Source organism: Mangifera indica, chromosome 20 (assembly GCF_011075055.1).
Source record: "Mangifera indica cultivar Alphonso chromosome 20, CATAS_Mindica_2.1, whole genome shotgun sequence".
Taxonomy (NCBI): domain Eukaryota; kingdom Viridiplantae; phylum Streptophyta; class Magnoliopsida; order Sapindales; family Anacardiaceae; genus Mangifera; species Mangifera indica.
The window spans coordinates 1,780,445-2,060,428 of record NC_058156.1 but is presented as its reverse complement, the minus strand read 5'-3'; the positions used below and the strand labels follow the sequence as shown (position 1 = coordinate 2,060,428).

At 32.5% G+C, this 279,984-nt stretch overlaps 27 protein-coding genes, 2 long non-coding RNA genes and 1 pseudogene across 54 annotated transcripts; 19 read left to right on the top strand and 11 right to left on the bottom strand.

The window, feature by feature from the left end:
• Positions 1 to 12,802: 12,802 nt before the first annotated feature.
• Positions 12,803 to 13,649, top strand: LOC123204729 (RING-H2 finger protein ATL79-like). Its single transcript, XM_044621533.1, has one exon. It carries the CDS (start codon positions 12,903 to 12,905, stop codon positions 13,491 to 13,493), a length of 591 nt encoding a protein of 196 aa, XP_044477468.1. The 5' UTR covers positions 12,803 to 12,902; the 3' UTR covers positions 13,494 to 13,649.
• A 13,499-nt stretch (positions 13,650 to 27,148) lies between these two features.
• On the top strand, positions 27,149 to 32,177 carry LOC123204807 (dehydrogenase/reductase SDR family member on chromosome X-like). Of its 5 annotated transcripts, none has more exons than XM_044621608.1 (11): positions 27,149 to 27,334; positions 28,018 to 28,088; positions 28,223 to 28,454; positions 28,546 to 28,612; positions 29,164 to 29,192; positions 29,274 to 29,482; positions 29,887 to 30,005; positions 30,189 to 30,284; positions 30,360 to 30,438; positions 30,623 to 30,776; positions 31,676 to 32,177. In XM_044621608.1, exons 3-11 carry the CDS (start codon positions 28,239 to 28,241, stop codon positions 31,826 to 31,828), a joined length of 1,122 nt encoding a protein of 373 aa, XP_044477543.1. In that variant the 5' UTR covers positions 27,149 to 27,334; positions 28,018 to 28,088; positions 28,223 to 28,238; the 3' UTR covers positions 31,829 to 32,177. The 5 variants fall into 5 exon arrangements, with proteins under 5 accessions (XP_044477543.1, XP_044477542.1, XP_044477544.1 ...); XM_044621607.1 differs by having other exon boundaries at positions 28,018 to 28,117; XM_044621609.1 differs by lacking the exon at positions 28,018 to 28,088 and having other exon boundaries at positions 27,149 to 27,327.
• A 2,272-nt stretch (positions 32,178 to 34,449) lies between these two features.
• LOC123204064 lies at positions 34,450 to 35,636 on the top strand. The gene is made up of 2 exons (XM_044620610.1): positions 34,450 to 34,775; positions 35,079 to 35,636. Exons 1-2 carry the CDS (start codon positions 34,584 to 34,586, stop codon positions 35,295 to 35,297), a joined length of 411 nt encoding a protein of 136 aa, XP_044476545.1. The 5' UTR covers positions 34,450 to 34,583; the 3' UTR covers positions 35,298 to 35,636.
• Positions 35,637 to 37,734: 2,098 nt separating this feature from the next.
• Positions 37,735 to 45,710, bottom strand: LOC123204062 (nuclear pore complex protein NUP98A-like). Of its 6 annotated transcripts, none has more exons than XM_044620605.1 (13): positions 45,555 to 45,710; positions 45,107 to 45,193; positions 44,284 to 44,577; positions 42,613 to 43,248; positions 42,218 to 42,445; positions 41,497 to 42,119; positions 40,888 to 40,978; positions 40,727 to 40,790; positions 40,300 to 40,438; positions 40,080 to 40,196; positions 39,815 to 39,986; positions 39,563 to 39,604; positions 37,735 to 38,640 (listed from the first exon to the last, which is right to left on the bottom strand). In XM_044620605.1, the coding sequence occupies exons 2-13, from the start codon at positions 45,123 to 45,125 to the stop codon at positions 37,946 to 37,948; spliced, it is 3,120 nt and encodes a 1,039-aa protein (XP_044476540.1). In that variant the 5' UTR covers positions 45,126 to 45,193; positions 45,555 to 45,710; the 3' UTR covers positions 37,735 to 37,945. The 6 variants fall into 6 exon arrangements, with proteins under 6 accessions (XP_044476540.1, XP_044476539.1, XP_044476542.1 ...); XM_044620604.1 differs by having other exon boundaries at positions 45,107 to 45,214; positions 45,555 to 45,707; XM_044620607.1 differs by having other exon boundaries at positions 40,727 to 40,787; positions 45,107 to 45,214; positions 45,555 to 45,707.
• A 21,200-nt stretch (positions 45,711 to 66,910) lies between these two features.
• LOC123204773 (AP2-like ethylene-responsive transcription factor CRL5) lies at positions 66,911 to 67,864 on the top strand. The gene has a single exon (XM_044621572.1). It carries the CDS (start codon positions 66,911 to 66,913, stop codon positions 67,862 to 67,864), a length of 954 nt encoding a protein of 317 aa, XP_044477507.1.
• Positions 67,865 to 71,180: 3,316 nt separating this feature from the next.
• On the top strand, positions 71,181 to 73,105 carry LOC123204859 (WAT1-related protein At3g30340-like). Its single transcript, XM_044621664.1, has 6 exons — positions 71,181 to 71,459; positions 71,664 to 71,726; positions 71,807 to 71,923; positions 71,998 to 72,412; positions 72,513 to 72,664; positions 72,741 to 73,105. Exons 1-6 carry the CDS (start codon positions 71,278 to 71,280, stop codon positions 72,925 to 72,927), a joined length of 1,116 nt encoding a protein of 371 aa, XP_044477599.1. The 5' UTR covers positions 71,181 to 71,277; the 3' UTR covers positions 72,928 to 73,105.
• A 1,104-nt stretch (positions 73,106 to 74,209) lies between these two features.
• On the bottom strand, positions 74,210 to 74,686 carry LOC123204772. The gene has a single exon (XM_044621571.1). It carries the CDS (start codon positions 74,684 to 74,686, stop codon positions 74,210 to 74,212), a length of 477 nt encoding a protein of 158 aa, XP_044477506.1.
• A 4,714-nt stretch (positions 74,687 to 79,400) lies between these two features.
• On the top strand, positions 79,401 to 81,836 carry LOC123203968 (E3 ubiquitin-protein ligase MARCHF11-like). Of its 4 annotated transcripts, none has more exons than XM_044620465.1 (7): positions 79,401 to 79,638; positions 79,747 to 79,961; positions 80,251 to 80,385; positions 80,465 to 80,507; positions 81,033 to 81,107; positions 81,200 to 81,314; positions 81,422 to 81,836. In XM_044620465.1, exons 2-7 carry the CDS (start codon positions 79,747 to 79,749, stop codon positions 81,532 to 81,534), a joined length of 696 nt encoding a protein of 231 aa, XP_044476400.1. In that variant the 5' UTR covers positions 79,401 to 79,638; the 3' UTR covers positions 81,535 to 81,836. The 4 variants fall into 4 exon arrangements, with proteins under 4 accessions (XP_044476400.1, XP_044476401.1, XP_044476402.1 ...); XM_044620466.1 differs by having other exon boundaries at positions 79,402 to 79,638; positions 81,036 to 81,107; XM_044620467.1 differs by having other exon boundaries at positions 79,405 to 79,638; positions 81,033 to 81,095.
• A 4,646-nt stretch (positions 81,837 to 86,482) lies between these two features.
• Positions 86,483 to 89,103, top strand: LOC123204948 (NAC domain-containing protein 14-like). 2 transcript variants are annotated; one of them, XM_044621771.1, is made up of 6 exons: positions 86,483 to 86,874; positions 86,999 to 87,288; positions 87,415 to 87,645; positions 87,763 to 88,149; positions 88,338 to 88,574; positions 88,660 to 89,103. In XM_044621771.1, the coding sequence occupies exons 1-6, from the start codon at positions 86,709 to 86,711 to the stop codon at positions 88,969 to 88,971; spliced, it is 1,623 nt and encodes a 540-aa protein (XP_044477706.1). In that variant the 5' UTR covers positions 86,483 to 86,708; the 3' UTR covers positions 88,972 to 89,103. The 2 variants fall into 2 exon arrangements, with proteins under 2 accessions (XP_044477706.1, XP_044477705.1); XM_044621770.1 differs by having other exon boundaries at positions 88,332 to 88,574.
• Positions 89,104 to 90,957: 1,854 nt separating this feature from the next.
• On the top strand, positions 90,958 to 91,404 carry LOC123204167. Its single transcript, XM_044620748.1, has one exon. The coding sequence runs from the start codon at positions 91,068 to 91,070 to the stop codon at positions 91,239 to 91,241; it is 174 nt and encodes a 57-aa protein (XP_044476683.1). The 5' UTR covers positions 90,958 to 91,067; the 3' UTR covers positions 91,242 to 91,404.
• Positions 91,405 to 95,305: 3,901 nt separating this feature from the next.
• LOC123204121 (heavy metal-associated isoprenylated plant protein 30-like) lies at positions 95,306 to 97,770 on the top strand. Its single transcript, XM_044620683.1, has 3 exons — positions 95,306 to 95,589; positions 96,574 to 96,649; positions 97,363 to 97,770. Exons 1-3 carry the CDS (start codon positions 95,467 to 95,469, stop codon positions 97,683 to 97,685), a joined length of 522 nt encoding a protein of 173 aa, XP_044476618.1. The 5' UTR covers positions 95,306 to 95,466; the 3' UTR covers positions 97,686 to 97,770.
• Positions 97,771 to 101,788: 4,018 nt separating this feature from the next.
• On the top strand, positions 101,789 to 105,618 carry LOC123204719. 8 transcript variants are annotated; one of them, XR_006499605.1, is made up of 5 exons: positions 101,789 to 102,269; positions 102,922 to 104,069; positions 104,525 to 104,659; positions 104,741 to 104,796; positions 105,266 to 105,618. XR_006499605.1 is itself a non-coding variant. In XM_044621517.1 (4 exons), exons 1-3 carry the CDS (start codon positions 101,984 to 101,986, stop codon positions 104,630 to 104,632), a joined length of 1,542 nt encoding a protein of 513 aa, XP_044477452.1. In that variant the 5' UTR covers positions 101,789 to 101,983; the 3' UTR covers positions 104,633 to 104,659; positions 104,741 to 105,618. The 8 variants fall into 8 exon arrangements, 4 of the variants coding, with proteins under 4 accessions (XP_044477452.1, XP_044477453.1, XP_044477451.1 ...); XM_044621517.1 differs by having other exon boundaries at positions 104,741 to 105,618; XR_006499606.1 differs by lacking the exon at positions 104,741 to 104,796 and having other exon boundaries at positions 102,922 to 103,812.
• Positions 105,619 to 110,865: 5,247 nt separating this feature from the next.
• Positions 110,866 to 116,430, bottom strand: LOC123203896 (B3 domain-containing protein Os03g0120900-like). Of its 2 annotated transcripts, none has more exons than XM_044620366.1 (3): positions 114,488 to 116,430; positions 114,049 to 114,120; positions 110,866 to 111,819 (listed from the first exon to the last, which is right to left on the bottom strand). In XM_044620366.1, exon 1 carries the CDS (start codon positions 115,863 to 115,865, stop codon positions 114,624 to 114,626), a length of 1,242 nt encoding a protein of 413 aa, XP_044476301.1. In that variant the 5' UTR covers positions 115,866 to 116,430; the 3' UTR covers positions 110,866 to 111,819; positions 114,049 to 114,120; positions 114,488 to 114,623. The 2 variants fall into 2 exon arrangements, with proteins under 2 accessions (XP_044476301.1, XP_044476302.1); XM_044620367.1 differs by having other exon boundaries at positions 110,866 to 111,452.
• A 6,622-nt stretch (positions 116,431 to 123,052) lies between these two features.
• Positions 123,053 to 123,715, top strand: LOC123204129 (mitochondrial import inner membrane translocase subunit Tim13-like). Its single transcript, XM_044620697.1, has 2 exons — positions 123,053 to 123,248; positions 123,348 to 123,715. Exons 1-2 carry the CDS (start codon positions 123,135 to 123,137, stop codon positions 123,495 to 123,497), a joined length of 264 nt encoding a protein of 87 aa, XP_044476632.1. The 5' UTR covers positions 123,053 to 123,134; the 3' UTR covers positions 123,498 to 123,715.
• Positions 123,716 to 139,361: 15,646 nt separating this feature from the next.
• On the top strand, positions 139,362 to 140,980 carry LOC123204662 (protein DMR6-LIKE OXYGENASE 2-like). The gene is made up of 4 exons (XM_044621443.1): positions 139,362 to 139,633; positions 139,712 to 139,959; positions 140,040 to 140,361; positions 140,535 to 140,980. Exons 1-4 carry the CDS (start codon positions 139,400 to 139,402, stop codon positions 140,793 to 140,795), a joined length of 1,065 nt encoding a protein of 354 aa, XP_044477378.1. The 5' UTR covers positions 139,362 to 139,399; the 3' UTR covers positions 140,796 to 140,980.
• Positions 140,981 to 146,251: 5,271 nt separating this feature from the next.
• LOC123204663 (protein DMR6-LIKE OXYGENASE 2-like) lies at positions 146,252 to 150,810 on the top strand. The gene is made up of 5 exons (XM_044621444.1): positions 146,252 to 146,638; positions 146,734 to 146,981; positions 147,064 to 147,254; positions 150,117 to 150,247; positions 150,443 to 150,810. Exons 1-5 carry the CDS (start codon positions 146,405 to 146,407, stop codon positions 150,701 to 150,703), a joined length of 1,065 nt encoding a protein of 354 aa, XP_044477379.1. The 5' UTR covers positions 146,252 to 146,404; the 3' UTR covers positions 150,704 to 150,810.
• Positions 150,811 to 155,498: 4,688 nt separating this feature from the next.
• Positions 155,499 to 157,201, top strand: LOC123203894 (protein DMR6-LIKE OXYGENASE 2-like). Its single transcript, XM_044620363.1, has 4 exons — positions 155,499 to 155,766; positions 155,868 to 156,115; positions 156,205 to 156,526; positions 156,722 to 157,201. Exons 1-4 carry the CDS (start codon positions 155,533 to 155,535, stop codon positions 156,980 to 156,982), a joined length of 1,065 nt encoding a protein of 354 aa, XP_044476298.1. The 5' UTR covers positions 155,499 to 155,532; the 3' UTR covers positions 156,983 to 157,201.
• A 3,497-nt stretch (positions 157,202 to 160,698) lies between these two features.
• On the top strand, positions 160,699 to 169,998 carry LOC123204217. The gene is made up of 3 exons (XR_006499469.1): positions 160,699 to 160,935; positions 163,626 to 164,794; positions 169,880 to 169,998. It is a non-coding gene; the product is annotated as an uncharacterized LOC123204217 (long non-coding RNA).
• Positions 169,999 to 175,686: 5,688 nt separating this feature from the next.
• Positions 175,687 to 178,474, bottom strand: LOC123203912 (metal tolerance protein 1-like). 2 transcript variants are annotated; one of them, XM_044620396.1, is made up of 2 exons: positions 178,214 to 178,474; positions 175,687 to 177,220 (listed from the first exon to the last, which is right to left on the bottom strand). In XM_044620396.1, the coding sequence occupies exon 2, from the start codon at positions 177,218 to 177,220 to the stop codon at positions 175,910 to 175,912; it is 1,311 nt and encodes a 436-aa protein (XP_044476331.1). In that variant the 5' UTR covers positions 178,214 to 178,474; the 3' UTR covers positions 175,687 to 175,909. The 2 variants fall into 2 exon arrangements, with proteins under 2 accessions (XP_044476331.1, XP_044476330.1); XM_044620395.1 differs by lacking the exon at positions 178,214 to 178,474 and adding an exon at positions 177,638 to 177,846.
• A 5,153-nt stretch (positions 178,475 to 183,627) lies between these two features.
• On the bottom strand, positions 183,628 to 185,419 carry LOC123204771 (50S ribosomal protein L11, chloroplastic). The gene is made up of 3 exons (XM_044621570.1): positions 185,405 to 185,419; positions 185,241 to 185,304; positions 183,628 to 183,743 (listed from the first exon to the last, which is right to left on the bottom strand). Exons 1-3 carry the CDS (start codon positions 185,417 to 185,419, stop codon positions 183,628 to 183,630), a joined length of 195 nt encoding a protein of 64 aa, XP_044477505.1.
• A 620-nt stretch (positions 185,420 to 186,039) lies between these two features.
• On the bottom strand, positions 186,040 to 190,840 carry LOC123204080 (subtilisin-like protease SBT3.9). Its single transcript, XM_044620626.1, has 9 exons — positions 190,596 to 190,840; positions 190,401 to 190,492; positions 190,226 to 190,323; positions 189,991 to 190,146; positions 189,260 to 189,924; positions 188,267 to 188,601; positions 187,567 to 187,681; positions 187,273 to 187,465; positions 186,040 to 186,647 (listed from the first exon to the last, which is right to left on the bottom strand). The coding sequence occupies exons 1-9, from the start codon at positions 190,716 to 190,718 to the stop codon at positions 186,079 to 186,081; spliced, it is 2,346 nt and encodes a 781-aa protein (XP_044476561.1). The 5' UTR covers positions 190,719 to 190,840; the 3' UTR covers positions 186,040 to 186,078.
• A 1,349-nt stretch (positions 190,841 to 192,189) lies between these two features.
• On the bottom strand, positions 192,190 to 192,781 carry LOC123204770 (annotated as a pseudogene).
• A 2,257-nt stretch (positions 192,782 to 195,038) lies between these two features.
• Positions 195,039 to 199,078, bottom strand: LOC123204162 (ankyrin repeat domain-containing protein 17-like). The gene is given in 5 exon segments (XM_044620743.1): positions 195,039 to 195,962; positions 195,964 to 196,629; positions 196,999 to 197,136; positions 197,211 to 197,486; positions 198,179 to 199,078. Coding segments are annotated over 5 exon segments (2,262 nt in total). The 5' UTR covers positions 198,488 to 199,078; the 3' UTR covers positions 195,039 to 195,089.
• A 6,880-nt stretch (positions 199,079 to 205,958) lies between these two features.
• Positions 205,959 to 210,767, top strand: LOC123203930 (beta-1,6-galactosyltransferase GALT31A-like). 2 transcript variants are annotated; one of them, XM_044620419.1, is made up of 12 exons: positions 206,013 to 206,114; positions 206,227 to 206,401; positions 208,133 to 208,235; positions 208,320 to 208,381; positions 208,564 to 208,775; positions 208,854 to 208,917; positions 209,016 to 209,088; positions 209,527 to 209,647; positions 209,746 to 209,833; positions 209,924 to 210,049; positions 210,230 to 210,339; positions 210,429 to 210,767. In XM_044620419.1, exons 2-12 carry the CDS (start codon positions 206,298 to 206,300, stop codon positions 210,575 to 210,577), a joined length of 1,212 nt encoding a protein of 403 aa, XP_044476354.1. In that variant the 5' UTR covers positions 206,013 to 206,114; positions 206,227 to 206,297; the 3' UTR covers positions 210,578 to 210,767. The 2 variants fall into 2 exon arrangements, with proteins under 2 accessions (XP_044476353.1, XP_044476354.1); XM_044620418.1 differs by having other exon boundaries at positions 205,959 to 206,401.
• A 9,843-nt stretch (positions 210,768 to 220,610) lies between these two features.
• Positions 220,611 to 224,046, top strand: LOC123204249. The gene is made up of 6 exons (XM_044620847.1): positions 220,611 to 221,433; positions 221,744 to 221,900; positions 222,042 to 222,218; positions 222,331 to 222,414; positions 223,019 to 223,100; positions 223,348 to 224,046. Exons 1-6 carry the CDS (start codon positions 221,096 to 221,098, stop codon positions 223,788 to 223,790), a joined length of 1,281 nt encoding a protein of 426 aa, XP_044476782.1. The 5' UTR covers positions 220,611 to 221,095; the 3' UTR covers positions 223,791 to 224,046.
• A 681-nt stretch (positions 224,047 to 224,727) lies between these two features.
• Positions 224,728 to 226,902, bottom strand: LOC123204248 (pyruvate dehydrogenase E1 component subunit alpha-3, chloroplastic-like). Its single transcript, XM_044620846.1, has 3 exons — positions 226,559 to 226,902; positions 225,702 to 226,482; positions 224,728 to 225,154 (listed from the first exon to the last, which is right to left on the bottom strand). Exons 1-3 carry the CDS (start codon positions 226,778 to 226,780, stop codon positions 224,877 to 224,879), a joined length of 1,281 nt encoding a protein of 426 aa, XP_044476781.1. The 5' UTR covers positions 226,781 to 226,902; the 3' UTR covers positions 224,728 to 224,876.
• Positions 226,903 to 241,227: 14,325 nt separating this feature from the next.
• Positions 241,228 to 242,216, top strand: LOC123204184. The gene is made up of 2 exons (XR_006499460.1): positions 241,228 to 241,520; positions 241,755 to 242,216. It is a non-coding gene; the product is annotated as an uncharacterized LOC123204184 (long non-coding RNA).
• Positions 242,217 to 251,860: 9,644 nt separating this feature from the next.
• LOC123204753 (glucan endo-1,3-beta-glucosidase 11-like) lies at positions 251,861 to 254,104 on the top strand. The gene is made up of 4 exons (XM_044621555.1): positions 251,861 to 252,132; positions 252,219 to 253,318; positions 253,415 to 253,564; positions 253,886 to 254,104. Exons 1-3 carry the CDS (start codon positions 252,072 to 252,074, stop codon positions 253,490 to 253,492), a joined length of 1,239 nt encoding a protein of 412 aa, XP_044477490.1. The 5' UTR covers positions 251,861 to 252,071; the 3' UTR covers positions 253,493 to 253,564; positions 253,886 to 254,104.
• A 201-nt stretch (positions 254,105 to 254,305) lies between these two features.
• LOC123204752 (ubiquitin carboxyl-terminal hydrolase 9-like) lies at positions 254,306 to 264,689 on the bottom strand. Of its 3 annotated transcripts, XM_044621553.1 has the most exons (15): positions 264,469 to 264,628; positions 264,204 to 264,386; positions 263,748 to 263,987; positions 260,615 to 260,756; positions 260,396 to 260,455; positions 260,186 to 260,287; positions 258,746 to 259,144; positions 258,472 to 258,612; positions 257,554 to 257,724; positions 256,727 to 256,984; positions 256,478 to 256,629; positions 255,609 to 256,145; positions 255,234 to 255,504; positions 254,878 to 255,042; positions 254,306 to 254,439 (listed from the first exon to the last, which is right to left on the bottom strand). In XM_044621553.1, the coding sequence occupies exons 2-14, from the start codon at positions 264,356 to 264,358 to the stop codon at positions 254,881 to 254,883; spliced, it is 2,790 nt and encodes a 929-aa protein (XP_044477488.1). In that variant the 5' UTR covers positions 264,359 to 264,386; positions 264,469 to 264,628; the 3' UTR covers positions 254,306 to 254,439; positions 254,878 to 254,880. The 3 variants fall into 3 exon arrangements, with proteins under 3 accessions (XP_044477488.1, XP_044477489.1, XP_044477487.1); XM_044621554.1 differs by lacking the exon at positions 254,306 to 254,439 and having other exon boundaries at positions 254,523 to 255,042; positions 264,550 to 264,689; XM_044621552.1 differs by lacking the exon at positions 254,306 to 254,439 and having other exon boundaries at positions 254,523 to 255,042.
• Positions 264,690 to 270,503: 5,814 nt separating this feature from the next.
• Positions 270,504 to 278,201, bottom strand: LOC123204768. Its single transcript, XM_044621567.1, has 10 exons — positions 277,989 to 278,201; positions 276,899 to 277,818; positions 276,333 to 276,709; positions 274,352 to 275,491; positions 274,101 to 274,259; positions 273,915 to 273,964; positions 271,813 to 272,027; positions 271,606 to 271,676; positions 271,381 to 271,503; positions 270,504 to 271,165 (listed from the first exon to the last, which is right to left on the bottom strand). The coding sequence occupies exons 2-10, from the start codon at positions 277,791 to 277,793 to the stop codon at positions 270,809 to 270,811; spliced, it is 3,387 nt and encodes a 1,128-aa protein (XP_044477502.1). The 5' UTR covers positions 277,794 to 277,818; positions 277,989 to 278,201; the 3' UTR covers positions 270,504 to 270,808.
• Between the last annotated feature and the right edge of the window lie 1,783 nt (positions 278,202 to 279,984).

Below are 279,984 nucleotides of genomic sequence, written 5' to 3'. Positions count from 1 at the left end.
TTAGTGAATTTTATTAAGTAAAAGGGTAAGAAAATCATTTTATATATATATTTTTTTCATAAGGAAGTATGTTTGTGGGAGAACTCTTATTTTTTAAATGTTAGAGATATTAAAAAAAAATTAAAAAGTTTTTGAACTTTTGAGAAAGTTTGGCGACAGTAAGGGATGATTTATTATAGTTTAAGGTTGGTGAGCATGTCAAGGACTTGGGTGAAATGGTGTATAGACAAGTTTATAAGTAAGTGTGTGTGGTTATTAGTTTAGGTGTGTTGTTGGTAGTTAAGAGTGTGTTCTAGCCACAAGGCATGCACAATGGAGCTAAGAGGGTGAAACTAAAGGGGAATTAGGTCATACTTGTATAAATTTGTCATAAGTTAGAGTCGTTCTCCTGATAAATCTAAGACAAGAATAAATTAGTGATTTCAAATTATAATGTGGGCACATAAAAAACTGATTTTTAAGAAGAAAGTATCAAGAATATTGCACAGACATGTCAAAGAGTTAGCATCATGACAAGTGGTATAAGTTACAACCTCTAAAGAATTAAACAAAATACAATATTTTAATATCAATAGAGTTTTGATATTTTTAGAGTTTTAAATGATAAAATTTTAAATTAGTAAATATATATTGATAATTAAATGTTTATATTAGGTGTTAATGAAAGTTTTATAATTTTAATAGAAGGCTAAAACATTTATTTTGTGTAAAACTAAACAGAATTCATTAATAAAGGTAAGTAACAGGTGAAAATTTAGCTTTTCAAAACTAAACGTGTAGAAATTGTTAATTCATCAAACCTTGGGTGCTTTCTAGAGATTGAGCTACTATTAGTCCATGAAATTGAAGCTCGCACGCACCCATCCAACCTAACCCAACCTAATACACCTTCCAAGTGGGACAGATTTTAAGTCAAAAGGCTATTTTCGTCATGTCGCTGTCCCAAAGAAAATAATTCTCCTACGATTACCCCTTAATCAGTCATCAAGTTCGTTGTCAATTACTCATATGCAATTTAACAGTGTTTTTAATACAGGGTATATTGGCATCGATTAAACTACGGTTATATTTGAATTGAGTTTATTTAAGTTTAAATTCGATTAAAATAAGTTTGAAATGAGTCAATTCTAACCGAACTCAATTGATCTCGAGTTTGAGCTATTCGTCAGATTTTTCAATTAAAATTTTTGAAACAAAACAATATTGTTTTGATCAATATGTATTAAAATGATATTATTTTAATAACAAAAAATGAACCGAACTGAATTCAAACCGAGTTTAAACTTAGCTTTCATGAGTTTGAACTCAATTATATGTGAATCGAGCTAAACTCGAGTTTAGCTCAATTCGAATCTAACCATAAATTAAATTATGAACCAATTTATAATCAGATTTAATTTTATAATCTGATTTCGCTTCTCAATCTAGTCTAATTAAACTCGATAAATTTATTAAATTTGAAAAACTATTTAAAACTGATAAAATTAGGTTACATAATAAATTATAATTTATAAAATCGTAATTAAATTAATAATAAAATTAATAATTATATTATCTTTGTAATAAAATATTAATTATTTAATTAATATATTTAAAATTATATTTTATATTAAAAAAATATAATTGAAATTAAGATAATTGAAAAATACAAGCTGCAATGTCGGCTGATCCTACAACCTTATCTTCTCCATGAGAATTTTACTTTAAATACCATCCTCCTTTTTTGGCTTGGAAAATAAAAAGCTGAGCCCAGTGATGGGTGGATCACAAGTCCTCTGCTAGTAATGATAGCACTGCATGGTGGTTGCCCCGACTTTTTACACAATTGAGGCCATACTTATGCCATGCTTTTAAAAGCTAGATTAGACTAGTTGAACTGCATGGTGGTTGCCTGGAGATGGATTTTAATCCAGATTTAAATAAATCAAATTTAAATTAGAGTAATTTTAACCCCGTCAAACTCGATTAAGCTCAAGTTTAATATTTTTGAAGAATTGACGAAGATAACTCTTTATGGATTTTTTTGAAATCAATGAAGATGCATTCTCATCGGTGAAAAATCATTATAGAGAGATGAAAATTTTATAGCTGAAGTTTTATAGGTTGAAAGTCTCATCGTCGATGGTCGGAGGGGAGAAGAAAATAGAGCTTAGGTTTTAGGAGATAGGGAAAGGTTATTTTTCAAAGTTAAAAAATTTTAGATAACGATGAAATTATTAATTTTTAAAATTTATAAGAAAAAATATAATGTATTTTATATGTTTTAAATATTAAAATTTTATCTTTATCTATCATAAAAAATTTTAACAATATGTAGTCTATATATTATTGTTTTGGTTTTTAAAATTTCGCCCATATATATTTACCTTTGCTTTAAAATTTAAGCAGAAAATAATCTTTAACCTTTTTAATATTATTATCCACTTTCTTTCGACGCTCACTTGAGTTAAACTTAACCAAACTTAAATCTATCCCAATTAATACGAACTCTAATTCAAGTTAGGGCAAAAACTCATTTTCATCGTTACACCAAATTAACCCAAGATTAATCCAAATGAATAATATTAAATCATAATTAAACTGTTAAATCTTATTAATCTAATTCTCATATTGACATTATTCTGACATTACATAGCTAAAACCCATTTAAAATTTTTAACTATCATGTTGATATCACCAGTCTGGTGCAAACTAGGGCTGAATTCGAGCTGAGCCGAGCTCGGCTTGCAGCCAGCTCGGGCTTGGCTCGGTTTATTTATGGCCGGCTCGAGTTCGGCTCGAGCTCGACTCAAGCCGAACTCGGCTAGGCTCGAGTTCGGCTAGTTTTTGGTTCGACTCGTTTATGGCTCGGTTCGGCTCGTTTTTCATATCAAAACGATATCGTTTTGTATATATATATGGATCAAAACGAAGTCGTTTTATATAAAAAATTTTTAAAAAAATTTACCAAGTCAATTCGAGCTCGATCGAGCCGAACAGAGTCCGGCTCGTTTTGGGCTCAAACCGAGCCGAGCCAAGCTCGAGCTTGAGCTGGCTCGGCTCGGCTCGAGTCCAGCCCTAGTACAAACCGGGCTTTTAATCGAGTTCGTGTTTAACTCGTATCTGAAAACATTGACTTAAACTCCGACTAAATTCTTCAATTATATTCAATCCTTTTTTCCACCGGCTATTTTTTTCCTTCGCCAATCAAGGCAGACATAACGTGCCCAAGTTCCTGTATCGGTGATAATGACCCCATATAGTCATCATTCTGCCGGCTAGCCTGGCCTTGTACAATGAGTTCACATAACATGGACAACAAATGTAGGCGAGTTACCTGCAACCGCGAAGACCCCAGCTAAAATATGGTCCCGGTTTTCTACTGTAAACTACAGAGGACTGGATATAAACTTACATGAACTTTACAATTTAGCAGGATTGACAATTGACTCCATCCATCTCAAGATGCCACTAAATGAAACCCACATAATTTACATGCAGTAGGACGATCTGATAACCTAATTCTCACATTTAGCTCCCGCCTGCACTGGACTATGGGTGAACACCTATCTCACCACCATGTTCTACGTTCTTCATGGGCATGGCCCCCAAGGGGTAACTTGAATAGCCAACGGGTGGGATTTTAAGTATGAGAGTAAAGATTCAAACTCCCTCTAATGATATTTCAAAATTAAATTGACTTATCTGGAGTGGATGTAAAATCAGTTATTAAACTCAGAGTTTTACCTATTTAGTGTGATCAGTTCAGTCCTAAAAGGACAGTCCAATTCAAGTGAATTTCCTTGATGATGTGCCAATCACCTGACCATCAACTGGCAATGGCAGCATCTGCTGGAGTATAAGAACGATCATGTTCATCGCCCACTGTAACATGGCATGAACTTTGAAATAATCACGGAAGACCTGCATCCAAGAATCATGCATTGAGCAGTGCAAGCAGTAACCAACCAAACAAATGAGATTATCCAACTAATTCACAATATGCTGCTGACAAACATCTCAATTTTTTAACAATTCCATGATGGTTCCGGCCACAGCCTGAGAAGCTGTCTCGTCGAGTGATAAGCGTAGCACTTAAACCACTCAAGAAAGGAAGCTTTCCGCATGAAAAAATAAGATCAGAAGACAAAAACTTGACAAACATTATAGTGAAGTATATAATGAAATGCTGCGAATTTATAAACAAACATCAACTAGAAAGCAACATGTTTGTCCTTGCAAAAATAACCTAGCAACTTGTCCTCAATGTCACATACTGGAAAATAAGAGTAAAAGACCTGGTAATAATTCCCAACTCTTAAAGGTTGCCTTAATGCAGTGATGCCAATGAATCAGGTTAATCTGTATTCATATGATTTTGTCCATAACTTTCATTTCAATTTCTAGTTAATACTTGACAATGATGACAAGAACCAGAATTTCATATTACTTCTGTCAAGAATGTTGTTATGACTGACGTGCTTCTCAAGTGCAACTCTATATTTGAAGTTTGATGGTTCTGAAATTTGGTCTGAAACTAAACTCTCGGCATAAGCTCCAGTCCTTGGATGACATCTGAGAAGGAATTCCCATAGTCTGCATCAAAAATAAAGGAAACATTGTTATCCAGCTTTGGAAATGCTCCAACTAATAACAGCAAACAGTATGCATAATGCTAAAACAATGCTGATGACATGAAAAGCTGTAGTTGATTTGCAAGGAAAAAAACTACAGCAGCAGGATAAAGAAAAAGTCCTACCAGCTACAAACTGATGGTGGCACAGCCAAAGCAGCAGCAGCCTGTATCCTGATCTTAAAGTTAGAAGAGTCATGCAGTAGTAGTAAAAGAACACTAAAAACTGGACCCCTGCCTCAGAAGTACATACGCATGATTAAAGGGAAAATATCCAGGTCACGAAAACAAAGCACGCTATGGACAAAACATGTACATGACATGCAATAGTTAACTAAAATTACCAACAAGAAATTTATCTTTTTTTTTCTGAAAGGTAACAAAAGGTGGGCATTACCGTAGAAGAGAAAACAAAGTGCAACAGGTGTACCAAAGCTGAAAACAAAAACAGTCCTTATGGGGACAACCTATACAAACATATGTGGCTGATTCTTTGGCATGTATAATGTAATAGGAAGGATACAACATGGTTACTTCAAGCAATTCCAATATTTTCTCCCACGTATTTTGAAACATCCACACACTTCATCATGCATATTCTTGGACATCTTCCATATCACCTGACTAGCTACTTTCTCCATGTTCAGTTACTATTAGGCCCAAAAGCTTAAGCTGATGGGTAAGGGTCCAACAATAGTGTTTAAACTCTATTTCACCCTTTCATGTGCACTTTTCAGTTTTTTAGCCTAATATTGTAGATCACATTGTAGAAAATTTTCAGTTTTATTTTCCTTAATTTCAGAAACAGATTTGCACAAATCTGTACCTGTTACAAACCCTAGATTGTACGATTGGAATTTTGTATTTTAGTGCTGAAAGACAAACTGGAAATTGTTTGAGAAAACTATTTGCAAACAACAATAACTTTGATTAGTCTCTTTACAATCCACTCAATATCCTACCACAACAATCTAAGGAAAAAAAAAACAACAACAATAACATTTTCCTGACGTTTCGAGGAGATGGTACCTCTCACTATTCTATTACAAAAACCAATTGCCTTTTTTATCTTAACCCCTCATATAAACCTTCTCAATCCTTCTTTTTCCTTCCACCCGTATCCCGCTGCCACATTGATCCAAAGATGTTCTTATCCTCAATCAGTTCTTCCTTGCCTTGTGTGACTTCTTTTCCTATCCTTCTTCTCATATGTAGGAAATATATATTAGATTTATAAGTGTGAAGATTGAAATATATATTACACAAAACCAATTGGCTTATGTTAATGTTCAATTTACTCAAGTTTATTAGATGTGAAGCTTTTTTTTTTTTATTTGAGTCTCTAACACCCCTGCTTAAGTGCAACCACCTATATTGCTAGACTTGCCTTTTTGGCTTAGCTGCTTTTTAACTGGGTGTATTGTCATTTGTATCCAATAATACTTAGGTTGTTAAACCCACCATTTGACTCGTGCTCTGATACCATTGTATCCAGGAACACTTAGACTGTTAAACCCATTATTTGACTCGTGTTTTGATATCATGTCAGAAATATATATTGGACTTATAAGTGTAAATATTGAAACTCATATTACACGAAACCAATTGACTTATGTTAAGGTTCAATTCACACACTTATATACCACTCATTTTACTCAAGTTTATTAGATGTAGAACTCTCTTTCTTTCTTTTTTTATTTGAGTCTTCAACATCATATATACCCTGAGTGGCCTAACATTACTCTCTCCGATCAGTTTCAACTTGTCTTCAAGGTGAAATTCTAGAAATTATTCTTGGATGATGGTAAAATCTTTCCAAGAGCTCTCAAAAGAACTATACTCTTGACCTTCTAATTTCCCAAATGAACTATACTCATGACCTTCTAAAGGATATTGGAATGTTAGGGAGTAATCCTACGACTACACCACTTGAAAGAAACTAGAAATGGAGGGAAATTGAAAATGATGTTGACAAACAATGAAAGTTCCAAATGAGAGTTCTTTCTGACGTCAATCGACGTTGTCCAAACTTTTAAATGAGAGAAGCTTGACCACTGGAGGCAGAGGAGACGTCGAAAGATATTCGTCACGAACGATGATATCGGATTTGATGTCAGAGATTTAGAAACTAAACCCTAGGGGAGAAATGTCATATTTAAAACTTGGCTTAGGGGGAAATTTTTAGTTTTTAAGGTTTAGGAAAGGAAAAGAAAATTAAATTTTAGTTTATTTTTAATGTTACAAATGAAATAATGATTTTGTTTTTAAAATCGTTAACTTTAACCATCTATGAATTAGTGTTTGAGATTTTTAAAGACAAGAGATAAAAACTTGGAAAACAAGATACTTTGGGTGGGAATAAGTCCTTTGGCCTCATAATAATAATGTTTTTGAATGATATGACACCATTTCCTCCATTTACCTTTCAAAAGCCTTTTTTTCAATGAAAGAGAGGTGGAGGAATTATTCAACATAACAGTCACAACTTACTCATGAAATTTGAAAAATGGCCAAAAGATTATTGCCAACCCAAGGTTTAATGAAATGACAAGTTAATACAATAAAGTTTCAAAAAACTAAATTCTCGCCCATCATCCATTTTCATTAGTGAATTTCATTAAGTGAAAGTGTTGCATGGTTTTACATTCTTTTTTTTTTTAGACGACATATGTGTGAGGGATGAATTGTAATTTTTTTAAATTGTTATGAGTGTTAATGAAATTTTAGGGGGTTTAGAAATTCAAAAAATGTTTAAAGTGTTTTCAAAATTTTTTAATTTAAGTTTTCCTCTCATTAATTTTAAAAATGATAATTACACCTTAAAAAATTGAATAAACACAATATTTTAAAGTTAATTAAAGTTTTTTTTTTTTAAATATTTTAAGGGTTTAAGTGATAAATTTATAATTAGTAAACATATATTAGTAATTTGAGATTCATATTAAATGTTAATAGCAATTACATAATTTCAATAAAAGGCTAAACAGTTATTTTCAGGAGAATTAAACAAAATTCATTAACAAAAGTGAATCAAGGATGAGAAATTAGCTTTTTGAAACTTCAAGGGTGGAAGTTATCATTTTATCAAACCTTGGGTGGAAAATAGTTATTTGGCCTTGAAATTTTGATGATAACCCTTTTTTTTTTAATTCTGTTATATTTAAAAAGTTAATATCATATATTGTGTGTACATCATATTTATTATTAAATTCTAATAAATCAGGGAATTTCATATTCTGTTCCTCTTTTGTTTTTCAAGATTTATTTTATTATCAAAATTTTAAACTAGTTTATATTTTAAATTTCAAATGTATTTTTATTATTGGTTGCCTCTGCAACATTTGATTATAAAGAAATAATTCATATACATATAGATTTATTAATTTAATGGATAATAAACTTTTCTAAATAGATATATATTTTTGAGTTCTAAATTGTATTATTTCACTAGGTAGCTATTAATAATGTCATATAAATGTGAGATTTGTATGATTTTGGCCACCACTCAAAGGATTATACGTACATAGTCATTAGAATAAGGTTGGATAATTTACCCCTTATATAATTGAGATTTTCAATCAAGCACAACCATACTCAATCCATAAATTAGATGAAGGTAGGGAAATTACGACAAAAAATAATTATTTGTTAAACTAAATTTTTTTAATAAATGGGTTTAGATATAACACCTACAATTACGTCTCAAAGACATTTTGATAATTTCATTTCATTTAAATTATTTAATTTTGAAAATTTGTGAAGATGAACACTTGTGCATGTTGGTTGTATGCCCGTTTATGTGCGGGAATCATTCATGTAGTGTGAATGACCATGACAAGGGAAATTTGGTAAATTGAACATGAAGAACGACTATGCATTGGTGGTGCACAACTGTTCATACACAAAGATCATGGATTAAATTGTGTCTTTGGGTGTTGAGGGATACAACTCTTGGCAATTGTAACTGTTTGTACGCCTCTGCATAAGGAATGCATGATCATGTGTAACATTTTAAATTTTTTTATCAAAAAAAAAAAACTATATAAAGCAAAATGCATTCAACCAACAGAGTTTTGTAAGTTCTCATTATTTACAAAGACTTACATCATAAGAGAGAGATCGAAAAGTGTTTTAGATTGATTTGTTCATCACCGGAAAGAGAAGAAGTCGCTAGTAATCTCACTACCATGTGGAAACTTATTGTTGAGCAGAGGGAAGATAAGTAAGGCTTTATCATTCCGATATTAAAATGGAAAATGTTATATAGGCATGTTGGACATCCTCATATATGATTTTGGATAATTGTTGAACAAAATGAATTTTGTATGATGATGAATTGATAGGAATTAAGGCTTGTTTAAATGAATTAGTGATTTAAAATGATGAAAATGACAATATGTCATTGTATAGTTTGAATGATTAAGCATGCACATGAAATTATGACTTTGGGAATGAAAAGCATGACCTAGGGCTAGAGACTTAATTTTTGTTCAATAGAGTGTAAAGATGTGAAATTAAGAATTTCATATGACAATGAATGACCATTCATAAGTAGTGTATGCTCGTTCACATGCAAGGAAGACAATGATGTAAATAATCATGCATGGGATGCACAGTCATGAATATTGTGAAATGACACACAATCGTCACTAGGAAAGTGATGCTCATGCATGTGAACAAAGTTGTGCACAATTACAATAACATGTAAGGGCACTTGGTTGTCACTAGCACAATGATGTTTGTGCATATATGTGAAGTAGTAAATGATTGTGAACAGACCGTTCACGCTTGTTCATAGTGTTGATATTACAAAAAAATACCCTTGAGCTGTGTGCAATTGAAGAGAATTAAGTAGATATAGCCTTATAAGGATGAATCAAGGCGAATTAATAAAAAAGGTCTCTCACTGTGTGAACAAAGACATGTATCTTAGATGTACAAATTCAGATTGAAAGATATGAAAAGTCATAATTATGTGAAAACAACTAAATGAATTATGATAAGCTTCTAATTGTGGGCAATGCGGTGCAAAAGAATGGAAGGTAAGTTGATGTTGTGTGATTTTCAATTTGAAAGGATCAATTGTGTATAAGTTTTTGCTGTGTGATTTGGGGCAATAGATCATTTGTCATGTTGTATGATATTAGCATTATGAGATATTGTGTCATTGTTATGTGATCTCTGACATGAGGTGTCATGTTATGCGATCTTGGTGTTACTAGATTTCGTACTAATGTTTTGTGATATTTAATATAATAAGTTCAATATTATTTTATCTTTATATCAAATTGAAAATCATTATTGTATAATCTCTGACTTATAAATCCAATGTGAAAATATAAAACCGAAAGCATAATAAATTTCTTATAAATGTAAAAGTAAGCATTTTGAATGTTCAAGCTGAATCTGACACTCAAGTGGCAATTCATTTGGTACACTCTACACATCGGAGTAGAGGTCCTTTCACTAAACTTGTCAGTGACATCAATAATGTGTCATAGAAGTTGGCAAATGAGGATTGTGCATATGTTTCGAGAAGCAAATAAAATTGTTGATTGAATGTCCAAATTTGTTTTAGATTCATCTAATGAGTTGACATTTCATCAGGATCCACCAACAAGGTAGCAAAGGATCTTTTTAGCATAAAATATAAAAACTTCAAACTTAGATTAACGTCTTGAGTAATACTATACATATCTATTTTAATTATACAAATGTGTATATACTTATAAGTGTCATTATATAATTAAGTGTTATTTTATATTTAATTTAAAATCATTTAATCATCTAATAATATATATAAATGTATACATATTTATATACTTAAACTAGTTACATCCATTATTTTCTGCGTCTATGTTTTGGGTCTTTGACCCGGTCTTGTATAAACAAAAAACATGGGCATTTTACATTTTACATAAAAGCAGCGTCCTGCAGTTCCACCAAAAGCATTTAGTTACGGGCATGGGCACTGAGCATTATTGACCCAGTCACATTCAGGATGAAGAAGAATTATTTTGCCATTATTCATTTAAAATTATTGTCAGTGTCAGTATCAGTGTCAGTATTAGTATCATGTAATGCAAGGCAAACAGCAGTCTGCAATTACCCATGAGGCAAGGCAACTACATTCTATGATTGAATGTGTGCCTCCTCTTCATATGAACCTTCTAGCACTCGCTGATAGCTGCCCATTTCACAAAAGACACATGTGGTTTACAATTTCCCTTCATTTACTCTTGTGGACCTCTTCTTTCTTTGTCGCTCAACCGTAACAATGGAGGCAGACGGGACTCGGCAAATTGTCTTCATCATCTCTCACAAATCTTTTTCTAATACAACCAAACTTATTCCATTCACATACGTTTCAACTTGTGTTGTCAACCAAACCTTATCAACTTGTCCCCTTCACTTTCTGAAATCAGGCCGCCTTCGGAGTCTATCCTAAAAGTATTACATATATTGAGCAACATCATTACCACTAAGAAGAGCCCTCAAGAGTAATTGAGTGACAACGAAAGAGAATTGTTAGGGTGCATTTGGTTGAGAGGGATTAAATATTACTCTGATAATATATCTTTTATTACTTACATTATTTTATTTAGTTTATGAGTAATAAAAGACTCTAGTAATTTTCTATTACCGATGGTGATGTGACAAGTAATATAAGAAGTAATTTGATTATCACCTCTATCTTATGTATTAAAAGATTATCAAAATAATCTTGATTTTATTATAACATATCATTTATTTATTAATTTTTTTGAGCAAAAATATATATTTTTTCAATTAATATAACAAATAATATAAAAAATATTTTAGAATAATTATACGTAAGGGTATTTAAGTAAAATAATATACTAGTATTCTTTTATTACCTCTAATCAAACACAATAATTATTTATATCTATCCATTTTTACTAAATCTTATCAAACATAGTAATAATTTATACCTCATAATCCTTAAGATAATCTATCTTCAAGACAATCTTTCAGTTTTAGTAATAAAATATTCCTAAAACCAAACACCCCTTAAGATCATGTTGTACTGAAATAAGAATCTTCCAATGACTTGAACGTAATAGTGTATCTCTTCGAGTGGGTATGAACTCCAACAAAGGAAAAAAAGTAGTTAAATAGAAAATTGAAAATAAATTCTCTATGTTTTACTCCACACTTATATTTGTAATTGATTAATATCTTATTAATAAAACTATGCGTACTTATTTTGTATACACAAATATATATACACTTATATGTGTCATCATGTGATTGAGTGATTTTGAATTAAGGATAAAACAACACCCAATCATGTGATAACATATGCAAGTGTGTATATATTTGTATACCAAAAATAGGTACACATAATATTGCTCATATTTTATTTGTTTGTTTTCTCAAATGTAACACAAACAACAATGTGTCACTATGTAATTGGATGTTGTTTTATCTTTAATTTTTAATTATTCAATTACATGATGATGCTTATTGTATATACACAAAAGTTACACATATAACACTACTAAATAAAATATCATAGTTGATCAATTTGCCTATCATTACTCTCCTCATAATATGCCAAAAGGATGAAATCCTTGAGCCAGATTGGTTGTTTCCTAACTTGAGTTGCTCTTCTTGACCAATAACTTTCTAGATTTATTTTTCCCCTTGGATGTTTTCTATTGTGTCGTATCTACTGCATATCTTCGAACGACCACTCCACAACCTATTCTATTATCGATGATTGGTCTCGAATGATTGGATCCTTCGTAATAAGAATCCACGAGTATAAGAGTATAAGTTCAAGACCACTAGTAATATATTAATACATTAGTCACATTAGTTCATCAATTAATTATGTTGTTATACATTCCGGAAAAATCTTGAAATATACGAACTCATCAATGTTGTTGCTTGGAGGAACTTAATGCATATTAAAATGGAATTGGTAGGGCCTAAACATCCCACTAATTGAAAATAGCCGGAAAAGAAACGGTAAAACCTGTGAAAAAAGTTAACGTATATACATAATTTAATACGTAAATTAATATATAGATAATATATTATTATATAATTAAATATTTTAATTTTAAATTATTTAATTATATAATAACATAATTATCTATATACTCATTTATTTACTCACAAGAATATGCTTATTAAAAACCTGATGTGCACGTATGCATTTCTTGTTGCCTGGTGTCTATTTATTATCCCGCCTACACTCGCACGCAATTCCCCATCTTTATTCATCTCTCTCTCTCCAGAATTCAGCCAGAATTCCAGCCAAATGCGGCCACAACAACCGCCAGTGAAGGCTGAAAACGGATACCCAGAACTTTCATCCACATCCACACCAACATGTAATCCTCAGACTTGTCGATGGAGGCCTTACTCCAACTCAAACAATGATTTTGAAGCCAATACAATCCTGGTCCTCATCATCCTCTTTTGTGCACTCGCATGCGCTCTTGCTCTCAATGCCGCCATCCGCTGCTTCTTGCGCTGCAGTTCCCAGCAACGTCCCCCTGAGTCCTCATCTGACCCGCTTTCAGCTCAACAAAGAAAGCCGACGACTGAGGCAACGGATACCTCATTGGTGGTTTCTCCAACGCTTGTGTATTTAGCTGGGATGAAGCTTGCAGGAGCAACGGCGGAGTGTGTGATTTGCCTGGCTGAGTTTGTTGAGGGCGATTTGATTCAAGTTCTGGAAAGATGTAAACATGGCTTCCATGTGCAGTGTATCCAACAGTGGCTGTCGTCGCACCATTCATGTCCCACATGCCGGTGCACTTGTAGCTCTTCTTCTCCACCATTGCAACAGCTTATTCACCAGAATTCTCAATTAGCTGCGGCCCAGACCAGGGCTTCGACTATATAATGTATGTAATTGAAGCTTATGATTTTACTTCTTAGAGGCTTCAGTAGTCAAAATCTTCTTCATGCAAACCAGGGAAACGCATTGAATGCTAATTTTACTACTATTAGGAGATCTGGAAACATGATTGCTGCTGAAAATCTTAATTTCAAACTTAAATCTGTGTTATTTATTAATTGTCTTGTGGGGAATTAATTAGTATAGCCTGGTCAAATTCAATGTGTGGAAAGATGAGGTGGTTAGCTAGGCAAATTTATGGGTTCAACGTATTTAATTTGATTACATAAATAGATACACATTTGAATATTTTAAATTAAAGATAAAATAATATTTAATTAGATAATAACACATATAAGTATGTATCTATTTATGTAATTAAAGTAAGTACGTATAATATTACTCTTTATGGGTTATATGACTTACTGGGGATGTGTTTTGTGCATTAGGTAGGGTTGGATTTTGCCAATTTTGGGTTCATTAACAAAGAAAATTGTTGACTGAATTCTTAAATTTTTTAGGGCTAAGTAATCCTAGAATGAGGAGAAAGGGAAAATAAGGTTGTTGACATAGTATAAATTTTTAGGATCATCTCATCTTACTCTTAAGATAGGCATTGACATGTATGTAATCACCTGGCTAAAATTGTAATAACAATGGTAATACCTAAGATTGGATTTGATGTGAGCTTGTTCGAGCTCGAAACAAACTTATTATATACGAACCCGAACCCGAACCCGAGTTAAAATATTTTAAAGAATACAAACACAGCCCAAACAACACCCATGCAATTCCCTTGGCAATGCTCATGAGTTTAAAAATAGAGAAATTCAACCTATCCAATTTACCTAAACTAATATCCCCCACCCACAGTCCTGTGGTGAGAAAGAGATCATGTAGACAACTTAATAGAGTTTGCTCATAGATAAGGGAGAACTTAACACCATTTTTTTTTCTTAATAACAATTCTTACCTTTAAAACTTAAAAATTGATATTTCCCATTGTTTTGATGCAAAGACAAATGTATACTCACGGGGTTTAAAAAACTCAAATACCCACACATGGATCAACTGCTGTTTAAATTTTTTGTTGAGACCAAGGATAAAATCATCATTTTACCAGTCATATTAAAAAATATATAATTTTATCTCATCTTCCCTCTAGAGTTTTGAAAACTCGCAGTTCACCCCTAACCTCAACTTTGAAAAATAACTCCCCCCCCCCCCCCCCCCCCCCCCCCCCGAAATCCTTAAAGCTTGTTGTAAACTCTGATGACAATGATGGTGGCAGCCAATCGGTTGAGGCGTTGATCGACCTTTTGTGCATCTCCTTTTACTACAGTCAATAACGCTAGACGAAGGTTGATGAAGCTCAAAGACGAAGAGATTTGGTCGAATCAACTTTGGACGATGAGAATTCGTCACGTTCTTGGCCATAGAAGGGGTTTTCGTTGACGATAGTCCACATCTAAAGCTAAATTGAAGAAAAACATGATGGATTCTCGCCATCCAAAGTTGATTCGATGAAGCCTCTTCGTCTTCGAGCTTTGTCGTTATCACAACTTTATCGGCTTTTATCTGGCAATCATTGATGGTAGTAGAGGGAGATGCACAAAAGACTAGTTAGCTTCGAAACCAATTGACTACCGCCATCATCGTCACCGTCACCATCATTGGAGATTGGAGCAAACCTTAGAGATTTGGGGGGAAAAAGTTATTTTTCAAAGTTGAGCTAAAGGTTGAAATGCAAGTTTTCAAAACTTTAGGGGAAAATGAGATAAATTATATTTTTTTAATATTATCAATAAAATAATGATTTTACCGTTGGTCCTAACAGAAAATTTTAACAGAAGTTGATATATAAGTAGATATTTAGGTTTTTTAAACCCCATAGATGTGCAATTGACTTTGCATTAAAACTTGAATGGAAATAGTCCCTTGGCCTTTCTCATTCTATTAGGTTCTATTAATAAATTTTATTAAATTTTAGGTTAAGAATTGAAAAAGACAAAAATATGGACTTTTAAAGTTTCAATATCAATGTGAGAATTTTTAATTACTTTTATACTCTTAAAATTGCATTAAAATATTGAAATTATCATTTTATAAATTATTTTACAAATTCATTGTTCTTTTGGTAATATTTTATGTACAAACGAATTATATAAATTTATTCATATAAATTAATATTGTAGCATCTGATTGGACGATTTTGAACCAAGAGAAAAAAATAAACAATTACATCACCAATCACAAACTACCACCTCAATTTATACATATTCGTTTGAACAATTTTTTTATAGGCATAGTTTTATTTTTTTTTTTTTCTCTTACTGACACCACCGCTATCCTTTGTAACTAAGGTTGGATTCGAACTGAACCGAGCTAAAGCTCTATTTTATTTGCATGGAATTGAGCTTGAACTCGAGTTCGACTTATTTCAAAAGAGTCAAACTTGAGTTTGATTCGAGTTCTATTCGAGCTCGAATTTTTAATTAGCTCTTTTTTAAAACGATGTCTTTTTAATACATATTAGTTAAAATGACATTGTTTTGTATCAAAATTTTTAGCTCGCAAGCTTGACAAACTAAACACTCCAAAGCTTGAGCTAAAAAGTGTTGAAGTTTTAAACTCGAACTCGTTTGAGCTTAGCTCATTTCGGGTTCATTCGAGCTAAGTTTGGTTTGAATTCAACCTTATTTGCAAGCATTAACAACACCAATGTAAATGTCAGATCTGGCCTATGTAAGGCAGCTTGGCCTCTCAGCAACCAAATTCCATCACCTTTCTCCATCATTTTACTCCAGACCATTCATCATCGCCCTCAATTTGTGCGACAACCATCCACCACATAAATGTCACAACTCCACTAGGCTTAGCCATTATCAATTATCATCCAGACCATCCTATAAGTTCTCCTCCCACAATTTTACCCCTTGACTCCCTATAGAGCAACGTTGCACCCCAATATAACCAAAGTCATCAAAGCTCGCTAGGGCTTCATCATCTCATCGCCCTGATTTCAAAAAGGATAATAGTATTTCTCAACACACAAAAATGACCGATATCACTAGTCAATCAATGGTACACCATTTAATCTACCTCACACACCTTGCCTCATTGCTCTTAAGGACTCCATGCATTTGATCAAATTCCATCTCCTAATGGATATGATTTTTGGATATCGGGCTATAGAGAAGGCAAGTTTTTGACATATACAATGACCCAAAGAAGTACAATTTTGTGACCTCAATTATGAAAAAAAGCAATCTATGCATACCAACTTTGATTACACGAATGGATATATATTTATATGTGTCGACTCAAAAACAAAAGAGGAAATAAGAATTGAATTTGGCCTAAGGGTGGAATTGTGGGAGATCTTATGGAATGGTCTAGATATCAATTGATAATTGATAAGCCTAGTGCATGTTATAGATTTATAGATTTGAACCCTAAGATAATCCGATCCAAACAATATCACAACGAAAAAAATAGAAAAATAACAACACGATATATTTGGTTCGGATTTCGTAAAAGAAATCTTATATCCAAGGCAGAGGTATTCTTCTAGTAAAATCTACTATTTATCAAGTTTGATTACAGAATATAAACACACGAATCTCAACCTTTGTACAACCAAACAGTATACAAACCGTATACAAGGTTAAAAAAAAGTCAAAGAGAACTTGACTTCACCGAAGAGAAGTTGTTAATTGAACTCAAGAAGCCAAACTTCTTCACAGCAGCCAAAAGATGCAAGAAATCAGAGAAGAAAAAACACAACAGCCTCATGCCCTTTTCCTCTCTATTCTTCTTCAGTTTCATAGTAAATGGAGTTTATATACTTAGGTTAAAGTGAGTGAAAGCCTAGAAAAATGATAGAATTGCCCTTACTTACAAAAATAATGACCTATGCATCCTTAACTACAGAATTACAACTATGCCCTTATAGTTTGAAACAAAACATTACAGTGCACTTGTGGCATTCAACAAGAATCACATTGGACTGGTGTGATTATGATTATAATCGCACAATTCTTATGTTATTCCCGTCGAATAGCATCATTTTTTTGTGATAATGGCTAATATCACATTGAAATGGTGCATTTCCATTTGAAGGGCTCTAGTCAATGGGGCTTCAACCATCAATCTTTATATTGAAGTTAGATAATGAAGAAGAAGAAAAAGGTGTAGAGTGTTAAGAGGACTAGTGAGAAGGAGATTAAAGAATGAAGAGTTGCAATGGATTATAAAGGATGGTGGGGTACCGAGAAAAAGAAGAAAGAAAGAAGAATAAATCGGCATTTTTTTATTTTTTTCTCAAAATTATAATTAAGGTTTAAAATTAGATAAAATTTACTTAATATAACCTTTTGTAATTAAAATTGATGAGAAAATTGGACAAAAGTGGGACAACAAACAAGTTGAGCTTGAGCTAAAGAGGCTCGAGTATTATACTCACAATGATCCTGAGCTTGTTATTGCTCAACTCGTTGAGCTCGAGAGCTCATGGTTTAACTCAAGTATTATTTCAATAATCCACTAAAAGTATAAAATTTTGCATTTAAACCTTAAATCTTACTCTTTGACTCGAACTTTAAATATAAAGGCAATTGATAATTATAATTTATCGAGTCAAGCTTGAGTTAACATTTCTTATCTCGAGCTCAAGCCTATAGCTTTTAAGATCATCAAGCTCAAGCTTTGCATAAACCTAATTGAACCAAGTTTGATCCCAACAATACTTGACTTGACTTTATGGCAATCCTACACTAAAGATGAAAAAATGTCATTTTAAAATTTAAGGGCAAGAACGTCAATTTAGGTAAATATCAGGTGGAAAATAGGGTTTATCTTATTAGATAAGGACAAAATAACAAAAAAATAAATTTTATAATTGAATTGAATTGAATTTTTCAAAACCTGATTCTTATAATATATATATTTTTTTGTAATATTATGGCTGATTATATAATTTAATGTTCAGGCAAGCCAATGTTTAAAATTTAAAATAATATTTTAATTTTTTAAAACAATGTCCTATTCATATTCCAAAACTTTAGAAAATTTGGTAACTGAAAAGTTGTACTCCTATCAAACAATTTACAAAATTTAGGCCGAAATACCGTTTCCCACTCAAAGTTTGCTAAATGATATTTCCTCGTTTAAGTTTTAAAAACCCACATTCAGTTATGTTATTCACTTTCTTTGGTAAATCATGTTAAGTTAAAGAGCAAAAATGCTATTTTGCACAAAGTTTTCTATTTTTTCTTTTCCTTATGTTTAGGAGATAATACATTTTAAAAGTATTAGATGTGTTAATAATTATTTTTTAGGGTTTTTAGATATCCAAAAAAAATTTGGGGTTTTTCAAATATTTTAAAATTTTAATTTACCTTATAATAATTTCAAAAATAACAATTATACCATAAAGAACTAAAATTGGTTAAAATTTTGATATTTATAAAGGTTTAAGTGGTAAAATTTTCAAATGAAAAAGATAAATTTAAAATTATTAAGTGCTAATGATAATTTTGTAATTTCAATCTGTGATTAAAATAGTCATTTTCAAGAAAGAAAACCAAACAAAATTTATTAATATAAGTGAATAACGAATAAAACTTGGAAAATTAATTAAATTACTCATTTTTCATGGGTAATAAAAAATTTACCCATAATTTGGTGGCTTAAAGAAAATTCATATTTTAAATGATTTAAATGAAAATACCCTCAATATCCATAAAATACCAAAACTACCATTCTTTTATTCTATATAAACCATATTCTTCCTTTATCTATTAACATATACAATTTTATTAGGAAATTAATTTAATTATCCATTTTTCATGGGTAATAAAAAATTTACCCATAATTTTGTGGCTTAAACGAAAATACTCATATTTTAAAAGATTTAAACAAAAATGTCCTAAATATCTAATAAAATACCAAAACTACCCTTCTTATATTCTATATAAATTATATATCTTCTTTTATCTATTAACATATACAATTTTACTTATTATTTAAGAGAGATTTCTAGAGAGAGAAAAAAATTCATGATTGGGTTTTCTAATAAGAAGAAAAAAGTTCGTGATATCGAAGTATATATATACATATTATAACTTCAATCATTATTATTTTTATTGATAATGTAATTATATGTGGTGTTTTATATAATAAATTAGAGTTGTGTGTAAAAATTAAATTGTTAAAAATTATAGTGGATATTTTGTAATTAGTGTAGTAAGGGGTGAAATGATATTTTATAATAAAGAGTGTCAGAGATATTAGATAATATTTACGGGTAAAATAATATTTTACAATGAAGATGTTAGAGATATTAGATAAATTTGAGGATAAAATGATATTTTATAATATAGGGGTAAAGTGATATTTTTAATAATTAATTCAAATTAATCAAAATATATTAATAGTCACAATATGTAAAAGAATTATGGAATATGTGTAATTGTGCAATAGAAATAAAAACACAAAACTTGAACTTAATAATAAAATAATATTTGTAAATAGTATTTTTGATCATGTTATTTATGTTGATTATATATTTCATTGTAGGATTAATCTAAATGACGATATATGCTTCAATTAGATAGAGGGAATGGATAAAAAGAGGTGTCAATATAATAAAATATAATTAGCCAATTATAATATCTTTTGGGGGGCTGTTTTCCTCATATCAATCTCTAATAACCCTTGTGAAAATAAAACAATAGGGCCAACTTTACTGCCTCAATGTCATCCTTCCCCCAAGGCCTCTGTTGGAAAATGTAACTCAGATCAACATATATGACTGACTTATGCCCCTGAAAATATGTATGTTGGATCGGATTTGTGGCCTTCGATAGAATATACATATCAATATTCAGCATTTGACTGAATCGAAGGTTTATCATAATGGCGAACTCGTATAAGTTAAATCTGACGTCAATCTTATTAACTTAAAACTATAACTTATCGCTCGAGTTTGCCTTATTTACCACTCTTAGATAAAGAAGTGTATTAACACTCTACTAAATCGACTATCCTTAAGGTTTAGAAAGTATCTGAAACAGATACACCAAAATATTTATAACTGCTGCACTATTAATATTTTCTTAATCATGGTTCCTGCATCTCTAGATCATGTGTAGTAACTTAAGTTTTGAAGTGTTTTTCCATAGGGAACTTGACTCATCCTTTTCCTCATTCATTTTTCTCTTTTGTCGATCTCCCTGTAAAAAAATTAAAATACAATTATATCAATTTTATATTAAAAATGATTCAATTCTAAACATAGATACAATATTTAGAAAAACAGACATTAAATTCAAATTCTATACGTCAAAAAACTTTCAAATGTAAAAATTTCAATTTGCCCTTATTGGAAAATATCAATAAAGCCTAGAATTTTGAAAAAAATTTCATTCTGCCTTACCAAAACCCACCATGCGATTTGCATGGTGGAAAACTTTTAAAAAATGCATTTTGCACCCCACCACAAAAATTCTGTGGTTGACATGTGAATTCTCGTGTCAACAAATTATCAAAATTTGCAATTCTACCCCACCACACGATTCACTATTTAAAAACTCGCACTCAACAACATGAATTTGTATGGGCCAAAAAGTTTAAAAAATGCACAAAACCTCTCTATCTCTAAGAAATCTCACCACACAAATTCGTGATGAGCAAAAAATTCGCTTGATAAGAGCTGAATTCGTATGGTGAGATTTGACCTTCCAAATTTCGTTTTTTAAATCTCATTTTAACAATAATCAACTCAACACATAATCTAACATAAAAGCTTTAAGAAAATTTATCCAAATCACCAACAAATCAAACGATTTCATCAAATCTTTCAAATTAAAACTCTTAAGTCTAAATGCCCAAATACAGTATCCAATCACTTAAATCTTACACTGAAATATATAAAAACATAATAAGGTTTGCTTTACTAACCTTTTGACCCATTTTGGTTGCTAGAAAAGTCGTGAAATTTGTCAAAGGAAGTCAGCTGGTGTATCCACGATTTCATGGACTAGGAACATATGATTCATGTGATTGAGAAAGGCAAAACGTTGTTTTTTCTAAAAGGGCAATTTCATCTTTATAGAATAATAGGCATTTTCATTTAGAATTTGAAAGTTTGGGCAAATTTTCCTTGCACCCATAACTTTTGGGTAATTCAATAAATTTCCCATAAAAATTTCACTTTTTAAACTTAAAAAGTAAGAATATTGTTAAATCATTTCTTCGCTGGGAAAGAGTCATTTGGTCCAAAATTAATTAGTGCTTTTCTTTAACATACGGTCCAGCTTTAAAATTACGCAATTTTAAAATTAAAACTCATTTGATCTTCCAAATTCTCTTATTATGACATAACTAGTATTATATATATATATATATATATATATATATATATATATAAATGATTATATGTCATTATATGATTGAAACTGATTTTATCTCTAATTTAAAATTATTCAATCATATAATAATAATAATATATCATTGTTTATATACAAGTTTGTGTTTATCGTTTCCTACATAACTTTATTTTTATGACGTTGGTTCCTATCTATGGTCATTAAACATGGTAGGGCATGTTAAAAAATAATTATAATAAAAAAATTAGAATATATTAAAAACATATATAATTTTATAAGTCGACCTATAAGAGCCTACAAATGTATGGTCCCAAGGGACCCTGAATTGTACCGTAGGCCTTAACATGTTAGTAGACTAACTTGACCCACTAGATGTAATATCCTCAGGTGTGTTTCAGGGGCAATTACGTCTTTTGACTCTGTTTGGAGATATTTCCAATTATATGTGTGTTTTTAAATATATATATATATATATAACACCCGGATTCAGGTATGTCAGTAAACTCCACTTCCAAAATTACCTTTAGAGTTGATTTTATAACTTGTTGTTTAAAGAAATTACAAAAGAATTAGAGAAAACTACCAAAGGAGCAATAATTTTGAAAATGGGTAAAATGGTCATTTTAGAAGGATTTAAGAGACAAAGTGGGAATGAAAATTGAATGGCATACTTGAAATTATATAGTGGTGCTAAGGGTTTTTGGTAATTAGCTAAGGATAAAATAGTCATTTATGAAAAAGATTGAGGGCAAATTGGTCCAAAAGGCTTATAAACTCATAACCTATTCATCTTCTTCTTCATTTAGCCGAGAACTCCATGAATTGAACGAAATTTTTCCCTTAAACAAAATTCATCAAAAAACCTAACTAAACCACCTAATTTCCAAAGCCTCCAGTTATAAAAAGTGTAGATTTGTCAATTCTGGTTAGTTTTAAGGTAAGAAATTTAATTTTTAAGAGATGTGAAATTTAGAGTTTTGATGGATGATTATATTTTTGGTTGATTAAAGTTGTTAGGGAGAAGAAAAGAAGGAAGATAAGCTTAAATCACTTAATTACCAAGAAAAGATATTAGAATTAAGGTGATTTTGGTGTTAAAGGAAACAAAACAAAGAGAAGGAACCTAACTTGCAAATATTGGGCTTGAAACAAGGTAAGGGGAATCATTCTTGATATGTTGCATGTTTTAGGCTTTTGGTTCCTTGGATCTATGTTATAAATGATGATTTTAAAGTTGATGAATGTTGTCTTGCCATTTGGGATGTCTATGTGTGTTATTTTGTTCATGGCAGAAAGTTGTATGATATTTACAGTTTTTGCCACTGAGTTCGTCCTATGTTTTGGCTGTCTTATCTAATGAATTATGAGTGCTATTATATCTTGTTGGAAATCTCTTTGAATGCTCTTTCCAATGATATATAGCTTGTATGAATTAGAGATCGTTTGGATTGTTAAATATTACATGAACCACAAGGACTGCTTTACCAAATAAACAGAGGAGACAGTTTTTGCCACTGAATTTAGCTCACGTTTTTACTGCCTTATCTATTGAATTATAAGTGCTATTATAGTTTGTTGGAAAGATCTTTGAATCCTCTTTTCAACGATATATAGTTTGTATGAATTAGAAACCGTTTGGGTTGTTAAATTGTATAAAAAAGAAGGCTGCCCTGCTAAATAACTGTTCTGTGAACAGTATTTCGTAGTTCTGGGCAAGAAAGAAAGAAAGAAAGAAAAGGAGGAGAAAAAAAAAAAAGAAAGGAAAGGAAAGGAAAGAAAGGAAAGGAAAGGAAAGGAAAGAAAAAAAAAAGAAAAGAAAAAGAAAGAAAAGCAAGAAAAGGAATTCGGGGCTCAAGATTTAGGGGTCGTCCCAAGAGTAATGTCTGGTGAGTTATAAATAAATTTAGATGGAAACAAAATTAGTAAAATATAAGACTCGCATGTATGCTATAAATTATGAGGGGGCACTTTACACTACACCACTCGTAGTAGGGCACATCCGTAGTAGGACATAGACCCACAGTAGGGTCTACTCGCAGTAGAGTATGCTCGTAGTATAACACAATTCAAATCACAATTGGTGTAGTGAGAGAAAGGAAAAGAGCTCGAGCTTAGAAAAGTATCAAATCTCTATAGTTAGCTTCCAGAAAGTATCAAATAGACACCAGATGGGACAAAGTATGACCCAAATAGTAAAGAATGAGCTAGATTACTCCCTTAATCTCTTATAGAGGTTAGGATGTGAGGTGGAGTCCCGAAAGTGAGTTAGAACAGGAAAAAAGATAGTTTACTTGATTTCTTCCCCTTACTGAGTGTTCTTATCACTCACTTCCTTTTCTTTCCTGATTGCAGGTACAGGAGATCGAGGTAGCTGCGAGACAGGGCAGGTCAGCGTAGGTAGATTCGACTGGAGCAGGTTATCTCTGGTTTATATTACATGCATATAGTCGCATGTTCTAATTGATTTTTGACTTTTTGAGATGATGGTACACTGGTATATGATTACTCCACGTTTTCAGATATTTTCAGATGAGTTTTCATATGAGTAAATACATCTTTTGGTTCGCTTCCAAATATTCAGTTTTAACAATAATTTTTAAACACTTTTAGTGATGAATTTATGTTAAAGTAGTTTAAAAAAAAAAAATAAACACTGCGGATATTAATTCGTAACATTTCTCCTTTAGTGGGCAGTACTATTAGAGGGGGATGTTATACTAGACCTACCAATTAGGGCCTAAGCATAGCCCGCCCTATAGGCATAATAAGCTATATTTGACTATTGTCATGTCTAATGGTCATTAGTAATCTATGATACATGAAACATAGTATATAATATGATACGATAGAAATGAAAAATAATACATATAATAAGGTGTATCGAATTCATACAATATGATTAACTATTATATAACACAATATATATATCATACGATACAATATATATAGTCGATACGTATTTATACATAGGCCAAAAGAGTTATTCCCACCTAAGGTTTAGTGAAATCTCAAACTCATACACATTAACTTTCAAAAACTTAAATATTTATCATTTTGTTAAAATTCACTATTATGCTTAAGAGTAAGGGTAAAACCTTTATTTAATAAAAAATATTTTAAAAAACTAAAATTTTATCGTATTTTCCCCTCTTAATTTAAAAAATAACAATTTTCCCCACTCAAGTTTGAAAAGTGACCATTTCCCCTAAGGGTTTTTTTTTCCTTCTCTGGCAACATCTTTGTTCTTGCCATCAACCAATCTTTTCATCCTCTTCTTCTCTCATTGATCTTCGATCTTTGGTAGTCATTTTTGTTGTCGTTGTTCTAGAGATGCCATTTCTATTAGCTAAAATTGTCTTAAGTTGAAGAAAATGGTTAGACGAAGACACGTGTGGTCCATCTTAAGCTAGCTAGATGACTCTGGAGATGCCAATCTTTGGTCAAATGAAGACAAATAATCTTCATTCGACCTAAGAGACAAAGACAACAATGAAGACAATTCGTCTTAGTCCGATGAAAATGGCCACCAAAGACCAAAGATCGCTTGAAGAAGAAGAGTGTGGAAAGGCCAACCGACGATGGAAACAGAGATGTCGCCAAAGAAGGAGAAAAAAACTCTATAGGGGAAATGATTATTTTTCAAATTTCAGGTAATGGAGAATTGTTAGTGTTTTAAACTAAGGGAAGAAATAAGATAAAATTTTTTGTTAAATGATGATTTTATTGTTAATCCTTATAGTGAATTTTAACAAAAATGGTGTATATTTAAATTTTTGAAAATTAACGGTGTGAGTTTAAGATTTCATCAAACTTTAGGTGAAAAAAAGTCATTTAACCTAATACATATTTTAGAAAAATGAGGACACGGTAAGTATATCTAAAAAATTCTAAATTTTCAAAAGATGTGATATTATTTTTATTATGATAACTAAAGGTTGTAGTGGGCTAGGCCTGGCCACCCGGAATTAAAAAATAATTTTTTATTTAATTTTTAAAAAATTATGTTTTTTTAACTACTTTTTAATTATTAAAATTGATAACAATATTTTAAATATTTTATTGATAATCTTTCATTTGTAATAAGAAATACCATGATTATATTATAAAAAATATTATAATATAATATAAATTAATTAATTTATATTTTATATAATTATAAAAATAAATACAATATATATATATATATACACTCAATCTCTAATATTAAGATTTTTGAATTTTTAAGAGTATCTTCAACAACTTGAATTTGATTTTAACCCAACCTTTTTATATGCTTAATTGTCTAGTCAGGTATATAATAATATGTAAATAAAAATAAAAATATTTTTTTTGAAAAAAAGCAGGCAACGACTTCTGCATTCGGCAGATTTCTGCCGCACAACTGTAGAAGGGCCTAGAAGCCCACGGCTTCTACCCCCAAATTTAATTTTTTTTAACATAAAACTACAGTAACAAGCGCGTTCATGGATCTACCGTTTAGGCTCACGACCTAGCCCGCTACAGTTCAACCTTGACCTTATCATGTTGGCCTTTTTTGCCGGGCTTTGGGTAGGGCTTGGGGCCAGCCTGGGCTATTTGACGCTTCTTACAATGACTAGAGCTAGCGAATGGATATGTTAAGTTCGGTCGGTACAGGGAAAAGTAAAATAGGTATAGACTGAATTATGCAAATGATAATTTCTAAACTCATACCCAATCTGATGGATACAGGTTGATCCTGAATTACCCATTATTATTAATTTTTTACTATTTTTCTTTTTTTATTATTTTAATATATTTTTTATTTTTAAATATTTTTTCCTTCAAATACATAATTATTTTATGAAAAAACAAAAAATTACTTCAAATTATAAAAATATTTTTTTTATAAATTTAAAGAAATTTAATATTAAATATAGAATGAATATTTATAATAAAATATTTAATACTTATATTTACTAAATTTGTTTTTAACACAATAAATTTTTAAAGTTTAAGGTGAATTTAAGTTTATTTCATTCTGAGGAAAAGAAAAATATATAAAATTTGTATTAAGTGTATTATAAATTTGATGTTAAAATAAAAAAAATTAATAAAAAAATGAGACGTATTTTATCCACCGTAAAAATTTATTATCTACTAGTATAAGTTAAAAAATCTAATACTCACATTTGTATTTAAGATAAATTATCTGTAAGTTATGCGGGTACCCCCTATTTATCAGGTCTAACAATAACGGTATAATTAGATTTTATTATTATTTTATTTAAAAAAACCTATATATTTCGACACACATAATTTTCGACTACCATGGTCCCAACAACCCTCGTCAGTGAGCACACCTCGTCAGGCCTCATCTTGCTTTTTCTTACTTCAAATTAGACGAAACATCAACCGCATTTTAGTGGCAACACGCAAGGCACTCGTTAGATTTTTTCTTTTTAATCTCACCAGTTCCTATTGTCAAAATTGTAAGAGGTGAGCCAATTTGCAGTTTTCTTGTAATCACTTGCGCATATTTGTTTTGAGTTTTATTGAGTTTGTGGATTATGGTGGCCTGTCTCTACTGTCTGGTTGAATAATTCTAGATAATCTAAATTCTTACGTCTAAGAAAAACTTGATTTTGGGTAGTTCATGAAAGAAAACGGGACGTTGATCGTGGGTTTGAAGTTCTGTCGATTGCTTTATTGGTAAATTTTGGTGGAAGTTTTGATATGCTGCATATAATGTTTCTTCAGTCAGACATTGTCTTTCTCTCCTTTGCCGTACTTGAATTCTACTTTTTCAATTTCCTGATTCATCAAAGTATATTTCATCTTGTGGAAAGAATTACGTTAATGTTATACTCATGATCATTCACAATCTTGGTAAGTTAAGTTTTTCAAACTTGTAAAAACAGATGGACTGTTTCTATTGTGGCTGTAGAATCTGTGATAGAAACAAATAAATAGTCATTGTTTAATTAATTTAAAAATAACATGGATGATATATTAGAAAATTTTTGCGGTTCGTTTTATATTTAATTCTTTGCAGAAGTAAATGTTATTTCATAACTCAGTGTAAGATTATTTTTTGGATCAATGTTGTAAGGTCATCTTAGTAATGTTTTTTTTTTAATTAAGTTTAATATTCACAACAATTTAGTAGTATGTTTCTGTAGGAATTTGGTGGGGACAAATAGTATTGCCAGATCAAAATAGTTCTGTCAATCCGAGATGAGATTATTCTTCTGTTTAGTACTCATCAGTTTTGCTTAGTTTTTACTACATTTGATCATTAATCTCTTCGTAAATTGGATATTATTTTTATGGCACATTTTCATGACTTTTACCTGCTTATCTGGAATAAACTCCATGATCTTATAGCAAGCCCTCGGAGAAAATGAAGACAAGAATGGTAATGAATGAGTTAAAAGGAATTCTGCATTTCATATGCTCGGTTCAGTTCTGGAGAATGGCAGTGCTTTGGACATTATCTGTTCTGACTTCATACTGGCAACTTTTTGTCCAAAGGCTCTTCTCTCAGAAAGCTTGTTGTTTTACTCGTCAACTTCCTCCAACCACAGGGCGTACAAGACCTGTTTGCGTCATTACTGGTGTAAGTGATCTTCAGTTTCCTGTAGAAATATGTATTCTGTAATATATGTCATATAGTTACTGCTCTATAACTCATTGCTTTATTTCTGCAGGCTACATCTGGTTTGGGTGCAGCTGCAGCCTATGCTCTTTCAAAAGAAGGGTTCAGTGTTGTTCTTGGTACAGCTTTCCTTTCATCTCCTAACCTTCTATCTATACTTTTCTGTTCAGTATGTTACAGCAGTAACTTAATATTTCTGTAGTCATTAATCAACAAAAGTAATGCACACACACCTTTTGCTTTCATCTCCTGATATTTAGGTCTAATGCAATTTTCCTTGATGGAAGGATAGGTCATTGTGCTTGCTAGTGTATATATAATTGCATAGTTTAGCACACCCAATATCAGCTATTCTACACTTATTAATCCTTATATGTAAAATCATTGCCCAATTCATTTTTTCCCATTCAACCTTTCATCCATTCAAGAATTTAATAACTCAACTAGGATTTAACATAATAACATTGTCCTGTAGTTTTTTCTGTGATTTTGATGTATGATTTTGGAATTTAGAATTTTACAAATTCTCATTTTACATGATAAATGGGTGGTAAAAGTTGTGGTTTTTTATATAACCATATAACACATGTTCTATCCATTTTTGTGCAATTTTTTCTTTCCCTTTTTGAGTTTACAAGATGTGTTGCTGAAATTAATATTGTGTATGCAGCTGGACGGTCATCCCAATTATTATCAAAGGTATATTTTATATAAGTTATTTTTAATATGTGTCCCAACTCTACTTCTTTAATAACACATGTGCATATTTGTCATTGACAGACTATGATAGGAATAATGAGTAGGAATAAAGATGCACATGTTAAAGCTTTTCAGGTCGATCTGTCATCTTTCCAGTCAATATTAAAGTTTAGAGATTCTCTTCAGCAGTGGCTTTTAGATTCTAATATGCATGTTTCTATCCAACTCTTGATAAACAATGCTGGGATATTGGCGACGTCACCTCGACTTTCATCTGAAGGCTATGATCAGTAATTACCTTTTTTCCTTCTCTTTTGAAGATGGGCTTTAATACTAAAATAAGACTCCATTTATAGAATAACCTGTGGAAATTTGACCAAAACAGACCCTATGGTGCCACTGCCATGTTTTATAAGTTCCTGCACATTGCCTTTTCTTTTGATCACAGAAATGCAAACTAAGACATTTCCCATCCCACCTCACCATTTTTCCACTTGAGCGAGGCCCAGGGTTGTGTCAGTTGACTCATTACAATTGCAGTTTGTGTTTCTTGTACACTTTACTGTGGGAGTAATCTGACACCTTAATGGATATAGATCTTATGTATATTCTAGTTGTGCTTGGTATCTATCCTGATTACTGTTCTGCTGAAGAAAGCTATTATATCTGTGACTGGTGTCCTTGTTTTTTCCAGGATGATGAGTACAAACTATGTTGGTGCATTCTTTCTTTCTAAACTTCTGTTACCACTTCTCAGAAACAGTCCTGTTCCATCCCGGATTGTAAATGTTACTTCTTTCACACATCGAAATGGTAAGACATATCTTAACATGAAGCATTGATATGCCTCTTAATGTGCTAAATGAGGGGAGTACTATAATGAGGAACTTCACTTTAGCACGTACTACAATTGTTTTTAAAGCTCAATTATCTATGATAATGTTTGAACTAGAATGTTTTGTTAAAGCGTAACTGTACTGGCTCTTTCTTCTTCAGTGTTTGGTGCACAGATTGACAATGAGACTGTCACTGGGAAGTACTTCTTGAGATGTAAAGATTATCCATTTGCGCATGTCTATGAGTTTTCCAAATGTAAGCCGTTGATGCCACATAAAATTTTCAGACTTGTTTGGTCCCCATTCTAACAATTTTATCATTTTGTGTTAGTAGTATGCCTACTTCTTTTCTCTTATGAGCTTCGCAGACAACTTGGCTTGATGGATAACTTTCGTCATGTCTCTGTGAAGTATGATTTTACCTTCTTTGTTGTTGTTAATTTATGAAAATTTGTTTTGGTGTTGAAGCCATGTATAGTTGATAATTCTTTTTTTTATGGGGAGCATCTTTTACTTAATGAGGAAAAAGAATCTTATTATTAGTGTTTCTGTTTCACTTGAAAATTTAATTTTGGTTTTGTTTATTATTGAAAGTGCTGCGGATCCTGGAGTTGTGAAAACCAACATCATGCGAGAAGTTCCTTCATCTATTTCACACGTGGCATTTATTGTATTGAAGCTTTTTGGCCTTCTGCAGTTGCCTGAAAATGGTATCGATTCTATTCTTGATGCAGCCCTTGCCCCACCTGTAAGTTTTCCTTTCTCAAAACCTTGTATGTTTGTGACTTAATAGGGACGTTGTGTTTTTCTTGTTCTATATTATTACCATATTACCCTTATAAGGTGTTACCAACATCAAGTTACCATCCTAGGTAAATTGATAGTACACAAACAATATGAAGAAATTTTTTTTTCTTTATTCTGTATTCTTAAATTTCAGTCTCCTGTCAATGAAAGTTTATGTCCCTGAAGGAGGCAATCTTATTCTTCTAATGGTAGGAAGTATCTATGATTTGTAGGACACTAATCCCTTTGAATTTTTGGATTTTGTACAAACAGTTATAAAGAATACACCTAAAGTTGGCTAAGATGTGTTAAAACTTGAATTTTATAAGGTTTTGTGCAAATTTTGTTATCAAACTCTCTCATTCTTGAAACCTTCTTGATTTTCTTGCTTTCTGTGGTTCTACAAGGTAACGGACACTAACTCATGTTTTAGTATATGTAATTAAATATCACAGAGACAATCATGCATATATGCTCTTGTCTAGATATTGACAGTTACTGAGTTCAACAGTCTCTGCTCAATTTGAACACACAGCAGCAGGCAAGCCTATAATTTGAATTTCGTAGATGATCAAATATTCATATTTTTACAAGTCACAAATACTTTTCATGGTTCTTGAATCATTCTCCAGTTTCCTGGAATCTGTCACTGAGATCAATAAGATGATTGTGCTTCAGCTTACTTATATTGTTTAATCTTAAGAGTGATCATTTAGCATATGTATGATAATATATGATGCTGCAACGTCTTTGCATGAATTTGGTGTAATATTGTCCTCTTTTGAAGATTTTGATTTAGTGATATCTAGAGAGTTGAATTGAATTTGTTGGTTTTGCTCATCAGTAGTCTGTTAATGTCAGGAAACTTCTGGAGTTTACTTTTTTGGTGGAAAGGGTAGGACTTTAAACTCATCTGCACAATCCAACAACTCCAGACTTGCAGAGGAACTTTGGACAATTTCATGCCATCTCTATGAAGAGAACAAACTTGCTTGCAAGGATTTCTCCAACTAAGCATAAGTAGTTAAGGAAAAACCTGGTTACAAGAAAGAGGTCACAACTATTATCCACAGCTGGTGTGAAACAGGCCTAAGAAGAACTATTGTGACGGTGGCCGGACGAAATCTTTCTGATGTTCTGAATCACCTGGGCATAAGAGCAAAACTTTACCCGCGGAGCTACATGGTTTCATGAGTTTATTTGCATGATTTTGCGGATGGATTACAAGTGAATTCAATGTAGTGATTGAAAATGTTTCTATGGGTTCTTTTCTACTTTATTTTTCATACTTAGGTCTTTATGCATTTTTATGGCTTAGTTTAGGCCTTTAAACTTATAATGGAGTGTGGCAATTTCTTGAGAAGTTTATTGCACTTGCTTTATCATTGTTGAGAAGAATAATAGGTGTGGTATTTTATGTGAAAATGTTAAGATATATTAATAAATAAAAAAGGTTAAGATATCAGATAGAAAATTTACTAATTAATTTTTATTTGTGGCAGTATTTTTAACTTGAATGGAAATTTTTGCTTGCACTGAAACAATTTATTTTGAAAAAAAAAAAAACAATTAACAAAGTAACGGATATTGTTAAAATAATCAATGTTTTTAGACCTCGACATTCACCCATTGGAGAGGTTGGTCTAGTTCAATTGATGATAAAACTAATTAACCGTTTAAAAATAATATTTAAAATAATTTCATATAATTTATTATTAATATATTTTAAAAATATTTTAATATTAAAATAAACTTAGTTTGATGTTATATATATTCGAATTGATAAATGAGCTTTTGGGTTTGATTGATAATGAATTTTTTGTGAAAAAAAACATTTATTTTTTATTTTGACCGGGTCAAATACGGTCTTTTATCCGAACTAACTAAACAGTTTAAGTTAATATAAAGTAATTTATCTCTAAAAAAGGTTTTGAAGCAAACCAGAATCATTTCAATTAACAAGTCTCGATTCGATCGGTTAGACCGAGCGATCCAATCCTTTTTTCAAAACCGTGAAAATAATCACGCCTTTGAAATGGTCTTATCAAAAACAATTTTAACTTTATACTATTGAAATAAATTAGCTTAATTAAATACAATTTTCTTTTATCCTTAACCTTCCAATAAAACTAGAGCCCAAGATTCTATAAATCTCTAACTCTCAATTTTTTTCTTTTTTGTAATATTTCGTACTTAAAATACCAAAATTAAACAAGAAAGAGCATTAGATGTATTAAGATCAATTATAACTTTAGATTGTGTTGCTCTCTAACAATAATATGATTGCATATTTTTATTGTCAATTATTATGATATTTATGGGTGTATCAAAATGTAATATGCGCTATTTTAAATTAATAAACAATTTTTTTTAATAATTAAAGATTTTATCTGTATTTATTAGACGGATAAATTTAAAATATAATAATCAAACTCATAACTATTACATCAAATAAATCAAAATTTTATAAATATGACATAAACTCAAACTCAAACTTTTATTTTGAAAGTTGTAATGTTTCGACCAATTTTGATAAACAATTTTTGAATGTAAAAGACACATAAATCGGAAAAACAATATGAAAATGACAAAGAAACCTGATAAAATTCCGTAGATTACATAAGTTAATATATTTGTAATTTTCAATAATTTAAGCACTTTTTTTTTTTTTAGTAAGTCGCAATTTTGCTTGAACAGGACTTTTTTTATTAACATTTATTTAGGATACATTTTTCTTATATCTTCTCCACTAATATTTTCAGATTAATCAAAATGCGACATGAGATTGTTATGGTTGGGTACGAAAGATTATAGGTCAACTATGGAGCTTAAATAGTAAAAATGTGAATTATTTATGTTTTAAATATATTCTTTCAAATTTTTTAATATAAAATATTTTTAACACGTGTTTTATATATTTTTCGTATTAAATACGTAATTTTAATATCTCAACTATTATAAAGTATAATTTTTTTCTTGTAAGTAATTTTTTCAAATTCTACACGTGTGATAAACTCGAACCTAAATTTTTTATTTAAAAGTTTTAATATTCTATCAGTTTTGTTAACCTCTATTAATTTTATTTTTTTACCCTTAAAAGATAGTTTTAGTAGCAAAAAATAAAACTTTTTATATAAGAGGATATAAATTCAAATCTTCTCTTTTGACATTTCAAGATCATACATTGAAATCGAGTAAGTATAAAAGTTAATAGTATCATATGTTTGTAAAAAAAACGCATCAAGTTTTGAGTATATAATTGGCATTCAAATTAAACATTAGTAGATATATAAATGATATGTTATCGATGTATCTGAATATTATTTTATTAATAAAACTATATACATATCTTTTTGATACATAATTTGAGTATATAAATAATATATCATTATATGATTAAATAATTTTGAATTAAAGATAAATTAATATTCAATCACATGATGATATATCGTCTACATATCTAAATTGTATACCAAAAATATATACATATAATATTTTTTTATTTTTTTATTTAATTCAAAATCATACAACCACTTAAATTATCTCGGTATCCAATAGTGTGCATATATTTTTTTGTTATTTTAATTAAATATGTCCGGAAATTATATTATTTAGAGGAGAGGAGAGTGGCGCTGATGCACGTGGCTAGCACGTGCCTCTTTCATAACAAAGCCAGTGGGAGCAACAATGGTTTTAGGGCTCTGGCGTAAAAACCCTAAAATTCAATTTCAGATTAGCAGAAGATAGATGATTTGAAAGTCGGAGAAAGATGTGGCTTGGTAATGTAAAAGCAATTAAAAATACATTTGTGAGATATTACTCTAGAAAAGCTGCAGTGAACGTGAGGAAGATAAACCCTAAAGTACCAACTCAGCAAGCTTATTCAATTGCTCAATCTCTTTACGACATCATCAAGCAAAATGGTCCTCTTTCCGTCTCCAACACTTGGATTCACGCTAAGGTTTCTTTTTTTTTTTTTTAACTTTAATTTTATTTTAATAAAGTTCTACTTTAATTTTGATGAATTAACGTCCATCTAATATTGGATATGGGTGTGTTGTGAAATGATTTTAAATAAACTTTCATTGGTGGAAATAGTTGATTGAGATGGTTCGGACTCCAGCAATAGTTAAAGGTTTTGATTTTGTGTTCTGTAGGTTAGCTTTGAGTTTCATGGATTAAAGCTTTAGATGTTGCATCTCTTTTAATTTGAGATTAGTGCATTAAAAATGTAAGTTAAGTTGTTGTCTGGTGTGACTGACAGGATGCTGGGATTGAGGGGTTGAATAGCAAAACCCACATGAAAATAATGCTGAAATGGATGAGGGGGAGGAAAATGTTGAAGTTGCTGTGCAATCATGTTGGTTCTACAAAGAAATTTTTCCACACCACTCTTCCTGAAGAACCTCAAACTGAGAAGTCGGAGAATGAGAAAGAGAAGGAGAAGCCTCCCATAAAAAAGGGGAAGAAGCAAAGAGCATAAGATGCAGCTAGAAGAAGTTGACCTCCTATTGTATTTCTTTCATGATTGATTTGGACTTGCGTAATTCCTTTTTGGTTGCTGCACTTCCCTCTGTTATCAACTATGATATTGCTTATGCTTTGGGTTTGAATTCTGGTATGTTCACCCCATCATTTTTCTCCAGATGTATTTAGATGCCTCCTGGTATACAAGATACTATTTCCCGGTTTTGCTAGATGCATGATTGATGAGTACTAATGGTATTAGTAGCACTCATGCGTATTACTAGAATACTTATCAACTAATTCCCTAGCAATTTCAATGGTATCAAATGAATAACAAGTTAGTTTTGCTTTCAAAGTTATGTGATGTTATACTCTAGTTGATATATAATCTTACTTATTAGAGTATATTATCGGCATTTAAATTTAGTTGTAATAATTTTTGTAATTTCGATGGTCAAATTCATTTTTTTATTAATTTCCATGCATGACCCATCATCTAATTTTGGTAGTGAAATCCGTTAGATTGTATGATAGGTTTAGTGGAAAAGCAAGAATTTATCTTTATGCTCTTATGTGGAAATACTGTATTTCCAACTTAAAAGAGGGAAAATATTCAAACTTTTAGCCTTTGTTGGGAAACACTCGGTTCTTTCTTAAAGATTGTTCATCAAATTACTGTTAGTCAGCTAGTGTGACTAAGTGCTTGAATTGACCTTTTGGTGGGTGCCAAAACCTTTTCTGGCAGTGTAATTGGTGGTACAAAGGGGATCCAAGACATGTTGGACTTCTGTGCTGCTCATAAAATTTACTCACAAATAGAAATAGTTCCAATTCCATATGTGAATAAAATTTTACTGTTGTCGCTGAAGTCTTTTCTCTCATCCTTATGTTGAGCTTGAGTTTGAGCCTGTGAATCTGCCCTTTTGCCCCTTAAAACACAGAAAAGGTTCACAATTATGGGAAATGTGCCCACCAAGCTGTTGAGGTACATTACCTGCCCAAGTGAAGTCTTTCTGCCAAAGCGACTTCCGAGAATGTGCCCACAATAACTAGTAGTAGTGGACTGAACATTGCTGGAAAACTTGGCCCCTTCTTGCTGATACACCAAATGCATCATAAGCATAACTGTGGATCAGTTCAGCTATAGGCATTTCTGAGGTGTTAGCACCTACACTGTAAATGATGGTGAAGATTGTAGATCCTACTCAAGCTTCCATAAACTTGGACTTCTTACAAAGAACAAGGCAAGGAAAGATGATTGCAGTGATGTAAAGAAGCAAATGAGAGTGTTGAGTGATAAACGAGCTGGGTAGATTTTGAAGACCATTGCCTATGAATATGATATTAGAAACAACTGATGTGAAAAACAGCACATTGTTTATCTGATACCAATTTGTGGAGTCACAGTACAAGGATTATAACAAAAAATATGGCAATTATGTGGTGGTAAACCATAAAAACGAATTGCTTGAGTCCCCTTTCAAGGGCTAAATATATTTATTTACATATTTATCAAGTGATATCTACTTGATAATATTAACTAAAAACTGATAGTTTAATGAGATTTTAAATTATATTTTGGATTGAAACAAAGAAAAAAAAAAAGTCCACATATTCACCAGTACCTCCGCAAAAGCCATCCAAACACAGTAAATTCAGAAGTCCGCCTAAATGTAAAATTCCAACACAAATATCATTTGTTCTTGCTACTCGTTATTCCAAAGCTACCTCATTTTGGCGCTTCAACTAGCAGCCAAGCACAACTCTCCCTGATCCAACATTTACCCTTTGCTTAAGCTCAAAACCTCATTGTAATTTTATGTACTAGCTGAGACTGAAGCCGACGAAGATTTCCATATGAGAGACTACCTATAAGACTAAGTAAAGTTAAATTCGAATCAAATTTATTCAAATTAGATTAAATTTAAACTGAGCTTGGTTAAACTTGACTCGGACAAACCCAAAATAATATAAATTTAAACAAGATCAAATTTAAAAATAAAACATTATTGAACTCGAACTTTATAAGTGTTTGATTCGCCGATCTCGTGAGTTTTAAAATTTCAATATAAATAAACTAAAATGACGTTATTTTAACCAATCTACATCTATATAATATTATTTTAGTCATTTTTGTTAAACTACAATATTAAGCTAACTCAAAGTTCAGTTCAAACTTATTTTGAAACAAACTCGAGTTCAAACTTGGCTTCACTCAAGTCAGACTAAACTCGAGCTTAAATAAGCTTGAACTCAATTCGATTTAAATTCAATGTTAGAGCTGCCTACTCACCCAAGATAAAAAATAAAGTATGGATAGAGAGTGTCTGACTTAGACGCAAGCAACCATGAAAAATCGTCAGTGTAGCGAAAATATTCACTGCTGGATCTCGTTTTGATTAAACTGTCATTCTGACACAGGCATAAACCAAACTTTATAAACAAATTTGAAATGACCAGAAGATTGGGTGAATTGAACAACACAAATATAGAAACAATACAAGTACAATGGAGCATAAAAAAAACCTAAAGAAACCACAATGCAACAAATGCCATTAACAATTTAACAAATTTTATACAAACACAAATCAAGCTCTAGAACAAAACCCTTTTTTTACCTGGGGTCCTAACACCAGCAAATTACACACAGTACAGACCATCTAGTCAGCAACCTGGTGCGGCGCTACCATTCTGGTCCTCTTCCTCCTCTTCATCTTCCAATTTGTACTCACTGAAATGGTTAACCCTGAACTTCCACTCACCCTTGACGGGGTCATAGGATAGAAATTCAGCACCTTGGTCCTCAGCCTTCCGCTTCAGCATCTCCCTGTATCTATCAATTTTTGGCCCTTCTGTATACTGAATTCCAGTCTTTTTGTCAAAGCATTTTATATTTAGGAGCGTTACTTCTGCAGGCTTATTAAGACCTTGCCCAACAGGAGGTTTCTTGCTATCGTCCATGTACACAATCACCTCACGGTTGTTAAACTGAACAAGAGACTCAAGGTCAAGCCGTCGCACATCTGTTTCACCCAAGAACTTGATGCTTCCATAGCCATGGCGTCCAACAACAAAGTCCTTAACACACCGAGAGTATCCTGGCTCAGCCCTTTCCTTTGCTGCAAGTTCTTGGATCCGAGGTTCTGTGTAGTAGTCAGATCGTCGGAGCTTCGGCATCAGTGCCTCGATGTTGGCCCCATGCTCATACACAATTGCAGCCTCGCCAGCTCTGTGGCCACTGAGTGTCATATATGAGTCATCTCTTTCTACAGTACGATCATCACGGACTCCATTCTGTTTGTGATCAATTTTGACAGGATGTACTCGGTCTTTCACAGCTCCATATTCAAGAGGATTTTCTGCAATCAAAAAGTCATTAAACATACTGAATCACTTAATCAAATTCACAAATAATCAACAAACTCATAATGGTTCATAAGCCTTATTTAAAGTCAAACTTTTACTATTGTACTTTCTGTCGGCGAAGATAAGATCAGACATGATCTGTTCATGTAAAGGAAGTATAGAAATGGTTTTGCCAATGTGGTTTTATGTTCATTGCAATTGGAGCAAGGGACCCAACAGAGAAGATATAAAATTACATTGGTACAACTACATGTCAGCTAGAATTTAATGCTTCCATAGAATCTGGCTTGTTAGATTGTACCAAAAAGAGATTTTTTTTTTCCTTTTTTGTAATCTAAAAATCCCCCAAACTCACTTCACGAGGTCGAGTTTGAAACTGAAGCCCCTACTGAAACATCTAATCCTTCGGAAGTACAAAAAATGGCCTTTGGCCATACAGGTGTCCATGAGGGAACTCAAACCCAAGACCTTGTGGAAACTTATTGCAGGCCCAATATCTCAAATAACCCTTCATGCAAAAGTAATGCAAGACTTAACACCCCACCAAAAGTTAAAAACAAAGAAACTCACACATCCACTAGAGAAACATCTCTTCCGCTTGTAGCAATAAGATCACAAAGATTCAATTAAATATGTAAACAATAAATGACCTCACAACTATCATGTTTGTTATTGAAGAATTCCAAGGTTTGGTCAACATAAGATGCTCTAGTTAATGGACCATGTCACAGTTGTAAAATGAACAGAAGACAAAATTAAGAAGCAAGGACACAGGAAGTTTTCCAGTCAATTTATTTATCATCAATGGGCTATGATTTTTTTAATATTAAAAAGGACAAAAGGAAATGAGCAGTTCCATAGTAAATAATAAATCACAAGGACAGATATTTTATAAACACAAAAACCAATACTCACTATCTTTATCTTCAGAATTGGATCCATCTTCTGGGATTTTACCTGGACAAAAAAAGAGCTCAGATGGTCAAGTCAGGAAGTATAAAATGCTACAAGAATTTTATCTCTAGTACAAAAAGATCCCTCTTAACTGATCTATAAGTACAAGATAGCTATCTGCTCATATTCTTTTATAGAATGGAAATAAATGCCTCACATTTATACATGGAAAAAAAATCCTCTGAGCTGATAGACATTATACTATAACCTTACCATTCTCAGGTACATGAGACGTATTTTTTAATGATGTCTTTGCTGCACTAGCACCTAAGGGAAAGTGTTCCGTAGGACGAATAACTAGAGATCTTGGGTTCTCCCTGGGAATAAAAAGGGCATCTGCTTTTGGAGTGCTGGGTGTCTCTTCATCATCAACAAAAAAAGGAACCTGCATGCAGCAATCAGGAAATTGTTAAATGTATATCCCATATGAACAAAAATAATAATCATTCTCAATTAAGTTTTCACAACTAGCATCCACCTTCAGACCATCATTCTTGGGATTATATTTCCTAGCAGGCAACCTGATCCGCCTTTGTGACAAATGTCGAGAAGTCAATAAGGATGATATTCTGACAGGAGCTGATTTTTCAACAACCTGATGGTAACCACAAGTGATTGCAATAAAATTTTTAAGATATAATTAAATTCAACCCATAACCCTAGAGTAGCAAGCAAAGTTAAAGAAAGCTAAAACTTACTGGCATGCTAGAAATTCCATATTGGATTGAAGGAGCAGTTCCAGCACGACCAATTGACATTTGAGGCATTGCAGGGAGTGTCCCAAATGGATTTGTAACCACAATAGGTTGCACAGCAACAGAACTCGGAGTGGCAGACCTGGTCAACAAAGGTATTACAGCATGAATCCTTTAAGTCATTAGCAGATAAAAACTAAAAATAAATTCCCTCTGCTTTATAATAAACTTCAACTAAAGGAAGAACCAATCAGAAAAAGTTAACAAGGGCAGCCATCAACAGAAACAATAACCAAGGGAGGGGAATAGGGGAAAATGCGTAATAAACTAGTTATTCACGCATTGGGTTACCACATTCGATCTAAAAAGAATTGTTTAAATCTACATGCACATAAATACTAATCAAAGGGCTTAAGTAGGTGAGACATACAGTTGTCCAAAGTTATTCTGACCAAGAGTTCCCAACGAGCCAGTGAAGTTACTTGTATTACCTGCTATAACAGCAAATAAGTTAATGAAGTCAGCACTATCAGGCAAAAAGCTTAATCACTGTCATGTATATCATCAACTAGTATGGAGAGAAAAACAAGCCACCTGCGTGTGTCTGACCCAAGTTGCTAAATCCAAAAGTACCACCAGTCTGAGCAGGTTGACCCAGTTGAAATGGCATAGAAACAGAGGGCTAAAGATGTATACACAACAAAAATAGAATTCACATAAGATTTTAACAGAAACTTCAAAATGAAAAGTTTCGATATGCCAATACTCTCAATCTCCAGAAATCTAGCTCCGTAACATTTTAGATATGCCAATATGAAATGTTTACATCTCAAACATTGATGCTGCATGTTCTACAATCCAAACCGCTTGTCTATCTGTTATTTACCATGTGATTCAACATGACAAATCCTGTGTTATGTAATTGAAATTGGAATGGCAGATTGAAATCAATGTAGAAGACCCCTTAAAACATACCAAAGCAGCACAGGAAAAATTTTCCAGTAAAGGCCTAAACAGCAATAAGCTATAAAACTCTCTTCAAGACAAATTAAAAAGCAAGAATAGAACATCATACTTACTAAATATCAGACAAATTAAAAAGCAAGAATAGAACATCATACTTACTAAATATCAACTGAACAACTAAGTTTAATATCACAATGAAAGAAATCAATTTTAACGATTTCAAGTGTCACTTACAGTTGGTTGACCGAACAATGGTGTGCTAGAAGGAGCAAGTGATGGAGTGCTTGAGAAAATGCCACCAGAAAATCCAGTGGAAGGTGTGCTAAATATATTTGAAGTACCAAAAGAAGACATAGTACTACTGTTTCCAAATGAAGAGGTGGTCAGTCCAAAACCAGAACCTGCCTGTCCAGGGGCAGCAGAACTGAACAAGGGAGATGACTGACTACCAAAATTCAAGCCAGAGCCAAATGATGACATTGTACCCTGGGCTGCTGTACTATTGAAGAGGGATGGTGACGAACCAAAAGTAGGTGGAGATGAATTGGCACCAAATGCAGAAGTTGATGTCCCAAGCCCAAATATGGAAGGAGCTGCAGATGAAGTTGATCCAAAAGGATTGGGTGCAGATGACACACCAAAAGGTGAAGCACCAAAAGCAGTTGATGTGGTGGTTCCAAAACTTGATCCAGTAAAAGTTGAAGTTTTGGGAGCAAATAAATTTGAAGATGTAGTGCTGGAAAAAGGACTAGCTGATGATGCACCAAATACAGATGGAGCAGCAAAGGGGCTTGATGGAGCAGCTGACACACCAAAGCCAATTCCCCCAGCAGACTGACCAGCAGGAGGTGGTCCACCTGAAATTTCGAATTGTAAAGTGGAATATAAATGAATCAGCCAATGCCACCATTTATAGGAATAAGAGATACTGATTTTCCAGATTTCATTAACTTACCTTTATCACCCAATTGATAATCCTCCCATCTCAGCTCCTCATGGCTTTTATCTTTGTAGACAGGCATGGCACATATCGATTCCAACTTTCCAGCAGGCTGCGTACTACTACCAGTATCTGCTTCAGTTGTAGGTGTGTAAGCAGCCACTCTACTTCCACCACGTTGAACCCCAATATTGGACTGCCCAAATGGAGTGCTTCCAAATGTTGGTGTCGTGGCTTGGGATCCTGTGTGATAACACACAACAGTCATAAATTTTTATTTTGCTTACTTTCAATAGTTGATGACAACACAAGCAATAATAGAGACAGAGAACATTGTAGGGTTAATGAGCTTCCCATTGATACATATGCTTAACAGAAGATAAACAATCGTACTTATTTAAGAAACTCACCAAATGGTGAACTCTGTGCTCCAAAGGGGGATGTACTGGTTCCAAATGGGCTGCTACCAAATGCAGAAGTTGACTGGCCAAAAGCAGGCGAGGACCCAAAACTGAAAGATGCAGAACTAGATGCCCCAAAGGCAGGAGCACTTGAAGCACCGAAGGCAGGAGTACTTGAAGCCCCAAAAGGAAGAGCACTAGAGGCCCCAAAAGCGGGAGTGCTTGAAGCCCCAAAAGCGGGAGTGCTAGAGGCTCCAAATGCAGGGGTGCTTGATGATCCAAATAGAGGGGTGCTTGAAGCCCCAAATGCTCCCCCAGAACCAAAAGCTGGAGCAGTTGATGCACCAAATGTAGTCCCTGTGCTACCAAAGGTTGGAGTGCTCGTAGCACCAAAGGCTGGGGTGCTTGTAGCCCCAAAGGCAGGAGTACTTGCAGCCCCAAAGGCAGGGGTACTTGCAGCCCCAAAGGCAGGGCTGCTTGTTGCACCAAATGCTGACTGACTTGATGCACCAAAAGGTGTGGAGGAACCAAATAAACTGCTTCCAAATGCAGGCTGTGATTGCTGAGTTGTGCCTCCAAAAGGACTTGTTTGAGTAGGAGTGGAGCCAAAGCCGAAAGCAGGCTTTGCACCGAAAACAGAAGAACCTATGTTATAGAAAAAGAGAGATTAGCTTTTCAAAGATTAGAAAGACAACAGAAGGCAACTAGATTAATAAGCTTTTTTAAGATAAAGCATGTCAACAGTAAATAAGAATTTTTAGTGTGATATTCCACAAATGCAATTAATTTCATGATCTGAACTTATATAAAAATAAAGGTAAGGCTGCCATGTTGAAGGGGGTTCTCAATAAAGAAACAAAACCAACATCAAAATGAGGGCTAAAACAGAAACACCACTGCATGGAAAATACAAACCAAATGTAAAGAAAGATTAACCGCATATAGTAGCTATATTAAAGGCATAAATCTTGGTGTTTATACATTATGTTTCTCTGTCATCTCAATGAAGTTCGCACTTAATTACTTGTACCAAGGGAATCTATCATACACAGGGGTATAAACACCTAGTCCTGCTATACTATTAGACAAGGGAACTCTCGGCTAAGGATTAAATAACCCTTCTCTAGTAATAATCATAACTTCCTTCAATTATAAACTCAGCATAGTAGAATGACCTCCTTAAATGATAGTTTCCCAGGATGGTTAAATGACCTCTTCTACTGAGAAAAAAAAAGGGAGTTGTCTGGTGCAAATAAGCAAACTACAAGAAAACATTAATACAACAAAATCCAATGAAGAAAACAAGTGAGTTTGCTACCATTAAAAATTGCATAAACTACACCTAGAAAATCAGCTAAAGGAGATGTAGTTTATTATAATAACAATACACATACAATGACAAGAATGTTAGAAGAACATATCCATCCCCAACCATCTCATATGCCAAAAGTTCTCCAGTTCACACTTGAAATATCATGGCACACACAAACTAAAAAAAGGGCAAAAATACCCATAAAAACTCCATTAGAAAATCACTAGCAACCCAAGAAATTTATCAACTGAGAACAATAACCATCTTCCTCAAAAGTAAAAATAAAAATTAACGTATCAAGTAAAAAATGGAGATAGCAACAAATAAATGGGAAAATGATTACGAAACATTCTACTCAATGTACATACCACCAAATGCTGATGATGAGCTACCAAAGGCAGGAGTGGAGGATGCTCCAAAAGCAGGCATTGAACTTCCAAAGGCTGGTGATGATGATGCACCAAAGGTCGTTGTAGACGAGAAAGGTGAAGTCTGGGCAGCACCAAATACACCGGTTGAAGTGCCACCAAACATGGAACCTGTTGAACCAAAAGGAGTTGTGGTACCAAATGGTTTGGGAGCAAAAGGATTGTTACTTGCATTGTTGGTCTGTCCAAAGACTGATTGGGACCCAAATGGGCTACTAGATGACTGCCCAAAAGCTGTTTAGTGGAATTACACCAGTTAATTTGATATTCCAAAAAATAATTACTAACTAATCTCATAAAACCCCATGCACACAGGTACGTGATAATCATCAAACAGTTGAATTACTAACTGGTGCACATTAACAATGTTATCTGATAGAAGTATGATGAATGCTTGATCAATAAAAAATTGAAAGGTAATCTGATTAGTCGTGATCAATAAATCACACGGAAAGTTTTACACACCACAAAAATTGTATAATTTTACAGAAACCTTTAGACATAAGTCAGTGACTCATGTAACGTACCCAAAAAGAAGCAATTAAAGTGCATGAAGATTTATACAAGCTACAAACATTACCACAATAACTTCCAAGTTCAAGAGGAAAAACATGGATACAGTAACACAACCACAACATCAATTTGTAAACAAGCATAAATGAACTCAAGCATCGCCAGAACAACATAAATTTTGACAGGAAACAGATTTTAAAAAAATAATAAAAATCATTCTACCAGAATGCAAGGTAAAAGGATAACTTACGGTTAGTTGAGCCGAACATTTTCTTCTAACTTATTATTCTTTTTTCTTCAGTCGAAAACAGTATCCAAGCCTTGATCTGTTCCAAACCTAAACTCACAGTTGAAAAAACTTACAAAAGAAACAAGTAAATTAACTGTTATAGTCAAATAAAACAAGTCTCTCTACATTCAAACAAACATCACAGTTAATTTCCAGTTCATTTCCAGCAATATCACTTCACGAATTACAAATAAAATCAGAACAAAGAAGAGTCGCTTCCGAATAGAGGTAAAGAATATTCAGCAACGAAAAAGCAATGCGAATCAATAAAATGCGCATACGCATTGCTTCGATGGATCAATTTATTTAAAAATAAATTAAACGAAATTATATAAAAGAAAAACCCTAGCTGCGAACCAGCAATTACATGTATGAGTTGTAGTCTGCAACAAGTGAAAAAGGTACTCACCGTGGATCTAAAAGGGAGTAAGAGAGAACCAAGGGTTTCCAGTTCTTTCTACGCCCAAAGGCCAAAACCATAACACGGTCTCTTAAAAACTTGATAAGGTCTACTTATTTTACGTTTGCGACGATCCCCTTAAGATCAACGTCGCGTTAATTTTAAGTCCGTACTTGGTCATTACTCAAAGCGTAGCGTTATTTTTAAGTCCGGTTTATATGTCTAATCCAACCATCACTGTTTTATGATGTATTGAATTTAAATTATAAATAAAATAATATTTAATTTTAATATATTATTTAAATATTTAATTAAGTATTTAAAATATATATATAGTATCCATGTTTAAAAAATTAAATTGATAATTAAATTGATTATTTTATTAATTTATAATTCGATTAGTTTAATGGACAATCAATCTATTTAATGTATTACGAAATTATTACGAATTTTTTTAATAGTAACAAATATTTATTATATTTTTAAAATAAAAAATATATGAAATATATAAAACATATTGTCAAATATGTTAATAAATAATTAACATTTATTATATAGATTAAAAAATAATTACAAATTATTGGTTTTAAATAGTATTTTGATTTAACATATTTACTGAATTTGATTAAATTTCAAATAAGTCAATATCTATATATAAATCAAATTAAATTGTAAAATTGGATCAAATTATATATTAGTTCACTATTTAATTGATCGAATCGATTGATCTAATCCGATTTTAAAAAGATCGCATAGCATTACTATTATATACAACATGGTTAGAGACAGTCGAATGGGCTTAGCCCTATGGAAGACCCTAACCCTTGAAGTCAAGGATCAACTGAGGCCCTATCCCCATATGCAGGCCTCAAATCAGTCCACGGTTTAGGCTTTATACGAGGGGTTTGACAGGGTCAATTTTATGTTTGAGTCCTTTAGTTTATTTATCATTTTAATAATATTTTTTAAATGAATAAATAATTAACATTTTAAAATTATTCTTGGTAATAATTTTGTTTTTTTAATTTTATTCTATTTTACCATTGACCTGAACCCCAAGACTAGGGCATTTACCACCAAGCTACAAGGTCGATCCTTAGGTTTGGTCTCAAAGCCGATTATTCATGAGCCTTGGTAGCCTCCCTTAGCTTAGTTTGGCTTGGGATTGCCCTTCATTAGGCTGAATCTCTACTTAGCCTAGCTCAGGCTTTGGGATTGGGCAATAGAGTTCAAGCTTTTTGCCCAATTTTACATATGGTGATTTTTTATTTTCAATTTTTTAAAGTAAATTTTTCAAGGATTAATTAATTAAAATAATTATTTTACAGGAGTTTATATGATTTCAATCAACTCAATGCATGTTATACATACAAAGTCAAGCCTCTCAAATAATGTCATGATTGTTGTAAAAGGAAATTAATTGAAAAGAGAAAGGTGAAAGATAGAAGATGTGAAGTTTCTTTAGTATGAAGAAACTAAGTACTCTAAAAAATAAAGGAGGGCTATCAGATTACATTACAACATCCAAGCATGGGGTATGGGGGAGGGGGAAGGGGGGCATTGACACACTTTTCCCCCCATGGCCAATGAAATTTGTTGAGTTGTATTTTGTTAATGTTGAGTTATATTTAGTTATATTAGGAAGATTATCAAACCATATTATGATAAAATATGTATTTTAGGGATTTGATTTGATTTGATTTATTTCCTTTTATATATTTCCCGTAATTGTATATATTGTAACATTTTGCTCTTTGAATAATAAGAAAACAATATTCTGAATTCACATGATATCAAAGTTGATATTAGGCTTCTAAGAATTTTTTGGTAATCTTGATTTATTTTCTGACAAAATCCACGTCATTTTTCGGCATTCTTTTTCGACCACCGTGTTCCTATTCGATGGCCCTGTCTACACCATTGTGATCGGAACAATTTTGTCAACAATCCTCTGAAAAAAGAGTCATCATTCGTTGCCACACGCATCGTGAGTCTTTTTAGTAACCTCCATCGTCAATCTGTTTCTCTCGCGAGCGTGCATCAACACCGCCTCTTCCAGTCAACTCATAAGATGTCGACAAGTCAGTCTGTGGTGACTCCATTGTCATCGATCACCGGAATCATTTGCACGCATCGATTGTTTCCATCTCTGATCGTTATCTCTGATCTACTTTTTCGATGCTTGTTAACCTACACCGTTGACATTATTGAACTCAGAAGACTCCGACGAGTCAATTTGTGGTAAGTTTGTCGTCATTGGATGTCGAAATTTACTGCACACGTTGACCATTTTTTTGTTTGGAATGTGATCTCCAATCCATTGTTTCGGTGCACGTGGGACTACACCGCCACTGTCAATTGATTCAATAGAAGTCGATGATCATTTCTGTTGAAAAACCACCTCCACTGGTTGCTGAATGCACCATTAATGATGTCACCGAAAAGTTCCTTCATTGTTCACGCATCTAGAAGCTGTTTTTCACTATACAACAATCTTCTGATCAGTTTTGTAAGCCCCAATTGCTCAGAATCTTCACTATTCTCTAGAAAACTTTTTTCGTTCTCTGATTTGTGATTCAACATGTTCATTAAAAGCTCCAAACCAGGTTCTCTTTTTCCTTTTAATTCTCTTCTAGTAATTACTATAGAAAAATTAATAGGGAGCAATAATTATACTTCATGAGCTGCATCCGTTGAATTATGGTGCATGAGACAGAGTCTTAAAGACCATCTCACTAAGAGAGTTGAGGATATTATATCTGATAAAACTATATGGACTAGGACTGATGCTTTGTTATGTAGTATGTTATGGAATACCAATGATCCTCAACTTTATTCTATCTTTAAAGTTTATCGCATATGTAATGACATATGGACTCAAGCCAAACTCCTGTATACCAATGATATTCAATAGTTATACTTTGTTGTATCAACTTTGGTTACCTTAAAACAACAAGGCATGAGTATGTCTGAATTTCTGGGTTAGATGGCATTTCTGAAGACTGAATTCAATTTGTTGTTACCTCTTGGTAAAATTGCAGCTAAAGACTTAGCCCAGCGAGATAAATTCTTTATGGTTCTCACATTGACTGCTATTAGTCTGGATCTTACTCATGTTCGAGATCAAATTCTTGCTAATGTTATCGTCCCCACCCTTGATAAAGTCTTTACTCGTCTACTCCATATATCTTCTCTATGAGTTATGACTAGATCTTTCAATACCTCTAATTTTGACTCATCTGTTCTTGTGTCCCAGAATCAATAGCCACGTGAGCATGGTGGTTGAGGAAATCGATCAAAGTGTAGTTATTGTAACAGATGGGGTCACATTAGAGACAAATGTTATAAGCTTCATGGTCATCCTCTTCGAACTACTAATATTGTTCAGACCAGTACATCTAATTCTCCTATTGACTCCTCTGGAGTACAGTCTCTACCATCTTTGACTCTTACAGGTGCTGATCTTGAAGACTATCTCTGATATTAGACAACAAAACAATCTTCATCATCAGTTGCTTCAATTGCTCATCTGGGTAATTCAGTTGTGTGTCTTACTCACTCATCCTCTTTCAAGCCATAAGTCCTTGATTCCGGTGCCTCTGATCACATCTTCAATAACCTTTGTCTATTTTCTCACTTTACTAAGTCTACTTCATTACCTATTGTAACATTAGTTAATAGATCTATTGTTACTGCAAAAACAGTAGGTTGTGCCCATCCTCTCCCACTCTTGCTTTGAAATTTGTCCTATATCTCCCTGACTGTCCATTTAATCTTGTTTTTGTCAGCAAACTTACTCGTTCCCTAAATTGTACAATTACCTTTACTAATGACTTTGTTCTTATATAGAACCACAGTACGAGTCAGATAATTGGTACAGGACGTGAGTCACAAGGCCTTACCGACTAAGTCTACCTGACTCTGTAGCATGTATCATCACTGAGTCTCCGATGCTTCTTCATAATCGTTTGGGACACCTTAGTTTACCAAACTACAGAAAATGGTTCCTAGTTTGTCATATTTATCATCCTTTAATTGCAAGTCTTGTCAACTTGGAAAACATACTCGTATATTATTTCCAAAACGTGTGAATAAACGGGCTACATCGCCCTTTGAGTTAGTCCATTCCAATATATGGGGTTTTAGTCAAGTCGTGTCTATTTTAGGTTTTCAATATTTTATTATATTTATTGATGATTATTCGCGTTGCACTTGGTTATTTTTAATGAAAATATATCTAAATTATTCTCTATTTTTGAATCTTTTTGTGCTAAAATTGAAACACAATTCTCTATTATTATTCGTACATTATGCAGTGATAATGCAAGTGAATACTTTTCCACTTCATTTACTAAATTTATGGCATCCAAGGGCATTTTACATCAATCTTCCTATGCTCATACTCTGTAGCAAAATAGAATTGTCGAACGTAAAAATCGACATCTTATTGAAACTGTTCATACCTTACTCAGACATAGTTATGCACCTTTCCACTTTTAGGTAGATGTTGTTCTCACTGTTTGCTTCTTAATTAATCGAATGTCTTCTTTAATTTTACAGGATCATGTACCTCACTCTATTTTATATTTTGATCAGTTGTTGTTTTCTCTTCAACCTCGTGTCTTTGGATGTATATGTTTTGTGTATGATTTATCTCTTAGTCAAGACAAATTGTCTGTTTGTTCTATTAAATGTGTCTTCCTTAGATACTAACGTCTTCAGAAGGGTTATCGATGTTATTCTTCTGACACATGTCGCTACTACCTTTCTGTAAACGTTACATTTTTTTTAGTCTTCTCTTTATTTTTTGTCTTCTTCTCAGTTGGACAAGTCTCCTACCACAGAAGTTCTTTTTATTCCCTACATTGTTCCCCTATTAGATTCATACTCTGAGTCTAACTGTTCTCCTACTAATGCAGATCTTACACCCACTAGTCCTTATGTAGGTGATGGTCTTGCTTCTCCTTCAGGCGAGTCAGTCTCTTTAGACCCGGTGTGTTGACTCAATGAGTCATTATGCTCTTATTTTGATGATAACAAACTAATATGTCCTTAAACATATTGACTAATGATTTTACTTGAGTGTGAGCTTAGATTGCAAGGATTTATCTAATGCACTTGAAGGAGTTTCAAGATGGAAATGAAAGAGAAGAGTCAATTGAAGAATTATTGAAGATTTGAAGAATTATTGAAGATTTGAAGAAAAACTCAAGTGTTAGGTAGATATATTTGTAATTTAGAGCATTCGTTTTGATTAGAATATTTATTTGCATGGGATAGCTCACTTGAAAACTCATTTTCATATTTTTCATATTTTGGGTTAAAATGTCGTTTTTCAAACTCATTGGTTTAAGTCAATTCTTTCACTAAAGTTTATTAATTCTTTTAAAATGATGAAGTTTTGTGAACTACATTTTCATATCTTAAAGTTGGTTTTGAAAGAATTTTCAAAAAAATGGTTAAATTGTCACTTTTCAAAGTTTTAAGGGTCAAATTGTGATTTTTGAAAATTCAGGGGGTAAAATGCAATAAAATTTGGTCGACCGAATTTGACCGACCGAATCAGCTTTCGAATTGTCCAGAAGCCATGTATTTTGGCTTCAGAAATTCGGTCAACCGAATTAAATTCGATCGACCAAATTTTGGTTTGAATTTTTCCAACGGCTAATGCCACGTAAGCTCCACGGAAGTGTCACGTCACATCCGGTTGACCGAATTCCATCCGATCGATCGAATTGTGCGTTTTCTGGAAAACTAAAATGGCTATCTTTGTGCGCAACGGTAACTTTCCTTATTTTCCCCTATATAAACCCAATCAATTTCGTTCGAAAAGAATTTTTGCCACCAAGAACTTTCACATATTTGAGAGCAAATTAATCTTGAGCTATTTACTTGCAAATTCTTCTCTCTAATCAAAACCCTTGCTCATACACTTTGTAATTTCATTTGCATTGGGTTGTACTAAGCTTTAACTTTCATATACACTCTTGAGAGAGATCATATTTTAATTTCATACTAAAATTCGTGTTATAAAAGAGTGAGGTTCACTCTTGGAGAGATTAGAAAATTTCTTGTGAGAGAAATTGAGTTTCAACATTTCAAAAGGTTAATAGCACCTTGGAAGCTATTTTGGTTGTGAAGAAAAGCTTGGTTGAGGTTTTAGTCAACCAAGGATTAGTGGAATACTCCAAGGGAGAAAGCTTGGAGGAGTGGACGTAGGCCGGGTTGAGCCGAACCACTATACATCGCGTGTTTGATTTTCTCTTCCCTTAAACTTATATTTTATATTATGTTATTTTGATTGTATTGATTATTTGAAATATTTTAGTTATTTTCATACATTGGATTAAAAATAGGTAACATTATTTGATTTGAATAAATTGCTTTAATTCTCAAATTTGGTAAAGATAGTTTTAAAATTACCTAATTCACCCCCCTCTTAGGCCATTCGATCCTACAATTGGTATCAGAGCTTGGTTGCTCATTCTCATAAACTTAACCATTTAGAGCAATGGCCATGAACCTAGGAAAATCCCATACCGTTAGTGAAGGGTTTGCCCTTAATAGACCGCCATTGTTTGATGGCACCGGATATACCCATTGGAAAAATCGCATGTCGATTTTCCTTCAAAGTGATTATGAATTGTGGGATGTAGTGCAAGATGGACCTTTTGTTCCTATGAAAGATGTGGATGGAAAACAAGTGCCCAAAACTAGGGAAGAAATGACCCCTCAAGATAAGAAGAATATTGCCATAAATGCTAGAGCTATGAATGTGTTATATTGTGCATTAAATGAATATAACTTTAACAAGGTACAAGCTTGTACCTCGGCTAAAGAAATTTGGGAATTATTGATGGTGTCAAATGAGGGGACTTCACAAGTCAAAGAGACTAAAATTAGCATGCTCACACACTCATACGAGTTGTTTAGGATGAATGAAAATGAAACCATTAGTGACATGTTTGATAGATTTATTACTATTGTGAATGAATTGAAAAATCTTGGTAAAGTTTATACTAACCAAGAAAATGTCAAGAAACTTCTTAGATGTTTGCCTCCCTCTTGGGATCCCAAAGTGACGGCAATCGAAGAAGCAAAGGATGTCAAGACTCTACCTCTTGAAGAACTTTTAGGTTCACTTCTCACTCATGAGCTTACTACGAAGCAACGACAAATTGAAGAAGTGGAAAAGAAGAAAAAGAGTATTGCCTTCAAATCATCAATCAAAGAGAATGAAAAGTTTCTAGAAGAGGAAGAGGAGACATCAAATGATGAAGATGAAGACATTGCACTCTTGAGTAGAAAGATTGGAAAGCTTCTAAGGAATAGAAAGCTAAGAAGAAATGGAAACTTCATAAAAAGGGATGTTTCTAAAGGTGAAAGGGGAGAAAGACAAAGGAGGGAACAAATTGTGTGCTATGAATGCAAGAAGCCGGGACACATCAAATATGATTGCCCTCTCCTCAAAATTGGTAGATCGAAAAAGAAAGCAATAAAAGCTACGTGGGACGATAGCGATGAAAGTGAATCCGAAAAGGAGGATAATGAAGTGGCCAACATGTGTTTCATGGCAACTACAAATAATGAGGTAAGTAACTCTAACTCATCTAATACTTTTGATGATTTAGATGACATAGATGATGAGATAGATGAAAACCCCTCATATGAAGAGTTATATGATACACTTGAAGAGATAAATGAAAAACTTGCTCTTTGCATGTCTAAAAATGCAATCCTTAAAAAGAAAAATTTTAATTTGGAAAAGGAAAATGAGTCCTTAAAGAAAGAAAATGAAATCTTAACCAAAAAATCCTTAAGCTTAAAGGAAAAGAAAATGAAGAAAACAAGTATTCCATTTTTGAAAAAGAAAAACAAAAGTTTGAAAATGATCTTTGCATAGCCAAAAGGGAAAAAGAAATTATAGAAAATGAAATTGAAGTTTTAAAAATGGGAGCAAAGGATTTAAGTGAAATAGTTTTAAAATTTAAAAATGGAAAAGACATTCTTGATAAAATGCTTGGTGTGCAAAGGGGAGTCTTAAACAAAAGAGGACTTGGTTATAAACCTTTTATCAAGGCAAAATACTTAAAAAATTATTTTGTTAAAGCTTCAACTTCAAGTGAATCAAATATAACTTGCAATTATTGTGGAAATAAAGGTCATATCTCATCATCTTGCCCAATTCAAAAGAAACATCATATGGGCACTAAGAAAGTGTGGGTTCTTAAGGGAACAAAAACTAACCACCAAGGACCCAACATGATTTGGGTACCTAAGTCAAATTCTTGAATCTTCCATTGTGTTTAGGAACTGAAAAATAAAAGGAAGAAAAGCAAATGGTTCCTCGATAGTGCTTGCTTAAGACACATGACTGGAGATATCTCACTTTTCTCGACAATAAGCAAGAAAGATGGAGGTCATGTCACATTTGGAGACAATGCGAAGGGTAAAATTATTGACATTGGAGATATTGGTAACAATTCTCATATTATCATTGAAAATGTTCTTTTGGTAGATAGTCTTAAACATAATCTCCTTAGCATTAGTCAACTATGTAATAAAGGATTTAAAGTCATTTTTGAGCCAAATAGTTGCACTATAGAAAATATGAATGATGAAAAAACAAGTTGTGTAGGAAATAGATATGGAAATGTTTACACTATAAATGTAGAAAATGCATCTCATAAAAATCTATGTTTCTCCGCATTGCATGAAAATAGTTGGTTGTGGCATAGAAAATTAGGTCATGCTAGCATGGAGTTGATTTCAAAAATCTCCAAGAAGGAGCTTGTAAAAGGTCTTCCAAAAATAGATTTTATTAAAGATAAAATTTGTGATGCATGTCAATTTGGTAAACAAACAAAAAATTCTTTTAAAAGTAAAACTCATATTTCTACATCAAGACCTTTATAACTTCTTCATATTGATCTTTTTGGTCCTTCAAGAACCGCAAGCCTAAGTGGAAAACATTATGCTTTTGTTATTGTTGATGATTTTTCAAGATTCACTTGGGTACTTTTTCTTGCATCAAAAGATGAAGCCCTCCATGCATTTTCAAAATTTGTCAAGAAAATACAAAAAGAAAAAGAAATGCATATTTCTTGCATTAGAAGTGATCATGGGGGAGAATTTGAAAATCATTTATTCGAAAACTTTTGTGATGAGTATGGTATTGAACATCAATTCTCTTGTCCTAGAACTCCCCAACAAAATGGTGTTATTGAAAGAAAGAATAGGACAATTCAAGAGATGGCTAGAACCATGTTAAATGAAAAAGTTTTACCTCAATATTTTTGGGCGGAAGCCGTAAACACTGCATGCTATGTTTCAAATCGTGTTTTAATAAGACCATCTTTAGATTTAACTCCATATGAACTTTGGAAAAACAAAAAAACCAAATATTGATTATTTTAAAGTTTTTGGATGCAAATATTTTATTTTGAACACAAAAGAAAACTTAGGAAAATTTGATTCAAAATCGGACATTGGCATTTTTCTTGGATACTCATCATCTAGCAAAGCATATAGAGTCTTTAACAAAAGGACACTAGTAGTTGAGGAATCCATACATGTTATTTTTGATGAATCTAATCCTTTAACTAGTGTGCAAGTTGATATTGATGATGATCAAGTTAAAAATGGAGACCAAACGGAAATTCATGATTCACCAAATGATGATAAGGATGAAGCAAACTAAGAGCTAAAACATGAAGAAGATAAAGATAAAGATCTTCCTAAGGCTTGGAGGTATGCAAATGCTCATCCTAAAGAATTAATTATTGGTGAGGCAAATCAAGGTGTTAAAACTAGATCATCATTTAATTTTTGTAATAATTTAGCATTTCTTTCACAATTTGAACCAAAAACATTTCATGATGCATTAAATGATGAATTTTGGATGTTAGCCATGCAAGAGGAACTAAATCAATTTGAAAGAAATAATGTTTGGGAACTAGTCCCTTGTTCGGACCATCAATCGGTTATTGGCACAAAATGGGTTTTTAAAAACAAAATGGATGAGTCTGGAGTTGTTGTTAGAAATAAAGCTAGATTAGTGGCTCAAGGCTATAACCAAGAGGAGGGAATAGATTTTGAAGAAACTTTTGCACCGGTAGCTAGACTAGAATCCATTAGGATGCTTTTGGCATTTGCAAGTTCTAAAAATTTTATTTTATATCAAATGGATGTCAAAAGTGCTTTCTTAAATGGATTTATCATGGAGGAAGTTTATGTTGAACAACCTCCCGGGTTTGAAAGTCATGATTTCCCAAACCATGTTTTTAAACTTCAAAAAGCTCTTTATGGTTTAAAACAAGCACCCCGAGCATGGTATGAACGTTTGAGTAAATTCTTGCTTGAAAAAGACTTTTGCATTGGAAAAGTAGATACTACGTTGTTTATTAAGAGAAAAGAAAATGACATACTTTTGGTTCAAATTTATGTTGATGATATCATTTTTAGATCTACTAATGTCTCTTTGTGTGAAGAATTTTCTAACCTCATGAGCAAAGAATTTGAAATGAGCATGATGGGAGAACTTAAGTATTTTCTTGGACTTAATATCAAGCAAAGCAAAAAGGGTATCTTCATCAACCAATCTTCATACATCAAGGACTTATTAAAGAAGTTTGGCATGGAAGGACTAAAAGATTCAAGCACACCAATGAGTTCAACTATCAAGCTTACCAAAGATGAGAGTGGGCCAAATGTTGATGTTAAAATGTATAGAGGTATGATTGGCTCTCTTTTATATTTAACCGCTAGTAGACCCGATATTATGTTTAGTGTGTGCTTGTGTGCTCGATTCCAATCATGTCCCAAGGAATCTCATCTAAAAGCCCTTAAAAGAATCTTCAAATATTTACTTGGCACTAGATTTTTAGGGTTGTGGTATCCTAGAGAAACGTCTTTTGACCTAGTGAGCTATTCGGATGCCGACTTTGCCGGAAGCCAAGTCGATAGAAAAAGTACTAGTGGTACTTGTCATTTTCTAGGTCATGCTTTAGTTTCATGGTTTTCAAGGAAATAAAACTCCGTAGCTTTATCAACCGTGGAAGCAGAATATATTGCCGCCGGTAGTTGTTGTGCTCAAGCCTTGTGGATGCAACAAACCCTTAGGGATTATGGAGTTAGCCTATCTAAAACTCCAATCTTGTGTGACAACACAAGTGCTATTAGTTTATCCAAAAATCCCATTCAACACTCTCGAACCAAGCATATAGAAATTAGATATCATTTTATTCGAGACCATGTTCAAAAGGGTGATATTTGTCTTGACTTTGTATCCACCGAAAATCAACTTGCGGATATTTTTATAAAACCTCTTGGAGAAGAACGTTTTTGCAAAATTAGAGGTGAACTTGGGATCATGGAATCACCATATTAGCGTTTGCACTTACATATCATTGTGGTTATGGTGTTTTGGTTGAATTAAAAGTGTTAATGTATGTTTTATGCATCATTTCATGTTTGGCAATATTGAAGTTTTCTTGTACCAATTATTCTTGCATTGATTTTTTAATGTGTTTGATTTAATTTTTCCTCATATTTAGCATCAAATTTCATTGTACTTTATGTTATTGAGTCAAAATTGCATAGTTGGATCATTTTGGCTTGATTATACTCAATATGGGACAACAAAGTGCATAAAATATACACCAGAATTTTGCAGAATTCGGCTGACGAATTGGAAAATTCGGTCGACCGTTTGCTACAATGATTCTGCAATGTATAAGGGCAAATGTTTCTCCACCTTTTTACATCATGTTTCTTCAACTCTTTTTTATCAAATTGGTTCCCAACATTTTTTCTACACTTTCTAACCAAAATTATCTTTCAAAAACATCATAGTTCACCTAAATTTTCAACAAAATCTTTAAAGATTTTAGACCTTAAAAAATTTGAATTTTGCTCCAATTCATCCAAAATTCGGTTTTTGTCTTAAAATACCTTTTTTTGATTATCCTTTTTGGATTTCGACTATACCATTGGATTTCTCTCACCATTTTTAACTTGGGTGTGTATTCAAATTTCAAATGTGTGAATGTTCATTTACATTTTTGCCCTTGTACATACATTTGAAGCCATGGTGCATTTCATCTTTTTTTTATTGCACTCAATATGACATTTATACTTCTTCTCTATTTTCCATTTGAAAACTTACTCTTGTGCTTCATTTTATTTAAGTTGATACTTATGTGATTAGTTTGTGCATAGTTAAGCACTTGTTAGTTTATGTGATATATTCGTGTATTTTACATGAACTTACACTTTACATTGTCTAAGCATTAGTACTCTTACTTGGATGATTATGATTGTTTGAATTTTTTTTTGTTGGTTTAGCCTTCATAATCATATCTTCTATGTATGTGTTAAGGTATTTTAGTCTTTTTTTTGCCTTATGGATATATATCTTGCTTATTTTCCTTTTTATAATGACAAAGGGGGAGAAGTTATACATGTTATATTCTATATTTGATTACGGGTACATTTGATTATGACTATGGATGTGATATTTAATGTCTATGGATTTTTCACATGTTTTGATGTTTTATCTTGTTTGAATTGTTAATGCTCTTATTTTGATGCTCATACTTATTTAGACATTATATTCATGTACTATGTCTTGATGATTATTTTTGGCCCATTTTGGTGGTCATTTGCTTTCACATTCTTTTGTCTCCTTGATTATGTTATTTTATCCATTACTTTATTCTTTTTGATAATGACAAAGGGGGAGAAAAGTTTGATTGGTGATTGCTATTTTCATTTCATTGATGATGTAGATATTTTAATGAATATATATGTTGTGGATATTTTGATAAGGATATTTTAATGAACATATTATTAGTTGCATATATTCAGGGGGAGGAAACTTGATTTTTCAAGGCAAATTCTTGCAAAAATTTTTAAAAATCAAGTGTTTTCTTAACTTCAAGGAAATATATTCATTGATATATTTTATAAAATTCCTTGAAGTGCATATGTGTTTGTCATCATCAAAAAAGGGGAGATTGTTGACTCAATGAGTCATTATGCTCTTATTTTGATGATAACAAACTAATATGTCCTTAAACATATTGACTAATGATTTTACTTGAGTGTGAGCTTAGATTGCAAGGATTTATCTAATGCACTTGAAGGAGTTTCAAGATGGAAATGAAAGAGAAGAGTCAATTGAAGAATTATTGAAGATTTGAAGAAAAACTCAAGTGTTAGGTAGATATATTTGTAATTTAGAGCATTCGTTTTGATTAGAATATTTATTTGCATGGGATAGCTCACTTGAAAACTCATTTTCATATTTTTCATATTTTGGGTTAAAATGTCGTTTTTCAAACTCATTGGTTTAAGTCAATTCTTTCACTAAAGTTTATTAATTCTTTTAAAATGATGAAGTTTTGTGAACTACATTTTCATATCTTAAAGTTGGTTTTGAAAGAATTTTCAAAAAAATGGTTAAATTGTCACTTTTCAAAGTTTTAGGGGTCAAATTGTGATTTTTGAAAATTCAGGGGGTAAAATGCAATAAAATTTGGTCAACCGAATTTGACCGACCGAATCAGCTTCCGAATTGTCTAGAAGCCATGTATTTTGGCTTCAGAAATTCGATCAACCGAATTAAATTCGATCGACCGAATTTTGGTTTGAATTTTTCCAACGGCTAATGTCACGTAAGCTCCACGGAAGTGCCACGTCACATCCGATTGACCGAATTCCATCCGATCGATCGAATTGTGCGTTTTCTAGAAAACTAAAATGGCTATCTTTGTGCGCAACGGTAACTTTCCTTATTTTCCCCTATATAAACCCAATCAATTTCGTTCGAAAAGAATTTTTGCCACCAAGAACTTTCACATATTTGAGAGCAAATTAATCTTGAGCTATTTACTTGCAAATTCTTCTCTCTAATCAAAACCCTTGCTCATACACTTTGTAATTTCATTTGCATTGGGTTGTACTAAGTTTTAACTTTCATATACACTCTTGAGAGAGATCATATTTTAATTTCATACTAAAATTCGTGTTATAAAAGAGTGAGGTTCACTCTTGGAGAGATTAGAAAATTTCTTGTGAGAGAAATTGAGTTTCAACATTTCTAAAGGTTAATAGCACCGTGGAAGCTATTTTGGTTGTGAAGAAAAGCTTGGTTGAGGTTTTAGTCAACCAAGGATTAGTGGAATACTCCAAGGGAGAAAGCTTGGAGGAGTGGACGTAGGCCGGGTTGAGCCGAACCACTATACATCGCGTGTTTGATTTTCTCTTCCCTTAAACTTATATTTTATGTTATGTTATTTTGATTGTATTGATTATTTGAAATATTTTAGTTATTTTCATACATTGGATTAAAAATAGGTAGCATTATTTTATTTGAATAAATTGCTTTAATTCTCAAATTTGGTAAAGATAGTTTTAAAATTGCCTAATTCACCCCCCCTCTTAGGCCATTCGATCCTACACGGTGTACCCCTTTTATACTCCAAAATCCTTTATTACTGCGGTCTTACCTCATGATGATCAATTTCCTATAGTCATTCGCAAAGATATGCGTTCAACTCTTAATCCTTATCTCATCTATAATTTTCTTAGTTATCATCATTTATCTTCACTATACTATGTTTTTGTATCTACTTTATACTATGTTTTTGTATCTACTTTATCCTCTGTATCTATCCCTGTTACTCTTCATGAGGCATTATCTTATCTTGGATGACGACAAACAATGGTAAATGAGATGTCTGCTCTACATGCTAATAATACTTGGGAACTAGTTTCATTGCCTCCTGGTCACTTAATGATTGGATGTAGGTGGATCTATATTATTAAAGTTCGTCCGGATAGTCAGGTTGACAGATTGAAAGCGTAGTTGGTTACTAAAGGATATACTCAGACATATGGTCTTGATTATTATGAAACTTTCTTTCCTGTTGCTAAAATGTCCTTTGTTCGCTTATTTTTATCTATGGTTACCATTCGCCATTGGCCTTTGCATCAGTTAGACATCAAGAATGCTTTTCTTTATGATGAACTGCAATAAGAGATTTATATGAAACAACCTTCTGGTTTTGTTGCTCAGGGGGAGTCTGGATTGATTTGTAAGCTTTGTCATTCTCTATATAGCTTAAAACAATCTCCTCGTGCCTGGTTTAGTCGGTTTAGTACTGTTATTCAAGAATTTGGCATGCTACGAAGTAAATTTAATCATTCAGTGTTTTATAGACATACTCCATAGAGACAATGTATCTATTTAGTGGTCTATATTGATGATATTGTTATTACAGAAAATGATCAGAAGGGTATTGAGTAATTAAAGAAGCATCTGTTTAGTCATTTTCAAACCAAAGATTTGGGTCCACTCACATACTTTTTTAGTATAGAAGTAGTTCAGTTTAAATCTGGAATTATCATTTCTCAAAGGAAGTATGCATTGGATATTATGAAAGAAACATAAATGTTAGATTGCAAACCTATAGATTTTCTCATGAACCCTAATACTATGCTCTTACATAGACAGAGGGAGCCACTTACAGATCTTGGGAGATATCAAAGGCTAGTTGGGAAACTCAATTATCTCACTATCACACAACCAGATATTTCTTTTGTTGTTAGTGTTGTATGTCAATTCCTTCAGTCCCTATGTGATAGTCATTAGAATATAGTTATTCAGATTTTGAGGTACATTAAGAGGGCACCTAGAAAAGGATTGTTATACGAGAATAAAAGGCATACTTAGATCGTTGGGTATTCAGATACTGACTAGGCAGGTTCTCCATCAGACAAACGTTTTATTTCTAAGTATTGTGTATTAGTTGGAGGAAATCTAGTATCATGGAAAAGTAAAAAGCAAGATGTTGTTGTTAGATCTAGCGTAGAAGCAAAATATCTTGCTATGGCCTCAGTCACTTGTGAGCTTATCTGGTTGAAGCAATTGATTCAAAAATTAAAGTTTGCAGAAATATCACAAATGTTATTATTTTGTGATAATCAGACTGCTCTTCACATTTCCTTGAACCCTGTGTTTCATGAAAGAACAAAACATATAGAAATCAATTGTCATTTTATTCGAGAAAAGATTATATCAGGCTGTATCTCTACAAGTTATGTTAGTTCAAATAATCAGTTAGCTGATTTACTTACTAAATTTCTTCGAGGTCCGCGAATTAGTTTCATTTGTAACAAGCTTTGTGCATATGATTTATATGCTCCAACTTGAAAAGGAGTGTTGAGTTGTATTTAGTTATATTAGGAAGACTATCAAACCATATTAGGATAGAATATGTATTTTAGGGATTTGATTTGATTTATTTCCTTTTATATCTTCCCTGTAATTGTATGTATTGTAACATTTTGTTCTCTGAATAATAAGAAAACAATATTATGAATTCACAAAATTAATCTATATCCCCCATGCCTACCGCCCATCTTTAATGCAAGCTTTTCTTTATCACAGTGGAAAGTCATTTATTTATATCACTTCCTCTTAAATTTTTATCACTTACAAATAATTATATTAACATTATTAAAAAAAGTTCAATAGAATAAAATCTCAAATTTAAAAAATATAATTATTTAATATCCTATAAAATAAGATTTAATGTGTTTAAACTGGCTCATTAAAAGTCTTCTAAGAAAACCAAATGAAACTAAACCTAGTGAAGGAAAAAAATGGTGCATATTTTATCTAATATGTAACATATTTCAAAAATTTACTCCTCCAATAAATGTTCTTCCTCTTTGTAATGAAATTAATTTGGTTGCTTGTTAAGTCATTACATACTGATATTATACACTAACTTTTCAAATGTTAATGTTGATAGTGTCTTGGTGAATAAGTTTGTAAGGTTGTCATTAGATTGTATTTGTTTGACATTATTCTTTCAGCTCTATTGAAACTCATAAGTATAAAAGAACTTTAGTGAAATATGTTCAATTTTGTCTCTTTTAATTTGAGTAATACATAATACATTGTCTTCATATAATATGAAATAAGTTTTGGTTGTAGAAGGAAGATTGCATATATTTTGCATGTGATAGATAACAGACTGTAACCATATTTATTCTCGATTAGCTTCATGGAAAGCTAAAATCTCTAAATGATTCGAAGATGTTGTAACCAATGTCTATTTGGTGAAATGTTATAATATTGTTATATCATTATAAGTAAACACATACCCCTTTGCGAGTAGGTCTTATGAAGGTAAAAAAGATAATCGATATCTGCATATCTAACCGAATTAGGATTTTTAAGAGATTTGACATAATAGAATAATATCAAATCTTAAGTTTCATATAGGTAAGGAAGTATATGTTTAATTTTATTCCAGTGGTGATAGGTTAGCATAGAGCTAAATTGGGCGAGTAAATTTACTAAAAATGATATATCTGGTCTAGTATATTAAACCAAATATAATAGGATATCAATGACATTAAAATACGATACTTCAAGATCGAGTATTTTTTCATCTTCATCTTTAGAATGAATTGGGTCATTTTTCGGACTAGAAAACCAAACAACTATTAAGTGCTCAAAAGATAAATTTTATCTATATTAAAATGTTTTAGTAATTTTTCAATATACATTGATTGTTGGATAAATATTTTATTTGGATTATATTCAATATGTAAATTGAGAATATTTTATTTTTCCCAAATCCTTCATCCTGAATTCATTTTTCAAGTATTCAACAGTTTTTTAAAACTGTTAAAGAGTCTCAATCAAATTCATATCATCAACATATACTATTATAATGATAAATTTCGATTTTGACCTTTTTATAAATACTCATGGGTATATAAGGGTATTATATAACCTTTTTTATCAAGTATTCATTGAGGTGATTGTACCACATTCTTTTAGATTGTTTTAATCCATACAATGATCTTAGTAGCTTAGTTGTGTACAAGCCTTTTGAATTGGCCTTTTGAATTGACCTTTTTTGCTAATGGTGCAGACAATTTAACTTGATTGTTTTAATCCATTCTCTTCAAGGAATGGGGCAATACTAGTGGGGTGATTTTGATGGTTTTGTGTCAACGAGCAAATATGAGAACAATTCAACATATGATTTTCCAATATTGCTACTACAAAAGCATATTTTAAGGATGATATTGATTCAAAATATCTTTCCCCGGTATTGCTATTAAAAGAGCATATTTTAAAGATAAAAGGCGAAGAATATTTTCTATAACATATTCTTAAATATTTTCTCTCCAGATAACCATAGTTAGGGAAAGATTCTGAACATAGTAGAGTTGTACTAACTTATAGAACCATTGGAAATATTACTGAGTTCTAATGTTTAAATCTATTTTTCATATTTTTTCACAAATTAAGTGGATCTACCATTATATCCGTATATTTAGCTCGTAATCGTTTGTGTTTGTGATGTTGGAGAAAAAATAATGGTCTTGGATTTGTCTTTCTAGAACACTTTATTTACTTGCTCCTTTAAGAGTCATATATTTTAGGTAGGGAATTATGTTAAAAACCTATTTAAAATAATTTTATCCATCTAATCTTAGAAACTTCAGGTTTAAATATTATCTCATATTCACAAAACTTCTAGTTTAATAAAAATGTATTAGGATTAATTTTTAAAACTTCAGGGTAAGATATTATTCCATATTTATAAGACTTCTGATTTTTGTAATTAATATTTAGAACACTGAGTTTTGAAATATAGTATTTTAAACATTAGATTCAATGATATTTCAAACTTCATGTTCATATTTTTCACATATTTGCAAATTTCATGTTGCAAATAAGATACAGTTATAATTATAATATGAAAATAATGAAAGTATAATTTAAAAACAAAAGTAAGAGGTTTAGGTTCATATTTGTCCATATTCACAAAACTTTTGGTTTTGTGATTAATATTCAGAACATTAAATTTTAAATTATAACATTTAAAATCTTAGTTTTGATAATATTTTAGACTTTATATCCATATTTTTCTGTGATTTTGCAAATTTCAGGTTAAAAATTTTTACAAATAAGATACAATTATAATTTGTGTGAAACAATTGTAAAAATAACATAAACGTAAATAACCACAATTTGTTTTTTCACATATGGGAGAATAAATATAATAACATAAATATAAATAACCGCAATTTGTTTTTCACAAACTAGAGAATAAATATAACAACATAACTATAAATAACCGCAATTTGTTTTTTACAAACGAGAGAATAAATATAACAACATAACTATAAATAACCGTAATTTACTTTTCGTAAACGAGAGAATAAATATAACAATAGAAATATAAATAACGACAATTTGTTTTTCACAATCAAGAGAATAAATATAACTACATTGATATAGATAAACGTAATTTGCTTTTCGTATATGAGAGAATAAATATAATAACATGAATATAAATAACCATAATTTACGTTTTAAAAACAAGAGGATAAATATAATTAAATAATTAAATAAAATAATAGTAATAATTGAAACATCTATAATTTATTTTTTACAAATATAATAATATCATAATTGAAATAACCGTATTTATATCACACAAACGTGATAACGACATAATTGAAATATTTATGGTTTGTATTTTATACATAAAACAAATATTATAATTGAAATATTTATATTTATATCATATAAATAAAATAACATAATTTAAATATTAATGGTACAAAAGAAGGATAAAAGAAGTAAAGTTTCTTTAATACGAAGAAACGAAATACTCTCAGAAAGGCTATCAAATTACATCACATCATCAAAGTGGGGATTATACAATTTTCCCAATGCCCCCCATAGCCAATGAAATTAATCCATTTTCCAATGTCCACCGCCCCATATGCAATGCGAGGTTTCCTTCATCGTGGTGGAAAGCCATTTATCTATAACAATGATTGCCTTGTTCTCTTTACCAAAAATCATACTGTAATCTAGAGGTGATAATGCCCCAGATGAGATCAACTTTAGTGTGACCAATTAGACCAACGGGTTAGGTTAGAGATTAAGATTTATACAGTAATGAATTTTATGGAAAGAGATAGTTAATAAGAAGTATAAAACTTATCATTCGATCTTGTATATAGGGGATCGGGATGAGTCTTATAGTAATAAATTGAGATGGCCCAATATTAATGAGCTAACCTATTAATTATAATAAAAAAATATATATTATAATTATTAATTAATTAATTTTTTTAATAATTTTAAAAATAGTAATAAATTAGGCCGGGTCAGCTTATGAGTCTTATGTCTTAGTCTAAGTCCCAACTTGCTACAATAACAAATCAGGCTTTTCTTGGCTAGACCATTTTCCTATACTTCGGGTCACGCTGACACCTTTACTATAATCCTTTTTAAATTACTTTTTTCAATAGCATTGAAACAATTTTCTCATAAAAAAAAAAACATACAACATTCATCCATTGAAAATTCCTAAATTCTTACCCAAATTGGAAAATGCAACCCCAACAAGAAACATTTAAAGTTATAATTTCTCTCATCAAATTTTCAGGATAAATGAAAAAAAAAAAGGACAGATTCAAACCGAACAGGCTCAGACTTAAAAGTTGACTTGGCTAAATTAGATTTGGTTTAAATTCGTTTACTTTGAATATGACGCGAGTTTGAGTTAAGAGGTTTGACTCATTTTAAAACTGAATCAAACTCGAGATATAGATAGTTCGAGTGACGAGCTGGATAGATAGTTTGATTCGATTCAAATTTGATTTATAACTTGATTCGAATTATATTAAATAATTGTTAAACAATATCTTTTTACCAATGAACTATAAATTCAAACCACAAATTTGAGTTATATATCTGATCCATAAATTTGAACCATAAATTCAAATCAAACTCGAACCGAATCATTTTTATTCAAATTGAACTCGATTCATCTTTAATATTGGCTTGATGAATTCGAACTAAGCTATTTTTTACTTAAGCCGAAAGGTCTTTAGGTTTGGTTCAACTCGGTTTGTATATCAAGATAAAATCATCTACCCTATTCCGGTGATTATATCCATGCAATCCTTATTGGCCAACCACATTGGGCTGGGCTTTCTTATTTCTTTAGGCCACCGACTTATTTCAACAGGCTTCCAAATAACAACACATTCTAAGAATTCTTCTAATATGGTGTCCAAAATTAAGTGACATATCATCCTTTTCATATATTTTCACATCAATTGTTGAATGGGTTTGCAGGTGTAAACTTGATAGGAAACATTTTAGCAGTAAAATAATGTAGTTCGATGGAAACAACATGGCCTGCAATAATACTGTCATACTGATTTGTATTGTTATGGATGATGAAGATTCCATTTGAAGGACACCTTTATAAAAATGGTGGAGCACGTCAGAAAGATAGATGGTTTCAAGAATGGGAGCAGCAGTTCCCGAGAATAATACGAGGGGAAGGAGAAAATCATCCTCCAGGGGTCACCATAGATTTGTTGGGGTTCGCCAGAGGCCATCTGGGAGATGGGTTGCAGAGATCAAAGACTCTCTGCAAAAGGTGAGGCTGTGGCTGGGAACATTTGACACTGCGGAGGAAGCAGCCAGAGCCTACGATGATGCAGCCCGAGCCTTGCGCGGTGCCAATGCACGCACCAACTTTGAACTGCCGCAATCAGGATCAAACTCCTGTCTATCTAATCGTAATAACATTGAGCCTTTTTCATTTGAGGAAGTTTGTGGGGCTGCCACTAAAGCTGATGGCCTTCTTGGTGCACTTAAGGCCAAGTTATTTGAAGGCAGGGGATCCAATGTCTCTTCTTCACGGCTGCAGGATGATTCATCGATCTCCCATAATAACAAATCAACACTTCCTCGTGAGGTTGGGGAAATTAATGTTAATAACTCTGAGGACCTCATTCTCATGGACCATGATCATGGTCGGGTTGAGGTGGCTGCAGCAGCAGCAGCAGCAGCCCATGTTGGTGTTCAGTGGCACCATCCAGGACCAGGACACACTGCATCAACAAGCAACATGGTGTGGTCTAGTGAACCAGCTGTATATCAAGTGACTTGGAACACACAGATGAGCCATGCTCCTGAGAATGGTTTTCATACTACTACAACTCCTACATCTGCATCATGGCCAATATCTGGGGCAAGTGAGACAACGACAATAAATTTTGATCACTACCCGCGTGAACTGCCGACAAATCACACAAGGAAAGTGCCACAAATCATTCCAATCGATGGAGCAACAGAAGGTGTTTGGTCATCAGAGCCACAATTTGTGCACTGTGAGAAGAAGGCCAGTTGGGGTGGTGCTAATAGTAACAACCCTTGGGATCCTCTCCTGTATATGTCCTCCGCCCTGGGATGATAAACCATACCATGATTTCATTTGAGTAGTTGTTTATCTATTCTCCTTTTACGCTATAATTTAGATTAACAATATTCAGTAATTATTCTTTTCAAATGTCATATATATTATAAACTTTGGCACCCTTTCTGTGACAACCTATATTATCAACTATAACCACTGATCCTGATCTAATAATAGCTCTAAAAGTCCCTGATAAAGTAGTCAACAGTCTAATTCATCAGGGAAAATTAATTGGATTCTGTGATTACCCACCTGGAAAATTCCAATTGTAAAGTTTTCAGAACATTGTAATGGAGTGATAGCAATATATTCCCACTGGAAAGGAACAGGCACCGGGAAAAAGAAAACACTCTGCAGATTTTTCCTTTTCAAGAATATTGTGATTGGATGATTAGGCAGGTTCATGTGACTCAGGCCTTAAATGGGATTTTTCCAATTACAAAATCAATGGACAGTGTGACAGTGACAAAATATATTACAGAATATATAACCTGATATGATATCTATCTAATAAATCCACTCTGAAAACCTATATCTCAATGACACAGATGCTATCTAGAAAATAACTTTGTTATTATCGTGTTATTTTTGTCCTAAAGTGGAGATAAAAATGAGAGCTGGCATCTGCTTGAAAAAATAAATAGAACTTTGTTTTCAGGGAAAAGGACTATGTCCCACTCAAATTTTAGGTGATTATCAAACCTACACCCACGGGAGATAAAAAACCTCAACTCCCACCCATAGCCAAATTGCCATCCAAAATTTCAGTTAGAGACACGGTAAAATCGTCATTTTACTTATAAACTTTGAAACTTTAAAATTTTATCATTTCCCCCCTCCAAGTTTTAAAAACTAACACCTCAACCTCTTCTCAAAGTTTGAAAAGTTTAGATTTCACCCCTAGAGTTTGCTTCCTTCTTCGGCCACCACCGACGATCGACGCATTCCATCGATCTCCCACCTCCAACTACAAAGGATGATCCTTCATCTCCCAGATCTGGAAGAACAGACAAAGGATGATGTTTCGTCATCCTTCATCGTCACTTCTGGTTGACACGACTTCGTCGTCTGGGTGGCGCGATGATGAGATCTTTGTCTCTTCGTCGCATGACGAAGAGACCACGACGAAGAGATCTCCGTCTCTTCGTCGGGCCATGCGACCAGAAGATGAAGATCTCTTCATTGCACTACCGCTGTCACACCAAAAGAAAGAGGAGGTCGAAGAAGACATCGGAAGAAGAAGTTAAAGAATAGGGGTGAAACTACTATTTTTGAAAGTTATGGGGGGCCGCTGAGTTTTAAAAAATATGGAAACCCTAGGTTTGGAGGTCAAAATGTTACTTTTCAAAATTTGAAAACTTTAGATAAAGATGAAATGTTAGTTTCTAAAACTTGGGAGGGGGGGAGGCGGGGAGTAATAAACTTTATAACTTTTTAATATAAATAGTAAAATAACTATTTTAACTCTCCATTTATCAGAAAAAATTAACGGAAGTTTGGCTATGGGTGGAAGTTAGGGTTTTTCATCTCCCATAGGTATAGGTTTGAGAATGACCTAAAATTTGGGTGGGATATTGTACTTTTCCCTTGTTTTTAATATGAATGAAATCTTGCCAACCCAGGGAATCAACTAAGTGTTATCACCCTCTTTATGTTGATGTAACCTTTTGTGCTAATTAATAAAAGAACGTTCATGGAAGTAAAAAACATAATGGTTTTGTTGGATATGATGATCCAAATTTTAGAACAGCTGTTCTTAGCGAAGAACGGATGCTTCAATAGTAGAGCATGCATTTCAGTGTGATGAATAAATTTGAACAGAATGTTAAATGATTAGAGTAACGGTCTTATTCTTAATTTGAACAACCACGACTCAAAGTTTTAGAATGAGTGTTTTGTTGAACGGAACAGTTCTGTCACAAATACAGATATGTACTATTCATAGATTTTATTAAGTGTTTTAGAAGCTTATGCGCTTGATATTCTAGAGAACTTGTTTTTTTTGTACTAAAACTTAAGTATTAATGATTTCTCAATCATCTGTCCGTAATTTTCTCCAATTTGGGATTCCACGTCAATTCTTTGTGTTCTTTTGCTCTTACATTGCTTTTACTGATTGTTGTTTTCATTATTTGTTTCCTGGTTTCTGCATAACACGTTTGAAAGTGGCTGCTGCAAATGGTCCTGCCACCCCTGCGTTGATTACCCTTCATAAGATAATAGGACTAATTCTCTCTAACAAGGAAAGCTGACATAAATCATGTTGGTATTATAAATTGTGTAAATACCATGGTGATATGGCCAAGCGGCTGAATGGACGGTGGCTTTTGTCTACTTGGATCTTATTCCAGACAGTCAAAAAGCAACTGGGACACTGTCAGCTACCAGCAAAGGAGGGCAGTACGGATGACAATGGATGGTCATCATCATTCCACAGTTTTAATTTAGCATATGGAATCCTGTTTTTCTTCTCTTTGCTGCACAATTTTACAAAAGCACCAGATGAGGGAACCAAAACCCAGACCTGTAAGTGCTCAAAGAGAAAGATGTACTGGCTTAAGCATCTTCTACTCCAACTTGCTCATCCCAATTCATTTATATGCTGCAGCCTATTCAGACCCTCAAGAGAAAGATGTACTGCTGCAACCAAACCTATTCAAATTGGTAGAAGAATATTTTCCAGCTTGTAATGTTATCACGGACACTGGTTAGGAAAATTTGGCAAATTGGTTTTCATTATATATAGAAATGGATGACACAAGAAGTAAGTAGCTTTTCTCATGTTGAATAGGCCCAAGGAAGCATCTACTTTACTATAATAATTTTTGTAAGATTTCCCATATTGCTCCTCTCCATTGTAAAATGATTGTACCGGTATGGCTCACTCTGTTTCAAAGATGGAGTATTAGATGCTATAGTTGTACAGAAGAGGTGCAAGAAGATAAGAATATGGATTATTTCTGCTACACTAGCACCGAGAAGATGCCTAGGAGTCTTCTATTGTAACACTGATCACCACAAAAGCTTGACCTACATTAAGAACAGAAGCCTAAAAAAGCCTAGAAGATAATGTAAATAGAACACTTGTGGCCATATTGACACTATGACATTCTGGAATGAAACAAAGCATAGATGCTCCACAATTTGGTCTGTTGGAAAGGATCTGTCAAAAGAAGCAAAAAAAAAGGAGAATAAATATTAAACTATTGTCAAAGGTGGTAGCTTAAAGGGTTGATGTGATTTGCAGAATTTAATCTTGCTTTGTGCCTACTTATTCTGGAGTGGAGTCCATTTATTTAAGAGTTACAGTTACAAGAGATAAGTGTCCCAGGAGATCAGTTGTTAACAAAGAGATAGATAGATTGATAGGGAAGGTCTTTCTGCATCTAGAGATTGATTGTCCTACTAAGATGAAGAGCTGCAATGAATGGAAACCCTTTTTTGCAATGATTTCAATTGAATTTGCTTTTTCCATTGTGAATATTCTTCTTAAGAAAGTCCTTGACCAAGGCATGAAGGATTTGGTTTTTATCACATACCGCCTCTCCATCTCTACCATTTTCTTAGCTCCAATCGGCTACTTTTGGGAAAGGTAAATATCAACTTCTCATTTCTCATTTGTAGGTTGTTTCTCTTAAGCCAAGCTCCATCTGTATCTACACATTTAATCAACTCATGGACATGAATATACAGCTTATCCTTCTCTGCATGCAGCTGTAGCTAGCTACAATAATTGCTTTAATTAACACTTTAAATCATGACTGGCATGACCTCTAAGGATTAAACTTGCTTGCAGGAACAACAGACCAAAGCTCACACTTCGCATCTTGTGTTACCTATTCTTCAGTGCAATTGTGGGGTAATTAGATACTATAACGAACTGGTGTTTAACTATTATATTAGTATAAATAGGACCTAAATTATAATTATTTCTTGTAGGACTTCATTAACCCAATACTTTTTTCTTCTTGGAATTCAATACACATCTGCAACAATTGCATGTGCCTTCATCAATGTGGTTCCTGTGCTCACATTTCTGATGGCACTACCGTTTGGGTATGAATCTGTGACTAACATCTCATTCATACTGTTCTGAGAAGGTAATTAAAGTAGTTTAATTGTCTCTGCAGGTTAGAGAATGTGAACATAAAACGCAGCAGTGGAAGAGCCAAAGTAATTGGCACCCTGGTGTGTATTGCCGGGGCTATGATGCTGACCCTGTACAGAGGAATGCCTTTGTTCAGCCATTCACACATTCAACCTGCAACATCAACCATGAATGGTGTTAAGGAGATGCACTCTGCCAGAAGAACTGAGAGATGGACCCTTGGAACAATTGCTTTGACAGTAGGAACCATCTTGTGGTCTTCATGGTTTCTTATTCAAACAAACATAAGCAAGAGATATCCCTGCCAATATTCAAGCACTGCCATCATGTCCTTCTTCGGGGCCATTCAGTCAGCCATCTTGTGTTTGATCACCAGTAGGAATTTTTCCATCTGGGTTCTCAAAGGGAATATGGAAATTATAGCAATCCTTTATGCTGTAAGTATTCCCTTCTGCATGTGCAACAGCAATATAATCAGAATATGCCTTTTCTTCTTCTTCCAATCAGAATACTGCACATGTAATGCTGGGTATGCAGGGAATGATAGGATCTGGCTTGTGCTTTGTGGGATTGTCATGGTGTGTGAAGAAGAAGGGTCCTGTTTTCACAGCAGCCTTTAGCCCTCTTGTTCAGATATTGGCAGCCATGTTTGATATTCCATTCTTGCATGAGCAACTCCATCTTGGAAGGTAATAACTATTAATCAATAAATCAACTGTAGAGCTAATTTTATATATATATATTTATGATGGCTTCATTGAGCAGTCTGTTGGGGTCAATCATTGTGATTATTGGTTTGTACATACTTTTGTGGGGCAAGAAAAAGGAAATGCAGAACTGTGCTATCAAAGTAGCTCAAGAACAAGCTGAAGAAATCAAGCAACAAGAGCCACAGTTGCAGGTCCTCACTGTCTCTACTGATTCAGATTGTCCTCGAAACCAAGTTTCTTGATAAGTTTTTCTGTAGAAAACAAAAAAAAAAAAGTATTCCATGTTACTACAGATTGAACTTTATGGCATTTGGATAGTTGTTTGTTAATAAACTCAGTTTGTATACTTTTTCAATGTCTCTCATTCAATCTGCCCACAAAATAAAAGTTAATACAGCAGTTTGCAAAGTTCTAGCGTTATTGAGTTACAAGATCGAAATGGGAATTTCTCATTTGCTACGCTGTGTGAATATACAGAGATCAATATAGAAGGAAACCCAAACTCATAAGGTGTTTACAGTTCTCCTAAAAGGAAATTATAATACTAACTGATGACATATCAATATCAAATTTTTATCTGATGCAATATTTGTGAAATCGGTCACTAAACCTAAGAGTTCACTTGTTTTGTGTGATTAGTTTGAAAAAAAAAACCAATTTTAAATAGTTATATCTTAAGTAACTATTTTGACAAATTAGTCTAGAGTCGGATCCGATCCAAGTCAGTTCAATTCGAATTTGAATTGAATTCAAACATAATCGGTTTGAGTTGAATCTAAATCAGAAGAATTAGCTCATTTTTTGAAACCAAATTGAACTCGAGTTAAGAGATGTTTGGCTCAAGTTCAATTTGAATTCATAGTTCGAATCAGTAGTTTAAATTTGTAGTTTGAATCAGCTTGAATTCATAGTTCAAATTGGTGGTTTGAATTGGTGGCTCGATTCAATTTGAATTCATAGCTTGAATAAGTGATTTTGTATACTATTTAGGTAAAACAACATCATTGTATCAAAAGACTACGAATTCGAACCATCGGTTTGAGTTATGAATTCAAACTAAATCCAAAACCGAATCATTTTTTATTTTGACTCAACTCAAGTTACCTTTAAGTTTGACTCGACAAACTTGAACTAAATTCAAGTTAGACCATTTTTCATTCAAATTGAACTCGAGCAAAAAATGTTCAAGTTCGCTCCGGTTCATATCCATCCGTATTCTAGTCTTTTGCCTAGAAAGAATGTGAGCTGACGAGAAATTAATAAGTTTCCCAAGACGGGTTGTTTTCTGATGTAGTTAATGGTGATTTAGCATTGATATAAAAGTAAATGCAGTTTCATGACCATACTAAGAGCAATTAATTTATTGTTAAGCTTGAAACTCCGAAGAGAGTACACACTGATACATACATATATATATATATATATTCACCCTGGCAAACTTGAACAGTATAGATTAAAACTTATTACGAGATTTGACCAAAAGAGCAGAAGCGATTCTTGAAAATGAAGGTGAAAGTTGGCGGATCAATTGGATTGTTCAGCTTGCTGGTCACTTTCGAAAGCTTCCTTGTCTTTCTTCTTTCCCTTCTTTGCAAGTTTATCAGGCTTAAGATGGCCCTGGTGTTCAAAAACATCAGTGATGTCCATGTGAACACCAGGATCATTGGTGTTGTAGTGGCTATTGAACATGATTGAGTTATTCACTGACTGAAAGTTGCTGTTGACATAAGTATTCATTGGCTCTGCCTCACCCTGTGAAAACAAAACCTGATGATCAACGTTTTTCTTATCATCCAATTCGCTTCGCATACTGGCACCGGTGTTGGTTCCAGCCAGAGTGATGATTCTGACACCATTATCTTCATCATCTTCATTCTGGAGACTTGAACCAGTCTTAAAAAGATCATTCATGCGACCGGTTATTGCATTCACCATGTCTCGGACTTCTTTACTATTGGGATGTTTTTCTTCTTCGCTTGGTGAGTGTTGGCCAGGCTTCATTGTTTCAGAAAGCATGATGCTTATTTATTTGTATGGAAGAGAAGTGGAAGCTGAGAGTTGGTTTAGTTCGCAATGGAAGCATATGCATATATAGATATAAACATGTGGGCTCAGAACAAAGGAAGCTAGTGCCTTGGATGTCAATAAAAGGACTAAATTTTTTCCCTGGCAGGAGAATGACTTGGGAAGGAGTTCATCCTATGTACTTGCTATAAGCTTTTGTCTTCCTTACTCCCCTTTTTTATTGTTTGTTCTAGGTCAAGGAAAGAATCATTGTTAGTTCTTAGGCATGTGAGTTGAGAATTGGAGCTTTGAATTAACGTTTCAATTTTCAAAATTATTTAATCACACAATAATCCATCATTTATTTAAGTATTTAATTGATCTTAAGTGACAATATAATGCAACGAGGCTAGCAATTGAGTTAAGCCTCACCCATGGAAAACTTTATACTAAAACTCGAGTTGCATTGCAAGATATGCTCAATGATTCTATATAGACATAGCAAGAGGATTGGATTGGCCCAAATCTCTTTGTTTTGGTTCGATATGAGTAGGTACAACTCGCTACTGTAGTAGGTTATGTTAACCCTATGAGCTAGTTGGACAAGACCCATTACTGTGTTGCCAAAATTTTAAAAAATTGCAAAACAGTTTCTTAAAGAAAACAAATCCCAACACAATATCATCGATAAAATAAAGAGTTTCCTTTAATTAAAATACATCAACAAGTAATAGAAAATGATTTTATATCATTTGAAAATATATATAAAATGTGATTTGAAAAATCAATCTATAATTTATGATCTTCGACTGTATTAATTTGAATAAAAATATAAATAAATAGAGTTTAATATTTTTTTTTTAATATAAATTCTTGTGTTCGCCTGGTAAGAATATGACACAACAAGACCCCATATGTATAGTCATGCAGTATGTCTCAGTCCACAAGATCTGCTATTGTGTATGGCTCCCAAACATTATGGGCTGCACCAAAACCAACCCGATCCGACACAGTCCACTCTCTTGTCTAAATTTCTATGAGTGGTAGGTGAAGGGATAATGATATAAATTAGTAAACTATATTTGTCAAATCTTCGCATCTTGAATAAAAAGAAGTGCAGTTATATTGTTTCTCACATATGTTTACATTTTGTATAGTCTGAATTACTCTTTCCCACCCTAACTTTGCTGAAACAACAAATCCCACCTCTAAGTTCCACATCTATTTTTATTAATGAAAATTGTATGAAAAAAATGTTATTTTACCCCAAAATACTTTAATTTCTTTTCAAAACTATGGGTTGAATCTTCTCTATCTCCATCACAATAATCGTCATGAGGAAGATAAAGACGGATTCAAAAATGTGAATCTATTTGATTTACTTGTTTATTTCTTCTTCTCTTATTCATAAGATTTATCTTCTATTCTATAATGTCGGATTTCAGTCTAAATTCGTTCTTAAGGGGAAAAGGGGAGGTATTGAGCAAAAGAAGAAAGTTGGGTATAGGTGGAGGATTTTAATTGGAGTCGAATACAAGCATCCTTGCATAAAATGGTCTTAGTACTTTGTGATTAAATCATAAATATTTCCTTTAGGCCAAAGAACTATTTCCCACCCAAGGTTTAGTGAAATGGCAACTTTCCATCTATTAACTTTAAAAAATTCAAATATTCATTTATATATTAAAATTCACTGTTAGGATAAGCGGTAAAAATATTATTTAGTAAAACTATTTAAAAAACTAAAAATTTATCATATTTATCCCTTAGGTTAGAAAATCTAATAATTTTTTTTTAACCTAAAGTTTGAAAAGTGACTGAATCCCCCATAGGGTGCTCTTTTCCTTTCTCCGGTGACCACCTCGATCCTGGCCGACAACCAACCTTCTTTATATCTTCCTCTCCTACTAGAGATAAGATGATAGTATGCATTTTTATCAAACAAAGACGATTTATCTTTGTCTGACAATTTTGGCTAAAGATCGGTATGCTTTAGTGGGAGAAAAGGAGTCTAGGAAGGCCGACCATCAAAGAAGGGAAAAAAAAATCTTGGGGGGATTCGACCACTTTTCAAATCTTAGGTTGAAAAAAATTATTAATTTTTAAATCTAAGAGAAAATATGATAAATTTTTAATTTTTTAAAATATTTTTACCCATAACAATAATAGTAAATTTCAATTAGATGAGTGAGTATTTAGGTTTTTTTTAAATTAATGGTGAGAATTATCATTCCACTAAATCTTGGGTGGGAAATAGTTCTTTGGCCTTTCCTTTATCATCATTTTGTAATATACCAATAAAATAAAGATATTGTTAGATACAAAAAGAAAAAGAAAATTATTAAATTAATTTTTAAATTGGATGAAGCCTTATGCCTTCAAAATTCAAATATAAGATTAGATTTAAAAAAAAAAAAAAAGAGAAAATTATAATGCTTCCAAATCGGACTCCCTCAATTAAAGTCCTTCAACTAATTCTTTAAAATGACTGTTCAGTACACTAACAAAAATGAAATGACTGTTCAGTAAAAATGTTGCGTTTTGGCCAATTTGATGGTTTGGTTTTCTTGAACGTTATGAACAAGTATTTTAATTCAATTGTTTTTTTTTTTTTTGAAAATTTTATTATATGTATTTTCAGTTATATAAAAATTTCAATTTTTTTTTAATATTTGTATAAATTATTAGAAATATTAGAACAAAAATTGTCCAATGAGGTTTTCAAATTTTGGACAATTTTATATTCTGATTTAATCAAATATTGTGAATATGAAATTGAATCAATCTAGATTTTGAGAATTTTCTGAAGGTTTTATTATATCTTCTATGTTATATTAAAATTTCCAAATTTTGTGAATTTTTGATAAGTGATTAATTTATTAAAAATCTTGTAACAACAATTATTTAGTGAAGGGGAGGGTCGAATTCGAATCGAGCTTATTGGAGCTTGCGTTAGAGCTCGAAACACGCTAAACTCAAATGAGCTCAAGTCTGAAAGTTTAATATTTTCGAGCTCGAGCTTTAGGGTGTTTAACTCGTCAAACTTACGAGTTAAAAATTTTGATACAAAACGACTTCGTTTTAAGTAATATATATTAAAACAATATCGTTTTAATAATTAGATAGTTAAAAGCTCGATTCGAGCTCGAGCTTAGATCGACCTCGAGCTCTGCTTTTTTAAAACTAGCTCAAGCTCATTCAAAGAAAACTTGATGAGTCCGAGCTCAATCTTGAGCTCAGTTTCATACAAATCAAATCAAACTCGAGCTTAGGGGAGCTCAAGCTAGACTCGGTTCGAATTCAACTTTAGTAAAGGGTATACATATACACATATATGATCAATATATGTCAAGGAAAGGTTTGTATATGCACAACAGGTCTTGATAGAGTTTCCTATGATTCACCACTAGGATCATGATTTGAAAGGTTTATAGACTATTAGATAAAACTTCTAACATTATGATTTAAAAGTGTTAAATTTGATTTATGATTGTTAGGATAATACGAGGATACTTGTATCTTATTCAGCGATTAAAAACAAAATTAGAAATCGTCAAAATAAGAAAAAACTTACATAATATATGATTAATTGTGTTTTATATTGAAAATGTTTATATATGATTAATTATGTTTTGAAAGAAAAGTTCTGTGATAGTTTTTTGTCAAATATCTGTAATATGATGAGAAATTGATAAATTTATAAATTAATAAATATAATCAGATCATAAAACATTTATTGACTTATATTGAATGACAAAATATTTGCAGACTTATGAGGAATATGAATGATGAAAAGAAAGTTTGTTGACTAACTATAAATATGAATGGTAAAGATGTTTGCAATAAGGTTGGATTCGAACAAAGGCAAGCTCGAGCTCAGCTCAGTTTACATATAATTGAACTCGAGCTCATGAAAGTCAAGCTCAAACTCGGTTTGAATTTGATTCGACTCGTTTTTCGTTATTAAAATGACGTCGTTTTAATATATATTGATCAAAACGATGTCATTTTGTATCAAATTTTTTAACTGAAAATTTTGGCGAGTAGCTTGAGCTCGAACGGGCTCAGTTCTAATCCAGCCCTAGTTTGCAAACTAATTATGAATATGAATGATGAAGGGTTTACAAACTTATACAGTTATGAATACAATAAAGAGTCTATGGACCTATTATGAATATAAACATAATAAAGAGTTTACGAATTTATACGAATATAAATGATGAAAAGTTACGAACTTATGATGAATACGAATAAGAATATGATCAGGTCACTTGGGACACAAGTGACACTATATGGCAAAAGATAAGTATGAATTTTTATATTTTCTATTTATGAGTAACAATTATAAATTCTTTTAAGATTATTTTATGAAAAAATATGAATATTATTTGTCGTTATGATCGATGAATACGAAAATGTTTTATATTTGTTTTTCTTTATGATAGTGAATATGAAGGTGTTTGATACCGTTTTTCCTTATAATTTATAATTATGGAAGTGTTTTATTTTCTTTTTATGACCGATGAATATGAAATGTCTTATTCTTATTTTTTCTTATAATTAATGATTTCGAAAGTCAAGAAATTATTATGATATAACATTATAAAGAGTTATATATTATGTTTGACGGCTCACTATTCGTCTCTATCATTTTACGTAATAAATTTTATAGGGTAGCTAAGAAGTATGAATCAAAATGAAATTAAGAGAAAGGTTGAAGAAAATTTTGATATACATTTACAAATGGTATAAATACAAATTGGGAAACTGTTTGACTGCGAAGAACAGATACGAAAGAAGCGCCCAACTCTCTACTGGCGCTGCCTCGCTTCAAAAGATTTGGGGTTGGTGAGTTAGTTGGGTAATCTTAATCCTAAGAGACAGCCTAAAAATCTGAAACCACGATTTTTATATCTCAACTTTTCTGCATTAAACCTTCATCTCATCAGGTTAGCGGAGTTGTAGCAATTAATTTTCCTTTCGATTGATCTGTCTGTACCTGTACAATCTTTCATTATGATTTAGGGTTTTATGGGTTTTTGCTTAATTTGATTCAGATGCAGCATGAGGGCTCGAATGCTGAACAGGACCTTGAAAGGCAGGGAAACAACAATCACGAAGTTTCTGGGGTTGAGGACAATTCTGCTTTGCCTACTATTGTGATCTCTGATGGTGATTCTCATCAGCACTCTTCTAATGATGAACTGCCTCAGGTTTTATCCCCCAAGAAGGGTTACTTGTCAAGAACTGGTAGTTCTCAAGAACAGTGCAGGTATCCATTTTTAACTCTTTACTTTGCCGCTAATTGTTCTGCCTAATTTTGCTTTACTATATGTTAAATGCTTGTCTGTGTTTTCTACCGGTTATCTTTATGGCAACAGTCAAGTTATTCTTGGTCTTGGATTAAGCTGGAAAATTCAGTCTGCATAAAATAATTCAGCAATCTTCTTTGTCTGACTTAGTTTTCCTTACTATAAACTTGTGTCTTAACTATTTATGATAAAGAACTTAAGACTATCTGGAATAGACAATAACCCTTTGGTTTGTTTATCGCTGTTCAGAGTTTGTCAGCAGGACAAGGAAGAAGCTTTGATAGATCTTGGATGCAAATGCCGAGGTGGTCTCGCAAAAGCCCACCGTTCATGCATAGACACTTGGTTTCACTCCAAGGGATCAAACAAATGCGAGATATGCCAGTAATCATTTTCTAAAATCATTCACGATTTTGAGTTGGTTTATTTATAAATGCATCATAAACTTTGTGGATTTTTGCAGAGAGGTTGCTGCAAATGTACCTCTTCCAGAGACCCAGCCAGTTGTAAGTATCTCTGTCTAAGTACAAAGACTTTTCTAAGAAATTTTAAGATACCAGTTGCCATGTTCATGGTGATCATAATTAAATCATGCCTGGTGTTTGGCATTTGATGCAAGTTCTTCCCATTGTTTTGGCTGAAAACTGTTTTATCAGAGTGGTTAGCATTAATTGAGTTGGGAATTTGAACTAAATAAGATATTGTAACATGTATAAGTATCTGATATATTTTTTGTCCTTTTTAAGTCTAGCACTGTCTATACTTTGTGCTTGTTCCATGGCTGGCTTCTGTTTTTTGATCAACATACACAATAGTGACAAGTATCATATAATGTCTTGGATGCACTGAAAAGTATAACTAAGTGATTGGCAGAGCCCATCATAGACACAGAGGCATAATTATATGATCACAACATGTTCAGTGAAGCAAGGAGAGCCAATGTTGCCAAGGAATTATGAATTTTTTTTAACTATGTTTTCACAGTTCTTTAATTGAATCTGTGTAAATTTTTATTCTTTTGTTTTTTGTAGCAGACGAATTACTTGGTATGGAGCAGTATCAACCAAACCTTTCGATCACAAGATCGTGAAAGGGTAGGAGTAATGGTGAACTATTTTCTGTTTCATTCTTCTGGTCATCATGTTATGAATGTGGTATTCATTTGCTTTGGTTTAACATCAAATCATTTATGTAACAGGGATGCTTTAGTCCACTCTGGGTGGCATTCTCTATCCTAATTGGTGGTCTCATTTTAGATGTGCTGATATCAATTACACTTGGTGTCGCTGCTCTCCCGGTCAATATTATAATAGGTACATATTTCACTTTCTTATACTTGATATTTGTTGGTATGAAAATCCTCATTCTTCCTGGAATCCAAGTATGCTTGATGATGTTGAAGTTGAGAGACATTGTCCAGGTGTTATTGTTGTGCTAGGACTTGGGACTGCACTTCGTCTTGCCCTGGAATTTTGCCATGAGTGGAGTTTGAGGAGAGTTGGTCAAAGGGTAGACACAAATGTGGCGTTGTAGATAAATCTGTATATAATGAAGTTCAGTACTTAAAAAGTGAAATCTTAATCTGTCCACATGTTTATAACTCAGTTTTTTATTTGTTTTATGAGGGCACCTTTGTTGGTTACTGCTGACATTGGTGCACCCCGATGAATACTGAAAAAACATCTACTTGATCGGTTTGAGAAATTGTAGAGTTTGACATGAAGCGACTATTCGGATAACCATAAAATGAGTTTAAGTCTGCTGTCAGTGAGACTGTAAGCTGTTTCTTTTATGATCCGAATGAATGGTACGATTTGAAAGGGTTATCATCATCAGAATAGACTGGGGAGCTGTTATTGTTATGCATGTAGTTAAGGTTGTGGTATGATTGTTATTTTGATCAATTTTAAGCAAGAGCGGATCCATTGACTGCTCTCGCACCCAGAGAGAGGATTTGAACGATTGCTCTTATAATTAAAATTCTACTTTTTTTTCAGTCTGAGTTATCCACTGGGGCAATGAGGGCATGGCCATTTGGATTTGGGAAATATATAGGACAAAACATTCAATGGTAGGGGTTCCCATGATTTATTTTAGTGTAATTTGAAAACTTTTTCAAATTAAATTGAAAAAAAAAATTGAAATTTTTTTTAACTAAATTAAACCATTTAAGGTTTTAAATCAAATCAAATCAAATCAAACTAAAAAAATATAATTTGATTCGGTTTGAATTATGGTTTAAATCCGTTAAAATAATTTACTTTTAAATATATATTATTTAATAAAATTAATAAAATTATAATTTTTGAAAACATAATAAAAATATGTAAAATAAATATAAAATATATATACAATATATATGTAAAAAATGATAAAATAAATATTGGAAGAAAACAAGTTATATACTTAATTATTTATTGAAAAATTTTATCAAATATAGTTTTATATATATATATATAATATATATATATATATATATATGTATTTTTGAAAAGTTTGATTAAGTTTTACGGTTTAAACTGAATTTTGCATTACCTATACAATGATATAAAGTACGGCCAAAAGATTATTTCCCACCAAATTTTGATACGTTTTCAAAGTTATTCTTTGGGGTTTAAAAAACTCAAAGTCCCACTTGTAGGTCGATTGAAATTAAAATTTTCTATTAAAGGTAGGGGTAAAATAGTTATTTTATTAATAATATTAAAAAATATAAAATTCATTACATTTTCTCCCATAAGTTTTAAAAACTAACATTTCACTCTTTCCTAAAGTTTGAAAAGTCACATTCCCCCCCCCCCCCCAAAAAAAAAAACATTAGGGTTTTTTTCTTTTCTGACCATTATCTTCGATGTTGACAACTTTCTTTCTCCACTCTAAATTATTGGTCGAAGTACGAAAAACAATCTGGAGTGAATCTCTCTGCTCCAAATTGCTTTTCATGTACCAACCAATGGTTTAGGGTAGAGAGGAGAGGTCGTTGGCATTGGAGGTGATGGTTGGATGGGTGAAAAAAAGATTTAAGAGAGGGGAATATAACTTTTTAAAGTTAGAAAATTTTAGGCGAAAATAAAGTTATTAATTTTTAAAACTTAGGGAGAAAATATAATAAATTTTATATTTTTTAATATTATTAGTAAAATGGTTACCCTTGTCTCTAATAGAAAATTTTAACAGTAATTTGGTCATAGGTGGAACTTTAAGTTTTTCAAAATCTGTAGATATAACTTTGAAAACGTATTAAAACGTAGGTGAAAAATAGTTTCGTTGGCCTATAAAGTGAACAGAGGGCATGTGCATGGAGAATATTTACTTTAGATGTGAGCATGTGGCCTTGCCCAGTGTTCTGAAAATACTTTGGAAAAGAGAAAAAGGAAACCTTCCTAAAAAGGTTAAAAAGAAAGTTTTTAAAACGCGTGATTCCAACATAGAGGTTGGTGCATCATTTTTACCATAAAATTATAAGCTATGAACATAATTTATGTGTAAATTTTACTTACTATTAATATTCATAATCTTACCCTTTATTTTAGCATACACAAATAGAAAGAAGGCTTATGTCATATGATAAATGATGTTGTTACACTTAATTTTCTATAATTAGCTCAACTTGTAACATTTAAATTTACTCGATAAAATTATACGTACCTATTTTGAATACATAAATATATTTACACTTATATTTATTATTATATAATTATATAATTTTAAATTAAAAATTAAATAATATTTAATCATGTGATGATGCATATAAATATATATTTAAATTAAATATGAAAAATATGTATATATAATTTTATTATAATTTACCCATCTCATATATAAGCTCACGGTGTCAATACATTTTAATTTAAACCCAAGGTGTCTCAAAATTCAAAATTATAATATAAAATTAAATCAACAAAGATTCTTTTTTCTCGAATACCTTTTTTCAATTCGAATTCAAAAATACAAACTTCTTCCATCTGAATGAATTTGTACTTATTAATATTGAGTAAAAATAAGAGTGAAAGTGAGTGTTTGAGTGATATGAGAAGTGTGTATAATAGGATTGAGTGAGAGGGTTTATATAAATGTGGTGAAGGGTAATTTTGGTATTTTTTTTAAAATTTAGGATATTTTTGCTTAATAGAGGGGTAATTTGGCCATTTAATATAATTTCCCTAGATTATTTAAATATCTATATTATATAATAAGTGATTTACTTCTTTTTCTTTCTACTCTCACATTCTTTTTTCTTTTTTCTTGGTTTTAGACTGTTGTTGATTTCAGCCTCCTCCTCTTCTTTTCTATTCCTCTGTTCCTCTTTATTCTTTTGATTGATTCGTTAATTTCAATTCAATTGATGAATTGATTAACTTGTTAATTGAAAACTATCATTCACGATAACTTTTAGTTAATTGATTTGGTTGTTGTTGATAACAGCTTGAAATTGACAAAAGAAGGGCAACTTGAAGTCGATAGATAACACTAGTGAGATTGTGACCGTGGTGAAGAAGCAACACTGGATAATTTTTTAGGGAAAAGGACAATTTCCCATCGAAATTTTTGTGAAATGACAAATATATACCCACAATAAATGAAAAATTCAAATATTCACCCAAGTTTTAATACGTTATGATACACCCACAAGTTTTTTATTATGATTAAAGGGTAAAATCGTTATTTTATTAATAATATTAAAATAATTAAAATTATATTTCATTCCTCTATTGATTTAGAAAAATAACATTTTCCCTCTTGATTAAGTTTTAAAAAATTCACTTTTCTCTCGTAGAAACTAAATCTGAATCCAACCACTTTTTTTGCGTGAACGATGAACCAACGACGAAGGAACAAGATGAAGTCGTCCAGAGGATGACCTTTAGACAACAACCATCCTCTAAGGCAGATGAGCATTGTCTAGATCTAGACAACAAGCATTATCCTCACTGGACGGCGAGCGTCACCTTCATTAGACAACCCTTCGTCGTCTAGTGAAGGATGATGTTTGTCATAGAGTAATAAGCCACACTGGTCATCGGTGACTAGAGGGAAGGGTGAAGAAAAAACTTAAGCATTTAGGAGGGAGTCACTTTTTAAAATTTAGGCATGGGGGCTAAATGTGAATTTTTAAAACTTAAGAGAAAAAATGAAATAAAATTATATATTTTTTAATATTATTATTAAATAATGATTTTACCTTTATATTTAATAAAAAATTTAATATTAGTATAGGGATGAATACGCTGGACTCGAACTGAGTCAGTTCAAACTCGAGCTTAAGCTTTGCTCGAACGAACCTGAAACTAGTTAGCCTTATAGGAACTCGATCGAGCTCGAGCTACTCGTCAAATTTTTTAATTAAAAATTTTGATATAAAGAGACGTCGTTTTGACTAATATGTATTAAAACGATGTCATTTTGATTAATATGTATTAAAACAATTTCGTTTTAATAACAAAAAATGAGCTGAATTGAATTTTAGTCAAGTTCGAGTTTGGCTTTCACGAGCTTGAACTTGAACTTGAATTCGAACTTAGTTATATGTAAACCGAGCTCAGCTTGACTTGAATCTAACCCTAAGAATGAATGGGTATTTGAATTTTTTATCTGGTATAAGTGTATTATTGAAATTGAATTAAAACTTGGGTTAAAAATAGCCTTTTGCCCAATTTTTTATTACAAGGAATGAAAAATTATCACAATATTAGATTAACTAGAAAATTAATAGATATAATTATTTGTTATTATAAAATTGGTATATCTGCATATTTATTATTTTTGGTTAAAATAATATTAAAATATTAATATTATTTAAATATACTTAAAAAATTATTTTATGTAAATTAGTAATATATTTGTTTAAATTAATATGTCTTAAATTAAATATTTGTTTCATGCATTCTTTAAGCTACTTTTATCTCAATAATATATTAGTTTTTATGTTATTGAAATTAATTAATTAAATTAATTTTTAAAATATTATTTTATTTTTTATATAGATTTAAAATATTCAAATTATTTATTATTTTAATTAAAAATAAAAAATTATCCAAATAATTATAATAAAATTAAAATTACTTTACCAAATTTTAACACCTAAATAAGGTTAACATTAACTTTTATATGCCTATCAAAAATTTAATAATTTTTTAGCATGGATACTTTTTATATTATCTATCGTATTTGTTAATAATAAAAAATTATTAAATTATCAAAATTATTTATTAATTGATAAATAAAACAAAATAATATAATATAATTAATAAAATAGATTATTAAAATAATTATTAAATCTACAACTTGACCCCCTAATCTTTTATAAGTAATAAATAAATAAATGTCATTAATGAAAAATAAAAAAATAAATTATAAATCAATAAAATTATATATAAAAATAATAATATATTATTATATAATTAAATATTATTTTTAATTTTTAATTCTATAATAATTAGTAATTATTTATTCACAAATAAAAAATTCTCACCGCATCCGGAATCTTGTCTGCTAAGAAAAGGGAAGTATGAACGGGCTTTATGCAGAGCCGTGTCAGAATTGTATTGGAGGAAGGCTGATTGAAGGAGTGTATTTGCTTGAGCTCTTTATACTTCATAGTAAGAAGGCGACTGAGTCAGACTCTGACACACATTTGCTTTGCTAAAGCTAAAACTGAAACCAAAATCTGAACAAACTACTCTGAATTATTAAAAATCCGAAGAAAGATGACTGTGTTGTCGACGGGATCACTGCCGCTGGGCTACCGATTTCGACCAACAGACGAAGAACTAATTAATCACTACCTCAGATTTAAGATCAACGGCCGTGATTCCGAGGTGGAGATTATTCCAGAAATCGATGTCTGCAAATGGGAGCCATGGGATTTGCCTGGTATTTCTTTAAATTGATGCTGCCTGCTAGGATAGGAACAATGAATAATTCTTCTTGTTGTTAATATTCTTGTTGCTGCGCTTACTGAGATTCGATTTTTTTTTTAAATTGGTGTCAAAATTAGGTTTATCAGTTATAGAGACGAATGATCCTGAATGGTTCTTTTTCTGCCCGCGCGACATAAAATACCCTAATGGCCTTCGTTCGAATCGTGCGACTGACGCTGGCTACTGGAAAGCTACGGGCAAAGATCGGACTATTCGCTCTCGAAAGTCTGGCTCTGTTACTTCCATTGGTATGAAAAAGACCTTGGTTTTCTATAGAGGTCGAGCTCCTAGAGGCGAGAGAACTCACTGGATTATGCATGAGTACCGTGCCACTGATAAAGATCTTCAACCTACGAAGCCCGGCCAGGTTCCCCTTTGCTTGATTTTGATGATTTATTGGTTTAATTTGATGATACTGATAAGCTAGGGTTTGAATTATTTGTTCTCTTTGGTACAGTCAATGTTCATGCTCAAATTCAGTTGTAATTTGCAGGGTGCTTTTGTCCTCTGTCGCTTGTTTAGAAAATCGGATGAGAAGAATGATGTTTCTAAGGATGCTGAAGCGGGACAAGCGGAATCTCCTGTTACAGCCAAATCTTCTCCATGGGATACCTCCTCTGATTATGGAACCAACGGTAATGGTGTTGTACCTGTTGAGAGCTTTTCCAATAGTCATGTGACTTCTGATGTGGAAGAACATTCAGTAGAAGCCACTACGGTGGAGGTCAGACGTTGATTCTATTTTCTGCTATTTATCTTTCGTGTGCCTACTATCCTAGTTTTTCTGTATGAGTGATTCATTCATTAACTGAAGATTATACTTTTGTGCTTTTAACTTTAGGAATATCCTAATCTGGAGGAAAATTCCTGTCTGCATGAGCCTACCGATGGTCAAATTGATTGCAAAGTATTCTCTCCAATGCAATCACAAATTTTTGCAGAGCTAGCACCATACATGGATTCACCCTATGCGAGTGACTTTGGCAATGATTATTTTGGAATGATCTTTCAGGATGGCACTTGTGAACAGGATGTTGATTTCACCAAGTTAGATGAGGTCTTTAATAACCATGATGAGGTCTCCTGTGAATACTCAAGTGGTCAAAAGGGCTTGCTTCTTGAAAGTGAACTGCAGTCGTCAGGTCAGCAGTTACCATCGCCAGCAAACGTTTTGGCCAAAGACAATGGTATATGCCGTCACAGAGACAGTGACATGTCTCATGTACAGGTAAATGAATAACCCCTCCGGTAGCTTGTAACTTGCTATGTTGGTCATTTTAGACGTTTCATGTTATCTTGTACAACTTTATAGATTGATATACTGGCATTAACTTATTAATTTGTTGCTTCAAAGTATAATTAATTTATAAAGTTGTTCATAGATGAATGCTAACAGATATTGTTTTGAGGTGTCAGCTGTATCCAGAGAATCCTATGAGCTATGGTGGTGAATCTATTGGTGACACTGGAATCAAAATCAGAACTCGTCAGCCTCAACAAGCACACAATTCATACAACTTTGTGTCTCAGGGCACTGCTCCAAGAAGACTCCAATTGCAGACAAAACCTGCTACAACACCACCAGTTGGCAATGGTGAGGAGAAAGATGTGAGTCACAGTAAAAAAGATGAAGTTAAATCTGCCTATACTGAGGTAGGGATTGCCAGGCAAAGACAAGTTTGAAGATATTGTCTGATATGCATTCACTGCTTGTTGAGTCTAATATTTTCCAATGCAGGTCAAGGATGCTACAGACCAGAATCCTAAACCAGATGAGCAGGACAGTGGCAGCCAGCCGCTCAAGTTTAATAAAAGTAGAGAAATTACTGAAGGACCTTGTGGAGAACTAAGGTACAGGAGGTTCAGGATGAAATGGGATAGCAAATCTGGCAGCAGAAGAACAGCACCATCAGTATTTCCTGATGCAGCTACTCAGCACCCCAGTCGGAATTCTTCATCGGTTTATTTGATCAGTGTCATGTTAGTTGTGATCTTCTTTACGATTGTAGGTGGGATATGGGATTATCGAAACATCTTGATGTTGCACTAAGAAAACTACAGGTGGGTCGTCGTTCTTCTGAATGTTTACACTGTACGACAGAGGGATAGGATTGTAAAACTAATGTGTAAGCTGATTTTGTTAAGATTGGGTAGCTAATCTATAAAATATAAATTTAGTTTATTTCATGCAGCCCATTTGATTCAACTGTGAATATGTCTATCCAATAGCTAGAGTCTATAGTTAAGCTAACAATAAAATTACTTGAACTTACTTTGAATACATAAACGGTACATATTTATTTAATATATGTTATCAAATAATTAAATAATTTTAAATTAAAAATAAAATAAATTCAAAATTATTCAATCATGCAATAATATATATATATGTGTGTGTGTGTGTGTGTGTGTATAGTTTTATAGTATATATATATTTACTTGTTTATTCAAAAGTGAATAAGCAATGAATTTTTATTTGGTAATGAGAAATTTTATCCAAATCGAATTATTATTTTTGGGATTGAATTAATTATTTTGAGTACCTCAGATATAATCTGAGTCAGTTCGGTTTTGAAAGCTAGTTTGGTTCAATTTAGCTTGGTTCAAATTGAAATCAAATTTGAGTTGAAAGATTTAGCTCGTTTTTTTAATTTGAGTCGAATTTCAACCAAGGGATGTTCGATTCAATTAGGTTTGAATCGGCTTGAATTTGGTCCTTGAATCGGTTTGGATTTAGTAGTTTGAATTAGCAGTTCAAATTTGTAGCTCGGTTTGATTCGAATTTATGGTTCGAATAAAAACTTTCGAATATTATTTAGGTAAAACGATATCGTTTTATCAATAAACAATGAATTTGAATCATATATTCAAACAATTAATTTGAACCATTAATTTAAGTTGAATCAAATTACAAATTCTAATAATTGATTTGAGTTATGAAATTAAGTCAAATTTGAATCAAATCGAATCAAATTAATATATTTTTATCCAAATTAAATTTAAGTCAAACTTAAGTTTGATTTAATAAATTTGAATCAAATTATTTTTTATTCAAACAAAACTTATATTAAAAAACATTTGAACTCAATCTAAACAAACTCATCTCTAATTTTGAATAGAGTAAACTTTGAATTTAATGATTAATTTAATAACTCACTCAGGTAAGCTAAAGGTAGAAAAAGCATTGAATTTCTCTTAACCAAAGTGAGGTGGCATACATCATGGAGAAGAATACAAAGATGGCAATAATTATTAATGAAGAAGAAAGACTAAATAAGAAGGAAAGGATAAGGATGAGATGAGATATTAGAAAATGAAAAACCCACTGGGCAGGCAGTAGCAAACGGGAGGGAGAAAATAAATATGGATAAATCTGAAAGCAGCGGTGAGATGACACTTGATATAGATGAAGTTATGATTGCAATATTATTTAAATAGACACGTGGAGGGCTAAGGAGCACACAGGTAATAACAGTAATTCCCTTTCCAACCCAAGGTTTAGCTTAAAATCTTTTTCATCCCACATCAAATAACATTATCTCATATAAGGTCAAATATGAATAATAATTTTTCATTCAAAATTAAACTTAGTTCAAAAAATAAAATTATCATTTTATTTATATTATTTTATTTTTTAAAATTATCATATAACTTTAAGTTAATAAAAAATAAAATTAATAATTTAAATATCTAAATCATATAAAAAAAAACCTTCTTATTTCTCTTTCATTTTATCCTCATAATTTCTTTCTCTCTTCTTATAGATAAGAGTGTTTTTAAATATTTTTAAAGATTAAATTATCATATTTAAAATATTTGGATAGGATAAAAACTATTTTTTTGCCTTTTTAATTAATAAATGGTATATTTTAGTTTTTTTTATGAGTTTGATTTTAGGTGAAAAATATTATAGTACCGATTATGGGTGAAAATGGTTTTTTAGTGAAACCCTGGGTGGGAAACTGTCATAAGGGAGGTTTGGTTGGCGGCGCCAGTGGTAAAAGGATTTAGACTGGTAAGTTGCAATTCTCTAGAAACTGCGGAACTGATCTGATTTCAAATCTCAGGCTAACCCACTTATATATATTGGATTTGGAGTTGCTGTTGACTGTCAAGTCATAAAAACTCAAAAAAGAGGAGATCGAGATGATTCTGGTGGCCATTTTTGCGGAGTTAATTGAGGAGTACACGGTGCTGCTAGCAAGACTGCTTGAGCATTTGTTTCATGATGCTCCTTTCCCACGGCGGGTCCGTTTTCTCATCCTCCGTAGTCTTCCTTTTGTCTCCTCCTCCTTCACCACACCCCGCCGCTTAGTGTAACTTTTTTTTTTTTAAATTCTTGTTTGTTAGTTTCTCTATTTTCTTTACCACTCTAGAGCAGAAGTCCCCAGTTCTGTATATTCTTTTTAGTTTTTGAATTGCTTTCAGTTTCTGTAATTACATCACCTCCCATTAATTCAAACCAATTTTCTTCTTTCTTTCTCTTTGATTCCCATTTGAATTGAATGAATGAATGATTTATCTTCACATACATATATTAATTGTCCATTTCCATTCATCAAGTTATCAACTAAAGTTGATCAAAAAGCCACAAATTGGATCCATTGTGTTTCTCGATTATATTAAACAGATAAAATTTGTAATTCAATAAACGACCGTAAAATTAGTTAAAATATTTAATTTTGAAATGTTATTAATGGGATTTAAACTTTTGCTTTCAAGCTAGCTAGCAGGGTTGATCCATTACCTGGTGATATTGACAGGAATTGGAATGGCTGAGATGACTGAAAGGGAAGCATTGGCATAAGATGTCATATGAAATTATGGGTTAAGATGGTCCTTCTTTACATGTGTCATCTTAGCATGATAAATGGGCCATTTTCTCACCATTATTGGCTGTGGTGGGTCTCCCAAATTATTCTCCCATGATGCTTATTTTTCACCTTTCTCTTCTTCTAGCATTACCACTTCAGATTTCTGCTTTATTTGCTTTTACAATTACAAAGTACAGTACCAAATTATGTCATAAAAAAGCTATACAGAGAGCTGCTTTAACTCTATCAATCACTGATGACCACACTCAACTTCTTTTTATAGAACAATGAAACTCCCAGTGAAGTTTTTCATTTCTGGATTCAAAGTTTCCTCTGTTTAGGATCAACTGACATGGATTTTATGGCTTATCTTATGGGTTCTGAGGAAAACATAGTTCAAGAAATTAATAAAAACAGACTGGAAAACTTACACGGTAATACTAGCAGGTTCAGCGTCAGCTGGAGCAGTTGAGATTAGAGGTGGCAACGGAGGGAGGGGTTGAATATGTTAATCTTCGATTTCGTTTCGATGGAAAAAAATTTTCTGTCCCTATTGCGTGGATTTCAGTCATTCCCATCTTTGTCTTTATTAGATAATTTCATCTTCATTCGAAGAAGGATAGGTCAAAGATTTGGTTTCCATTCCCATTCTGTTTTCAATTGTAAGGATTTTAGTCATCTCGTCTTTGTCTTTATTAAACAATCCCGTCCTCATTCGAAAAGCAGAGGGTTAAAAATCCGGTTTCGTAGTACTTGAGATGCAAAAAATTCTTGGGGGATAAATGATGGGACCTGTATAAGAATGTCGCCAAAGGGGACAATCAGTATTCGAAGTGCCCAATTCTCTGGTTTTGAGACAGATATTATTAATAACCGTGTGCTCTGCGTGTATTCTCAACAGGATTAGGATTTGGAACTTCTTCAAAGTTTATACCAATTGCCTTTCCATGGGAATAATCATAAATTATGAATTCTACTTTGCAACTTAAAACAGGGCCAAACTGATAACGACCCTACTTCACAAAGTTGTTGAATTCATTATTTGTGCCTCCTGTTTTCAGTATCTAATTAAATAATTAGATAATATGTCATTGTATAATTAAATATTATTTTATTTTTAATAAAAAATTATCTAATTATATAATAATACATTATTTGAATATTCAATTGAATACTTAAAACTAAATGTATATGTATAGTTTTTATTGGTTTAAAGTAATATTATATGTATATACTTTTGATACATAATTTAAGTATACAGATGATATGTTTTCATATAATTAGGTGATACTTATTTTTTAATTTAAATATGTCTAATCATATGATAAAACATCATTTGTATACTCAAATTATATATCAAAAGTGTATATATATATATATATATATATATATATATATATATATATATATATATATTTTTTATTAGTTTAGAGTAATGTTATATATACAAACTTTTGATACATAATTTGGATACACAGATGGTATGTCATCATATGAGTGAGTATTACTTATTCTTTAATTTAAACTTTATTAAATTATATGATAACACATCATTTGTGTACTAAAACTATGTACCAAAAGTGGGTATGTATAGTTTTATTAGTTTAAAGTAATGTTATATATACACATTTTTTATATACAATTTAGATACACAGATGATAAGTTATTATGTGATTGAGTGTTGTTTATTATTTAATTTAAACTCATTTAATTATATGATAACATATTATCTGTATACGTAAATTATGTATTAAAAGTGCGTATATATAATTTTATTGTATTAAATTGAGAGGAAAGCTTGAGACATTGAAGTATCAAATTTCAAGTGAGTGGAATAATTAGGTAAGGCAAAATTCCTTAGGCAAATTTACACTTGAAAAACCTTTTTGACATTCAATAAAACTATGTATACCCATTTTTGATACATAATTTGTATACATAAATGAGATGTTATCATGTGATTGAATATTTTTTTTATCATATGATGACACATATTTTAAAATCACTTAATTACATTATGATACATCACTGTGTATATAAATTATATATAAAAAATAAATACACATAACATTACTCTTTGACATTAACATAGATAAAATGGAATATTAATAATTTTAAAAAACAAAGTGGTGGTGGGTGTTACTAGAATATCTTTCATATATAAAATGGTTAGTATATATACTTGAATAATTGCTAGCCCCCCTTTTCACACAAGCATTTTTTCAATCTACTAGACATCCACTTATTTTTTTATTTATTAAATATATCTTATATAGAGGCAGGCTGATGGAATAATAAGACCTTCAATAATTTCAATGGCTGGAAAACTAAAACCAGTAAGACTTATTTCATACAACTGAAGTAATCAAATACTGAAAATCCCAATTGATATTTTCTAATATAAATAAATGGTAGAGGAGTGCAGAAGGCACAGGTTCTGTTTTGAGATGAAGGTTTGTGAAAAAAAAAAATGTCCTGACTAATAGCGAAGTGCTAGAATAAAACTTTTAAATAGGCTCACAATGGGAGAAGAAAATGGTGAGAAGATCGACTGATGGTGAGAATGGATTTAGGTTATAGGAAAAAGAAGAAAAAACCCTAAGAAAAAAGTCAATTTTGTAAACTTTTAGATGAGGAGAAAATTGTTAATTTTTTAAATTTTAGTTTTTTTTTCTAATTTTTTGTTAAATGACAATTTTACCCTCAATCTTAATATAAAATTTTAACAAAATAGTGAATATTTGAGTTTTTAAAATTTTACAAGTGAGAGTTTAAAAATATATCAAACCTTGAATGAGAGTCTTTTAACCATTTTTAATAAAAATAAGGTTTTTAAAAAGTTAAATTTTCATTTGCCATATATTTTTCTTTTCTGTTTAGTCTTTTTTTAAATGACTATTTTACCCTTGTAAAGGGGAGTACAAGGCAAGGTCCTGCTTTGGGAGGAAAGGTTGTAAAAAAAAAAAAAAAAAAAGTCCTGACTAATAACAAAGTGCTGGAATAAACTTTTAAACGGAAGGCTGCTGTGTAGATAGAAATAGTGGAAATTGATTAGTCATATTTTCTAAAGAAGATTTCATAGAATATATCCGTAATTTGAAATCATTCACTCACGTAATTACCATATTATCCATATACTCAATTATGTATTTAAAAATATAGACCCGTCGTTTTATTGAAACTTGATATGCCCATATGCCCATGTTAGCCTTATATACGTATGAAGCAATTATTATGATGACACACATAAGTATGTATTTATTTATGTATTTAAAGTGAATATACATAGTATTATTCAATTAAAAATCACTCAATCATATAATTAACACATTATCTATATATCCAATTGTGTATTCGAAAGTGTGCTCCCATAGTTTTATCAAAACCTGATATTCCCATATGTCCATGTTAGCCTTACCTACGTATGAAGCATTAATACCATGATGATCGATATCCTCAACAGTGGAGATACCATTCCCTTCTCTTGTTTAATTTTCTTTAAGCAGCACAAGAAAACTTGCCAGCCAGCATTGGAAGGAATAGTATTTATAATCAAAGAGACATCCTGCTTTGGAATATATTACCCTCAGGATTACATCTCAAGGGAAGCGATGCCATTAAGACTGATCGAGAGGAATATCTTCCAAGGGCTGGTTTTAGTTGTTTCCAGTTTTTCCTTCTTTCTTTTGTGTCTCTTGTATATATACATATAAATATATATTCAAGTCCTTATGTCTCCCTTACTCTCAGCTGCTTTCCGTTCTGTCATTTCCTCCATTGCTTACTGTTTCTTTCGCTATCGGGACAACGTCAAAAGCCTCAACATGCCTAAGGGTCGACATCTTTCTTTGCAGGTTCAATTTTTCTGCCTTCATATTACTTTATGTTCCATCATCATCATCCTTTTGCATGCATAACAGGAAGTAAAAACACCACCAAGGAAAAGTTTGGTTGTTTCTGTTTCTTCTCTTAAAGACTATCTTTCTAGAAATTTTGATAAATCTTCTAAAGGAGATGATGATAGTTTTCATTTGTACTGGTTGTGCTGGCCTAGGTATGTCTTAACTTGATTCTTGGGCTATCCTTCCCGATGAGCCTAGGTTGTTTTCGAATCCTTTCAGAGGGTCTTTTTGTATTGATAAATGTATACTTTTACTTTAAAAAAGAAAAAAACACCCCCTTCCAAGGAGCAAGTTTTTTCTGTTAATTAAGGATAGAACCAATCACACTGAGTAGAACAAATTTCGAGTTTAATAACAGGTCTTATAACCACTATTTTTCTATTTTATTTTTAGACAACGGACCTCAAAAAATTATGAAATATTTATTATTTGCTTTAAGAGTCTAGGTTCTATCAACCTATGTTGATGAAGTTATAAATTTGAGGCCATGCACTCCACCGTATTATTTACTTTCGTTATTTTGGTATCATAATGTTATGTAAACCTAGTTTTGAATTCTTAGTTAAATATTCAGATGATATATCATCATATGATTTGATGTTATTTTATCTTTAATTTAAAATCATTAACACCAAATCATATGATGAGAATCATTTGAATACGCAATTTGATATATGTGATATAAAAGTGAAGGTTCCTTGACTCAGAGAATCCATAACTGAGTCTAGTGATCTAAACCAGGTGGGTCACCATGGGTTTTCTCAGTCTCTTAGGTTTCCTGTAAATGCATGGTCTAAAGTATAAAGGTATTTCTTGACTAAGAAAAGGGGACAAAGGAATAAGATCTGGAAAGAAAGAAAAATGAATTAAACTGCAAAATTTGTATATATTAATTATATATATAGATAGCCCTGTGTGAAACGTGTTGCTGTACAGACTGTGGAGCTCAAAGTTAGGATGTGCTGCACTGGCTGCGAGAGAGTTGTCAGAAACGCCATTTCCAAGCTTAGAGGTAATTAACTGTAATTATGCATGAAAATCAATACTGTCATTGGTAGAACTAGATGTGAACTAAGCCAGGTTGGTGGTAAAAGTCGATTTGGCTAGATTTGTTTCTTTTAAATTCATTTAATTTGAATTTAAAATAAATTCAAATTAAATGATTTGACTTATTTTTTAAATTGAATTAAACTTAAATTAGAAGATATTTAGTTTGATTTGATTCAAGATAATTCGGCTTAAATTCACAATTCGAATTTGTGACTTGATTCTGTTTGAATCATAATTTGATTCAGTTTGAATTGGTGGTTTAAATTTGTGACTCAGTTTGACTTAAATGATCAAATAATATCGTTTTTTTTTTAAATAGTCACAAATTTGACCACGAGTTCAATCATCAATTCGAATTATGAATTTAAATCATGAAATCGAATCATGAATTTAAGCAAAACCGTGTCACAAATTTGAATAATCAATTCGAATCAACTGAGTTACGAATTCAAATAATCGATTCAAACTATAAATTCGAATCGAACTCTAATCGAACTAAATTGAATCATTTTTTATTCGAGTCAAACTCGATTCACTTTTAATTTTGACTCAACAAACTAGAATCAAACTTGAGTAAGAGTATTTTCCTTTTAAGCTAAACTCGAGCTAAACAGTGTTTAGATTTAATTGAAAATTACTCTAACAGGTTTATAAAATATTTATCATTACTTACAGGGGTCGATTCTGTGGGCGTGAACCTGGAGTTAGAAAAGGTGACGGTGGTGGGGTACGTCGATCGGAACAAGGTGTTGAAGGCGGTAAGGAGGGCCGGAAAAAGGGCAGAATTTTGGCCGTATCCAGATGTGCCTTTGTATTTCACTACTTCTAATGATTATTGGAAAGACACAACTCATGAATTTAAAGAGAGCTACAATTACTATCGGCATGGATACAATCTCGGTGACCGACATGGGTCACTTCCGGCCACCCATCGGGGAGACGACAAAGTCAGCAACATGTTCAACGATGATAATGTTAATGCTTGTTGTCTCATGTAATAATTTATCTACTATGTCTATGTCAACGACTGTGTGCATAAATAATGTTTATAATTTTGTGTATAAATAATAATATTTTCTTATATGATTGGATAATTTAAAATTATAGATAAAATAATATCCAATCATATAGTAATATGTCATTATTTATACACAAAGTTACACATATAATTTAATTGGTAACACATATCTATTGACTTAATTAAATTATTAATATGTATGTATGTATTATGGCCTATTTCAGTATTCTGTAATGAGCAATATTTTCTGTATCCATTTTGAATATATAAATTGGTACATATTTATATGTATTATCATGTGATTAAGTATTACTTTATCTTTAATTTAAAATTATCTAATCACATGATAACGCATATCAAATGTATACTTATTTATTTATTCAAAATGGGTACGTGAAATTTTATTGTTATGTAATTATCTGATTAAGGCCAAATGACTATTTCTCACTTAAGATTTGATAAAACGATAAATTTTCATCTTTTAAGTTTTTACAAATTAGATTTTCACCTGTCATTTGTTAGTGAATATGTTTAAAATAACTATTTTACCCTATTATTAAAACTATAAAACTAGTATTAGCACTTTATATAAATGTTAAATTACTAATTTATCCTTATTAGTTTTAAAATTTACAATTAATACTCCTAAAAAATATCAAAATTTTAACTACATTTAAAATATTGTATTTTCGTAAGTTCTTTAAGATATGAGTATCATTTTTGAAATTATTGAAGAGTATATTGAAAATTTAAAATTTTAAAAATACCTTTAAACTTTTTTTAAATTTTCAAAAACCCACTTGAAAAGCTTTTATTATCACCTGAAAGACTTTTAAAAATTTTAGTTTACCTCTAAACTTTTTAGAAAGAGAAATAAAAAAATACGACGAAAAAAATAAAAAAATGAAATAAAAAGTTTATATAATGTAACATTTTTGTCCTTTCACTAGATAGGAGTCACTATCAAAAGTGAGAGGGAAATATAAGATGTAAAAAATGTTATATATGACATAGGAGTTGACTTTAATAGTGAAAGGTAAAAAGATAATATCTACGGTTAAATGATTTTGATATAATATATAGTAATAAAATTTATCTATGATTTATTTAGTTTGTAGTTACGGGTCTAGATGATTACAGACCCTCGGAGTTTACCATAAGATTCTCTAGTTTAATAAAAGAAAAACCGATGTTATATGTCATAATTACTTATTATTATTTGGGTGGGAGGGAATGTGAATGAGAGTGGGTGCAAAGCACACATTCACTTTCTAATAATGTGATTAAGAATTTCTATTTTGGGTTGAATCAATATGTGAATATAACCCAAACAAAATTAATTATGGAGTAATTACTAGTTAGATAGATAGCATTCGCAATTGGGTCTTGTGGAATCCTTTTCATTAATATATGTAATTAATTTTGTTAAAGGAATACATTACGTAAATTAATTAAATAGATTGTTTGAGTTGGGTTAGAGTCATTTCCCACTCGGATATAAAACTAAATTAGTGGTTGAATTGGTTATTTTACTAATATACAGTTTAATCGATTTAATTAGACAGTCAACTAATTTAACTTATTATCAAATTATTATATATTTTTTAAAAATATCAAACGTTTATCATATTATTTAAATATATAACATATAAAATCTAATTTTAAATATATTAATTAAATAATTGATTTACTATTATATAGATAGAGAAAAAATCAATTATAAATTTTATTATTAATTGAATTAAAACCTTACAAATTATAATTTTTTAAGTTTTAATAAAGCAAAAATTGTGTAATATTGTATAAACCCAATTTTGTTAATTTTAAATAATTTTTTCGATTCAATAGGTTTATTGAGTTTGATAAATTTTAAATAAGTTAATATTTTTATATAGATCAAATCAAATTATGAAATCAGACCGAATTATAAATTGGTTAACGGTTTAATTGATCGATCTAATTAAGCTTTAAAAACATTGAGATAATTCCTTATTTTTAAAAATTTTTCAATCCGTACTTGTGTTAATTTTAAATTTTTATAAAAAACACACATTTATTTAATTTTTTGAAGTCTTTGGATCCTTTAAACCCATGATTAAGATACTAAAAATAATTAAAGGAGAGATTAGTTTTTAATACGGATGACAATAAGACCGAGTGGAGTCAAATTCTTCATCCTCATCATCCCTTATAAGGGGATTTTCCCTATCTTTACTATGAGGAAGATGGAAAACCCTATTTTCTCTTTGCGGAAATAATTAGTCTTTGTCCTTAATTTGTCCTAATCTAACCTAACCCTAAAATTGAACTCATTATTTATAATAAAACACATAAAGAACTAGAGGTAGAAGTGCATATACGGTGCTGTCAACTGCAATGGTGGGCAATTTCCACGAATCAAATAGAAAAAAGGGTTTATAGTTATTTAAAAAAAATTTCAGTTTGATTTTATTTAAATTACAGTTTAAATTTATTAAAATTATTTATTTTTAAATATATATTATTTAATTAAAATTAATTATATTATAATTTTTAAAAATATAATATAAATATATAAAATAAATAAATAATATGTATAATATATATAAAAAATAAAATAAAATAAATATGAAAAAAATTAAGTTATAAACGTAATAGTTTATTAAAAAAATCTATTAAACATAGTTTTATAATTAAAAAATTTAAGTTATATATTAAAAAAGTACGGTTTGCAGTTTAGTTAAGTTTAAAAATTATTCAAACTATAACTAAAATTGAAAACTGTTTTTAAAAAAGTACAGTTTGCAATCTGATTTTACAGTTTGAATCAAATTATATACACTTCTAACTAACAATCTGTTATTAAACTTTTAAAAGCTATAAAAAAAAACATTTACAATTTTAAAAGCCTATAAAAAAATCCCACTAAATCAAATTTAACTAACTCAAACAACCATAAACTACCATGATACTTCAGAATTAACTTCTTTAAGACCCACCAAAACAACAATAAAAAAACACAATAATTTTATACATCAAATTAATGTACAAGATAATTGAATCATACGATATAAATGATTTAAAAAAAATATAATATTCATAAACTTATTTTAAATTTATTTTGTTTGAAATACGAAACAAATTAACAAACATTTCTTAAATATAACATTAATATAAATTAACAATTACTATACTTTTCTGGTATCGGGTTTGGACAATTTTTGTTTAAGTGTGAACTCAATAATTTAATAGAGAAATTTTTTTGTTCGAACCAATATGAGGCCAAAATTCTATTCAATCCAAAACTAATTTTTTCAAGTGGAACAATCAAACATCGAGCTTACCCGACCTAATTGACATACTTTAACTATAATTATCTCTTCTTCTAGTTTAATAAATAAGCAACGCTATATGTATACATTTTTTATACATAATTTGAGTATACAAATAATATATTATCATATGATTAGAATGCTCAAATTATACATTATTTATGTACTCAAATTATGTACCAAAAGTGTGTATGTACAGTTTTGTTACAAATTAGCAATGCTACACATATTAACTTTTGTGTATACAAATAAATATACGTATGATATGTCATCATATAATTAGTTGTTACTTTAACTTTAATTCAAAATCAGTTACTCATTTAATGATATACATCATTAAATATATATTTATTTATATATTTAAAATAAATTTACATAATTTTAATTTTTGTTTTTATTTATTTCTTCTTTATTATTCCTTCCATGATCACTCTAAATATTTTACAACAGATGAATCAGATAAATAAATCTTTTAATATTTTCTTCTTCATTTATTTTTTATTCTTTGCTTGGATATTCTAAATTAAACCTATGGGATGATTCACATTCTCTTCATATAAAATAAATAAATAAAAAATAAAAATATATTTTATATATATTATTATATAATTAGATAATTTTAAATAAAAATAAAATAAAACTTAGGTAAACGATGATTGAAAAAAATAAAATTTTTACTGGGTACGCAGAGTCTTCTCTCTCTGTAATATGTGTAGTGCCCACTTTCTTACTCGACAAGGATTGTTCCTGTTCACGCCTACTCGATTTCTTTCTTTAGCTGGCATTTTCTTGGCAACTGCTGTAGATCGACTCTCAAAATAATATTATGCCCACATACATTTTACTTATCTCAAAGTCCTGCCGGTCTTGGTTTTTCATTCATATAACTATATCAGTTTTCTTCTTTATCTCAAACTGTTTAAATTCCAAGGCTTGAGGTCAATCTGGGTTTTGCGGTTGAAGAACAATGAGTGATACTAAAGATAAAAGTAACAGAAGCATTGGACAGAGAGGATCATCGTCCCGTTTGTCAGCTTCGGCTAAGCCCTTCAACTGGAGTACCCATGTCAAGGAATATGATTTTGGTCAACAATCGTTTAGCTCTTTTTCACTTTTCGATTATGGTGGGTGCTATGATCAGTCACTTCATTCCGATTCTAATGCTATGCCTTCGTCTTTCCCTAAGGCTACACAAGACGCTATTTTTGGGGACCATTTCTCTTTGTTGTCTTGCAATGAATTTCCCAGACAAGGTATCCTGTATCTCTTTTCTTTACGACCTTAATTTACTGATTTTAATGATATTCATCACTTATGTTGGGATTTATAATTTCAAGTATTGAAACCAAAATTTTTATAATCAGAATCTTCAGCGATTGCCCTTTTTCTGATGATAAATTTCCATTTTAATTTTGAGGTCTCTAGTAATGCTATAAAAAGAATAGATAATATGTCTGGATAATTTCCTCAGCAATGGTTCTAGTAATGAAAACTCACTTTTCTTTACCCTTTTGTTCTGGAGTATATCATTTATAACTAGCTCATAACTTTTGTTAACTTTGTGACTTAATGTGTTCTTGTTGTACTGATAATTGATATACTCTGTATTCAATTTGGGATGTTTATGTTATTGTTTTGTACCTTAAGTCAGAATCATGCCTAAAACATACAACGGCCTTGTGGCATTGTAATTCAAATATCCCTCTAAAAAGGAAACTTATCAGTCTTGTATCCTCACACAGATGAATGCAAACGTCCTCGTCTATCAGAATAGAGTTCTTCTCAGGCTTGAGTTATGAGACCATCAAGGGCCAATAAACTAGTTTTTCTTCTTAAAACTGATTTGTCAAGAATTGTGGATTATTGCTGTCATCGACAATGAGATTTATTCTTGTGGATTTTCAGGAGCTGAGGATTCTCTTGGTGATTCTGCTTTCATGAAGGAGCCACAAAGTCTTCTGAATGCCAATGATAAGATTATTTCACATGGAAAAGATACTATAGGTAAAGGGACAGAAAAAAAGAGTAGTGAACTTGCCAATAATGGGACTATAAATTCCATGTTCGTGGCAACAAGTGAGCTACTAATCACTTCTCTTGACACTCCTGCTTTTTCCTTGAAACCCAATGGAAATGAATCAGGTGTCCCCGTCCAAAGTTCTTCTGTAGTGTTAGCTCAGAATGATTCTGATGTGGATTCACCCTGTTGGAAAGGAACTGCAGCTTATGAATCTCCTTTTGGAGGGACTAAGCCCATGGATTCACAACTTCCTAAAAGTGAAATAGAAGCACTTAAAACCTTGAATCCTCATGCACCTGATTTTATTCCTGAAAGTGCTAAACAATTTGCAGAATTTCATGAAAGTGAATGCCATGGAAATGCTCCTTTTTCTTTCCTGATGGATCCATCTCCAGTTGCTACTTTCTCATCCAATGAACAAAAATTTGTTGATTCTGTAAAAGCTGGAACTTTTTCTTCAAAAGGGAGCAATGTAATAGGAACTCGATGTTTTGATAACTTTTATGATGGAGGAAAGAAATATTCACTTGCCAAAAAGTCAGAAAGTTGTTCTGAGCCCAATTCTTTACTTGGTGATCAACCATTTTTGGTTGAAGATTGCCTTACTTCCAGTGGTCAGGGTCTGACAAGGACAAATATTACTGGCTCTATGAAGGATACTGAGGACACAGTACGGAATGGTTCATCTTGTGTGACTTCAGCTGTGACAGGGAATTTCCGGACTTCATCTTGTTCTAGAGATGCTGTTCCCTCACTTGTTGATGAGAAACTTCAAGGTGCATCTAAGTCTACATCACCAAAATTAGATGTTCAATCAGTGATTAGTACAATGCATGAGCTGTCAAAGTTGCTTTTGTGGAATTATTCAAATGATTTAGGTTCAGTAAATGAGCATGAGCATGATATGATCCTGCATATAATCAATAATCTTTATAAGTGTATGCCAAAGAAACTCGGACAAAGGGTTTCAATACCTGAATCAGGTCATCACTGCACTTTAGACTGCCCTATGAAGTTACCTGATCGCAAAAAGGTATGGGATTGTATGATCTTTTGCTACTGATCTGATTTGCAATTGAGTAATGGTAACTATTCATTTAAATTTTTCATATGCTAACTGATTTGTGCCAATTAATGGGAGGGTAACATTGAAGTTCTGGAATAGCATCTTTTAATTTACGACTGTATTACCAGTTTCTGAATTGGTTATTCATTGATTTTTTGAGGTATTATCTTTTATTTTTTCTTCTAAAAGCAAAATAATCCTGGTTTATATGCCTTCATTTGCTGTCCAAAGCTTGTGCTGATTTTAATCTGCTTTGTGTTAACCGAAATTTTTATGTTTATTAGTGATTACTGAGCCAAGTCTCCTCCGAGGTCCCTTCATATCTTAACCATTTTGTCATGATATCAATGATAAAATATTTTGAATTGAATAATTGGCTTTATGTGCTAAATGAATTATGTTCATGCTATAACTCAAACTAGGAATCCAAGTTAACAGAGTTGAAGAATAAGATTATTCCACATGATTTGGAAAGGCAAAAGGGTTGCTCCACTACATTTGAAAAGAAAGTTTCCAGTCCTTCAAAATGACGAAGCTGTTAAGAATGGTACACTGAGGTATTTTCTGTTATCTTCTTAATTTGACCTTATTAGCTAAAAAAAGGTAACCAATTTTTACATTTGAGATGCAAGATGCAGATAATCAGCAAAGAAAATCATCGGAATGGGGAAGGAATGTCCTCTCAACCATCATTGTATGGGAATTCATGGGTTGAGTCTGAAGCTGTATTATGTTTATAAAATATAATTAATATTTATTTGATCTTGCAAACTGAGCTGATATAGTGCAAAACACTCAAATTTTAGATTGACTTTCATATCTTATTTTAATCTTTTTGGACTAACTTATAGTCTGGTTTGCTGGGTATACAGTCATTTTCTTTTATCGAGTGTGGAATTGTTAAGGATAATATTACATTCACTAAGTATCAATGATGATGTGTTACCATGTAATTAATTCATTTTAAATTATAGATAAAATAACTCCTGTGATGACACATCATCATTAGTACCTTGTTCAATTGTTAATTTCGGATGTTAAGTCTATTGTGCAAGTAGCATTTGCACAGTTGTAAACCCAAGGCCACACATTACTTGTTTTCACTGGTTTGGCCAAAGTTTTTTGAGGCTATTATTAATGGTTTGATCCGTGTCTTTAAACAGTCAGGTTTAACGACTACGCTCACAGTGGATTGTAGATAAGCCATAAGCTGAAAGGTTCCTATCCTTCAAACCATAGCCAGCTTGTTGAGATTTGCAGATTGAAGCTGGATAAACATGAAGAAATCATTGAATTAGAGGATGTATATGTTTAAAAGTTATCTGTTGCCTCTGCATGAAAATTTGTACTTAGATGTCACATTATTGATGGAGATGTGGAAACTTTTGATCTGGTGAATTGTCATCTTAAGGCAATGGATATGAGACCTGCTTTAAGCTACAAAGGGTGTGTAATATTGAAATAGAAGCAATACTGAACTTCCTTAGCGAAAATTTGAATCTTGGATTTTAAAGAATGTCATTTTTTTGTGGTATTGATGGGTCACTGATATGGCAAAGGATGGGTCATGGTTCCTGAATAGAATAGACCAGACCAGACTGGCTTATGTTGGCCCAGTGATCATTACTCTTAAAAATTTAACCCCCACGAAGCTGGGCTACAACATATATTGAGACGAAAACTAGACTGTCAAACACAGTGAATTACTAAATCTTCTTGGACCCTAGAAAACAAAAAAGTATCTGCGTTTATGTTTTCGCTTTCCTCTACTGCAACTTCACATGCGGTGTAATTGTCCTTTCCTAAGCCAGACAAGACAGCCTAGCACGACCATCATGCCCACGGCCATACTGTGCCATGGCCCATCAATTGGCGAGGCTTGCGGGCAGTGTCAGCCTGCAGCCATGCTAATGCTAGGGTATGACTCCGGGCTCTTAGATTGTGTCACTGTGGACCTTTAACGGGTTGGCCCGCTGTGTCCATGGGCATACTGTGCAATGGTCTGTAAATTGGCAAGTTTTGTAGGTCATGTTGGTCCGCAGCCATGGTAATGCCCGAGGTTCGACCCAACGCTCTTAGACCATGTTTTGGCAGGTTTTTAGCAGACCCGCCAACACAAAATTACCAACCAAGAAAATTTAGAATTATATTTCGTCATTCATTCATTATTTAACATTGGTTTGAGTTTGATTTCAATACACAATATGAAAACAGGTTGATGTTTTAAAAAATTCTATAACTCCCAATGACTTCTCTAGTGTAAGCCATACATCATGGGCTGTAGCATATTCAATAAGAATTGGAAACTTATATTATCTTGCTACTCTTCCATAGCCACATCAATGGAAGGGACAACAATATTTGTCAAAGGTGTTGCTTCAGTTCATACTCAGCACTTGTCGAGGTTTATGGCCGCCGATAAATCCAGAAAAAAAAACATGAACAATATTATATATACACAGTTTGAGTATACAAAATAAGTATACATATGATGTATCATTATATGATTAAGTGTTATTTTATTTTTAATTCAAAATCACTTAATCGCATGATAACATCTGGATATCCATAATCTGTATTTAAAATATGTATATATAGTTTTATTGAAAAAGCATTGGCCAAATCATAAATTATTATCAATAGATGTAGTTTGCCTGGTCTAAATGGAGAGGAAGTAAATGATGTGCATAACCAAGGGAATTAATCGAAGACATGAAACAAGAGTTGTAGGAATGGTTGAGGTTGTAGCAACAATGGAAGAATGGGTCATTATGATTGTGGCTTTGATACCATACAAAACATAATTTGATAAAATATTTTTCCTTTTTCTATATTAGTAAGTCTCTTGTTATGAAAACAAATGTTATGTACGCATATTTTTTAATACAAAGGTGATGAATTATTATGTGACAATATATCATTTATGTATTCAACTTTATACTCAAAAGTGTGTGTGTGTATATATATATATATAGTTTTATTATTATTATTATGGTGTATAAATACAGGTATATAAGAATTGTTACTATGGCTAAATGAATAAGATTAGTGGACACATTAGGATAATATAAATCCTTCAACAATTTTAATTAAAAAATTATATGATAAAATTATGTACACCCAATTTTGAGTACTTAGATAATATATTATTACGTGATTGAGTAATTTTGAATTAAGAATAAAATAAGACATAATTATATGATGACCCATTATGTGAGTACTCATTTGAGTGCACATATTGTTGCTCAATATTATATCTCTTATCTTAATATGACTATCTCAATATATAGGGTTGAATTCGAATTGGGCCGAGCTCAAGCTCGCTTACACTTAAGCTTGACTCGAATTAAGTGTAGTCAAGCCTTGAGCTCGCTAAGTTCACTTTAAAGGTGTTCGAATTTGGCTTATTTAAAATCAGTCAAACTCGAGTTTTAGCTCAAACTGAGCGTTGAGCTTGACTCAACACTGTAACAAAGCAAAAATAACTAAAACGATATTATTTTGATATATATTGTTAAAACGATATCGTTTTAGTCAATTTGTATTAAATTTTTTATGCTTGTAAAATTGATGAGCCAAACACCCTTAAAGACTCGAGTTGGAGTTTAAATTAAATTGAATCGAACTTGTTTTGAACTTATTCAAATTGAGCTCGAACAAGCTCTGCTTAGATCTAACCCTCTTTATACATGATGGGTTTGACTTACCATTTGTTCATACTCTTCTCTAAATCTTTGTTTATCTATTTCTCTCTTTGTTTTATCTCCTTTGTATACAAAGATTGAAGAAGAGCTCCGTAATGGCAATAGCAGTACTTTTGCTAAGCCATATATGAAATTATGAAATGGAAATAGTAATGAATATAGGTTAGCGAAAGGCGGGGATATTGAATAATGCAGTGATAAAAGAAAATAAATTGAGTGATAAAAGAGAAAGGGACAACAGCAAGACAGAACAAGCTCATCAATCTCTCATTCCCAGTGAACAGTACTATATGAAACGTTACATGCTTAGGTTATGAATAGCTAGCTAGTTGGATGCACAAGGACAACCCATGAAACTGCTCATCCAAAAGAAATGAACAAATAAAAAAAAAGGACCATTCATTATAAGTGGGGACCTCTAGTTATTGCAAAATTAACATCTGTTACTGTTGCTGATAGTAGGATGGATGACAACAATACTATCACTATCCTTAAGAGTAGTTTGAGTAACAAAATAGTATTACTATCATAAGGATATAGATTGAGTGATAAATGAGAGATTCTAAGTATGAGAATAAAATTTTAAATCTTTTCTGATAATATTTTAAAATTAAATTTTTGATTTACTAGATACAATGATTATGAAATTGATCATTAATTTAAGAATTTTAACTTATTAGTATAATCAATTCAACCTAAAAAGATGATATGACAAAAGTAAAGTTTCTCTTTTAGACAAAAAAAGAAAAAAAAATTAACATCCACTACCGTCAATCAAGAGGAACATTAATTGTAAATTAAAGCATTAACATGTTTTGTCATTTAGAGATCGTATTTAAATCTTAGTTTAGGTGAATATGGTCCCATTCGAAGATCACATGCATGAGTTAATATTATATATAGCAGAAAAGCAAAAAAGTGAAAAAGGAAAGTAGAATGAAGACAAAAGGGAAGATGTACTGAAAGAAGAAAGACTGGTATGGTGAAGCAACAATCTGTGCATCCGGCATTGAATGAGGGAGAGCAAATCACCAATGGCTTAGGGTTACAACAGCATAGCATAAAATAATACGACAAATATATATATAAATGAGCTCCATCCTATCTTCATCTCATGAGCAAATTTCTAGGTGGGTCGTCAGAAGATTTTTGCAGGCAGCTAGCCCCACTTAATTTGTCTCTTGCCCCTGACGGAAGGAGAGTTTGAAGAGGGGGGGTGGGTGTGTGGTGAGTGGGTGTGATTGTTGTTGTGTGGAGAGCGGGGAAAAGACTATATATAAAAGGATTGTATATTTAAATTTCCTATATTTCAAGAATAAACTCTAATTTATTTAGTTAAGTGATTATTAAGTCAATCACTAAACTTTAAGTTTAACTTTTTTAATGTGATTGATTTTATCCAAAGGAACGATGTGGCTGGTTTCTTATTACCAAAACTTGAGAAAAAGAACATTATATATTGGTTTATAGATTTACAATTGAAAGGACAAAAGAAGGGAAAGGAAGAAGTATCTTTTACAATTACGGCTGCTAAGTTAAAGAAGATGAGTTGTAACTATCAATATTTTCACTATAATTGTTGTTGTTTTTTGGGATCGGCTGCCATCCCACTCTTTGCAGTATCATTGTTAATGGTTAGCTCTTTTTTCCTCTCCTTCTTCTTCTTCTTTCTGCTGCATTGCATCATGACAGCAGCATCGATATAATTAAATAATGTAATTAAAAAGAGAAGATGGAAAAGGGGTATTATCAATATATGCAATCTGTATCTGTGGTCGATGTTAACTTCTAGAAACAAGGAATGTTGAGTGGCTGAATATGGAAATGAAGACAGGGATGAAGGTGACAGGTCTCTTTAGATTTTTCAGCTTGAAAAAGCCTATATAGCCTACCCCTAATACCACAAATACTGAATCCATGGAAACCACCAAAGAATCCATTTCCCCCATATAAAATAACCATTCACGGGACTGCCAATGCATTCAAAACGAAACAAGAAAAGAAAACGAAAACCATATATAAATGTAGAGGCTTCGTGGTCCATCAACATGTTAGAAAGAAAGAAAGGGAGAACTGGGTTCCTCTGGGAAGTGGGATTAAAATGCACGCCACCCCACTGTCCTCTTCTATTAAAACAAGAACAACTTTATCTTAAAATACCGAGTGTAAGATATAAAACTTGAATCTCATATCAGAAAGTATGAGTTTTTAATATAAGATCTATATGAGTTTGAACTCTCTAATTTTAATACTTAGTTTTTAGAGTACTATTCTCCCAAGATTCACATAATTTAATATCAAAATCATCATGATATATATGTTAGAATCATAAGTGTAAGACATAAGATTTGACATCTAAAATATAAACTTTTAATGTAAGATTTACATAAGTTTGGACTACCTAATATTAATAGTTAACTTTTAAAGTGTGATTCTTAAAAGTTTATATCATTTAGTAACTAGACATGTATGTTAGGATCCCTAAGTATCACTTTACCTTTTGTTTATATATTCTTAAAAGTTTGGACTCTCTTTTATTTTCCTCATACATTGCACCCGGCCCCTACTTCTTCCCTTCTCTTTCTAGAGGAGGGGACTCCACTGGTACTGTGTTTTCTCAAATGTTTCAATCTCATTTCATTGTAACTATCAAGTTGTAGTTGTAGTTGGTTCATTCTGGATGTTTTGGAAATGGGATGTTGATTAGGGTTTGGTTTTGTGGAAGTCATTATCAAATATTCTGGTTTCTTAATGGCAGTTCACATGGTGGGAAAGAAGTCGGCATGTGAAAATAATGTATAAAGGTGAAAATAGAAGATAATATATTGTCAAGCCTGTCTCTGCTGTTTCTGAATACTAATTACACTCATGAACAAACACTGCTGAAAGCGATGTCCCCTTTACGTCCCTCTTTCTTTCTTTCTGACATTACATACGTATCTATGTATCGGAGTCTAGATGCTACTGTGTTTCTCCATAGCCTCGAGATTACAAAAGGGACGAGGGGGGGCCCAAGCTATTTCCACAGCTACTACATCCATTTCTATTCTTTTCCATTCTGTGAGATCAAGAGATGAGAAAGAGGTCAAGTTGGTAGCTCTAACATTCACAGTGGAGGGTCGAAACTTCACATTCTATACCATCCAACAACTATACTTTTTGCTCTTCAAAAAATAGGCTATATGTCACAGTTGTGAGTTTGATTATTGAATTCGAAGTTTAACGTGTGATCCGATCAACCCAAAGAAACAATCCAGTTCAAAGTTTGTTACCGAAAAAGAAATTTCTCTATCGAATCAATCATGTATCTATCTATTTTTCTGTTACTTCAGTTACTTGCCCCTCGTTTACATAGCTTCAATTTTTCTTTCTTTCTTTCCTTTTTTCAACGTAATTAAGAAAGTGTAAAGAAGATGAAAACCCTTGACATGCATCTAATTACATCTTTTTGATTATTAATTATAGCAGGTCAAACCATGCCAAATCTGCTCAAAAAACACAAACTCTGAAGCCAAACTTAACGTTAATTCTTCTTCAACAGTTATTCGTGGGAGATCAGAGAGTAATATCTAAGCATTTGTTCCCTGCAGCAATCACCAAAATCATTCCCATTTTCTTTCTGTCTTTCTTTCTTTGACATATGCACCTGTAAATTTCTCAAATGAACATCTTTAATATATGAACCCAGAATATTAGAAATTGGGAAGACAAGAAATGATGGTATTCAGCCACGCTAAACTATTCGTGCTGCTTCATCAATGAAATAGTTTTGGTAATCACATTCTAAGTTGCTAATCAGCCCCGTAATTCGGGCTCTTCTGGCTTTAATTATAAAACAAGAAAAGCCATGCCAATGATCTTGAAACTTGCGGGGAGTTCTTGGTTTTTAAGCAGAAACCGTACTTGCCAACCACTATGTTTGTAGCCAGACTTCATTAAATAGCACTTTGTATATAAATATTGATGCATGTTTGAAGTTTTAGCAGCAAGTCTGCAGTAAGTACATTCTGTTGCTGGAATTGGACAGTGGAAACTAATTATAACCAATTTCAAAAGATCCACAACTCTCAAACAGTTTCAATTATTTTTATTATTATTATGTCAATAGAATTAAAAAAAAAAAAGAGAGAGAAATGGAGATTTGCAAAAACGACCTACCTAATATTTGATTGTGCACACCCCAGTACTATATCTATGAAGCATTTGAGTTTTTCTTTTTTTTAACAAAAACATCTTACTTAAGTCAGATTACTCTTTGAGGATTGAACTAAGCCATTTAAGTAAGTGTCTGAACTCAGTGATAGCTTATAGGATTACTGTACCAAATAAATTAAGAGTTTAATATTGATATATTTCAAACTCTTGTTTTAATGTTGAAGTACCCCATTTTTGTTACTTAAACTATATCTTAGAGGCAACATTTCAATTCACTCAAGAGGTTGGTACTACCTCATAAAAAGGTTAGATGATCAAGTGATTTTGGTTGCTAATGCATTACTATGCTATGTAGAAAAACTAATTGGGTTTACTAACAATTAATATATCATTTTAAGTAATTTTGAATTAAGAATAAAATAAATAAATTATAACACTAATACTTGTTTTGTTCGAAAAGAATAAAAACTTGTTTAGTATCAAACAAAGCATAATTACAATATACATAAAACAATTCATAACATACACTAGAACAATTCAATGATCACAACATGAAATGCATGATGATTATAACCCCAAAATACCAAATACTTGGTGTATACATCACACCAAACCTTGTATAATTGGCTCTAGATAAATGGAGGATCAATTAACTCTAAAAAGAAACCAAATTAAGGAAAGGAAAAGAAGAAGATGAAATCAAGTTCTACTAATTTTTGGTTAAAGGAAATTTAAGGAGGAGTATTTAGACTTATGTTTGAGATATAAATATAGTTGGACAAATAACTTCCTTTTAAAAAATGGGAAGACGGTGAAATAAGAATAAAATTATGTGTATATATTAACTGAATAAATTTATTTATTCAGAGTAGGTAGTAGTTTATAATTGAGTGACATGATTGTTTACTTTTTCTTTTATGTCAAAATCATTCAATCAGATATTACTATATTAGATTGTATAAAAAACTTTATATAATTTATTTGTATATATAGTATTACTTGTGAAACAAATATGTTTGAGGAAGAAAATCTATGTATATAATTATAGAGAAAGAAAATCTATGCAAAACAATGTAATTCACATATTGACTCAAAGATCTCAAGCCACCTTACTGGAAAGAATTGGAGATTTAAGCATATGTATGTTAACTCTATAAGAAAGAATCTTTGATATTAAAAACCCTCTTGAAACCTGAACAGTGACCTTTATATATATTTGTATAACAATATGATACGTATCTATTTTTGTATATACAAATTAGTACACGTATAATTTGTCATTATATAAGTGGGTGCTACTTTATTCTTAATTCAAAATCATTCAATCATTTAACGACAAACATAAAGTTTATACTTATTTGTGTATTTAAAATTGGTACACATAATTTTATTAATATTTTTATAGATGGGTGTCATTATATATATATATATATATATATATATATATATATATATATATATATTTCTAGAAAGATGTACATACATGTATACATGAAAGATGTAATTTGACTTGTTTGTTCTATAATTGAACAATTCCCCTAAAAAATTGTTGACCTAATTTAAGAACAAACATATAGAATCTTGCTGCTGCCTAACAGTATAACTATGTGCAAGAAAATCAGTGCAAGTTATAAGAAAACAAAATATTGAAACAGTGAAGAATTGACATGATGATCAACAAAAGAAAGTGACAAAATTCTAGATTTTTGGATGCTTTGCACTCTTTGCAAAGATGTAGCCAGGGAACCCAAAAAATTGATCCTTATGGAAAGCCAAAAACTTGAAGAAGTGATTTGTTTAGGAAGTGATTAGCAATTCCAGCTAAATAGCAGTAGCATGGCATTTATCTTTTTACATGATTATAGATAACTACTGACTAGCCAGCACTGAGAAGGGAGAAGCACAGCCATATAAGATTCCATCGAAGCAGCACTTAATGAAACCATGTGTGCAGTGAATACAGATGAAGAACAGGTTGACTATTATGGAGTATGCATGAAGACAACATATAGAGAAAGAGAGTTGAAGAAGGGGAGAAAGAATCAAGGTTAAACAAAAAGAGTTGAACAAAATTTAGTAAATTCTACCTTTTAAAGCTCTGGCAATTTGTCTGCAAAATCTGTGAGCGTGCCTAACGAAGCAGCGACAAGAACAACAACCTAGCAAAGTAAAGACAAAAGAGAGCCAAAAACTTCAATAATATCAGGTTTCTAGCCGTGCACGCAGTTTCTGAGGCAGGAAAGTTTGTTGATTTTATCACTGGATAACTGCGTCTAGAGTTAGCAATTGAGAGCCAAAGAGAATAAAAGATTTTTCCAATGAAACTAATTCAGTCGGATGGATACATATTGCTGAAACCAGGCCTAGAAAAGCTACACATCATATCTCATCTCTCTCGCCCATGATGGAAAAAATAAATCTATATATATCTCATCCCTATTCATTTATATCTATCCGTCTATATATATAATGTATTAACTAAATCTACACGAGTGAATCTAGGAAGACAGTTGGTTATGATCTTACTTCTTTCATGTCTATCTGGTTTCTGGGCAAACCCCAAAGCAGCTTGTTCCACCACCCTTTGATCATTCTCTTTATTGAATTTAAGTATAGATAAGTGTTTTGGCCATTCCCTTCTTCATCTCGAAGAGATGTTGTATTAGATTGAAGATGTAGAATCAAAAGACATGGAGGCTTTCCCCTTGTTGAGAAAGTCTATAGGAGCTGCTGGCAAGCTGGGTGCTGTTTGAATTGGGGTGCCTTTGTAAAGCCTTAATTGGGGAGAAGATTGTGATGATGAAGAAGACTTCTGAATTGTCATTGCGGTTGAAGACAATATGTCACACTCATCTGCCTCCGTCAAGGGACACTCCATGTTTACCCCAAAGAGTCTCAACCTCTTGGCTGCCGCCTTCCCTTGGACCACCGGCACCGAATCAAACACCATTTTATCATGCTGTTGTTGCCACTCCACCTTTCCCATGTGTAATTGTGGGTTTACAAGAGCTGGTTGGGATCTCAAGTAGAGAATTGACCCCATTGAACATGTGTTTGCAACATTACCACTGCCATAACCACCATTATAATAAGAATTCCGATTGAAGTAATTATTGATTTGTGGCAAGTTTGAGTGGTCCCTTGGCATCCCAGGGACTGGAGGCCTCATTAGTAAAGGGCTCCAAGGAATAGAGCGGTGAAATGACAAGTGATGGTGGTGGTGTTGAAGAGGAAACGTAGGTGGCGGTTCAGCCCCCGCATCTGGTCTTCGCCTCCAGTCAATATAAAGACGGTCTTTACCCAACTCGCCAACGCCGCGTTGAAACGACACTATATCTCCGGCATCAAGTTTTTTATCCTTCACAAAACGGCTCCAACCTTTTGTCATAACGTAGCTTTGGCTGCTGTTCCAGTAAGAGTAGCGAAATCTCCATGGTTTTCCATTTCGATCCTCGAAATTCAAGAGTAAACCCTTCTCATTTGTGGAGGAATCCAAAGGAAAATACTTTTCAGCATGTTGTTTTGGGATGACTAAACGATTTAGCTTACCCACATCACTTGGAGTGACAACTTTATCGAACATGTGCTCCTTCTCGATGCTAACACTTGCACTATTTCTCACATCTTCATCCGTGTTTGTTTGCGATGTTTCCATGAGATCAAGCTTTGCAGATACGGCTTCTTCTTGATCGGATGGGCCCAACCAAGAACCCATTTGGTGGTGAGCTTCCCATCTACTTTTGCTGCTGCTGCTAAGAGGAAGCTGCTGGGTTCTGTAGTGATGGTGAGAAGATGAAGATGATGGAGAGGAAGAAGAAGAGTATGAGAACTGAAGTTTAGCTGCTTTACCCATCTGAATCTGATCTTCTTCAGCAAACCCTTCTTTGTTTGACCCAAAATCCATGATTAATTGACAAAAATATGATTTTCCTCTGCGGAAAAATGGATCTAGAGACAGTCCAAGATGATATAAAGATAAGGGAAAGAAAAATCAAGGAAAGAGAGTATAGTGGTCTACTGAGATGAAGAAGATGAAAACAAAACAAATTAACAAACAAGAATCACCAACCACTACTTTGAAGGGCAGTGGGAGAAGTTGTTTGTTTCTTAGTAAATCTAGGTAGAGCTAATCAAGCTAGGTTTGAAGAGAGAATATAGAAGAAATTAGCAAATTTGAGAGGGAAAAAAAGAGAGAAGAAGAAAAGAAAGGCAAGGTCAGAGGGGAATGAATCAGTTCTGTGGAAGTTTTAGAAGACTTTTCAATCTCAAACACGAAACTAAGACTAAGATGAGAAGATGCCCCCCCATGGACGTCGAGAGATGGAGGGAGAGAGAGAAAGAGAAAGAAAATGGAAGCAAGCAAGTTCCTACTGTTGTTGACCTTCAAAATTCGATAATACAACTGGAAATCCTCAAGGCTGTGATTTTCTTACAGGCTGCTGCCTCCCTGGAAGGTTCTGTAGTTAGGCAGATTTCCCTTTTCCTTTTTTTCTTTTTCTAAATTAATTTTAAAAAGTGTTATATATACATAAATAATATCTACAATTTTAAATATAAACAAAAATATATTATTATATAAATAAATAATTTTAAATTAAAAATAAAAATAATATTTATTTAATAATAATATATTATATTTATAAACAAAATTATTACTTTTACACATAATTTTATTGATAAAGTAAAATGCTGAGGGACCTCATGTAGTATTTGGTTGGGTTCATGTGATTGAGCTTGTCATTATCATCATCATCCTACTTGGTCTTATAAACTCATATATAAATTAATATTAATATTAATTTAATTAATTAATTTATCAAAGAAATAACACATGATAAATTTATTTGGAATCTAACTGGGGCAATTAGGGTTTCATTTCATTTATCTGTCAAATCACTATTTCCCACCTAAAGTTTGATGAGATAACTTTTCATCCTTCAAATTTGAAAAAAATTATTTCTTATCTATTTGTTAATTTGTTAACAAAATTAAAAAAATTTAAGAGTATTTTTGATATTGTTTAAATTTTAATATACTCCTTAAGTATTTAAAAAATGATAGTTACACTCACAAAAAATTAAACAAAACACAATAAATAAATATAAATATCATATTATAAATTATTGAGGTTATAAGTATATTTCTAAAATATATAGGGGTAGCCATAATAGTATTTGAAACAAGATAGGAGAAAAATCATTTTTAATTGTAAACTTTGAAAGATAGGTAAAAATTAATTTTTTTTCTGTTAGTAAAAACGCAAATTATTCGCGTTCTTATTTAATTTGCATTTTAAACATGTCGTCTTGAATTTTTGAATCCAAAACATATTAAATGTGTATTTTTGTCTTTTTAATGATTTTTTAAAGTATAAAAATATCCTTTACATTTTCAATTAATTACCATAATTATATAAAACAAAAAACCTAATTTTTTGTTATCCAAATTTCTAATTTCTCCCTATAATTTTTAATGAAAATTGAATTTTGATTATATATGATGTTATATTAGGTTTAACGATCAATTAGATACTTTACATTTGAATTATTAACCGAAACATATATAAAAAAATATTAAAATTATGTTTGGTATTATTGCATTTTTATAAATGTATTATTACAATGTGTGGTGTTAAACTCATTTATACACATTTCATATTTTGTCTGTATTCAAATTTTATAACTTTTTTATAAACATATCTTTTACCATTTATTTATTTCAAACTTAAGAGGATATGAATTGTTGTTCCATCAAACCTTGGGTGTGACATAGTTCGTTGCCCTAATTTGTACGGACACTCACAGTTTCCCCACGAGTGACACCTTCCTCTCACCCATCATCATCCTCCAGCTTTGCTTCTTCCCCCAAACTTGAATTAATTATGCAGAGTACAGGTGGATTAATAATAATTAATCAATCAATTATCCATAGATTTTATGTGGCACAGATTGCACTCAAATTAATTAGAATAAATTACTGCCACTGGGGTATAATTTAATAAATATTTCTTCCAAGGCAGCTTCCGTCATTGCCTCAAATTGGGATGACGTTAAGTCCATAGAAAGGAATCACTTACTATGATTAAGTAATAATTAATTTTATAATTAATGATTCTTCTGACTTCCCAAATTAGGGTTAGGGCTTAAGTGCTCATCCTGATTTTTAAGTCTCAATACTGCAAGCAATAGTGGACATAGAAATACAATATAAAAGGGTTATAATTAAAAAATGATGAAACCTAAACAAAATAAGTGTAAGATTTTAGGAATTATTTTAAAATTTTAACTTTATTAAACTAGTAATTTTTTAAACCTAGAGGGGTGTTAAATATTTATTTTTTATATTTTCCTTGACTCTCGTTGCAAGTGGCAAATAAGATTGGATTTTAGCCTCGTTGAACTCTTTTCAAAGTTATTCAAATTTGATTTTTTTGAGATTAGTTGAGTGCAAATTCGACTATAGTGTCAAATCGAATGAAGTCCTAAGTTTGGTTCAATAATGTAGCTAAATAAAAAATGACTAAAGACACATTATTTTAATATATATTAATCAAAATAATGTTATTTAAATCGATTCGTATTGAATTTTTTTAAACTTACAAATTTAACGAGTTAAATACCTCCTAAACTCGAGCTTAAAAGTGTTTAATTTTCATGTTTAAACTCAAGTTTGAGTTTTTTCAAACTAAATTTGTTTAAAGTAAACTCGTATTTAAGTTTAAATAAATTTAATTTGAATTCAACCCTAATTGTAAATCAATCAACGATATATCATGTATCCCATTTAGTGCTTTGTATCAAGACATAAGGCTAATAAAGTTTTGGGTGATAATTTGGAATTAACGAAGAACCTCTAACTTGGGTTTTCAAAGTTATCGTCCAAGTCAAATTTGGTGGGTGGTTCTTGTGCAACTTGCCCATCTTTGGATCCAACTAGCTACCTGTAAATTTTTCTATATATTTAATGTTCATGTTGCATTTGAATAAGATGATTAGGCAAATGAAGCCTAGCATGTAGAGGTTTTATTATATCAAGTTCCAACCAAAACTTCCACTGACAGCACAATTAAAATAGGATAATTAACAGGCCAAATGACTATTTCTATTTCGTGTTGAAGGTTGAGTGAAACGACTAATTCTCTCATTTTAAGTTTTAAAAAATCAAATTTTGACTCATTTTTCACTTCTATTAATGAATTCTATTTGGTTTTTTAAATTAAAACCACTAAAATTAATCATTATATTCTTATTAATTAAAAAATTAATCACTTAAACCACTAAAATATAAAAACCCTAACAAAACTTAAAATGCTTTATTTTGTTAAGTTCTTTCGGGGTGTAACAGTTTTTAATTTTTTTAAATGATCAAGGGAAAACACATCCGAACCTTTTTCGAATTTCTGAAAACCCATTAAAAACTCATTAGCATCCCCAACATTTTCAAAAGTTATGATTCACCTTCAAACATTTTGAAAAGAAAAAGTAAAATAAAAAAAATCTATGCAAAATAACTTTCTTATCCTTTCACTTCACAAAATTCACTAATGATAGAGGATGATGGGTGTGAATCTGATTTTTTAAAACTTAACAATGTGAATTTGTGATTTAAGTAAATATTGGGTGGTAAATAGTCCTTTTGTCAAATTAATAAAATAATATATAATAATTTGTTAGGGTATTGGAATTTGAGTGTTGATTTTTTATAAAGTAGCAATATAAGAATATGTCAAAATACATTAAAGTTGAGTTAAATTGAAAAAAAGGGTGTAGCATTAAATAAACAAAGAGAAAAGAAGGATGAAGAGGTGGGAAAAATGGATTATGATGTCTCACCTGTTGGAGTTATTGATGGTCCCCGTTTTCCTATCAAATGCCATCTTCAATTTTTTTTATTTATTTTAAGAACCCAATCAAAATATTAATCATTTAATTAATTGAATGCAGAAAAAATATATATAATTACGTGTTTCATTTAAAATAAGTATAGATAAGACATAAATGTAGCATGAGAGGGGACCACAAAGTTGTCGGAAGGGATAGTTTGAAGTGATAAAAATAGGAGATGCTTACCCAAGAGAGTATGAGATTTAAACTGATTGATAATATATTAAAATCAGACTCTTTATTTATCTATATAATATAGTGGTTTTACTTGTTTAATGTAGGGTTAGAATTAAACCAAATTCAAACTCAAACTCAAACTCACTTAAGTGGAATTAAGCTCGTGTTCAAGCTCAAATCAAATTTTACGCTCAGTTTGATATTAAAACGATGTTATTTTAATATGTATTGATCAAAATAATGTCTTTTAATAGATTCGTATTGAATTTAATAAACTCGTGAGCTTTATGAACTGAACACTCCAAAAGCTCAAGTTTAAACTAAAAAAATATTAAACTCTCATATTTTAGCTTGACTCTTCTGAAATGAGTTGAATTCAGTTTAAATTCATTCAAATCGATCTTAAATTTGAATTTGAACAAATTTGATATGAATCTAACGGTAATTTGATATGCTCAATCAAACCTAAAGAAAAATCTAGCTCAAACGAAAGATTTAACCCAAAAAGAGAGGACCACAATGCTCTATCTTCCAAATTAAACTCACAATGAAACAGGACCATTTACTTTACTCTCCCCGGTTGGCTCTTGGCGGCTGTCTTGTTTTATATCTATCTGTCTATCCCCACTGTCACGGTTTCCGTCTTTCATTTCTCCATTGCTACTATTTTTTTAAAAAAATGAAATTAATTCAAAAAATAATAAATTTGTTGGGCTTCGTTTAGTAATTTGCGTTAACCAAAACCCTTTTCTGTTGCGCGGCTCTATGCAAACACACTAGTATTTTCCACATCTTCCATGCAACCCTATTTCAAATCTCTCGAAGATGGCAACTCATCAGGTAAGGGTGAAATATTTTAATCTCTATCCTTATTTTTGTAAAGAAAACTTTTCTTGTCCTCGTTTCATTGTGATATGGGAGTAACGGAAAATTTTCACCTCCCTTCTGTAAGAAAAATTTCTCTTACATTCTCTCTTCTTTCTCTACTAAAAAAATGATAAAATATTTAGTAAGTATTATGATATATTTTAATTATTAAAAATTTTTAAAGATAAAGATAAATTCGTAAGAAATGGGATATATCAAGAAATGAACTAGCTGAAAAGTGGACAAGTCAATAACATATTTATTCTCCATTTCAACTGCGAAGATTTTACATATCCACATTTATATCCTCATTCCCATATTTATCACGAAATCCCTTTCTAGATAGAACAAAAATCCAATTTCGTGAGTCGAATTATCATCTTAGCAACATAACAGTCGAATCGTATATTAAAAAATTTTATGTATCATAAATTGAGTATCGTATTATATGATATAGTTTTTAAAAAATAAAATATTAATTAAAAAATATAATAGATACATAATAATTTTGAAAAATATCACAAACATATATAAAAATTTAAAATTTCTTATATACACCTTTATTATATCATCATTTTTTCTAAAAAATGTATCAATAATACGTATTGTGTCATACGATATTTTGTTGTATTGCATTAATCACGATATATTTTATAATACATATAATTTTTTATCTATATTATATAATACTGATAATTACGCTTCACATTTTATCTTATCTGATAGATGTAGACAGATATTTTATCATTTTTTTTTATGGGCTTCAACGTGAACCATGAGAAGTTGCATGCACGTGAAAACACATTCAGGCCCACAGGTTAGGGCAGTGAGCCCCACGTTAGCCCATCAAATATTAATTAATACCAAAATTTAGTCACGAGTTGTTTTGTTGAAAGAACATTTCCAGCACTTGAATGCCAATAAAGACAGGTGACAATATATGCATATATAAACTTCATTCATTCAATTTTTGTATAGGTTTATTGATGCTGATGCATAGAAAAGCTTGGATAAAGACTCTTAAAAAAAATCCTTAAGGTGGATAGAATAAGGGTACGAAATACACATTTTTTATTTTGACTTTGATAGACTAAGAACTCGACAGAAATGTAATAAAATTATTCGAATTTAAATGCCTCAATGTTTAGATTCAAACTAAGCTAGTTTGTTTTATGAAGCCCTTGATTCAAATTTAAACAAATTTGAGTTGAAAGATTCAGTTTATTTTTTAAACTGAATTAAACTTGAATCAGAAAGTGTTCGATTTAAGTTTAACTTGAATTTACACCTTGAATTTATAATTCAGATTTGTGTCTTGAGTTTAACTCGAATTTATGACTGAAATTCATTGTTTGGATTCATGGTTCGGTTTTGTGGTTCGAGTTCAAGACATATTTACAAAACGATGTCATTTTGACTATTATTGGCAAAAACGACATCGTATTATCAATGAGCCACAAACTCGAACCATATATTCAAACCATGAATTTAAATTATTGATTTAAGTCATAAATTTGAGTAATTGATTCACCCAGATTTGAGTTAAACTATTTTCTATTTGAATAGAACTCAAGTCATCCTTAGTTTAGACTTGACAAACTCAAACCAAAATTGAGTTGGATTATTTTTTATTTGAGTTAAACTCAAATCAAGGGGTGTTTAAACTCAGTTTGATTCATATTCACCCCTAACAAAAAAAAAAAAAAAAGGCTTATAAAAAATGGGCACCACAACAATTAATTTGATCCTATTTATAATAAATCATAATGTCCTCTTTATGATTGAATTTAAGCCAATTTAAACCAAAACAAGAGTCAGTTCAAATTTGACTTAAATCCATAATATTCAACTCAAGATCCAATTGGTTTAGGTCAAAGAACAATGTTATTAGAGAGTTATCAATGAAGTAAACAATATTGTTGGAAGGATAAACAATATCATTCAAAAGAAAAACAATATCAGTATAAGAGTGAAAAACTCGAGTTAAAACTCTAACTCTGGTTTAGCTTGCTTAAGGCAAACATAGATTCAAACCTTCGATTTGAATCGCCTCCTCATCATCGCTTTGAGTTTATATCCTAAACCAAAGCAATAGAAGTTGGGCCTGACTCAAGCCCATATGTTGCAACAAACCCAATCCTTTCTGAGAGTGAAGAAGAGTTGTTTAATTCTAGGGTTTATAACTGCAACACAACACAATTCTCTTTTGTTTTCTCTCTGGAGGTTTTCAAAGGACGCGCGAGCCAATGGATTCGTTTTCGTCGCCGAGTGGATCATCGTCGCCTCAATTCTCCTCCGGGGATTTCATGGAAAAGTTCAAAACTCAGCTTGCTCAGGCTTACGCTCAAGAGTTCCTTGAGGTGTTCACCCAATCTGTTTTCTTCACATTTATCGTTTTAACCTTATTGATGTAATCCGTTTGCTTATTATGTATTGATGGCGTTTCATTTCCTAAACAGACTGTAACAGGCAAGTGCTTTGAGAAGTGTATTACTAAGCCAGGATCAAGCTTGAGTGGCAGTGAGAGTAGTTGCGTTTCTAGGTGTGTGGATCGCTACATTGAGGCTACAGGTATCATTGGCAGAGCTCTGTTTAATGCACCCCGCTAATATTTTAGTTTTTTTGGAACAATTTTTATGTTGCGATTTCATGGAGAAACTGCAAATTAAAGAGTAGAAATTATATTTGGTTTTACAATTCCATTCAGTATGGGGACTAGTCATTTCCTCTCATTCAGTCTTCATATTTGTATTTGATTTTTCATTGTGCAAACTTGATGCATTTGAGAATTTGACATGTTTATGCTGAAATTATTGATATTTGAATATGTATTGTATTGTTGCACTGTTTATATTTTCTGATAAGAGTAATACTACATGTACAAACAAATTATATAAATTTAATTATATAATTTGATGTGATAACATCTGATTAGATGATTTTAAAATGAAAAAAAAAAAAATAATCACATTACTTATTCACAAACTTTCATCTTAATTTGTACAATTTGTTTATACACATAGTTTTGTTCTTCTAACAATTACCTCAGGTTACAAGAATTTAGTTTCTTTTTGATACAAAGAAGTTACCAATTTTGTAACTTTAATTGATATATGAAGCCAATCAATGTTTTCTTCAATTGCTTTTTCTTCACGTCTTTTCTTTGCTTGAGACCAAGTGATAGATAACATTCGGCTCGGGAGTTTTGGTTCATAAGCATTGCACACCCTAGTTTAGCACAATCAGTCTTTGCTTTAAACATATACCTGTCCTGCTAATGTCCTCGATATCATGCTGATCTACCCCTCTTAGGTGTCCTTTTCTTTCCAATGGCATTATTATGTTGTAAGGCCTGCTGCTCTGAATCAGCAACACTTTGCATTCTAACCTTCTCACCTGGTAAATATCTCCCAACTGAACCCCAGGTGATTCAGTATCTCCTTACCTTAGTCTTTGCTAGGTTTTGCATAGTCAAAGAGCAATGGTAAGAGAGATAATCTTTCATTTGACCCCTTTCGAGTCACCGATAGTGCTTCTCTATTGATATATAATGGTGATCTATTGTATCTTCCCTGTTATCCTGGTTTAACTTGAATAAGTGTAGTCTGAATTCTGACTTTAAGAGTCATTTCTAGTTGTAATTAACAAGTCAGAGAGTTAAAGGGTATAAGCATTTGAGATTGAGAAGCATAGGAAAATGTTTTAAAGTGCATTGGCAGGCCTTATGGAGGACCAAGGTTCTTGTTTTCTGTAACCTTTGGTCACAAGGCCCATCTAGGAGAGCAGAGGTCAAGTTTGAACAATCGTTGACTCATTATATCTGCATGCTTCATCTATGCTAAAAGATCTAGTCTGGATTCTGGAGAGGGTTGTTCTGGCCAATTTACAAGTATGGCTCAATTCTTAAAGTGGACCTGTGCACGTAAAATGTAAATTGTACATTTGTTTTTGAAAACATGGGGTAGATTGTAGAAGAAGTTTTGTATTTTACAGGTCGCTTTTTGTTAATAAATTTTCTTAAAGTTAAAAAAATGTAAAAAGACCAAAAAACCCCTCAATTGTTGATTTTTGAAGTTTAAATTTTAATGTAGGCCAAAGGATTATTTCCTGCACAAGGTTTACTGATTTTCCAAATATCCAACCTTTAACTACGAAAATATCAAAAACTCACCCATTAATGATTAATTTTAACACTTTTCATCAGAGAATGATTAGAATGACTATTTTACCCTTTTCAATTGAAATGACAGAAATGCCTACATGTCAAGTGATTATATTATCTTTTTTCAATAAAATGACCTAGATACCCTTAAATAGACCAAAATGCTCTCTTAATTAAATAACTAATTTTTTATATTCCAAATTATCGTTAATAATAAGCAGTTAATCCTACAAAATTTAACCAGTAACAATGTGCATTTGGTAAGCTCATCCCTAATTCTTCTATGGCCTGAAAACAATGCAACATTTGGGTTTGAATTCTAGATATTCGCTTGGAATTGTCTTGGATTTTAATGGAATGAAATGCAAAGAGTTGTGTAATGCAAAGGACAATACTGGCCTACTTGGAAACCTGGAAATACAAAGAGTTGTTTACTGGAATGCATGCAATTATAGACAATTTAGATTCATAAATGTTGAATGGAGAACATAGAATACTTCACTGAGTAATAATCTAGAAAATTTATATACACAGAATATTTTACTAAGTAATAATCCCAAAAATTTACATAACATAACAAGTTTATCTGATGTAATTATTCACCTGCCATATAGTTTAAAATCCCTAGATTCATATATTCAATAAAACCCCAAGTAGTATTCATTGCATCTGTGACTATGGATGCTGTGAGGAGGAAGAAGATGAAGCAAACTGACTTTTAGCTGATTGACTTTCCATAGTTGAGATTGTTCTTCTTTGATATAAAGGAAAAAAAAAGGCCAAATAACTATTTCCCACCTAAGGTTCGCTGTTTTCTAAAGTATCCATCCTTTAACTACAAAAATACCAAAAATCCACCCATCAGTGGTTAATTTTAACACTTTTCGTTAGGAAAAAGGGTAATATGGTAAATCTGCGTCTCTATTTTAAAATCAATAAAAACGATTTAAAAAAAATATATGTAACCATTTAATGCTGTAGGGGATGCATGCACATGCAACGCACAGATTGATGACGTGTGGCGTTGTCATTTTAAAGAAGGAACGATTTTTCGGTGATTTTAGGGGATTCACGGTCTGCATATCTTTAGTGATTGTCGTGGTAATAGGAAGGGAAGACACCTGTTGAAAACAGGAAAATCAGACGCACCAAAAAATTTCTCGGTCATTGAAAACTCTACGCTCAAAGTACGTGTTGTAGTCGATACTAAATGCAGCATAATTATTTTGAAATCAACGGTGAGAATTTTTGGGCACAAATCGATGACAATAGATTACTCTAGGGAAAGTGAGCAAATGAACATGCGACACGTGAGAAGGTTCTATGTCATTTCATCCCAATTTGAAAAAAAATTTTCTGTCTCACCAACGAACGAGCAACAGATGTCCAACTGATGTCAAAATTCAAATTTGAACAAAACTAAGGCAACGCCCTTTGGCCTTCATTCTTTCGTTCGACATTTCATGTGTGTTAGTCTTTCGGCTACCTTGTTTCATTGTACTCGAGTGTGATCACCAATGAACTTTTAACAACAACAACAAAGACGATCACGATGACACATCGTTCAATGTAATCAAAGATGAATGAAGTAGTTTAGTACCAACAAAGGCAAGAAAGTACAACCTGTTGGTTGGGTGCAACTTGTTTGATCACCAACAATTTCGACGACAAGCGTAGTGGCTTTTCGTGGTAAGTTAAATAAGAAAGACAACGAAGTCTGCTCTAAGTGAGGCCTTCAGAAAATATTTCGTGCTGTCGAGGTTTATTCTTTCGGCTACCTTGTTTATTGATTTTGTTGAGTACTATAATAGTCTGTGTTATGTTAGAGTTATGCATTATATGTATATTTTATGTTAACAAAAATAATTAATGTAGGGGTTTTGCATGTGCACTGTTTACATATTATTTAGGGTTGACTTCTATTTTTGTGAGTTTTCAGTTCTGTGCATGAGTATTATGAAGTTGAAGCTTGTAACAGTTACTGGTTTTTTAAGGTATTTGAGTGTTATAATACCCTGTGTTAAGTTAGGGTTATATATTATATGTATATTTTAGTGTAAAAAAAAATTAACGTGGGGTTTTGCATGTGTACTGTTGACATATTATTTAAGGTTGGGTTATATTTTGGTAAGCGTTCAATTCTGTGTATGAATATTAACTGTTTTTATTTGGCTTGTGTATAAGTATTTTCGGTAGCTTTCAATTCTATGTATAAGTTATATGTTCAGTTTCTGTGTATGAGTTAGGGCATGGTCAGTTTCTGTTTTTAAGTATTATGTATCAGTTTCTGTTTTATAAAGTAGCATATTGTCTCTCTACTCAAGTGAATGCTCATTTGCTTACTGTTTAAAGTAATTCTAAATTAATGATATTCTTTTATAATATTGCATACATTCTGATTATCTCCTAATGTTACATACTGTCATGTTTCTGTTAAAGGGTTATTATGTTATTATGTAAGTTGCATCATTGTTACATAAGTTGAGAAATTCGAGAGTACAGTGTTACTGACATGAAAGAGAAAGTTTCCTTAAACCTTAATTTTCTCTAGTGTAACAAGGTTGTGTAATAGTATTACAAGTTGCAACAATAATGTAGCATACTGTTTCTCTGCTGAAGTGAATGTCTATTTGATTACTATTTAGAGTAATTCTACATTAATGATATTTTTTTGTAATATTGCATACAGTTTGAGCATCTCCTAATGTTGCATACTGTCATGTTTCTGTTAAAAGGATGTTGTTGTGTCATTGGGTAAGTTGTATCATTGTTATATACACTAAAAAACCCGAGTGTAGTGTTATTGACGCGAAAGAGAAGGTTTCCTTAAACTTTAATTCTCTCTAATATAACAAGGTTACGTAACAGTGTTGCAAGTTGCAACAATAATTTAACAATAATGTAGTATATTGTCTCTCTACTCACGTGAATGCCCATTTGCTTATTGTTTAGAGTAATTCTACATTAATTATATTTTTCTGTAATATTGCATACATTCTGAGCATCTCTTAATGTTACATATTGTCATGTTTTTGTTAAAGGGTGTTGTTGTTGTGTCATTGGGTAAGTTACATCATTGTTATATAAACTGGGAAACTAGAGAGTGCAGTATTACTAGCGCGAAAGAGAAGGTTTCCTTAAACTTTAATTCTCTCTGGTGTAACAAAGCTGTGTAATAGTGTTGCAAGTTGTAATAATAATGTAGCATATTGTCTCTTTGCTCAAATAAATACCTATTTGTTTATTGTTTAGAGTAATTTTATATTAATGATATTCTTCTGTAATATTGCATACATGCTGAGCATCTCTTAATGTTGCATACTGTCGTATTTTTGTTAAACGGGTGTTGTTATGTCATTGGTAAGTTGCATCATTGTTACATAAGATGGGAAACCACCTTTATTGTTCTAACTATTCTGCAAAATTAATCCACCTTCATTTTTAAATTAAATGTTATTGTTTTAACTAATTCTGTGTCGTATGTTAGGATGAGTTTTACAATGTTGTTCTCTTAAATTTGAAGCTTGTGGCACACTATGTGAAATAAGAAATGTTGATCAAGAAGAGTATAACTTAATTGTGTTCATCAAGGATGTGACACTATACTGCAAATGAAAATAAAGAGGTCCATTTTATCTGGGTGAACAGATAAAAGTAGAATTTAGATCAGCGAATGGAGAGGGTAATTACATCATTGACAATGATGAATACATGATATATGTCTTTGAAGAGTATTATAAAGCAGGTTAACAGATTATTTAGATGTATGTTAAATTTATTTCAATACAGAGTATAATTTTTTTACCTCTACCGCTTTCAAACAGTCAATCCAACATCAAACTAATAGAACATAACTTACCCAACACCTTCATGGTCCCTGTAGCAATAAGTTTGTTTGAAAATTCTGATGAGGATGAAATATTTATCCGACATGATGATGACTTTCATTGGAATGATGTATCGCATGAAGATGAGATTGTTACTCATGCTGCAGTTGAAATCAAATCTGAATTTGTTGAGGATGATGAGGAGACATGAAGACTTAATTATGAATCTGATAATGGGGACGAGAAAAGTGATGAGGGAGAAGAGGATAGTGCTAACAGATTAGCTAGACATATAAGAGGAAAAACTTTTAAGAGGTGTAGATGGGAAGATTTATTTTGAGGTTGCATATGTTTTCGAGAGTGTTGACCATTTCAGACGTGTGTTTAAAGATTACACGATAGATCGTGAGTTTGCTATAAGAAAGATATACAATAAGAAGAGAAAAATAAAAGTTGTGTGTAGAGCTTAAGGTTGTTCATTTCATCCCTATGCAACTCTAATGGTAGATGGTCATTCCTCCCAAATACGTCAGTTCGAGCAAATGCACACTTGCTTCAATGCTCATAATAACCCTGATGCAAGTGCATAATGTATAACAAAGAAATTTAGCAAATTTATAAGGTCACAACAAAAGAGTAGCGTTAACCCTCTAGCTACTCAATTGGTCAAGGAGCATTTTTTATGGATAAATCATAAAAAATTGTATAAGTCTAAGAAAATTGCCATTGGTTTGTCAGCAAAGGAGCATGCAAAGTCGTTTAACTGGCTGTTTAAATATTGTCATGTTCTGTTGATGCCAATGCAGGATCAAAGGTTATTCTAAAGGTAATTAGAGATGAAATTCCCTCAATACCGTATTTTCAATGATTTTTCCTCAGTTTTGCTATACAAAAGAAAGACTTTTTAGAGAGATGTTATCATTTTATAGGGGCGATGAATGTCATCTGAAAGAGCATTTTCGAGGAGTTATATTGTCTGTTGTGACTATTGATACGAATAGTGGGATATTTATATTGATAATTTGTGTTTGTGAAGTAGAAAATAATGTTAATTAGAGTTATTTCTTCGGGATGTTGAAAGAATAATAGTTAGGGGTATTTCCTAAGGATATTTCCATTCATATCAATCACTTCGGAACTCTTTCAGTCTAGCGTATAAAATAACGACATTTTGTGTTGTTTCAATACTTTTGTTTAACTTTTAACAACCAGTGGGGGCAGTGTAGTAACCCATTTAGTACCTACCTTCAACCTTCTATGAATTGTTTTCATTATTCTTCTTCGATACAACTCTAACAACCTGAGAATAGGCAGTTTCGGATCTTCTCCAAGTTAACTATTAAATATTTCAGACATTATTTGCGATATGGGTATATTTGACTTCAGTATCAAAACCAAATCTAGACCATTGATCTGACTCATTGTTAATTACCCACTTGTTAGCTATTTCATCTACTGCCGTCATTTTATTTAATGCTTCCTGAAAATTTACTTTATTTGATGATTGAAAAATAGCCAAAATAGATTTCGAAGATGTACTCTATGGAAAGTTTTTCTAAAATTTGTATATACATGTCTTACACAAAATCAACTATTTGCATTAAACCACTGAGTTTTCAAGACATGTATTATTCCTTTTTGCCTATCACTCATGAAAGTGATATGCAAGACATTACCTATGAATTCTTTTAACATCCTTAGGAAATAACTCCAATTATCATTGTTTTTTACTTCATAAACACAGATTGTTAATGTGAATATCCCACTATTTACATTAATCGTCACAGCAGATAACAAGACTCCTCCAAAATGCCCCTTTAAATGGCATTCATAAACCCCTATAAAATGATGACATCCCTCTAAAATGTTTTTCTTCTGTGCAGCAAAATTGAGAAAAAACCAATGAAAATACGGTGTTGAGGGAATTTCATCTCTAATTACCTTTAGGACAGCCTTTGATCATACATTGATCATCAATAGAACATTACAATATTTAAACAACCAGTTAAACGACTCTGCATGCTCCTGATCCGACTGCGCAGCTAGAGGCTTAATGCTACTCTCTTGTTGTGACCTTATAAACCTATCGAATTTCTCTGTTATCCATGATGCACTCGTATAAGGGTTATTATGAACCCTAAGGCAAGTGTGCGTTTACTTGTATTGACGTATTTGGTAGGAATGATCATTTACCATTAGAACTGCATAGAGATGGAATGGGAAACCTTCATATCTACACATAATTTTTATTCTTCTCTTCTTATTGTATATCTTTCTTGTAGTAAATCCATGATCTATCGTGTAATATTTGAGCACATGCTTGAAATGGTCAACACTTTTGAAAACATATGTAGCCTCAAAATAAATCTTCTCATTTGCACCTCTCTTAAAAGTTTTTCCCCTCATATGCGTAGCTACTCTGTTAGCACTATCTTTTTCTGCCTTATCACTTTTCTCGTCATCATTGTCAAATTCATAATTAAGTCCTCATGTCTCCTCAACATTTTCAACAAATTTAGATCTGATTTCAACTTTAACAAGACTAACAATCTCATCTTCGTGCGATGCATCACTCCAATGAAAGTCGTCATCATATTGGGTAAATACTTCATCCTCATCAGAACTTTCAGACAAGCTTATTGCTACAGGGGTGGTGAAGATATTGGGTTTTTTAGGTTTTGTTGGTTGGGTGTTAGGTTGACTGTTTGGAGGTGGTAAAGGTGGAAAAATTTTGCTATGTACTAGAATAAATTCAATATACGTCTGAATAATCTGTTGACCTGTTTTATAATACTTTTCAAAGACATACAACATGTCTTCATCACTGTCAATGATGTAATTACCATCTCCATTAGCTGATCTAGTTTCTACTTTTATCTGCTCACCTTGATAAAACTGCACCTCTTCATTTTTATTTGCAATGTAGTGTGTCACATCCTTGATGAACACAATTAAACTATACTCTTTTATCGCAACATTTCCTATTTCGCATGGTATGTTATAAGCTTTAAATTTAAGAGTGAACTACATTGTAAAATTTATCCTAACATAACACACAAAATTAGTTAAAACAATAATATTTAATTTAAGAATGAAGGTGGATTGATTTTGTTTAACAGTTAGAACAATAAAGGTGGTTTCCCCGCTTATATAACAATAATGTAACTTACCTAATGACACAACAATAACACCCCTTTAATAGAAACATGACAACATGCAACATTATAGAAGAATATCATTAATGTAGAATTACTCTAAACAGTAAGCAAATGGGCATTCACTTGAGTAGAGAGACAATATGCTATATTATTGTTAAATTGTTGTTGCAACTTGCAACACTGTTACACAGTTTTGTTACACCAGAGAGAATTAAAGTTTAAGGAACCCTTCTCTTTCGTGTCAATAGCACTGCACTCTCGGGTTTTTCAACTTATGTAACAATGATGTAACTTACCCAATGACATAACAATACTTCTTTAATAGAAACATGACAGTATGCAATATTAGGAGATGATCAAAATGTATACAATATTACAAAAGAATATTATTAACGTAGAATTACTTTAAACAATAAGCAAATAGGCATTTACTTGAGCAAAGAGACAATATGCTACATTATGAAACAGAAACTGATACATAATACTTAAAAATAGAAATTGATTATGTCTTAACTCATACACAGAAACTTAACATATAACTCATATATAGAACTGAACGCTACCAAAAATACTCATACATAATATTCATACATAAACCAAACAAAAGCAGTTAATACTCATACATAGAACTGAACGCTTACCAAAATATAACCCGCCCTTAAATAATATGTAAACAGTACACATGTAAAAATCATACGTTAATTTCTTTTTACACTAAAATATACATATAATGTATAACCCTAACATAATACATATTATTATAACATCCAAATACGTTAAAAAATCAATAACTGTTACAAACTTCAACTTCATAATATTCATTCACAGAACTAAAAACTCACAAAAATAGAAGTTAATCCTAAATAATATGTAAACAGTGCACATGCAAAACTCCCATATTAATTTTTTTTGTTGCCCTAAAATATACATATAATGCATAACCTTAGCATAACATAAAGTATTATAGTACTCAACAACATCGATAAACAAGGTAGCCGAAAGAATAAACCTCGAGGACACGAAATATTTTCTGAAGGCCTCATTTTGAGTATACTTCGTTGTCTTTCCTACTTAACTCACCACGAAAAGCCACTACACTTGTCGTCGAAATTGTTGTTGATCAAACAAGCCGCACCCAGCCAAACAGGTTGTACTTTCTCGTCTTCATTGGTACTAAACTACTTCGTTCACCCTTGGTTACGTCGAACAATGTGTTATCATAATCGTCTTTGTCGTTGTCATTAAAAGTTCACCTGTGATCACACTCGAATACAATGAAACAAGGTAGTCAAAAGACTAACATACATGGAATGTCAAACGAAAGAATGAAGGCCAAAGGGCGTTGTTTTAGTTTTGTTTAAATTTGAATTCTGACGTCGACTGAACATGTGTTGCTCGTTCATTGGTAAGACAGAAAAATCTTTTTTCAAATTGGGGTGAAATGACACAAAGCCCCTGCATGTGTTGCATGTTCATTTGCTCACTTTCCTTAGACTAATCCATTGTCATTGATTTGTGCCCAAAAATTCCCACCGTTGGTTTCAAAATAATCATGCTGCATTTAATACTGATTGCAACACGTCCTTCGAGCATAGAGTTTTCAACGGCTGAGAAATTTTTTTGTGTCTAATTTTTCTTGTTTTCAATAGGTGTCTTCCCTTCCTGCTGTCATGTCAACCACCAAAGATATGCAAACGGTGAATCGCCTAAAATCGTCAAAAAATTGTTCTGCCTTTAAAATGATAACGCCACGCATCATCAATCTGTGCGTTGCGTGTGCACGCGTCCCCTGTAACATTAAATGGTTGCAAATTTTTTTTTTTGAAAATCGTTTATATTGATTTTAAAATTGAGAAGTAGATTTATCATATTACTCTTTTTCCTAAAGTAAAGTGTTAAATTAACAACTGATGGGTGATTTTTTGGTATTTTCATAATTAAAGGGTGGATACTTGGAAAAACAGTAAACCTTGGGTGGGAAATAGTCCTTTGGCCTTTTAATGTATCTTTATAATAGTGTTAAAATGCTGGAACTGCAACTTTTATGATTTAGGTCATGATAATCTCCATTAAACTACCATCAATATACTGTTGAATTCCCCCTTATCAGTGCCTCTTCAAATCTAATCGCAACCCTAATTTTTTAAGAAAATTATTCTCATTATTAAAAATCTCATCAAACAAATCCGAAGAAACCTTAGAAAAACCTTTACTCCAATTTGAATACCTTAAAAAATGTTGTTTGAGAAATAAAAGAAAAGAGTGGAGACAACAAAGTTGAGATTACAGTAGGGGTTAAGAAAAGAATTTAATAGAAAAATCAACAGGATGATGACTGAAGATCTCGATATGGAGGCTAATGAAGTCATGGTTGAGATGTCGTAAAGCTCTCCACTCGTCTTGAGCTTCTCTAATCTATCACCACCATAAAGGTTGATTACATTGTGTGCCAACAAGTGATGCAATAGGGGATGATTTAATGGAGGGACTCAATATATTGCTAGTAATAGTGAGAAAGTTTGTATTATTAGTAGAGATGGTAATTCGTTAGGTAAAACTTGGTCTCTAGGCCACCTTTTTTTTAACAGAGAAGAAATTTCCTGATAAAGACGGAAAAATAGATGGGGATGACTAAAGTCTCCGTAGTTGAAGATGGAAATAAATATATTATTGACTTGTCCTCTCTCTGATTCATTCTCTTCCCTATATATTTCCTAATCTATTACATATTAAATTATCACTAAAAATTTTGAATTATTATAAATATATTCTAACACTTAAGAAATATTATATTATTTTTCTACCATGGATATGAAGAAATAAGTGTGAGAAATTTTTCCCATGAGAATGAGAAGGACAAAGAGAGAAATTTTTTTCGCAAGTAGGGGACGAGGAATGAAGGATTCTCTATCATCCCCATATCAATGGTGGGTTGAAGACAAAAGTGAATTTCTCTTGTGATGACAAGAACAAAGATTGAGATATTCAATTTCGTCTCGTTATCATCTTTAATTATTAGGGATAAAGAGTAATGATAATACAATTGGAGATAGACATGTCAATTGGGTAGGGTCAAATGGAGACTTACCCAAAATATGAAATAGAGACCCAACACGAGAAGACCTAACCTAACACTATAATGTGTCGCACTAGGCCAATGGGTCTATCGAGCCAAACTTAGGGTTTTAATATTAAACCCATGGGCTGACCCAACACTATATAAAAAAAAAAAAATTAGTTGTTTATGGCAGAAATGACCGATGCTTTTGCCACAGGCTTATGCCTAGCTTCTACCGTTGAAGAGGGGCTTTTGCCTCTTCAACTTGTTTCAATTTGTTTATTATTTTTTTAATTTATTTATTTTTCCTTGTATGAAATTATTCAACTTTTCATCATTTTTAATTTTATTTATAATTGTCTCAATCTCAATTTTTTCATTATATTCTCAATCTCATTTTCTCATCAATTCTCTTTCGAAAACTATTTGAATTTATAAATAATATTTTTTTATGTTTATAATTTTATTTTTATTTTATATAGATGAATAGATAAATAATATAGTATATATATTTTATTTATATTTTATAATTTATATAGTATGCAAATTAATTTATTTATATTATGTTATAAACTTATAATATTTTTCACTGTGTAATCACTGTATTCCTATGTCATAAGTGAAGTATTATAAATAAAATATACGAGATACTGTCCTCGGTTTTAATAATTAAAAAATAATTTATGTTTAAAAATTTTTATTAAACTTTTTAAAAATATTGTTTAAATTGGTTGGGTTGGCTCGATTAAGCCTTGGCCTAGCCTTATATATAGGGTCGAGTCTTCAGCTTTCACACGTCAATGAGACAACTCGATCGAAAGGCTTATTACTGTATGAATCTAAGGCCCTACCTGGCCCATTAGTCTGATGGGCCAAACCAAAGCTAGTTTGGCCCATTGACATCTTTAGTTGGAGAAGAAATTAAAAAAACAAAGAAAGAGAAAAAATAGATTTTTTAATTATAATTAAAATATAAAATTAATCTGGGTAAATTATGTATGGCAAAAAAAAAAAGAGGTTATTTTTAAAACAATAAAATTATATGTACTTATTTTGAATATATAAATAGGTATATATTTATATGTGTCATTCCATGATTAGATAATTTTAAATTAAAGATAAAATAATACTTAATTATATAATAATATATATAAATATGTGTATATATTTATATAATATTACTCTTTTCGAAAATTCAATTGCGGGAAATAGTTATTCAGCCTAAGAAGCCTAATTATTTCTGTATCATGAACGATTATAGGAATCCAAGTAGTTAAATCTGTGACCCCACACTCCAAAAGTGTGCAAATCCCTCGCGTTCTGGCCAAATGTTCTAATTTGCTTCTTGGTGTTATGTGATAATTTCTGATAGGTCGAAAAGACTTATTCCCACCCAAGGTTTGCTAAAATGACAAAATTCCATCCATTAAATTTAAAACCCCCAAACATTGACCTTTGTGTTAAAATTTATTGTCAGAGTTAAAAATAAAAATATTATTTAATAAAAAATTAAAAACTTATCACTTTTTTCTTCTGTTAGTTTAAAAATCTAATAATTTTTTTTTACTCAAAGTTTGAAAAGTAATCATTTCCTCTTAAGGATTTGAAACTATCATTGGTTGTTTTCATCTTTAGTCTATTTCTCTCTCTCTCTGATGAATTTACTATTTTCTCTCCCTCCCTTTTAAATTGTTTTTATTAGAGACGAAAATGACTGATAACAATAGGGAGAGAGAACCCAGCCAAAGATAATGATGGCCATTGAAATTGGTGACAATTTCCAAATCCTAAAAGAAAATGATCACTTTTTAATCTTTAAGAGATAAAAAATTATTAAAATTTTAAATTAAGAGAGGATAAATATGATACGTTTTTAGTTTTTATAATATTTTTAATTAAATATTATTTTACTATTAACCGCAACAATAAATTTTAATATAAGAATAAGTATTTTAATTTTTTAAACTTAATGGATAAAATTTTCTCATTTTAGCAAATCTTAGGTGAGAATAAATCTTTTGGTCTTTCTGATAATTAAAATTCTGATAAAAATTCTTTAGCCTCATCTTTAAAATTGGTTTTCATGGAGAATTTACACACCACAATCAACTTGGTAGTCGGCAGAGCCATCTTTTCACCAAACCTAATCCATGTTTAGGCCACAAGTTCAATCACAAAAACACGAGCCAAATAATATATATATATATATATATATATATATATATATATAATTATATAATAATATTATAAAATGATATATAATTATTTATTTATTTGTGTATTTATAAATTGATATATATAACATAATATATATTCTTATGATGATATATATATATATATATATATATATATATATATATATATATATATTTATTTATTTATTTATTTATTTATGTATTTATAAATTGGTATGTATAACATTACTTATAAATTAATATTTTTTGACCAACGAACTACTCTTTTATCTATAATTATTAATATCTTATAATATATGATAGTATCTTATGATATAATACAATATGAATAGAAAATAATACATATTAAAAAGTATATTAAATTAATTAAAATAGTTATTTTTTTAATTCATTGATAGTTAGTTTTTTTAAATAATGATATATTAATTATAATTTAAAAAATTGAATTCTTTTTCGCGGGAAATCAGAGCTGTTGAGATGGGGCATTTTTTTGTCAGTTTGCTGGACCCAGGAATTCGCAAAATGATAAATGAGCGTATTGTTGTATGCAGAAGTTTTGCACGTGAGAGGGTCCCACTACTTGCACTGCCGACGGGTTTGGCCCCATAACTTTGACATGCCAACTTTTCAAGGACAAACATGAAGTTATTGAAAGAAAAGTGCATCCTTTCTCAAAGGGAAATTTGATTTGATTGCAGCAAACTGTCATAAAGGAATTTACTTAGGAGAAATATCTGGGTATTAATTAAATAGTTATTTTTTTAATTCATTGATAGTTATTTTTTTTAATTATATAAATATAGTTATTTTTTAGTTTGATTTTGTTATTCAAAAAAAAAAATTTAGAATTTGGGATTAGTCGAATAGTTGATTGAATGGGTTTGGCAGCCTAATCATAGCCAGATGAGTTGGTTGGATAAGTTAGCCAAGTAGATTGGCTGACTAATTCATTATGTTATTTTATGGTTTGATTAAGTGAGTAAAAAAATTGAGGATATTTCAGACATTTTATATATTGATTATATATATATATAAAATAAAAAAATGACTACATATATATTCAAAGAAAAAAATAAAGCTATTTTAATTAATGCCCTAAAATATTTTAACACCTGGTTTTAAGTTTTTAATTACGTATTTATTAGGGTTATATTCAAATTGAATTTATTCAAATTTTAAAATGAGTTTGACTTAAACGAACACAAATTTGAGTCTAAGTGTTAAATATTTTTGAATCTAAACTTTAGGAATACTTAGCTTGTCAAACTCATAAGCTTAGAATCAAAATAATATTGTTTTAGTTTTTTTAGCCCAATTGAAATATCAAACTAAGCTCGAACAATTTAGAAACAATTTTAAACTCGATCCAATTCGAATGTACCATAATACCCACTGTATCATTATGTACCTAAATGCCCCCTAGGCTGTCAATTTTGTATTGCTATCTGCTATGGCATGCGGCAGCACTGTTGACATCCTTGGGACGTAAGACCACCACCGGATAGATGACGTTGTAGTTGCTAATGTCATACTGTCTACGTAACTCAATATTAGGCCATCTACTCCTCGTCTGTCCTACTTTTTTTGTCTTACTCAATTTGCAGATTCCTATTCGTCTTAACAACGCTTTCTTTCAATTGATTTTACCCCTAAATTCAACCAGTACACTGAATTATATACATATTTTTTATAACTGGAGATTCACACATTCAATAGATAAACATAACATAGATTTAAATTCAAACATTTTTATTAAAAATTTTAATACTTTATCGATTTTGCTGGAAGGATCTCACGGTACTGCACTATGGTTCCTTGACTTTTGTTTATCGAACTAATCAGGACGAGCCACATGAACTTCCTATAACTCGCTGCAGATGCTGTATTGATGACGATGAGTCGATGGTGATGCTCAATCTATAGATATTAATAATAATTTAATTTCTGACTCTGACATTTCCTTGCCATCCCCTTCACCTAAATTAGATAAACGGGGCATGCACCTCCTGCCTTATCCTCTCTTCATTTTCTCTCTACAATATTGCTTCCTGAGGCCTATAAATAGGAGACTTTATACCACACCCAACGCATTCCATATATTCATCATATATATGGCTGCAGCTACCTCTTCTAGCAAGATGCTACTATCTGACCTTGCCTCCACTGTTCAAAGTGTTCCCTCTAATTACATCAGACCCATCGATAACCGTCCAAATCTCACCCAAGTGGAGGTTTCTGATGCTTCTGCTATTCCTCTTATTGACCTTGAAGGTCTTCATGGTCCCCGCCGCTCTGAAATCATCCAACAGATTGCTCTAGCCTGCCAGCACTATGGCTTCTTTCAGGTATATATACGTATATATACTTTAACTTAATTATTACTTGCTATGTATACATCTTAATCTATGTACTTTTTCCATCAGGTGAAGAACCACGGAGTTCCAGAGGCAATGATTGATAGCATGTTGAACATTGCAAGAACATTTTTCAAATTGCCAGAGAGTGAGAGGTTGAAGAGTTACTCTGATGATCCTTCCAAACCCACTAGACTTTCAACTAGTTTTAATGTCAGGACAGAAAAGGTAGCCAACTGGAGAGATTTCTTGAGGCTCCATTGTTACCCTCTTCAAGATTTCATCCATGAATGGCCTACAAATCCTCCATCCTTCAGGTTCTGCATATTATATACTACTTTGCTTATATTGTTGAACGAATTAAGTTGATTCTAAATATAAATTTGTTTGTTGACAGGGAAGATGTGGCTGAGTATTGTACAAGTGTGAGGGGGTTGGTGTTAAGACTCCTTGAGGCCATATCAGAGAGCTTAGGGCTTCGGAAAGATTACATAGAGAAAACATTAAGCAAGCATGGCCAACACATGGCTTTGAACTATTATCCACCATGTCCACAGCCGGAGCTAACTTATGGACTTCCTGGGCATACTGATCCTAATTTAATAACCATTCTTCTTCAAGATGATGTGCCTGGTCTTCAGGTTCTCAGAAATGGTAGATGGGTTGCTGTAAATCCTATACCCAACACTTTTATCGTCAACATTGGTGATCAAATGCAGGTGAACTGCATATATTATATGTTGACGTAATTTTGTTTTTTTAACAACTTAACAAACTCACAGACGATTAACTAATCTTTTTTTAAATAATATAAAATATATGTACAAACCAAATTTATTTGTCTAAAGGTGTCACAATAATAATTTCTTGGTGGGTCCATTTGCGTTTATAGGTACTTAGCAATGATCGGTACAAAAGTGTGTTTCATCGAGCTGTGGTGAACTGCGACAAGGACCGCATATCCATTCCAACCTTTTATTGTCCATCGCCGGATGCAGTCATATTTCCGGCCAGCGAGTTGATTGACAATGGCCACCCACCTGTGTATAGAGAGTTTAGATATGGTGAATACTATGAGAAATTCTGGAAGCGGGGACTCCAAACTGAGTGCTGCTTGGACATGTTCAAAACCTCTGCTGCCATTTCCTTTTAATTAGCCAACAGACACACTAGTGTTTGTGGAGAAATAATTTCACCATCATTCCAGTTATTGATTACGTCTCGTACATAAACAAATGCCCACCTTTGAATAATTAAGTAGCACTACTTTCACTAGTTATAAAAGATTAAAGATCTTACCTCTTTCTGAATTAGTGGATTTCCTGCAATTTGTCTGAATGTGGTGACTATTATTTCTCTTCTCAAACATCATTGAATGATTAAAAGGTAAATCTATTATAAAATACATGTTTTTGAATATATAAATATCAAAATTTATATTGACAGTCATACACTCAAATAAAAAAAAAAACATAAGGATTGCCTAAGTAATAAAGAGAAAAGTTTCCTTTATGAAAGATTAGAGTTCGAATAGCATGAACTCCTATATGTGAAAGACTATAGTACAGATAGATTGGGGCTAATTAGCGATGTAACACAACAAAAAGAACACTTGATTTACCCAATGCAATAGTTGATCTTGGAGCTATTATACTATTTTTCGTACCCACACAAAAAGGAGGAATCTTAGGGCTTCATAATAACATTTTATTCGCATATCTCTCTCTAAACTTACACTTAAAAACAACTAATAAAGTATGATTAATTATTACTGCACAAAGAAATATCAAAATTTCAATTTAAAATCCCCAAACAAAATAATAACAATATGATGAAATGATACTTATAAAATTCTATTATGGTTATAGATTTAAGTAATCGTTATCATCTATAAAATGACGTTTAGATAATTTTTCCTATATTTATCATTAATTAATCTATGTCTATCTACAATACTTTTAGTAGACTTCTTAACATAGTCAATAACTACCATTCTAAAAACCCTAGATTGAGAACTACATTAAGTAACATGAAAATAAGTTGATCGGTGCACATGGAGTTCTAGTGAGTTCAAATCTTATTATTTGAATGTAACTTCTTCTTTCTATTCTACAAATATGAAGGGCTAATACAGAGGAGGGAGAGGACAAAAAAAGAGCAATACTATATGTACCCATTTTAGATACATAAATGTATACACACTTACACCTGGTGTTCATTTCAGTCTATAGTTTGTGTTTCATTCAATTCTATTTTTAGCTACTAAATACTTTGTATTAAACATTGGAGACAGAACAATTGGGATGATGAGCACTGCATGAAGATACTAAAAGAATGCTATGAAGCATTACTGTGATAATATCCAGACGCTCCTGAAGCCATTCTTGCTGCAAAAAGCTTATTTCTGTTAGATATGTCCACCATGAACATAAATTCAAGAGGTAATGAAAGAACAACATTATAATTTTATATTACAGATTAAAGATAAAATAACATCTAATCACATAATGATAATACATCATCTATATACTCAATTATATACTCAAAACTGTATACACATAATATTGTTGGCATGTCTTCATGCACATGTATAAATGGCAATAGGCCAGGACTTTGTTAATGAGCAAAGCCATAACAGAAAAAGGTTGAACGATGGGAAGCAATAACTCATGGTATAGTTGAGAAGTTATCCCTCGATAGACAACAGTCAACACCACTTCCGTGTTTGGTTTGAAAAATATTTTATTATAAAAATAAGAAAATTATTTTTAAAATAGGATTATTTAAAGATTTTCAGATATAAATTATTATTATATTTGATAAAATTATATAGATATAAATAATTATTGTGTTTGATTAGAAATAATAAAAAAATACTAATATATTATTTTATTTAAATTCTTTTAGATATAATTATTTTAAAATATTTTTATATTATTTATTATATTAATTTAAAATAAAATTAATTTTTTATTTAAAAAATAAATAAAAATATTTTTTTAATAAAATCAAGATTATCTTTTATTTTATTATTGATAATAAAAAATTATTAAAATATTTTATTATTTATTAATCAAATAAAATAATATATATAATAAAAAATAAATCAACAAAATAACTTTTAACCCCTTCAACCAAACATCCTTAATGTATGCTTAAGGACTACAAACCAGGCAAGTACATGGTTGATGTCATAATTTAACAGTGTAAATGATTTGGAAGGTTAAAACAGCACCCAGCTCACCTAAGGAAAAAAACCCAACACACGCCATACTGGCGCTCTACTTTGTTACATGGTTGATGTTGCATGATGCGGTTAAAACCGAAAAACGAAACTGAATTATCTAAAAATTATAATTTTATTTAATTTAGCTCATAAAATAATTTAATTTTGGTTTAAAAGTTTTTAAAAAATAGTTTTTAGTTTAAGTTATGATTTGAATAATTTTTAAGGTGAATTAAACTATAAATTATATATTTTTTAAATATATATAATTATAATTGATATAAATTTTCAATAAATAATCGGGTTAACTTGTTTTTTTATATTTATTTTGTTATTTTGTTATATGTATATTATATATATTTTTTATATATATTTTATATATTTATATTATATTATAAAATATATATATTTAAAAATAAATAATTTTAATTAGTTCAAATTATATTTTAAATTAGATCAAACTGTATTATTTAATTAGAAATGAAACTAAAAATAATTTAATTTGATTTAAAAAAATTTTAAATAATTTTTTCAGTTTGGTTTCAAAATATTCTCAAATTGCGCACACCCCCCAGGGACTCTGTTACTATCACAAAATGATTTTTAGGATTGAAATCGGAGAAAATATTTTTCATCACTAACTTTATAGTAAATAACTTAGATAAAATAAAACTATATATAAATAAATTATACAAATTTTTATATATAATTTGAGGTAATAATTTATCATTAAGTGATATAATTATTTATTTTTTATTTTAAAATAATTTAATTAGATATTATGATTTTATATTATATATAAAAATTTATATAATTAGTTTATATTTGTCAATGTGGCGAAAACAAGAATATGCAAATTGATAAATGAGCGTCTGTCGTTTGCGGAATTTTTGCACATGAGAGGGTCCCACTAGTTTGCCCCACGACTTTGACATGCCAACGTCTTAACAACAAACATGAAGTTATGGGAAGTTTTGGGAAATCGATTGTTTGGCCCATAACTTTGACATGCTAGAAGTTGCCAGATATCTGGTTGGGCATATTTAAAGGAAAAGTGATTTTTTAAAATTTAATTATAAAAAGAATTATTAATTTTTTAAATTAAAAAAATTATAATAACGAACTAAAAATTATATAAGTATTTAAGTTTTTCATTTATTACGGGTATATATTTGTATTTTCACTAAAATTTAGATGAAAAATAGTTTATTAATCTATTTTAAATTTAAAATTATCTCATCATATAATATTGTATTATTAAAAGGCCAAAGGATTATTTCTCACTTAAGATATAGTGAAATTCTAAACTCTCATCCTCTAACTTTTAAAAACTCAAATATCCATCTAAAACCTTTTTTTTTTTTTTAAATTTTAGTTAAAGTTAAGAGTAAAACCGTTATTTATTAAATAATAAAAATTTTATCATATTTTTCTCTCCTATATTTAAAAATTTACATTTTCCCCCAACCCAAAGTTTAAAAATTGTCAGAAACTCCCTTAAGGTTTGTTCCTCTTCTTCCGACGTCGATTTCTCCCGCCTCAATAGTCGGTCGTCCTCTCTTCCTCTCTTATCTCTCCTACGGTTTCTCTTCCTTACCTCTTTAGCTGTCTTCGACCTAAGACAAAGATGAAATCTTCATCTCTTAGAGGAATATGAACAGTCTTTGTCTGGTCGTCTTCATCTCCAATCGAAGATGACCGAAGAGATAACAAAAAGAGATTGGAGGAGAGATAAGGGGGGAAGGGAGGAAGGGAGGATAGCTGATCATCGAGAAAAGAGAAATCGACAGCGGAGGAAGAGATATCGACAACAGAGAAAGAGGAACAAACTCTATAGGGTTTTTGTCATTTTTTAAACTTTGGGTTGAAAAAAAAAAATATTTTTAATTATAAGAGAGAGAAATATGGTAAAACTTTAATTTTTAATGAAAATTTAGTTATAGATAAATATTTAAATTTTTAAAAATTAGAAAATAAGAGTTTGAGATTTTGCGTACCTTGAGCGGGAAATAGTCTTTTAGCCTTATTAAAATGCTGGACTGAGTACGTAAAACTGAAATGGTATACATCAGCAATGTCCGTCATCCTGGGACCCAATAGATGACGTTGTAGTTGCTAACGTAATATTGTTGTCTACGTAACACTATGTTCCTACTCAAAGTTCTGTCCCACACGGTTCTTTCAATTGATTTTATAACCAAATTCGACCCATATAATGGAACCACACTGCAACATGATTCCGTGACCTTACAGCTAAACGTGCTTCCCATAATTTCCTGCAGACGGTGCATTGATGACGATGAGTCGATGACAATGCTCAATTTATTGTTATTAAAATCAATAATTCAATTTCTGACTCCAGACCATGCCTTGCCCATGCCCTTCCACACCTAAATTATAAAAAAGGCCAAAGGACTATTCATTACTCAAGGTTTAATACCAAGGGAAATATATATTTATAGGTTTCAAAAATTTAAAGTTTTATCTATAAATTAATATCCGTTTAAATTTATATTTAGGATTAAAAGTAAAATCATCATTTTAATAATAACATTAAAAAATATATAATTCATTATATTTTTCTCTTAGGTTTTAAGCCTAATAATTTTACTCTTATTTAAATTTTTTAACTTTGAAAAGTTATATTTCCCCTCTCCCAAACTTAGGGTTTTAACTTTTTTCAATTTTAGTTAGTGCCCAAACTTTTGAAAACTTCAGTTTAAACCCACCCCTTTCAACTTTAGATTACTCGAAAATCCGACAATCTCTCTCTTTGTCTGACGATTTCCTCTCCAATGATTCCAACACGATGTCTAAGTTATCCTCTTCAATTCTCCTCGTCGGCAACAACACTTCCCTCTGTTGTTTGCGTTTCCAACATCCCATCTTGTCGTGCTCGAAGTCGGTCACCAACGAGAGAAATCATGCGACAAACCCAAGAGAGGAGAAATTGTGATTCATCATCGTCAGAGGATAGCTCGAGCACAAGAGAGAAGGCAAGACTTATGTCGGTTCAGTCTTAAACAAAGGATGACGTTGGAGATGGAGGGAGAGGTCATCGAATTTTTGAGTAATCTGAAGTTGAAGAGGGAGGGTTCACACTGAAGTTTTCAAAAGTTTGGGGTCACTAAAATGGGAAAAAAAGGGAAAACCTAGGCTCGGGTGGTGGGAAATGTGACTTTTCAAAAATTAGAAAACTTTAGATAGAGATGAGGTTATTAATTTTTAAAACTTATGAGGAATATAATGACTTATATATTTTTTGATGTTATTATAAAAATAACAATTTTACTCTTAATTTTAATTATAAATTTGCGCATATTTTGGTTTATGGTTGAGGTTTTGGGTTTTTAAAAAACTATAAATTTGTATTTATCTACATTAGACCTTAATTTGGAAATAGTCCTTGGCCTTAAAAATAATCCAACTCCTCCTTCTTCCTTATTCCCCCTCCTCTTTCACTCTGCAATATTGTTTCCTGATGCCTATAAATAGGTGACTGCATATCAAACCCAACACATCCAATATATTTATCAATGGCTGCAGCTACCACTTCTTCCAAGACGCTACTATCCGACTTAGCCTCCACTGTTCAAAATGTTCCCTCTAATTACATCAGACCCATCAATGACCGTCCAAATCTCACCCAAGTGGAAGTTTCTGATGCTTCTTCTATTCCTCTTATTGACCTTGAAGGTCTTCACGGTCCCCGCCACTCTGAAATCATCCAACAGATTGCTCTAGCATGCCAGCACCATGGCTTCTTCCAGGTATATATATGTATATGCTTAATTATTTACTATAATCTTTGCTATATATACATCTTAATCTATGTATATGTATACCCTTTTACTGGTTCCACCAGGTGAAGAACCATGGAGTTCCAGAGGCAATGATTAATAACATGTTGAACATTGCAAGAGCTTTTTTCAAATTGCCAGAGAGTGAGAGGTTGAAGAGTTACTCTGATGACCCTTCTAAACCCACTAGACTTTCAACTAGTTTTAATGTCAGGACAGAAGAAGTAGCCAACTGGAGAGATTTCTTGAGACTCCATTGTTACCCTCTTCAAGATTACATCCATGAGTGGCCTACAAATCCTCCATCCTTCAGGTTCTGTATATCATATATACTACTTTGTTTATATAGTTGAACGAATTAAGTTGATTCTAAGTATAAATTTGTTTGTTGACAGGGAAGATGTGGCTGAGTATTGTACAAATGTGAGGGGGCTAGTGTTAAGACTCCTTGAGGCCATATCAGAGAGCTTAGGGCTTCAGAAAGATTATATAGAGAAAACATTAAGCAAACATGGCCAACACATGGCTTTGAACTATTATCCTCCCTGCCCACAACCAGAGCTAACTTATGGACTTCCTGGACATACTGATCCTAGGGAAATTGAAATTTTTACCACTTTTTTATTCCGTGTATACAAAATTGCCACCTATCCTAAAGCTTTCACAAATATACCACAACAGTACTCACCTTCCCCAAAATACCCCTCTTCAATCTTTCATGCATAAATTCTCTCTCCTCTTCTCTGCAACTTTTTTTTCTCTTCTTCCTCTTCTTCCAAAGTTATAAAGAAATCACTCTCTCTTCTCCCTCATCTTCAAAAAACAAAAACAGGAAGGAAACAACCAAATTCTTCAAATTAAGAATTCTTTAAAGTAAGGATTTAAAAAAAAAAAAAGGGAAAAAAAAAGAGCAACCTACAAGATAAAAAATGACCATCGAAGAAATGATCATGTAACAGTATTTAACTGGAAAAATAAAAAAAATTGCTATTTAAGCATTTAAGTGAAACAAAAAAAACTGGACATTTAACTTAAAAAAAAAAAAAGGTTGACGTGAAAGTTACTGTGTAACGCCAACCCTTAATATATGTATATAATATTAAATAATATTATTATATTAATAAAATATATTATATACTATAATATTATAATATATTATAATTTATATAATTAAATTATAATATTTTATAATATAATATTACATATATAATATAAAATATATTATATATAATATATATAATTATTACAGGGGTTGGCGGCATCGCCAACCCTTGGCGTCGCCAAGGGTTGGCGATGCCGCCAACCCCTGGTAATATATATTATATATAATAAAATTTATATAATTATAAATATTATATTATAATATTATTTTATATTTTATAAAATATATGTAAAAGCAATCTGGGTTGACGATAAGGGAAATTGGCCTGTAGCATTAATGTAGAGTGGGCCCACCCTTTATAAAGCAAAGCATGATTTATATATATATATATATAATTATTTAATTTTATATATATATATATATATATATATATATATATATATAATTATATTATATATTAATATATGATATATTATATTATATTTTAATTAGAATATTATAATTATATATTATTTATATTATTATAATATTAAAGATATTCTAGTATTAATAATTATATATTATAATATATAATATTATATATATTAATATAATATATATAATATTATATTAATATATTACAATAATATTATATATTATAATATTATAATATTTTATATATAATATAATATAAATTTATATTTGTATCAAATTTCAAATTAATTTAACAAATTAAAAAGGTGAAAGCTGTTGGATTTTACATCAATCCCTGAATTTAAATATATTATAATATTATAATCTAATATTAATATATTATAATATTATATTATATATTATAATATATAATATGTATTAATATATTATTATATATATAATATATAAACCAAAGGTTGGCGGCATCGCCAACCCTTGGCGTCGCCAAGGGTTGGCGATGTCGCCAACCCTTGGTCAAAATAAAAAAAAAAAGAGCTGGGGGCAAATGGTGGGACAAGGGAGCTGGGGAAATAAAAAAAAAAAAAGGAAAAGTTGGCATTAACGCCAACTTTTCTTTCTCTCACTCTTTGATTTTTTTGAATGGTAGGCCCACCTTTAATCCTTCCAGAGATTTATGACAGAAGCATCAGGACTCTCTGCAAGAAAATATTGCAGAGAATAAAATATATATAATATATTATATATAATATTTTATATTAATATAATGTATATATTATATTAATAATGTAAATAATAATATTATATGTATATTACATAATAATATTATGTAATATATTATATAATTATAATTATATTATATATAATATATTATAATATATAATAAAAAAATATATAATATTTTAAATTGCAAATATATAATAAAATATATTATATAAAATATAATAAAATATATTATATAAAATATAATATAATTATATATTATAATATATTAAATATAATATATAATATTATTATAATTATATAATTAAATAATATATATTTATAATATATAATATATATATATACAAAGCCAAGGTTGGCGGAAACGCCAACCCTTGGCGTCGCCAAGGGTTGGCGTTTCCGCCAACCTTGGCTTTATATATATATATATATTATTATATATATATATTTTTTATTATATAATTATTAATAATATAATATATTTTAATATAATTATAAAATAATATATTATTTATATTATTATAATATATAATATAATATTATAATAATATTAAAATATAATATATATTATTATAATATTATATAATATAATATATATTATATAATAATAATATAATATAATTATAATATATAAAATTAATATAATAATATAATAATATATATTAATATAAATACATTATATACATATAAGGGTTGGCGTTGCCAACCCTTCTATGTACAGGCCAGGTTGGCGTTAACAATTCCCAGATTTTACGCCAAGCTTTTTTTATGTTTTTTAGGTTAAACGTAAATTTTTTTTTTAAATTTTAATTCTTAAATGTTAATTTTTTTTTCCAGTTAAATCCTACTGAATGTGATATTCTTCGATGGTCATTTTTTTCCAGTTGAGTTTTTTTGTGAGTTGCTCTTTTTTTTTTAAATCCTTATTTTGAAGAATTCTTAATCTGAAGAATTTTTTATTTCCTGCTTTTGTTTTTGAAATCTGAAGAATTCAATATTTTTTTCCAGAAGAGAGAGTGATTGATTCTTTTATCACTTTAGAATAAGAGAGAAAAAAATTGCAGAGAAGAGGAGAGAGAATTTGTGCATAAAAGATTGAAGAGGGGTATTTTGGGGAAGGTGATTACTGTTGTGGTATATTTGTGAAAGCTTTAGGATAGGTGGCAATTTTGTATACACGGAATAAAAAAGTGGTAAAAATTTCAATATCCCCTGATCCTAATTTAATAACCATTCTTCTTCAAGATGATGTGCCTGGTCTTCAGGTTCTCAGAAATGGCAAATGGGTTGCTGTAAATCCTATTCCCACCACTTTTATCATCAACATTGGTGATCAAATGCAGGTGAATTACATATATTACATGTTGACTCACAATCTGTGGTAATTTTGTTTTTTTAATAACTTTAAGAACTGACAAAACATTTAACTAGTCTTATGTTAATGTTCCTAAGCAATACTTGATACGCATAAAAACCAATCTTCTTTGTCTAAGGGTGTCACAACACTAATTTCTTGGTGGGTTGATTTGTGTTTTTAGGTACTCAGCAATGATCGGTACAAGAGTGTGATTCATCGAGCTGTGGTGAACTGTGACAAGGAGCGCATATCCATTCCCACCTTTTATTGTCCATCACCGGATGCACTGATATTTCCAGCCAGGGAGTTGATTAGCAATGGCGATCCACCTGTATATAGAGAGTTTACATATGGTGAATACTATGAGAAATTCTGGAAGAGGGGACTCCAAACTGAGTGCTGCTTGGACATGTTCAAAACCTCAGCTACTTTTTCCTTTTAATTAGCCACAGACACAGTAGGTGTTTGTGGAGAAATAATTTCGCCACCGTTCAAGTAACTGATCATGTCTCTTCTATAATACTTGAAATTAAATTTAAATGGACAAAATAATCCCTACACTATCTATAGGACCATCATATTGGTTATAAAATACTGTATTAACTTAGTTTAAGGTAAAACAAGTGGATATCCTAAAATTTGTCTAATCACGGTGACCAATATTCATTTCCTTAAACTTTACTGTTTGATAACTTTTAATAAGTAAAATTATCAAAAAGTATAAGTTTTATAAGTGAATTAAACTAATATATGATATGCCCAACGGTCAGAATGATGTCATACACCAAATCCCATCTTGTAAAGTGTGTCAGAGTATTTTTTATTCATAAACTTTCGTTAAACTAATCAATTAATCGATTTTATTAAATTAAATTATAATTAATATGATAAAAACATCCAGAAATAACGAGGATGATCATATGTATAGATAGTAAACAATGCAACTAATTAGTGAATCAGTCTTGTCTACCGTGTGTTAAAACACCAATTGCACTAAAAAGACTATCTTTACACAATTTTTTAATATCCTTTTTTTTTTTAATCTAGTTAAATTGATTAGTGTGTGACAAGTTTTTATCACTATTGCCTTAAAAAGTTTAGTTATTTAGATAAATTAGTATATCTTAATCTTCTTTTTTTTAAACGAAGAACACCACTTAAGTCAGATATCTTTTTTGGGATCTAATCAATCATATTAAATAAGACAAACCCTAGGTCCAATGATCAATTCCACAATCACTGAATCAGATAAGTGAAAAGTTTGTCACTCAATCTATCTTTTGAGGGTCTTATTCATATTTTCTTACATATTGAATTCTAAACTTGTAATAATTTTATGTTTCAACTATTATGTATTTCATATCTTAGTAGACTTAATTTTTGAGGTTGCCATACAAAAAGGAAAAATTCTTATTGTTATTTTACATGAAATATAAATTTTAATCAGTTTTAAAAGTAATACAACATTTTATTAAAAAAAACTGTCTAATGGTTCTAATTATAATATTTGAATAATTGTGTCAAGAAATTTAAAATATAATTTATAAAAAATATTTTTAAAGGGGCTTTTGGCCGGGAGTATATAAAAATTATACTGATAATTTATCTTTTATTAATTATTTTATTTTATTTGGTTTATAAATAATAAAAAATTTCAATAATATTTTATTATCAATAATAATATGATAAAAAATATAAGGTATAATCTAATTACTACTTCTACCGTAGATATTAAAAAATTATCAATACAATTTTGGTTTCATTACAATTATATCCTTATTTATTTTTTTTAAATGAAAATACTTTCATCTTCAATTGATATAGCAAGTACCATAAAAAATATTTTATAATACTCTAAGTAAAATAATATCTTATTATTTTTTTATTATCTCAAATCAAATAAAATAATTATTTAATATAGTAATAATTTATACGTAATAATTTTTTAAATTCTATATATTTATGATAATATTTTATTTTTAATAATAAAAAATTATTCAAACCAAACATACTCTAAGTTATTAAATGGTTTGTGGTTGTTTGAAAAAAAAAATTTACATTTTTAATTTTTAAGTCTAAATGTTATAAAGTAAAGTAAAATAAAAAGTTGCCATGAAGTTTTCATCATCGTGAACTTGAATTCAAGTATCGTGCTCTGCGTTTCACTTCTCAATCATAGAGTTTGATAAATCTGTTTGAAATTTAGTTGTCTCCCCTGTCACTAGGGCTTAGGCATGGCAGAGAACCTACAAAGACATGACCTAGCAACCTCAGAACGTACCACAGGCCTTAAATGCTCTGGCCTAGCTCTCCCCTGTCACTAGGGCTTAGGCGTGGCAAAGAACCTACAAAGACATGACCTAGGAACCTTAGAACGTACCACAGGCCTTAAAATGCTCTGGCCTAGCTCGCTAAGTCTATTAATAGACGGGTCTAATCATAAACGAATCTTTAGGCACGGTGGATTATGTCGAAGACGGGCCGGCACATCCTTCCCAAATTTTCTAATTTGCTTTTTAGGGCGGTTTGATTTGCTTTGTGGGGCGGTTGGTTTTTGTATTTAAAAATAATTTTAATAACCTGTATTTTACTTTTTTTATTTAATTTATTAGTAATAAAATACTATAATAATTTTTTATTATCAATACTGATATGATAGATAAGATAAGTGATAATCTGATTACCTCTTTTACCTTAGGTATTTAAAGATTATCAAGATAATCTTGATTTTATTATAATTATATTATTATTTATTAATTTTTGAGACAAAAATAAATTTATTTTTAATTATTATGATAAATAATATAAAAAATATTTAAAAATAATTATATTTAAGGGCATTTAAGTAAGATAATTTACTAGTAATCTTTTATTACCTTTAACCAAACATAATAATTATTTATACCTATCAAATTTTATCAAATATAATAATTATTTATACCCAGTAATCTTCTAAATAATCTAATATCAAGGTAATCTTTCTATTTTAATAATAAAACATTACTCAAATCAAACATCTCCTTAGTATCATGTGAAAATTTTTAATAATTAAAATTGTGATTTAAAAAATCAGAATTCTTTAGTCTCATCTGTAAAATTGGTTTTCGTGGAGAATTTGTACTCCGCTATTAAGTTGGTAGTCCACAAGTTCAATTACAAAAACATGCCGAAAATTAAACCATGTTTAGCCCACAAGTTCCATTACAAAACCATGCCGAATTTTTCAAGCTATGCTTTTTATTCCTGATGCTGAATCTGCGTGCCGACATGGGAGACTCCATTACCATGACAAAATGATTCTGAGTATTGAAATAAAAGGGTAGCCAAGATATACAAAATGATAAATGAGTTTTCCATTGTAGAAATTTGCACATGAGAGGGTCCTACTACTTGCATTGCGTATCAGTTTTGCCCATAACTTTAACTAACGTTTTAAAAACAAACACTAAATTATTGAAAAAAAGTTGGATCCTTTGAAAAAGGGAAATCTGATTTGACTTGATTGCACAGCAAAATGTGCAGTAAAAGGAATTTACAAAGAAGAAAAATACTTGTTTTAGTAAAGCAAATGCAATCTTAGCATCAACTTCTTGATGAATTATGGTGGAGAAAATATCGGAAAGAGTTTGAAGTTTTTAATTCAATACCCAATAGAGTAGGATATGAGTTGAGCTTCTTCTAGCTCAATGAACTCGAGTTTTAGGAGTTTTAACTTATCAAACTTATAAATTTAAAAAATTCATATACGAACCATTGAGCACAATATTATTTTAATTAATACGTATCAAAATAATATTATTCAATTTAGGTATTTTATTCTCAGATAAAGTATTAAGCTTAGCTTGAATTATCTCTAATATCTAATATAATATTATATAATTAAATATTATTTTATTTTAAATTTAAAATCATTCCAGCACTTATTAAAACACTCCACTGGATTGAGTAGGTAAAACTGAAATGGTACGTAATAGATGACGTTGTAGCTGCTTATGTAATATTGTCTACGTAAGGTAATGTTGGCCATGTTCTCATTTGTCCTTCTCTGTGTTCTGACCCATTCAATTTGCAGATTCGGATTCGTATTAACAACGCTTTCTTTCAACTGATTTTACAGCCAAATTCAACCCATATAATCAATTTAATATTTATCACCATACTGCACCATGATTCCGTGACCTTACAGCTACATGAGCTTCCTGCAATTTCCTGCAGTTGGTGCATTGATGACGATGGGTCGATGACATTGCTGAATTTATAGTTATTAAAAGGCCAAACGACTATTTCTCACCCAAAATATGCTGTAATGACAAGTTTCTATCCTTCAACTATAAAAATATCAAACACTCACCCATAATTGATTAAATTTAACAAAACTCTAATAGTGGTAAAGGTAAAATCATTATTTTCTCTATAATATTAAAAATAAACTAAAATAGAATATACTTTTACCCCTTTAAATTTTAAAAACTAAAATTTTTTCCTAGTCTAAGTTTTAAAAAATCACAGTTTCACCCTAGGGTTTCGTTTTGAAATCTCCGACGACATCTCTGGCTTCATTGCCGACGGTCTCTCCCTCTCAAAGTATCCTCTCCTTCTGGCGATCTATTTTCTCCCATTTGGATGTCAGATCGGCGTCAGAGAAGCTGTGGAAGACAAAAAACTTCGTCGGGGAAGATTCGTCTTCCCAGTCATCGTCGTCATCTGGGAAGACGATTTCTCTTCCTAAACGATGTATCTTTACGTCGGATGGGTTGGGGTGGAGTTGAGGGGGGCCGTCGGTGGAAGAGAAACCGTAGGGAGGGGAAGATGACCGATGATGGCGTCGAAGAAAGTGAGGGGGTTTGGAAATAAACCCTAGCGGGGAAATACGATCTTTTCAAACTTAGTTTAGGAAAAAAATGTTAGTTTTTAAACTTTTAGGAGAAAAAATGAGATTAAATTTATCACTGTTAGAGTTTTGTTAAATTTAATCGGTCATAGATGAGTATTTAGTATTTCCATAATTAAAAGGTGAAAACTTATCATTACAGCATACTTTGGATGGGAAACGGTCGTTTGGCCTTATTAAAATCAATAATTCAATTTCGGACTCCAGACCTGACTCGCCGATCCCCTTCTACACCTAAATTATGAAAAGGTCAAACGACCCTGGCTTACAAAAACCAACTCCTCCGTATTCTCTCTCCTCTCTCACTCTGCAACATTGTTTCCTGTTGCCTATAAATAGGAGACTTTATATCAAACCCAACACATCCAGTATATATATCAATGGCTGCAGCTACCACTTCTTCCAAGATGCTACTATCCGACTTTGCCTCTACTATTCAAAAGGTTCCCTCTAATTACATCAGACCCATCAATGACCGTCCAAATCTCACCCAAGTGGAAGTTTCTGATGCTTCTTCTATTCCTCTTATTGACCTTGAAGGTCTACACGGTCCCCGCCACTCTGAAATCATCCAACAGATTACTCTAGCATGCCAGCACCATGGCTTCTTCCAAGTACATATATATATATATATATGCTTAATTATTTACTATAATCTTTGCTATATATACATCTTAATCTATGTATATGTATACCCTTTTACTGTTTCCATCAGGTGAAGAACCATGGAGTTCCAGAGGCAATGATTAATAACATGTTGAACATTGCAAGAGCCTTTTTCAAATTGCCAGAGAGTGAGAGGTTGAAGAGTTACTCTGATGACCCTTCTAAACCCACAAGACTTTCAACTAGTTTTAATGTCAGGACAGAAAAAGTAGCCAACTGGAGAGATTTCTTGAGACTCCATTGTTACCCTCTTCAAGATTACATCCATGACTGGCCTACAAATCCTCCATCCTTCAGGTTCTTTATATCATATATACTACTTTGTTTATGTAGTTGAACAAATTAACTTAACTCTAAAGATTACTGATAAATTTCTTTGTTGACAGGGAAGATGTGGCTGGGTATTGTACAAGTGTGAGGGGGCTAGTGTTAAGACTCCTTGAGGCCATATCAGAGAGCTTAGGGCTTCAGAAAGATTGCATAGAGAAAAAATTAAGCAAACATGGCCAACACATGGCTTTGAACTATTATCCTCCCTGCCCACAACCAGAGCTAACTTATGGACTTCCTGGACATACAGATCCTAATTTAATAACCATTCTTCTTCAAGATGATGTGCCTGGTCTTCAGGTTCTCAGAAATGGCAAATGGGTTGCTGTAAATCCTATTCCCAACACTTTTATCATCAACATTGGTGATCAAATGCAGGTGAATTACATATATTACATGTTGACTCACAATCTATTATAATTTTGTTTTTTTAACAATTTTAAGAATTGACAAACTATTTATCTAGTCTTATGTTAGTCTCCTTATGCGATACGTGACAGGTATAAAAACCAATCTTTTTTGTTTAAGGGTGTCACAACACTAATTTCTTGGTGGGCCAATATGTGTTTTTAGGTACTCAGTAATGATCGGTACAAGAGTGTGATTCATCGTGCTGTGGTGAACTGTGACAAGGAGCGCATATCCATTCCCACCTTTTATTGTCCATCGCCGGATGCACTGATATTTCCGGCCAGGGAGTTGATTGGCAATGGTGATCCACCTGTGTATAGAGAGTTTACATATGGTGAATACTATGAGAAATTCTGGAAGAGGGGACTCCAATCTGAGTGCTGCTTGGACATGTTCAAAACCTCTGCTGCTTTTTCCTTTTAATTAGCCACAAACACAGTTGGTATTTGGGGATAAATAATTTCACCACTGTTCAAGTTATAGATTATGTCTCCTCCATAAACAAATGCCCACCTTTAAATAATACTTTAAAATAAATTTACATGAACAAAATAATCCCTATACTATCTACAAGATCATCATATTGGTTATAAAATATTGTATTGTAATACCCTCAGGTATATTCCAGGGGCAATTATGTCTTTTGACTATGTTTTGAGATTTTTCTCATTTTAAATATATATATATATGTATGTGTAATACCCTCAAGTATGTTTCAGGGGCATTTACGTCTTTTAACCCTGTTTTGCGATACTTCCAATGTTTTAAATATATATATATATATATATATATATATATATATATATATATATATATATGGGGGCATTTATATAAATATACATATGTAAATAAATACAAAAAGAAAACAAAAAAAAAAAAAGAGAAAGAGAAAAAGGGAGATAAAGCTTAGATAAAGGGAGAGTAAAGTCAACAAAGGCAGCTCATCCCATTTGTTTTCTATCATCTTCTTCTCCCATAAAGCTCCAGCAGCCACCATTCTTCATGTTTTTCCTTTGCTTTCTTGAAGAAAAAGGAAAGATTTGAGGGAGTTGGAAGATAAGAAAAGAAAAGGAAGCACTTGGAAGCTTTGGTAACCAAAGATCTCCTTCCTTCTCCTTTCATCTATGTTTATATGCATGTTATATGAATATGTTAGTGTGTTTTGGTATTGATTTAAAGTGATCTTGATGATAAAGGAAGCAAAACAAAGAGGAGGAAGCCAACTTGCAAAGATTTGACTTGAAATAAGGTAAGAGGTTTCCTCCTTGATATGTCACATGTTTTAGGCTTTTGGTTCCTTAGATCTATGTTATAAATGTTGATTTTGATGTTGAGGAATGTTGTTTTGTCATTTGGGATGTCTATATATGTGATTTTGTTCATGGCAGAATGTTGCAGAATATTTACAGTTTTTGCCACTGAGTTCGTCCCATGTTTTGGCTGCCTTATTTGATGAATTATGAGTGCTATTATATCTTTTTGGAAAGCTCTTTGAATCCTCTTTCCAATGATATATAGCTTGTATGAATTAGAGATCATTTGGACTGTTAAAGATTGTATAAACCGAAAGGACTGTTTTATCAAATAAACAGGGGAGACAGTTTTTGCCACTGACTTTATCTGCTGTTTTGACTGCCTGATTGAATGAATTATGAGTGCTATTATAGCTTGTTGGAAAGATCTTTGAATCCTCTTTTCAACGATATAAAGTTTGTATGAATTAGAAACCGTTTGGGCTGTTAAATTGTATGAAAAGAATGCTGCCCTGCTAAATGTCTGTTCTGTGAACAGTATTTCGTAATTTTATCACTGAGTTTAGCTCACGTTTTGACTGCCTTATCTATTGAATTATGAGTGTTATTATAGCTCGTTGGAAAGATATTTGAATCCTCTTTTCAACAATATATAGCTTGTATAAATTAGAAACCGTTTGGGATGTTAAATTGTATGAAAAAGAAGGCTGCTCTGCTAAATGACTGTTCTGTGAACAGTGTTTCATAATTCTGGGCAAGAAAGAAAGAAGGAAAGAAAGAAAGAAAGAAAGAAAGAAAGAAAGAAAAAAAAGGAAGAAGAAAGGAAAGAAAGGAAGGGAAAGGAAAGGAAAGGAAAGAAAAGAAAAAGAAAGAAAAACAAGAAAAAGAATTTGGGGCTCAAGATTTAGGGGTCATCCCAAGAGTAATGTCTGGTGCGTTATGAATAAATTTAAATGGAAGCAAAATTAGTAAGATATAAGACCCGCATGCATGCTATAAACTATGAGGGGGCACTTTATACTACACCGCCCGTAGTAGGGCACGTCTACAGTAGGACACGTCCGTAGTAGGACATAGACCCCTACTAGGGTCCGCTCGCAGTAGAGCTCAATTCAGATTCAGAAATAGTGTAGTGAAAGAAAAAGAGCTTGAGCTTAGAAAAGTGCCAAATCCCTATAGTTAGCTTCCAGAAAGTATTAAATAGACACCAGATGGGACAAAGTATGACCCAAATAGTAAAGAGTGAACTAAATTATCCCCTCAATTTCTTATAAAGGTTAAGATGTGAGGTTGAGTCCCAAAAGTGAGTTAGAACAGGAAAAAAAAGAGGATAGTTTACTTGATTCTTTCCCCTTACTGAGTGTTCTTATCACTCACTCCCTTTTCTTTCCTGATTGCAGGTACAGGTGATCGAGGTAGCTGCGAGGCAGGGTCAGGTCAGCGTAGGTAGATCCGGCTGGAGTAGGTTATCTCTGGTTTATATTACATGCATACAGTGGCATGTTTTTATCGACTTTTGACTTTTTGAGATTATGGTACAGTTACATATGATTACTCCCTGTTTTCAGATATTTTTAGATGAGTATTCATATGAGTATATGCATCTTTTGTTTGCTTCCAGATTTTTAGTTTTCTTGGAATACTTCCTAAACACTTTTAATAGTGCGTTTATTGTAAAGTATTTTTAAAAAGAAAAAAAAATAGACGCTACGAATATTAATTCGTAATATTTCTCCTTCGGTGGGTAGTACTACTAGGGAGAGATGTTACAGTTGGTATCAGAGCATGATTTTGGAACCCAAAAGATGTTTTCTAAAACAAAATGGAGTAATCAAAGTAACACAGAGATGGAATACCCTCCAGCCACGTTGACCACCCTCGCAGCCGATCACTGTAAGTTAAGTTTTCACTTTTACCTGCTGAGTTTTATGAAACTAATGTGTTCATTTTCAAGACTTATGAGTCAAACACCAGTAGATCCCCCTCAGAGGAGCCAGAATGAAGGAGCAACCCCTCAGGTACCCCAGAGGGCACTCAGTGCACATGATGTGCGAGAGATTTTCAGAAAGATGATGAGAGAGCATAAAGGTGCTCCTACACAGGGAAGTGAGATGGCTCATACGCCGCCAATCCAAGGACATGATATAAGGGAGGTTACTTCAGCATCTACAGCAGCCCCAGTGAGGACTCAGTTACATCATATTTTCAACCTCCCTAGTATGCACCAACCTCAAAAATTTGATGGTGCAAGAGACCCAATAGCAGCTGAAGAGTGGTTGGAATCAGTAGAGAGTGCCATGGCCTTGTTTGACATGACTGACCAAGAAAGAGTGAGATATGCCACTTATCTTTTCAAGTCAGGGGCAAGAATATGGTGGAATTTAGTCAGGGAGACGGTCAATATCTCAGAGATGACATGGACAGAGTTTAGGTGCCGATTCGAGGCAGAGTACAGGGGCGCCGATGTTACTTGTATCAGGGCCCAGGAGTTTATCAATCTAGTGCAAGGGACAGACTCTGTAAAAAAATATTCCACAAAGTTTAATCAATTATTCCAGTATGCCCCCGAGATAGCTAGCATAGAAATGGGGCGTATGCAGAAGTTTATGTACGGGCTGGATCCAGAGATAGCTCGAGATGTTATGACCGAGGCACAACCACCTAGAACTTATGCAGAGGCCCTTGATAGAGCTTTGAGGGTAGAGGTTTTTGTTAGGAGGAGGTTTGGTCAAACCACAGGGCAAAAGGTTACACCTCCTTCTACCATGCCAGCTCCCCCAGTGAGTAGTGGTTCAGCTTCAGTACAGAGAGGCCCTCCTCCAGAGCGAGACAGGAAAGGTAAACGACCTCTCCAGTTTAGAGGCATGAAAAAAAACTAAAAGAGTGGAAAGAAACAAAGAGGACCTGAGATACCAGCTTGCCAGAAATGTGGGAAGCACCATAGAGGAAAGTGTTTGACAGGTCAGGCAGTTTGTTTCAGATGTCGTCAGCCTGGACATATTGCTCGTTTCTGTACAGCTACCCCAATGAGAGTAGAGCAACAACAACCTATAGGAGGGGCCACAGCCAGCGTTTATACGATCACCCAAGGCCCAGCAGAGGCTAACCCATCAGCAGTCACAGGTCAGATTCTCTATCTTGATACTCCTATTTATGTTTTAATTGATTGTGGGGCTACTAATTGTTTTATAGCCAAAAGTTTGCTTGAGAGGTTAAAGTTACAACATGTTAGAATAGCCCAGAGGATTATGATTGAGTTGCCTGATGGGGGGTCAGTCATTAGTGAGATGATGCTACTAGGACAGAGTATTATGATTTAGGGTCGACAGTTACTAGTGGACCTGATTGTGTTCAAAATGTCAGATTTTGACATGATTTTAGGGATGGATTTTTTGGGGAGATACGGAGCTGAAATTGATTGTAAAAAGAAGAAAGTGAGATTTAACCTAGACTCTGGAGATCAATTCGAGTTCGGCGAGGGTCATATTCGGAGTTTGATGATCAGTATGTTAAAAGCTAGTAAAATGTTGAAAAAGGGGTGTATAGGGTATTTGGCTCATGTAGTGAGCAAGGTTAAGTCAGGGCCAACTATTGAGGAAACACCAGTGGTACGTGAGTTTCCAGATGTGTTTCCAAGTGAGCTACCGGGATTAGCTCCCGAGAGAGAGATTGAGTTTAGCATAGAGTTGGCACCTGACACTTGGAAGCTTTGGTAACCAAAGATCTCCTTCCTTCTCTTTTTATCTATGTTTATGTGCATGTTATGTGAATATGTTAGTGTGTTTTGGTATTGATTTAAAGTGATCTTGATAATAAAGGAAGCAAAACAAAGAGGAGGAAGCCAACTTACAAAGATTTGGCTTGAAACAAGGTAAGGGGTATCCTCCTTGATATGTGACATGTTTTAGGCTTTTGGTTCCTTAGATTCATGTTATAAATGTTGATTTTGATGTTGAGGAATGTTGTTTTGTCATTTGGGATGTCTATGTATGTGATTTTGTTCATGGCAGAAAGTTACAGAATATTTACAGTTTTTGCCACTGAGTTTATCTGCTGTTTTGACTACCTGATTGAATGAATTATGAGTGCTATTATAGCTTGTTGGAAATATCTTTGAATCCTCTTTCCAATGATATATAGCTTGTATGAATTAGAGATCATTTGGACTATTAAAGATTGTATAAACCGAAAGGACTGTTTTATCAAATAAACAGGGGAGACAGTTTTTGTCACTGACTTTATCTGCTGTTTTGATTGCCTGATTGAATGAATTATGAGTGCTATTATAGCTAGTTGGAAATGTATTTGAATCCTCTTTCCAATGATATATAGCTTGTATGAATTAGAGATCATTTGGACTATTAAAGATTGTATAAACCGAAAGGATTGTTTTATCAAATAAACAGGGGATGCAGTTTTTGTCACTGAATTTATCTGCTGTTTTGACTGCCTGATTGAATGAATTATGAGTGCTATTATAGATTGTTGGAAAGATCTTTGAATCCTCTTTTCAATGATATATAGCTTGTATGAATTAGAAACCATTTGGGATGTTAAATTGCATGAAAAAGAAGGCTGCCCTGTTAAATGACTGTTCTGTGAACAGTGTTTCATAATTTTGGGCAAGAAAGAAAGAAGGAAAGAAAGAAAGAAAGAAAGAAAGAAAAGGAAGAAGAAAGGAAAGAAAGGAAGGGAAAGGAAAGGAAAGGAAAGAAAAGAAGAAAAGAAAAAGAAAGAAAAACAAGAAAAAGAATTTGGGGCTCAAGATTTAAGGGTCGTCCCAAGAGTAATGTCTGGTGCATTATGAATAAATTTAAATGGAAGCAAAATTAGTAAGATATAAGACCCGTATGCATGCTATAAACTATGACGGGGCATTTTACACTACACTGCCCGTAATAGGGCACATCTGTAGTAGGACATAGACCCCCAGTAGGGTCCGCTCGTAGTAGAATATGCTCGTAGTAGAGCTCAATTCAAATTCAGAAATTATGTAGTGAAAGAAAAAGAGCTTGAGCTTAGAAAAGTGTCAAATCCCTATAGTTAGCTTCCAGAAAGTATCAAATAGACACCAGATGGGACAAAGTATGACCCAAATAGTAAAGAGTGAATTAAATTACCCCCTCAATCTCTTATAGAGGTTAGGATGTGAGGTTGAGACCCAAAAGTGAGTTAGAACAGGAAAGAAGATAGTTTACTTGATTCTTTCCCCTTACTGAGTGTTCTTATCACTCATTCCCTTTTCTTTCCTGATTGCAGGTACAGGTGATCGAGGTAGCTGTGAGGCAGGGTCAGGTCAGCGTAGGTAAATCCGGCTGGAGCAGGTTATCTCTGGTTTATATTACATGCATACAGTAGCATGTTCTTATCGACTTTTGACTTTTTGAGATTATGGTACAGTTGCATATGATTACTCTCTATTTTCAGATCCTTCCAGATGAGTCTTCATATGAGTATATACATCTTTTGTTCGCTTCCAGATTTTCAGTTTTCTTGGAATACTTCCTAAACACTTTTAATGAGACGTTTATTTTAAAGTATTTTTAAAAAAGAAAAAAAATAGACGCTATGAATATTAATTCGTAACATTTCTCCTTCGATGGGTAGTACTTCTATGGAGGGATGTTACAAGTTGGTATCAAAGCATGATTTTGGAACCCAAAAGATGTTTTCTAAAACAAAATGGAGTAATCAATGTAACATAGAGATGGAATACCCTCCAGCCAAGCTGACCACCCTCGCAGCCGATCACTGTAAGTTAAGTTTTCACTTTTACCTGCTGAGTTTTATGAAACTAATGTGTTCATTTTTAGGACTTATGAGTCAAACACCAGTAGATCCCTCTCAGAGGAACCAGAATGAAGGAGTAGCCCCCCAGGTACCCCAGGGGTACTTAGTGCACATGATGTGCGAGAGATTTTCAGAGAGATGATGAAAGAGCATAAAGGTGCTCCTACACAAGGAAGTGAGACGGCGCATATGCTGCCAATCCAGGGACATGATATGAGAGAGGTTACTTTAGCATCTACAGCAGCCCCAGTGAGGACTCAGTTGCATCCTATTTTCAACCTCCCTAGTATGCACCAACCTCAAATATTTGATGGTGCAAGGGACCCAATAGCAGCTGAAGAGTGGTTGGAATCAGTAGAGAGTGTCATGGCCTTGTTTGACATGACTGACCAAGAAAGAGTGAGATATGCCACTTATCTTTTCAAGTCAGGGGCAAGAATATGGTGGAACTTAGTCAGGGAGACGGTCAATGTCTTAGAGATGACATGGACAGAGTTTAGGCGCCGATTCGAGGCAGAGTACAGGGGTGCCGATGTTACTTGTATCAGGGCCTAGGAGTTTATCAGTCTAGTGCAAGGGACAGACTCTGTAAAAGAATATTCCACAAAGTTTAATCAATTGTCCCAGTATGCCCCTGAGATAGCTAGCACAGAAATGGGGTGTATGTAGAAGTTTGTGTACGGGTTGGATCCAGAGATAGCTCGAGATGTTATGACCGGGACGCAGCCACCTAGAACTTATGCAGAGGCCCTTGATAGAGCTTTGAGGGCAGAGGTTTTTGTCAGGAGGAGATTTGGTCAGACTACAGGGCAAAAGGTTACACCTCTTACTACTATGCCAGCTCCCCCGGTGAGCAGTGATTCAGCTTCAGCACAAAGAGGCCCTCCGCTAGAGCGAGACAGGAAAGGTAAACGACCTCTCCAGTTTAGAGGCATGAAAAAGAACTGGAAGAGTGGAAAGAAATAAAGAGGACCTAAGATACCAGCTTGCCAGAAATGTGGGAAGCACCATAGAGGAGAGTGTTTAATAGGTCAGGCAGTTTGTTTCAGATGTCGTCAGCCTGGACATATTGCTCGTTTCTGTACAGCTGCCCCAGTGAGAGTAGAGCAGCAGCAGCCTATAAGAGGGGCCACAGCCAGAGTTTATACGATCACCCAGGGCCCAGTAGAGGCTAACCCATCAGCAGTCACGGGTCAGATTCTCTATCTTGATACTCCTATTTATGTTTTAATTGATTGCGGGGATACTCATTGTTTTATAGCCAAGAGTTTGCTTGAGAGGTTAAAGTTGCAACCTGTTAGAATAGCCCAGAGGATTATGATTGAATTGCCTGATGGGGGGTCAGTCATTAGTGAGATGATGCTACTAGGACAGAGTATTATGATTCAGGGTCGACAGTTACTAGTGGACCTGATTGTGTTCGAAATGTCAGATTTTGACATGATTTTAGGGATAGACTTTTTGGGGAGATACGAAGCTGAAATTGATTGTAAAAAGAAGAAAGTGAGATTTAACCTAGACTCTGGAGATCAATTCGAGTTCAGTGAGGGTCATATCCGGAGTTTGATGATCAGTATGTTAAAAGCTAGTAAAATGTTGAAAAAGGGGTATACAGGATATTTGGCTCATATAGTGAGCAAGGTTGAGTCAGACCCAACTATTGAGGAAACACCAGTGGTACGTGAGTTTCCAGATGTGTTTCCAAGTGAGCTACCGAGATTAGCTCCCGAGAGAGAGATTGAGTTTAGCATAGAGTTGGCACCTGGCACAGCACCTATTTCAAGAGCACCCTATCGAATGGCCCCTGCTGAGTTACAAGAATTGAAAAAGCAGCTTCAGGAGTTATTAGATCATGGTTTTATTAGACCGAGCCATTCACCTTGGGGAGCTCCCATCCTATTTGTGAAAAAGAAAGACGGGTCTATGAGAATGTGCATTGATTACAGAGAGCTAAATAAAACCACCGTTAAGAACAAGTACCCGTTTCCCAGGATTGATGATTTATTTGATCAATTGAAGGGATCCATGGTCTTCTCTAAGATAGATTTGAGATCTGGTTATCACCAGGTAAGAGTGACAGAGAAGGATATACCCAATACAGCTTTTCGAGCGAGGTATGGCCATTTTGAGTTTGTAGCGATGCCATTTGGATTGACAAATACCCCTACAGTATTTATGGATTTGATGAACAGGGTATTCCACGACTGTCTGGATAAATTTATTGTAGTATTCATTGATGATATCTTAATATATTCTTGTAGTCGAGAGAAGCATGAGCAGTATTTGAGGTTTACCCTCCAAAGATTGAGAGAGAAACAATTGTATGCCAAATTCTCAAAATGTGAATTTTGGCTAGATAGAGTTACCTTTTTGGGGCATGTGATTTCAGCAGAGGGTATATCAGTGGATCCCAGTAAGATCGAGGCAATAGTTGAATGGCGAAGACCAAAGACAGTCAAAGAGGTTCGTAGTTTCCTAGGTTTGGTAGGGTATTATCGGAGGTTTGTGGAAGGATTTGCCAGATTAGCTAGACCTCTTACAACTCTCACGAAGAAAGCAATGCCATTTCAGTGGTCAGATGCCTGTGAGACAAACTTCCAAGAATTGAAAAGAAGATTGACTACTGCTCCTGTGTTAGCACTTCCAGAGGAGGGAGTTGAGTATGATTTATACACGGATGCCTCATACGGTGGTTTAGGAGCAGTGTTGATGCAGCGAGGCAAGATGATAGCATATGCCTCAAGACAATTGAAAGAATTTGAAACTCGATACCCCACTTATGATTTGGAGTTAGCAGTAGTGGTTTTTGCTTTGAAAATTTGGAGACACTATTTGTATGGGGTAAAATGTAATATTTATACTGATCATAAGAGTCTCAGATATTTCTTCACTCAGAAGGAATTAAATATGAGGCAGAGGCGATGGCTCGAGCTAATAAAAGACTATGACTGTGATATTAAATATCATCCAGGCAAGGCTAATGTGGTTACAGATGCCCTCAGTAGAAACGTGATGATATCACAATTGACGGTCGAAAGAGAAATTCAGAGAGAGATGAACCGAGAACAGATTGAGCTTGTGATTGGGGCCCTCGCCAGGTTAGAGATTCAATCCACTCTCCTAGATGAGATTCGAGAGGCTCAGACACAAGATGAATGGTGTCAACAGAAACTTCAAAAGGTTCAAGAGGGTCTTGAGACAGATTTTCAAGTATTGAATGAAATTCTCAAATTCAGAGAACGAGTATATGTTCCCCAGATAACTGATTTGAGACAGAAAATTCTTACAAAGGCTCATAGTTCTCTTTACACTGCCCACCCTGGGGGTGTAAAGATGTATTAAGATTTAAAAAGATATTTTTGGTGGTCAGGCATGAAAAAGGAGATAGGTGAGTTTGTTACCAGATGTCTCACCTGTCAGCAAATTAAGGCCGAACACCAGAGACCTGCAGGGTTATTTCAGCCTCTACCTATTCCAGAATGGAAATGGGAGCATATCTCCATGGACTTCATTAGTGGACTTCCTAGAGCTCAGAATGGATGTAATGTTATCTGGGTGATTGTTGATAGATTAACCAAGTCAGCTCATTTCCTGCCCATCAAAGATACTACTACCATAGAGCAGTTGGGGAGATTATATGTTAGGGAGATTATTAGATTACATGGTATACCCAGGACTATAGTATCTGATCGTGACACAAGATTTGTATCAGCTTTTTGGAAGAGTCTCCAAAGATCTTTGGGAACTAATTTGGCATTTAGTACAGCTTATCATCCTCAGACAGATGGTCAGACGGAGAGAGTTAATCAGGTTTTGGAAGACATGTTGAGAGCTTGTTGCTTAGATCATAAAGTCACGTGGGTAGAAATGTTGCCCTTGGTGGAGTTTGCTTACAATAATAGCTACCAGACGACTATTCAGATGACACCTTATGAGGCATTATATGGTAGGAGGTGTTGTTCTCCTCTTCACTGGGATGAGATAAGAGAGAGAGATGTGTTATCTCGATCCCTTGGGCCCGAATTGACCCAGAAAATGATTGATGATGTCCAACTGATCAAGCAGAGAATAAAACAGGCCCAAGATCGACAGAAAAGCTATGCAGATCATCGACGCCGAGACTTGGAATTCAATGTAGGTGAATTTGTATTTGTAAAGGTTGCTCCATTCAAGCATTTGATGAGATTTGGAAAGAAGGGAAAGCTAGCTCCCAGATTTATTGGTCCATATGAGATACTTGAGAGAGTTGGTAAAGTGGCTTATAGATTAGCCTTACCAACGAGTATGGATCGAATTCATAATGTATTTCATGTCTCATCGTTGAGAAAATGCCTTGGTGATCATTCCCAGGTCGTGAATACTGATGATATTAAGTTATCAGAAGACCTTAGTTATGAAGAAAAACTGATTCAGATACTTGACAGAAAAATTAAACAACTAAGGAACTGACAGATTCCTCTAGTAAAAGTCTTATGGAGAAGCCAGAAGTTAGAGGAGGCTACCTGGGAAATGGAGCAAACCATGAAGGAGAAGCATCCAGAGTTGTTTTTGTGAATTCTGAGGACGAAATTCTTGTGAGGGGGGAAGAGTTGTAATACCCTCAGGTATATTCCAGGGGCAATTATGTCTTTTGACTATGTTTTGAGATTTTTCTCATTTTAAATATATATATATGTATGGGTGTTATATATATATATATATATAAATGCAATAAAAAAGTCAAAAAGGGGAAAAGAAAAAAGAGAAGGAGATAAGATCAAGGGAGAAAAACAAAAGGCAAAACCAAGACTTTTTCCTCATTTTTCGTCCATATTCCAGCAGCCTCCAGCAGCCATTCTTCATGTTTTTCCTTTGCTTTCTTGAAGAAAAAGGAAGGATTTGAGGGAGTTGGAAGATAAGAAAAGAAAAGAAAAGAAAAGGAAGCACTTGGAAGCTCTGGTAACCAAAGATCTCCTTCCTTCTCTTTTTATCTATGTTTATATGCACGTTATGTGAATATGTTAGTGTGTTTTGGTATTGATTTAAAGTGATCTTGATGATAAAGGAAGCAAAACAAAGAGGAGGAAGCTAACTTACAAAGATTTGGCTTGAAACAAGGTAAGGGGTATCCTCCTTGATATGTGACATGTTTTAGGCTTTTGGTTCCTTAGATCTATGTTATAAATGTTGATTTTGATGTTGAGGAATGTTGTTTTGTCATTTGGGATGTCTATGTATGTGATTTTGTTCATGGCAGAAAGTTACAGAATATTTACAGTTTTTGCCACTGAGTTTATCTGCTGTTTTGACTGCCTGATTGAATGAATTATGAGTTCTATTATATCTTTTTGGAAAGCTCTTTGAATCCTCTTTCCAATGATATATAGCTTGTATGAATTAGAGATCATTTGGACTATTAAAGATTGTATAAACCGAAAGGACTGTTTTATCAAATAAACAGGGGAGGCAGTTTTTGTCACTGACTTTATCTGCTGTTTTGACTGCCTGATTGAATGAATTATGAGTGCTATTATAGATTGTTGGAAATGTATTTGAATCCTCTTTTCAACGATATATAGCTTGTATGAATTAGAAACTGTTTGGGATGTTAAATTGCATGAAAAAGAAGGCTGCCCTGTTAAATGACTGTTCTTTGAACAGTGTTTCATAATTTTGGGCAAGAAAGAAAGAAAGAAAGAAAGAAAAGGAAGAAGAAAGGAAAGAAAGGAAGGGAAAGGAAAGGAAAGGAAAGAAAAGAAGAAAAGAAAAAGAAAGAAAAACAAGAAAAAGAATTTGGGGCTCAAGATTTAGGGGTCGTCCCAAGAGTAATGTCTGGTGCATTATGAATAAATTTAAATGGAAGCAAAATTAGTAAGATATAAGACCTGCATGCATACTATAAACTATGACGGGGCATTTTACACTACACCGCCCGTAGTCGGGCACGTCCGTAGTAGGACATAGACCCCCAGTAGGGTCCGCTCGTAGTAGAGCATGCTCGTAGTAGAGCTCAATTCAAATTCAGAAATTATGTAGTGAAAGAAAAAGAGCTTGAGCTTAGAAAAGTGTCAAATCTCTATAGTTAGCTTTCAAAAAGTATCAAATAAACACAAGATGGGACAAAATATGACCCAAATAGTAAAGAGTGAATTAAATTACCCCCTCAATCTCTTATAGAGGTTAGGATGTGAGGTTGAGACCCAAAAGTGAGTTAGAACAGGAAAGAAGATAGTTTACTTGATTCTTTCCCCTTACTGAGTGTTCTTATCACTCATTCCCTTTTCTTTCCTGATTGCAGGTACAGGTGATCGAGGTAGCTGCGAGGCAGGGTCAGGTCAGCGTAGGTAGATCCGGCTGGAGCAGGTTATCTCTGGTTTATATTACATGCATACAGTAGCATGTTCTTATCGACTTTTGACTTTTTGAGATTATGGTACAGTTGCATATGATTACTCTCTATTTTCAGATCTTTTCAGATGAGTCTTCATATGAGTATATACATTTTTTGTTCACTTCCAGATTTTCAGTTTTCTTGGAATACTTCCTAAACACTTTTAATGAGACGTTTATTTTAAAGTATTTTTAAAAAAGAAAAAAAATAGACGTTATGAATATTAATTCATAACATTTCTCCTTCGATGGGTAGTACTTATAGGGAGGGATGTTACAAATTTAACACTTTGGGCCCTTGCCCCCCTGCAAGATATTGTCCGCTTTGGGCAACCCTTGGCCCGCACGGCTTTAAAACGCGTCTTGCCTGGTAATGGGGGCCTTACTCATATATAGCACTTTACTCGCCACAAGCTTGTCGATGTGGGATTTGCCTAGGAATGTCACATACACCCCCCCTTACGGGACTCAGCGTTCTCGCTGAGGTTTGCCCCACCATCGCTCAGAGGCTTGGGTCGGGCTCTGATACCAACACTTTGGGCCCTTGCCCCCCTGCAAGATATTGTCCGCTTTGGGCAACCCTTGGCCCGCACGGCTTTAAAACGCATCTTGCCTGGTAATGGGGGTCTTACTCATATATAGCACTTTACTCGCCACAAGCTTGTCGATGTGGGATTTGCCTAGGGATGTCACATGTATTAACTGAATCGGTAAATATCCTATAATTTGTCAGAATATAGTGATTAACATTCATTTCCTTAAACTTTACTGCATAATAACTTTTAATAAGTAAAACTATTGAAAAATACAAGTTTTAGGTGTGGACATAACTAACATATGATATATGCTATTGGACTTTTAATAAATCCCAATGGTCACATTAATGTCATTCACCAAATCATACGTTGTGAGGTATGTTAGATTATCTTTATTTGTAAATTTTCATTAAACTAATTAATTAACCAATTTTATTAAATGAAATTATAATTAATGTCATAAAAAGGCCAAAGGACTATATCTCACCCAAGTTTTAATACATTCTTAAAATCATACTTGAAGAATTTAAAAAACCTAAAGTCTCACCTATGGACTAATTTTTGTTAAAGATAAGTGTAAAATCGTTATTTTATTAATAATATTAAAAAATATAAAATTTTTATTATATTTTCTTCCTAAGTTTTAAAAACTAACAACTTCGCCCTTATCTAAAGTTTTCTAACTTTGAAAAATCATATTTTCCTTTCAAATTTTTTCTTTATCCCTCCGACCAAAATCTCCAATGCTAACAACCTCCTCTCTCCACCTTAAACAGTTGGCCGGTGCACAAAAAGCAATCTGTAGTAGATCTCTTCATCTCGTCGTCAAAGAGAAGATTTCAACAGATTTCTCTTCAACGACGTCGTCAAATGTCTTTGTCTCTAATGAAGAGATTTGTTTTAGGTCGCTTTTCGTGCACCAATTAATTTTTTAGGGTGAAAAGAGGAGGTCGTTAGCATCAGAAATGGTGGCCAAAGGGGTGAAGAAAAAATTTAGGAGGAAAATGTGACTTTTCAAAGTTAAAAAACTTTAGACAAAAGTTAAGTAGTTAGTTTTTAAAACTTAAGCGGGAAAATTAATCAATTTTATATATTTTTTAATATTATTAGTATAATAACGATTTTACTTTTGTTTCTAACAAAAATTTTAACCACAGTTGATCAATTGGTGAAACTTTGAGTTTTTCAAATATTACATATATAACTTTGAAAACCATGAAAAATTGGGTGAGAAATACTCCTTTGGCCTTATAAAAAACATCCACAAACCAAGAGGATGATCATATTCATGTGTAGTACGTAATGCAATTAGTTAGCGAACCAATCTTCCCTACAACACATTAAAAGCATCAATTGCACTCAAACAATGTTATGTGTATACACTTTTTAATACGATTTTTTTAAATTTATTTAGTTGGTTAAAATGATTAGTGTGTGATAAGTTTTAACACCACTGCCTTAAAAGTTTAATTGTTTTGATAAATTACTATAATCTTATTCATATTTTCTTACCTATTGAATTCTAAAATTGTTATAATTTTATGTTTCAACTATTTTGTATTTCATATGTTACTAAAATTAATTTGTAAAGTTGGCATACAAAAAAGAAAAATTCTTATCGTCATTTACACGAGATATAAATTTTAATCAAAATTAAAAGTAATAGGACATTTTATTAAAAAAAGAAAACTGTTAAATGGTTCTAATTATAATATTTGAATGAGTCAATAAATTTAAAATATAATTTACAAAAAATATTTTGACGGAAGACTTAGGTATAAATTCATAAAGATTACTCTAATAATCTATTTTCTATTATTTGTATTACTTTATTTAGTTTATAAATAATACAATATTATGATAATCTTCTATTATCAATGGGAACGTGACGTATAATATAAAATATAATCTGATTATTATGTTTACCTAATAATTATATTCAAAGATATTTAAATAAAATAATATCATAATATTTTTTATTACCTCCAACCAATCTTTTACATAATCAATCTTTATGGTAATATTTCATTTTTCATAACAAAAAATTACTCAAATCAAATATACCGTAATTTGTTATATGATCTAAAAAACAAATTTACATTTTAAACTTTTAATCCTAAATGTTACAAAGAAATATAAAAAGTTGTCATAAAGTTTTGTTTATCATGAACATGAATTCAAGAGGTAATGAGAGGACAAGATTATAATTTCAGATTTTGGCACAAGAGCAGGGTTCTCATATTGAAGAGTCATGTTCTGCATTTCATTTCTGAATCATAGAGTTCAATAAATCTGTGTGAAATCTAGTTTTCTCTGTTGTCCGTGGCTTAGACATGGCAAAGGGCCTACGAAGACACAGCCTAGGAGCCTTGGGACGTATCGCAAGCCTTGACATATTCTGACCTGGGAGAAGGACTATTTCCCACCCAACTTTTGATGCGTTCTCAAAATACCACACACGCCAGATGAAAATCTAGTTTTCCCACCTATGAGCTGTTAATTTGGATGGTTTCTATTTGCATAAGGGTAAAATGTCCATTTTACCCTTATTAGATGAAATGACAAAAATACCCCTCTGTAAAATTCATCCTAAAATTGATGTGAGGGTTTCCTTCACCCCCCTTAGGTTTTAGAAACTAACATTTCACCTTACCTAAAGTTTTTAAACTTTGAAAACTAACATTTTCACCCCCAAACCTAGGGTTTCCAAATTTTTCAAAAAAACAGCCGCCTCCCATAACTTTCAAAACTAGCAGTTTCACCCCCATTCTGCAACTTCATCTCCCGACGTCGTCTCTGGCGTAGTCACCTGCCTCCTCCTTCTCCTGGTGCAACGGCGGTGGTGGCCGAAAAAGGAAGAGACGGAGATCTCCTTCTCCTGGTGCACGGTGCGACGAAGAGACGGAGATCTCTTCGTCGCACCACCATGCGACGAAGAGGTCTCTCTTCGTCGTTCCACCCAGACGATGAAGGACGACTCTTCGTCGTCCTTCGTCGCTCATCGCGTCGTCCAGATCTGTTCTTCCAGATCTCCGTCTGTTCTTCATCGTCGCGTCGTCCAGATCTGTTCTTCGTCGTCCAAATCTCCTTCGTCGTCCTTTGTAGTCAGAGATCTCCCATCGATCGATTGCAGCGGCCGTCGGTGGTGGCCGGAGAAGGAAGCAAAACCCTAGGGGGTGAAATTAAAGTTTTCAAACTTTGAGGATGGGTTATTTACTTTTTGAAACCTGAAGGGGGAAACGGTGAAATTTTAAAGTTTTAATGTTTTAAATAGTAAATGACGATTTTGCCCCTATTTCTAACTGAAAAAATGGACGGTAGTTTGGTCATGGGTGGGAAAACTGGATTTTCATCTGGCGTGGGTGACATCTTGAAAACGCATCAAAAGTTGGGTGGGAAATAGTCCTTCTCCCTTCTGACCTAGTGTGCTAGATCCATCAATGGACTGGGCTAAACATGATCCAGTCCTTAGGCATTATGGGTTGTGTCAGAGATGGCCCTACACAGCCTACTACCTTGTCTACTATGGCTTGTCTTTATGCACATGTACCAGAAGCATAGTTATACTTTCATTTTAGGGAGAAGGACTATTTCCCACCCAACTTTTGATGCGTTTTCAAGATGCCACCCACGCCAGATGAAAATCCAGTTTTCCCACCCATGACCAAACTGCCGTCCATTTTTTCAGTTAAGAACAGGGGCAAAATCGTCATTTACTATTTAAAACTTTAAAACTTTAAAATTTCACCGTTTCCCCCTTCAGGTTTCAAAAAGTAAATAACCCATCCTCAAAGTTTGAAAACTTTAATTTCACCCCCTAGGGTTTTGCTTCCTTCTCCGGCCACCACCGACGGCCGCTGCAATCGATCGATGGGAGATCTCCGACTACAAAGGACGACGAAGGAGATCTGGACGACGAAGAACAGATCTGGATGACGTGACGATGAAGAACAGACGGAGATCTGGAAGAACAGATCTGGATGACTCGACGAGCGACGAAGGACGACGAAGAGTCGTCCTTCGTTGTCTGGGTGGAACGACGAAGAGAGACCTCTTCGTCGCACGGTGGTGCGACGAAGAGAGACCTCTTCGTCGCACGGTGGTGCGACGAAGAGATCTCTGTCTCTTCGTCGCATTGTGCGACGAAGAGATCTCCGTCTCTTCGTCGCATTGTGCGACGAAGAGATCTCCGTCTCTTCGTCGCACCGTGCACCAGGAGAAGGAGATCTCCGTCTCTTCCTTCTTCGGCCACCACCGCCGTCGCACCAGGAGAAGGAGGAGGCAGGTGACTACGCCGGAGACGATGTCGGGAGATGAAGTTGCAGAATGGGGGTGAAACTGCTAGTTTTGAAAGTTATGGGGGGCGGCTGTTTTTTTGAAAAATTTGGAAACCCTAGGTTTGAGGGTGAAAATGTTAGTTTTCAAAGTTTAAAAACTTTAGGTAAGGTGAAATGTTAGTTTCTAAAACCTAAGGGGGGTGAAGGAAAACCTCACATCAATTTTAGGATGAATTTTACAGAGGGGTATTTTTGTCATTTCATCTAATAAGGGTAAAATGGACATTTTACCCTTATGCAAACAGAAACCATCCAAATTAACAGCTCATGGGTAGGAAAACTGGATTTTCATCTAGCGTGTGTGGTATTTTGAGAACGCATCAAAAGTTGGGTGGGAAATAGTCCTTCTCCCTTCATTTTATTAACAACGCATTGAGTTTGAGCCCATTCTCTTTTGTTTTTGGGAGACCGCAGAGCTCACTTCAATATATAAGATCTTTTTCAATTATGAATAGCATTTGTCCCCTATTCTGTAAAAAGCGCAATATAAAAAGAAATATTTGCTCTAGCCTATGAATAGGAAGAACATTTTTTTGTAAAATCACATCTACTAAGACTAATAGATAAGTTTCTATTTATTTATATTCCAACACGGAATGAAACAGACAATATACAAGATGGGTAGAAGAAGTGATACTTTTTTCGATTTATGAATGAAATTACGGAATATAAAAGAATATACCGATCGTACAGCCCCATAGGATTAATTGTGAGCCAACCCAACAAAGGAAAGAAAAGAGTTGTGTTTAGTTTTATATTTTTGTATTTGAAATTGTATTTAAGATCTATGACTGGCAAGAGGCCAGGACTTGGTTAATAAGCAAAGCCATAACAGAAAAAGATTGACTAATGAAAAGCAACAACTGATATAGCTGAGAAATTATCCCTCAACAGTCAACACTACCTTAAATGTATACTAAAGGACTACAAACCAGCCAAATACATGGTTGATGTGATCATTTAACAGAGTAAAATAATTTGGAAAGTTAAAACAGACACCCAGCTCACCTGAAACAAAAAAAAAAAAACCCACACATGCCAGTCATCGCTCCACGGAACTACTGCCTACCGACGCTCTATCTGAATAGTTACATGGCTGATATTGTATTCTCGCCTAATATACTCAATAACCTTGTCCAGAACCATGTCAGCATCAGCATCAGGCTTTATTTTGACATGGCAAGCCAGCAACACCTTCCCAACTGTTATGGCCCAAATGTGCAATTCGTGGATGGCAACAACCTCATCCATCTCACACAACCCCTTCTCAAGTCGAGTCGCATCAATCTCTCTAGGCGTGCTCTCCATAAGAACCTCCAGAATGTTTTGTAGCATTCTGATTGTTGTGCCCAACACAACTGCTGAGAATATGAGGGTGCATATCAAATCAACAATCTTCCAGTGGGGCTTGTACCATATAATTGCCCCACCAATCATTACACCAATACTCTGGATGGAATCCCCAAGTACATGAAGGTAAGCCCCCTGTACATTGATGTTCCGTTGCTTCTTCTGTGTTGGTACACCCTTCAGTTTCTTCTCATCTTCGGAATTACCAGTGCTGATCAGAGGCTTGGTGTGCTCTGATTCAACATGACGATGATGTGTGCCTACTAGTCCAATGTCAAGTGTCTCCTTATGAACTTCACATGAATGGTCATGATCCTCAATATGATGATCATCTCCACCATGTCCGTGATAATGATTACTATGTCCATCTTCATGATCATGATTACTATGTCCATCTTCATGATCATGATTACCATGTCCATGTCCATGCCCATGACCATAGCTGTGATTGTGACCATGGCCATGGCCATGTCCATGATCGTGGCCCAACAAGATTGCCATGGCTATATTAACAACTAAACCAAACGTAGAAACAACAAACATAAGAAATCCCTGAACTTCACCAGCATCATGAATTAGTCTAGCAATAGCTTCGTATACAAGGATCCCAGTAAGAAGCCATATCAATTGAATTGAAACCAGAGCACCGAGTATCTCAATTCTGAAGAAACCATAAGACTGACGTGGATTTGCCTCCCAACCTGATGCCCAGAGTGAGAACAGGGAAATGGCAAATGCTGCAACATCTGACAAGAGATGAGCTGCATCAGTCAATATAGCAAGACTGTTGGCTTTAACACCTCCAACAACTTCTACACTCATAAAGATGATGCAAAGCACAACTGCTATCAAAAGTTTCCGCATGGATACAGAACGCTCCTTTGCATCTTTAGAATTGGTTTCAGCATCTGAAAATCCACACGGTGCTGTCCCACAAAACTTACTTCCAGCCAGGCGTCGTTCGACAGTTGGCACATCTCCAGATACCTCAATTATATGAGGATGTTCAGAATTTTGCACTTCCATCTGAAAATTTACATCATCAAAAACAGGAACAAGGATAATCCAGAATAATTTTGCAAAAGAGAGCATCCTTAGAAAAACACCGGAGATGATAAATATGCAAAATTCCTCAAAATAAAGCAAGTTAACATCAAACAGAGAAGTTATGTAACAATATGTTGATTTTAGAAGTTTTAAGGATAATTTGAAAGTGTCAATCATTTAAAGTTGTGTAATTTAAAGATAACATTATATCATGGATGACTTCTCATACAGTTCAAGCACTTAACTAGAGTGATAATGTTTATGAATAAACTATCATAACAAGAAATCACCAAAGCAAAGCAGATTCAAACAGAAATATACTTCAGAATAAACACAGGCATGGATTTACATCTAGGCATCTATGACTTTAAGCATCTTTAAGGCATCATTCAATACCTTCAACATCCTCTGTTCTTGGAGCAATTTTTAGTTCAAAAACCCAGTAATATTGAATCTCTGACAAAAACTTGAAAAATTTCTAGCATCTTCAAACAAGTTTCACATAAGAAATTATATATTGGCAATTATCAGCCCTCCTTAGTCGTTAGACAAAGAAAAATATCCATTCCCAAAAGAATTCAAAATAAATTTCAAACTTTCCAAATTCTCTTCCAAAACTCTCTTTATAAGTCTCTTAAATAGCTTGAAAATCATCAAAACAAACAAAACAACAGAAAAAAAAATTGTAAATCACATTTTGGTTCATGGGTTGGATAAAGAAACAGAATAAAAAATTGTTTGGTTTTCTCTTAAGAACAAATCCATAATTACATTAAACATTATACAACAACCACTACTCAACGTACATGCCCACCTCACATCAACAGAGAGAGAAGACTAACGCGAATATTCATCATATATCAGGCAGAGATTCATGAAGATTATATGAAAAAGTGAGCAAAAAACAACGAACCACATTACGTCAAGATTAAGAAAAAACTAAAACAAAAAGACAGGCAAAGAGAAGAGTACCCCTGAATGAATGAAGAATCAACGACGGTGGCTCCAGTTCCTTTACGTACCCCAAAATTTGCAGAAATATGCAGATGAATGAGAAGTGAGGGAACTTATAATACAAACAGAAGGACAAAAACCCAAAAGGGCCAAAACCATGGCCACATAATCTTCTTCTATTAATGCTTCTCTCTCTGTCTCTCTCTCCTATCATTCCATTCAATTAATCAAATTTGTTTCTTCTTAATTAAGGCCTTCCCACTTTTAGTTGCCTTCTGGGCCGCCTCCTTTCTGTTACTTTACATTTTGGCACTGACTAAATTGCATTTTCCAACTAAAGGTTTCCTTATAAGTAGCATTTTCGTATTTAAAATCAAATTTTATTTAAATTTTGAAAAAAAAAATTAAATAATAAACCTCATTTTGAATATGAATTTCAACCCCTTAAAAAGTTTAAAAAATTTCAGTTAATCCCTGCAATTTTTTAAAACCTTGGTTGCAACTGTGTTTATTGCCACCATCACAACTAAGCCTTGATATGATCCAAATCGATTCAACTCAAATTTATTTGATTCAAATTTGAATTGAACTCAAATAAAAAAATTTCACTCGTTTTTTAAATAGAATAGAACTCAAGTTAGAAGGTGTTCGGCTTGGTTCAGCTTGACTCTGGCTCAAATTTATGACTTAAATTAGTAGGTCAAATTTATAACTCGATTTGGATCAAATTTATAATTCAAATTGGTAGTTCAAAATTGTGGCTTGATTCAATTTGAATCAAAAATTTTGAATATTATTTGGAAAAGACAACATCATTTTATCAATGAACTACGAACTTGAGTCATGAATCTAAGTCATCCATTTGAGCCGAACCAAGCTACAAATTTAAACAATTGATTCAAGCTACGAAATCTAGTCAAACTCGAATTTAACCGATCTAAACTATTTTTCATTCGAACCAAACTTAATTTTGACTTGACAAACTTGAGTTAAACTTGAGTTGGATTATTTTCTATTTGAGTTGAACTCGAGGCAAGGGTGTTCAGACTCAGCCCGGTCTATATCCACCCCTAACCACAACCCCTCACCATCCCATAATTGTTTAAAACCTGTTGGTGTTGATCGACTCTTTGTAAACCATGAGATCAACTTGTTGACACAATTAGATCTAGTTAACAATTTATATCATCCAGTTTTATAAACTTACCGTTTCTCAAAGTTGATGATGAGATTGAAGAAGTAGTAGATTAACTCACCAACAAAGTGTGGACACGATCTTGTGTGGGGTGGGTTGTTGGCGAAAGAGAGGTGGTGAGTGAGGATCCGGAGCAAAGGAAAAAGGTGATGAGGGTAAAGGAAAGAGAAATAAAAGGGTTATTATACAATTTAGACAATTCAAGAGTTTTTCTAATTTTTGCTAATTTTTCGATAAATGAGATAGTAACGATATAATGTTATTTTTACTTTTTGACTTTGATTTTTGGTAAAAAAGTGATATTTATATTATCAATTAATATAAAAAGTTCTTGGGTCAAATCCCGGGTGGAAAAATGATATTCTCTCTTGGCATTTTGATATATAAAGAAATTTGGTTTTGATATGGAAACCAATTCTCTTTTTATATTACAAAAATGGAGGAGAAGAAATGGAAATGCAAAGTTGGTTTTTTGGCATTTGATTTTCAGGGTAAGTACATGCATTAATAGAATGACATTAAAGACCCGGAATTCAACCCCTAATTGCAGGTTACTGTGGTTTTTTTGTTCAAATTCAATTTTCTTTTTTCCTTTTTTTGGGATTGAAATCAATATAGAAAGTTGGTTTTTTCAATCCCTAATTGCGGGTGTTTAAATTTTTTGATTTTTTAGGCCAAAGACTTATTCCCAACCGAGGTTTAGTATACTGCCAAACTTTCATTTATTAAATTTTGAAAACTTAAATACTTACTTATCAACTATGAAAGTTAGAAAAATTTGTTAGTATCAGAGATATAATTATCATTTAATCAGTAATATTAAAAAATAAAATTTTATCTCATTTTCTTACCCTATTTTAAAATTAACAATTTTCCTTAGTTTAGTTTTGAAAATTTACCTTTTCCCCCTAAAATTTTCATTTTTTTCTTTTTTCTTTGACAACTGAATTCTAATCGAGGCCGTCTTCAACCCATCTTTTTTCTCTATCACAAACGACAAAAGCTAAAGATAGATAAAATGTTTTTTATGAACAACAAAACTTGGGTTTGGGGTGAAACCAAAGCGTCGTCTAAGATAGAGTTGTTGACCAATTTGAGCATCCAAAAATGAATACAAAGAGCGGAGATCAATTTTTTGGCCAATTTGGGCATCCAGAAACGAAGACAAAGAGCACCAATAGAGTGAGAGACACGTTCATTGTCACCCCAAACCTAAGTTTCATTCTTGCTGGAAAAGATGCATTCGTTTGTCTTTGACCTTCGTTGTCTACAGTAAAGAAAGAAGATGAGCTGAAGATAGTCTTGGCTGAAGTCTAGTTGCTAAAGAATGAAGAAAAAAAATAAAACCCCAGGGAAAATATATATTTTTAAAATTAAATTGAGAAAAATTATTTGTTTTTAAAACTATGTGAAAAAATAAAATTAGTAATTTTTTAATATTACTGGTTAAATGACAATTATACTTGTAATATTAACAAATTTTTCTAACTTTAATAGTTGACAAATAAATATTTGAGTTTTCGAAACTTAACCTATGTGAATTTGATAATAGCGTAAACCTTGGATAAGAATAAGACTTTTGGTCTTTTCTTTTTTTAATATTGATAAAAAATTTTATTTGAATTAGATCATCCTTTCCAGAATGAATTGACATCTCTATAATCGGAGTTTAATATTTATAGGTTGTTAATGAGCTTCTAATTCATGCTCTCTTATTTGGACGCCTGTCACTTGAACTACCATTGAGAGGCCACATGTTCAAATTCAGTCAAAATTAATTGAAGGGCCATATCTGGAATAGTCCATCTCATTTGTTGCTTTCCAAGGGCTGTGCGCATGCCTGCTATCTTCTCGGGAAATAATGACATATCGACAAAAGATGTTTGTCCTGTATCTTGAGAGTGACACCTAGGGCTTCATTCCACGTAGAAAGAATGCTTGCTTTGTGATAAGATGATAAGGTTCTTTTTTTTTGTATACACTTTTTACTGACAATAATTCCCACTCACTCTTCTCTGTTTGGTTATGTCTTTTCTCATAATGTTTGGGCTAAATGACTTGTTCTCACCCAAAGTTTGTTACAAACCTCATTTATATCTATTAAGTATTAAAAACTTAAATATCTACCTATAAACTATTAAAATAAACATAAACACTGAAGTTTTAACGGTAAAATCGTTATTTAATTAGCAATATATTATTTATCCAATTCCCCTTAGGTTTAGAAAACTAATAATTTTCTCTAGGATTAAACTTTGAAAAGTTATATTTCCCCCTTTAAAGTTTCAATCTTTTCCTTCCTACTTTAATGCCCAGACTTCGACCAAGATCGTCTTCATCCCATTCTTCTCTCTCTGTTGCTAACGATGAAGGTCGACAACCAAGAAACCTCAGTGCATGATGCAAAGTCCACGACAAATTGAAACATTTGGATGACAAATGCCTATTCAGTGAAATCTCACCTTCTTTCTCTCATCCAAAGTCAAATCAACAGAAGCACCTTTGATTTCTTGTCATTTAGAGCCGATTTAGTGAAGATGAAGGTGAACTTCGATTCGACGTTTTAGCTTCTTCACTTTATCGGCTTCATGTCATGTGCCAATGTTTCTTTGTTGTTGACAACAAAGAGAGAAGAATGGGATGAAGGGGTTTCGGTTGGAGTTCAGTCACCAGAGAAGGAAGGAAAATATTGAAACCCCAGAGGGGAAAATATAACTTTTCAAAATAAAAATTGTCAGTTTTCTAAACTTGGGGGGAAATGGATGATGTTTTATCATTTTTAATATATTATTGATTGAATAACGATTTTATCCCTGAAAATTAACTGTATTTGCTAATTTTAATAATTCATGAATTGGTATTTAGATTTTCAATACTTAATGGGTATTCAGTGCATATTCATCAAAATATGCAACAATCAATCAAAACCAAGAAAATTGTTTTCACTATTTATTTAGTATGTGCAGTTTTTTTGTTCATTTAAATGGGTAGCCAAAATGATCTCCAAATCAAACCAAAGTCACACCAATACAAACACAACACAAAGAGCTTTCTTTCAAGCTAGGGTAGCCCTCATAAAACAGTCAAAATGTTGATCAAAGTTAGTGGCAAAAAACATAATTTTAGTGCAATTCTCTGTCATAAGCAAAAATAACATACATACATACTTTAATTTAGATTTTTAAGGAAACATAAAATATACCCAAGGCATAAAGGAATGATTCCACCAACCTTAGGTTTTCCACCACCAATCTTTTACCAAGAATGATTGGATAAAAGAAAAATAAGTAAAAGCTTTAAAGCTTCTTAACAAAGTTTATAAAATTTCCAATAATGACTAAAAGAAATACATGGTGTGAGGCCACCCTTTATATAATGAGAGGGTTGGCGGCAAAGTAGACTTCCAAGGCAAAAATCAATTAAATTTCACCAAAACTCCTTAAATTAAGCTAAGCCACCTTTACATGACACACCTCATTCCTTAATTAATGAATATAAGACAAAATAGGACACTTTTTTTCCTTAAATAAAGGAAACTTATTTTCTAACTAAGTTAATCATCTTATCTTCTAATTTAAATCTAACTAAAGGCACACTTTGAGCTCTTTGCGTTTTAAAAAGGAGTCTTGGACTTTTGGGCCTATAATGGACTTCAAATGTTACACTTTTAGACAATTAAAGCAAACTATAGAAGTGGATGGTCCTGAGTCTACTTAAGGAGGCTATACATAAAGGTGAATTTAGACCAAAATTAAAGAGGATTATTTCCTTAGGCCTGTGTATTGCTGGAAATTCATTCATCTTAGCTTCTTAGGTGGCATGGTGACTTAAGGAAGATGTAGAGCCCAAAAATGGAGAAGGGCCCGTAGATGCTTCAGTATCACTTTGGAAATGAAACAAACTTTGGGTGGGAAAAGTCCTTTGGCCTAATATTTGATAATAATATTATAATAAAACTATGTTCACCCAGTTTTAACAATACTTAAATGATATATTATCATATAATTGTATTTTCTTTAATGAGACATCCGATTACCTACGTGGTTACATCATTATTAGAAACATAACCACTGTGCTATAATTTCTCAATGCAGCTGCAACCTTCATTTATCTTTAAGAAACCAAATTACAACTCAAAAGGTCCAAAGAAAAAAAAAGGATGTTTAGAATACTAAATATATTTTGATGGATTTCATGTGATAATTGCTACCATAGAGCTACAACAGAACTAATCAAATTATGGGATTACTTTATTTTTGGGTTCAAGAATAGGAGGATCAACATCAATACCCATATTAGAAATAGTTACTAATATATTTCTCATGGTTGATTGAACAATGGTGCAATTCATATCTAGAAGTTTTCAGTATCAAGATATTATTCACTTTAAAAATACAGTTCATCATGATGTGAGGTTTTAGATTGTAAAGTCTAAAAACAAAACCACAATAGATTGTATATTCAAAATGGGCAATATCTTGATAATAGACTAACTTATGAGACCAAGGATGTTAGAGAGGGTCAAACTCATTTGGCATGGGCAAGATATGCTTTTTCTCGTTGACAATCACAACTACAAAAGCAAGTTATTAAAAGCTTAATATCACAGATATTTCTAGAATGTGGCATGCTCATAATTTTTTTTTGATAACGAGGAACCTCATCTGAGTTGGATGGATCCTTCAAGGTAGAACCAATCACACCGAGCAAGACAAGCCCAAGTCTTATGACTGACCGCACAACTACTAAACTGAATAAATCAAAAGTTTGATCTTGAAATGCCACCAGAGAGACTTGAACCCATGTTTTTTTATATATAGAATCTCCTCTTTTATCACTCAAACTATCTCTTGGACGTGACATGCTCATAATTGGGAGATACTAATTAAAATAGCCTCATTTTTTCCCTTGCATTCATATATAGTCATTTTTTTTCCTATTATACATAATAACCCAAAACATACAATATCTAAAATACCTTTAGGCTTTCTACTCACCTAGCCAAGATATAAACTCATCCAATCAAGACATAAAATGGCACACTTAGTTGGTTGGCCAACCTATCCGACCATGGCCAACCAGCCAACCAATCCAGTCAACCACAAATCCTAAAATCTTCTCCTTTCAAAGGCAAAATAAAACTAAAAAGTGACTATATTTGTGTAATTGGAAAAAAAAGGTAGCTATATACGTATAAAAAACAAAAAGGGTGGCTATTTTAATTAATATTCCCATAATTGGGCTAAAAATACTATACACTAGTTCTGCAATGAGTTTAGTTCATATTCAGAAAGACAATGACAGAAGGAATCTATTTTCACTATTTGAAATCATGATTCCTGGAGAAAGGATTCGGTTCATTTCAATGGAAACAATGATCTTGTCCAAGAACCAGAACCACCAATTCTTCAACTTTAAGTCATCATTGTGTTTCTCTTATATGTTTGAATCTTATTTCTCTACTTACCTCGGCAAGTAATATGAATTCTCCAGCAACTACGACAAAGGTAGTTTGAGTGAAAAAAGCAAGGGATTACAAGTAAAAAAGTAAGAGTTTAAATCCCTCCAATAACATTTCAAGTTTAAACTCTTAACCTTCCTAAACCCAGTTTCACCTACTTTAGCTGATCGTTCAGCCCCTACAACTACCAAAATGAAACTTGTATAACTTGGCACAAAACCAATATTAATGTTGGTAAATCTAACCAAAAAGTGAGATACTGGACCCAAAATTATAGTCAAAACTATACAATAATTCTGACTTTTAACAAATTTAAAGTTACAAATAATGGCTGTACTGCTGCTATCAAATGGTTACTTTTTTGGGTCCACCAGAGAATAGATGCATACCGGCAGCCTTGAGGAGCAAAACAGAAGCAGGAGGGCTCTTGAGAATGAAAGTGAAGCTCTTATCCTGAAAACAAAGGCAGAGGTAAAGCAAACGAATGCTATACCTTGCACTGTGTTCGAATAAAAAATGAAAACAATAAAACTATGCGTAACACTTTTAGTACATGATTTTGGTACATAGATAATATGTCATTATGTGATTAGATGATTTTGAACTAAAAATAGAATAACATTCAATCACATCATGATACATCATCTTTATACCAAAAGAGTGTACACATAGTATTGCTCTTAGAAGTTGAGGAAGGAAGATTTCTTATTAATCGTTATGTCTTTTGAACAATTCTAGTATAAACAGTTTTTGGTTTTTGGGTTAATCATATTTATTTATATTTGCCATCTCCCCTTTTCTCTCTCTTTATCAGTTGATTAATTTAGCTTCTGGTTTCTTTTTCTTCTCTTCAACTCATAAAGATGCCAATCTCCATCACCATTTCCAGTCCCAGTTATAGAATATGGCAAGTTACTCAATCTACATATGTGGACATTATTCACTTTGTATACATTGTCTTGACAGTTTGAGTTCACAGACTATTCAATCAGTTTAGCTTAGCATCTCTGACCGATGTGTTATGCGCACATAAACCCAATATCTATCATGTTTTCCAAATATGGGATTTGTTTAAAGGTGTCACAAAAGTTCATTGATTCTTCAAATTATTGACTTTTGGATGTATAATCTTCCACAAGCAGTTGTATATACATGTGCAAGATGCTAAGAAAAGCATAATTACTCATCTTAAAAAAGAAACATTTGATTAATGGATTTTCAGTAATATTATTCATAGGAATACCATTCATGTTTGACAGTCCGTATAGCTATAGGACTTCTAACAAAATGCTCACCATCAGTCCATGTGAGGCTGCCAAATCTGTAATCTGCAAGCAATTTCTCTGTTGTGGAGAATGTAGCTTTGAAGGAGATAACTTTCCTGGTCATGTTAAAACTTAAAACTTGAGGCTCAACTCTCATTTTTATGCCGTATGGAGCTTCCTCTACAGCTCTATAGACTGAGTTAATGTGTCCCACATTTGTCACCTTTCTAGTCACTGTCACTGACTGTCTGAGATTTGGGATGGTGATAGATGGGAGGTTGAGGTTCAGCTCAAGATGGCTGCTTTTAGAGCAACTGATTTTGGTCTTGGTTAAAGCACTAATGGATGCATTTGTGTGCCCCATGGAGCAAAGGAACTGAATATAGTCTTCTGTAGAAATATCATAAACAAGCCCAGGTTGCATTGCCCTGTTAGGATTGACATGCCCTCCTCCCATGTCAAATGGATCTGCCGCTTTGCGAGTAAAACCCTCCTCGAATATGTTCATTCCATCAGTTCCAGTTTGGGAAGCTGCAGTTTCATCATTTGTGACACCGTTAAGAAAATCTCATATCAACAAAGTACTGAAAAAATGTTAGACATATGTATGTGTTTTACATTACTTCGGGATGCTAACATATGATTGGTTAAATATTTTGTAAACTTCTTAAACTGTCCAAATGTATTTTGAATTGTAAAATCCAAAACCATTAAAGTGAATCTTGACAATAGGTTGGTCTATTAGATAAAAAATGTTACAAATAGTATCAATGTGAAATTTCACAACCCACATTGGCAAAACATAAGAGCAATGAACATACAAACAGAGACAGACCCCTCATGACTTGAAAATTTTTCATGTAGATCTCTTAAATTTTTAGTTGACTTCTCTGGACTTCGAAAATTTTTCAAATATAACCCTTAAAATTTTATATGACCCACTTTATGTTTCATTATCTCTTTATCAACTTTCCTATATTTTAATTTTATTCAATCTTAATTGTCTTTATTTTATTTTTAAGTTCAACATTACATATAAACTCAATTTATCTCCCCGTGTTTTATTGATATAAAATTTGTCTGAGGGTGTCATATCATTAATATTATAATCTCGGATGCTTATTATAAAAAATAAAAGGGTTTGAGTTAAAATCACCAGTAGTAACTAGAGCTGATCTTATGGCTGCAGGAGACCAATCTTTATGTACAGATTTGATGAGAGCTGCTATCGCTGCTACATGGGGACAAGCCATTGAAGTGCCTGATAGCAGTGCATAAGAATTCAAGTGCTTTCTGCCGAATGGTGTAAATGCAGCTAAGATATCCACACCTGGTGCAGCTACATCAGGCTACACTCTCAAACAGACATTGAAAAGAAGGCAATGAACTCAGTATACATATAAAAAAAACAAAAGACGAGAACAAAAAAATTTCAGCTTGTTGGCTATACCTTCAATATGGCTGGGGATATTGAACTGGGTCCTCTGGAAGAAAAAGATGCAACTTGAGGAGATACCCATTTCCCAATTACAGTCTTGGGAAAATTCAGCTTTGCAAGCGGAGACCTGCGAGTGAATAAACACAATAATGTTCTTCAGTTCTATAATACGAATCGGGCCAAGCCCCAACCCTTAGCTCGAGTTTGGTTTAAATGAAAAGTAACTCTGTTTGAGTTTATATAGTTAAAATTAAGGGTGATTTAAGTTTAGCTCAAATTTATAGTTCAAATCAGTGGTTTGAATTTTTAACTTAGTTCGGTTTGAATTTATGGCTCGGATTTGTGGCTCATTGACAAAATAATATCGTTTTATCCTAATAATATCCAAAATCATCGATTCAAGCTAAACCGAGCCACTAATTTGAACAATAAATTTGAGTTTATTTGAACTATAAATTCGAGCTAAATGGAGTCATGAATTCGAACCAAATTGAACCACAAATTCAAACTAACGATTCGAGTAATAAATTTAAACTGAACTCAAATTGAATCGAATTGAACACCTTCTAGCCTAAATTCAGTTCGATTTAAAAGATGAGTCGAATTTTCTAGTTTGGATTTGACTTAAATTTAAATTAAACTAAACCGAACCAAGCCGGCCTTCGAGACTGAGCTGGTTCGGATCATATCCAGCCCTTTCATATCTCATTACCTTGCCGTTCTGATGTAAGAAAGTATTTCTGTCCCAACTTCGTAATCTACTTTAACACAGGGAATCAAATCACAGGAGGGAAGCCCGTCGTTATGAAACTGTGCTAATATAAGCCCAACTCCTCCTGCTTCCGCTACTGTTAATGATGTATTAACCATGTCCACCTTATCAGATTTTGAAAAGCACAGTATAATTTTCCCTGATGCTAATGTTGCGTTAAGAGTTCCCGGGTTGCAATATTTGCTGGAATCATCTTTAGAGTCGACAGCTACACGTTCAGAGTATGTGAGGCCAGTGAATCCCCAATTTTCCTTTCCAGTATCCATGGATTGACCCTGCAAGAGATAGAAAGTAGACCATAAATCTTAACAATTGCATTCTCCGGCAGATTTGAGTAGAGATGGCAACTGGGCAGGCCGGGGATGAACCTCTTCCCCTTTCCCATAGCCATAGGAGATATTAATCTTTATCTTCGGTTTATCCCCATTATAGTGGTGATAAAGATTTCCACCCCTTACCCATAGTAAAACATCCTTTTCCGGTTCCCATACTTATAGGAAAAATCATCTCCCGTACTTTCAAAACAACATAAACATATTAAACAGTAAATTTAACTATATTAGGTCATAAAACCAATCTATTATTTTAAATATCATAAATAGCATGTATCAATTACTTTAACATACAAAACAAAAAAACATAAAAAAAATTTAAAAAAATATAAATAATCTAAAACAATAAAGATGCATTAATATTTTAAACAAATATATTAATATAAATGGACGAGGATGAAGCAAGTCTAGGAGAAGACATATATATCAATTTTCCCGATTGTAGGGATATTTTTTGTTCCATTTTCTCTTTTTATCAGTAAATCATCTCCCCTTTAGGGTCACGACGAGTCGAAAACCCTAAATTAGAAAACCCTAAATTAGGATCAAAATTGTTATAGCTAGATTTGAGTCTTCAAAATTATTTGCTATTTTAATTTACCCAGACAGTTTGGTGATTTCCAAGTGTAATAGCTGTTGGGAAGGCCCGGTCGATCGTGGTGGCTCCAACAGTGATGATCCAGGGGGCGGTATTCGCAATAGTTTGAGAAGTAGGACCATCATTTCCTGCTGAACAAACGACAGTGATCCCCCTAGAAGCCGCATGGAAGGATCCAACAGCAATTGAGTCACGTTGATCAATGTAGGAGAACAATGGTATATTACTGCCTAGAGACAGCGATAGAATATCAACTCCATCATGTATAGCTTTATCAAATGCTTTTAGTATATCAGCATCGGCGCATCCGAAGCCATCCCAGCAAGCCTTGTAAATTGCTAAGTGAGCCAGAGGTGCTCCTCCTCTGGCTACACCTGCTGCTAGTCCTTTATAACTTGCTTTGTCAACAAAATTGCCTGCTGCTGTAGAAGCTGTATGAGTGCCATGGCCTGCTGCATCCCGCGGCGATAAAAACTCATCATCTTTGGTTGTGTCTATGGATCTGTTGATCATATGCATCACTCCTTTTATGAACCAGCGAGCCCCGATTAATTTTTTGTTGCAGTTGGAGGAGTTAAAATTCTGTCCCTTCTGACATTTTCCCTTCCAATGGGATGGAATTGGACCCATACCTTTATCGCTGAAGCTTTCGGACTCCGGCCAAACTCCTACAAGTTGAAGTTCATCAAAATTTAAGTGAATTATCTCTATTTAGCAATGATGTGTGATGTTACCTGAATCAATTACACCAATGATAGTTCCTTCTCCCATGTTGCTCTCAGTTGAAAGTTTTCCAGAAGAATGAAAATTCAGCCCAATGAATTCCCAGCTTCTGGTTGTGTGGAGCTTGAAAATGCCATTTTGAATTACTTGGAGAACACCAGGAAACTCTGCCATTTGAAAGTAGCCACTTTTTAACATGATGGAACAAAATTAGTCCATACGGGTGCCTTCTTCAAACTATCATACCTGCAATGTTTTTTGCTTCGGTTTCTGTTAGCCTAGCAGCAAATCCAGAGAAGCCATGCTTATAGCTATAAAGAATCGAACGCATTGCTGCTTCTTTGCTGTGGTACAAAGTTGTGAAGCTTGGTTTAACTGAGAATCAGAGTTATTACAATGAGGATGTAGATTAGAGCTGTACCTTCCAAGCAAGGTTGATAATAATTTATGGTGAGACTTTGTAATTGTTACTGGATCTTCATACTTATTCTCCCCCATATAAACAATGTACACCTACAACATTTTCAACAGATACTCAAACCAGTAAAAATTTGAAGAGGAAGAGAAATACGAGAAAATCCGAATCCGGAAGTTTAAGTAACATATTTACGCTTACATTAGTAGAGGCATCAACAGATATCAAAGAAATTTGAACATAGTACTGCAGAAGAAAGAATACAAGAATTCTGGGGAACTGGCTTTTTCTTGTTGCTATCCTGCTATTCAACATGGTATCCATCAGCAATGCATATGGTAATGTGGATTGAGATATTGGGGTCTTGAATTTCGTTATAATAAGGTGATACAATTCATAATAAGCACTCGTAAATTGTGAAGTATCCCATATTATTAGGAATTAAGTTGATCGTGGGTATATAAATATAAGGAAAAGTTTAGCTCTTTAAGCTATCCAATAGCCTCACGGGAAGGTACCAGTCTGTATGATGCCACCTCTAACTTTAATAAGAAAGCCTTGGAAAGCCTCACCAACTTGATAGACAGGATGGGGAAAGTTGAACATTTTTCTTTTGGTTCACTTTTGCTCTTTATGCTAATTTTTCCTTTATTCATCGTTAAGGCTTTATGTTCAGTCAAGTTGAAAAAGCATGTGAGAATATATGTGATTATGGAAATTTCTGAGTAGGAAAGATGCTCAAGTAACAGCTCCTCAACAAATATGGAATTGTGAATGAGACATTTAGTGTAGAAATATTTGCTGAGATTTAAACTGATTGCTGAAACTTCGGGCACAACCACTGCACCAAACTTGAACTCATGCTTTCAAGCTTGGCATCCTACCACTTGGGGGCACAAGTTCATAAGTCGCATAATCATAAACCGATTGAGGAACTGAAGCTTCACCAGTATCCATATTTATTTTGTTTCGGTGTCTTTTTCAGCTCGTAAATGCTTAAAGTCGATGACATTGCATAATCCACTTTCACTGTTACCTCCTTTTATTTAAAGTCCAGTGCTGTGAGAATCCAATCCCTCAATTTTTTATTTGTGCTTTTTGCTTTTACTTGCTTCTCAGTAGTTACCAGTGGGACAGCTCTTTAGAGGAAAAAAGATGGATAGCTTCAAAGGAAAGGTGCTGTGCATATGATCAACTCAGAAAAGTTCCAAACAGCCTATCTAACCCTTTGATTGCATTTGTATAACTATTTTGTTGTTGGGTGTTGCAATCTAAAACTCTCAGGCTATCGAACCAATCAACTTTTCTTATCCCCAGATATACCTTAACTTATTTCATGTGTTTTGTTAATGTGAAGTTTGTCTAGTGCATTAGATAAGTGGCCCTCTTAGAAATATTGCTTCAAATGCTTAGCTGAGATTTCTTAATATTTGATTCCTCATTCTGTCCTTTTTCCAAAGGTATCTTTTCTTAAACCATAAGATGGTTAAAAAAGGAGGTGAAACCGGTTGTTTCCAAAAGTTAACAAGCTGACTTTTTTTTTGGTAATCGAGGATCCGACCCATATTTATTAGATAGATAGTCCCAGGACACAATGACCGGACCACTTCTCTCTTAAAGTTTTAATGTTCCATTAGTTTTGTTAACCTTTAAAGTCTAATTTATTCTCCGATACTGATCATTTATACAAGCATGCTTTTTTTTCCAGAAAATTTTGGATACTTGGTTTTTTAAAGAAGATTACGGAGGAACAAGAAAGAGATCATAAAACAGCCCAAATAAAGCGGTTTAATTTTCAATTGTCATCAGTATAAAATACTATAATCTGTGTTCCCACAGATATAGGAATTGTCACATTGTGCCCTCCATCTGTCCAAGTTAGACTCTGAAAATGGTATCCTGTGTTCAATTTCTGGGTGATCTAGACTGCAACTTCGAAGGAATTCATCTTGGTGGTAGAACTGAAAACCAAGATGTGAGGTGTTACAGCTACAGCTATGCCAAATGGATGCTGAATCAGGGCTTTTGTTCATGGAGTTGGGAGATCAACATTTGTAACTCCTCCAATACGTGTAATATCTCTGGTCCAATAGTCTAATCCACTATCCGACGTGATTCTATTTTTGGGTTTTACAAGTCAAAATGCGAGCTCACAAACTATTTTGAATACATATACAAACTCAGTATCTCTTTTGTATTTTACTGATATGAGATTTGTTTAAAGATGTCACATAGGGTTAGATTCAGACTAGTGATAGAAGGTAGGTTTACATCCATAATGGAAGGTTAGTACTTGGATACATGGTGCCTTGTCCTACAAGTTGAGTAATAGAAGATGCATTATAACCAACAACAAAAAGGTCATGTATGTTGTCAGCAGTGCCCATGTCATATAGAAGGCTAGGTTTCAGGCACCTTATAAGGGTCTATAAGGCCACCTCAGTAGTCATATGGATCAGCAATAGGCCTCTGAAAGGATCAGTGTTCCATGCTGCAAAAAATGTTGTCATTGACTCATATATTTATGTGCAACTGTTTGCATATAATTGGATAATTATGAAAAATAATTGATGGGCCATTTAAGCTACCCTTTGTGACAATTGCAGATCTAATAGAAGTTCTGCTTTCAGGAGCGCGACAATTCTTGAGACAATGGGAGGTGCCATTGACGTTCCAGAATGAATGAATCACAAAACCCAGCATCCTTTAAAGGATCTAATGGCGCACTAACAGCCAGTTTGCACTTGTTTCATGGTGAAGTGGACATCCAACGTGAACGAGAGACTGATTGAATGCCATTTGAGCGCAGCTGACAAACCAGGAGGTCATACACTCTCTCATCCCCTGAAAGATACAAACTACTCAATATGGAGGAGATCAATCATCAATGCAATGGTATCCAAGAATAAACTTACTTCATCTATGTCGTCTCATTCACTGTAATCCATATCCTAGTGTTTATTTGTTTTCCCAAAAAGCACATTTTCGGTACCTTCAGTAGACAAGGATACGAAGTTTTATGTGAAAACCCCGTATCAGGAAAACCCACAGGCAATAGCAGAAGAAAATTTCATTATACATGAAAAAGATTACAAGGTGAACGAGAGTCTATTTATTGTCTTTATATGTGCTCTAAATCTTGGCTCACTCTTTTGTGGCACACTCTTAGCAATCCTTACTCTCTTATACTTTACTACAACTTTTATACGCAAACCTTAGGCTTAAGAACTTGACATGAGTTTTGTGACTCTTCCTCGACTAGATTTCACTATTCACACCAACTTTCGTTTGCTTGAGGTCATATTACCATAACAAGTCACACTTGCATTTTGATCATACTTGCACAACATGTTGGTTTACATTTACTTACCTATTAACTAATTACCGTAGATTGCACCCACTCTATTCAGCTAAGTCAACACGTGAACAAAATCCTAACGACTATACACACTTAATTGTAATGAGAAATCTATCCTCTGATTTGAGTAATCCATTTGCAATTCTAAGTCATTGCTATACAACAAATTCAAAATAAACAACACAAGAACGCAAGATTTTATGTGGAAAACCTAAAACAAAGAAAAACCACGGATAATATATGAAGAAATTCCGCTAAAACTAGAAAACTTTACAAGGTGAAAGAGAAAGAAATAATTCTCTCTAAACTAATAATCGTAGAAACCTTAGATCCCCTAAAAAATTGACAACTTATTATGCACATCAAAAATTTATATTAGTGCATAGTAATGCACAATAACAAATGGTAATTAAGTTACATAACCAGTGATTTACAGTACTAAAATGAATGATAATGGATCAGTGTAATCAAAAAGGTCTATACTATGGGGGTTTTGCCTCCTCACCAATATGAGATAAGTGTTGGAGTATGGGATCCCTCAACTACCAACACATATTTCCTTGAAAATTCACATTGCATGCCATGATTTTCTGTATTCAAATAACCCATTAAAGAATTTGGATCACTGCCATTCAACAGGGAGACCAAGAGTTGTAATGGCATGTGCATTGACATCTGTTAGGGTACACGATCAGACAATTAGTTTTATACTTAAACAATAAAACTATGAAACAAATATTACAAATTTATCCATACAAATTGAGGTATTAGCATGTGATTAAATGATATGATTATTTTTTTAATTTAAAAATCACTCAATTACATATTATTACATCAAATTATATGGATAAGTTAGTAAGATTTATTTATATTTGTAATATTACTCGTTATCTTGCTTTTTATGAGAAATTAGAGCAAATTTTATTGAGAAGCACTAAAATCAAATTTTAGTCAACCTCATTTATGCTATGACTTATGACATTGGAAAGAATAAAACTATATGTACGAATACTACACACAATTTTGTACACAAATAACAACATATTCTCATGTAATTGAGTGATATTTCATCTCTAATTTTAAACTACATAATACATATTATTTATGCATATAACACTACACTAGAAAATATATGTAAAACTGCAGCTTTGCATACGCTTTATTATTTGACTGTGAGACTAGTTGAGCAGTTTGGCCATACAAGTAGTTTCGTCGATGGGTGTTGCAATGGCCCTCTCTGTGATATTTCAATGTAATTTTTTGGAGTTGGCAATGAGAATACAAAATAAGGGGAAAAAAGCCAATAACTATGCATATGCACATTCATTAATCCTATCTTATTCCAACAAAAAATTTGGTAATGACACTCCGGGAGTTGGCTCCTTTATAATGAGATTAATACTACGAATCCAAAGTTCTAAACTAAAAGTTGAACCAGCCTCAAAATGGATCTCCCTTCCTGTCTCTGTTAACACCCTAAAGGTTTTAATCTTTTTCCGATTCTTTAAAAAGCTCGCACTTGGCCCTGCCATGGCCTCCTTACACACTGCATTCCTCCAACTAGACTTTCCCCATGTCAACTAGCCTGATTTGAGCATACAAGCAACCTTTATATGTGGTGACCCTCTTCCCTCACGAGTGTGTTTGAAGAGCTCCTCACCCAGCAGCACATGTGAACGAGCTAAAAAATCAAATATCACACTTTCTCCAGCTTTGGATTTATTACTTCTCTTAGCAAGGGATAAAGCTGTCTCATCTCTGAAGTTGGCACTCCCACAATCTGCGCCTCTTTGCAATAAAAGCTTGCAGGCATCAGCATGGCCCTCTTTTGCTGCAAGCATGAGAGGTGTATATCCATTTTCATTCACAGGATTCATGGGGAATCCCATTGCCAAAAGCTGAACTATTGCTGACAAGTTTCCGATTTGCGCTGCAAAATGAAGTGCTCTAAATTCGGAGTAGCCCGTCAGCCTATGAGCAAGAACAGCATCAAGCAGTATCTCTTCAAAGTGGGATACGACACTAGCATTTGCATTATGCAGCAAGATAGAAGCAACAGTTTGCTCATCCCTGCTCTTGACATTGATGTCAGCCCCATAATTTATGAGGAGCCGGAAAGCCTCAGGACAGCCAGCTTTTGCAGCAACTGCAATCGGTGTCATACCTAACTTATCATGCTTATTTATATCCTCTGTTGATTGTTGCAGTAAATATCTGCAGAAGCTCTACATTGCCCATGGCTGTAACAAAGTGTAAAACAGAGAACACCTCAAGATTGGTGGAACAAACTCTCTTTTCCATAATGATAGCCTGCCGGATGATATTGGCTACAGAGGATCCAAAAGCACTTCTCTTTGCCAATTGCATAGCACTGTCACCATTATTGTTGATCAGACCTAAATCAGCACCAGAAATAATAAGCTCAGCTTGATCTGCTTTCGCAGCCAACATCGAGGCTGTGTCCCCAGTTTCAGTCCTCAAATCAATTTGGCAACCATGCAATATCAATTGTTTCAAAATGAGAACACACCCCACTCTAGCGGCCAAATGAAGAGGACGAGATTCATGTCCCTTCTTGGTCCTTATAGGAAATTCGATATCAGTACCAGCATTAAGGAGCACATTAACAGCATCCGGATTCTGGCAGAGAATGGCATGGCAAAGAAGGTTTCTGCCTTGTTGTTGACTTTCAAGGGATGAAATTCGGTGCCCAAGCAAGAGTTTTAAAATTTGTCCACTGGATTCATAATATTCAACTGCACATCAGACATCATTGTATGGCTCACCCAAACATGCACCAAGCCTCAGTTCCTCGCCAGAGAAGATGTCCCATGACCAGGCTTCTATCCTGACACAACAATCAGTTTTTGCTCCTGCCTAAGCATACAAGTCAAAGCCCAGGTTAACTCACAATTTATTTGTTCTCACTATGATAAATAGTTTTCTTGGGATTCCCCAAATGAAAGACAGATACAGGAGAAACAGCTAGTAGTTGGGAATACTTGAAAAAAAATCAAAACTAATGGATCTAGCATAATTTTAGACGTAAAAATTTGGGTCAAAAGGACAGAAATCAGATTCCTTTAGGCTGCAAAAAATATGTAGTACAATCCTGTGACCATAATCTGCTTATAAATGATATTGCTCAGTTGAAGGGATTATTGTTTGTTCCCAAGCTACCTAAAAGTAAATTACATCAAGATTGCTAGTAAGAAATGTAATATGAATAAGATAGTAAATCCTTACCTCCAACAAGTATTTAACCATGGAAACTTGTCTGTTCACAATTGCAGCCACTAATGGAGTCCAGTCTACATTAGCATGCAATGAGGGTTTGAATGAACGCAAGAGAACCCTGTCCAAGCAATTTAGATTTACTCCATTCTGCAAACATAAAGATTAATTAAAAGACAAATACCTCCCAATTTCAACAGAGATGAAGAAGAACCAATCTACACCTTGATTAAGGTTGCCACAACATCAACATATCCTCTGCAGCTTGCAGATACAAGTGCGTGTTGGCCAACATTAGGTCCTATCATCCCTGAACAGATCAACAATTCTGCAGCTTTAGCCTGACCCCAGAGGCAAGCTTCAAGTAGAGCATCCTCACAAGCTGACTGAGATGCACCAGCCTTGAGAAGCATGTCAATAAGGACAAAGTGACCTTCACGAGCAGCAGCAGTAGTTGCAAATCCCCGAAATAACTCCTGGTTAACATCAGCTCCAGCTGACTGTATATGAATTAAAAGAGAATAAGGGTCTCACAAACTGAAATGCGCGTGAACTGGCAAAAGATTCACAAGCAAACTATTCCATGTAGTGACCTAATCATCCATAGCAATAAAAGGCTAGTTTGCCAAATGAATGCGTAACTTTAATACACCCATAATAAGACTGCAAGTGTCTGTTGATTCACCTCAACAGTGTTAAGTAAGCAAGCAATACTATATATACCCATTTTGAATACACAAATGAGTACACACTTATATGTATCATCATATGATTGAGTGTTATTTTATTTTCAATTCTAAATTACCTAATCACATGATCACAGACTTAAAATGTGTACTTTTTTTGTGTACTCAACGTAAGTATATATAGTTTTATTATAAGTAAGAACCATATGAATATTTGCACCAAAAGAAGTTTAATTACAAATGAACGTAGAAACCAAGACTAAAATTTTAATGCATTGAGGAAAAATTTTAACAAAATAGCAGCTCAAATGCTCAAGTTAGAGAGCTTAAAAGGATCATGGCATGAATATTCTTGAGATCAATCAGATAAACTTCCATAGTCATTCAAGAAATTAAAACTTAACAAAACAAATAAGAAACAACCACCAAAAGAAACAAAAGAGTCAACCAAAAACAATAAATTTTAAGGATTAAACTGAATGAAAGAGCACAAAAACAAGCAATACCAGAAGTTTTCGGGCAACCTCCACATGACCCGAATGAGCAGCCGCAAAAAGACGAGTGACATCAGTGACCAAGTCTCTAAACTCAATCTCAACCTCAACAGCCTTGTCCTCTCTAAGCAGAGTTTCAATGCACTTAACTCTCAAACTCACAGTCCCAATATAATTAACATCCACTGGGTCTAGCGTCAAAATCTGGGCAACTAAATCTATGTCTCCTCTCAACGAAGCCTCAATCGGCTTTTGTGATGGCATTGCCATCTCCTCTCTGTTCCTTCCACCGACAGCACTGAACCTCCCCATTTCATTCATTCATTCATTCGTTCATTCACAATCAAAAACTAAATATAATTAATATAGTATTAAACATTTAAAAAAAGCACAGTAAGGGGGTATCAAAGGGGTATGGCTAATAATAATAATATAATAAGCATTGAATTAGTAATGAAGAAGACATGTCGTTGTCTTTGTTTATAAATTTCTAAATAATGGAGTTGTCGGATGACATAATATCATGATTACTCATACACAGACGTTAATACGCATAACTCAAATAAAATTCTGTATGAATTTACATAATGGGTTTATCTTTTTACATGAATAAACATGAGTTTAAGTTTAAAGTTGAGTGATTGAAATTGAGGAGGGAAAACCGCAATTTGATTTTGTGGAGGTATTGTTGAAGTTGACTTGGAGAGCGACAGATGACATGAAGGTGCATATGAGAATCTGATCAGCAAAAATCACGGGCCAGTCCGGCGACCCCACACCGTGATAGGCGATTATTTACTCATAAATGGATTCCACAGCCCCCGTTCCTGCAGCCACTGCAATTAAAATGAAAAGAGTTTAAAGTGGGTACATTTCATAGGCTTTGGTTAAAAAAGGGCCATTTCCTGATTCTGATTTTGATGCATACACACATACGCTTCTCCCGTGACAATAAAAGTGTAGTGGCGGGGCCATCAGAGACTTTATCTGCAGATTTACGCAGAAAGACATATTCGCAACAAGGTTTAGTCTATTCCAAAGGTCAAGAGGCTATTTCCCACCGAAGGTGTGAAAAAAATAAATTCTTATCTCCTCATTTTTTAAAATTTAAATATTTATCTATTTATTAAAATTTATTATTATGATCAAAGGTAAAATAATTATTTATTTAAAAATATTTAAAAAACTATAAAATTATTAAATTTTCTCTCTCCTCTTTTAGTTTAAAAATCTAACAAAATAACAATTTCTTTTTAGGATTTTAATTTTTTTCATAGATTTTTTTTCCAACAAGCTTCTCTATCGTCATCATTGCTCTCTTCCTCTTCGATGTTTCCTATTCGTTTAGACATCATCAGTTTCATCCATCATCAAGGAACAACAGCAAAATCGATCTCCATCCATATTGACGATTTGACAGGCAAAAGGAGATGAATGGATCAAATCCACTCTCTCAACCCTCATATCGATATACGTCGCATGAAGGAGGACAACAAACGAAGGACAAAATGGCCAAACCCAATCTCTTTGCTTGATTTGTTGTCGTTTCTCGACGACAGATAAAATCAGTGACGTCTGGAGGGAGAGGGAACATCGAAGAGGGAGAGAGAGTGTTGGAAGGAAGAGAGTGATGGCGACTAAGAAGCTCACCAAAAAAATCTAAGAAAAAAATTAAAACCCTAAGGGGGAAATGACCACTATTCAAACCTTGGGTGGAAAAAATTTGTTAGATTTTTAAATAAAATGAGAAAATGTGATAATTTTTTAGTTTTTTCATATTTTTAGCTACATAACAATTTTACCATTAATCTTAACAGTAAATTTTAACAGGTTGGTGGGTATTTAAGTCTGTGAAAGTTAATGAGTGGGAATTGTCTTTTCATTAAACCCCGGGGGAGGGGGGGTGTGGAATAGCATTTTGGCCATTCCCAAACTCCAACTTGTATGGTTTCAAAAACTCATCTATCTTTCTATTAAAAATTTTTGTTACAGTTACGGGTAAAAATATCATTTAAATAAAAATATTTAAAAAACTAAAATTTTATTACATCTCCCCTCTTCCTCCTTAATTTAAAAAACCAACAATTTCTTTTTATCAAAAATTTGGAAAGTAACCATTTCCCTTTAAGATTTTTTTCTCCTTCTCTAGTGACTATCTTCATTACGACTGTCGACCAGTCTTCCCAAATCTCCTCTTCTCTCGCGAAAGCATGTCAATCTTTGACCATTTTCATCGAACAAAGACAAATCATTTTTATTCGACAAAGATAATTTATCGTCATCTTCGTCTCTTTAAGCGAATGAAGACGATTTGTCTTTGTTCGACCAAGAAGGAGAAAAAACCCCTATAGAGGAAATAATAATTTTTCAAACTTTGAATGAGAAGAAAATGATAGTTTTTTAAACTAAAAAAAAAAAAAATGTGATAAAATTTTAATTTTTTTAAATATTTTTAATTAAATAAAATTTTTATTTTTAATCCTAATAGAGAATTTTAATAGAATAATAATTATTTGGGCTTTTAAGACCATACCGATGAGAATTTAGAAATAGACCAAACCTTGGGTGAAATTAAGCCTTTTGGCCGCAAATTTATACATATCCAATGAGAAAATCAACAGTGGATGGTTAATGACTATAAAGGTAGCAGCAAACAAAGTTTGAATGGTAAAAATAGGATATTTGAACAGGAGAGCATAAATTTATAATCTAATAATAATATATTAAAATTAAATATTTGACTTATTTATATGGAAGAAAAATATACCCAAAAACAACAAATAGGAGAAGGGGCACTACCTGACGTGTTAAGATCAAAACAATATCATCAAATCAAAATGAATAAAATTATATATATAAATAATATACGTAATTTTATATATAAATAATTATATATTATCATATAATTAAATGTCATTTTATATCTAATTTAAAAATACTTATTCATATAATAACATGTTATTATTTGTATATAAAATTATATGTATTATTGGCCAAAGGACTATTTCCCACCCAAGGTATGTTTTTGTTCCAAATTCCAAATCCCCTCTCCCCCTAATTAACTTTGAAAATCTCATTTATCTACCCATGGGCGGTTAAAAAAACGATTTCAATGATAAAATCATCATTTTATCTGTAATATAAAAAATAAACTTAAATTTAATTTTTATTTTCTCAAACCCTAAAAACTAACAATTTTCCCTCAACCTAAGTTTTCAAAAACAACATTTTCCTTCTTAGGGTTTTCAAACTTTTGGATTGAATTTTTCGACAATGACCGACAATCTCCAGGTGACGTCTCTTCCCCCCCCCCCCCCCGACATCTCTTCTTTTCAATCGTGCGACGTCTTCCCCTTTTAAGAGTCGTCTTCGTTGACGACGATACTACATAACGTCGGAAGATGTACGATCGAAAAGAGGGGTCGTCGGAGAGGGAGAGTAAGTGTTTGAAGATTGTCAATCATCGCCCGAAAAAATGGATCTGAATGTTTGGAAACCCTAGAAGAAAAATATAGTTTTTGAAAACTTTGGTTAGAGAAAAATTACTAGTTTTTAGGGTTTGAGAAGAAAAATGATATAACTAATAGACTTAGTTAATTTTAACAATTCATGGGTGGGCAAATGAAATTTTCAAAGTTAACGGTGGGGGAGGGGGGAAGGGGGGTGTGGAATTTGGAAAAAAAACATACCTTAGATGAGAAATAGTCTTTTTGACACCTAATACTACTCAATCAAAAAAACAACAAATAAAGGGGGGCACTATATGCCATATTGAGATCAAGACGACCCGTTCAAGTCACACATTTTTACAATTTATCAAAACAATTATACATAAATTCTTAATTTCTGTTGATATAAATTTTTGGTAGTGGAAAAATTAAATGAAAGACACTTCAATTGGCACTTTAGCTTTCTGATTACATTACTAAATTAGTATCATTACCACGTAAACCAATATTTTTATCGGTTATCAAATTAATTATCTCACTGATTCGTGATTTAATTAGATAACTAATTAATTTAATCTATTATCAAATTATTATATATTTTTTAAATAATATTAAATATTTACCACGTTATTTAAACATAAAACATATCCAACGTAATTTTAAATATAGATTAAAAAACTAATTACAAATTTTATTATTAATTTAATTAAGATCTTACAAATTATAGTTTTTTTAATTGTTAATAAAATAAAATTTGTGTAGTATTATATAAACTCAGTTTTGTTAGTTTTAAATAGTTTTTTTGATTCAAATGGTTTACCAAATCTAATCGAATTTTAAACAAATTAATAATTATATAAAGATCGGATTGGATTGTAAAATTGAATTAAATTGTAAATTGATTCATGATTTAATCAATCAAACCGATTATTTCAATCCAATTTAAAAAATACGACATAAAATTGTTAATATTTCTTACCAAACCACATTAAAACTGATTGTATATTTGACTATATAATCTCCTAGCATTCTTGCAATCATTGTTAATACTTAATACTTAAAATAGTATGAATAATATTATATACATAAATAAATTTAAATAATTTACTCATATAATTTGATATAACTGTGATTAAATAATTTTAAAATGGGTAAAAAATGAATAATCATATTATCTAATTATATAACGATATCTCATATTGAATTAAAGATTTATTTGTAAGATTTGTTGATTTTATTCAATAATATATACGCGTTGGACTATCTGTCATTTGGTAAATATACATTCTTACAAAAGGGTCATTTGATACAAACCTACCTTCTCAACTGCTAACGATCAAAAATTCAAATATTCATCTATCTGTTAAATTTTGCTATTATTATCAGAGTAAAATTGTTATTTATCAAAATATTTAAAAAACCAAAAATTTATCACATTTCCCCCTCTAAGTTTAAAAATTTAACAAATTTTCTTTACTCAAAGATTGAAAAATCAATATTTTCTCCTGAGATTTTTCCAGCCACCACTGCTGACAATCAAAGATGGTGACAACAGCGTTCTCCCTCCTCCCGCCCTCTTAACTTCTCTCTCAATTTTGCTCTATTTCTAACCATCACTGACCAATGAAATTGACCGATGAAGATGAATTATAAGACAATTTATAGAATTTTAATTCAATTAAAATCCTATAAATTGTAACTCTTTTAAGTTTTAACAAGATAAAAAGGCCAAAAGACTTTTTCCTACCCAAGGTTTAGTGCAAAGACAAACTCATGCTCATAGAGTTTTAATAACCCAAATACCCACTTGTTATAAAATTTCTGTTAAAACTTATTGTTAACTATAAAGGCAAAATTGTCATTAAACAATAATATTAAAAAAACTAAAATTTTTGTCCCATTATCCCTCTTTATTTTAAAAAACTAATATTTTTTCCATCATCCAAAAATTTAAAAAGCTATCTTTTCAACCCTAGGGTTTTGTTCTTTCCCTTCCTTCTCCAACAACGTTCTTTGGCCAACCTCCCATTTGTTGGCACTCCCTCTCACAACCTAGACAAGGACGCGACCATTGTTCTTCGACCATGAACGCGATAGATCATCACGCGTTGTTCAAATCTGACGAGGGATGCACATGTTAGTGGCCGCATCTTCATCGCATCGATGGCTGAAGAATGGTCTTTGTGGATGATCATCCAAAGCTAACGTTCAAATTATGAGGTTGAGGGTGAAATGTGAGTTTTCAAAATCGGAGGAAAATGAAAAAATTATATATTCTTTAATATAATTGATAAAATAACGATTTTATCTTTAACCCTAATAAATAATTTTAACAATAGTTAGTCCATTGGTGAGTGTCTAAATTTTTGAAAACCTTGCGGGCGTCATTTGTCTTTGCAAAAAACTTGGGAAGAAAATAAACATTTTGCCACACAAAATTTACATAGTATTATGTACATCTTATTTTATTAATTTTAATTTTTTTTTTTCAATTCAACAGTATAAAATTTTAAATAAATCAATACTTCAATATAAATTAAATTCGATTATAAAATTAAATCAAATTATACACTTGTTTATAATTTACGTGGTCAAACTGATTAATTAAATTCGAATTTTAAAACACAAGTATTTTCCCAAATCTCAATTCTGGAATCTCAATCTGAACCCTCATCAGGACGCCCTGTCTTTTATTTGCAAGTGTCATTCATGCGCAGACGGGTTTGCCATTTTCCTGTCTCTCTGAGTTGACACCCTGTCAGTATCAAATTACAATGTTATCCCCAACTTTTTTCAGTTTTACTATCTTTAATACATATATATTTGAATCTTTAAATGGAAGAATGTATGTACATGCACCGTCACCTTTTTTGTTTGGACCGAAGTACCCTTCTTATGATCACAAAGTCCATCTCTCCTTTTCATAAAGCTTCTCTTTATCATCCTTAATTTGTGTTAATCATGTTTCTTTTGGAAACTTCACTCAAATTATATATTTTTTTAAAGATTAAATTAATTATATTAAATAAATAATTACTATCATATTAAACACATAAAATCATAGATCAAATCCCTGATCATGATACAATATTAACAAATCTTAAATTTTAATCCTTTCTTTTAAAGATTTTATATTTTTTGTTATTCGAACTATTACGGGGTTTTATACTAACCATGTTACTTGTGTTTGTAATGCAATGTTTCAGTTTTTGAGGTAATTTTAGTTGTTCAATCCAAACATCCTCATCAAAATTGCTCCTTCATGAAGTAATTGATTTTTTCCACAACTTCCTTCTTGGTTTCTGTAATTAGGGCTGGATTCGATCCGAGCCAGTTCGAGCTCGGGCTTGGCTCGGTTCGGTTCGAGCCCAAAACGAGTCGAGCTCTGCTCGGCTCGATCGAGCTCGAGCTAGCTCGGCTTGGTAGGACATATTTTTTTAAAAATTTTTTAAAAATTTTTTTATACAAAACGATGTCGTTTTGATCCATATATATACACAAAACGATGTCGTTTTGATATGAAAAACGAACCGAATAGAGCCAAAAAAGAGTCGAGCCGAGTTCAGCTCAAGTCAAGCTCGAGCCGAACTCGAGCTGTCTCTAAATAAAGCAAGTCGAGCCCGAGCTGGCTGTGAGTCGAGCTCGGCTCGGTTCGAATCCAGCCCTATCTGTAATCAATTCCACTTTAACTCTTTCATGGCATTTTAGTTGTGTCTAACATGGGAAATATCAGAACTCAAGTTTTGAACGAAAACATATACAAATTTAGAGTACAATCCAAGTAAAAGATTATTTTTTTCATTCCTCCAAGCACAGGAGGCTACAGCCTACAGCTACAAATGTCAAAGAGAGCAACAGTATATATCAGTGGCTTCACATGGCAGATTTCTAATCAGGCTCCTCTGCTTTTAAGAGATAATTTGAACCTAAAAAAATGATTTTATATACGATGAGGGTAGTGGGACTGTGGGATCTTTGATCAGAATCCAAGTTAAATCCTAAAAGCAAATGCAAACATAAACCATCACACAAAAACTATAAACCTTACAACCTATCAATTGCCATTAGCTTTAAAAAACACTGGCCACCTAACACAATAATTTGGGCCCTTCACAGGTTAATTCATCAGGAACAGGCAGTTGAAGGTTGAGCTACTCACTAATTTGATAACACAAGCCACCTCTTTTTATTTTATCCATAACTTGTATTTCTGAACTTCCTATAATAATTATGAACACATTTAATATTCTTCTTCTTGTATGTCTCATGCAAATGTTTTGTTTCCATAGAAAATAAGAAAACTTTAAAATCTGAAAAATATTTACATAGGGGTATTATGGGAAGTTACTGTGTTGTCTATGGCTTTAGGCATGGCATTATTTTAAGTTTCTTGTCTGTGACAAAGCATGAAGTAGAAACATAATTACAGGAGGGCCATTCCTGGGGGGATTTTGATCGAGAAAACAAATCCATCTTCATTTTATTTTATTTTAAAACAGGTTGAAATGGAGTCTGTGTCAGGCATTTGTTCGTTGATGTACTTCTCCATGCTTTCCTTTTCTCTAATCTTAATCTAATGGGGTCATTTGTCTTCTCTTTGTAACTCTCAAGTTTTTCAGAAAAATAGAAACAGAAGCGGCTGCTTCCTTAAGGGTGAAGTTTTTATTATCTGATACGTTGAAATGGGTATTAACAGACCTCAAAAAGTAGCTAATGGAGTTTCAACCAGATGGGTTTCTGTTCTCTGCTGTGCTAGTTTCTTCTTCGGTGTTATTGTTATCAACAGGTTCTTTTCTTTCTTTCTCTCTCCCCAATGCTCAAGATCTTGTCTTTTTGCTGATCACCTCTTAGATTAGCTTTATAACCTTTCAATACTGTTGCTTCATTTTTTGCTGCTTATTACTTTTCTTTTTGAACAATTTTATTCTTTTTGTGAATGTACTAGAGAATCTCTGGTTGTCTGATACAGAATCACGAACAAAATTCAAAATTTCTTCAAAGTCCGTCTTCAAAATTGTGACTTTGTCGTTCTATGTAGGTAATTTTGTTTTAAGTTACTCTCACTAATGCTGAGATACATGAATTTTTAAACAAGTGAATAGTTGGAGTAAGACCTCTGGGGTTGATTGGCATTAGATTTGGGCGACTTATTTATGCTGGTGATGCGATTTCATGGATTTTGTCATCTGGACACTGAGAGATTTTTCTCATTTGGCTTGTGATTATCCAATGTGGAAAGTTTGTTCGCCGCATTAGCTTAGATAATTGATTCTATATTGTATTTATAACTTCGTGCCCTGAGAAGGGGATCTTGCTCGGGTTAGAGCTTTGCCTATAATAAGGATTCAAGTGGCCTACCCCATTAATTAGGTGAAGCATTGGGCGGATTGTAGGTAGTTCAAATCCTGCTGGTGTCCTTGCAAATGAGAGTAAAACTTGTTTCTGTCTTTGAAATGGATAGCCATTAAAATGGTCTATAAGCTAATGACAACCAACTGAAGAGATTAGCTTGCATATAGGTTATGTATCTCCTGGAAGTAATCTAACTATCATTTGGGTTTTCTGGATCTTATATATAACTTGGCCATGAAGATGCATGTGCTACGAGATTAGTGTACATATGCTGATCATATTTGCAGTCCCAGGTCATTCTGGACTTACCTTTTTTTATGGAGTTGAAGATGGCAATCTATTATATAAGTGAGAGTGCTTCCTTGTTTAAGTTGTTGGTAGAACAATTAGCTGTTGTTATTTGATATGTGACCATGTTTTATAGATGATTTTATGTAATACTAAATAAAGCCTGTTAAGAGAAAATGTTTACAAATCAGAATTGCCAGAGAAACATCTTGGCCTGTCAAATTTCTGATACTTAAATCGATTGCTCAGAAAGTAAGTTTTGTAACTTATGAGCAGGTGCTATGCTAATGTCCTGGATGAAGGATCATACATTTTTTTCTTTTTATGAAATTGGAGATCTTTATAAACCCAGGTGTGCCTATTCATCTTGGATTCATAGGTAACACCATTTTCTGGGCTAAAAGTTTAAGGTTTATGCAGTCCATAAAAAAAAAAAAAAGAACTATTCTGTTGTAGAATCATAATGAACTCGAGGACCAGAGTAGTTCTGTTTCCAATGAAAAATTGAAGATGATGCCAACTTTAGCTGACATCTGTACTGGTTATGGTTAATCAATACCCACTTCTTTAATGTAGTTTAATAGTCATTTAACATCATATTCTGGCAGAAAATCACCGTGGATATGCTGAGAGATGTTCTATTTCTTATGAAGAAATAAAAGATATGCCAACTTCTGCCAGACATGTCTAACTTGCTTGATCAAATCCCCCAAATTTGTCATTAGGATAAAATTCATTTAACATTAAATGTTCTGATTAGCCACACACCATTACACATTAACAGTAATACCTTTTCCATTTATGTGATCTCAGTTTACTAGCATTGCTATCTTCTTATATGGATTTCCACTAAAAGTTACTTGAACCTGTTTGATAGATTTTGGCCTGTTCCTGATCCAATCAAAAGGGATGAAGAGGTTTTATATTTAAAGAAGCATCAATCAGAAGTATTGAACCCGGCAATTAATTGTGAGAAGAAGGCAAGGACAAGTCTATCATTTTTTACCATAAGCTCCACTGATTATTAGTAATGCATCTTCATGATATTGTTTATATTACTACAGGATGCTTCTATCCAGGCAGGGGACATTCTTTCTCAAGTTTCTCAAACTCATGACGTTATCATGTAAGTTTATTGTCCTGCTTATCAGTTATATTAAAGGATTTTGGATCACTTTTTTTCTTCTACAAATTAATTATTTATCTTTTTCAAATTTGGATTGAAACCCCCAAGTGTGGTTGGGTACATAAAATTATCATTAAGACTAAGATGGTCTGTTTGATACACTCATGTTATGATGATCTCAGGACATTGGACAAAACAATTTCCTCGTTGGAGATGCAGCTGGCAGCTGCTAGGGCTGCCAAAGGTGATAATGAAGAAGGATCTCCAGTAGTTACAAAATCAGGATATGAAAATTTGAAGGAACGCCAGAAGGTTTTCTTTGTTATGGGAATCATTACTGCATTCAGCAGTAGAAAGCGAAGAGATTCAATTAGAGATACTTGGATGCCTAAAGGTTTAATACAAAATTATTTACTGCTTTCCTCTTGTACATCATTGGCAGTTGCTGAAATAATTGGCCATTTTTTGTTAGGAGAGAAGTTAAAAAGGTTGGAGAAAGAGAAGGGAATCATAATGCGGTTTGTTATAGGACACAGGTTGGTTTGCTTGACATTGCAAGTGATTGTCATACTATTAGCTTACCGCATAATGATAGCTAGGATGAAATATAATAATTAATTTATGTGGTCATCAGTGCAAGCCCAGGTGGTGTGTTGGATCGTGCTATTGATGCAGAGGAAGAGCTGCATAAGGATTTCCTACGACTGGTATGTTTACTGCTCAGATTTTTGGCACCTGGTTGAGCCGTATCTCAATTCACGAGGCAGGCTATATATAGTATTACATAGTCCTCACCATCTTTCCCTGATCCACCAAGCCCATGAAGAAACTTCTGATTTGCTAGTTCTTGTTTTAATACATGATTACAACAATCTTTTCATCATCCAAAGGGAAAATAGAGCATTTTCAATTTGTTCAAGAAGCTGGTCATGATTAGGAAATGAAGTTAAATGGAACTAATAGATGGAAAACCTTTTTGTTATAATTGTTAGCTATTTCATCCTTAAAAAGGGAAAATTTTTCGGACTGATATTTCAAATTCAAACAAGGCATATTGTAAAATCTTATTTTCATTTTCAAAACGGTAAGACCAAATTATGAATCACTTGTGAAACTTATGCAGAGTCTCATTAATCTTGTTGCAGAATCATATAGAAGGCTATCATGAATTGTCATCCAAAACCCAAATATATTTTTCAACAGCTGTTGCTAAGTGGGATGCTGACTTCTACATAAAAGTTGATGATGATGTACATGTAAATCTTGGTTAGTGCATCCGCATTTTCAAAAGCTTCTTCTCTACATGTAAAAGACCATGAATAGATTTTATTTCCTGGTCAGTGAATAACTTGAACATTTAACAGGTATGGTTGGTTCTACACTGGCACGCCATAGATCAAAACCCCGAGTTTATATTGGTTGTATGAAATCTGGACCTGTCCTGGCACAAAAGTAAGGAATCAAATTTTCAGTTTTGTGAATTCTTCTGGTTATAAATTTAAGTTATTATTCATCTAATATACATTTGGGTATGATATGTAGAGGGGTCAAGTACCATGAACCAGAATATTGGAAATTTGGTGAGGAGGGAAACAAGTATTTTAGGCATGCAACAGGACAAATATATGCAATCTCTAAAGATTTGGCCACCTATATTTCAGTAAATCGGTTAGCATCGATCTGTTCTCATTACTTTACTTACTGTTAATCATTTATGACTTTACTCTCCAGGCATATACTTCATAGATATGTGAATATACATATTTGAGGATTCTTGTTGTGTTCTCTATCAATTACTTGGTGTTTTTTTCCTCTTATTATTAATCATCTATGATTTCACTTCTTTAGGCATATACTCCATAGATATGCAAATGAAGATGTCTCTCTAGGATCTTGGTTTATCGGTCTTGACGTTGAGCACATTGATGAGCGAAGCCTTTGCTGTGGGACTGCCCCCGGTATACCTGCTAAGTTTCTCTCGTTTATTTCTGCTGCCGTCTTTTTCTTGTTTCCATGTCATCTGACATATTAAATGTTTTGTTGATAGATTGTGAATGGAAAGCTCAAGCAGGGAACCCTTGTGCCGCATCGTTTGACTGGAGCTGCAGTGGCGTCTGCAAGTCTGTAGAGAGAATGGAGGAGGTACACCAGCGCTGTGGGGAGGGCGATGAAGCTATCTGGCATACCAGTTTCTAAAGCTTCCCCTCAGTTGTTGTAACATATTTATGTATGTTCTGATCAAAAGCCATGGTTCAGGTAACACCATCTGCCCGATTTTTGCTTCTTGATGTCTCGGGACAGTGTACATTACTAAATTAAATTACTGCACATATGGATTCTCAGTTCAGGAAGAAGAAAAATATGATGAAAATCTTCTAGTTTCAAAGTTTTGCAGTTAGTCACATTTAGCTTTTAGCCATTAATCATTTTTCTTATCCCCAATTTAATGGTTGCTAACTTAAATATCAGCCTTCATGTGACAAAGAAAATGAGTCTATTAGGTAAATAATATCCACCAGAAACCACATTTGATTAAATACTGTTGTCATACTTATTTAAATAGTTTATCAGTCAAACTGGCCTTTTGACCGGATCAATATCTAGATGTGAAAACATTGGTTAAAAGAATAAATGCAGACTCATTAAAACTTGTATTTAACAAAGTAGTCCTAGTGTCATCACTATCCAAATTGAATCATGGGACCTCTAAGCACAATCACAAGATAGACATTAAATTAACTTGAGTAAACCCATAAGCTCTTGAAGAAACTAAGAACACAAAGAATGAGAAGAACATATGACAGAAAATTTTATTATATTTCCTTCAACTACATGGAAATATGCACAATATGATTTAATATACTTTGAGAGTTTTTTCAACCCAAAGTACAAAAATGGTTTAAAAATTTATCAAACTAGGGTTTTAAACCAAACAGAAAAAATATGGTTTGATTCAGCTTAGGGTACGATTTAAATTTATTAAAATTATTTATTGTTAAATATATCTTGTTTATTAAAATTAATAGAATCATAGTCTTTTAAAAAATAATATATAAATGTAAAATATATATATAATGTACATACAAAGAAAATGATAACATAAATATGAAAAAATAAGTAACACACCTAATTATTTATTTAAAATTTCTATCAAATATAATTATATATATGTATTTTAAAAAAATATAGTTTACGGTTTGTAAATTATTTTTCAAAAATTTATTAAACCAAACCAAACCAAATTATAATTTCTAAATGGTTCGATATGATTTTATAATTTGAACCAAATTATGCATATCCATACTTAAAATGAATGAATAACCTCAACTAAAACTAGCTATTTATAACAATTTATATTTATACATTTATTTAGCTGGATGACTTGGATTTGTCTTATCAAAGTAGGAGTTTCACCGTAATTCTATTTGCCTATTTTGGTTTATATGTCTCTTGTAGTATTGAGATATTCTAAAAGTTGTTAGAAAGATTTTTTTGCATATTTTATAATGATTTAAGATCAAAGATCTAAATCAACAAATTAAGTCTCATAGAACTTGAGTTTATGTCGAAAATGACATTATCCCTTACCTAATAACGTGATTCCCTCATCGTAAAGTTGCATATGGAAACTCCTAAATCTTACTTTCAAACTATCATAGTGCATGCTCAAGTTCTCAACTCGATTCATAATTGACTAAGCTCATCCATTTCATGAGATACTCAAGATTTGGATTGCAACTTTGCCTATAAACTATTCGTGCCAATAATGGTCTCTATGTCCTTTACATAGGCAGAAGTGGCACCAAATTGTACTCGTTTGGATTTTTTTTTTTTTTTAACCTTTCCATGTTCGGATGATATGACTTAAAGCAACTCACATGGAAAACTAAGTAAAAGTCTCATGGGTATCCCCAACTGATAAAGGATGATTCCAACCTTCATGATAATATAAACAGACCACCATATTTCGACAAGATTCCCTCATGAAGTGAGCATATGAATTTGTGTCAATCGGCCAAAATCTTTAAAAATTCCATGTTCCTTACAGAAAACTCCACATGTTTAGTCCCATTTCTTCATTTTTATGGTTGCCTTGTTCAAATATGATTTCACAATGTCAGCTTGTTTGTGTCAATTTTTGAAAACTTTCAAATCATGAGACACTTATGTAAGATATTGATGTGTTTTAACAAGAGGTGTCGGTAGGCCAAGTTGGTTTTGACGTGGCCTATAGGGCCCTTGAGCTAGGCTAAACATGTCTATAAAATTCATAAGGCCCACGGCTTGACTCAATATTCGTAAGGTCAAATCCAATCTTAAACGGATCAATTCATTAATTTTAATAAAAAAATATACTTTTATCTTATAATTATTAATTAATTTTTGTCATTAATTATGTAAAAAATAACGGGTTTTGTGTCTAGACCTAAGACCCAATTCGAAAGGCTCATGGGTCGACCTGACATGTTACTGTAACAGGTTGGGTCATTTTTCCACTATTTGGCCCAATTAATGCCTTTACCTAGAACCATCTCAAATGGACTTCAATTAATGGCTTCACTTTGTTGTAAATTGTATGAAACTTGCGCCCAACAACTTCACGCAATCTTGGTAATTAACTCTTAAACTCTTTGACATGGTCAATTATTAAAAGAATGTGTTTCAACTCCACCTGCTTTGTTGCATCACAATCCACATTCCACATTCCACATTCTTGAGATAGACTTGGTGCTTTGACTCTTCAAATCCTCCCACATCTCAATTGTGCAAGTGTCACGTTTCATTTTCACAAGCTTCTTACACCACTAACACTAACTAACAACAAGATCATGTAGATACATCATGGCTTGATTCAACCTTTCCTTTTTATCAAGCAACTTAGTTGCATCGAAGTAGTGTTTTTTGTGCGAAAGAAAATAACTGTCAACTCAAACTTAGTTCGTTTGATCTCTATGAATCTTTAAACGTTGCAAAATCCTCAACAACCATGAGATTTCTTCCCATATGAACATCCTATCACCTATTACTTATATGCCTCAAATTGTCATTACTTTTTATCATTGTTCCCTTCTTTTTGATAAGATCTATAAACCTAAAATTAACAAATTCGGAACTTAGCTTAGCTGTAAAAGACATGCCTCCGACCCAAGCCAATGTGGAAAACATGTTGCATATATGATTGAGAAATAAGTGAGGTTAGGTCATATAGCAGCCGGGATTTTTGAGAAAAATACTCAGATTTTAACAAACAGATCTCCAGGAAAGATCGACAATGATGTTGATTTTTTAAAAATGTGAACCTTGTTTCAGGTGTAAGTCCAGAAGTAGACCCCTTTGCTCTTCACCGTCCTCTAGAAACAGCCCCCCATTAAAGCTTTCGCACTTTCCCATCGACCCCAGTTCCCATTTGCTAAAAAATGCACACGTCTATACATAGACTTGATAGATGTAAGTCTGTTTCCCTGTGTAAAGTCAAAGAGGACACCGAGTACACAGAAGAAACAGAAGAAAAATGACGAAAACATGTAGCTCATGAATAAATAATTTTATAGTGGTCGGTCCAGTTTATGGGCATTTCTTGAGCCACCCAACTTTCTTCTTTCATATTCTCGTCATGTCACCAATAGAGGATTTAGAATATAAGGTGGCTAAGGAGCCTTAATTAGTGATTTTAAAATTATATCGAATTATTCGATTTATTAGTTAAACTATAAACTAGTTTATAATCTGATTCGATTTTATAATCTAGTTAAATTTATATAAATAGATTTATTCAAAATTCAATCAAATTTCATAAACTTGTTGAGCTAGACAAATTATTTAAAACCAATAAAACTTTATTTATATAAAACTATATAATTTTTATCTTATTAAAACTTAAAAGAGTTACAATTTATAAGATCTTAATTAAATTAATAATAAAATTTGTAATTGGTTTTTTTAGATTGTCGATTATTTAATTAATATTTTTGAAATTATGTTTTATATATTTCATATATTTTATGTCTTAAAAATAGGCCAAAAGACTATTTTCCACCCAAGTTTTAATGCAAAGACACATACAAATCTATGGGGTTTCAAAAACCTAAACAACCACCTATAACTCAATTTCTGTTAAAAATTTCAGTTAAGGTTAGGGATAAAATCATCATTTACTAAAAAAATTTCAAAAATTAAAGTTTTATCATATTGTTCTCCTCATGTTTAAAAATCTCACAATTCAGCCCATCCAAAGTTTTCAAGTTTTGAAAAGTGATCATTTCATTCCCAAATCCCTAGGTTTTCTTTCTCCCCTTTTTGGCAATAGTGATCATCTGAAGACAAAATAAAGAGCCTGCGACCATCTCTAATAAACGAATCTTCGTCTCCGTCAATGAAGAGACAACGTCTCTTCATCGACGTCTAATGTATAAGAAGAGACAACGCCTCTTTGTATCTTCATCTCTATCGACGAAAAGACGATGTCTCTTCATCAACAAAGACGAAGATTCATCTGTTGAAGAAGGTTGTCAACTTTCTATCTCATCTTCAAATGGTTGTTGTTGTCAAAGATGGTCGTCAAAGAAGGGAGAAAGAAAATCTAAGGATTTAGGGGTGAAATAGTCACTTTTCAAAACTTGAAAACTTTGGGTGGGAGGATATTGTAAGATTTTTAAACTTAGGGAGGAAAATATGATAAAACTTTAATTTTTTAAATTTTGTTAGTAAATAATATTTTACCCTAACTTTAACTAAAAATTTTATCAAAAATTAAGTTATAGGTAGATGTTTAGGTTTTTGCATTAAAGTTGGGGTGGGAAATATTCCTTTGGCCTTTAAAAATATGATAAATGTTTAATATGATTCAAGAAATACATAATAAGTTGACAATAAGTTGAACCAACTAGTTATTTAATTGAACTAGTTGAACCACAAATCAATGAGATAACCAATTTGACCACCACTTCAATTTTAAAAACATTGATTTTAGCATAATTAAACATTCCCTTATGGATTTTTGGACCACTAGTTGAGCACATCTTTTCCTTTCTTTTGTCCCTTTGAAAATCCTTATTTAAAGTTTTGATCGTAGTCTCTATTAGGGAAGTTTCTTCAAATGGTCGATTCACAAATTGACTAGTTTGATTGATCGGACAGAGCAATAATATAAGCAAGATATCACTATGACACAAGTAAAATTTTAAAACAAATTTATTAACTATTTTTATTAGATAATATTGAATTTATACCTCCCACAACTTTGACCTTAGGTTCAAGTTTTTGTATCTTTAATTCTAAGTAAACGATGATGAAGTCAATAAATTGACCTAATGATTGAATTACGACCCAATGCAAGTTCGCCTTTTTTAATTATGAGATTGGGACATTTTATAGGATTGGCCTTACGGTTAGATTGTAACCTAATGCAATTCACATAGATGTTATTGATTAAACCAATTTGTGTTTTAAAGTATTGATATCTTTGCAAGTTTGTTGATGGATCATGTGGCTTGTCACCATAAAGTTGGGCACTATAATATAACACACAAACTATCATATTCTTTGCTTAGTTAGAAAAGGTCAAAAGACTTATTCCGACCCAAGGTTTGGTGAAATCTCAAACTCATATTTGTTAACTTTTAAATACTTAAATACTTACTCTTTTGTTAAAATTTATTATTAGGTTTAAGGATAAAATCATTATTTAACTAAAACTTAAAAACTAACTAAAATTTTATTATATTTCTTCTAATTTAAAAAACTAACAATTTCCCCTTTAAGGTTTTTTTTCTTTCTATGGCAACATCTCCGTTTTTGTTGTCGGTTGGCCTTCCCACTGTCTTCTTCTCCTGTCGATTTTCGGTCTTCAGTGGCCAATTTCGTCCCCGTTGTTTAGAGATGTCATTTTCGTCGACTAGAATCATCTCAAGTTGAAGAAAATGGCCAGACGAAGACACACGTGGTTAGTCTCAAGTTGCCCGAATGATTCTGGAGATGATGATCTTTGACTTTGTTCTGCCAAAGAGATGAAGACAACGAATCATCTTCATCTGACAAATATGGCTGCTGAAAACGAAAGATCGATCAGAGAAGAAGAGAGTGAGAAGGCTGGCTAACGACGGGAATGGAGATGGTCGTTGGAGAGGGAGAAAAAAAACCTAAGGGAAAATAGTCACTTTTCAACTTTTGGTCTGAGAAAATTATTAGTTTTTTAAATTAAGAGGAAAAATACCATAAAATTTTACTTCTTTTAAATTTTTAATTAAATGACGATTTTATACTTTTAACTCTAATAGTAAATTTTAACAGAAAGATGAGTTTTGAGTTTTCTAAAGTTAACGAATATGAATTTAAGATTTTACCCAACTTTGGGTGGGAATAAGTCCTTTGGCCCTTAGAAAAGGAAAGACTCTTTGGGTGTTTTCTATTTATGAATAAAATTCACGGGAATCAAACAAGATCACCTAGTGTTTTTCTTATTATTCATAATTTTCACCTTGATGGGTGTCTTTTACCAAAAATGGCAATTTGCGAGGAAGCTTTTGTTGAAGTGAATTGATGAAAATATATACCTGTTTTACATAAACCGATAGCAATTCTTTCGACATTGTCGACCACGTTAGACTCTCTAACTTGCAAATACGCAAGTTTTAAATGCCAAATTTTGAAGAATAATGCATGTTTACCTGGAAAGTACATTAAAAATAGGTCAAACAATATTTCTCATATAAGATTTGATGAAATAACAAATTCTCGCTATTTGAGTTTGAAAAGGTCAATTTCTTATCTGTTTGTTAAAGTTAACGGTTAAAAGATATTTATGTCATTTTATCTAAATATTATAATATAAAAAGTAAGTAGAGGTATAAATATCATTTTTTAAAACTTACTAAGAGCAAATGGACGTGGGGGTGGAGACAAACTTGGTGAGCCCAAACACCCCTTGATTAGAGTTCAGTTCGAATAGAAAATAATTTAGCTCAAGTTTAACTTGACCAAATTAAGGGTGACTCAAGTTCAATTCAAATTTATAACTTAAATTAGTGGTTCGAATTTGTAACTCGATTTGATTTAAATTTATGGTTTGAATTAGTGACTCAAGTTTGTGACTCATTGACAAAACAATTTTATTTTATCTAAATAATATGCAAAATCACTCATTTGAATCGAACTAAGTTACGAATTTGAACTATATATTGGAACTGATTTCAATCGAATCAAATCACAAATTTAAACTATTGATTCAAACTATGAATTCAAATTGAACACCTCTTAGTTCGAGTTTAGTTCGATTTAAAATCGGGCCAAATCTTTTGGCTCGAATTTGAATAAAATAAATTCAAACCGAATTAAATTGAATCAAACCCACTTTTAAGACCAAACTGACTTGGATCATATCAAGCCCTAAATAAACATTTTTTTTTTTGGAAATTATCATATTTACCTCATATATGTTTAAAACTATATTTATAATTTCAATAATTTTAATATGTTATTTATATTTCTAATTTGTTATATTTTTTTCTTTTTTTTTACCGTGTAATTGTAATTTTTTTGATATAATCAAAGAGCGAATCAAAATTTAAAAATACAAAAACATCTCGACCTTTTTTAGAACTCATATAACCTCCTAAAAGTTTGCATTATTACCTTTAAAATTTTAAAAATTATAATTTATCTAAAATATATAATTATACACATGAACACCCGACCTATATTTATATTATATATTTCAATGGACAAATGATATTTTTCAATAGGAGTTTTAAAAAATATCTCAAATTAAACCAAACTAATTTAATCTAATTTTTAAATTGAACACTAAATTATAAAATAGGTTATCTGAAAAATCGATTTAGATACTAATTCAAGAATATGGAGATACATATTTTTAGTTTGATTATCAGTTTGTTTAATTTTCAAAACCAGTTAATCGAACTGAACCAGTTTAAAAAAATAATAATATATTAATAAAATATTAAACATATTTTCGAAAAATTAGAAAAAATAATAAAATAGAATAATTCTTCAAAATTTTGTTCAAAACTAGTTAATCAAAAATTCAGTTTAGTTAATTAATATTTTCGATTTGTTTCAAAATCGGTTAATCTTTAATTCAATTGAGTTTTGATTCATAATTTTTTTAAAATAAAAAATGTGGTTCAAAAGATTGGTAAACCATTGTGAACACCCTTACATGTTTACGCGTAAACATGCCTTGATAATAGAAAATCTTGTTGAATTAATAATATTAAACCCCGAAAAAGTCTCATTATTTATGAGTTACAGAAATATTTCCAAGTCAAATTTGTTGAAATTTCCCTCACGTTGAACCTGAATATCATTTGATTAATTTGACCAACAACCACTTGTAATTATAATAGGCCAAAAGACCTATTTCCACCCAAGATATAGTCAAAACCCAAAATCCTACCTTCCAAATTTTTTAAAACCTAAACACCCTTTTATAAATAAATTGTTATTAAAAATCTCAGTTAGAATTAGAGGTAAAATCGTTATTTATTAAAAAATTTAAAAAATTAAAATTTTATCATATTTTCTTCCCCAAGTTTAAAAATCTCACAATTTTTCATCCAACTTAAAGTTTGAAAAGTGACAAATGTCTCTTAAGGTTTGTTTCTCTTTTCTCTGATGATAATTTATCATCTATATCCATTGATCATCCTCTCTCATATCTTATCTCTCTCTCTCTTAGTCTCTCTCTCTTCCCTTTTTTACCGTCTTTAACAGATACAAAGACGAAATCATCTTCAAACTTTGGGTTAGGGGGAAATTATAAGTTTTTTAAATCTAGTGAGGAAAATATAATAAAACTTTAGTTTTTTAAATTTTTAAATAAATGACGGTTTTTCTCTTAACACTAACTAAAATTTATTTATAAGTATGTATTTAAGTTTTTAAAAGTTACAGGGTTTGAGTTAAATTTTCACTATACCTTAGATAGAAATAAGTTTTTTTAGCCTTTATAATATGAGAATAAGACCATAAAGGTCCAAGCTTAATTAGTCAACTTGTTTGTCTAATTACGTTAATTAAGAAGAGCTCGTCAGAATTAATCCCTTCAATTATATTAAGTCAATATAATAGTGTTAGGTACACTTTCATATTAAAATCTTATGGGGTTTGAATGTTGAAGGGTTCTTTTCCACTATTAAGCCGCCATATTCAAATCCATGTGTCTCACTTTCTTCATCTCATTTTTCATTTCCAAAACTCCAAGTCAATACATATGAAAATGAGAAAAATAAAACATCCCTAAGTGAGTGGCAATGCTTCAAACTTGAATAGGGTTTTGACCTGGTTAAAGTGTCGACTTAAATTTATCTTAGTACAATTGTTCAATTGTCACAGGCCAATATTTTGACTTTTTTGTGTGTGATACCCTCAATAGTGTCTTCTCAATTATGCCCTTATAATGTTATATTTGAATCGAGTTAAAAAATAAGTTTAGTTCAAACAAATTTAGTTCAAAACTTGACCCTACAAGTTAATTATTTTTTAACTCGAGCTCAAGCTTAGTGAAAAACTTTAGTAGTGTTTAGTTCACCAAACTTATAAACCTGAAAAATTTTAATATAAATTAATTAAAATAATATAGTTTTAGTCATTTTTTATTCGATTATAATACTACGCTAAACTTGAGCTTAACTTTTTTTATGTAAACTGAACTTAAACGACTTTGAAGTGAGTTTGACTCTAATCCAACTTTAATTGGTTAAAGTCATTAGATTGGTCCTACCTTATACTCATAAAAAAGATGACTCTAACTATTGACCAGTTTGTACAAGAATACTCTAATCTACCTTCAATACTACTCTCTTGACTCCATTGTACACGCTTTACGGTTAGAGTATCTTCAACTATCAACAACACACTCACAAAACTAATAACCAGACAGACTTGCTAATTAGCATGCACATGCATCGTTTTTGTCCAAATCCTTACCTCGCTCACATACCTGTATCCGTAGCAAACCCTCTTAATAATATTTGAAAACAATTTTAATAATTCCAAAATTAAAAAAAAAAAAAGTTTAATCGAAATAACCGAAAGATTCGGGCCGGATCTTTTGATACATGGTTAATGGCAGAGTCCAAATATATATTAAAAAAAAAATCATTGTGAGTAACGTGAAAAACGAGAGGAGGGCGCGGCGACCACAGAGCAGAGACCAGAGACCACAGAACACACGGCAAATATATGTATATAAGACAATTGAGAGAAGTTGGTGAAGATAAGGGTACCGCCATCAATCTCAAGGCCACATTTTTCACATAAACTTGTTTTTTCCATATTCTATTATTATTATTTATGGTAATTTAAATTCACCATTATTTATCTTATCTTCATAATAAAACCAAACTGTATGCTCTGCTTCTGGCCCTACGGTAATCCGGAGAAGACGTTTTTCCATCTCTAATTTTACAATCCTTATCCGGAAAATCTTTCTTTGTGTTTTCCTGCTCTGTTGCATTTTTCTGAACCTACCCATATCTCTTGTTTCTTTCTTCTTTTATTTTTCTATATTGTTCTGCCTTTCTGTTGTTAGGGTTATCTTCTTTTTTCTTATCCCTTTCAAACCCTACCTCGAACAAGAATCGCTGTGCTTCACGCCTACTACTTCTATTCAGTCGAGGTTTTTCTGGGTGGGTTCTATTCCGATTTGTGTATATTCCTTATCTTTAAGTTATTTAAATTTAGTAATTAAATAACATGGGTTTGGCGTCAGTTTTATGGGAGATTTTTAACAAACCTACCGCGGGTGATGTTGTAAGAGAGTTGTTTATGTTGATTGCACCTTTGTGGATTGCTGTGATTGTTGGGGTTTTGGTTGGTTGGGCATGGAAGCCCAAATGGGTCAATTTAGATTATAGAGATTTGGTGGATGCTTCACTTTCCAAGGTTGCGAATTCATCTTCTATTGGTTTTGCTTCCATTCCCAGTCTCGACTTTTTGAAGTTTCAGTTGCCCACTTGCATATCCGGTGTTTCTGATGATGGGCTGAAATCAGACGCCTTCAATGACCAACCTACCATCAATTCTGATTGCAGGTTTGTCTACTTTTATTTAACTCACTATAATTCTATGGCTCCCTTTGGGTACAATACATAATTTTCAGCAAAATTATGATTCCACAGTATGGTAATTATTATAATTTGGGGAGTGAATCAGATTTTTAACTCTTATGATATGGAAATGCATTTGCTTTGTTTAATTTTTACTTGTTTGTTTGTTTAGTTTATAGAACTTTTTTTTTCTTGTGTATGATACGGTAGGAACTATGAGCCTTAAAGATGAAGTGAACGTGGGGTTTAGACTACAAACTGGGACATTTCTTACAGCCTGACCTTGTTTGTGCAGTTTGCCGCAGAGACAAAACTTAGCGCTGGTGACGGAGGATGATTTAGAGCATTTATGTAGGCTTGTTGAGATAAAAGATGGAGGTCCATCTTGGATACACATGATGGATCGTTCTACACAGAATATGCGATATCAAGCTTGGCGGAGAGATCCTGAGGTAGCTCTCACTTCTTGAAATTGTGTCAATTTGGGTATTTGGTTTGGTAAATTGAATGAGTTAATAAATGAAGGTGAACTTTTAATTACTCTCTCCGCTCAGGTATGTGATTGACCATATTGTTTTTGATTGATTTGCTAGACTGGCCCTCCACAATATCGAAGCAGTACCATCTTTGAGGATGCCACTCCTGAGATGGTGAGGGATTTCTTTTGGGATGATGAATTTCGGTTAAAGTGGGATGACATGCTTACACATGCCTCTACTTTGGAGGAGTGCCCCACCACTGGAACAATGGTAGTCCAATGGGTGCGCAAGGTCAGGAATTATTTCTTTGTTGTATATATATTCTACTTTTCTCCTTCATGTGCACAAGATGCCTTAGCTGCGTTGGCTGATTTAGTAAAGTGTTTTTTTTTTTGTGTTCCAGTTTCCCTTCTTTTGCAGTGACAGAGAATACATTATAGGCCGTCGAATTTGGGAGTCTGGACGATCTTACTACTGTGTAACAAAGGTATGAGAAATGGAACTTTGTGTACTATATTTGAGCTAATTTAAAATTAGTTTAGCAAGTTAAAAACTGTACAATTCGCTTTTCACTCTAGAGAGAAATTGGCATCTATTTCATCCCAGCTCTTTCTTGGCTATCTAGCTATTGATTATGTGACTGTCTAGCTCTTCTGTGTACACAAAACAAGGTTTTATTATCTGCTTACAAGTTCAGCCACCTATAGTTATAGGTTTATATTTTGGTTGGGGCCTTTGATTGGGATTTATTAAGTCAAACAAAAGTGGGTATTTAAGAAGCCATGTCTTGCAAAATGACTTCCCTAGTATGGGTTTGTATTTTCTGATAGCCGTTGTCTGAATTTCATTATTAGTACTTATAGATATCTATGTGACTCCATCATTTGTTTGTTTGTAAATGAGGAACTGTTTTTAACAGTCTTAGTTGTTTGTGCTATTCTGCAGTCACAGTTTTAGTGTTCAGTTCCCTTTGCACTAGTTTCAGTGTAGATAAATTTTTATAACTGTATTTTTCTGTCGAAATTTCTATCTCTATTCTGTTATGTACATTGTTCTGTAAATGACTTGTCTGTTGTTTATTAATCTTTTAGGGAGTACCCTTCTCCTCTGTGCCAAGACGTAATAAACCCAGACGTGTGGATTTGTTCTATTCAAGTTGGTGCATTCGTGCAGGTAAATGTTTCTTATGATGTATTTCAGTTATAAATTCATTATGGTTTTTGCATTACAGACATAGAAAACCACTAATATGTTCTGAATTTCCCTCAGTAAAGAAAAGAAATCATATAGGTCCCATAGTACTGATGAACAAAAATCATCTAAATTTCTTTATAAACTCGTTGACAAGTTGTATAGAGTTTTCTAATACAATTTTTGTGAAGAATCAATGCTAATAAGTACAAGTGTGGTTTTGAACCAGTTGAATCAAGGAGAGGGGATGGCCAGCTGACTGCATGTGAGATCTTACTATTCCATCATGAAGACATGGGTATCCCCTGGGAAATTGCAAAGCTTGGCGTCCGACAGGGTATGTGGGGAGCTGTCAAGAAGTTTGACCCTGCCTTCCAGGCATATCTAAAGGAAAGAGCATCCACAGCCTCACCCTCACGTTATGCCTTCATGGCCCAGATCAACACCAAAGTCAGTGCAGACTACCTAACATCCTTAGAGAGTTCCACTAGCAATTCAACCGATAGTGAAATATTAGATTCATCTAAGAAACCTGTGGGAAGGAACATACCTAAGCTTGTAGTTGTTGGTGGGGCAATTGTCCTCGCTTGTAGTCTTGATCGAGGACTCTTGACTAAGGCAGTCATATTTGGAGTAGCCAGAAGGTTCGCTAAAATCGGAAAGAGGTTGTGAATCACAGAACTTTTATGCATAATTATAGGATGCCACCCAAGCTGGTGCTGTGGAACGGTGAGAAATTGCAAAGATGATTTTCCTCGCTCATCTTCTGTGCAGTAGAAAAGTGTATTCTTTTTTTTTATGCTTGACCTGCAAAGCTGCTTCAGATTATAAAAGGACTAAAAGATCTTACAGTGTATTCTTTACAAATGGCTTTGTCATTTGCAGGATCTTATCCTGCAGTAGTAACAAGCATATTCATGTTTCTTTACTTCTCCATTGTGGCAATTGTTCTATATATACTTATTTGTTCACTGCATGATGGTAAGAATAAACAAATTCAGGGTATAAAGAATCAACTCCCCTTTTGCAGTATTTCTCTTCCATGGTACTTACACAGACTTGGATTTAACAATGTTGTAAAATCAGCGAAGGTGCAGAATTCTCTATTCAATAATGTTGCTCATTGAGGGATAAAGTTTAATTTCCGGTCTCCTCAGTGTCATAGACTGGACTCTAAATTTGTTGAGATCCAGGCTGGCCTATGTTCATGCTTAGTATCTTTTGACATACTCCTGGGAAGCTGTTTTTGTTCCCCATGGCATTAGAGGGAGACGTTAGCATTATGCTTTGTGTTGCTTAACATATTCCTGGTTCCAACCATGCCTGCTTGCTTCTGCATAATCATGCTTCTAAGAAGTACAATACAAGAATTGCGTCTTCTCAAACATTAGCCTTTAGCAGGTCGTTAAGTCAAATTAACTGCTTAGTGAATGTTTCTACCGAAGCTGTTCATCTGGTTGTAGTCTTAACCTTGTTTTCAGGCTATAATTTTGAAGTTATGCTGGCCTCAACAAACCCGGAAGAAGAAGAAGAAGAAAAAATCAAACGAAATATGAATATTACCAGGCAGTTTAATCCTTTTGGTTTGATATCAACAAAAGGCAGAGCATTTCTTATAGAATCGTATTGGGGGCTTAATTATTAAATTGAAAATTAAAAGCACAGCATGAGTATCCTGAGCATTCAGCAAAATGGAAATTACAGTAAGAAGGAAGTAATGACTATAATATGAATGGACTTCTGACCATTACATAAGAACTAGACATGGGCAGTTCCTTCTGTGAATTTGGGATCCTCACATCTGTACCTTCCATCAGGGCCAATTCCAAAGCCTTTTGGATCAGCAAATACATTTTCCAGCAGCTGACTTCTAGGTGGATGGGGGCTTGCATCTGCAAATTCCACAGAATCCTCAACCAACTCTTCAATCTTCTTCTCTATGGCTTTTAATTCAGCTTCACTGGCCAATTTGCTCTCAATCATGTACTTTTTCAAAGCTGTGAGGGGATCTCTTGCTGCATAGTGAGCCTTCTCAGCTGCAAGACAGTAATACAACACCTTTTGTAAGCAAGCAAGAAACACACATAATTCTAAATTATAACACCAGATGATTTAGCATGAACATGTAGATCTATATATATACTAGATATGAACTAAATATAAGTTCCATTGTATTCAGCCTAGATACACATATAGAAGGATGATATATAAGCTTATAAACACTCAAGGCAAGGAAATTTCCCATTGTCAGAATCCTTGTAACTGATATTGGACTAGAATCATCCTACAAAATTGCCCAAGGTTCATGTCAATTACAAGCAACTGTCGTGTTCACAACTCTATTACTATGTCGTGGCATATTTCATCGAAGTGCAAGATGAGACAATAGAATATAGGCATGGTTAACTGGGAACTATCAAAATATGCAGTAATCAATTTTAAGTAACAATTGTATACCTAAAACACACAACAATAATGAAGAATAAATAAGCAAGTAAACCCCTAAAACATTATAAACACATTTATTTATTTCAACAAAGAAGATGATCAATATAGCCAAGTCAAGGTAAACTGAAGACTTACAAGGATCACGAAGCTCATCAGGATCAGCCAAAGAATGTCCTCTAAATCTGTAGGTTTCACATTCAACCAAAGTGGGTCCATCCCCTCTTCTAGCTCTCTCAGTTGCCTCCTTAGCTACTTCTCTCACCTTCAAGACATCCATTCCATCTACTTGAACACCAGGCATTCCAAAGGCAGGCCCTTTCTTCCATATCTCGGGATCAGAGGTTGCTCTCAAATGTGACATCCCAATTGCCCACAAGTTGTTCTCGACCACAAACACAATGGGCAATTTCCACAATGCTGCCATATTTAAACACTCAAAAAACTGTCCATTGTTACAGGTACCATCTCCAAAGAAGGCAACAGTGATATCATCACAATTACTGTCCTTCAAAACCTCTCGTTTGTACTTTGAAGTAAATGCAGCACCAGTGGCAATAGGTATCCCTTCACCAATGAATGCAAATCCACCAATCAAATTATGTTCTTTAGAGAACATGTGCATAGACCCACCTTGGCCTCTAACACAGCCAGTGGTCTTCCCAAAGAGCTCACTCATAACTTCACGAGCAGACACTCCTTTACTTAAAGCATGAACATGGTCTCTGTAAGTACTAACAACAGTGTCTTGTTTCCTCAACAATTTAATGAAACCAGTGGAAACAGCTTCTTGGCCATTGTATAAATGAACAAAGCCAAACATTTTGCCTCTGTAGTACATCTGGGCACACATGTCTTCAAATATCCTGCTCAAAACCATGTCTTCATAGAGCTCCAATCCTTCCTCCTTTGTTATCAACTGCAAAAACAACAACATATAAAACAAAATAAAAACTTTAAATTAAATCAAAAGATCGTTGGTGACGACGAGTTACCACATTGCCAACAGATGGAGAAGATTTGAGGTTTTTTTCCTTAACATCAGAGACAGCAACGATGCTGGATTGGCGAAGCTTTGGAAGAGGCAACGCAGAGTTAGTAAGAGGATTGAAACGGAGGTGACGGGTGGATCCCAGAAAGGGAGTGAGTGAAGAGTTATTAGTTGAAAAAGAGCGGGGTGTTATGGTGTTGATGGAAGAAGAAAAAGTGGAAGACATTTTTGTTGAAGGAAGAAAAAGAAAGATCAGAGATTGGAAAAAGGGAAACTTGTAGAAGAAAGAGAGGAGAAAAGAGCGTATAAAGAGGGGCGGAGAAGATGGGCGGAGAATGCAAGAAGAAGAAGCACAGTAATAACCGCCAACATTGGGAGAAGCCAAGTGCACGTACCCGATCTGGGCTGTGGGCTAAACTCTATGTAAACCCACATTAACTTTGAACAAAACTTAAAGCCCAAAGTCTACTAAATATTTTTGGATTGATAGTTTAAAAAAGAAACTTCGTATACATGCGTTTAAATACGTAAATTAATATATAAATAATATATTATTATATAATTAATTATTTTAAATTAAAAATAAAATAACACTCAATCATATGATAATTAATAACAAATGATGCGTGTGTTCAAAAAAGTGTGTGTGTACATAACATTGTTCTATACTGATATACTTAAGTAGTAAAATTATGTGTATTTACTATGAGTACATATATAGGTATTTATTTGATATATGTTATTAAATGATCGGATAATTTTGAATTGGCCAAAGGACTATTTCCCACCCAAGATTAGTTGTGTTCTCAAAGTCACTCCTGCAAGATTTGAAAAACTCAAAGTCTTATTCATTGATCAATTGTCGTTAAAAAAAATAAGGGTAGAATAATTATTTTACTAATAATATTAAAAAATATAAAACTGATTATATTTTTTCTCTAAGTTTTAGTAACAAATAACTTTACCTATACATAAAATTTTCTAACTTGAAAAAGTCATATCCCCCTCCCCCCCCCCCCCCCCCCTCCCCTCTTTCAAACCTAAGATTTTTTCCTTTATCCCTCTAGCGACCATCTCCAACGTCGATGACCTCCTCTCTCTAGTGTGACTTTGAGAAAACAACTATACTTGGGTGAAAAATAGTTTTTCAGTCTTTTGAATTAAGGATAAAATAACACTTAATCATATGATAACATATTATATAAATATCCAGAAGTGAATACAGATAGCATTGCTCATAGTTACAACTCCAACTTAATACTCATTTAACTCGCATTTCTAATTTTAGAATCTTAGTCTCTTAAATTTATTTTTATTGATAAAAAAATAAATCAAAAAGCGAACAAAGTTTGCATTAAAATCATCTTAATCTAATTAAATAACATTTCATCAAATTATTTGATACTTTGTTAGAATATCTAAAAACGAAAATTTGAAATTTCTTCATATATTAGTAAATTTTATTTTATTAATTTGTAAATTATTATACATTTTATTGTTATCTTGTAGTTAATTTAATTATAAGAATAATTTCCACATCAATTTTGTTGTATAATAAAAAAAATTTATAATATGAAATTAACGGAAAACAGAAAACTTTGATTTTTTGAAAATAGTAAAGAAGTAGGAACAGGGTAAGCAGGTAAACCTGGGATAAGCTACTTAGTTCATCACACGACTGCATATCTATTTGGTGGTAAGCTTCACTTAATTCTTCATAGGCCAAATGACTTGTTCTCACCCAAGATTTAGTGTAAAACAAACTCACCCCCGTTAACTTCTTCCTTTGTCATGAATGACCACCGATACTAGTTGCAACTTCCTTTATCATGAATGACCACCAAGTCTGATCAAAATTACTAGATTTTTGTGCACAAAGCTTCCTAAAATAGTGACGAATTGTAACAAAGATTAACGCGAAACTCCAATCTTTGACATCCTTGGTCTTTGAGAAACTCATATCAGTGTTTTCCAAAGATAAAGGATGTCAAAGATTGACGTTTCACACCAATCTTTGTTGCAATTCATCACCATTTCGGTGAGCTCTGTGTATAAAAATCTAGTCATTTCGATCAGATTTTTTATAGTTTTGCATTAGAAAACCACCGAAAAGGGAGGGGAGATGCGGTTGGGAAGAATGATCATTGAAAAAATGGAATGAAGTTTTTGGAGTGTAAGTGCAATATTTTAAAGTTTGAGGGAGGTGACTGTTCATTCTAAAATAAAAAATCCTAAAAACCATATATGGTGAGGGTGAAAGATTAATTTTTTTAAATTAAGGATAACTTATTAGTTTTTAAAATTAAGGGAGAAAAAGAAATAATTTTTTTTGTTTAAATAAAAATCTTTAAATGACCATTTTAACTCTGACTCTAATAGTCAAAACTAACGGATGAATGACTATTTAGGTTTTTGAAAGTTAGTAAGGATGAGTTTGAATTTGCACTAAACCTTGGGTGGAACTAAGACATTTGGACTTATTCGTAGGACAGATAATTCGTATATGAAGTTCTAACTAGGTAATTCGTGGTTTCACTAATCATATGATCAATATAATTCGAACTCAAATTGTCCTCCCCAAAAATCGTATATCTTTACCACTTTTGTTAACCCTAGATTAGATTAAAATTGTTTTTACTATTGATTATGAACGTTATTAAGAAGGTCATCTGAGATTAAAATCATCCCTGCAATCTTGAGTCCATAAACATTATTGTTAAAAAATCATGTATAAGTAAGATCTTTTTCCACTTTCAAATACAACTGGGAGAAAAAGTTCCAGAAGAACAGCAGAGCATCAAACAGTAAGATTAAAAAAGAATTTTATAAAAGAATTAATCCTGATTTTACAGAGATATGAATGAAAGAACAGAGGAGGAAAATCCTGTTTCCGTTTATGTATTCACGAAGTCAAATTCCTCCTATGAATCGAGTACAATAGGCGTCAGCTTCTTCCACGATAATAACCAGAAAAAACTGAGTCAATACGAGATCAGTGTCTCGAAACAGTTGAGTCCATCCAACTCAGGAGCAAATCTGGCCTTCTTACAATTCGCCTTTGATGAAGACGACCCCTGTTGCTTCTTCTCCATGTGGAAAGTTTTGTTAGAATCCTTTGACTCCGTCTGCATATTATTAACCTTGTTGGTTACAGAAAGAAAAGAGGCCCTCACTTTCTGCCCCAAGACTTCTGCAGAGAAAGCGTCAAAGCTGCTGAAAATCGAATTCATGATTGCTAGGGATGGAGACTTGATCTTGATTCTTGCGTTTATGCTTTGATGAAGCTTGTGACTTGTGAAAGACGAAAGGGAAGAAAGGTATTTATATACACAGAGAGATGACGCCTAACGGAGAGAGGAAACAAGATTTTTACAGAATTTAGGTTGCGGGTTGTTTCAGGATTTGTCTGGATTTATTTACCATTGAAAACGTGTGGGAAGACTTCTCATGGACCCCACTGAGTTTCCAAGTTGGAACGTTATCTTGATCCATTCAAGTTGGCCACGGTCAATCTGGGGAGACGTTGATTAAGCAAAGACTTTGAATTATTCATACAATCTGCCACACGCTGCTCCACATGATACAATCTGCGGTCAACAAGCTGTTCCAATTCGAAGAATCTTCGGTTGACACTCTCTTATCGTCAACTCTTGGTCGGCCAACATCTGTGGCAAACGATCCATCGAAACACCTTTAGGAGAGGAGGTAGACCTCCTAACAGGTGGGAAGGTCGACGGCTGAGTTGGTGGGAACGCGGTGGCAACGTGAGGGGTCACCACCCGTGCAAGGGACAGGGCAGCCTGTTGGGAGGACCCCCATGCAGTGATTGGGGACTGGGCAACGGGAGGCATGCCTAGGCAACATCCTCCTCCTCTCCCATGTATGCCAATGCCTTGAGACATCACTCCGTTGCCCTCTCTAGTAGTGTAGTATGCAAGACATAAGTGACAACATTTTGATTAAAAAAAAAAAACAAATTTATTAATAAAGAAATTTAATTTAATCATATGAACAACTATAAAATATATCATCTCACTACATATACGAGAAGCCTAAAAAATTGCAAGTACATCATCCCACACAGAGAGGTTGATGGTCCTCCAATTCAGCGTCCAAGGTACCCAATCTTCTTCTAGACTATCGAAGAAATCCCTAAATTTCCTAGGTTCTCATAAATCCAAAATTGCTTGATCAACAAAAACTCAAATTAATATATATGATCATATGTCATAAACTAATTTAATTTATGACTTGGTTACCTAAAAGGCTAGCAAATACCTCATTAGTGGATAATTGACCATGGGGGCACGAGAGGGAAAGGCGGGTATTGACGAGCAACGTCCTCATATTTCATGTGTATTGCTCATCTCATCGAGTCAGTTGTAGCATTCCACAGCATGTAACCCCAAGGGTAATGACTAAATGCATCGAGGTCATCCATAAACAATAAGAGATGATCTTGGATGACCTTCCTATTATTTGCCCCTGTCATTCCAAGATGCAAAAAATATAAGATAGCGAACTTAATAATATCTTCGTCACAATTGCCCTAACACTATGACTCAAAAGCTATGTAGAGGTCAATATAATTTATTGTTGAAGCCCTTAGAAGTATTGTTGCCTTAATTGGAGAATCCCTAAAATCTCCACATACGATGAGACATTCACACTATTGCTATAAATAAGCCTTGTAATCATTGTGAACTCTATAAAGGCTAAAACAAACGTTGACACCTTTTAATATGAACTATAACCTCTTTTTAGATCCTTAAGGTTAATTAGACAGAATAATATCGAATGTATAAATACGAAACTAAACAATGTTCTTTCATGTCCAAGAAATGGCCAAAACATATTATCCTGAATATATCTCTGTATGTCATATTTAGTTTTGCTTGGATTTTGTAATTGTGCCATTGTGGCCTCAAATAGTCAATTGAACCTGAAATTGATAGGCCTCAAGGAATTTGTACTCGTCTTCACAATAATTGACACCCAATCTTTAAAAAAAAAAAAATACTAAAACCTTTTTAACTTAGTAAACAAAACCAATTAGACCGAGCACAAATAAAAAAATAGGTTGTTAAATATAAAAAAATTTGTCATTATGAACATTAAATTTCATTACTGTTTCGTTAATAATCGTCATATGTTAAGAGTTGAGTCTTAGACACACTCGACTTACCAATTTCATTTTAAATAGTGGTAGGTTGGATTCCAAGCGTGCTCGTCCTACCAATTTCATACCCAAATAGTGATAAATTAGTCCCAAGTAGACTCAACCTATAATTTTAACATCTAACCAGTGGTAGATTGAACGCATTTGACACTCGATCAACCACTGCTTAGGTGAAAAATAATAGGTTGGATTCCAAACGTGACCAATCTATAACACTGCTAATGGTGCCAATACAAAAACTTAGATTTCATCATTTTCAACCAACAAATTACTCAAATAATTGACCATAAACCTTTTCCCAACCCATATTAACCATTTCTAACTTTAAAAAAATACAAGTTTACTTAATCAAAATCAAATCTCGAAGCTCAAGTTGTCATAAAAGTTCAGCTTCTTTGTTTTTCGTCAATAACACGCTTATATTGTGAACGAAACTAACAATTAAACATTTTTCCTCAACTAATAACGATTTTCAAATCCAAAAAACAATTATCTAGCTTAAAATTCCAAACCCTAATAGAATATAAATCAAACAAATAAACTAAGAGAACATGATACGATTATTTACTTGTAAAACCTTTTTTTAGAAGAACATAACCAAAAAATTGTAGAAGATCGAAGAAATGGAGCCAAAATCTTTGAAATCGGGAGAGGAAATTTTTAGGTAGGTTAAAAAGTAGGCGCAAGGATAAAAAAGGTTGTGGCTGCTTATATGCATACCGGGGTATTTTAGGTACTTTGCATTTATCGGCTAAAATTGTATCATAAAAAATTTATGATTAATATAAATGAATTAAAAAATTGTCAAAATAATTATTTTTTTTAATTTTAATTTAGATTATGCAGACTTAATACTCATTTTGTCTTCATATTTAACATTAGGACTTTTATCTCTCAAACATTTAAAAATTAATTAAAAAACAAAAAAAATCCTACATAAAAACCATCTTTATTATTGAAGTAAATAATATTCCATCAAATTATTTGATATTTTATTTGAAATTTTAAAATTTTTATTATTATTTTATGTTTAAATTAATTATATAAATAATTTATTTACATCAAATTTATATTATAATAAAAAAATGTCTAAATCTTAAGATCGAATCCCTGAAATATAGAATACTTCGATCTCTCTGCTTTTGCTACTGATGATAAAAGTGATTAAGAAGATCATCCGAGATTAAAATCATCTCTTCACTCTTGAATTCATAAAAATAAAAATTCAATAAATCATGTAAAAATAAGATCTCTTTCCACTTTCACATGCAACTCGGAGAAAAAGTACCAGAAGAAGAACAGAGCTTCAAACATTAAGATTGATACCATTTTATAGAAGAATTAATCCTGATTTTACAGGAATATGAATGAAAGAACAGAGGAGGAAAATCCTGTATCAGTTTCTATATTCACTAAGTTAAATTCCTATGAATCAAGTACTATAGGCGTCAGCTTCTTCCACCATAATTACTAGAAAACTTGAGTCAATACGAGATCAGGGTCTCGAAACAGTTGAGCCCATCCAACTCAGGAGCAAATCTGGCTTTTTGACAATTCGCCTTTGATGAAGACGATCCCTCTTGCTTCTTCTCCATGTGGGAAGCTTTGTTTACCCGTGTAGAATCCTTTGAATCCGCCTGCATGTTAACCTTCTGTGTTGCAGAAAGATAAGAGGCCCTCACTTTCTGCCCCAAGAATTCTGCAGATAAAGCGTCAAAGCTGCTGAAGATCGAATTCATGATTGCTAGAGATGGAGGCTTGATCTTGATTCTTGCGTTTATGTTTTTGATAAAGCTTGTGATTTGTGAAAGACCAAAGAGAAGAAAGGTGCTTATATAGAGAGAGAGAGATGAAGCCTGCGGAAAGAGGAATCAAGATTTTTACAGGATTTAGGACACTTGCGTTCCACGTTGTTTCAGGATTTGTCCGGACTTTATCTGCAGAACGTGGAAGAAAACTTCTCATGGACCCCACTTGGTTAATTTGATCCATTCAAGTTGGCCAAGGTCAATCTAGGAGAGGCTGATTAAGCAAAGACTTTGAAATTAATGGCCGCCGTTCAACTGCTGTTGGTCTGCTGAGTAAATTCCCTTGTCATACCCAAGGTTTGACTTGAAAGCCCTTTTCCATCCTCAATAGACATAAATAACATTTTCTCACACTTAATAGACATAAATAATATTTTCTTAACCATATTCAAACCTATTTTTTATTAAAATTTTTTTACTATCAATTAATTTAAAAAAATAATAACATTATGTATACCCACTTTTAAGTATACACATAATATATTATTATGTGATTAAATATTATTATATTATTAATTCAAAATCATCGAATCATTTTATAACACAAGTCAAGTATATATTTATTTGTATATTTAAAGTAAGTATGCATAGTTTTATTGTAAAAAAAAATTAAAAAAACAACAATTTTCTTTCAGAGTCAAATAAAGGTGGTAATAGGTTGGGCTAGTTTCGGTATGACCAACCATACTTGAGTCATGCCAGGTCAAGGCCTACACAATAACAAGTCTTGTGGTCTAAGCCAACCCGCACGAATACTAAAACCCGTGACACATCTCATTAATTATATTTTTTTTATTTTGTTATTATTTTTTGTTAAGTCTTTTAGATTTCTCAAACTAATATTTTGGTTTTCTCTATAACATTAATAATAAATAATTAGTAAGGTTAGATTTCTCATGTTAATATTTTTGTTTTCTCATAATATTAGTAATAATTTATTGTTACTTTTTTAATTTTTCATCACATTAATAAATACTTTTGCATCTTCCATGTAATAATTAATAATTAATAAATTTTTTAAATAATTATAAATAAGGTCATGTCGAGTCAAGTTGGCCCGTATAGCCTATTACAGTGCAGGTTGTGCCCCTATGGCTCGCACCTAAGCTAGGTCTTGGGCTGGTCTAACCTCGTTGATACTTTTGAACTCAAATATTTTAAACATGATAATTTAACTTTTAAAAAGTTTTAAAAACTCATAAATTAATTTTTAAAATCTTTTCAAACCCTTATATATTTTAAAACTACCATATGACCCTAATAATTGAAATATAACGTTTACACCGATAGTTTATTACATTATGTATAATAGTTTAAAAGTATAATTATTATTTTTCAAACTATTGGAAGGTAATGTATTTGATAGAAGGTTATGTTTCAAAAAAATTTTAAAGATACTAAACTTATTTCAAATTTCAAATAGCCCCCAAAAATTAAAAAAATATAATATTTTAAAAAATTATGGTTTATCTCTTGATATACAACTATACGAAAATGATATGATTTGATATTTAATTTTTAATATTTTTAATTTAGAGTTATATGATAATTTTGAAAATAAAATGATAATTTCACTTTTTAATAATATTGTTTCATTAACAAAATTTAATTTAGGATGAGAAAGTGTTATTTATGTTTGATTTTGGGTGGAAAATTGATATTTACAAACCAAGGGTGAAAGAAGTGCTAAGGCTAAACTTTGGAGGTGAACATGTGTTTCACTATGGTCTATCTCCTCCTACTCTGGCGGAGCCCACACGCCAGTGGCGGTGGCCCTCCCAAGTTAATTGAATTCCGACTATGTTTTGTCATTAATCACGCCACCAGTCCACTTGGAAGAAAATTCAAGAAGCAACTAGAATTGCTTTCTTTATCAGCAAGTTTCATATGCGTTATGCGTCATCATGCATTTAGCCGCCTGCTTAGATTTCAGGCCGAAAGACTATTTCCCAAATAAGTTTTGATGCCTCTTCAAAGTTATTTTTTTTTTAGTTTAAAAAATTTAGAATTTTACCTATTTATTTAAAATTTCAGTTGTAATTAAAAATAAAATTATTATTTAACTAAAAAATTTAAAAAAAATTAAAGTTTTATTTTATTCACTTTTTCAATTTAAAACTCTTATAATTTTTCTCAATCAAATTTAAAAAATCAATATTTTCTCTCTAGGGTTTATAAATCTTCATCGAAGATAATGTCATCTCTGATAATGGTTTACAAACTCTAAAGAGAAATTGTGAGATTTTTAAATTGAATGGGATAAATGCATTAAAACTTTAGTTTTTAAAAAATTTTGTTAAATAATAATTTTACTTTTAACGCTAACTGAGATTTTCAACAGACGGTGGGATTTTAAAACCTTGTGAGTATAAATTTAAGAATATGTCAAAACTTAGGTGGAAAATAGTCCTTCGGCCTAGTTTTTATTATAATTAAATTCAAATCGAATTGAATATAAACTCATCTCAAAGTTATTCAAGATTGACTTACTTGAGAAGCGCTAAACTCAAATTTGACTTAAGTTTGAACTCGAACCAAGTTTTGTAGTATAATTGAGAATAAATTATTAAAACAATATCGTTTTGATACATTTTAGTTAAAATAACATTGTTTTGGTTAATCTCTATCAAACTTTTCTAGACTCGCAACCTTCAAACTTGAAAATATTTAACTCTTCTGTTCGAGCTAGGGTTAGATTCAGACCGAGCCAACTCGAGCTACTCATCTGATTTTTTAATTAAAAATTTTGATACAAAACGATGTCTTTTTGACTAAAATATATTAAAACGACGTCGTTTTAATAACGAAAAACGAATTGAGTCAAATTTGAATCGAGTTCCAATTTGGCTTTCATGAGCTCATCGAGCTCGAGCTCAACTATATATAAATCGAACCGAGCTCGAGCTCGGCTCAACTCAAACCCAACCCTAGTTCGAGCTCAAACTCAAATTTACTTGAATTAAATTTGTTCTAGACTTATTCAAATCAAACTTCTTTTCCAAATCAAATAAACTTAGTTCAAATCTACTCTTAAATTCTGAAACATAATCCACAATGTCTATCCTGAACGTCTCAAATTTACAAGAAATGTAGATTGAATTGAATGAAACTTCTAGAATCAATCTTGCCAGCAGACCCAATTCAACAAATAACGAGCGTTTCATAGAAGCCCAACCCATCGAATTTGGGTGCGAAAGCGAGAGCAACAAGCGGCGGTTTTCCAAGCAGCGACTTCGGTGAGGTGTTGCCGCCGTTCTTGCTCATCGGCTCTTTGGAAGCAGCTGCCTTTGCCTTGTAATCATGTATCATTGTCCTCTTGATAGGCGGAAGAGGCACACCAAATTCGTCCCCAAAGTAGTCGCTACAGATTGAAGAAATCAATGAACCAAATACAGACATTGTCACGTTCTCAAAATTCTCGACCTGGAAAGGATGATAATGGGGTAATGAATCCAGGCTGATACATTTATAGAGGAAGGCAAGGAATGACTTGCAGGATTCCGAAATTTGTACGGATTTTTCTTGTAATTGGAAAATTTTTTTCCTCCAAGTTGAGTCCTTATAATCCAGGATGTTTCGCTGAATAATTGGATGCTTCCTCAGCAAGTAAACGTATACCAGAAAAAAAAAAGATTTGACCAGATTAATAGGATAAATTGACCACCAATTTATGATGATCTAAACGCAATTTTAGATAACTAGCCTTTAATATGACACAACCCATTAAAAGAATAAATAGTGAATCTCGTTTAAGTTGGCCCATAACATTTAGAGATGCCAATGCGTTGGATATCGATCGAATACCTTAATTTTTATTTTTATCGTTTTGTCCCATCCTTGATATGGAGATAATAGAGAATCTCTATTTTGTTCTTGGGAAAAAAATTTCTCTCCATTTCACTTCCTCATCCTTGTAGGCAAATTTTCTCACACTCTTCTATCCATCTCCGTTAAAAAATTAATACTATATTTAGTAGTTATTAGGATATATTTATAATAATTCAAATTTTAGATGATAATTCTCTCCATTTTTCAGCAACAAAATCCACTCTAGTTGAAAACCCTACCATCTTCTTCTTCCCAATAGATGCATTAAAGTCAACAACCACTTTTGTCGAACAAAGACAATTCATCATCTTCGTCTCTTCAGACAGAAAGAAGACAATTCATCTTCATTTGGTAGAAGATTGATGCCAAGAGAATCAACTTCATCTAGTCTTATGTCGAAACAAATGAGATCTAGAGCCAATTCACAAAAGAGAAGCTGACGAAAGACGAACAAGATTTGCTGAGATTCAGTCGATTTCGCCAATTCTTCTGTCATCAAGAGTGACAAAGAGCACCGAGAAAGGTCGCCAGTCAACTAGCACTTAGCCGAAGTGGATTTCATTATTGAAAAATGGATTGGTTTTTAAGTTTAAGGTTTCAGAAAGGAAAATAATAATTTTTCAAAACTTAGATTTTGGGAAAAACTTTTTTTTAACTAAGTGATGAAAATAAGATAAAATTTTATTTTGTTAAGTATTTTTTGATAAATAAAGATTTTACACTTAATCATAATCAATAAAACTATGTGTACCCACTTTGGGTACATAAATATATACACATTTATATGTGTCATCATGTGATTAGATGATTTTGAATTAAGAATAAAATAATAATCAATCATATGATGACACATATAAATATATATATATATTTATATACTCAAAATAAGTACACATAGTATTGCTCTAAACCGGATGTTGGAGTTATACCAAACCTTGAGTGGTAATAATCCTTTAGCCCAGTGGAAATAAATTAATAGTTGAAGGTGGACGAGTCAATTGGTTATTAAAAAAATTAGATGACGTTGCACGTTTTGCGGTGCAAATTAAAGGGTTCTATTTTCATATTAAAAGAACAAAACATCTTTTTGACCGCCCGCCCCTATGCAACTTTTCAGGGTCTCCTTTCACATTGCTTTGATCTTTTTGTGCGTGGAAGATTGCAAAGACAGGATTATGCATTTCTTTGAACAAAACAAATTTTATAATGTTGCAAAATTGCTTTAGAAAAACTTATTCAATCCCTATAGACATTTCTTTTTTGGCCTTTTAGAGACTTGACTTTGTTTTTTTAAACAAAAAAAAACGAGTCTTTCGATTTTACAATTGAAGTGACCAAACTTGCAATCAGTCACATAAAAATAGATATAATATCTTTAGTTAGTAAATACAACAACAGAAAAAAAAAGTTTGAAAATTATATCGGCATGATATGATGAATGATAAATGATATGTTGATAAAAAACAGTTGTAAAATTTAGATATAAAAAATTACGAAACGTATATATACAAGTTTAATTTGAGACCTTATTAATAATATATTTTTAAAAATATAACAATATCAATCATAATTTTAACACTTTTCACAGATCTTTTAGTTGAAAATAATATAATAATATATACATATAAAGTATCTAATTGACTATTAAAACTAATATAACGTAATACATCATATTCAACCACTGCACCACCATGTAAATATGCAATAAGATTAATGAAAAATTGGTACATCAAATTAGTCCATATATGAGACATTAAAGGAATTATAAATATGGTGAAGTTACAAACACACAAATAAAAAGACAGTGAAAGCTTACTTTTTTTTTTTTTAATAATGAAGATAAAGAGTTGAACCCAACAAAAAGAAAAGTATCAATCTGATGTAAAAAAAATTATGTGAAAATTTTTTTGATCTTATTATGAATATGAATCTGATGCGATGGATGGAGAGGTTAAAAATTTGACAAAAAAAGGGTTTTTTTGTCAACTTGATGGTAATTAATTGAAAATTAAAGGGACATTTTCGTATTTTAGATTTGGGCATCAAAACAGCATCATTTTGAATTTCTTTAAAAATTCAAAAAAATAAAAAACATATAAAATAATCGTTTAATACGTGTTTAATATAAAAAATATATAAAATATGTGTTTAATACGTTTTAAGTTAAAAAATTCGAAACATCATATTTAATACGTGAATTAAACGGAAACAAAAATTATTCCCCTCTTTACTAACTAAGCTAACATCTAATGTCATTAAAAATATAAATTTTTGTTTTAATTGATAAATGATAACCAAGATAATTTTTTGTTGACATGCACAATTTAACAATTGATGCGAACAATTGCAATCCACAAAATTCTTAAATCAACCCTTTCTGCCAAATTCATAACAATATTTATCGATGTCAAACCTTGTTTTCTTTTATCTTTTTAATGTATCTTGTTCGTTTAAATTTTTTAATCATAATGGTGTTTTAATCTAATCATAATAATCTTTTTAATGATGTTTTAATGTATCTTTTTTACCATTGTCTATGAGTTCTTTGTTGACTCATAATAAAACTTCAAACTTTCAACTTAAAAAATCCCAACCATAAAAAACAAAAATTAATTTTGGTTAAATTTTGCTTATTCTAGGTAGGTTTTCTTTATTATGGGTGTGTTTCTGGGTTTTTATAAAATAAATTTGGGAAAAGTATAATTTGAGATTTTTGTGGGTTATAAATGTTTATATTAACAATAAGAGTGCAAATGAGTTGAGTCGTTTATAAGCAACTCATAATTTGGCTCATCTTGAGTCTAACTTGAGTTAGGCTCTTAAGTCAAGTTCAAGTTTGATGTTGGCTAACACAGTGGATTGGTGTAACACCGACAAATATATTTAAGGGTATTTTGATCAATTACTATTTTATAATAAATAATATTTTAAATTAGTATAAGATGAAAAAAAGAGAAAGGATTGTTTGTGTTGGATATACACCTATTAAAAAGTCGTATATCATTTTGAGTGATGAATCGTTATCAATGAATTTGAGAGTAACCCCTTTGATGGAAAACATCATTTGAGTAGGTAAAACACTCATTTTATAGTAGAGACTATTTGATATGCATGGTTTTGAAGTAAGAGAACACTTAACTTAAGTGAGATAATTGTTTGAAATGCTCGATCCAAACAATTATTTTTGAAAATCCCCATAAGAGCTAACTTTCAAACTAATGTTTACCATTTTCCGAAACTTTATTTTACATAGAAGTTGAGAGTAAGATCCAAGCGAGTCGCATCAATTTGAAGGATAAAATTCGTCAAACATGAAGAATTGTTATTATCTTTAAAGGAGAGGTAAGCAAAAGATCTCACTTTTTCTAAAAGCAATAATGACATAAAAATGAATGATTTTTTATATGTAATAAAGAATCTTATCTGAGATAGAATTGATCACACTGAGCAAATCAAATTTATTAAATTATATAAATCAAGAGTAGAGATTTAAATTTATATCTTCTTATAAATTAAGTCTCTTCTTTTACTATTCAAATTATTATTTAAAGTAATAATTTTTTATTTAACATTATTTTAAATTTTAGAAAATAAAAATATGAATTTTCCCTTTTATCATAAATTTTCAGTTAATGGAGTTTATACCACCAAAGGATGAACATGCGTTTTTATTTAATTTCCCTAAGTCCAAAACATTTGATAAATTAAAAAAAAAAATCCAAAACGGCGTCGATTTTGGACAAAGCCATCTTAACTAATTTGAAGGCATTTTTAACCTACTTCTCATCGCACCCTACTGTCAATCTACAAACTTTCTTCACCTCACTTAACTTTCAACGGCTCAAAATAACCTTTTCTGCAACGTGGCAATTTTTTATTGGACCCCAGATTCAGTACTTGCAGATGCCTTTCGTTATTTTTGTGTATATATATATATATTTATTAAAATGCTGCGAAAACATAGGGAGAGATATCTTTGAAACAAGTATCGGTCGAGATCCGGCGATTTTCGTCGGATTTCGTCCAATTTTCGCTCTAACTTTTCATAAAATAAGATGAAGGGGTCCAGCGCTCTGGTTGCTACGGTGGTGGTTGCCTCCACCGTGGCTCTCACGTCATCTTCCTCTACTAGAGAAGCTGATATGAGGAAGGTGCTTTTCGTATTTCTCGTTTTGGTTCTGTTATAGATCTGTTTTCACTTTTTTGATATCTCAAGTCATTGCTTTGATTCTTGTTGTGTTTTTGTTTTTGCACATTCAAGTTCCATTTTTTCCGCGTTTTTATCCTTAAAATTTTCTTCATACATTACTCTTTCGTTCATCATGTTTGGATTCGCTAGTATTTTATTTATTTATTTATTTTTTAAATTATTGTTGATTTAGCAGGGATTTTGTTCATCTGAGCGAAATGGTCAGCCGAGTAGCAGTACATCGTCAGAAAAGGAGAAATTCGCGCCAAGATTTGACGGATTGAGGTTCATAGAGACATTAGTAACTGCCCACAGGTGAAACTCACAATTGAATAGCCCACCGGCCTTCGTTGTGGTTTGTAGTCTTAGATACTAATTTTTTTTTCTTTTGGGTTATTAAGAGTAAATCAATGAGTCTTTTTTGTGCTTGGGGCCGGGGCCTTTTTGTTTATTGATGAGATCAGTTCCAAAGCGTGAGGGTAGCAATTTGTTTTGTCATTGTACTCTTGTTGATTTGGATCTTAATAGCGTGGCATCTTTACTTAGTGGGGTGAAGGTTTTAGCTTTCTGTCCGTATTAGATGCTTGGAAATTACGCATACAACCTGTTTGCTAAAATAATTGTTTTTATTAATAATATATTAAATTTTTAATTTTAATTTATTTAATTAAATTGATTGTAAAATCGATAATTCTCATTAAGTTAGATTCCAAAGGGAGAAAATGTGAATCATGTATTGTAAAAATGCTTTCCAAAGCCCAACCGTCCAAAAATCACTCTAATCTACAATATTCCCACTAGCTGGCAGAACGTTGTCCTACTTGCGCCTCTTTGTTTCCGTGCCGCCTATAATAATATAAAATAATATTAATATAAATATATATTTATTTGTAATATTATATAATTAAATATTATTTTATTTTTTATTTAAAATTATTTAATTATATAATAATATATATAAATATATATTTTAGATATTTAAAATAAATATATATAATTTTATTATTTTTTACCTATAAACTTTTTTTCAAATATTTTTATTAATATTATATTAATCAGATTAAATAAATAAAATTTTCGATTTAATAATTAATTTCATTCCATTATGGTTGGTTAGTTAAATTCTTCCTCAACCGCTGCAAGCCACGGAACGTGCTGGGACAGTTTTTTAAGAGAAATGCTACACGCACAGTGATTTTACACCGAAAATTGCAACCGATTGACGTGACTGAAGCACAACCGTCAGATGAGTCTGTCTTGATGCAGAAAAGTTAAAGCAAAAGCTGCCACGTGACGTCAGTTGAAATTTCGGTGAAAAATAATTTTACATACAACATTTTTTTAATAATTACCAATATTTTATAATATATATAAAATAGTATATATTATCAGATTTATTAAATTAATATAATTTAATAAATATATTTTATAAAAAATATATTATCGGTATAAATTAATTTATTTTTAAAAAATATAATATAATATATAATTTTAAATTTTTAAAAATATTTATGATATTTTCAATTATTATGTTTTTTTTTTTTAATAACAAGTGATCGCCATTCTAAGCAGGAAATAAATAACATACAAAATTAGCATGTTTAATTTCAATGAAATATTGGCTTGACATCTCACAGATTACTGGCATGGCTCATGGCTCATGGCTCATGGTTGTGATTTGTAGAGCAATGGCGCATGCTGAAACTACACCATCAATGGAAGTATGAATTTAGCATTTCACAAGGGCCTTCGTTCATACTATTTTTGAACAAACAAAATCTTGGCCACATATATAAAGCTTGAAAGAAAACGAAAGAAGTGGCCTCAGCTCTGATATTAATGAGTGGCTGCAAATAAAATTTAGGCCAAAAGACTTATTCCCACCCAAGCTATAGTATATTTACAAATAATACTTGTTAATTATTAAAAATTCAAAATCATATCTATTGACTAATTTTTATTAAAAATTTTAGTCAGTGTTAATAATAAAATCATCAATTTCTGGTTTAAAAAAAAAACCTCTCTTGCCTCCCTCTTCCAAACTATAGGTTTCATGATTTTTCAAGGTTTTTTTTTTTTTAATTGCCTCCATAACATTTTGAAACTTTTTCACCCCCATATATATATATATATATATATATATATATATATATATATATATATATATATATATTTTCTGTCTACTACTTTTTTTTGACCACGTCCTCTCACCATCTTCGGCCACCTCTCTACTCGGGATCAAGCTGTCACTAGCTCAACATCCTTTTTCAATTCAATCAAGTATAATTTCTCTGCAACCTCTCTTTTTTCTCTCTCTCTCTCTCTCTCTCTCTCTCTCTCGGTGTTGCCAATGGATAGAGGAAAGCGAGTCCATGATGAGAGAGAGACATCGAGACAATAAGACCTTCGAGAGGTGAAGAGTTTGGTGGTGGTTGTTTGGACCAAAATCTCTGAGAGGTGAAGATCTTCATCAGTCGAGATCTCTGATTTTTCATCTAAATTTGATCATCATTTTTTATCGCTAGAGAATAGTTTGGGTAAGACAAGATAGACATTAGCTTGGCTCAAACCAAGGAAGAGACCAGAGATGGCAAAAAATAAAATTCAAGAGTGAGGGGAAACTAAAACTTTTTAAAATTATGAGAGGTGATTGAAAATGAGAAAAAAATAAAAACCCTATAATAGAGAAAAAATGTTATTTTTTAAAATTTTAAAATTTATTATTATTTTTTTAAATTTGAAAAATAATATATAATAAATTATATATATTTTTAATATTATTATTAAAATGATTTAAGTTGACCATTTACTCTGACTTAGGTGGGAATAAGTTTGTTTGGCCTAAAATTTAAAAGCTTGCACGTGGTTCAGGATGCACCCCACTTCAAGATTTTCACCCGATTCACTGGCTGTAATGTCGGTGGCGCCTGATGCCAGTGTACTGGACCGCAGTCTCAGTCCGACAGTAATTGTCTTAGCTCAATCAATGTTTTTGTGACCGGATTTCATGAAGAGACTATTTGATTCAATTGATGGTTAACCGACTAACTTGTAATTAAATCAATTAATTATTTAAAGATAATATTTATAATAATTTTATATAATTAATTATTAAATATATAATAAAAATAATTTTATTTTAAAAATAAATTTATTTTGATGGAATATATGCTCTAAATTAATAGATGTCTCAACAAGGAATTAAAAAATATTTTTTATTTCTATTTAGTGAGTTAAATTTAGGGAGCATTTAGTTTGGGTAATGTTTGATTACTAAAGTAGAAAGATTATCTTGAAGATAGATTACTTAGAAGATTACTAGGTATAAATTATTACTATATTTGATAAAATTTGATAGGTATAAATAATTATTGTGTTTGGTTAAAAGTAATAAAATATTACTAATAAAATATTTTACTTAAATGCCCTTAAATATAATTATTTTTAAATATTTTTATATTATTTGTCATATTAATTAAAAATAAATTTATTTGTATCTTAAAAAATTAATAAATAATAATTTTTCTATAATAAACTTAAGATTACCCCAGTAATCTTTAAATACTTAAGGTGAAGGTGGTAATCAGATTACCACCTATATTACCTGCCACATCAGTATTGGTAATAGAAGATTACTATAATCTTTTATTACTGACAAACCAAACAAGAGAATAAAAGATAGATTACCAAGGTAATCTTAAAAACCTTTAATCAAACGCACTCTTAGTGTAATTGTTTAAACCACTAGGTTTAATATGATTTAATTTAAAAAATAATTTTTATTATATTTTTAACTAAATAATATTTTGATATTTAACTTTTTTTAATGAATTTTAAAAAAATGATAGATATTTAAATTTTTTTAAATTAATGAGTATGAGTTTAAAGTTTCACCAAACTTTGGATGGGAATCTTTTGTCCAATTGAAAAGTACTAAAACGATATCTCAAAGAAGAGGAGCCACTCTTTTTGTTGATATGGGAATTTTTGGGACCTAATCCAGTTTGAATTAATGTGTGGCTCAATTTGAGTTATAATTTCCGTTTGATAGCATAATTCGAGTTTAAGTTTAAATGTCAAAATTTTTCTCTGATAATATTGTTTATACTTAAACAAATTCAAAATAATGATTTAAGATTTGATTTAATTTTGTAATAAAAGTATGTATATTTATTTTCAGTATATATATAGATATAGATTTTATGTGTGTTATTATGTGATTAAGTGATTTTAAATTAAAAATAAAATAATATTTAATTATATAATGATATATATATATATATATATTTAAAATAGATATATATAATATTACTCTTAATTCTGAGCAAGTAGATCTTTGAATTCATAGATAGATGAGATGCTAACAATTCAAAAGAACTCGTCGAAAGCCTAATCAACATTGAAAGATTATCAAAATCCATTATATTCATTGATATCAGGCCCGTGTGGCAAATTTTGACAAATTTGTAGAGATGATGTATCATTTCATTATCACTATTGAGACAATAGAATCAAAGTTAGACTAATGTTTTTAAAATCGAATCGATAATCAAACAAGTCATCTCATTGATTTGTGATTCAACTGGTTCAACTGAACCATTAATTGATTCAATTTATTATTAAATTATTATGTTTTTTTAATAATATTAAACATTTATCATAGTTTATAATATAAAACATATTTTCAAATATGTTAATTAAACAATTGATACTTTATTATATAGACAAAGAAAAAACTAATTACAAATTATTGGTTATAAATTGTTTTTTCAGTTCAACGGATTTATCGAGTTTGATCGAATTTCAAACAAATCAATATTTATACATAGATCAGAGTGAATTTAGGCTAGTTCACAATTTAACCTATCAAATTAGTTGATTCGGTCCAATTTTAAAAACACTGGGTTAGACGATTGTGGCATCTTCACATTAACGTTAATTAAGTGCATTAGTATAGGATAACCTTCTTGCGCGGGAGGATGTTGTCTTCCTTTGCAGATGATTAGCACATTGCTCTGCTTCCATGTGACGTAAAAAAATTCTTATACCTAATAAATCAATACCATTAATTACTTCATCAATCAAGTCAAAACCTTCTCTTTAATTTTCGACTGATGATAAATCAACACTATCCATCACTCCATCAATCAAGTCAAAATCTTCTTTTTTATTCATGATTGAAATCTCTGTAACATTTTCTATTCAATTGTGCATATTTTGTCCATCCTTAAGGTTAGTTTCCTTTTCTAGTTTAGCAATATACATGTATAAAAGTTTTGCACCATTCAGGAAATAATACATCCATTACATAATTACATTCATTTACATAGTTTCTTTAGTACCAACCAAGATACATTTACAAAAAATGTTCAGGTAACTTGACCTTAGCATTTGGGTTAATCTCTTGAACTTATGGGAGAAATGCCCTTTCAAAGTGATAAGAACTTGCAAGGTAGGACATCTCTCCAACCTATAAAAGATACCCTCATAGATATTCAACTATTCTCCTTAGGTACCCTGCCCAGAATTGAATCCCCATTCCTTATATTCACTCAAATCAATAACACACTGCCCAAGATTGAGTTCTCATTCCTTATATCTACTCAACCAATAATATACTGTCTAGAATTAAGTCCTCATTCCTTGTATCTACTCATTCAATAATATACTGTCTAGAATTGAGTCAAATCTTGTATTTACTTAATTTATAACATGCTATGGATATAGATTTCTGGCTATCTTATATATTCAATTATCTCTTATGGTAGTGAGAACTGTGATTAATTAACTAATCCTTATTAGAGTACTGTAATCTATTTTACGTAAGATTTTAAATTATATATATCACGATAAATCTCATATGGACCAATCAAGCCAAGTTCACTTTTATAGATTTCCCCCTGCTCAATTTGCCAGATCATTTAAGGGGAAATTTTGAGTTTATTGATGGGTGTAATTTCTGGAGCAAACTAATTTCCTTAACAATAGAAAGGTCTCGGTTTAGCTTAAATTTTATATTTCATTACACTTTACTGGTCCTGTATTAAAGGGATTTCTTTTGGCAGGTATGACAAGCCTGAGAATGGAAGAAAGATCAATTCCATGAAGGCTGGAATATCAGAATCAAACAGGTCGTGACTGTGAACCCCTACTATGTTAAAATCCTACAATCATTGTATCAAATAAGTCAAGAATTTAATCTACGCTAGAGAGAATTTGAACCTTTGCTCTCTTATGGTTGGAATTCCCTTCATTGCGCTACCCCTTATGGGCACAAGAGGAAGTGACTCATTGAAGCTTTTATATTCAGGTTATGGAAGCAAAACCTTTGTTGAAAGAAGCCGTTCAAGCAGCAGTTGAGCTGCCTGTTGACAGGAATATTATTCCTGTGATGGGTTGCATTGGAAGACTAAAAGAGCAAAAGGGTTCAGATATTTTGGTTGCAGCTATTTCAAAATTCATTGGAGAAAATGTGCAGATAGTAGTCCTTGTAAGTTTCCAAATCGCTTTCCCAACTTCTGCTCCGCAAGTAGAAACAGATTGAACAGCTAGAAATGAAGTATCCTGATAAAGCTAGAGGTGTGGCAAACTTCAATGCTTCCTTGGCCCCATAAAATCATTGCTGGCGCTGATTAATTATATGTTTATGAAAGCCTCCTTGGATTCCTCTTTGCAACCAAAATTTCATTCACTTCGCAAAGGTCATTTAATCCGTAATTCTTCCACAGAGAGGTCCCTATTGTTTTCTCCATATTAAGATCCCAACTACAAGGCATGAGACTTGGATCCCATATTAGAAAGTGTGAGCTTTTAATGTGAAGTTTATATGCTCTTAGGCTCTTCAATCTCAATAATGGTTCTCCTAAGATTCATATCACTCTACCAGCTGATGTTGATGCAGTAGCAAGAACAGCGAAAAGAGTTCTTACAACCTTCTGTGCCCCTGACTAAAGAATTGCATGGCCAAAGATCTTTCATGGAAGGTTTGTATATTAGTGAGTTGAAAGAGAGCAATTGAACTGTGTTTCCTCCAGGGTTCAAATGAAAAATGGTCATTGGTTTTGATACAGCACAGGGACCAGACAAACTGTGGGAAAAGTCGGTGCTGAGTTTGGAGGTTACTGGTAGTGAAGGGGAGGAGAATCATTCGTCCTCTTGCTTGCCAAGGAAAAAGTAGCCAGCCACTCTGTGATGTAGAATTAAGCCAAGCATTCAGTTTTTGGGACCTGATTGGCAAAGTAACCCATGTAAGTGACTGCCTTGCCCTCTTTCAAGTTGATGACGACATGTGTGGTGGAACCAAGACCTCTGGAGATAGCACACTTATATAAGAGCAGTATCATACACGTAATTTCGTATACCAATAATGATATATTATTATATAATTAAATAATTAAAAATTAAAGATAAAATAATATCGAATTACACATTAACATATAATTATTTTTATACATAGTTTTATTACTTATATAAATGTTATCTCCAATCTCAGAATAACCTTAATTTATGAATATAAAGAATGGCAAAAGACTTATTCTCACTCAAAGTTTAGTGTATCCTCAACTCCTATTCGTTAAGTTTTAAAAATTTAAATACTCATCTGTCTATTAAATTTTACAATTAATATTAAAGGTAAAAACATTATTTATTAATTTTATTTAAAGAAAAAAATTTTATTATTTTAATTTAAAAAACTAACAATTTCTCTCTATTTTAGTTTTAAAAAATTTATTTTCACCCCCGCCATCTAGAGTTTTCATATTTTAGGATTACTAACTGCTCTCTTCAAAGTTCAAAACATTACATTTATACCCAAAAAATGCATTATCATTTTTTAGTGATCATTCTTCATGATAATTCACTCTGAAACATCCACCGGCAACCTTTTTCACTCGCCGATGATTTTTTGATACGAAAACTACCCATTATTTAGCCGAAATAGTCTAACAATATTACACAAATATGTTAGTTTGCCGAGGAAAGGGGAATGTGTAGTTTGATTTATAATATTAAAAAGTGCTTTATAACAATATTAAAAGTGATTTATAATAGTAAAGATTAATGTTATATGTACAATTATATTGATAAAGTATATAATCAAATAATTTGATAGATTTTGATACTAAAATTCTAAATTCGAATCAAACTTAAATTAATATATATTTAAATTTTATTTAATTTAAATATAATTTTATGATTAAATTATTTTATTATACTAATAAAATAAATAATATTATATACATAATTTTACATATAAATAATAATATAATAATATATAATTTAATATTAAAAAATAAAAATAAAATTATACATACCCAATCATATTATTTACTAGTAAAAATTAATCATATAATATAATAAAATATGTGATTTTTTCATTCCAAGGAATCATTCAATGCACGTATGCATTAAAGTCCGTTGAATAGAAAACAGATTAGTTTTGATTCAAAAAAGCAACGGCGGAGATGGCTTGACCAAATAAGTTAAGTATCACCGAAAGCATGTGCTGTAACTTCTGTCGTTATAATCATAGAAAGAATGGAATCCATGTGAAAGCTTGTCGTCTGGGCCCCATCTACTAAAAGAGCAATCAAATTGCACCGGTACAAGACCCCACCATACCATACATAATTCGAATGGCTGTCGTCAAGAGTGTTTAAAATTATCCAATAATTAAATTAAATTAGTTTTTAATTAAAATAAGTTATTTAAAAAATTAATTTAAATATAAGATTTAAATAAAGTAGATATAAAAGTTTGTATCTAAATTTGTTTAGGTAGACATTTAATAAATTTATTTTTTAAATAAATTTAATATTTATTTCATTAATACTTTATTTTGATAATTATTTTTCTTCTATTATATTTTTTCGATAACATTTTTTATCGATAGTATACTTCAATATTATCATATTTAATAATTTATGAATTAAAATATTCATAAACTTATTCAAAAATATTTTGATTTTTGGTTTTATTATTGATATTTCCAGATCAGAATAAAAAACAGAACAAATACGAGTATGAATACGAAAGTGCGAGTGCGAGATGTGCAAAAAGTCTAGATCATGAATATTTGTATACATGAGTGCGAGAAATGCAAAGAGTATTCTTACACTAATGTATGTATAAATATTTTTACTAGTTTTGTAATAAAAATATTTTTATTATATAATAAAATTATATTTATATTATAAAAATATAAATATTTATATAAATATTATATTATATAATACATGAGTGGGAGAAGTGTGAATGTACTTCTCGCACTCATGTTATAATATAAATATATAAATAAAACACTTTTCACGTTTGCATTCTTACTTTTCGTACTCGCACTAGTATATGTTTTGCTTTTTGTTTTGATTTAGATATATTAACAATCAAACCAAAAATCGACATATTTTCAAATAAGTTTATGAATATTTTGATTTATAAGTTATCAAACTTATAATTAATATAATGATGTTGGAGTATACTATCAACAAATACGTTACTAAAAAAAATACGACTGAAAAAAAGTGATTCCCAAAGAGAGATATTATTAGAATAAATATTGAATTTGCTTAAAAAAATAAATTCAATAAAAGTTTAGGCACAAAATTTTATATCTATTTTAATTAATATTCCCCTAAATATTGGTTCAAAAATATAGAAAAATTAAAATTTTAATTTAATTATCAATTATCTAATTTTCAAAATCCATTAATCAAATTCAACTTATTCTAAAAAAATTAAATAAAATATTAAATATATTTATAAAATTTTAAAAAATAACAAAATATGATAATTCATTAAAATTTGATTTAACATCAGTTAACTAAAAATTATGTTTAGTTATTTGATATTTTTAATTTAATTCGAAATCGATTAATCTTTAAATAGGTTTGGTGTTGGTTCATATTTTTTCAAATTAAAAATTTAATTCAATTTAAAAAATTTAGTAAAGAAGTTCGATAATTGATTTTGAACATTCTTACCTATCTTATCCTTGATTAAAAAAAAAACTTAATAATATATCTTTTAAAAATAAAAAAATTTAAATAATTAGTCAGAAGTTTCATAAATATGGTAAAAATTTAAATTTAAGATTTTTTTAAAAACTTTTAACACTATCAATTTTATTAATTCTTTTTTAACATAAATATTTTTAAAAATATTTTTTTAATTATATTATTATTTTTTAAAAAATATATATTTTATTTTTCATCTGTAACACCTAACAAAATAATTATGCCCACACTACTATAATATATTTAAAAAGTCTCACTTCATGCTATCGTACGCCTTGTGCTCATTTGACACGCAACTACAGAAACTGAACGGCTCCTTCTACAAATCACTAGCAGAGGGAGTACAATCCAGCCCCATCTTCGCCGACCCATTGCTTTCAGAAATTGCGTGTCCACTCTGTTAAAAAAAGCTTACTTTGAGCTGGCATTTTGGCTTTCTCACTCGCACTTCATCTCTTTTCCACCTCACAATTGCTTGCCAGGAAGATAGAGAGAGATCTATGGAGTTGGAGTTCAGTAGATTCCACTGCTTTACTTCTCTGGTTATTCTCATTATCTCAGGTATGTACGCTGTATGCACCCCCTCTGATAAATTCTGATGAATGAATGGATTGGATACTGATTTTTTTTTTTTTTTATGTGTGCAGGATTTGTGCTTCGTGTGGGTTCAGTTGGGATCAACTATGGCCAAATTGCGAACAATCTACCAACCCCAGAGCATGTAATCCCACTAGTGAAATCCGTTGGAGCTACGAAAGTGAAGCTGTACGACGCAGATCCGAAGGTTCTTAAAGCATTTGCGAACACTGGAGTGGAGTTCATTGTTGGTTTGGGCAATGAGTATTTGAGCAAAATGAAAGACCCAGATAAAGCTACAGCTTGGGTCAAGCAAAACGTACAAGCTTATTTACCAGCTACAAAAATCACCTGCATCACCATTGGCAACGAAGTTTTAACCTTCAACGATACTTCTCTCTCTGGGTGTCTTCTTCCTGCCATGGAAGGTATCCACACTGCATTGGTTAATTTAGGGTTAGATAAGCAAGTCACTGTCACTACTGCGCATTCTTTAGCTGTTCTTGAAACCTCTTACCCTCCTTCAGCCGGGAGATTTCGTAAAGATCTGGTTAATTGTATTACCCCCGTCTTGGATTTTCATTCTAAAACTGGATCTCCCTTCTTGATTAACGCTTATCCTTATTTTGCTTACAAAGCAAATCCAAAGCAAGTGCCTCTAGATTTTGTGTTGTTTCAGCCGAGTCAAGGAATAGTTGATCCTTCGTCAAATCTTCATTATGAAAACATGCTATTTGCACAAATTGATGCAGTTTATTCAGCACTTGGGTCGGTGGGTTACAAGAAACTCACGGTTCACATTTCGGAAACTGGGTGGCCATCTAAAGGAGATGAAAACGAAGCAGGAGCTACACTGGATAATGCAAAGATGTATAATGGGAATCTGATTAAGTTAGTTTCGTCTAAGAAAGGGACACCCATGAGACCCAATTGTGATTTGAATATTTACGTATTTGCTTTGTTTAATGAAAATATGAAGCCTGGACCCACTTCCGAGAGAAATTACGGTCTGTTTAAGCCTGATGGAACGCCTGTTTATGCGCTCGGGATCAATTCAAGGACCAATACTAATATTTCCTTGCCCTCTCCACCAGCCGGTCCCGCCATGCCGGACAGTTCTACTGGTTCTACCCCTTCTTCAAATGGTTATTTGTCCATTTCTTCAGCTCTGGTCAGTTTTCTCTTTTTCAGCTTTGCAACAAGTTTTCGTTTTGATTGATTCCTAGATGTTTTTCTTTTCATTGTGTTTTGGGTCACTTGATTGCAGGAGAGAAAGGTTCATTTTGGCGGTGTTGGAGCTTTTATGTTAACGTTATTGATGATGATGAATAATCTGCTACTGTAGAATTCAGAAGGGCATTCAAAAGCAGGAGAGGGGAATCAGATGCAAGTTTATTTGGAATAGGGAAAGGGAAAGGTGAAATTCTTAATTCTGTGCCTTTGCTCGGACGCAAATGAATGTTCTGGGAATTTTCTTTGTTTTTTTAAGAAAAAACCCCACCAAACTAAATCGTTTCGGATAATCAATCATACTAAATAGATAAAATCCTGAGTTTCAACTAATTCCGCAATTACTGCCCGAGTGATCTTTGGGAATCATCTTCCATACCGCATAATCCAAGCGTTTTAGTGGATCCCATGTTAAATTATCTTTCAGACTTTCGTTAGTGATGTGTTGTTTTTGTTACTTTTGCTCTTTTTAGTTGGCACCGAACCCTAACTTTTTCTTCTTTTGCAGGGATATTTCAATTATTGTGTAACGTATGAGGACCCCATTTGTTGATTTTTAATTTAGAATTAGTCATTCATCTGCTTTTCTTGTACCCACTTTTGTCATCGTTATGATGCAAATGTAGTTTTATTATGAGGAAATCTTTTATTGGTTGTGTTTTCAATTTGGAGGATATGGTATGGGAATGGCCTGCAAGTAAGGTTTTATTCGAAAACTCAAACTTCACTCAGTGCTGAGCTCAAACTTGAATTCAAATTTATCAAGCTCTTTTTATTGTTGTTCAAACTCAATTCGCATAAAAGAGTTAAACTTGAATTCAATTTAAATTTGGGTTAATCTAAGCTTTAAATTAGATTTGATATTATAATTAAATAAAAAATTAACTAAAATAATATTATTTTGATACATAATACTCAAAATAACATATTTTTAATCGATTTGTACTGAATTTTTTCAATCTTACGAGCTTGACAAACCAAACATCTCTTAAAACTTGAACTCCAGTTTGCTTGAACTAAACTCTTGTTCGAGTTTAAACAAGTTCAATCCGAATCCAGCCCCTGCAAATACATCCAGAGCACATAAAATGACAGTAACATCAACATATACACGTAAAGCACCTGAAAAGAACCCACCAAAAAGAAAAAGAAAATGTCAAAATATATGAGCTGGCGCGTTCGCTTTCGACTGTTCTCCTTTTCATCTACATATAAGGACAGTTATCTGACTCTTTAATACAATTACGCTGGCATACAGAAATGGTTGTACGCACAAAATTGGGCAACCATGGCAACCTAAGACTCTAAACAAAATTTCTCTTCCAAAAAATATTAATCAAATAAACAAACTAATTCTCCCTTCATCTTCCAGTTATACCCATGCCCATCATTATCGCTGACCTTAGCTTTTCAAGGCTTACTTCGAACCAAACCAAACTAATGTAGTTGAATGGTACTAGCCTTCAATCCACAAAACAACTAAATGCAATCAATTCTAACCTTTTACCCAGAATGAATCTGCGATGTCTCTCCCACCTCTAGCTTCGATTCTCTTTCAACTCTCTGATAGAATAACACATAAGCAGCTGAAGTCTTTATATCAGCTTCGTTAACCGGAGAAACGTGACCGTCGTCAAAATGGTACCATCTATTCTCATCAATTAACTGCACAATTGACCAAAAGTAAACATGTGTTACACTTCAAGAGAAATTATTGTTCTACAAGTAAAACAAGATGTTTTCAACCAAACTGAGAAAATGCAGGTTATTAAAACAGCAAAATGGTGTACTTCTACTAGTCTAAAATGGCCTAAAACCTAACTGAGCACAATGAAAGAGATCTTTTGAGGCTTTACCTTGGCATAAGCAGTGTAGTGCCCACCACCGAGACCACCATAATGGTTGCTGATGGCATACAGGTTGTACAAATAAGATTCACCACTCTTGCCTTTCACGTATTTACTCAAGTCAAGATTATGAATGGGAAAATTCACAAATGTGTCAAGTTTATTCTTCATGTATCTGCTGTATGAGAACCTTTTTAAGTGAAAGACAAGTACATCAGGCAATGTCCACAAATCTAGCTTCTTTGTTGCTTGTCTATGCTCCTTGCAACAGGGGCAATACCTTCAACAAAAAAAAAAAAACATTGCATAAGGCCCTTTTTTAATGAATATCATAAGAATTGGAATAAATTTTCCAAAAGTGAAAAGAAGTCATGAGCACTCTACCACATGTCATCAGGCCCCAGAGGTTCTTCAGTCAAGAATGCGTCCAGACATGAAAATAAGGAGATAGCTTCTTGCCGGGTTTTCTTCACAGTGAAGCCTGTCTTATGTACCTCAGGAAGATCCTCCAAGAAGCTGGGATCATATAATTCACGTACGTTATCTGTCCAGTCCAGCAGCACCTTTATGCACTTCCCAGGTTTTATAACAGTATCCTTCTTAATGGGCTTCCAGCTTGTAATATTATGATCAGTTTGAGAAAGCTGGAAGCGTAAATCCCTGCTGGATGAATCCTCTAGTTCTGCACTCTCCATCAACTGGTCACAGTTATTTGATGGTTTATCATCAGCTTCAGAAAGAAAGCCGTTTTCCTTGGCCTTATGAGCTTTAACTGCAGAATATGTTCTTCTCAAAGGTGACATTACTCTAGAAACAGCATTAGCAATGTCAGTTCCACTTAAATGATCTTCTTCTAAATAAGTAATTAGAGGTGCTCCAAAAAGTTTCCTCTCACCACCCTTCAGACAATTTGTTGAAGATCTGGAAGAAACAAAATAATTTCAGCTCAAAGAGAGGAAAAACAAAAGGAATAACACCCAATTTAATCAGCCCATAACTAAGTGATTATGCATTAAAAGGAGTTTTTTCCTCTCACACCTTTATTCACTACTTATTAAGACAGATGCAGGATATTATTCCTCTCTTTGTCATGCAATTCAAATTAAATGTTTTTTGTGCTCAGCTGGTGTGATTCATTTTGCTTATACAAGGTGTACAATCAGATGGCTATTGAATGTAAACCGCAAAAGTCTACGCATTTACGTTTTACCAGAAAAATCTATATTGCGAGTGCATACAGAAGGCAAGCTTACTTTTCCGGCCACCGGTTCACAATTTCTAGTTTCATTTTTCCCGTCTCTTCTTTTCTATCAAATCGATAGGCCACAATACGTTCTTCATCTTTTATTGAATTTAACGTCAATGCAGGGTTCTCGAAAAATTTAAAAATTTGATGATTATAGACCTGCGAACAGATTCATGTACTTCAGCCACTGAAACTAGAACAAACTGAAAAAGCTCAAAAAAAGAAACAAAAAAAATGAGAGAAATGGTATGCCAACCTCTGCCAGCAGAAGGCTTTCATTACTCTTCAGGCAGCATGCAGTACTCAATGCCGAAACGAGATCTTTACAGCAGCCATGCTTCATTACTGTCACAGTGAACGGCATTGGAAGACCACTTCCATCAGCATAAAACACAGTTACTGTCATTGTTCGCGTGACAGTCGAAGGTAGTGGCAATGTCAGGTACATAAATGGATCAAAAGTAATTGAAATTTTGTTGCAAAGTGGGCAAACCAGTGTTGATTTATATTGACCCTGAGTATGTCATCCACAAAACATAAATCATAAAGAAAATAAGCACAGGACAAATCTCAAGAGGTACATCTATATTCACACACAAAATAATATATAAATAAAACAATAAAACTATATGCACAAACAATGTTCACAACTTTGTGTACAAACAAATACATGTCATCATGGGATTGAGTGTTGCTTATCTCTAATTTAAAACTACTCAATCACATGGCGACATGTCATCGTTTGTTTACATAACGCTACTCAAATAAAATATGTTCTTAATTCATTTATAGGATAAAAAGTAATACAGGATATTAGTTCTTCAAAATAAACTGCAAAGGAGCCTGAATGTTTTCAAAGAAAGAATTTTCAAAAATGTTCTAAAATATGAATTCCAGATCCTAATCTGATGTCATAAATAACAAAAATGCTTAGCTGCGATCAATTATTGACCATGCAATGAGAACACAACAAATCATTCACTGTAACTTAGTTAACTATTTAGCTACGAGGAATTAGTTTTAAAAAAATTGTGTAGTAAAGAACTTTCTAAGATGCACACACATCATAAAGAGAAATCTCACTTGAAAAACATCCACAATCAAAGAATCATTGCGGGCTTTGTGATTTATCCAACACTCATTTGCCACTTCCTCGTCTGGGCGACCATCCGAGTCCTTCATTTCAATGTAAGGCTTTTGTTTGACACGATTCAAATCTTCATGCAGCCCATCCAATAAGAAGGCAAGAAGTTCCTACATAACAGATTTCATCATCCAAAAGAAAACAAAATCTTTTAACTTTACAGTGTTAAAAAAGTTGCAGTAATTCGAAATGGCTTCCAACATTCCATGCGAGGATAAACTAATAATGATCATGGGCCATTGGCGTGTTTTAGTCAAGTTTGAAATAGACACGCTGCTTAGCGCTCTATATATACAAAATTTAACAAAATGACAAAATAAAACTATCCTGTCCAGTTAAAAGATGTTATTACTGATCTCTAGGTCATTCAAAACTTTTCAGAAATATCAAAACCTAGGCATATATACATATTTAAATTATACACAAGAATCAAGTAATATCAAAGTAGCTACCACATATCACTTATTTCTTCTCAGTTCAACTGACAACTCATATAAATGTATTAGGGTGTAATAGCTACAAAGTGAACCATCTTTTCAAATAAGCAGATGCAATTCTTAAGCATATATTTCTTAACAAGATATATTGTACGCACATAGCAGCAACCTGAAACATTGTCTGACTTAATCACTAGTCCAGACATGCGAACTGCAACTCATACAGTTTAGTAGACCACAAAGAGCCCCCAAAAAAACCTCACAACTGCCTATTAAACCAGGGGATATAAGGCATCTACTCCTAATTTCCCATACATGAAAGATAAAAAGATCTCCTTAACAAAGATGCATTCAACAATGGAATAAATTTAAAAGAGATAAGAAAAAAGTAATAGAATATATCTAGGTTGTGATAAGCACCTGAGAATCATGCTGGTTGTAACCACTGAATTGGGGAGCAAATCGAGCAAGCTTTCCCTTGAAAGCACGTGGTGCAATTGTAATTCGCCCAGAAGACCATAATTTCCTCAACAATTCACCAAATTCAAGTGCAAGCTCACCCTTTACAGTCAAAACATATCTCAGAAAGTTATATAAACTGATCAAGAAGTTAAGCTTAATACAGCATTCAACCAACACAATATAAATTCAAATGAATATAAGAAGAGACTGATAAACAAAAAGAGCCACATACATGCATTCCTAAAGGATTTTTAGTGTTAATGTCATCACTGTAATCTTGTAAAAAGTACTCAACAAGATGGGGCGTGTGGACTAAACATTGAATGGCACTATTCATAAAGCAAGTATTTCCCAGATTCTGTAATCCAGCCAAGCCCCCCCTCTCTGCTTTTTTAACACTGTTATAAGAGTTGTATCCTTCATCCATATCTGTTAATGCTGAGCCCAAAGAAGTACCCTGATACTGATTAAATCTATAACCTGTTGAGTGACCATTTGATATAGTAGGCCCCCCGGCAATTGTTAGGGATGACCGTGACGGTTCTAGAGGTACCAAAGCAAGTTCATTTCCCGTTGAATCCATGCCAAAGCGAGAAGAATAACCTTCATCAACTTGAACCTCCAGAAGAATCTGCAAAGAAAAGGACATATCAACCATAAATGTACCAATATTCAGAAAAGTTTAACAGCAAAGACCCTGAGGAAAAAGTTGCTACAAGAATAATTTCTTAGTGAATCCTAAAAATTTCAAGTAAAATCCAAAATCTTAAGAAAAGTGCAATAAATTTTTTATTTTAAAAGAACAATCAAGAGATTTTATACTTAATTGTATGAACACAAGGAGAGAACTCTTTAAGAATAATGTTACTAAAAGCTAATTTCCATATACCATTCAATTACCATTACAAATATCCAAAGAAAGAAACTACTATAACAAAGTTTTATCCAAAATGTTCACTTGTGTTCTGATAATTTTTTCTTCTGATGGAAAACTGGGTGTACAAATCTGGGATGGATGCGGTGGAAACTTGTCTTAAATAAGTATTATTCAAATGACTATAAAATTTATATCCCTCAATACTTCTAACATTCTACATCCAAAATTTCTTTTTTTGATTCAAGCATGAGACTAAAGTTCTACATTTGCAGATCCACACATTCTATCCACATGTCAAGGGACTTGCATTTCCAAACAAAAATATAGGAGAGCGATACCCCGAATGAACCAGGTACTACAAAAATTCTGATAGGGTTCAGAGGATGCCACACCTGAGGGTGACAGCGTTCTAACAAATTCTCTCAGCAAATACCTCTTATTAATTTAATATCATCGTTCAAAATGACAACTTGATGACAGAGATAAATAGATTGAAACATTACGCCACAAGACCACATCTATGTATGTTCTACTTATCCATTATTACCCACAAGAAATCAATAAACAAAAAATGAAAATCTTGACAGTCACCCCAATCATAAAGAAAAAGCAAATTTATTAAATTACAAATAATTCACATTTAAAATGGAAAACACAACCAAACATACATGGCCGCAGATTCACAAAAAGAAAAAGGTAAAAAAATGAAATTTTTTATGCAACCCCTATTATATTTTATAGATAATTTTCCACCCAAATAACAGTTCAAATAATGAACATAAGCAGGACACTCACATGTTGGTCCATTTGCAACACTGTATTATCCAGGGTTTGATCCATAGCATCCAATGGTGATTGTGAATGTTTTTTCTTATCGAAGTAATCCCAAATACGAGCCTATTGATATATATAAAAACCAAGAACAAATGATTAAATTTTATTGTACCTGAAAAAAACCATAGATATAAGAAACAAAAAATACCAAAAAGATAAGAGAAAACACACCTTTTCTTTCTGTATTCCTTTAAATTTACAGACACTTTCATAAAGTTCACAAATAGTAGCCTGGACAGAAGGAAGACAAAAAGAACCAAAATGGTCTAAAATAGGTCAATAAAGTCTTTGGAAGGCTTCCAGAAACCAAGCAGCAGAAAACAAAGCCTTAAAAATATGACTCATTAACCAAAGTATTCATTTCACCATATGTTTTGGTCATGGCATTACCTTTTTGCTTAATTTTATGATTGATTGACTCTTGTCCCTAGAATCAATCAAATTGAAAGAAAGTGGATACACCTCTACTCTCTTCTCACGGGTATTGCCCTCACAGATCATTTTTCTTGGTAATGCTGGGCCCCCTTTGTACCTAAAATTTAGAGAATAATTTGATAAGCAACATGAGCTTTACACATGAAGGAGAATTCATACAAATGCTACAATATGACAGAAAAAGACATTTACTTGATAAAATTTGTACAAGCTATTCATTCCAAAAACTAATTAAACAGCTTTACACATATATCAGCATAAATTTTGAATTTATAGCATATTCATAAGATGAATTAAACAACCATATTAAATTTTCCAATGAAAACAAGTCAAACTGGCCGTACTCCATATATATTTTACAATGAAACATTGATGCACTCACTGAAAAGTTCTCCAACATCTTCCAAGTTGACTTAGCTAACAAAAGTGAAAAAAGTCCATGACACTAGGTAAACAGATTAGGTACAAGCTTCACTTCATAAATATCCTAAAAGCAACAGAAGGCTGTGTAATGAAAACAAAGGGAAACAACATGAAACAATATCAAAAGGTTCCTTGTGGGCCATATATATGCAAAACTAACAAGAGGTTTACCTCTAACCTATAATTCTTAACATGCAACCATCCGAAAATTCAATTACAAATAATTACACTTCAACTTTCACCAATCTACAACAAGAAGCAGCAACAATATGATGCACAAATGGGCATTCCCATTAATGGAATGGTCACATTCCTCTAAGAATGGCCATGATGCAAATTCCAAAAATTTTGGTAGAAAGTTGAACGACCTGAGGAACAACCATGTGCTCACCTGGAATGGCCACAACTGAAGCCAAAATGGGTGTTTCTTTGATGGAACAGCCATTCTGTCACGTCTATAGAATCTTAGAAAAGGCAGACATTAAAAACATAGTGGTTGAAGATGACATGAAGAAGGAAGAATCAAAAGAGATATGTGAAGACTTCAAGGATGCATGAAAGGACAATCAGATTCTGAAGAGAGCAATATAAGAGACTGCATTCTAGAATCAATTTAACAATTTTTTGTCAAGGACTTAGAAGATGAGGAAAAGAAAGCAGAATAGCCTACAAGAGAGGTTTTTTGGGAAGTCCAAAACAGAAGAAACAAGTGAGAGCATTACAAAGGAGACCCCAGAGAATTTGTTAAGCATGAGGTCATCAGATTTGTTGAGCCCTGTAGGATTTGTCGTTTAGTGAAAACCCAATGCACCAAAGAGGGTTTATAAACGACTATACCAGTTCTTGTAGCACCTTGGGAGGATGTGAGTTTGGACTTATGATGGGGTTGACAAGAACACAACGAAATAAGGATTCTATAATGGTAGTCATCAACCAGTTTTTGAAAATGGCTTATTTTTTTTCTTGTAATAAGACCTTTGATGCTTCACAGGTTGCAAGGTTGTTTTTGCAAGAAATTGTTAGGTTCCACAAAGTTCCTTAGTCACTAATGTTAGATCAAGATGTCAAGTTGTGAGTCACTTCTAGCATATTCTATGGCGGAAGTAGAGCTAAACTTGAGTTGAGCCAAGTCGAGCCACAGAAGTAAGCTTGGGCTTATCGAGCTCGCTTCAAAGGAGCTCAAGCTCGGCTCGTTTCTCCAGCTCGAATCAAGCTTTTAGCTTAGCTCATTATTAAAACAACATCATTTTAATGTATATTAGTCAACGACGTCGTTTTGTATCAAAATTTTTAAACTCGCGAGTTTGACGAGCTGAACACCCTAAAGCTCGAACTCCAAAGTATTGAACTTTTAGGCTCAAGCTCAACTCATTTTGGGCTCATTCAAGCTCAAACTCAAATAAGCTCAATTCGAATCCAGCCCTAGGCGAAAGATAAGTACCAAGTTGTAGTTTAGTTCATCTCAACACCCTCTAATTGATTAACAAACCAAGATGGTGAACCGAAGCTTAGGAAACCTATTACAAAGTTTAGTTAGAGACAATCCAAGGCATTAGGACCTTGCGTTAGCATAAGCAAAGTTCGCATACAATCAGTTGCATAATGGCACCACATGGGAAAGATCATTTGAAATTGTTTATGGCTGTAATCCAATCACTCCTTTGAACCTAGCGCCATTGTCAATTATCAACCAGTTTAGTTTTGTTGTCGATGAATAAGCTAAGATGACTAAGTAGCAACATACTCAGGTCCACAAACGCATCAACTAGCAAAATGAGAGCTACAACAAGAGATTAGCAAGCATCACACAAGGGTCATTTTCAAGCCAAGGGACTTGGTGTTGATTCACCTTCGGAAAGAACATTTCATAGCAGGCAGATTTGAGAGCTGACCAACCATTCAAAGCGCTAAAGGATACAACATGTCTAGCGACTTCAATGTTGAAGATTTGCCACTATTTATACTAATGAGTTGCATGATAACAAGTCTAAAGAACAGGTAGCAGATGCCAAATTGAGGTAAAATATTTTTCAAGCGGAGGAGGATGATGCAAGAATTGACACTCCCGTTAATGGAACGACTGTTCCTTCAAATTGCAAAATCGAGGCGCAACCATGAACAGACAATATAATAATCTTGTTCCACTATGAACAACCATGACACACCTAGAACAACTACAACCACATCCCCACCTGGAACAACCACAACTTAATCCAGAATAGGTGTTCCTTTAATGGACACTCGTTCCATCATGTCAAAAGAATTTAAAATGTTTTAGGAAACTTTACAATTTATTAGTTTTGTTTTAATTGGTTTTCTTTTCCTTTATTATTTGGGACTAAGGTTTTAGTTCAAGGTTGTTTAGCCCTAAAAATATTATACTATTATTATTGATTGAGTGAATTAGCAAATATACCTAAGGTTGTTTATCTTATCCATATTCAAATCTTGATACAATTCGGTGGTGGTTTGTTGTATCACTTGTTCTTTTGTGAATGTTCAGTCATCACTTAATTGTTTAGGCATCACAATAATTACCAAAGAAATCATCCTTCACGGAAGTCATGAAATAATTCATTCACCATGAGCACACACAACCTCAAACTCAAGTTACTAGATATGAAAAGAATCAAACCACAAAGGTTGCTGGAAGAAAATCAAATACCAATGAAAAAGCTTTTCCCAAACTTGTTGAGGAACTAAAACATAGTCCTGTCCTTCAACCAAATTTCTTCGAAGCTCTAGAGCATCACCTTCACCATCATTACTGTTTTCTGTTAAATCAGAATTATCAATGGGTCCAGGCCTCCCTGATGAAACCCCATCCAAACGTTGAGAATTAAACGATAGCTTGTCTATCGACGGTTCATCACTCTCAACATACCTCTCCCAAATTTTATACCACCTGCACAAACACCACAGAAACTTAGTTTTCAAAATTATTAATAATAATAAAGAAAAAAAATACAAAAAATTTACAAAAAGAAAAGTTAAATTTCAACAATTATATTCATATAGATGCAGGAATTGAGTAATAGCAGAACAATAATTTTTCATCTAAGCAATATAATAAAAGAAATGATAATAACAACTTTCTCTAAGGAGTAAAACCGAAGAATACCTCGTTGAAATCAGGTAGTAGAGGTTCCCTTCTTTCAAATCAATCTCAGATTGTCTACTCAAGTCTTGCACGATCTGTCTCTCTTCGTCAGGCGTGCACGGCAAGCAACTCCCTCCGTTCTCCATCATCAAAATCGAAGAATCTCGAATCGTCATTCTTGAATTCCTTTCTTTAATTTGCTTCCTAAATACACACATTCAATCAAATCAACACAACGATACCAGTCGGATTTAAATCAATATCAAATCTATTTTAAATTTTGGACCTAGATTGAAGGACGGAAGAGAGGGAAGCAGATTTGATCTGAGAAGACGAGGGTAGAGGGAGAAGATTTTGATCTAATTACCGTCGTAGTTTCAGCGATTTTGTCCTTCTCCCTTTTTTGGTGTGAACACTGAGTTCCGCACCCCTTTATATCCTCCAACTACAAAAACCCACGCCATAAATAAATAAATGGTGAATAACATAGGCCCCCTCAAGGTTCAGGGTTAAACTCTTTTTCACTTCGAATTGACATATATAACATTTTCCCACCTAAATTCAAACATAAATAACAATTTCTCAGTCAACATTAAATTCAGCAAAGGAAACAACATTATTAGACAGTAGAATTACTATTTTATTTTTAAAAATTATAATATAATCTTAAATTAACTAAAATTAAAAATATTGTTTTAAATATATAAGTCATATTACAAGTCCCTTGTTTTTATTTCCTTTTATTTTCATTCTTTTTTTCTTCTTTTCATATAAATAGGAGTATCATTGTCGTATAATTATATATTAAAAAATATACATAATATTTATTAGAGTCCTTTTAAAATTTTTAAACATTACTCTACACTAATAATTTTAAAAATGATAGTTACACTCTTAAATAATTAAACATAATATAATAAATTATAGATGTAAATATCATATTATAAGTATTGGGATCATATAGTAACTTTAAAATATACTAGAGTTTAAAAAGATTTCAAATATTAATTTGTAAGTTTTAAAATTTTTTAAAATTAAATTCCCATATTTAAAACGTTTATATCTTTTTTAATTAATGAATTATAAATTTATTATTTTTAGTTTTCTAATTATAGTTTGATTTTAATTAAAAAATATTATTTATATGAAAAATTGTAAATAATGCTCATTTCCTCTGTTTCTTTTTATCCATCATGACACATGTTTTACATATATGCATCACACAAATGTAATACCATAGGCCGAAGGACTTATTCTCACCCAAAGTATGTTGTGTTCTTAAGTTTCTATATTTTAACTTTGAAAATTTTAAATACTTATTCATGAATAGTTAAAATTAACGAAACTTTAACTCTTCAAAATTTAATCTCTTTTATTCCTCCTAAACCCTACAAACTAAAAGTTTTTTTATAGGCCAAATTTAAAAAAAAAACTAACATTCCACCCCTAGTGTTTAGTTTTCAATTTTTGATGTTATCGCTAGTGACAAAGAGTCTCTGACATATTATCATGCTTCGACGGTCTCTCTTCCCTCCTCTAAAACTCTGATTGTGTAATATCCCTCCCCAGAAGTATTATCCACCGAAGGAGAAATGTTACGAATTAATATCTGGAGGGTCTTTTTTTTTTTAAAAAACTACTTTGAACTCAACTCATTACTGAAAGTATTTAGAAATTATTTCAAGAAAACTAAAAATCTAGTAACATCTGAAAACATGAAGTAACCCTATACAACTGTACAATCATCTCAAAAATGTCAAAAGTCAACAAAAACATACGACTGTATGCATGTAATATAAACTAGAGATAACCTGCTCTAGTCGGATCTATCTTCGCTGACCTAACCCTGCCTCGCAGCTACCACGATCACCTGTACCTATAATCATGGAAGAAAATGAAGTGAGAAATAAGAACACTTAGTAAAGGGAAAGAATTAAGTAAACTATCTTCTTTTCTGTTCTAACTCACTCTCGGGACTCAATCTCATATCATAACCTCCATAAGAAATTGAGGGGATAATCTAATTCATTATTTATTATTTGGGTCATACTTTGTCTCATCTGGTGTCTATTTGATACTTTCTAGAAGCTAACTATAGAGATTTGACATTTTTCTAAGCTCAAGCTCATTTCCTTTCTCTCACTACACCATTTATGAATCTAAATTGAGCTCTACTACGAGCATGCTAAACTGCAAGCGGACCTTACTGGGGGTCTGTGATCTACTACGGACATGCCCTACTATGGGCGATATAGTGTAAAGTGCCCTCTCATAGTTCATAGCATGCATGCATGCCTTATATCTTACTAATCTTGCTTCCATCTAAATCTATTCATAACTCACCAGACCATACTTTTAGGATGACCCCTGAATCTTGAGCCCCAAATTCCTTTTCTTGCTTTCCTTTCTTTTCTTCTTCTTTTCTTTTTCTCTCCCTTCTTTCCTTTCCTTTCCTTTCTTTCTTTCTTCTTTTCCTTTCCTTTCCTTTCCTTTCTTTCTTTCTTCCTTTCCTTTTCTTTCTTTCCTTCTTCTTTTCCTTTCCTTTCTTTCTTTCTTCCTTCCTTTCCTTTCTTTCTTTCTTCATTTCCTTTTTCTCCTCCTTTTCTTTCTTTCCAAAAACTGTGAAATATTGTTTACGAAACTGTTTATTTGATAGGGTAACCTTCTTTTTACATATAATTTAACAGTCTAAATAGTCTTTAATTCATACAAGCTATATATCGTTGAAAAGAGGATTCAAAGAGATTTCCAACAAGCTATAATAGCACTCATAATTCATTAGATAAGACAGTCAAAAAGTGAGATGAAGTCAGTGGCAAAAACCTGTATTCCCTATTTATTTGGGTAAAACAGTCTTTTTGGTTCATACAATCTTTAACAGTCCAAATGATCTCTAATTCATACAAGCTATATATCATTGGAAAGAGGATTCAAAGATATTTCCAACAAGCTATAATAACACTCATGATTCATCAGACAAGACAACCAAAACGTGGGATGAAGTCAATGGCAAAAAACTGTCTTCACTGTTTATTTGGTAAGACAGTTTTTTTGTTCATGCAATTTAATAGTCTAAACGGTCTCTAATTCATACAATCTATATATCAATGAAAAGAGGGTTCAGAGATCTTTCCAACAACCTATAATAGTACTCATGATTCATTAGATAAGACAACCAAAACATGGGACAAAATCAGTGGCAAAACTGTAAATATTATTCAACTCTTTGTCATCAACAAAATCACACACATAGATACCCCAAATGGCAAAACAACATTTTTCGACCTCAAAATCATCATTTATAATATAGATCCAAGGAACCAAAAGCATAAAACATGAAACATATCAAAGATAATACATCTTATGTTGTTTCAAGTCAACCTTTACAAGTTGGCTTCCTCCTCTTTGTCTTGCTTTTTTTTATCACCAAAACCACCTTAAATCAACACTAAAACACACTAACATATTCATATAACATGCGTCCAATATGTATAAACATAGTTAAAGTGAAAAGAAGGAGATCTTTTGGTTACCAAGACTTCCAAAGTGTTTCTGCTTCTTTTCCTTCCTTATTTATCTTTCAAAACCATTCCAAATCACTCACTTTTCTTAAAAAACACAGCAAGGAAAGGAAGAAAACTGCCTTCTTCTGGAAGAGACGGGAGAATGATGGAAAAAGGATAAAAGTTGTTTTTTTTGACTTTTCTCTCTCTATATATATATTTACATACTTTTTAATATATATATATATATATATATATATATATATATATATATATATATATATATATATACATATCTTTGTTTTTCTTTGTAATTGCTTTGTATATAACACACACACATACATTTCAACATATAAATTTAAAACTAGAAATGTCTCAAAGTATGACCAAAAGATATAAATGCCCCTAGAATGTATCTGAGGGTATTACAGATTGACAAAGATCTCATATAAGAAAACAAAACTTTTCATCTTCCCAACAAAGACGAAGATCTCGTATTCTTCTAGGAAAATGATCGTATTCCCAAAAGAAAACATCTGGGAAGATGAATTCTTATATGAGATCTTCATCAATCGAAGTTTTAGAGGCGAGGAGAGAGACTGTCAAAGTATGGTGATATATTAGGGACTTTTTATCACTAGTGATGACATCAGATTTGACATCAAAAATTGAAAACTAAATCCTAAGGGGGAAATGTCATTTTTTAAAATTTGGTTTGGGAAAAAACTTTTAATTTTTAGGGGGTTTGGAGGGAGAAAAAATAAAATTAAATTTTAAGTTATTTTTAATATTACAGATAAAATAACGATTTTATCCTTGAAACTAATAAATTTAACCCTTATGAATATGTATTTGAGATTTTTAAAATTAAGAAATAAAAATTTATAAATATAACACACTTTGGATGGGAATAAATCCAAAAGCCTTCAAAATATTAACTTTGATAAACTTTAAGCTTTACCAAATAAATTCGCCGTAAACCTTTTATTTCAATGGTTCACGTGATGATAAATCAAGAACAATTTTTTTTTAAGATAACTTTTCACTTGCTTATTATTTATATTATTTAATTTAATTTACAAATAATTTTTTATTTATAAATAATAAAAATTATAATAATATGATAATATCTTATTATTAATGATAATATAATAAATAATAGGAAAAATAATTTTACTATTATTTTTACCTTAATTATTAAAAAGTTATAAAATTAATTTTAATTTTATTATAATTATATTATTATTTATTAATTTTTAGTATATAATTTTATTTTTAATAATATAATAAATATTATAAAAATATTTTACAATAATTATGTATTAAAATATTTAAATAAAATAATATATTAAACATTTTAATTATTTTTTAAATATAATAATAATTTATATTTAATAATTTTTTAAATAAATTAATAAAATATTATCTAAATCTACTGCTCGTGATATTTTATGTATTATATATTCCATAGTATAAGTCATCTGATTACGCTGGCAAAAAATTATTAATTGAGCTGAAAATTACGTGGCTACCTGTTTGCAAACCAAACAAATTGACAGCAGTCCCCCCATGTTATAAATGAAAGGCCAGAGCACTATTTCCCACCTAAGTGTGAATGTGAAAAATAAGTACATATTTATAAATTTTAAAAAATTAAAATTTCACACATAAATTATTATAAGTTAAATTTTTTTATTAGAGACATGAATAAAATTGTTATTTTATTAATAATATCAAAATATATATAAATTTTATTAGATATAGTTTTAAAAATTAACAACTTCACTTTTATCTAAAAGTTTTTAATTTTGAAAAGCCAAATTACCCCCTCCCCCAAACCTTTATTTTTTTCTTCTCCCCTCCGACCATCATCTCTGATGCTGACGATCTCCTCTCTTCACCTTAAAAGGTTGGCTGAAGCACGGTGGCGCACAAGTGATGAAGAGATCTGAGATCTCTTCGTCGCTTGTGCATCGGTTCTCGTCTCCCATGCATTGACCAAGGTTATAAAATGGAAAGAAGGGCTCATCGACATCGGAGATAGTGACTGGAGGGAGAAGAAAAAAACCTTAAGTTTGAGGGGATGAAATATGACTTTTCAAAATTAGAAAACTTTATATTTCAGTGAAATTGCTAGTTTTTAAAACTTAAGGGGAAATACAACCAATTTTATATTTTTGTAATATTATTAGTAAAGTAACGATTTTATTTTTGTCTTTAATAGAAAATTTTAGTAACAATTGATGCATATGTGAGACTTTAAATTTTTCAAATTTTATAAATGTGTATTTTTCTTTACATTAAAACTTGGGTTGGGAAATAGTCCTTTGACCTAAATAAAAATGATCATTGGTATTAAGGATAGATTCAAACTCACATAACTCATTTCAAAATTATTTGAATTCAGTGTATTTAAAAAGAGTCAAACTTAAATTACAATTTGACTTTATATTTAATTGAATAAAAAAAATACTAAAATAACATCATTTTAATACGAATTGCTCAAAACAGTATCATTTTGATTAATTTGTATTAAAATTTTTTAAACTTGTAAACTTTACGAACCAAACACCCCTAAAACTTGAAAATATTTAATTCTTAGAGTAAACTCAAACTTAAGTTTACTTGAACTAAACTTGTGTGAACCGAACTTATTTTCAAACTTAAACAAACTTGATTTAAATTTTTGAGATTGTGATATAGAATAAATTTATTTTAAAAGTTGATGTTGGTAAGTTTATATGCAAAATATTTATACCAATGTAATTTCCTACTGCCTAATTTTAAAGCTCAGAGACTCTACATTCATGTCCAGAGCTCCACCCAAAACGGCATCTTACATTCCATTTCCATATTGTTGCAAAAACAACAAATTCATATGTACACTAATTTAACATTTGGCAGCACCAACAATTAAACATCCACCCAAGCCCGTCGACATTACAATAGTCCCATAAAACATGCGATCCCACGCAATTTTGTATGCACAAGTAGCTGGGTTCTCTGGTGCAGCATAACCAATGGCCAAGCAGAAGAGGCCCTTTCAGACTCGACCGTTCAACTGAGACGGTCCTCCCAAATCTAGGAAGATCTTATTACAGTAAAGTTCGTTCATCCTCCAAACTATGCAGTCCCTGTCTCATCTGAGCTAACTGAAGCCTCGCTTCCTGCAGGGCATGCACTACTGCCATGGGTCTCATCCTCACTAAACATGCTTTCATCACTGGAATTGGAAAACAGATCAACCTCATCATCTTCAGAGGCCAAGTCTGCCTTCTGTCTCCTCCGCACATCCTTTATTCCCCTTCCTTGTAATGCTAGACGTTGTCTCTTCCTTGCCTTCTGCTTGCCCTTGGGAAACTCTTCCCTCTGTGACTCCATGCTTTTACTTTCTACCTCCTTTCCAGTTCTTCCATTGCCATATTCATTATCCTCAGATTCATCAGCATCAAATTTGCACCTTTTCCTAGTTGAACTAGTCTGGTACAGAATGAGGTAATTTCATTTAATTCAAATTCTAAAGGCAGTTAAATCTGGTAATATTGTAATTATGAAGGAGTAAAATTTCAAATTAGTACATAATATACAATTGTGAGCCAGGCCTCCCTTGACCACAAAAAAAAAAAAAAAGAAAACTGCCCCTGACCTTTATGAGACGCATCACAAGATAACTGCTCACAACAACTCATGCCTACCTTGGGACCACGAACAACCAACCGAGCCCATTGTTGTCGGTTCAACAAGCAATGAAGAACAGCCTGTGAATGGCTTGAATATGCATATCGCTCTCCATTATGCTTCCGCAAGTGAGGCCAAAGCTGCCAAAAGAAGCAACGAGACAAGGAAGAAGAAAGAAAAGAATGACGCAATTTTCTTCTCCTGAAAGAAGCATATACAAAAAACAGTAGGTGCAAACATACTGGCAGGACAGCATTGCAGAGTTCTTCATAAATCATCCTCTTGCCTTCACTCATGGTAGCATTGATCAACCCTACATATGGATCAATACAGAGGAAAAGGTAAACAGAGGCCACAATTTTTTTCCATTAAATAATATAATAATAGTATTCCTGCCAAAATTAGTACTGATTAGGAGAGATTTTGAAACAGAAATTCCCTATAGTTACCAGGTAAAGTGCGATGAACAGGACCACAATTTGTGCCTGTATCATCATCAGAGATATTCCTTGGTGAACAATGTACAGATGAAACATTATGATTGTTGACCTCAGTTGAGGAAGATGGGCCACTATTTGCAGTTGTGCTAGAGACAGAGGGCATATTCTTCTTCACAGAAGGAAATGCTGTTGGAGATCTATTATCTTCTCTTCTTGTATAATGTTAGGAACCCAGCTCTTATTCAACCAAAACACAAAATTAAAACACAAAAAACATAATAAACTAAAACTATTACATTAACTAAAACATTACAAAGATAAACCGAATAATTTGAGGAGTTCGGGAGCTTCCATTTTCTGGCCATTCGAGCGCCGGAGACCTCCCTAAATCAGCCAAGAATGGCTGCCCTCAAACCAAAACCCTAATATATTTTTCCTTCCCCCTTTTGAAACTTAGAACACATATTTATAATAAAGAGTGACCGTTGGATTGAGGACAAGTGTCCCAATCCTAACATTTCTCTCCCCTTCAAAATCATCTTGTCCTCAAGATGAGTGTTTTTTTTTTTTTTAGCTGTCTCTGCATGTCAAAGTTGTTTTCCGTCCACTGTTTTACTTTTTAAATTTTTTTTTTCTCTTTCCAACGCCCCACATCTTCTCTTCTTTTTTTCTGTCCAAAGCTGTCATTTACAGTTGTCTTCTATTTTCCCAAGCAAACCACAACCACAAGCCACCGCCACTGCCCTCCAGCCCTCTTTTTATTTTTTATTTTTTTTCTCTCTCCTTTCTCTTTCTTCTCCTTGTCTTTTTCTTTTCTTCTTTCTTCTCATTCGTCCTTCTTTCTTCTTCCTTCTGCTTTCTTTGCGTTTGCCTATGTAAATTTTTTTTTTTTCAGACTCTTGCCGACGTTCCCTTTTCATCCTCCTTCTTCCTCTGTCTTCATTTTCTTCTTCTTCTCTTTTTTTTTTTTTGGCACTTTTTCAGTATGTAGCCACCGACTCATTTTCCGGTGACTCTTTACTTTTCCGACCATCATCTATCTTTCCCATTGGATCGAATGCTCTGATACCATTTGTTAGGAACTCAGCTCTTATTCAACCAAAACACAAAATTAAAACACAAAAAACATAATAAACTAAAACTATTACATTAACTAAAACATTACAAAGATAAACCAAATAATTTGAGGAGTTCGGAACCTCTCATTTTTCGGCCATTCGAGGCGCTGGAGACCTCCCATTTTCCAGCCATTCGAGGCGCCGGAGACCTCCCTAAATCAGCCAAGAATGGCTGCCCTCAAACCAAAACCCTAATATATTTTTCCTTCCCCCCTTTTGAAACTTAGAACACATATTTATAATAAAGAGTGACCGTTGGATTGAGGACAAGTGTCCCAATCCTAACATTGGTAGGACTAATATTTATGTCTCTCTCAGGAGAAGAAAAAATAAAGAAGGGAGGGCAGTTGGCAACAAATAGGAAAATTGGGGGCTCTCAACTATACTAAAAAATCAGTAACAGGAGAAAGAGACACATGGCATATCATTAGAGGAAGAGAAGAAGAGATTAGTTGAGGAAAGGAAGAAAAAAGGAGTAGGTGGAAATGTCGGGGCAGAGAGAAAATTTGAGAAAGGTGAGCGGGAGAGTGTCAGCCTCTCGAAAGCTGAACAAGGGAGCCCTTGGCTTACTATTTCTTGTGGTGGTTTTTGTGAACCCTTTTGAAATCCAGTTTGTTGTTATTGAGTGGTGCTTTTGTGGGATTCTGTTTCTGCTCTGTAATTCTGAGAATTAACAATGGTAATAGCTAGGAAATAGTCATTGTATTGATAGAGTAATGTTGTATTTAAGTTGACAAATCAATCAATACAATACATATTTTTTTGCTCTATTTTAATTTGCATGTTCTGTCTTGGCTGGTAATTTCGAATCTGCAGTTGCTCCAGTTTGGTGATTAAATCAGTAGGGAGAGATATTGTCTGAAATAGTGTTGGTCGAGTGGCGTCTCCCAGGTACCCATCATATAAGCATCTGCTGCCTATCCCACATCATGTCTCCTCAGATCTGTGAAGATGGCACTCTGTCCACCTTTCTAGCCTCATCATCAAACTCACGATAAGCGGAACCCATCTTTTGATGCATCCTTGCTTTTTCGTCTAGAAAACTATAAAATGTATCAACTATGAGATTAGTTACCAGAATTGAACCACACTAATATTGTTGTTACCAGAGGCTGCAGACACTAACAAATGGGGATGATAAGCTATATCATGTATTTTAGGAGAAGAGAAGCATCATACCAAACTTTGATCCTTTCCTCCAAAACTTGACGAACGCTTCATTAATATGCTTATTGCAGTTGGAGAAGCCAACTGAGGCAAGCCACCAGTGTGGCACACACGTGGTACACGAGGCACTCTAGGAGAGCTGTTCAGTTCTTGATGCAAAAGCAAAGCAAGCTGACAAAAATAAATTTAGAAGTATTAACAAAAGTAAACATCTTAGGGAGAAGAGGAAATCTAGTGAAAACAACAGGCACTTTCATACACACCTCTTCATCAGTTAGAATAGCAGGACCATTTGAAGCTGCCAGAGGATGCATAGATGCTGCATAATTCACCTCAGGTGATGTCTGAGAATTTGACTGATTAAATTTTTCACTTTTTACAGGTAAACCTGATGTTGACATTTTATTTTGTGGTTGTAAGCCGCAGTGACTTTGCACTGGCCCAGTGGAATCACTAGACACTGAAGCAACAGCAACATTGTGCCCTGATGACAATTTAGAAGATAAGAAAGGCACAGAATTTTTTGAGTCTGACATGGTTCGCTTGGAATTAGCATGTAAAGTCCTGCTGTAGTGTGACACTTTTGATAAAGGATTCATGGAGGATTTTGAATGCTCTTTTGCTGATTTTCTCAACACATCTTGTCTTACTTCATCCCTGCTGATGCCACTAACAGCAAGATCTTTCTTAATACTAATATTATTCTCAGATGAAACACTTTGTTTAGTATTAAGATTAGAGTTCTGAGTATCTGCAGGTTTCAAGTTTTCAGGAGCAGACGATTTGGAGGCCTCGGTATTTGACAAATTGGATGAAGATTTCCAGACAGATACTACCATTCTCTGCTGGCTGGTTAGTGTTGCAGAGTTTAAGCTATTCCCTTCTGATTTTGATTCCTCTTTGACACTTCCTGATTTGTATTTGGGCTCTGGGGAACTTTTTTGCATTTCCATGGGCCTAACTAAACCATTTAGTTCTCGTCTAATCTGACAAGGATCACCAGTTATGTCATAAGCTTTATCTGAATGGTAATTACTACCTGCTTCTGAAGTTCTTTCAGCACCCTGTGCCTTTTTATGATCACTTGATTTTGAACAGGTTGTCCTTAGATCATTTACTTTAGAGTTCTCAGACATGTCATTAGAAGCTTTACTTTGTACTTTAGTGTCACCAAGAGAGGACTGCAAATTCAAGCTACCCCTAGAATCATCGTTATCTACATCTGTTTTCACTTCAACATAAGGCATTACAGAGATCTGGCTGGCACCACTTAAATCTTCAATGACCTGATTATTCCCAACTTCTGGTCCAACATTAACCATGTCTTCAACAAGAGGTTTCTGAGCAGTTTTAGTGGAAGCTTCATGTCCATCATCTACTTTATCAAGAGCTATGCTATCTCCCTAAAAGGATTTAGAGAGGTCATTTCAACACATAGGTATAGTTTTAAAGCAAAGAGGAAAGAAAGTTGTATAAATATCAACAGATTATTAAAAGTCAAGCCCAGACTGCAATCTTTATATGAAGCATACATAAAATTTTTAGAGGGTGCACAGGTTATGTCCGCCTGGTGGTTGTAAGACTTAACTCTTTCATTCTGTTATCCACCCTTCATAGCCCTCTACAAGTTTCCAGCTTTCAAAAGCCATAAGTGTCCCAGCCTGAGTTTCAGCTAGTAAACACCAACTCATAGAATTCTCAACTATCACCTCATTTCTCAAATCAAAGTCAAAAGCTAACTACGAGAAAGAACTGACATTGAACTTAGTAATGTCATGTATGAAAAACTCTTTAAGAAAAGTAATTCTAAGTTGACAGGCTAAAAGACATTATATTATAGAAAATTTTGCTGACATCCCCTCATCTTTGCCTTAAAATTAAAGACAACTGCTTTCCCTTAATTCAATACGCAACACCTGCCATTGTCTGTCAAATTCAATGGTTAAACGATCAAAAATATCTGGAACCTCCCCTAACATTGGTGAAAATTTTATGGGACCTCCCCTATTATTAATCATTCTAAAGGAAATCATTAATGGTAGTAGAGGTCAGCAATATCTCCAAATGTTAATGTCAGCAGAGTTAATGTTGCCTGAATATGCAAATCACATAGATAAATGACTTATCATATACCTTTTTCTTTCTTTTTTGGATAAAGGATCCATCATTAAACCTATTTAAACCAGAACTTTAATAAAAATAATCAACAAAGTAAGTAAATGCCTTAATCACAAGAAAGCATACCTCTGGTTTTACAGAAACGTTCCCAGTATCATTGTCTTCTAAAACTGACCCAGCAATGTCATCAGTTGCAGGAGAACTCTTAATTGCCCCAGGAAGTTGATGGCTGGTCATTTGTTCCTTCAGTCCATCTTCATTGGAATGAAAATATCTATAAACATCAGAAGAAAAGGCATCCACAGGGTATTCATCAGCTCCTAAGTTGTTCTTGGATCTGTCAAAACCAGTATCTTCAGCAAGATAATACTCTGATACAGGCTCATGATGCACATCCTCCTGTGCAGCCTCGTTCTTTATTATCTGATTGTCAGTCTTGGAAGACTTCGGACCTCTGTCTTCATAAAATTCCAATTGTTTTGCATCACTGCTGGATCTAAACACTAATTATATGAATAAAACAAACAAAAGCTTGGAGTCAACAAGTGCATGTCAGCTACAACAAGATGCAATTCACCAGTTACATTCTTTCATTAGAGTAAAAGATGGCAACCCAAATGAAGAACAACATTTTGCATGGTAATATATGCATGCATTGAGCATTCAAAGAATTACAATGAACATCATATCACCTGTTCTAGAAGGATGTAAAGTTTTCTTCCTTTCATCTGCCTCCTTCTCACCAACTCCAGCTTTCTTCTTTCCACTCCGGTCTTTGGACACACCAAAGTCTTCTTTCTTCCGCTTCCCAGAGTGTACCAAACCAGTCCGAAGCAAACTCCTCTCTTTCTTCATGCCATTCCAAGAACACTTAACATGTACACCCTCACCTTCCCACTTCATCTCCTTTGAACACACCTTCCTATCAAACCCACCCTCTTCCTCCCTCTCCCTCATTCCAGCCAAGGGTCCCATAGGTGTTTCCACAATGTTCTCCTTTGACAATGAGAATAATACACCTGCCCCATTATCAATTGGATTCTCATTCTCATTATCTTCCTCTAGGTGGTTACCCTCCTCATCCCAGCATGGAAACTCTCCATAATGAAAATTAAACTTCTTTGGCACATAGCCTGTACACTTCCACAACTCTGGTGTAAAAATCGATGACAGTCCATGAAACAACTGAGAATCACCACCTGGAATCCCTTGCACATGTACCCTATTTCCCATTGGAATATTAGTCCAAAGCCTGACTGGCTGCCTTCCCGGACCAGTATAAGAACTTTCTAATCTCAGAGTTTTTGTAGGCAACTCAACTAAAAATTGTGCAACCTCAGTCTCTTCACTATCATTATGAATTCTATTCCTATTATTCCTGCTCTTGCACTTATCACAGGCAAACGATTCCTCCCCTTTGACACACTTAGAGCATCGTGTGTGAACCCACACACCACACTCATCGCAATTCACCATCTCTTCACCATCATCGAAAGTCACCCCACACACACAATCCACCGTCCATGAACCGTCGACCCAATCAGCATGCGCATCTACTCTCTGGAAACGGTGTGACGGCCCCCTCATATCTCTCAACTTTGCTTTCTCTAACCTAATTGTCAAAAACTCAACAACAATAGCATCAAAAAGAAAATCTACTCCCTCTAACTAACATAATTCATATTATATCAAATCTATTTGAGCAGTTGTATGAAATTCTCGCAAAACCGACAAAGATTTTCAGACAACAGCCAGTGAAATTGAGGTTTAAGAGCCGAGTACCTGGTAGCCTTAATCCTTCATTGATGTTAATGCAGAGAGAAAGAACGCATCGTTATTTTGTGCAAAAATGGATCTCTCTATCAATCTTCAACTGCAACAAAAATAACGGCTTTTGGCGCACAGGTGCCTCTGGCTTTTGCCGGAAGTCAAATGGAATTACGTTGGTTTTTGGCGTCCGGATCTATTGAGTACTGAACCATCCATCCTTTCGCGGCTTGGCCCTCAAAGATTTCGACCCGGCCCAAGACTGTGCGCGGCCCACTAAACATATAAACTTCCAACAAGATTGTGGATGCTAATGATTTGAATTAGGTGACTCAACATCTTGACTGAAATCAAATCAAATTTATTAATTAATTATTGAGGATAAAAGGGTATTTATGGTAATTCATAAAATATATAAATATTATAGTATAAATATTCCTCACACCTCAACATTACAAAAAATCATAAATCTCCCATCAACGTAATCAATTATCACTTAGACCACTCATTGTCTTTAATTAAAAATAAATCAAAATCCTAACACTAACTTTGACCGGTCCCAACATTGTAATCTTACTCATGGTGGTGAAATTATGTAACGTATAGTGTATCAAAAATCTAATTTTTCATATTATATATCGTAATATATTGTATGATACACATTTAAAAAAATAAAATAATTAAATTTTAATAAAATTATAAAAAATTATTGTTAATATCACAAACACCATTAAAATTTTAAAAATTTTCATATCCACCCTTATTATACTATCATTTCTTTAAAAATGTATATCAGTATGTATTAATAATATGTATTATATCGTATGATATATTAACTGTATCATATTAATTCGATACATCTTATAATAGTATCATTTTTTACTTGTATTATATCATATTGTAAGATATATATTGTATATCGTAGGATACTGATAACTATAATCTCACCCATTACAATTGAAAATAAGGTTAGAACCGCATCATATGGATTATATGATTCAACCAAAATTATACCATATTTGTGCAATTTTGATTAGAATAGCACTCTAATAATGTGATTTTCAACTAGAATTATATTGAAATAGTGCGATTTCAGTTAAAATTAATAATGCAATTCTAATTGAATCACACTATTTTAGCGCAATTTAACGTTTCACTATTTTAGTGCAAATATAATTAAAATAGTAGTTCAATGTTACAGTTTAAGTTTTTAAATTTATTTTTTAATAAACAATGATGAAAATGTATTTAACAAAATTTGGGGGATAAAATATTATTTATTTGTAACAAATATTATAGATACGAAGTATATTTAATGTCTTTTTAAATGGTTTATTTTAAGAGAAATTGAAAATTTTTACTTTTATTTTAATTTGTGTATATATATATATACTACTTATCTCAAAGTTTAAACAAAAATATCATAATAGTATTTCATTTTTCCAAAATATCCTCATTGATGTAACTCATGCATGCAGAAAGAGAGAATACCATATCTCTCTTTTTTCTCAGCGTTCCAATAAGAAAGAAATTTCTGCAATATGGAAAAAAACACTTCTTCAATAGAGAAGATATGTGATTGAACAATAAAACTCGTGAGAATATCATTATAAAGAATTCAAATTAAACATAAGGGAGGAGAGACGAAAATTGTTAAATTTATTTAGAAAATTAACATTTGTTGTAAAGATTTTACAACAAAATCATCCACATTCAAGTTAGTTTTGATTTAAGCTCGTACGTTATGTCTTTTATTTATGAACAATTGAAAATCAAATAATGTATGGTAAATTCATATTCATGACTTCATATGAAATTTAATTTTGTTGTGATTTCATGTTGTTAAATTATTTAATGTTGTGATTTCATGTTGTTTTTATTGTTTAAAGTTGTTATAATGTTGTTTAATGTTGTATTGATGATTATAAAATATGAAAATTTAGGTCTGAAAAATTTCCAGACGAAGAATGGGTTGGTGACACCAACCTCTTGGCATTAGCCAACCCCCAAA

Bases quoted from the DNA above. Each gene is read 5' to 3' on its own strand.
- LOC123204129 (XM_044620697.1), top strand. From the start codon at position 123,135: ATGGATTCGTTTTCGTCGCCGAGTGGATCATCGTCGCCTCAATTCTCC. The intron at 123,249-123,347 runs GTGTTCACCCAA...TTTCCTAAACAG, and splicing joins ACGCTCAAGAGTTCCTTGAG to ACTGTAACAGGCAAGTGCTT.
- LOC123204771 (XM_044621570.1), bottom strand. The intron at 183,744-185,240 runs GTATGCATCTAT...GAAAACTTCTAG, and splicing joins TTTGCTCCTCAAGGCTGCCG to ATATGAATTGCACCATTGTT.
- LOC123204719 (XM_044621517.1), top strand. From the start codon at position 101,984: ATGAGTGATACTAAAGATAAAAGTAACAGAAGCATTGGACAGAGAGGA. The intron at 102,270-102,921 runs GTATCCTGTATC...GTGGATTTTCAG, and splicing joins CAATGAATTTCCCAGACAAG to GAGCTGAGGATTCTCTTGGT. The intron at 104,070-104,524 runs GTATGGGATTGT...AACTCAAACTAG, and splicing joins AGTTACCTGATCGCAAAAAG to GAATCCAAGTTAACAGAGTT.
- LOC123204662 (XM_044621443.1), top strand. From the start codon at position 139,400: ATGGCTGCAGCTACCTCTTCTAGCAAGATGCTACTATCTGACCTTGCC. The intron at 139,634-139,711 runs GTATATATACGT...TTTTTCCATCAG, and splicing joins AGCACTATGGCTTCTTTCAG to GTGAAGAACCACGGAGTTCC. The intron at 139,960-140,039 runs GTTCTGCATATT...GTTTGTTGACAG, and splicing joins ACAAATCCTCCATCCTTCAG to GGAAGATGTGGCTGAGTATT.
- LOC123204248 (XM_044620846.1), bottom strand. From the start codon at position 226,780: ATGTCTTCCACTTTTTCTTCTTCCATCAACACCATAACACCCCGCTCT. The intron at 226,483-226,558 runs GTAACTCGTCGT...TTGTTTTTGCAG, and splicing joins CTCCATCTGTTGGCAATGTG to TTGATAACAAAGGAGGAAGG. The intron at 225,155-225,701 runs GTAAGTCTTCAG...ACTGTCTTGCAG, and splicing joins TGATGAGCTTCGTGATCCTT to CTGAGAAGGCTCACTATGCA.
- LOC123204752 (XM_044621554.1), bottom strand. From the start codon at position 264,358: ATGACGATTCGAGATTCTTCGATTTTGATGATGGAGAACGGAGGGAGT. The intron at 259,145-260,185 runs GTGAGTGTCCTG...TTTTCTTTGCAG, and splicing joins TGTTGCAAATGGACCAACAT to ATTCTTCTGGAGGTTCAAGT. The intron at 256,146-256,477 runs GTAAGCTTGCCT...TGTTTCTTCCAG, and splicing joins GTGAACCGGTGGCCGGAAAA to ATCTTCAACAAATTGTCTGA.
- LOC123203968 (XM_044620465.1), top strand. From the start codon at position 79,747: ATGCAGCATGAGGGCTCGAATGCTGAACAGGACCTTGAAAGGCAGGGA. The intron at 80,508-81,032 runs GTAAGTATCTCT...TGTTTTTTGTAG, and splicing joins TTCCAGAGACCCAGCCAGTT to CAGACGAATTACTTGGTATG. The intron at 81,108-81,199 runs GTGAACTATTTT...TTTATGTAACAG, and splicing joins GTGAAAGGGTAGGAGTAATG to GGATGCTTTAGTCCACTCTG.
- LOC123204753 (XM_044621555.1), top strand. From the start codon at position 252,072: ATGGAGTTGGAGTTCAGTAGATTCCACTGCTTTACTTCTCTGGTTATT. The intron at 252,133-252,218 runs GTATGTACGCTG...TTATGTGTGCAG, and splicing joins GGTTATTCTCATTATCTCAG to GATTTGTGCTTCGTGTGGGT. The intron at 253,319-253,414 runs GTCAGTTTTCTC...ACTTGATTGCAG, and splicing joins TGTCCATTTCTTCAGCTCTG to GAGAGAAAGGTTCATTTTGG.
- LOC123204121 (XM_044620683.1), top strand. From the start codon at position 95,467: ATGTCTCCCTTACTCTCAGCTGCTTTCCGTTCTGTCATTTCCTCCATT. The intron at 95,590-96,573 runs GTTCAATTTTTC...GTTGCTGTACAG, and splicing joins GTCGACATCTTTCTTTGCAG to ACTGTGGAGCTCAAAGTTAG. The intron at 96,650-97,362 runs GTAATTAACTGT...CATTACTTACAG, and splicing joins CGCCATTTCCAAGCTTAGAG to GGGTCGATTCTGTGGGCGTG.
- LOC123204064 (XM_044620610.1), top strand. From the start codon at position 34,584: ATGTGGCTTGGTAATGTAAAAGCAATTAAAAATACATTTGTGAGATAT. The intron at 34,776-35,078 runs GTTTCTTTTTTT...TGTGACTGACAG, and splicing joins ACACTTGGATTCACGCTAAG to GATGCTGGGATTGAGGGGTT.
- LOC123204167 (XM_044620748.1), top strand. From the start codon at position 91,068: ATGATTCTGGTGGCCATTTTTGCGGAGTTAATTGAGGAGTACACGGTG.
- LOC123204663 (XM_044621444.1), top strand. From the start codon at position 146,405: ATGGCTGCAGCTACCACTTCTTCCAAGACGCTACTATCCGACTTAGCC. The intron at 146,639-146,733 runs GTATATATATGT...TGGTTCCACCAG, and splicing joins AGCACCATGGCTTCTTCCAG to GTGAAGAACCATGGAGTTCC. The intron at 146,982-147,063 runs GTTCTGTATATC...GTTTGTTGACAG, and splicing joins ACAAATCCTCCATCCTTCAG to GGAAGATGTGGCTGAGTATT.
- LOC123204768 (XM_044621567.1), bottom strand. From the start codon at position 277,793: ATGAGGGGGCCGTCACACCGTTTCCAGAGAGTAGATGCGCATGCTGAT. The intron at 273,965-274,100 runs GTATGATGCTTC...TACATTTTATAG, and splicing joins GAGGAAAGGATCAAAGTTTG to TTTTCTAGACGAAAAAGCAA. The intron at 271,677-271,812 runs GTAACTATAGGG...ATCCATATGTAG, and splicing joins TGTTCATCGCACTTTACCTG to GGTTGATCAATGCTACCATG.
- LOC123203896 (XM_044620366.1), bottom strand. From the start codon at position 115,865: ATGGATTTTGGGTCAAACAAAGAAGGGTTTGCTGAAGAAGATCAGATT.
- LOC123204948 (XM_044621770.1), top strand. From the start codon at position 86,709: ATGACTGTGTTGTCGACGGGATCACTGCCGCTGGGCTACCGATTTCGA. The intron at 86,875-86,998 runs GTATTTCTTTAA...TGTCAAAATTAG, and splicing joins GGAGCCATGGGATTTGCCTG to GTTTATCAGTTATAGAGACG. The intron at 87,289-87,414 runs GTTCCCCTTTGC...TGTAATTTGCAG, and splicing joins AACCTACGAAGCCCGGCCAG to GGTGCTTTTGTCCTCTGTCG.
- LOC123204859 (XM_044621664.1), top strand. From the start codon at position 71,278: ATGAAGAGCTGCAATGAATGGAAACCCTTTTTTGCAATGATTTCAATT. The intron at 71,460-71,663 runs GTAAATATCAAC...ACTTGCTTGCAG, and splicing joins ATCGGCTACTTTTGGGAAAG to GAACAACAGACCAAAGCTCA. The intron at 71,727-71,806 runs GTAATTAGATAC...TATTTCTTGTAG, and splicing joins TTCTTCAGTGCAATTGTGGG to GACTTCATTAACCCAATACT.
- LOC123204080 (XM_044620626.1), bottom strand. From the start codon at position 190,718: ATGGATACCATGTTGAATAGCAGGATAGCAACAAGAAAAAGCCAGTTC. The intron at 188,602-189,259 runs GTAAATTAAAAT...TATCTCTTGCAG, and splicing joins GAAATCACCAAACTGTCTGG to GGTCAATCCATGGATACTGG. The intron at 187,682-188,266 runs GTAATGAGATAT...ATTCACTCGCAG, and splicing joins TCTTACATCAGAACGGCAAG to GTCTCCGCTTGCAAAGCTGA.
- LOC123204807 (XM_044621609.1), top strand. From the start codon at position 28,239: ATGAAGACAAGAATGGTAATGAATGAGTTAAAAGGAATTCTGCATTTC. The intron at 30,006-30,188 runs GTAAGACATATC...TTTCTTCTTCAG, and splicing joins TTCTTTCACACATCGAAATG to TGTTTGGTGCACAGATTGAC. The intron at 30,285-30,359 runs GTAAGCCGTTGA...ATTTTGTGTTAG, and splicing joins TGTCTATGAGTTTTCCAAAT to TAGTATGCCTACTTCTTTTC.
- LOC123204773 (XM_044621572.1), top strand. From the start codon at position 66,911: ATGGGAGCAGCAGTTCCCGAGAATAATACGAGGGGAAGGAGAAAATCA.
- LOC123204062 (XM_044620605.1), bottom strand. The intron at 39,987-40,079 runs GTGGATGCTAGT...TGCTGCATGCAG, and splicing joins CCAAGAATGATGGTCTGAAG to GTTCCTTTTTTTGTTGATGA. The intron at 38,641-39,562 runs GTGAGTATTGGT...TTTTGATTGCAG, and splicing joins CAATTCTGAAGATAAAGATA to AAAATCCTCTTGAATATGGA.
- LOC123203894 (XM_044620363.1), top strand. From the start codon at position 155,533: ATGGCTGCAGCTACCACTTCTTCCAAGATGCTACTATCCGACTTTGCC. The intron at 155,767-155,867 runs GTACATATATAT...TGTTTCCATCAG, and splicing joins AGCACCATGGCTTCTTCCAA to GTGAAGAACCATGGAGTTCC. The intron at 156,527-156,721 runs GTGAATTACATA...ATGTGTTTTTAG, and splicing joins ACATTGGTGATCAAATGCAG to GTACTCAGTAATGATCGGTA.
- LOC123204772 (XM_044621571.1), bottom strand. From the start codon at position 74,686: ATGAAGCCTGGCCAACACTCACCAAGCGAAGAAGAAAAACATCCCAAT.
- LOC123203930 (XM_044620418.1), top strand. From the start codon at position 206,298: ATGGGTATTAACAGACCTCAAAAAGTAGCTAATGGAGTTTCAACCAGA. The intron at 208,776-208,853 runs GTTTAATACAAA...ATTTTTTGTTAG, and splicing joins AGATACTTGGATGCCTAAAG to GAGAGAAGTTAAAAAGGTTG. The intron at 208,918-209,015 runs GTTGGTTTGCTT...TGTGGTCATCAG, and splicing joins CGGTTTGTTATAGGACACAG to TGCAAGCCCAGGTGGTGTGT.
- LOC123204249 (XM_044620847.1), top strand. From the start codon at position 221,096: ATGGGTTTGGCGTCAGTTTTATGGGAGATTTTTAACAAACCTACCGCG. The intron at 222,219-222,330 runs GTCAGGAATTAT...TTTGTGTTCCAG, and splicing joins TAGTCCAATGGGTGCGCAAG to TTTCCCTTCTTTTGCAGTGA. The intron at 222,415-223,018 runs GTATGAGAAATG...TTAATCTTTTAG, and splicing joins CTTACTACTGTGTAACAAAG to GGAGTACCCTTCTCCTCTGT.
- LOC123204729 (XM_044621533.1), top strand. From the start codon at position 12,903: ATGCGGCCACAACAACCGCCAGTGAAGGCTGAAAACGGATACCCAGAA.